We start from the raw sequence: 288,358 nt of genomic DNA on the forward strand, positions 1-288,358 counted from the left end.
AATACTGGACCCAACTTCTCTTTTGGAGATAGTTAGTTGAACACTAAAAAAATATCTTCCATGAATATCAGTTCATCATAGCTTTCTAATTCTTACTCCATTTTTCCTTGAAAATTGCACATTTCATTGGTTTCTAAGCATTTGTTGCCATAGAGTTATACACTTTTATAGTTAAAAATTTGCTTCACATCTGTGCTTCTGTTTCTCTTTCTCTTTCTTTTCAGTTAACATATCAGTATTTTGCATATTTTAATGTTATTTGTGTAGATGAGATACCATACCTAATCAATTCCACTATAATTTTTCTGTTACCTTACATCATTTCTGCTTTTATTTTCAGTAGTTCGTTCTTCATATTTCACTAAGATTTATTTTTATGTGTTTTCTACTACATATTCTGCATTGGCATTATTTAAAAATAATTATGGTCAAACACTTCATAAATTAGCTTTTTTTTAAAAAAATTGTTTTGGATTTATGAAAAAGATACACATTTTTAAAATCAGCAAATTATAAGAACCAGGTTCAGTAAACCCATTTTTCAATAGGTAATAGAAACAAAGTAAGAAAGGAGACACCTGTGTTGTTAGGGTTTGGATGTACCATGCAGACAGCAGACTAGGGGTTGCTTGGTCTTTATTAAAGTTATACTTTGCATTTACGAAAAGTTTCACAAATCATGAGATCCAAAAACATTCAGGGTTTTGACTAAATCAATGTACTTATTACTAACATTGTCTGTTTGAGGCAACTGTGACATTATTGCAATAGGGACCATCCATCACATTTCCTCCAGACTTCCACTGTGGCCCAGGTTCATTATCCTAGCCACCTGTAGAACAAATGCAGGGATGCCTTGCTCCACATCTGCCCCTTTGATTTTCACAGATTTATAAATAAGAACGCAATAAAATTTTATTCTTAGTGGTACTACAATTGCACAACTTAAAATCCAAAGACCAATTTTAGTTTTAAAAATTAGAAGAGGAAAAAAGAGCGCTGTTATTATCAATCATGAATTTGGAAAGAGTTTTTTCAAACACAAGGAGGGCGAATTATTTTAGAAACAACTGGATTCTATTCTTATATCTATTTCACTCTAAAAGGTGTCCTCTGGGGCTGGGAAGTGGAGGCGCATTCTGCTGCTTTCTTTGAAGCTTCCTCTCCTGCACTGCCAATGCCTCGGGGGACGAGTCTTCAATGGCGGCTCCATCCAGCTCTTCCATGTAGACTTAGATCTCATTCCAATTTAGGCTTCTCTTTCTCTTCTTCCATACCTAAAATACAAGCAAAGGACTTTATTTGAACATCAGATTAAACTATGAGCAGCTTTGCCAAGCTGCTTAAAAAAACCTCCCATCCCTCTATACCAGGAGTGTCCAAACTTTTTTCAACGTTTTTCACCAAGGGCCATATGCGGTAAAATACACAAACAGCCCGGCCACTCACTCGAGGTGAAGTACATATTGCCTCACCTGGTTTATTTAAATAAACTAAATATATTTTTGGAATTTGCTGCGGGCCAATAAAAAATGGATCGTGGGCCGCAGTTGGCCCGCGGACCACAGTTTGGACACCACTGCTCTATACTTATCCAACTTTTCTCCAGCTAAGAAGGAAAATCATTTACAGTTTTCTCCAGAAACTTCCTCAGTGACCTGTTTCCCTATGTTTCCCCCCAAATTGTGACATAACATCTCTGGGACACACCCAGTTCTTCCAGCTTCTGAGAGTGAGGGACTCAAGTTAGTTCCTGACTCATTAAGTTTGCAAAGAAACCCCAACCAGCCTACTTTGGAATCAGCTTCTAGCGATAGGAGGTGTGTAGTTGATGAATTTCAAACAGACCTCATTTATTTTTATTTCAGTCCTGCCCCTTCCCAAGGCAAGGACTCTGGATTTTCACAAGTCAAAAAATCTTTTTCTCATAGCTCATAGAGAGTTACTAGGCACAGGAACTGTTTATTTCCAGACCCAAGTGGACTTAAAGTCAAGTTCTCCTTCTATTCAACCCAATCCCGGGGGAACTGCTTTTCTTTGTGAGAGACTCATATGTACCAGACTGGTGAGACCTCTGTCTGTTGTCTGTAGTGAATAGTTAGTTAATCATGTTTCATTTTCCTGGAGACGAAAATGTTCAAGTAATTCTCATGAATTTTAAACCTGGCAAATGGCCCCCATTTCTTTTTTCTTTTGCTTCTAGCTAAAGATTTTTCTTCTGACGTCAAATTCTCAGAGACCCTTTGGTGGAACAGAAGAACCCCCAAATATTGCTTTGAAGTGCTTCGTATTCTTTTATAAATTGCAAGCTCTCCGAGGGCAGGGCCTTCTTTTGTTCTGGATTATATTCCTAGCACCTAACATAGTGTCTGTCTCATAGTAGGAGCTCAATTTTTACTGAATCAATTTAATAAACAATGAACATAGAGGAGGCCTTAGCAGGCTGGACTAGTAGGAAAGCAGTAGAACAAAATGTGGAAATTCACAATATAAAAAATTACAAAGCCTAACCTCAGAGTGTCATCATGATAGGGCTTACATTAGGAGAGACTCCCCTTCGCCCCAGCGCCTAGTATGTATTTTGTGGGGTCAGGGCGGTGGCAGTGGGATGTGGCGAATATGCTCTGAACAGGTGTCCTTAGACATTCTTTTAGGTTTGGTTTTCATGACTAAGGGACTGGCGGAGATAGGCATCACTTTTTCCAAAGTACTTCTCAGAAATCATATTGAGGAAAACTTCAAACAGAGGAGGCAGGACATCTGAAGGGAGGGAGGAACAGGGCTGCGGAGGAGAAGGCAGGCAATGCCTTATTGTTGGGTAACTAAGGCAAAGGCAGAAAAACACAACACGGATCCTGTTCAAACAGCACACGTGACTTGGGTCCCAACTTTATCCTGTGTTCATCCCTATGGAGAAGCTTTCGGGAGCTAACTGCTTGCTTTTCTTTTTAAAGTCTGTTTCCTCCGAAGCGTTCTCCTGCAGATGGGTTGTCTTGGCAGCAAGAGTGGAATCTTCAAAAGCAGGGGTGGAGAACAGGGGGTGTTCACTGACCCAGACAGGGAAAATGGCTCCCCACCTACTTTCATCTGGCAGCTTGGAGGTAGAGGGAAAAAATTAGACACTATATAATATTTGGGAGAACGAGAGGTGTAATTTCCACACGATTAGCAGAAAAGAAACCTGTCACAAAGCTGAGGCAGGATGCACTTTCGGAAACATCAAGCAGAAACAAGAGCTGATGGACCTCCTAAGAGAGTCAGTCACCTGTGATTCCCCCAGGCCAGGAAGGGCGTCAACCTGAGGGCAGTGCTGGGACATTGCAGGCCCGGGTGGGTCTGCGTGGGACATGAGCTGGATGGGCAGCTGCGGGAGAAGGTGCAGGCCTGGTTCCGACTCCTTCCCCCTTTGGCCTGCTTTCTTTCCCCTCACCTCAACCTTTCACTTATGGACACTTTCATTTCTGGTGTACGAAGTTTGACTTTAATAAGACTGGTTACTCCGGTCGACACACTGGCATTGGAATAAATTCTTAGCTAAAGTACAGAAATATTTCAGCTGTTATAGATTGAATTGTGCCCTCCTACGCCAATGCATATGTTGAAATCCTAACCCCAGGACCTCAGAATGTGAGGAGAAGGCCAAGGACATGGCTGGACAACTGTTTGCTAAAGAGATTAGGTAAGTGACTTGTGAATCCAATGCACCATCTCAGTATAAGCCAGGAAGGACCTGTGGGGGACCCTCTGTCTGCTGATCTGGATCCCCATGGAGTACATGGGAAGCCAATAGGGGTACTGAGAATTTTGTAGGTGGGAACACTGCCCCCATGGCCTGAAAAGGACAAGATGAAATGAAGGAAGAGTGACTGTGAAGACATGTTAGAGGCTGGCTCTTTCCCGGTTCCAGAGGGTAGGGGGCTGCTGCCCAGGGCCAAGGACGCAGGGCCTCAGTCCCCTCCTGTGGAGTCCTGAGGACAGAACATTCAGTCAAAGAGGATTAGTCTCAAGCCTTAAAATCTAATGGAATTCACCCTGCTAGCTTTCAGACTTGATTGGGAATCATGACCCCTTTTTACCCTGTGATTTCTTTCTTTTGGAAAGAGAGCGTGTATGAGACTGTCCAACCATTGTGTTTTGGAAGCAGAGGACGTCTGTCTGGATTTGCAGGTCCACAAGTGCAGAGCAATTTTGCTTCAGGATGAATCATACCACCAGCTTTACCCATCTGTGATTTAGATATTTAAGGTGAGATTTTGGAGTTAAGAGGAAAGAGTTTGGGGGCTGTCGGAATGGGCTGCATGAATGAAGGACATGAATTTTAGGGGGTAGGGGGTGAAGGCAGACTATTATGGCCTAAATTGCATCTCCCTAAACCTAACTCCCAATACCCCAGAGCTTGAGTGTATTTGGAGATAGGGTCTTTACCAAGTCAAAATGAAGTCATCAGGAAGGGCCCTATTCAAATATGACTGATGTCCTCATATTAAGGAGAAATTTGGAGCCAGCCTCACAGTGAGGACGTTATGTGAACATGAAGACAGCCCTCCACAAGCTAAGGAGAGAGGCCTGGAACAGAACAACCCTCACAGTCCTCAGAAGCAACCAACCCTGCTAATACCGTGATTTTGGACTTCTGGGCTCTAGAACGGTGAGATATTATATCTCTACTGTTAAAGCCACCCAGTTGGTGGTACTTCACTGTAGCAGCCCTAGGAAACCAATACAACATCCACAAAGCCACCTGGAGTTACTTTCTTTTAAAAAGAACAATGCTTAGCTATTAATTTAGCTTATTTTAGAGGCTTTTTTTTTTTTTTTTTAGTTCATATCAGGTGTGTCTATTTTGTTATAAGCCAGGTCCACAGTTCCAAGTGAAGTTTCTGAACTCGCATGTGTCTGGCTTTCCAATGGTGACATTCTGATGGTTCACTGGAAATAACACAGGATTGAACATCAGTGAGAAGGTATTGGCTCTGCAACCACCTGTTTTGATGGGTTACTTATGATTTCTGGGCCTCTGCTGCCTCTTAGCAACAGGAAAGGGTTGGCTTAGATGATTTCTAATCTCCTTTTCAGTTATAAGATTCTGTAATTATGCGATTTTATCTTGTAGTCGAGGCCAACATAACATAACCAAGTGGAGGAAGGTGAGCCATTAAAAATCATTGTGGATATAAAGACAAGGACTCAAAGGTGGAATTCCTGCTTCTTGGGGGATTTTGTTCACGGTGTAGTAAATGTATTCAGGATTGTAATACTGTACTTGATTGTATTCCATTCATTCTAACAACAACAACAACAACAACAACACACACACATATGCACACGTCACACACTATTTTTAATCAGTAGTTTCAAATTCAAGAACCAGGAAGTGAATGTGATTGAGATGAGGACTAGGGAATATTAGAGTACCATCTAAAGGGGCAACAGACACTCGATTCCAGTCCATTGTGGCCAGAAGAGAACGGTAAGCTCAGCACTGCCAGATCTTCAAATATTTGATAAGATAAAAACAATCTGGCCTTTATGTGAAATGTTGGTTCCAAAACAAATGTCCCACTGTGTAGGCCTAACATAACTTTTTGGTTGGTAAAATTTGGCGGGAGCCATCAGTTTGTGATCCCTTTCATATATGAAACAGAGGACAACTTGACACAAAACATCTGCCTCTGTGGAATTAACTAGCTGGTCCCATGTAGATACAACTAATCCCTATACCTGACATGAGTTACAAAATGTTAGTCAAGTTTAACTCATGTTTAAGAGAATAGCACAGAGTAAATTGAGCAGATTATTTTAAAAAACCTTAGTTTTACTATTCCTTTTTAACTTCTCATTCAAAGGTGCTAAAAAGCAGTATTCTATTAATCTAGATTGGATGTTTTTCTCTCCTGGTTTTCATCTTCTCTTAGAAATAGAACAATGGCCAAAATGACTGTCAGAATCAAGTTAGTCAAGGGGAAACACGCAGTCATAAATACTTCCTGAATAACATACATTGGACATTTAGCTTAAATTGAAATATGGTATTTCTCCCAAGAAGCTGAGAAAGTTTCCATTTTGTCCTCAATACATTTTTGAAAGTTAACTAAATACTTGTATAAGTTAATTAGTAGAGAAAGATGACTATTCCCATTGAACAGAGAGCAAAATTATTGAAAGGTTAATTATTGGTCGCCCAAGCTTTTGGCCCGAACTGAATAAAAAATTTTGACACTTTTCCTAATAGACCACTTATTAAAACCAAGCCAGCTGCTGAGAAAGAAACCCTCAAATTCCTCTGGGCCATTTAACGTTGGCTAACACTTTGACACACACCGTCTTAGAAGATCCACATACACACAAAGTCCAATTCAATAACCATGCAACGACCATGCTTTATTTGTCTAATTAGATCAAGTTCCTGGCATAGCGTCTGGCACAGACTACAGTACTCAGTGTTTGTGGAACACAGATCATTTACTGGTGACGTTGAGAATGTTGTGATGTCCAGAGTGCTCTAACATCCCAAACCAGCTTGCCTTTGGATGTATTTTCATGCAGGACTCAACTCACTACATATCTGTGCTGTTGCTTTTTCCACCTTCCCATTTTTACGTTATCTTACATACACTCTGGACAGGTTTTGCACAGCTTGGATAAGATTACGTGCCTTGCCAAGATGGAGGCTCTGCCATAAATAGAAACAAAAGAAACATCATAGGTTAAGAGAGTTTTTGCAGCAATGAAGTATTACCCTTCACTGCCCGTACCTCTCTGCCACCTTCAGCCCTTGCATATGACAGTCACTGGTGAATCACAGTGGCCAGAGCATTCTGTGCTGCTTGGCGTTTTAGCAGGATGGCGAGGCCTCTCGAAGGCTACTATACCCATACAAAGCATCACATAAAAAGTGGAGATCTGGGTGACTTCTAATGGGAATGGTTACATTTAATCATTTATTTAATTGAGGGTCTCTTTAGCAAGGGCAGTATTTTGTTATTGAGCGTGAACTCCCTAATTTTTTTTTTCTGTTCACACTACATTTCTCCCTATAAAATTTTATAGACATTTTCTTAAAGTTCATAAAATTTTATAAAAATGTTCTTTTTGCTTAGATTTGCATGTTTTAGTAGATCATAAGACAAAGTGAGTAATAAACCTTTCAGATAACTGCCAGCAGCTTCTAAATTGATGTTGTTGCTATAAAAATGTAATTCTTTATAAGCGATCCCGTGCTACAGAGGAATTCGCCTTCAGTCTTTGCACATACTCTTGTACACAGCAATGCTCTCGTTTTATGCGCCCCTATACAATACTTACTTCTCTGTGTGTCCCAGATATAGCTGTTCAGGACTTCGCCCAGCAGGTACAAAAAGTTCATTAAGATGGTTGTAGACGCAAAGAAGATGATTCTGGCTCCCGGGCCAATGTGTTCCAGGAAAGGGTACACCCACATCCCAGTTATATGATGCACCCAACACACCCTGCAATGGAATGGAAAGGACACAAAGACAGGAGTTACTCTCATGAGAGATTTTAAAGCTGCTGACATTACAAATATGGACCCTCTACTCCAACCGTTCTCGGGCAATGCCAGTCACAGGTTGGCTTCTGACACTCAGGAGCTACCAGAAACTTTGTTGTTGTTTGTTTTCTTTTACTTCTTACTCTGAAAGAATTTCAAAGTCACAGAAGCGTTGCAGATATGGTACAGAGAGTTCCAGTATGCCATCCATTCAACTTCCCTGCATCTTGTATAACATTATTAACATCTTGTTAACATATTGTATAACCAGTATTAAAATGAAGCAATTAACATGGGTACAATGCTACTATATGAACTACAACTTTATTTGGAATTCCCGTTTTCTCACTAATGGGCTTTGTCTGGTCTAGGATCCCACGTTGTATTAAGTAGTCACGTCTCCTTAGTCTCCTCCAATTTGTCAGTGCCTCCGTTTCTCTCTGACTTTCCTGACATTTGAAGAGGTCTGGTCAGGTATTTGAAACAGTTGTTTTTCTAAATACTGTTATACAATCTTCTTAATCCCTTCTTTACATAACAAAACAATGTCGCATTAGGCAACCACATTATAATAAAACCTGTGTGACTATATTCCAGGAATCTTGCCACACTGCCTTCCAACTAGATACCAATATCTGCTGACAGAACCATCCCATAACAGTGATACCTGGCTTCCCACAACCTGATCTTTGGATCCCATATTTGTTTCTTTTTTTTCCTTTCTATTTTTCATAATATGTACTTGTAACTATTCTATTTGTGTTCTGGAGATATTTTAGGATCAGTGGGAATACAACATAATTAATCTTCACTCTTTTCAAAAGCTTAGTAGAATAATTGCACCATTGGTTTCTGACACAACTGCTAAGAGCTATTTTCCAAAACATTCTTGGGTTCAATACTTTATTAACTGATGTCAACATAAATAACTTTATTGCACAGGGAATAACAATTACGTTTTATAATTACTTACCATCTATGGCTTCATTCCTCTTTAAACAGTTTATCTATGTATATATGACATATATCTACCTCAGGCCAGAAACCTGGGAGTCTTTTCCTTAGAGCTTGCAGTCTCAATGAGGGTGATAGCACTTTCCCTTCAAGGAGGTGAAAATTGATTCTGGGAGGGTGGTGGAGAAATCCTACTCTTTTTATGTATAAAGCACAGATACATACCATGTTTCCCCCAAAATAAGACTGGGTCTTATATTAAGGTTTGCTCCAAAAGACGCATTAGGGCTTATGTTCAGGGGATGTCATCCTGAAAAATCATGCTAGGGCTTATTTTCTGGTTAGATCTTATTTTCGGGCAAACACGGTATATACATAGAACATAAAAAGCTACATTGTTTATTTGAGGTATTAAAGTTTCATGGGCCCAGCAATACTCCTAGGTATATATCCAAAAGAACTGAAAGCAGGGACACAAAACAGATACTTGTGCACCAATGTTCATAGCAACACTATTCAAAACACTCAAAAGGATGAAACAACCCAATATCCATCAACAGATCAATGGATGAACAAAATATATATATCCAATGGTCATATGTACATCCAATGAAATAGTATTCAGTCATAAAAAGGAATGAAATTTTGATATATGCTGCAACATGGACGGACCTTGAAAACATTATGCTAAGTGAAATAAGCCAGACACAGAAGGACACATATTGTATGCTTCCACTTAAATGAGATACTAGAATAGGTAGATTTATAGAGACAGAAAGTATAATAGAGGTTACCAGGATCTAAGCGGGAGTGGGGAAAGGGGAGTTACTGTGTAAGGGGTTCAGAGTTTATGTTGGGGATAATGACAATGTTTTGGGCATAGATAGTGGGGATGGTTAGTTACATAACATTGTGAAGGTATTTGTTGACACCGAATTATACATTTACAAATAGTTAAAATGATTAATATTACATCATGTGTATTTTACCACAATAAAACATTTTCATGGGGTGGAGATTAGGGAAAAAAAATACCTAAACGGGTTCCTGGTTGGGGGGGTCAATAATAAAAGATAAGTTTAGAAATGCTGTTTGAGCAGGAAGAGGTGGTCATTAGATCCAGCCAGGTCAGCTTGAATAGCTGTCCAAACTAAAATATTTTACCAAAGGAGGAAGCCAAGCTAGTCAACATGTTTTTTTAAATGAAGCATTTGTCAGGATCAGCAGAAATTACATTGTTGGAACTACCCTATAGGATTCTGATGCGTAATATTGGTCGTTCGTAAATTAGAGGCAATTTTATCTTCCTAATCTTGTCTTAACCAGTGTAAGAAGGTGTTGTGTGCCCATCACGTAGCTTATTAATTTTCATTGAGATAATATACAATATCCCCAAAATGTAATACCATAAATCTATAATTGATTTTGCAACGTCAACTTATAATATTATAATGTGACTCACCATAAAACTGTTTTCTCAATTAGGCAAATTAGGAGCAATTCAAATTTTGAATGCTAGTTATATATTTTTTATATCTGTTCCTGCCATTCTATCTGCTTCTGGGAGAATGAAATTTGCATTTGCAGTCTCCAATGCCCGGCCTCTACTCCTCAGATGTTGTCTGCAATGTACTTTTGGTGTGTATGGAACCATTCTATAATACTGAATAGGTATACGCGCCATAACCACATTCTATCTATCTGTCGATGACTCCTAAATTTCTATCTCCATCCTTGACCTCTCCCTGAATTCCACAGTTCTACATGCAATTGCCCACTGCACATTTCTACTTGGAGTATCTCCGACCTAACATTTCCATGATGTCGTCATCATCCTGCATCCTAATTCCTGCATGTCTCTCCCCCCTCCCCCCGACACTCCCTACCCCCATCATCCAATAGCAAACATATGTCTCCCACATCTTGCATTTCTCAAATCAATGACTACGACATCACTTCAGCAGTAGCTTGGGGCAGAAAATGTGGAGTTACTTTTGATTTTTCTTTTTCTCACAATCCACATCCAATCAATCCTTAGAACCTAATGACTCTACTTTCCAATACACCCAAAGTATCTACTTCTCACCATTGCCTCCACTACCATCTGGGTTCATGCCATCCTACCTCTCACCGGAACAACTGCAATAGCTTCCTGTCTCTTTACTTTCACCTTTGCTACAGTCTGTTCTATTAGCCTATTCCCATTGGAGCAGCCAGGCTGATCTGGATTAAGTGCAAGGCAGGTCATGCCACTATTTTGCTCAAAACTCTTGCTTCTCCTTGCACTTGGAGTAAAAGCCAGAGTACCTAGATGGTTCTTCAAGGCCCTACAGAAGAATGCTGGCCACTCTCCTGACGTTTCTCCTATTGTTCTCCCCTCACTCACTCCACTCCAGCTGCACAGCGTCCTCGGTCTTCCCCGAGTACACTAAGCATTCCTTGGGGGTTCCCATGCCTGGAGGATCACTCCTTACCCCTATCTGCCCCATGTACCCACAGTGGCTTCCTTCAGGTTTTAGGTCTTCCCAGGCCACTGTATTTAAAAATTGCAAACCTAATCCTGAGACCCTCTATTCTCCATCCCTTTATTTTTCTCCCCAGCTACTTAGTACACTATGTTTATTTTTACTTATCTGTTTACTGTCTGTCCCATGAGCACAGGCATTTTTAGCTGTTATGTTCACTGATAGGTCTGTGGCCCTTGGAACAATGCCTGGCACACAGAATGCACTCAATAATTATTAGTTGAATTACTAACTGAATAAAGGAACATCAAAATCCACATCTGTTTATTGAGCCTTTACTCTGTGACAGGCCAATAATTTTAAATCTCAAAAAAACCTTTCAGAAATTTCTATGCCTTTTGATGGCAAATCTTTTCTGTAGAGAACCAGAGAGTAAGTATTCTCAGTTTCGGAGGCCATGCAGTCTTTGTCACAATTCTCAACTCTGCCTTTGTAGCAAAACAGCAGCCACAGACAATATGTAAACAAGTGAGAGTGGTTATGTTACAGTAAAACTTTATTTGTGGACACTGAAATTTGAATTGCACATAATTTTCACATGTGATGAAATATTTATCTTCTTTCATTTTTTTCAATCACTTAAAAGCGCAAAAACCATTCTTTGCTTGTGGGCCACAGAATTAACAAAAAATAAACAGGCAGTGGGCTGCATTTGTTCCATCGGCTGTCGTTTGTTGACCCCTTGTGTAAGTAGTTCTTTGTCTTTCACAAAGCACCACAGCACATTATGGCATCTAGTCTACTCAGCAATCCTAGATATAGCATGTCACTCATTCTGCTCAGGTAAAAATCATAGTTTATAGATTACGTCAGAACTGACCACAGAAATGTGTAAATCTCAGGTCAGGGAAGCAGAGAGCTATTCTGAGTATGGTGTTCTAGTATGATTTATAATCCCCTTTACCTTATTCAACCACCCTACGAGATACGATTACCCCCATTTCACAGATAAAGAAATAGACTGGACTCAAGAACTCGTCTAAAAAAATGGCAAAGTCAGGAAAAGAATGCATATCTGCCATATTTTCTTCTGTAAGGACTTGCTTCTCTAAATGATGCATTTAACATTGCCTCCAAAAAGAAAGTGAGGGTTTTCTTTTTAAAAAAGTTTTCTGGTCTTAGTAGGTCATCCATCCGTTTCAGATATAGAAGTCCTGTTAAGTGGGGTTTCACCTGGATTGGTGAATGATGCATCCACTTGTCCTAACAGGTTGTGCTTTCACCATTTGTTTCCTTGATATAATCAGGGCTTAGTTTTCTGCACAAAAATGACTCATGTATTTGTGCAAAGTTCTCAGTTCGTGGTCGACTTTCAATTTGTCTCATTCCAAAGCCTTTGTGTCTTAATGCCCAAATACCTTCTGCTTAAGGTAATGATACCAATTTTAATTTTAGCCTGAAAAATTGATAACCATAATGTGTGTGTATGTACACATGCACGTGTACATGTGTGCATACGTATATATGCATGCTATACTATCATAAGACTTCTGGGATGGTCTATTTTGTTAAAAGTATTTCCAATTTCATTCACTTTAATATGCAAATAAAAATGGCATTTATTAATGCCTCCTATCTGAATACTGTGCTCACACTAGGGATGCAGAGGTAAATACGGCAAAGGCGATTCTTGTCCGCGTGCAGTATAGTCTAATGAGGAAGACAAATATTAAAAGAGAAATGACAAGTGTAGTCAGAATTAAGAAAAGGTTAAGTGTAGCACGTCATGGGTGCACAGGATCATTCCATTTTTTTGTTTTTGAATCTCACACCATTAATCTTTCTTTCTCTTGCGTATTCAACTTTCTTCCAAATCAATTTTTTTCATAGCTGATCAAAATGCTCAAATGCCTTTCATTACAGCACAACAAAAAATGTTTCCATCAACTTCACAAATACTGCTCTACATCTCTCTTCCTCTTCAAAGGCAAACTTCTCCAGTGAGTCTATACTCACTGACTCCATATCTAAAATTTGCACTCAATTCTCCACCCACAACAGTCTGGCTTCTGTTCGCGATACGTCACCAAAATACCCTGGATCTTCGACATCAAGTTCTCCTGGTTTTCCTCCCACCTGGTGGGCTGTTCTTGCATCTTTTGGGAAGTTCACAACCCAACCATTACATGTTGAATTTCCTTAAGGTTTGGTTTTTAAACCTTCTTTTCATGCTATGCATTCATAGTTGATGAGTTCATTCATGTCTACTACCTACATACAGATATCTCACAAATCTGTGTCCTAATCCAGATCTCTCTTCTGTTCCAGAACAGTTGCTTGAGCAGAACTCAAAACGTCTCATTTGCACATCATAAAGATACCTCAATCTCGATACATCGACAGCTAGCCGTCTACAGACATGCTCTTTCCCCTCCAACCTGGTTCTCTTCTGGTATGCCTTATCTCTGTCAATGGTACCACCTATCATTCAGTTTTGCAACTCAAATGTGGGAGTCATCTTTGCTACTTCCATCTCTTTCATCACACATATTCCATCCATTACCTTGTCTCGTCCAGGTTATCTCACACATCTCTCCAATATGTTGATTTCCCCCCATCTTCCTCACAATCTTAATTTGTGTTCTGTTCATCTGTCTAGAGTACTGTAATTGTTTCTATTTTGTCTCCACATCTACTTTTGCCTCCTTCCAATTGCCAGAGTGATCTTTTCAAACCAGAAATCTGAACACATTATATCATACCCTTAAAACATGTCAATGGCCTTTTTTTTTTAAGACGCAGATTTTTAATAAAGTGTAGTTTTCCCTTCATATAGAGTGGCTTCTACCTGTTTATCTCCATCTCATACTTTGCTTCGGTTACACTGACTTTTATTTGGGTCCTTGATTTTGCCATGCTTCTTCCTGCCATGCAGATTTTTACATGCACCTCTTTCTGCCTATACTGTTAGTTACCCACCCTTAGACTAATCAAGTTATTTTTCTCCTTTACATCTTAGCTCAACTATTATAACTAAACAGTCATCACTTACGAAAGCCTTCCCTGGTCTAACAGATTAGGTCAGATTTTATAAGCTCTTACAAAACCATCAATCTCTTTTATTTTGTAAGCTCTCCTTTTTATTAGTACTTAAATTTGAATGATATTTTTTTCTGAATAATGTTTCTCCCCCTGTAGAGGATCTAAATTCTGTGAGGTGAGGGACTGTGTCTATTTTTATTTCTCATTGTAACCTCAGCATTCACCACAATTCCTGTCACAAAGTAGCATTTAAACTGTGATAGGAAGGATGAGTAAGAGTTAGTTGAACAAAGATGGGAGGTAAGATCTTCTGAGCCAAATGGAATCACATGTCCAAAGACTTGAAAATGAGGGAGAGCTCCCAGGTGTTCAAGAAGAAAACATTTTTGTTGAGATTAAGGGAGAGAGGACATGAGTCACCATGGGTGACTTTTTAAGCCATGATAAGAATTGTAGACTATCCTAGTGTAGACATCAGACAGGCTTTGAGGGGTATGAAATAAATGTGAAACAGATCACATTGACCCAGAAACCAACTGTATCAGACATGGTGGTGGCCAGGACTGGAACGGTAGTATTGGGAATGAAAATTAGCAGGTAGATTTAAGAGATATTTATACTAGTGTCTGTCAAACTGTAGGTCATAAGCAGTGGTGTGCTGGACATGGTCAGGAGAGCAGATTGTTGGATATGTAGGGTGTTTGCAAGCTGCTTGGGTGGTAGCTTAAATTCCACCAAGGTGGGAGTGTTTACACCAAGGACTGTCAAATGTTACACATCAGGCGCCCCTTCCCTGGCCTCCAGAAGAGATGGTTGTTACACATTTGTCAGCAGCCACTGGTTACTAACATTTAAAGAAGAACAGAAGAAAACATAATAGAAAGTCTCAGAAGGCCTTGCATATAATGATGATAAAAATTGTGCAGTGAATCGTCTGTTTCACTTGTGTGTGTGTATATGTGCATGCTGGCCGGGTCACGGTACAAAAGAAGTTTCTTGTTTTTTTTTACTCACAGTAAAATAAATTTGAAAGACACTGATTTAGGAAACAGAATTAAGAGAACGTGGTGATTGATTGGATTTAGGCAGTGAGGGAACTGAGATGAGTAAAGGATTAATCATAGATTCCTGGCTTGATTAACTGGGTGGAGAATGCTGCCATTTCCTGAGATAGGGAATGCAGTAAGGGAGCTGGTTTGAGGGGATGATGAGTTCAGTTTGCACATGTTGAGTTTGAAGTTATCTGTAAGATATCCAAGTGGAGATATCTGGAAGGCAGTTACATGGGTTCGGACTGTAGAGAAGGGACTATTGTGGCAATATGAATATTCGGTTCATTGGCAAAAAGATGGTGGTTGAAGCCACTTGAACAGACTGAGATGACCCATGTAGAGTATAAGATATGAAGAAAACGGGTTGATGAGAGAACCCTGAAAAAGATTTAAGGAATAGTCTGAGGAGGACGAGGCTAAACAGGACACCAAAAATGGTGGCCTGGTGACATGGAAGACAGAAAAGTGTGTCTCGAAGCCAAAGAACAAGTGGTTCAAGGGTAGAGTAGACATCTATTAGCATAGTATCATTGAGAATTGAGAATAATTAGAAACCTGACTTTCCATCTACAAAGTGGAAGCAAGACTTTTTCAGATTACAAGTGGTATAAGTATGATTCAAATCTACCTTGGATGTTGAATGGGTATAAATGATAAGCAGTAAGTAAAGAAAAATTGACTTTGTCAAGCTCAGTGGCTCTTTATGCCATATGGCCCAATTCCATCCTATCACATAAACCCTGAGTTGTAATGGTGCTTGGAGCCCTTGAGGAGCTGTAGTGAAGGAGATATACCGTTTCTCCCTTTCCTGGCTCTGTCACCCTTATTTATCCCAGTTCGACACACATACCTATCTTACTACTGATGACCTTTCAGTTCTTAAGAGTAGTTTATTTTAAATAGGGTTTAAAAATTGATTTCACTATTTACACTTTGATAAAGAGCTAGGCTATTTGGCAGCAAGACTATTAGGTTGTAAGACACATAGGACACAGATCCATTCGCAGTAACAGCCAATAGCTAACAGCACTGAATTCTTACCGACAGGCACTGTGCTAAATGTTTATTATGAGCAGCTCTTTGGGGAAGGTGTTATAGAGGTGCCATTGTACAGATGACACTGAGGCCCCAGAGGTTCAGTAAGTGGAGAAGCAGGGATGCGAACCTCAGCAGTGCAGCTCTTAGCCTGTATGCCAGGCTCCTCTAGCGCTCTGAAGACTAGGATTCGATGGATGGGAATGGAGCTCTGGGTGGCTTTCGCTGTGCTCAGACCCCAAAATGATGACAGGTATAAAATCTGTGTACATTTTTTCTTTTTTTCCCCCACCGACTCTAAAAGTAATTCATGCTCATTATAGAGAATGTGTGAAATATAGAAAAGTTGCAAGGTGTAAGATAAGTCAGTTGTGGTGAAGTTTTAACACAGACTGAGTCTCTTATAAAACTCAGGGATCGTATATTTTAGCTTCACTGGAGGGGAGGAAAGCCACTGCAGGGGTAAAGCAATAAACACTTCCTTCAGAGAAGGCGGTGACTTACCTCTTAAGAAATGGTCACATCACATATGCGTTTAGCCTACTGGAATGTACTACACTACCTGACGGGCAATGAGCATGTGCCCCAGGGTGGGGTGAGGTCAGGGACCAGCTTCTTACCCAGTAGATCTCTGTGTGTCTCTCACGGTACCTCCAACCGGATGCTTCTGAAGGACTTCTCAAGGGCAGTGTGGACTTTCGGCTCAAATGCTGACTTTAGATCTGGCCCTCTCTTTAGATCTAACCATCTCAGTTTAGGGCCATCCTGAAGGCCCCTTGGACCACGTCCTCCGTATTGATTGCATGGAGACTGGTTCTTGTTACATTTTTGAAAATCTAGCATTCTGTTGGAGTTTTCTGGAGTTCATGTACTCACTCATTTATGCAACAAACATTTCTTGAGCCTCTGCATTGTGTCACGTGGGGCAAGCAGCAGTGGGGATGCAATGGTGTGCTCTTGGGATCATGGTGCAGAGGTGCTGCCAAGGTTCCCTGTAAAAAAACTGCAGGTCCTGGGGAATATGACAAAGGGCATCTGCCTAGATAGGAACAGGGCTCTGGACACAGGGATCAAAACGTTCTCTTTGGTGATGCGTGTGGTAGTGCTAGAAAATTAATGCATCCATTCACAGGCAAATACCAAATGGAGGGGTTCCATCTGAAGCAGCGTTAAAATATCCTCCAGCTCAATTACAGAGATAATTTTAGGCGTTACAGATATAATTATATAATCCTTCACTTACTGGGGGTTTAATGGAGTATTCGTCAAGGTAATCTTTAAGGTATAATCATAATTTAAGATTCATCAAAGTCTCCAATTTTCTCACTGGAGTTAGCCTAAATTTACAGAACCCAGGATGTTATCTCTACCTCGGGGCTGGCTTTGTGGGTGTGCATCCTGTCCTGTCACGTGAGGCCCTCTGCTCAGAGGTGCCCCACACTTGGGTTAGTACTCTGCTGTCACTGTCCTCAAATTCGTAATCATTTTTGAACAAGGGGATCCACATTTTATTTTGCACTGGGCCCATCAAATCATGCAACCGGTCCTGTCTGTGTAGCTGTATCAACTATACTTTGGATCAATACCCAGCTCATCCACATAGCAGTCGGTTACCATGGATATTATCTGACATCTTGGGCCTCAGTTTCCCACTTTGGTAAAGGGGTATAAGCTGCCTACCTTAGAGATGTAGTCATCAGATAATGTAAAGTTCTTAGCACCTTCCGCTTAGGCTAGATAACAAACAAACAAACAATACAAACAAAAAGACGTTTCCACTGCTGTTCCTTCCGCAGAAATATATAATATTTTTCTGTACTTCTCACACACAAAGATGTTTTCAAGGTTACAAGTCCCTCCACCCATCCCTGGGGAAAGAGGCAAATTGTGCGTGCCTCCCAGCCTGAATTCCTGTAATGAGGTAATGAGGGAATGTGTTTTCTTCCTGATTCGCAATCATAAATATCAGACTAATTTATCCACAAAGGCAGGCCAATAATCTACTGCAGAATATTTTCTCCCAACACATGTCCTGGCACATGTCTAAACTGGTTTCAAATGACTGACTTCCTTTGAGTCCCACTTTCTACAGCCTACCTGGTCTTATGGTGAAGTTTCCCTGGAGAGAAGTCAGTTTGAATTTCCCATAACAAAATTCATACCGGCTTTGCTTAACTTTAATCATTTGGACCTTCTCAAAGCATAGAGGTGCCAAACATCAAGTTGACACATTGAACATTGGAGGGAACATGTGTTCTTTCTGGAAGGAAGCGAGGGACTCTTATGGCCTTGGTGATTGTCAGGGTTGGCTGCGGTAGTGAGAAAGCCATGTGTTTAAACTGCTAGCTCTGAAAGGGGAGGAGACACATCTTAAATCCCACAGCAGAGAATCACAATTTGCCATATTTTGCAGAAAAGATCTGTAGTGTCTCTTTAGCACAGTTTGTGCTTCTCCTTCTAGTAGATTCTTATTTTCAGGATTCCAAACAATGTTCTAGTTTACCCCCGCCATGATTAATCTTCCTTGATCGTGTGACCTCATTGGACTACTACTAATTTTTCTCTCTCTTTAATGATCAACGTTCTTCAATAAACAGCAAAATTTCCAGACATTTCTCGAGTTCCTGCTTCGTGGCAGTGCCCCACGTTGAATTATAGTGAGGCCGTCTGTGTATCATTATTTGTCCTCTGCGTGCTGCTTCTACAACTACTAAATCTTTCTTTTATTTTTTTCATTCGACAAACCTGTATCAGTGCTTAGAATGCGTCAGGCATGTGGATGAAGTAGGATATGGAGTAGATGGGCCCTGCCCTTGTAACAGGGTCCCCAGTCTAACAGCGATACAGACATTAGATGACACCCTAGTATTACGCCCTTACTAGTGCAAGGGAGGAGTGGTAGAGTCAATTATTATTTTTTTCAGGTTGAGTTGTAGTGTTCGTTTTTCAACTTCATTTTAATTTTTACCAGGATTAAACCATCAAAGGTTCTAGAAAGGTTATATTAAAAAAATGCAGAAACTCCCTGGCCCATCAAACTGCAACTCTTAGTTTCTTTCCCATGCCTGTCCTGTCCTCTCCAGAGGAAGCCACATTCAACAATTTCAGCTATTTCTTTTAGCTTTTATATCTATATTTCTTAAAAAAAAAAGCCATATATTGCTGTTTCTTGATTTATCAATTTTAGATATTACCTTCTTGCTTCCTAATATAAACGATACAATCCCACCTCTCTTTTTTTCCTATCTTTTATCCACCAAATACATTTATATCATATTTTCGGGGGCTTAAATCATTTTCAGTATTTATTTATTTCCTTATGCTTTTGGTATTGTATCTAAAAACTCTGCCAAACCCAAATTCCTCTATTTTATTCTGGAAGTTTATAGTATTGAATTTTACATTTAGGTTTAGGATGAATTTTGAGTTAATTTTTGTGAACAATGTATGGTTTGTGTCTAGATTCATTTTTTTTTTTTTTAAATATGGACTTCCAATGGTTGCAGCACCATTTGTTGGAAAGATATCCATTCTTCATTGAATTGCCTTTGCTCCTTTGTTAAATCTCAGTTGACTGTATTTATATGAATCTATTTCTGGGCTCTCGATTCTGTTCCATTGATCTTTGCGTTTATTCTTTTGCCAAGACCACAGTGTCTTGATTACTGGGGCTTTATAGTAAGTCTTGAAGACAGGTAGTGTCAGTTCTCCAATTTTCTCCTTCTTCTTCAATACTGTGTTGGCTGTTCTTGGTCTTTTGCCTTTCAACATGCTCTTTAGAATCAGTTTGTCAATATCCATAAAATAATCTTCTGGGATTTTGATTAGGTTTGTGTTGAATCTACAGATCGAGCTGGTAAGAATTTACATCTTAACAATTTTGAGTCTTCCAATCTGAATACAGACTATAGCTCCCCTCATTTATATGTCATTTACTTCTTGCGCCAGAGTTTTAACTTTTGCATGTAGATCTTGTATATATTTTTAGATTTATATCTGAGAATTTCAGTTTTTGGGTGCTATTCTTAATGGTATAGTTTTCAATTACAGTTACCAATTGTTCATTGCTAGTATATAGCAAATCAATTGATTTTTACATGTTAACCTTGTATCCAGTGGCTAATTAGTTCCAGGAGTTTTTTTCGTTGTTGTTAATTTTTTGGGACTGTGTGTATAGACAATTACGTCATCTGTGAACCAAGACGGTTTTCTTATTTCTTCTTAATCTATACATACCCTTTACTTTCTTTTCTTGTCTGATTGCACTAGCTAAGACTTCTTGTATGATGCTGAATAGGAATTTTAGTGAGAGGTGACATCCTTCCCTTGTTCCCAATCTTAAGGAAAAATATCCAATTTCCCACCATTTTGTTTGGTCTGAAATGTTTGCAATAAATCTAGCTATCCCAACTTTATTTTGATTAGTATTAGCATGTTATATCTTTTTCCATCCCGTCACTCTTAGTCTACCTGTCTTCAAGTTTAAAGTGGGTTTCTTGTAGGCAACTCACGTTTGGGTATTGTTTCTTTTTTTAATCCACTGTGACAATCTCTACCTTTTAATTGCTGTATTTAGACCATTCCCATTTAAAATGATTATTGATATAGTTGGATTAGTAACTACCCTGTTTGTATTTTCTATTCATTGTACTTGTTTTTTCTTTCCCCTCTTTTATTTTTTCTCTGGTTTAAATTATTTTACATGCTCCTATTTTCTCTTTTCTCTTAAAATATCAATTATTCTTCTTTTTGCAAATTTTTTCTAGTGTTTCCCTAGAGTCGTAATAAAATCCACTTTCAAATATCAATTCATAGGTAGTTCAGATACCTAATATCAATATATTCCCAATTTCCCCTTCCATCCCTTATAACTTCGTTTTCATTCATTTCACTTATCCACATACTATAATCACCCAGTACATTGTTATTATTGTAACTTTGAACACTTCTCTAATAAATCAATTAAGAATAAGAAAAATAAAGCTTTTATGTCACATTTACTTATTCCTTTTTCTATGTTCTTCCTTTCTTATGTATATCAAAGTTCCTCACCTTTATGATTTTCCTTCTTCCTGGACATCTTTTAACATTTCTTCTAGGGCAAGTCTGGAGACAATAAATTCCCTCAGTTTTTGTTTGTCTAAGGAAATATTTCTCCTTCATTTTTGAAGGATAATTTTGCTGGATACAGGGAATTCCAGGGCGATGATTGTTTTCTTTCAACACTTTAAATATAATATTTATTCTTCTCTTGCTTGCAGTGGTTTCTGATGAAAAGTATGCTATAAATTCTATCCTCATTCTTCTATAAATAAATGGTATTCCCTCACTTCCATCCCCTGCTGTACCTTCTTTCAAGATTTTTGTCTTTGGTCTCCTGCAGCTTGAATAAGACATTTATAGATGTTTTGGTACTTATCCTGCTTGGAATTCTCTGAGCTTCCTGGATCTGTGGTTTGGTTTCTCCAATCTTGGAAAATTCTTGGCCATTATTACTTCAAGTATTTCTTCTGCTCTGTTGTCTCTTCTCCTTTTGGTATTCCAATTTTGTGTAATTACTTGCTCCACAGTTATTGAATATTCTGTCCCATTTTTTTCATTCTTTTTTCCCCCTTGCATTTCAGTTTGAGAAGTTTCTATTGAATATTGTCAAGCTCACTGATTCTGTCTTTGGCTGTGTCCAGTCTATTGATGAGTTCATCAAAGGCGTTCTTCATTTCTGTTAGTATTTTTTATTCGCAGCCTTCCTTTTTGATTTCTTCTTAGTTTCCAACTCTCTGATTATAATACCCCTGTTTTTGCATGTTGTCGCTTTTATCATGAGAGCCCTTAACATTTTATCCATAATTATTTTAAATTCTTGTTGGATAATTCCCAAATCTGGGCCGTATCTTATTCTGATGCTTGCCTTGTCTCTTCAGACTCCATGTTTTCTTTACTATTATTACGCTTTCTAATTTTTCTTGAAAGTCAGACATGATGTCTCTGATACTAGAAATCGAGGAAAACAGAACTTTAGTGTATCGTTCTGACAAGGACTCAGGCTGTGTTTAATGTTTTTTATAGCCATAACTTCCAGAGGCTTCAGTTTTCTTTAATGTCCTTTTTCTCTCTCCTTTGTCTTTGAGCTTCCCTAAGAATTCCTTCTTAAATAAAGTCTTGCAGTTCTCTCAGTTGTAATCCACTATTATACTAGAGCCCTGTTAGTGTGGTGGTAGGTGTGGGACGGGGATGCGTTCTATAACCATAGGGTGAAATCTTAGTCGTTTAGTAGGCCTGTGTCCCTGGACTGTGAGAAAGAAAGGCTAGAGGGGGCTAGAGATGGGTAATTGCTCTTCCCACAGGTCTGTAAGATTCTGATGAAGTCTTGTCCCCTTCCAAGAAGGACTTTGTTGTTGAGAATGTGCTGGGTGTATTTTAAAGTGGTTACTTTTTCTCTCCCCTTGCCAGAAACACAAGGTTTTTTTCTTGGCTTTTCACCATTGGTCTCATGTATCTTTGAGTCTTTTATCAGCTGGCACAGATAATACAGAGTGAGCACTGTATATATTTGTAGTACAAATACATCAGAATGAAGGTAAGACCATAAAGAAGATGGTTTAGAATAAAAAATAGAGAATATTTTCACCTCAATGCTCGTGACTGCATTCAAAATGCAGGGCAATTTTAAATTTATATCCATTTAATGGAGGCTAAAATGTTGATTTTTGTTTTGGCTCATTTAGAAAATGGGAAAACTGGTGTTTTGCACACTCCAGAAACAATTGAAGGCCTTCCTTCTTCCAAAAGCATAGTCTGGTTCACCGTTAGGTTTCTGGAAGCAATACAGGAATCTCTCGGGCCAGCTCTTTCTCTGGCCTGGCTTTGGAGGCTCTGCCTTCACGCCTCCCCACTCAAAATTCTTACTACATCTCCTTTTCTTGATCGGTAAGTTTCCATCAGTTTCTAGTCCTGCTGACCTTGAATCTCTCCTGTACTCTGATCTCATTCTTGTCTGTCCACTGGGGAAGCCCATCTTCCCCTTATCATCCATCCCACAGGAAAGGTCAATGGTTGCTTCCCAATAACTTCAAACTGGAAACCTTCAACCCTTGATTCAATTTAAATTTCTTCCATTTCATTACTGGGTCCTTTCCATTTCTGCCTCATTGGCCAAATTCATATCTAATTTCCTATTAATTCCTGTTCTCCATCTCATTGAGTTTTTCTTTTTAAAGTATTTAAAAACATGTGTCATACATGGCAGAAATTTTACATACCTACATGTATATTATACATATTTAGGCTATTTAAAATGAAGTCTAACACTACAAGGAAAAGCCATACAATGCCCTGTGAAAATGTTATAAATTAAAGTAGCTAAAACTGAAGCATTAAAATCCTATCAGTTCTTAAATGTTTTCACATCTCTTAGCTTACAGGAAAGAGAAAAATAAATTAAGAGTTACAGTTTTTATTATCTCCTAAGTGGCAGAAACACTGCTTTGGCAGGACTAAATGAAAGATCAGTCTTAGTCAATTCTCTTTATTTGAATGAGCACCAGTTGACTTCTCTGGTGATTTCTGTTAGAACAAGACAGATTACATAATAAAGCTCCCCTTTGCTGCTAAAAGGGCTCCAATAATCGACTCAAAATCAAGGGGAAGTGACACTTACCAGAATACATTTACTTTAGACAACACAGACAATGAGCAAATCCAGGTGTTGAGTCACTAGGAAAAATGAACATGTACACGAACACAACAAAAATCCAAAACTATTTTCCTTCCTCAGTGTTAACCTTATATCTTGAAAAGTTGATTGTTTTTCCTTCCATGGTTTTACACTGAACTCTTACTAGTGTATGATCACAAATAAGTCTTTTATAAGATTCAGCACTGATGAAATAATTCTTTCATCGTGTAGTTCCATTTGTCCATAGAGCAATAATATGAGACCACTGAAGGTCATTAATAGGACATAATGTAATAAGATCAAAGGGACACTAGTCAGGCTAGCTGGAAAGCTGCTTGAAAGAAAATCCGAGTAGAGAGCATGCCCTCCCTTAGTGTTGCACCCAAAGACCAGCTTCCTGACTATTCTGGCTTACCAATATTCAATTTCTTTTCATTAAGCAGTGACACAGTGGGTAAGTATTTGGATACTATGTTACAAATGGAAATAACAAAAGAACTGCTACCATGGAAACCTACCTGATGGCCTTTGTGGTGAGCTCCTTGCTAGTTGAATGCGAGCAAACCCCACACAACAGAGGGCCTATCAACGTTAGGCATAAAGCTTCTATGCAAGAGCACTGATTATTAACTTTAATAAATGCCTTGAACATTGCAAACCAAGGCAGCATTATTCTTGTCCAACCTCATTATTAGATAAGCACAGGGGACCTTGCGTTAAGTTATATTTTGGATTGCAAAGCAAGAGTCAGCTTAAGGCCATTTCCCATTATTTGTCTCTTGTAAAAACAAGCTACATAGTTTCAAGATGCATATGCTTAGAAATAAATTATTAAAAGCAAACTAAAAAGCTGGATCATTGCCGGCTACATTTCAATAGATCAAACTTACTTAATTTGTGTCAGATATTTCTTCCTCTGTACAGTGTCTTCCTCAAAGGAAATTCATTCAAAGACCTAGAGCATACGATGTTTTAAATGTAGCTGTATTTTATATAGCTAGGTATTTTAAAGAAGAATATATTTTGTCAAGTTCAGGCGATATCCCTATTAACTCAACATGCTATTAAAATCCTGATTTACCATAATTTAGTGATTTTTTTTTTAGAAGTGTACACAGTCAAAATTTTAATATAGGTAACAACAACAAAAATACTGAGCTAACAAAATTGACTGTAATGGGGGGAACACATTACTAGCGGTTCTCTTTCTTTGGAAAACATTTTCACTTTCTCCAATGTCAATTAACAGACTATGTCTAATGCTAGATTATTTTTGAAATCTTGACTAATATCCTATTCTGTTCCTGTGTCCACTTGAGTGAATAGCTTCTTATCACTTTCCGGTTTTGCTCTAGAAGCCTTCATTCAGGAATGAAACACCAAATGTATTTTCAACTTTGATGGAAAACTTGTTCAGAAATACAAATAAATGTGTTTTGACAAACATTAATCACTCCAGTTCTCACTTATTTTGAAAGTTGTGAAAATTCATCTCTGAGGAATCGCAAGTGCCATTGTGATGGAATGGAATCAGCATTACTATTCTGCCCTACTCCTTAGCATCTTTGGCCCGCACAGATTCATGGTTTTGAATGCACACATCATTCATTCTTTCCTCCCACCCTCTCTCCTGTCGAAATTTGCTGAGCCCCTGTTATAGTTTCAGGCATTGGGGATAATATGGAGAATGTCGTATTGGTTTGTGTCCACAAGGTTACAGCCCAGTGGTGGTGGTGGGGGTGGTGGTGCCAGCGTGAGGTTTCAAAGCAGTGGTGTAAACGCTATGATGAGGTGACTGGGGGATGCCATGGGAGTACTTGAAAGGGGCACCGAACACGAAACCAGAATGTTAGAGATGGTTTCCTGGAGGAAGTAACAGAAATTCAATGACAGACTGCAAGTGGAATGAGGCCTGGAAGAGAATGGTCCCTACACAGAGAACTTTACAAAGGCAGAGGTGACAGAGATGAAGGTAGGTTCATGGAACTACAAGAAGGTGACTAGAACAAGTGTATGCAGTTCTGGGGAAGAGGCAGAGCTCATTTCAATGGGTTTTGTATACCATAAAATTACATGACCATGCAGCATTATTTTGTGGTTTCAAATTCGACCAGGCCGTCTCTGTGGCCTAAATTCCTTCTATTTCCCTGTTAACTCTTTCTCCCTGTAACTATGTGGATTCTTCATAACTTCACATATCCATCTGTAGCCAAACCAGTGGAAACCCAAAAATGTCCATCAATTGATGAATAGAAACAAAATGTGGTAAAGTCACATGATGAAATAGTATTTGGCTATAAAAAAGAATGAAGTACTAATACATGCTACAACATGGATAAACTTTCAGAACATTTTAAGTGAAAGAAGTCAAATACAAAAGGCCACATAGTATAGGATTCCATTTATATGAAATGCTCGAAATAGGAAATCCAAGTAGACAGAAAGTAGATTAGTCATTTCCAGGGGCTAGGGAGAGGGGGAAATGGGGAGTGACTGCACAAAGCATGTGGAGATTCTTCTTGGGGCAATAACCATGTTCCTGAACTAGTAGTGATGGATGCAAAACTTTGTGAATATTCTAAAAACAAGTTATGTCTCTATTAAAAAACAGTAAGGTAGATGTGTAGGTGGAACGAGTTTGGCAATATATTTTGATAATTATTCAAGCTAGGTGATGGGTAATTGGGGTTTATTATACAATTCCTCCTTTAAAAAAGAAAACAAACAAAAAGTCCCTTTCATGTCACCCACCTTCCTACTTGCATTGGGACCATTTCACATCATGAAGAGAATAGAAGTCAAGAGCTAATCATTCATTCAGCTTGTGGTCACCAACCTCAACATTCGCTTACTGCCTTTCCTCATTCATTCATTTCTGTGTTTAATAAATTCTTTGAGCCACACATTCTGCTAGGATGTGGGGATTGCTCCCACTCTCAAGACTTTACCATCTGTAATGAAAGCCAGACAGTTAAGCATTATCTGATTCCAAATGAGCAACTGGGAAGAGACAGCACAGACTTAAACTAGATTGTTGAACCTGGGAGGTTTCCTGGAAAGAAGGGATGTTTAAGGTAAAAATCCAAGTGTGGTAGGAGTTTGGTAGGTTCAGGGGTTGGGTTGGGAATAGAGCGTCAGCTGAGGGAAAAACATGTGTAAATGTTTTGAAGCAAGAAGGAGCGTGGCTTGTCTGATGGATGGAGAAGCTGAGTGTGGCTGAAGGGTAGAGGGTGAGTGGGCAAGGACAGGGATGAGGTGGCACAGGTAGGCAGGGATGAGGTCATGTAGGGCCTTTGAGGAGACTTAAGGGTTCCAGCAACGAAAAGCTCTCTAGACGCTGTCATTGCTTCACTCCCAGTTCTCCATCCATGTGTACGCTGCAAATGAAAGTATCACGAAGAATCAGGAAAGCACTGTTTCCTCAACAGGCACGAACAAAGGCTTCTCTGTTGGGACTACATCAAACTGTGCCTGGTTGCCCTTAGTTTTTCATTGGCCAAGACAACCGGATGTCAGAGTAGATATAGGGCAGAAGGAGAACCATACGAATGATAAAGCCAGAACAAGACAGGTCTATCCACCATGCTATTGAACGTGGCTCTATTCCTCCTGGGTGAGCTGGGGAATCAGACATCACACCTTCTGCAATGGTAACACTACTCCTGAGAAATATCATATACTCTGTAGTCAAGCTCCTCAAGGCCACGTGTCACAGGTCCTGTTTGACACCTTCAGTAGCCCAGTTACACATGCTTCTCTCTATTCTGGCTGTGCTGTCCCTGGATGCCTCTGGTCATATACCACTGGGTGTAGAGACTTGGGTGTCACCCACACAATGCCTGTCTACGAGGGTTACATCGGTTCCATGTGATACTATTTCTGGACTTAGCTAGCTGAGACTTGGAAAATATTACTAAACTAAAGACTGTGAGAAAAAAAGATGTTACTGCTTCACTCTCACAGCAGAGAAGGAAATTGTACTTGATGTCAAGGAGAAGTGGTGTTGCCCTATCACGGATGTCAAACAGGAGCAATCGCTGCTAACTGTGCTCCCTGGAGAAGAGAACTGAGGTCCTCATGTCGGTGAGGCTCGCTGGCAATAAGAGGGTCTTAGATCCTGAAGCTCTCTCCAGCCATCCCTCTTAGGCATGGAATCGTGACATGCACGAGAATGCTTCCCATTCAACCATACGTTGTGACGCTTATATTGGAAAGGACCTATATGCCAACACAACATGCACCGTCTGCTCTGGCAGTATTACCAGGTATCCTGGTGTTACTGACTTTGGAACAAGCAGATGTCATCGCCATGGAACCAACCACACTGAAAATTAAGATGCCCACTCCTTTGAGTGCAAATACAGTGTCTGGCTACCCTCTCTCCCTTCCAGCAGATGTGGTAGCAAGTGGGACTCCGATGAGTTGGAGTCCATGGGCCGTTGCAAATACTTTTACATGGACTACTGGCAGATACACTCAACTTTCCATACAAGTCAAGTGCAAGTATGCCCTGGCAGAGGTCTACATCTTAGGTTAGACTCATGTACCTGGAAGGTGCCTTTTTAAAAAGACACCTGTCCTCGTCTGATAGGCAGGCAAATAACACTATTTCACATTGTCATCAAGTTACCCTCTTTTAAAATACATTTTCTAAAATTCTGTACATACTTTTGATTTAAAGTTTAGTACATTTACTTGGGCATTTTGTGTGACGAAGGGAGAGTAAGAGTATTGTGTTTATGGACGGGACTTGGTCTAATGTGATGCTCTTTGGCTGACTGACAATTTCTTACGAGCTGTTCACTCCTCTGGGGACTGATCAGATCTGCACAGAGAACTAATGACAATTCCTGGGTTCCTCTCGAGACTGACATGAATTTCTGAATGAAGTGTCACTTCTTTCCTGCAGTCTTCCCACGGAGCTAGAAAACACAGCTAATCCAAGCCTTTGGACCCCATTTTCTTTCTTATTCAATGTTTTTCCAGCAGGATATCACGGGGCTAAATTATTCACCATCGTCACAAAACGATTTGTATTTGTACCTGCAAATTTATGCATTGTCTTAATTTACATAAGATTTTTGTACGTGGTTCTCAGCTTTTAAGGATGACTTACACAGCCTTGTTTTTCTACTGTCATGTGAGAATATCACAGCCCAAGGATATGTCATGGTATAAGGAAAAATAAAAGTACAACCAAGAAAAAAAGAAAACAAGAAAAAGAAAATAACCAAAAAATCCCTAAAAAACCCAAACTGGGAAAAATGTACTATTGAAGAGTTTTAAGTAGGAGGATTGACATGACCAGATTTGCATTTTGAAACAAACTCTCTAGCCAAGAAAAGGAAAGTGGGTGTGAGGCAGGGTAAGAAAGTTGACTAAGGGTTTGTGTGTTGGGGAATCAGTAGATGAAAGGGTCTGCTAAGGAGGCTGAGAAGGAGAAGCTGGAGAGAGCCTGGCATCACAGGAAATGGGCAAATTGACCAACCAACCAAACAAACAAAAAACCACTTCAAATAGGGTGCTGTAGCGAGGTAAGATAAAAGCAGCACTGGCCAGGAGCGTAGAGGTCAAATGTAGATTGTAGTGACCAGAAGAGGGCAAAATGTTCATGGCTTCAAGTACACTGATCTTTGACTGCCTTCGATTTTCTCTCTCTTGCCTCTAGCCTGTGTATTTTTTCTGCCTGGGACATTCTTATCCAGCCTTCATGTGGCTAATCTCACTCATCCTTAGGGGCCAGCTTCTATGTCACTTCTGGAAGCCTCTCATGACCCTCTAATTCTGGATTAGGAAATGTTCCTCTGGGCTCTCCGAATCCCCTGCATTTCTATTAAGTAACCCTTATGAACTGTATGGTAATTGCTTTTTTATTTTTCTGATCCTTCACTAACTAGACTGCCACCTCCTTGACACCAGAGCTGAAGCTTTATACACTGTGTATTCCCTGCACCTAGCGTGATACCTTGGTCCCTGAGACATGGTAGGGACTCCACAAATACTTGTTTCAGAGAGTTAACGAACTTAGTCCTGAGCCAACAGAGACCCAGGTCTTTCAGATTATGGGAGAATTAAAATGTTATGATAACAATAATCAAGCCAGTTCCTTCTCTCAGTATAAAAATTATTAGGCAAACGGATCTACTGAAATATATATAAAGTCAAAGTTTTGCATGTGTATTTTAGACCACATTTCTCTTCCCAGTTTCATTTTCTCTCAAACGAAAGTCCTTTTTGCCTGTAAATTTCTTTTGACTCTTAGGGAATAAGCTCTAATCTGATGCAGGTATCTCCTCATCTGAATTGTTTATTTTCAGTTCTATTTTGTGCCTCTTGGGAGCCCAGCACTGCTGGGTGCTGGGGAAGACAAATGTCTGAGGCCTCTTTTCCTCCCAGGTATTGCAGGCTGTGGAAACTATCTGATGAAAGTGAGACTGGGCAGAACTCAGTCACCTTAAAGATATTCACATAATCCCTCCCACGTAGCCACCAAAGAGTATGTTCCAAGCCTCCAACATGCTCTCGGACTCTCAAAGACAACCAGAAGGCTATCATTTGGCTGATAAATGGATTTTCCTCCACTTGAAATGTTTTTATTGCCTGAACTGCGTCATTTTCCATATAGGATGTCACTTTGGCAAGGAATGCATCTGTGAGGTTCCTCCTACAGGTGTCAGCTTCAGTGGGCAATAAATGAATCAGGCAGGTGGGAGAAGAGACAGTAAAGTTGAAATTCAATATTAGAGAAATGGATGGTAGAAGTATTGTAAACACTTTACATGGTTACTATTGAGCTAAGGGTAAGGTATAAATTCTTTTTCTAAAAGAATTCTAAAAGAATATACACAAATAATTCTTTTTCCCCTACTTTATCTGCTTGCTTTTAAAACTCACATACTGTCACAATTTTTTATTGAGCATTTTATCTTAAGAATATTTTCTCTGACATTTTAATTGATGTGATATCTGAAGAAAATGTGTTTGTATTAACCCTTAGACCAAGAAGCGTTCATTATTTTCTTTCATTTCCATTTCTCTCCTTTTTCTCTTGCTCTGGATCATGAGAAGGGAGCATGGGTGGCAGACTTCAGGAGTGTACCACAGACAGGCTAAACCAAGTCTTGGAAATCAGAGAAGGCCTCCCTGAGAAAGCTTTAAGCTGAGACCTGAAGGATGAGTAGGATTTGGAATTAATAATTGTGGGAGACATCACGGGGAAAGAGGTGGGGTGGAGAGGCGGTATGGGAAGGTGAAAGCTTGGATGTTGGAAGGAACATATTGCTCTTGACAATCAGAGAGACGGTCACCGTTGCTGGAGCTAGTGAACAAAGTGGAAGGGGAGGACGCTAGAGAGGTCGGCGTGGCCAGGGAATGCGGACCCCCATAAGCATGTAAAGGAAGATTGGACTTTATTCCTAGAATCCATGGGAAATCATCCATATTCTCTGAGCAAGGGAGTGGCATGATCATATGTGTTTTTGGAAGATCACCTGAGAATCTTGTGGGCAGACAGGGGTTCTAGCTGTGGGGGAATGCCAGTTCTATGCAGTGGTTCAGGACAGAGAACTGAATTTGATGCTGGGACCATGGCATTGGCAGTGAAGAGGGAGCAATGTGTAAAAATTCTAAAGTACTTTGGAAGCATAGGAGCTAGAAGTTGATGATCAACTGTCCGTAGTGGGCCCAAGAGAGATGGGGTGAGGAGGTCTCATAGATTTCTGGCATGAACAACTAGGTGGGTGGCAATGCCAAGGGATACAGGTTTGAAGGTCAGCTTGGGAAAGCAGGTACTGCATGATTTTGCTTTGCAATTGCTCAGTGTGAGAGGCGTGTGAGCAGGTATCAGGAGAGAGCTCTGAGCTGGAGACTTGGGATGGAGGCCGTTGTAAACACGGAAGGAATGGGTTTACCTAGGGAGAGTAGGTGGTAAAACAACAGGGCCTCCGTTAAGAGGTTAGATCTCAAATATTCTTACCACAGAATATTTAAAAATTAATACATAAAAAAATGAAGAAGACCTAGGCCTGAGCTCCAAAAAACTCCAACACTGAGGTTTGGGTAGAGTGGGAAGAACCAAGAAATGATGCTGAGAGAGATCGTTTTGAGAACTGGGAGGAAAACGGAGATATTGTTATGACATCTAAGTCTGGGAAGAGAGAGAGTCCGGAGTGGCGGCACGGTTTAGTACCGAAACTGCTAAAATGTCAGTTGAGAAGAGGTCTATGAAGCATTCAATGAATTCAGCAAAACAGAAGTCTCTCGTGACATTAGCGAAGGTTTTGTTAAAATAATGAAGATTAAGCCACAGTGGAGTGGGTTAATAACAACAGTACACACTCTGGGCTAGGTATTGTTCTATGTGCTTTACATACACCAATTACTTAGCCATTACATTAACGTTACGAGGTAGGTACTCTAATTATGCCCTTCTACAGATGAGGAAATGAAGGCACAGAGAGGTTAAGTGACTTGTGCAAAGTCATACAGCAGAAGCCGAATCCAGGCTCAGGCTCTGGCTCATGCACCTATTCTCTTCACAGCCACATTGCCTTGTCTCTTACGTATGTAAATCAGAGTAGAGACAGTATAGACAACTCTTTGGAGAAACTCAGCTGTAAGTAGGGAGATAGTGCAGTAGCAACATGTAAAAGGGGGGAGGACCCAGAAGAGTAATTTTTTTTGTTTGTTTTTAAGGTGGAGACTAGGACTAGAGTGTGTTCAAATATTGATTGGAAGGATCTGCTAATGAGACTGAAGTTACAGGCGAATGAAGTGATGGCTGATGGATGAAGAGCGGGGAGTGGGTGGAGCCAGAGCACAGAGGGCAGCATTACCTGTTGGAAGGTGTAAAAATCCTTCACCTACTGTCACAGAGGCCAGGAGAGGGGGCGCACAGAAAGGACGTTTGCAGGAAGGAATCGAAAGAGTTCCTGTTTAAAATCTTTCATATTCTCTGTGAAATAAAAGGTCAGGTCGTCTGCTGAGAAAGGCCTGGGAGAGTGAGATAGAGGTGGAAGGGAGCAGTCAGAGTTGGCAGGAGAAATACAAAGTAAAATTGCCAGGCAACATCAAGGCCACAAGTGGCATCAAATTGGTGATGCCAGAAGGCTAGATGGAAAAGACGTGGTCGTGTTGGTATGGATGTAGGGTAGGGATGTGGAGTAGGGTAGGAAGGGTCATAGCCACATATAAAATGATTTTTTTGGGGGGGAGTATGCTTATTAACATTAAGATTCTAGTTCTTTATGTACTCCCAGAATGTCTGAGAACCAGCTATTGGGGACAGAAGACGAAACTCAGGATAATACATACAGGGAACTGACATAAATTATGCACATAAGCCTTTTCCGTCTGGATACAGATCTAAGAAACTAATTTAATCAACACTCAAGTGGACACTCTGAGGTGCTCTGTGCAGACCGCACTCTCAGCCTTCAAGCCCTCCATTGTCTACAGTGACATCACCACCTCAAAAGATGAGTAAACAGTAACCTACTCCCAACAAAGTATTTGTGAAAAACAAGCTGATTAAAATAGTGGGAAAGCAATGACATTCTCAATTCTCAGGGGAAAAGCAGAGCTCGGGAAATAGTTTAAAACATAAACCATAAGAAAATTTCAGAAAACTCTTCAGCATTCTTAATAGGTTGTAAGGAGACACTAACTCCCCGGAGCAGGACCAAAATCCCCAAGAAGAGAAGAAGATAAAATGAAAATAAGGGTGGTGGGGCAGGGACAGAGGAAGAAATGGGCCTTTCTCAGAGACTCTTCAGACATTCAGCATTTTGGTCACCCAGGAGGAAGGAAACATGCTGTCATTTCCTGAGCATCTCATGCGCTCACTCATCTTCACAGCAATTCTATGAGGCAGGCATCAGCTCCCATTTTAAAGGTGGTAAAAATGAGGCTAAGAGAGGATAAGTAATCTGCTCTAAATCCCTAGGAAAAGGGGAACTGAACAAGGACTGCCTGACTTCAGGGATCTGAACCCCTACCTCCCAAAGTAGGCGTAGCAGGTTCATGAGGGAAGAAACAGGCAGAAAGGGGCTGAGTTTAGGCTACTTTAGGGCTGAGTATTCTTAACACATAAACAGAATAACAATGGCTACTACGCTGAGTGGCAATTATGTGGCAGGCATTTTATACTCATTTTCTGGTTCTAAAGTATCATCGCCCTCATTTTTCTCAGATGGGGAAACTGAGGCCCGTAGAGAGAATAAGTGACTTACCCAAGTGTATATACACTTTCTATTGCTGCGATAACACATTACCACAAACTCTGTAGCTTAAAACACCACCAATTTATCTTACAATTCTACAAATGAGAAATCTAACACAGGTCTTGGGGGCTAAAATCCAGGTGTCGGCAGGGCTATGGTCCTTTCTGGAGGTTCTAGAGGAGAATCCATTTCCTTGACTTCTCCAGCTGCTCCAGGCAGCCCCCATTCCTTGGCTCATGGCCTTTCCTCCATCTTCAAACTCAGCAATGGTTGTTTGAGTACTTGTCACATCACATCACACTCTGACTGCCCTCCCGCAGTCATGTCTCTCTCTAACCACAGCCGGGAAAGGGTCTCCCTTTGGAGAACCAGGTGACTAGACTGGGCCTACCTGGATAACGCAGGCTAACCTCCTCATCTCAGGGTCTTTCATGTACTCCCATCTGTGAAGTCCCTTTTTTAATCTGAGGTGACATATTCACACATTCTGGGGATTAGGACATGGACATCTTTGGGGACCATTATTCTGCCTATCAAGTTAAAGAAATATTAAAGGGGATGAGTCCAGAATTTAATTTAGATTAGGTCTAAATTAAACAGGAAATCCTGTTGACACTATCTTCAAAATATATCCAGAATCCTACTGTTTCTCACACTGCCATTTCTACCACCTTGGTCTGAGCCATGTTATCTGCCCCCAGGATCACGTCTACAGCTTCTTTCCTGTTCTCCTGCTCCATCCTTGCCCTCCATCCATTCTCAACACAGTAGCCAAGTTTTAGATCCTCTAAAAACACCTTGGATCATGCCAACTCTCTGTTCAGAACCCTCCAGTTTCGTTCTGAATTAAGGACACAGTCCTTACAATGGCGTCTGAGGCCCTACATGATCTCCCTTCTATCTCAGGCATCTCTGTTCACTCTCCCCCGCACTCTGCTCCAACACCCTGGTCTGCTTTCCTTAAACACACCAGGATTATTGCTGGTGCCTCGAGAGGGAGCGGGCTGTGCATTTTCATTCTGCTCCTTTCTCCAGGAATTTGAAGTAGAAGGAGAGGGCATAGCCTGGTCTGGGGACCTGGGACGGGAAGTGGGAGAAGAATGAACATTTCCTGGCTTCATTGCCTGTGGCTGTGCAAGTGGTTGTACCCATCTGTCTGGTTAATACCAACTTTCCACTGATAAATGCTGTGAGGCTGACATTCAGATGCTCATGTTTGCATGGGATCCCTATGTGTGAGGTTTGTAGGGGTCTCTGAAGTGCTTCTCTACTGCAGAGGTTCCATACCTGGGAGATGGGCTGGCTCCAGCTTGACCTCTGCAGCACTCCCTGACTCCCGCTCACGGCAGTACACTCCAATTTCTCATTGCTGGGAAACCCTTGCCCAGGGGCTGGCCTTCCTGGGTGGGAAGGCCCATCAGGACAGCGCAAGCCCAGTGATGTCCCTCAATGTCCAACCAGATCAACAGGAAACATCCATCACTGGTGAATATGAGGGGATCTAGGCTGCACTGCAGCTCGTCCCTCCCTCCATCCTGCCATATCCTTCCAATGCTCGTTTCCTTACTCATGTAGGAGGTACAGAAAGGTTAACATGTCTGCTTCTTAAATTAGATTCCTGTCTCCCCCCTGATATTTACCAGGGATTCTCTTGGAGCCTCATACAATTGGCTTTGGTTGCGTATGGAGGCACTTCCTTCCCCAATGGCTCCCTTAGACCTCAAACTGAGGATGCAAAGACCCTCTCCCTCTTCCCCAGCCAGGTTGAGGAAGGAAGGCAGGGCAGGCGGGGAAGACGGGAGCCACGAAGAGTGTGGATGGCTTTGGTGATGGGTAAGGGAGCGGAGTCTCTGGGCTGTTTCTTATAAGCCCTAAGAAAGGTATCTCTTTTCAGAATGTGTACTTATCACCTTATTCTTTCATCTTGGTGCCAGTTCTCCGATGCCAAGAAGTCAGGAAAACCTTCACACACTATTACAGATGTAAAAGTCATCAGGGTAGGCAGTTATGGTGGAGTGACAGGCTCAAGTTGAACAGAAGAAAACGTCACAAGCTGGTCAAAGGATAACTGCATGTTGCCCAGATTTGTTTAACTGGTGAAGAAGCATCCAATTAGTTTTTTTGTTTGTTTTTTTGGAATGTGGCCTAAAATTTATTTTTCTCAGTAAAGAGGGTATAAATTTTATGCTAGAAATTTTACTTGTTCATGGTTAAAATTTCTTTTGAAGACTTTTTAATTTGAGTACCCTTTTACTTTTATTTTTAAGAACGTTTTCTCTGTTTTAAAAAATAATGCATGAGTATGTTTCCAGCAGGAACTTGAGGAAATACAGAAACGTTTCAACTAGAAAAAAAATCTGCAATTGCACAAGTGAGGGATAATCAAGTTTAGTGGAAAACAGAATTCTGATTTGGGACAATTTAGGATTATATATCATGAAAGAAAGCTCATTCTTCATCTTGATTTTACTTTGTGTTATTTTCTGGGTTGGGAAGTTATACAATGGACACATTTGGGGTAATAAGATTTGGAATATGGAATTGTAGAAAAATCATTAGGGCTCTGAGACGATAGAAATCTCTGTTTCGCTTTAAATAAGCTCATTGCAGCGACAAGGGCTATTTATCCATAAGAAGAAGTTTCCAGGACCCCTTTCTGCCCTTCCCTAATGCTGCCTGGCTCCTGACCTTCCATTTAGTGGTCAGCATGTATTATGCATGGCCCCTGCGATCTCCTGTGGGCTCTGATTGAATGAGAACCACTGAGGGAGGGGGAAGTCCAGGGGCTGGAAGAAGCATCCCCAGGACAGAGGAGACTCACTGTTGAAGCCTTGGGCATGTACATTTCCCATCTGGAGTGGTTTCCTCCTTATGGCCTATAGATTGAGAAGCAGAGCAGTGAGCAGCAGCAGCATGGCAGGGAGACAGGACACTAGGTGCCAGGGACGGCACAGCCAAGGAACTGACTGGCCACCAGGATTCCTGCACCAGATGGAGTGAGGACGTCTTTTGCAGAATCTGTCAACTTGAGGGTGACAGCAGTCAGCATCCCATGATCTTAAAGCTCTCTGTTTTATCCAACCCAACACCGCCCCCATCGAGATTATCGGATGGTCCTAATTTTAAACTTAAAAAACAAACAAAAGTGGTATTTTATATCCTTGAGGGTTGTTCTGATTTTTGAAGTGAAGAGTGTATGAGTGAGTGAGAATGAGTTAAAGAAAGAGAAAGGATGTAGGACACTGAACTAAAATTCTCAAACCCTTGTAGTAAAATAGACACTCTATGTTACAGCAAATATGGAAATAATAATAACAACGACAGTAGTGAAGATAGAAACTTTACTGTGTGCCAGGCATTGTTTTACGGGCTCTGCATACAGTACCTGAGTCCTTACAACTTCCCCGTGAGGTACCTACTACTCTCCCTCTATTACACCTGAGTAAGTTGAAGCCCAGAAAAGTTAAGTGGAGGAGTCAGAATTCATACCCAGAGGTGTCCTTAATGACAAGACATGGCTGCTTCTGATGCTTCAAAACAAAAATACAACTAAAAACTCCATCTGTTCACCTGCAGAGTTACTCTGTCCACAGTAAGAGGCAGTAGAGAGTCTGGTCAAATGTACAGAGTTTGCAGCCACAAACCAGGGCAACAACAACAGCAACAATAACAATAACAAAACGGCTTTTCCTTGGGTAAGTCATATAATCTCTCTAAGCTTTAGTTTCCTTATTTGTAAAACGGGCCAGACAAGGCCTATCTCACAGGGCTGTTTGGGAAGGAAATATTATACTATTTGAAAAGCACTGGCACAGCACTCAAAAGAATGGTATTTATTACAATTCTTGGTAATTGCTGTTGCCTTAGAAACCAAGAAGACCTCTGTGTTGTGTCCTGCATAGGATGGAGCATCTCATTTATTAGGGAAATTCCCACAAATAGGGTGCAGAGAAATGTGTAGGGGAGTGATGATGGAGTTATGCAGGAAAGGAGTTAAGAGCTCACCATAAGTAGACAAGGAGATGTTGTGCCCCAGACACCTAGGCAAGTAGAAAGAGACATGTGAGGAGGTGGAAGTGGCCGTGAGAGGAGTCTGGGATGACTTCAAGATGCCAAAGTTGGGTAGGACTGAAATAGGGGCTGGGAAATGGAGCCACTGAGGGGGGGAGTTCAAGGGGCTCTAGTCCATGAGGGAAAGTTCCGGCATTCCTTTCTTTCATGGCTCTCGCTATCCCAATCCAGGAAGAGAAGAAATTCAGACAGGAAGGGAGTCTTGCAAGAATGGAGAGAGCAAGCTAGAATAATCAGGGCAAAGTTGATAGTCAGCCTGGCTAGTAGCCTTGGAGGTATAGATTCAGCTCAACCATACAGAAAATTGGACGGGAGATCTATTTATTTTATAACTAGCACGTGATAAGAGGAATGCTTTCTTCCTCATGAGGCATGATGTTCTGGAATGCCCCATCACAACCCTGGTATGCTATCAAAAGATTTTACATCCTGAACCTTCTGCTGTTGTGTCACTGGTACGTTGGCCCTGAGATAGTTTGAAAGGGAGCCAAAGCCAGTACCTTCTTGATAACAATGAAAACCCTTGGATTTATATAATATGACATGATGTGAGGGACATTGTTTAGGTGTTGGCATAGTTATGAATGTCTAGGGCAGAACACAAAAGGGAAAGGCTATTTTGAAAGCTTTCTCAGAACACATCTTCGAGAATTCACTAGTTAATGCAAAGACGTGTCCAAACAAGTACGGGTTTGCTTAAGGAGCATGCAGAGCTGGCAAGCCTCATTTGGCATGAAGAGGGTGAGGAATGCTTCATTTTAATGAGGGATCTTGGGGGTCTATAATGAAGACTATGTGGTATTTCCCACGTGTCCCTTTGGAACGTGGACTGATTGCACCCACAATGGAAGCAAAGCCATTGGAAAGTGCATAGTTCCTGAAACCTCTCAGGCTCTGCAAGATTCAAATAATTTAGTGGCACATAAATGAATTCACAGGAATACACCCAGAGGTCCCAGAGTAAAAACATCCCCTTCCCACAGGTAAGCAAATATGAGTGCAAAGTAAAGAGACTGTATTTTTGGAGGGAGGGGAAACGGGCACTTGATGCTTAAACTAATGCTATAGGCAGTTCCAGGTATGTTGTGAACACTATGGCATCCTTGGAATAAGTGTGTAGCTTCCCCACACGACTCTTCTCAGAGAGGAGTCATTCGAATACCAACTTCACATGTAAAAGCATATACATTCATTTTTAAGAAATAATTTCACAGTCACACTTCCTGTGTGAGCCTTGATCATTTGGACCTTTTCTATCAGAGAAAGTTAATACTTAATGTTTTGGGTGGAAAAAACACCTAGACAGTGACTAGGAAAACAAATATTCCCCAGTCCTCATGAATGGTCCCTGACTAGTCCACGAAGTGGCAGACAGAATGCACATTACTGCATGTTTGTTCTAGGGTCTGTAGTCTGGATATCCCCTTAGATACAGTAATAGGGTGTGACTTCTAGAAGCAAATTCCCTTTCTGTTGAACTGGGGCATTATATGATCATTCATGCAAAATATGTGAAATACTGGACTGATGTTTATTTTATATTTCTGGTCTGGCTGGAGCAAAATGCTCCATGGAGACTGGGTCTCCCAAAGCACTCCAGGATTTTGGTGCAATTAAGCACAGTTCTGGGTATTTGGAAGAATGTTATTCAGTTCTTCAAGCCTTTTAAAGGAGAGGATGGACCCAGAACTCAGAATAAGAGTCCTAAAAGGCAGAAATCCTGGTGGGAAGAATCTCTTCTGCATATGTTAATATAGCAAAGAGGACTTGGAATTATAAAGAGAAATAAGAAATTCTCTATTTTAAGATAAATAATTTCGAAACATTAAAACATGTTAAGAACTGAAATTAATGTGAAATAAATTCATCAGGCAAAAACTGTTATCAGATAAATTTGGCTTCTCCCACTTGGGACTTAGACCAATAGACCAATTGGAGATTTCCTGTGATTTATTTATGCCAATTTACAAAGACAAAACCATTAAATGTATGCTATACGAGTATGTAATAGCTAATTCTGGAATAGGTTTTAAATGGACTCAGGCAAATGCACATTTTCACTATTTCCTATGAAGCTTAGAGTCACTTCTCTAAAAGGTCATTTCTTCTGTCCTCATTTGCATTTGCGGCAACTCCCCCACCCCCCAACAAAAGCAACAACAAAAAATCCCCAGCAAAAAGGGCCTCAAGCAATAACAGTGGAGTCCAAGAAAAACATTTAGTTTGAAAAAGAGTTGAAAAATGTAGCCTTGGAAGAAGCACTGCTTACATGGGATTGTTCAACAAATTCCTGTTGTGTGAGGTTTGGCATATACTTTCTAAAAATATAAGCATCTGGGGAAATGAGACAAAGCCCAGGTCCTGGACCAAACGAGGCACGCAGTGTGAATCTGTTAGTGATTATATCCATAATGAAATATGTGCCCAAATTTAGCAGTGCACAATATAATACAATACGAAAGCCCAGCAGGCACTGGCCTTACCATAATATATAGCCAACAGAGAAGGTACATATGGCGGCGAGTCCGCTGCTCCTGCTGGGATACGCATGGTGTGATGTCCTCATCTCGATCAATATAAAGGGCAAAACGGTTGTGTGCTGAAAAAGAACAGAGACCAGGTGACACAGATTCTTATCATCGCCGCTCAGTAGTTGTTTGGTCTCCAGTAGGAGAACGGATAGTGTAAGTTCCTAGCAAAAGCGACACAGCAGAGAGCAGTGTATGGCTCATCTAAGAGGTAGACTGGACATGAAAACACGGAGTGCATCAATTGCTCCATTGGTATTTTTCTGCGGTATCTAAATTTTGAAATTTTATTTATGCCTGTTACTGGAAATTTCTATAATATAGAAAGATGTATAGGAAGAAAATTGGAATATAAGAAAGGAATAAAAATAACCACTGTTAATATTTTGGTGTATGTCTCCCCTACCCCACCCCCCGGTTCACATTATTTATATATAGTTAAGAGTACACTGTGCATGCAATTTTGTTTTGGATTGTAGCATGAGAATTTTTGATATGCCACTTTAGAAATCCTTCTAGAATACCTGACTCCAGCTGCTTAAAATTCCAGTTTATGGTTGTACCAAAATTTATTTAACCAATTCCTGTTCTTGGACATTAAGTAGCAAAAGATTTTCATTTTTTCATTTATTAAAAATGTCATACTAAATATCTTTTGTAGAAGTCTTTGACTGAATGTCTGAACATTAAATTATAGTCTTATAGTGAAATGCTATGAAGATTTTAAGGTAGTTGATACATAACGCCAAATGAGGTTTGTACCAGCAGCAGGTTAGGAATAATGCCAAATTAGCTTTCAGAAAAAAATGTACCAGTTAGTACCACTTGGACATGGATTTAGATATGATGTTTGAAGATAGGCTCTAAAGAAGCTGCATGGAACGTTGCCGTTTGTTTTTCTGCCCCGTAGCCACTGTAGATACTACTCAGTTCAGTGGGCCAGGTTGGGGATGAAATTTATCTTTTCCATATGATAGGAAGAAAGGAAAGTCAAGTACTTTTGGTATTGGAATTTGGTGGACAGATAGAGGGGACAAAGAGCTTTTGACGTCAAACTGGGTCAGGATGTAGATTTTCCTTCTAACTTTGGAGAGTTCCCCACGAGTAAGATGATGGCAGAACTGAGAAGTGAACCATCAGCGAGTTTGAATTCTACTTAGTACCTCCTTAATGGCTATGAAAGAATCTTTGTTCTGTTCTTGCTGTATTGTTTGCACATTCAAGGAAAAGGCAGGAAATTGAATGTTATGATTTTCCAACTCTAATAAGTATTGTAGCAAAATGGAACCAGGTGGCAGGTAGGCCTTGGCAGGAAAAGACTTGGTGGGGAGATCAAGGTGAACATCTTTGGAGCAACTTATTGTTTATATTCACAGAAAAATGGAAGGACAGGATTTTGCAAGAAATATTAAGACAATGGAAGACTTTTTTTTTTCTTTTGCCTTAAACATTCTCCTCCACATAACCGTTCTGACTGCCAATATATTAATAATTAGAGTACGGTATTCCCAGAATGTCAGGTGGGTGATTCCACAGTTGGGTAGCTTTATATTTCTTTATACTTTGCTTCTTTATTATTGTTTTAAAACCATATAATTAGCTCTGAAGGGAACCATGATAAATGTACTTGTGTATGAATACAGAGACAGTATGTATTTTAAAGATCTATTTTATTGTTTCTTTCATTATAATCTAGTCACCTCAGATGACATTGGCCTGGAATTTCACCAAAAATTTCAGCTGTTAACAATAGCGTTACAATGGTATGTTCATGTAAAATCCAAATACACAGCTAGCAATAAGGCCCAGTCTTATATAGAGAAAACACTGAGGGTTGCTAGATGGGCGGGGGGGTGGGGGTAAGGGGGAAGTTGAGGGGTTTAGAAAACAGTCGGTAACCACAAGATGGCCACGGGGTTTTGAAAATTAATTTGGGGAACGTAATCAATAATGTAAAGATTTTGTAGGGTATCCGATGGACACGTGTCCCATTTGGGAGACCACCTCAGGGATGATGTAGATGCCTGATCTCTGCACTGTACACCTGAAGCTGAAGCTGAACAATAATGAATGCCAACTATAATTTTATATATATATATATATATATATATATATATATATATATATATATATATATGTATGTATGTATATATATGTATGTATATGGTTACAGGAAGCGGAGTACAGCATTAGGAATAGACACAGTGGAAATGTAATGGCTCTGTGCGATGTCAGAGGGATAGTGGATGGGGGCAGGGGTGTTCACACAGTGTGAGGGATATAAATGAATAAACGTCTAAGTATTGCTTTGTCTTGTGCACCTGAAACTAATAAAATTAAAAAAAAAATAAGGCCCAGTCTTATCAAACCTTAGAGTAGAAAGATCCATGCAAATCAAGTGTTTACACTAACGATAATGCTGCCTCTGATGGACAGTGTGTGTTACAGGATGACAATGATATTATTTTTGACTTGTTATGTATTATTTAAAAATGTTTAAACTCTTCCTCTTCATTCATTGCTCCAAACTGAGTAGAAAATCATCCATTTTTCTGTAAAGTTATATAAATTCAAATAATGAATCTATTTTCAGTTATCCAGTTATTATTTTTACCTAGCTTAGTTCCTGATTATCAGATGTCATACCTGGAAGGGTTGGCATAATGATGCCAGGCAGAAAATCTTGAGAAATGAAGACCTTTCTAGATTACTTCATCATTGGCACTATCACCACTAAAAAGGAGCTAGCTGTTGCATCAGCGACATAACCAATGACAAAAGATATATTTTTGGCTAGCTGTGTCTGTGCCAGTTTGGCCAGCGGCAAATCTCAGGATAAGATTTTTTATATAGGGGTAACTTAACAGCTTATCATTTAGAATATTCAGGCACTAAAGAATGTATATCTTCCTCTCTAAAAATTTATAATGCAAATTATATTTACTGATAAACAGTATATGCTAACAAAAGTAAAAATAGTACAAAATATTTATAGCCAATATAAATGTTGCCCTGTAGGTAAAGTTCTATGAATTAGAAAATGGTAAAACTCTGTGAATGGTCCTGCTGAATCTTTAACCTTTAGAAGTTCAGTTATAACTCAAAATCTATAGCAGTCAGAGGGGTAATTATTTGAAAACTACAGGTATAAGAAATCCAATTCTAACCCACTTCCAGGCAACACTCTGCTTCAGTGACTTAAGAACCAGAGGAAATATTCAACTCCATTTGAGACCATCAGCTGCCCAAGAATGGTAATCAGAGGTTTTGTTCACTGTGATATCTATCACACTTAGACAAGAGCTTGACACATTGGAGGTAATCAATAAATATTTGTGGAGATCATTTAATCTTCAAAATAACATTGTAAGTGGAAATTTTTAACTCCATTCTGTAGGTGAGGCAATAAAGACTTGGTAACAATAATTCTCTTGCCCAAGATCACAGAGCCAGTAAGTCTGGAGGTGATGTTCAAGACCAGTTCTGTCTGTCTCCGAATCCCCTGCTCTTTTTTCTCCATTAAAATTATACATTTAAAAAATATGAGTTAAATAATCCTTGACTCATAGACCTGTGGGAGTGCATGAGATTGAAGATCACTTATGTTGCCTCTCAATAGACTGGCACTATTTTTTGGTTGAGCCTCAAAATAAATAAAAAGGTCTTCACTGTATAAAAAAAAATGTATTTTGCTAAGTATGTTTTTTCCTGTGGCATATAAGCATTCTGAATAATAACAAACAATAAAAGCAGCTGGCATAAAGTTAGAACTTTTCAGTGATACCATGACAGTGAAGGACGGCTGGAGGTAGCTCTTTCAGCTTTGGGTTCAGAGGAAGACAAGGTGCAACTTTCCTGGTCGTCCTGGATCTGGGCTCCTGTGGTACCTGCAGCCTTCACCATGTCACCTAAGTGCCACCCCATTGAGCTCAAGTCGTATACCTGAAGTGCAAGAGCAGGAATTCGGGGCCATGTCTACCCTGGCCCTCGAGATCAGACCCATGGGTCTTCATCCACAAAAGTGGCCCAGACTGAGTGGTATCTTCTGCCTCTGCCCCATCATCAAAGCCCTCCAGGAACCAGCCAGAGACAGAGAAGCAAGAGCCGATCAAGCTCAGTGGAAACAGCACTTTTAACAAGATTGTCTGATAGATGCAGCACTTCTCTGTACAGCCAGAGAGTTTTCTGGAAGCATGAAAGAACTGGGACTGCTGAGCCTGTGGACTGCAATGTGGATGGCTGCCACCCTCATGACATCATAGGTGGCACCAACAGTGGTGGGGTGGGATGCTCAGCTACTTAAGAACTAGAGGGAAATATTTCGATAAAGAACTACAGGGGGAAATATGTCGAAAAAGGATCATTTGACAAGTAAACAAAAACAAACAAACAAACAAAAGCAAACCCTGGAATTATCTGTTTCTATTCCTCAAACTTTTTTTTTTTTTTACAATGTATTTTTTAAATTTATTGGGGTGACAATTGTTAGTAAAATTACATAGATTTCAGGTGTACAATTCTGTATTACATCATCTATAAATCCCATTGTGTGTTCACCACCCAGAGTCAGTTCTCCTTCCATCACCATATATTTGATCCCCCTTACCCTCATCTCCCACCTCCCACCCCCCTTACCCTCTGGTAACCACTAAACTATTGTCTGTGTCTATCCTCAAACTTTTTAACTTACAATTTTCTCAGACAGGTGGAGATACACTCTGGATAAACAAAAAAGAGGGTAAAATCTGGTTGCCAGAGGGGGCTCTTAAGAATTGCACTGGACTGTTTTTTGCAGTATATTGTCCATAGCACAACTGCCTAGCACCTGAGTGACTGAGGTTTGACTGTTCTTTTAAGTGCTCAATGAGATGAAGGGTTGACAGCTCAAGGAATAAACTCTTGATCTACTCTATTAAGTGCCCTAGAAAGTATGGGTCTAAGATGTAAGTAGTTATCCTATCCCAAGTGTAATCTTCCGTGGCTGCTAATTTTAACAAGACTGAATTGGGAAGATTGTGTCCAAAAGGGAAAGCCTGTATCTATCTTGAGCTTTTGCATCCTTTGTGTTTTTCTTAACAGGGTTCCAGTAGGTTCCCTCCCGGTAGCACAATTTATCACCATGAACTGACTAGCAACCCCATGGCAAAGGTCCCCCTGAAGAGGGCATCCATCCACCAGGTGGTGTCGCCTCTGCACAGAGATGCTCAGACCTGGTCTGAGGACTGGATTCAGGGAAGGACCCAGGACTTAATTACCGTTTCCCTGAAAATAAGACCTAGTCAGACAATCATCTCTAATGCATCTTTTGGAGCAAAAATTAATATAAGACCCGGTATTCTATTCCATTCTATTCTATTCTATTCTATTCTATTCTATTCTATTCTATTCTATTCTATTCTATTCTATTCTATTCTATTCTATTCTAATTCTACTCTACTCTACTCTACTCTACTCTACTCTACTCTACTCTACTCTACTCTATTCTATTCTATTCTATAAGACTTGGTCTTACATTATAGCAAAAATAAGACTGGGTATTTTATTATGTTATATTATATTATTATATAAGATCCGGTCTTATAGTAAAGACCGGATCTTATGTTAATTTTTACTCTGATATATATATATATCAGATATATATATATCAGAGCCTTTAATAGCAAACATATATATGTATATGTATACACACACACACATATATATCTCCACAAATATAAAGTGCCTAGGGCCTACAATAGTAAAATGTCATAATGTAGCCCTGTCATATGTTACCTGATTTAAAAATAAAAATATTTTCTTAATTCACATTTTTCTTAAATAAATGTATTTAAATGATCATAAAATGGAATATCACTTGTCATAAATAGAAGATAACCACAAAAACAAATACAGTGAAAAATGAACTGCTCTTAATAAGGGTTTGCTAGATATGTTTGCTGTTAAAGGCTCTGATTCTGAGGTCTGCTCTATATATTAAGCAGAAATGTTAGCAAATATTAGAGGGGCATTAAAGACACCCTAGCATGAAATAGAGACTCTCCTAAATGGAATCAGAAAGACTGAAAGATAATTGGGAGGGAATTACCTTTTCATTATGTGATTCAATATTATTTAATGCCAGGTCCCTGTGCTACATAAGTTATCTTGCATGCCATCAGGGCTACACAGCCTATGTGCTGGAACAGATTAGCTATAAATTGTAGTTGTACTTTCTAACGGCTGAATTATTTGATTTATGAACAGATGTTCTTTTGCCAGAAAAATGGAGAGACAGATGAGTAGGAAGTTTAGGTATTGATGGAGGAATTTTGTGGGATTTAACGGGACTAAAGAAATAGATTTACACTCCAAGAAGGATCTGGACTTGCTATTGGGAAAAACATTTTGATTATTATTATTATATATATATTTTTAAGGAGGGCACAGCTCACAGTTGCCCATGTGGGGATTGAACCGGCAACCTTGGTGTTATTAGCAGCTATGCTACTGAGCTAGCAACTGAGCTAACTGGCAACTGAGCTAACTGGGCACCCCCAACATTTTGATTATTTTTGATGGCACTCAGTAGCCTATCAAGTAAAGGGAAATTTTAGAATAAACTTTGCTGTGGAATAAATAGAAGAATGTAAACTATGCTGTGTGATCGTATGAATTCAGACATGAAGTCCCTGGTAAGGTATGAAATCACTCAGATAGAGTGGGATGAATTAGGGGACCACTCCAGTTTATTTTCGAGCCCTAGAATCTATTGCTGTAATCAGCATGCACATTACAAAAAATAATAAACAAGATTTGAAGACTATATTTCACTGCTATTTCTCTGTTTTTTCTCCTCTCTTCAGAATGTTTTTTAACTAGGAGAGTACTTGCTCCCGCACCCTATGAACACCAGATACAAATAGTTTTCTGCCTTGGAAGCAAAACCAGCTTTTAAATGTGAGGTGTGCGAGCCCAGCCCCCGCCTAGCTGGACAATAAGAGAGCTGGCCACCCCATGTCTCCTTATTTGTATCTGTGGGACACAGGCAGAACTCTGGATGTGTTCTCCCAGGAATGTGTGCATGAAATCACCAGGTGAGCTTGTTAAAAATGAGATCGCTGGGCCTCGCTCCTGGGGCATCTGGCTTCCTGGCTGTGTAGTGTTCATGGTAATCCCCATATAGGTAGACAACATGTTTGTCAGGATATCTAGGTTTTCTCATATCCCTATGACAACTTTTGATCATAAATAAAAAGTTGAAGGATGGCTGTGTGCATGTGCGTGTGTGTGCCCATGGGGCACCCAGCACCTGCATTCTTGTGGGCATCCAGGCTGCAGGCAGGGCTAGAGATGTGACCAGACTTGCCTGGGAGGATGCGGTGAGGGAGAGTCCCTATGATGTCCTGACAAGTTTACAGGTGTATTGCAAATAAAAATAACACGGAAAACGGCTCTAGGATACACAAAGATGTACGCTCCAGATTGCAACGTGAATCTTTTGTTTGCTTATTTTCCCTCCCCTCAACACCCTCTAGAATGACAGAAGATGAAAAAAGAGAAAATTTTATTCTGTAATAAGGCAAGAAGGAATTTCCAAGTTTGAAGATAAAGCCCATTATATTTGCAAAACATGATCTAAAACGATAAGAAGGGTGGTGTCAGAAAAACTGGCAACGATTACAAAACGCTGACTGCTCCCAACTTTTGCAAAGCTTCTGGGCTCCCCAAGTCACTCAAATTCAAATGTTTAATGAATGCAGGGAACACACTGGGTCGGAGCATGCACAGAACTGGGCTGGGTCTTCCCCTGAGGTGACCTTAAATTCAGTTAGTGGATGTGGGGAGGTGGCAATGACATTCCGGGCAGCTTGGAGACAAAAGTGATGTAAGCTTTAAAAAAACCAAAATTTTTAACTCTGAAAACCTGACCAAATGTTTTATCATGCCACCAGAAACTATTATTATTAATTTTACTAATTGTTCAGCTCAAACTTCGTTACCCTTCCTCATTCTCTTCATAGTAGAGATATTTCAGTGCTGTGAATGACTGAGCACTGCCGTGTTAACCCCTCCAGTTTCTAATTCTCCAGAAGTCAAGTGGAACTATCTGCCATGGACCTCCCTCACCTAAGGGCTGAGGTGCTGGTTTTAGGGAGGCAATGCCTGTGTAATATGACACAGAATCTCCCCAGAAACTGCTAGAGCCTCTTTGGTTGTGCCTTTTTGGTGTGGTGTTGGATACCTGCTCCTGCTGGCTGTCACATCAGTCTGTGATGCTCTTCCAAGGGCATCTCAGAATCAGGTTAGACACAGGACCCAGGGTCAGAAACTTAGATTCACATGGAACCAATATTTATGGAGTGCCAGTATGTTCCTGATGCTTCAAAAATTCTACATGGGCTCAGTACAAAATTTGGGACTCATCCAGATCTAACATTAGTCCCAAACTCTTAGGCTACGGTTTTAATAATTAGGCCCAATAAACAAAATAGGGATATGCATTAAACCAAGACATGCATCTCTTTGCAACTAAGAGCGAATGAGACATCACAGAAACAATCACACTAGGTCATTGGTATCACTTTACGGGCTATTATTTTTGTGTTTAAAAAGCATTTTTAACATTACTCGAGGGCAGTTAATACCTCTTGCTGAATCTTCCTAATGAAGGTATCACAAGGTGCTAAGGGTCTGTGGCATTATTGGGGGGCTCCAGTGTGGTGCCTCCTTTATTGTCCAGCAGGCTGTAGGTCATGAAAAGGAATTATTTTTGTGCATCTACCTTACCCTTTAACTCACCCTTTGACTCACATGGTACCTTAAAGGGTAACAGCGACGTCAATGTGATCTAATATTCACTTCTTCCATGAACATTTCACAATTCGTATTTGTGATTCTCACACAATAGTACCTCTCATTACTGTCCTTAGACAATCAAACAATCACATATATGTAGATATATGTAAATGTAAAGACCTATGATGGTGCAATGGCTGGAGTGATCAAGGGAGAACTTCACTCAATAGGAGACATTTGAACTAGGTTTTTAAGTGCGACTAGGGCTTCACAAGCAGAAGAAAGCGTGAAGGCAGAAGTCATTCACAAGGCGAAGAAGAATGAAAAGTATGTAAAGGCACCACCAAGGCGACTGTCACTGTTTTAGGACATGAAGGAGCATGAGGAATGAAGTTCGGACACGTGAGGTAGGCATAAGCTAAATCATGGCGGGCTTTCATATGAGCTTTGTCCTGTGGGAAGCAGACATATCCGTACAGATTTAAACTCCTTCCACGGAGTGCAAGGTCTACAGAGGTAGGAGAAACATTTGAATATTAATAATAGAAAGAGAACGCTGGAGCCAGTGTGGAAGCTGGATTAGAGAGAAGAGAGATTTATCTACCAACATGTCCCCCTCTCTTTCTTTCCTTCCGGGCTACTTGCTTTTTCCTCAAGGAAGGGACTTGATTCTCTCCATGACTTTCATTTAGCCTCCTCTGCCCTACCTCTCTGTAGCCTCCTCACCTACAATTTCCCCCTTTCTACTCTTTTCTCTTTTACTTTAATAATTACCATAGTGCTGAAAACAACACAGGGAAAAGAACAAAAAAGAAAGCTAGTCTTTAATTTTGGCAAATATGTATTTGACAGGTAAACATGTAAATAGGACTGCTTTCATCCCTCTGTGTTTTATGTTGCTTCCTCCATTATTAATTTATGTCCATAAATACTGAATACATAGTACTAATAGCTATCGTTTACTGAGCTCCTAATATATGCTCAGTTTTATACTAGACATTGTCCGCCAGTATCATGTTTAATTCTCATAGCAACTCTAATGAAATAGTTATTTTCACCTTCATTTTATAAATGAGGAAACGCAGGAACAGAGTGATTAATTTGTCAGAGGTCATGTAGAACTAGTAAGTGGTGCAGCCAGCATTAGACCTCAGATCTATCTGACTCCAAAAACCTGTGCTTTTCCTGCTTGAGACACACTGATTCCCATGCTGGTTCATGAGGTCGTTCATTCGTTCATTCATTCAATTTACACTCATTGTATTTCTACTATGTGTTACTCATAACTCCAGGTACTTAAAATATATCCCACATCACAGCAGACAAAGATCTGTGCCTCCAATAGGTTGCTGTTCTTGGGAACACAAATTTGAAGTCTCTGACCTCAGAAAAGACCAAATTCATTAGGATTGCATGAAGATTACATGAGATCCCACAGTAAAAGTGGCTTGTACAAGTACATGCAAAAAATAATTCAAGTTATTTTGTGATATCTCCTAGTTATGACAAATTGCTAAATAATACTGTCTAATATTTACTGCATGCCAGGAACTATAGTAAGTACTTTACATGGATTAAAACTCATTTACATCTCACAATAATCCTTCGAGGTGTATATTATTACCAATTTCATTTATAAAAGTTGAGGCACAGAAGTTAAGAAAACTGCTCAAAGTTACTAACTGGAAGGTGATGAATTCAAGCTTAGACTCGGGTAGTTTGCCTTCTGAGCCCACCTTTTAACCACGGTGCTATACTGCCTCTGGAAGACCTGAGGATAGGGGAGTAGCCAGTGTTATCAGGAAAGGTAACTCTTGGTCTTATGGGCTGAGAGAAGGATCCTGGGACCTTCTCTTACCCACACCATTCACCCTGGGAAGATTCCCAGGGCTGAGGGATGAATGGCCTCTACATTCAAGGTTAAAATGAAGACTATCTGACCAAACTTTACACTCATACTTTGGGTACCAAGGGCCTCAAGGAGGTAGAGGGGCAGGAGTGAGAATAACACCGATCCACTGACATAGAGAGCTGTGTTCTACTTGTGCTACCTTTCTTGTCTTTATTTGGCTTACTCTCCTTAAAAGCATTTTTGAAAGTGTTGTAGGGGGTGGGTTGAAGAATGACGCAAGGGAAAGCAATGGGGGATATGGTAGAGAGACAAAGGCAAAAGGAAATTCAACTGTTCCTATAGTCCATACAATTGAAAGCTTTCTTAAAGATCATGGCACACTGATAAGTTTAGGGAGCAAGTATAGAAACACAAAGTTCATTTTTAGGAGCACTCTGAAATTAAAAAAGAAACTTAAAAAATAAGAAACTAGGATTTTAATGTATATGCTGTTCAAAAGTTATTTTGAGCTCAATTGATTCCACTCACCCATATATATCAGCCTCCTCCAATGGCAGGGTATTCCTCTAAAAATACATGATGGCCATTTGGTTCCTTTCTCTAAAACTGTCTCACTATCTTCAAAACAAAGTCCAAGTTTTTTAGCATTGCCTTTAAAGACTCATACTATCTGATTCAGCCTACTTTTCTAGATTAATCTTACACATGTTGTACTGGCAACTGTCACTGTGCCACCAAAAGGCCTTACATGTTCATGCCTTTGCTCACGCTCTTCTCTCTTACTGGAATCCCCTGAGATCTGAGACCTTCTCTTTAGTACATATTTATGGCAGTGACATTTTCAGCTCATCAAAGAATCATCCCTCACAGTGCTCTACACCTTTGCAATTAGGCAGGCCACTGTGAATGGTCTGTTATAGAAGAAGTGATACATACTTCTAGACGAAGGGTGTCAAAACTGCGGCCTGCGGGCCAACTGCGGTCCGCAATCCATTGTTAATTGGCCTGCAGCAAATTCCAAAAATATATTTAGTTTACTTAAATAAACCAGGAGAGGCAATACGTACTTCACCTTGAGTGAGTGGCCCAGCTATTTGTGTATTTTACCACATATGGCCCTTGGTAAAAAATGTTGAAAAAAGTTTGGACACCCCTGTTCTAGACCAATACATTTCAAAGCTGGTGTGAATTGACTTCCTTTGCCACAGTCACCTGGAAGCTATGTGTTGAAATGACGAAGCTACAAGATGGAAACCTCCTGCATCCCTGAGTCACCACCTGGAAAGGAGCTGCAGTCAACTGGGCTGAAGTCAACTGGATCTCAGCCAACATGGTGGAATGAGAAATAAACCTTTGTGGGCTTAATTCATTAAGATGTTAGGGTCAGACGTCATCAAAATGGCAGCGTGAGGAGAGCCTCTGGAAATTTCCCCTGGAATGTACAACAAATTCAACAACTATAACTCTACAAAGGACTCCCTGCACAGCAGACAGGCAAGATGAAGAGGCTCACTACTGAATTCACCTAAAGGTGGGAAAATTGCGCGAGCAGGGGAGGAGGGAAGGGAGAAGAGGGGATACGGAGCCGCATGGGCACAGGATGCAGACCTGGCTCAGTGCTCCGAGCTCGCTGCATCCCGGAACTACCGCAGCTGCGGGAGAGGGAAGAACTCGGACTGCTAGGGCTCCGCTTATGGCCCACAGGGCTGAGGGGACAGCATACAACACGGCTGAACCCAACACTCACGGCAGAGACCTTGCAGCAAAGACTGAGGGAAGAAGGCTGCAAACGGTGGTTTAAGCCCTCACTGCTGCAGAGAATGGAAGCCTTAGGCACTGAGACTAGCCGCCCCCTCCCTACCCTCCCAGAGCTCACCCCGCCCCCACCTGCCTGGTGCTAGAAGTGGAACTGTAGCAGTGTCAGATCAACAGAAAAGAATATTTGCAGTTCTGAGAACTGTGGCCTACAGACACAGATTCGCAGCCCAACTAGTTCCGGCAAAGGGGAGGGAGCTGTGGAGACAGGACTGGCTGTGGTGGTGGTCGCCGCCATTGCTCTAGGCCACCTCTCACAACCCACCCTGCTCCTGGCCCCACCTATCTGGGCAGATCCCTGCAGGAGTAAACAGAGCTGCTGAAACACACGGGCTCTGAATCTGGTGCAGGAAGAGCTTTGGAACTTAAAAAGCTCTCCGCATCCCCACAGGGACGCGGCACCCTCTGACCCAGGCGAACTATTAACAGAGGAGAAGCCTGCTTTCCAGGGAATCCCCCCATTGTGTGAGAAGCTGGAATAGTGCAGAGAAAACATAACACTACAGTGTAAGAGAGAAAAAAAAGGCTGCAGTTGGAGAGAAAATAAAACATTCTACCAACACGTACTGGAAAACAAAAGAAAGACCTCTTCCTATCAACCTGTTGCAGAATCCACTCCTGTGATGTCTAAGAAGAGAAATAATAAATCATTCATTGCCATGAATAACCAAGGCAACGAGACAGCTCAGAAGGAAAGTGAAAAGTCTCCAGAAAATGAACTTAAAGATATGGAACTATGTGACTTAAATGACAGAGAATTCAAGATTGCAGTTCTGAAAAAAACTCAACGAGATTCAAGAAAACACAGAAAGGCAGTTTAATGAACTCAGAAACACAATCAAAGAAAAACATGAACATTTTACCAAAGAGATTGAAATTTTAATAAAGAACCAAATAGAATTTCTGAAGATTAAGAACTCAATAGAAGAAATGAAGAATGAAATAGCCAGCTTAGGTAGTAGAGTTGACCAGATGGAGGAAAGAATCAGTGACATCGAAGAAAGAAACCTGGAAATGACACCGGTGGAAGAAGAAAGAGACTTGAGACTTAAAAGAAATGAAAGAACTCTACAAGAACTTCCTGACTCCATCAGAAAGAGCAATATAAGAATAATAGGCATAACAGAAGGAGAAGAAAGAGAGAAGGGAACAAAGTATATTCAAACAAATAGTTGATGAGAACTTCCCAAACTTGTGGAAAGGACTGGATCCTCGAATCCAAGAAGCAAATAGAACACCTAATTACCTCAACCCAACAGGCCTTCTCCAAGGCACATTGTATTGAAGCTGTCAAAAATCGACAAAGAAAGAATCCTTAAAGCAGCTAGGGAAAAGAAGATGGTAACCTACAAAGGAAAGCCCATTAGACTATCATCAGATTTTTCAGCAGAAACTCTACAAGCCAGGAGGGAGTGGAACCAAATATTCAAACTATTGAAAGAGAGAAATTATGAGCCAAGAATAATATATCCAGCAAAGATATCCTTTAGATATGAAGGAGGAATAAAGACCTTTCCAGACATACAGGGAATTTTCTAATACAGGACCTGCACTACAAGAAATACTAAAGGAGGCTATTTGATTACCATCAACAGGGACAATTTGTGGCAACCAAAACATAAAAAGGGGGAGAATAAAGGCCTGAACCAGAATATGGGAATGGAGAAGGTAAGCATGCTGAAGAAAATGGAATATTCTAAGTATCAAACTTTCTTTTACATAAACTTAATGGTAACCACTCTAAAAAAACAACAACACAGAACTGAAATATATACTGTAATAAAAGAGGAAACAGAGGGAAACATCACAGAATACCACCACACAGAAATAATAGACAACAACAAAAAGGCAAAGAAACAATGGACACACAGCCTTACCAGAAAACTGAAGATAGAATGACAGGAAATCCTCAGATATCAATAATCACCCTAAATGTAAATAGACTGAACTCACCAATAAAAAGGCACAGAGTAGCAGATTGGATCAAAAAACTAAACCCAACCATATGCTGTCTCCAAGAGACACATCTTAGCTACAAGGACAAGCATAGACTCAAAGTGAAAGGGTGGAAACTGACACTCCAAGCAAATGGTATCCAGAGAAAATCAGGTGTAGCCATACTGATAGCAGATGAAACAGACTTCAGACTGAAAAAGGTAACAGGAGACAAAGATGGACATTTCATAATGGTAAAGGGGACTATACAACAAGAAGACATAACAGTCATCAATATTTACTCCCCCAATCAGGGAGCACCGAAATATATCAAGCAACTACTAATGGAACTAAAGGGAGAAATTGACCAAAACACAATTATACTAGGGGACTTAAATACATTATTGACAGCTATGGATAGGTCACCCAAACAGAAAATAACGAAATAGCAGCCCTAAATGACACATTAGATGAAATGGACATAATTAACATTATAGAGCACTTCATCCTAAAACATCAGACTATACATTTTTTTCTAATGTACATGGAACATTCTCGCAGGTAGAGCATATATTGGGTCATAAAACTAGCCTCAGCAAATTTAAGAAGACTGAAATCATACCAAGCATATTCTCTGATCACAAGGCTTTGAAATTGGATATCAACTATAAAAAGAAAGCAGGAAAAACCATAAATACATGGAGATTAAACAACATACTTTAAAGAACAACTGGGTCACAGAAGAAATTAGAGGAGAGATCAAAAGATACATAGAAACAAATGACAGTGAAAATATATCCTACCAAAATTTTTGGGATGCAGTGAAAGCGGTTTTAAGAGGGAAATTTATATCATTACAGGCCTATCTCAAGAAACAAGAAAAATCCCAAATAAACAATCGCATGTTACACCTTAAAGAATGAGAAAAAGAAGAACAAATGAAACCCAAGGTCAGCAGAAGAAAGGAAATAATAAAAATCAGAGCAGACCTAAATGAAATAGAGAACAAAAAGACAATAGAAAAAATTAATGTGACAAAGAGCTGGTTCTTTGAAAAGATTAACAAAATTGAGAAACCCTTGCTTAGACTCACTAAGATAAAAAGAGAGAAGACACTAATAAACAAAATCAGAAATGAAAAAGGGGAAGTTATTACAGATGCCACGGAAATACAAAGGATCATCCAAGAATACTATGAAGGACTATGTGCCACCAAATTCAATAACCTAGAAGAAATGGACAAGTTCTTAGAAACATATACCCTTCCTAGGCTGAACCATGAAGAACTGGAAAATCTAAACAGACCGATCACCAGTAACGAAATTGAATCAGTCATCCAAAACCTTCCCAAAAGCAAAAGTCCGGGACCAGATGGCTTCACTAGTGAATTCTACTAAACCTTCAAAGAGGATCTAATACCAATCCTGCTCAAACTCTTCCATAAAATTGAAGAAGAGACAGTACTCCTCAACTCATTTTATGAGGCCAACATTACCCTGATACCAAAACCTGGTAAGGACAACACACAAAAAGCAAACTACAGACCAATATCTCTGATGAATACAGATGCAAAAATCCTAAACAAAATTCTAGCAAATCGAGTGCAACAATGCATTAAAAAGATTATTCATCACGACCAAGTAGGGTTCATCCCAGGGGAACAAGGATGGTGCAACATATGCAAATCCATCAATGTGATACATCACATAAACAAAATAAAGGACAAAAACTACATGATTATATCAATTGATGCAGAAAAAGTACTTGACAGGATACAACATCCATTTATGATTAAAACACTTAATAAAATAGGTATAGAAGGAAAATACCTTAACAAAATAAAGGTCATATATGACAAACCCTTAGCTAATCTCATAATTAACGGTGAAAAACTGAAGCCCTTTGCTCTACATTCAGGAACACGACAGGGCTGTCCCCGATCACCTTTGCTTTTCAACATAGTGTTGGAAGTCCTCGCCAGAGCAATCAGGCAAGAGAAAGAACTAAAAGGCATCCAAATTGGGAATGAAGAAGTTAAATTGTCACTCTTTGCAGATGACATGATGCTATATATAGGAAACCCTAAAGACTCCACCAAAAAGCTATTAGAAACAATCAATAAATAAAGTTGCCGGCTACAAAATCAACGTACAAAAGTCCACTGCATTCCTATATACTAACAATGAAATCTCAGAAAAGAAAGAAAGGAAAAAAACAAAACAAAAAACAATTCCTTTTGCAATTGAAGCTAAAAGAATAAAATACCTAGGAATAAACTAACCAAGGATGTGAAAGACCTATATGCTGAAAACTATAAGCCATTTTTAAAAGAAATTGAAGAAGACACAAAGAAATGGAAAGACATTCCGTGCTCATGGATTGGAAGAATCAACATAGTTAAAGGGCCATATTACCCAAAGCAATATACAGATTTAATGCAATCCCCATCAAAATCCCAATGGCATTTTTTAAAGAAATAGAACAAAAAATCATCAGATTTGTTTGGAACCACAAAAGACCCCGAATAGCCAAAGCAATCTTAAGAAAAAAGAACAATACTGGAGGTATCACACTCCCTGACTTTCGCTTGTACTACAGGGCTACAATAATCAATACAGCAGGGTATTGGCAGAAAAACAGACACATAGACCAATGGAATAGAACTGAGAACCCAGAAATAAAACCATATAAATATGGACAGATAATTTTTGACGATCAAGCCAAAAACATACAATAGAGAAAAGACAGCCTCTTCAATACATGGTGCTGGGAGAATTGGAAAGCCACGTGCAAAAGAATGAAACTGGACTGCTATCTGTCACCATGTACCAAAATTAACTCAAAATGGATCAAAGACCTAAACATAAGACCTGAAACAATAAACTGCATAGAAGAAAACATAGGTACTAAACTTATGGACCTTGGGTTCAAAGAGCATTTTATGAATTTGACTCCAAAGGCAAGGGAAGTAAAAGCTAAAATAAATGAATGGGACTATATCAAACTTAAAAGTTTCTGTACAGCAAAAGAAACCATAGACAAAATAAAGAGGCAACCAACTGAATGGGAGAAGATTTTTGCAAACAGTGCCTCCTATAAGGGGCTAATATCCAAAATACACAAGGAACTCATGCAACTCAACAACAAAAGAACAAATAACCCAGGTGAAAAATGGGCAGAAGACCTGAAGAGACATTTCGCCAAAGAGGACATACAAATGGCAAATAGACATATGAAAAAATGCTCAACATCACTAATCATCAGAGAAATGCAAATAAAAACCACAATGAGATATCACCTCACCCCAGTTAGAATGGCTATCATCAACAAGACAAATAGTAACAAGTGTTGGAGAGCCTGTGGAGAAAAAGGAACCCTCATACACTGTTGGTGGGAATGAAGATTGGTGCAGCCACTATGGAAGGCAGTGTGGAGGTTCCTCAAAAAATTACGAATAGAATTACCATATGACCCAGCAATCCCTCTCCTGGGTATCTATCCAAAAAATCTGAAAACATTTGTACATAAAGACACGTGTGCTCCAATGTTTATTGCAGCTTTGTTTATGATGGCCAAGACATGGAAACAACCAAAATGTCCTTCGATAGATGAATGGATAAAGAAGTTGTGGTATGTATACATAATGGAATACCAGTTGGCAGTAAGAAAAGATGATACAGGAACATTTGTGACAACATGAATGGATCTTGAGAGTATAATGCTAAGCAAAATAAGTCAGACAGAAAAAGCAGAGAACCATATGATTTCACTGATATGTGGCATATAAACTAAAAACAACAAAAGAACAAGACAAACCAATGAGAAACAAAAACTCATAGACTCAGTTCAGTGGTTACCAGAGGGTAAGGGGGAAGGGGGGTGGGAGATGAGGGTAAGGGGGATCAAATATATGGTGATGGAAGGAAAACTGACTCTGGGTGGTGAACACACAACGGGATTTATAGAAGATGTAATACAGAATTGTATACCTGAAATCTATGTAACTTTACTAACAATTGTCACCCTAATAAACTGTAATTGAAAAAATAAAATAAATCAACAACAACAACAAAAAGGTTTTAGGGTTAATTTACTGCCTTAGAATAAGCTAGCTTATCCTGACTGGTATGCTATTCCATAAAGTCAGCTCTATCTCAGAAAGAATTAATCCTCCTTTTTTATCTGTGCTCCGACTACATATGCACACTATGGCACCTAACTGTCTCTATATATATCTACATCTAAGTGTTATAGATATAGTTAACACGTTATATGCTATAGTTAACACAAAGGAACGTGACCCTGATGCCTTGGGAGCACTACTTTCGAGCCAAGGAACAAATCTTACTGACCATTGTATGCTTAGCTCCCTGCACAGTGCAGGGAACTTAACAGGGTCTCAATAAACCTTTGTTCAAAGACCATGATAGTATAACTTTCCCTTACGTAAACCCTATTTAACTGGCAATTTAAGAGGAATATGAAATAAGTTCTTGGCTGCATTATATAAGTAAATAAAAATAATACACTCATCTTGAAAGCACAAAAAAATGTAATTCTAATTACAGAAAGGAAGGGGGCTACTTTGCCCCAAATCATATTCACATAGGACCAAGCCATCAAACACAAGCTGCATAGTCACAAAATATATAGGGGCATTGATTTTTTTGAAGTGAGAAAATAGTAACACATTTCCGTCAGCTGTTATAATTTCATTATACTCCGCTATCACAGTGTATAAGCAAATTTCAATGATCCTACAGAACCTTCTTCACTGAGTCTTCAAATGCAATGATTTCAAATGGTTTTAATTTACCTTTGTTTATGATAAAATAAATATTATTCTGATTGATTGGCAAATGTCTACTAGCAGCAGTAAGAGCAGTTATGTTTGACATGAAGACATTATAAAATCTATAACCCAAACCTTTAAAGCCCAATTTGAAATGTGAAACTTGACTTATGAGGACTAGTTATAATCCTGCTTCATGCAAAAAGCATTAGGTTAATGCTGAAGCAAAGTACTGCTGCCAAGCGTGCACAGGCATAATTAATCAGGGACATTTCAGAAACGAATCGTCTCCAAGAGGTTATTGATTTACTGTCACGACACGATTTTCTTATGGCTGTGCTAGCACTCTAGAGCGGGGATGCACTGGCATGCATTTTTCAGTGACTACGCCTTGATCTGTCCTCCTGGATTCCTGCCATCCTGCACTGACATCTGCAAACACTCATATCTGACAGCTTCATGCCTGAGTGTGGTGGCTTCCAAGTTGATTAGGATTAGTTAAGAGGGGTTTTGGACTAGTCTGAGTGTAATCGAAAGCAGAGAGCCATGAGTCTTCATAGAGTGACATGTACCCTGCAAATGACATCGTGTTAATAGAGAACGTGCCTGTGTATACACAAACGCATGCAGACACACATATGCACACATCTGTGCATTCACACATGCAAATGCATACTTGCAAACACATACCCATGCATACACACATGCAAACATATCCATGCATACACTCATATGTACACATCCACACATGCAAACATACATGTGCACACATCCAAGCACGGATACATACGCACAAACACACACACCTATACATTAATATAGGGATGGACAAGATTTCAGTTTTAATCTTGAAGTTCATCTCCATGACCTATTCAACTAAATTCTAGCTCTTACAGAAGCACTATTTTAAATACATATAAAGCAGCTATAACTTACCTCTTTTTCTCAGTAACTCCATGACATAAGGCAGTACTGTCAGGAGGAGCCCGTAAAGCACAAAGTCGTCAAATGTTCTCTCAAAGATTTACAGGGGAAAGTCCAGGGAGAAGGAAGCAATTTAGCTCATGGCTCGAGCTTTTTTTCTCTGTAGCCTCTTAAACAGAAAAGGGCACACTTTCAACATGAGGCAATACTGATGGTTGTGTGAGTGGGCAAATGGGAGAGAAGACAGGCCTCTAAGAAATGGATGACATCTCTGTCACCCTAGGCACAGTATATCAAGTTCAATGGCCCTTCTAAGTCTTTGTTCAAGCCCTATTTCCCTGAACATGCTACGTCTTGCTTAGGCTGCACTGATGATTAGAGTTCAGACGAATGGGGACCCTAGTGACTGCACCGGTTCCGCTTGCTGTGGAGAGGAGGAGAGAAGGCAGGGCTGGGAAGTCACTGACCATTAGCTGGCTATATAATGTGGAGCCAACTGGAGCCTTCTGCACTCCCGATTCCTCACCTGTAAGAGTTTGCAACAGTGGACAGCAGGGTCCTGTTCACGTTTTGGGAATTTGTGTCTCCATCCTTGATGATACATTTCTGTATCCATTGTTCATATCTGCCCTTTCCTTCTTCCCTCTTTTGCTGTGTAAACTTTTAGTGTAAGTATAACATCTACACAGAAAAGTGCACAAATAATGTGTCCAGAAGATGAATGTTCACGAAGTGAACTCACTCCCACGACCAGCACCCAGATCAAGAAACAGAGCGTTACGAGTCTCCCAGAATATCCACTTCACGCCTCTTCTTCTCACAACTCATCCCCAATAGCGTGACCACCACTCTGACTTCGGACACCACAGTGCAGCGTTGTCTGGTTTTTTCAATTCACATAAGTGACATCACACAGTATGTACTTTTTTGTGCCTGGCTGTTTTTGCTCAATATTACATTTGTGAGATTCGGCCACGTTGCGGTGTGGAATTGTAGATTTCCAGTCTCACTGCTGTGTAGTCCTCCACTGCGTGGATACAACACAGTTAACTCATCCATTCCACGGCTGCTGACGGATTCTTTCCAGTTTGGTCCATTAGAAAGCATGCTGCTAGGGACATTCTTGTGCATTTTTCTTTTGGTGAACACGTCTTATTTTTCTTGGGTACGTACTGAGAGAGGAACTGCAGGGCGATACTGGCTATTTAGCTTTAGTACATAATGTCAAAGAGTTTTCCAAAGTGATGGGTATCAATTTGCACTCCCATCAGCAGGGCTTGAGAGTTCCACTTGCTCCACTTCCTTATCGATCCTGGAGATTGTCTGCCTTTTTCGTTCCAGTCACTCTCATACTTGCTCTTTACAGGGCAATATTCCTAACTTATGTCGCCTTTGGACGACGCAAGCTCCACAGACTGTTACAGTGTTGCAGATCAGGTTCCTTGTGAGGCAGGCTCTGAGATGGAGACCAGCATGCAGAGAGTTGACCAGGGAGTCCCTGACGGTCAGCACCAGTCACGGGAGAAGGACATGCCATGCAGCAGAGTTCTGGAGAAGTCTGTCTGCAATGCAGTCTCAGCAGGCCTTGGCTGACCCCACCAGGTGCTCTGAACTTGGGATGGCCCTTCTGAGTTGCCCCAAATTGGAGTAAGAGGGCCGGGTTTTTATACCCTCACATGGACCAGTTGTGGGGTGTGGGGTGGCACAGGGGAGGGGGCCTGACCTGTAGCCAGGCAGTTTTCTTCAGATGAGGGCGGCTCCTGCAGGGGACAACACTCCTAGATGCGGGGGAAGTGAGTCCTTCCCTTCCAAAGGCGACCTACCTGCATGGCACATCACAGCATCCACTGAACACAGGTGGTCTTTGTTCCAGTCATGTTTCCCTGCACATTCCATGTCTTGCCACACAGTCATCAGAGCAGCTAGTCTGAACCCGACTGTGAAATTCATGGAGGAAATACCTACAGTGACGGGAGCCTGACCATTCACAGTCGCACTGCAGGACTACGAATGCACTGACATCGGCACTTATGGGGACTTAGTGCTTTTAGGACACAGACTGGGCAGAAAATTGTCTCATTTGGGGACTACAAAGCCAGCTACTGTAATTTCGCATTTGGTCGTGCATGACGAATAAGCCTCCTTGATATGGAACTGGGATTCTCATGAAACAGGTCATAAAGTTAGTGCTTAATCATTTTGAAAACTGATTATCCATTTGTAGCTATTCATGTCTTCTTCCGCTGAGTAAGGCACACAGTAGGCCATCCAGTTTTGGTCACTGGATTTGAGGCTCTATGAACAATGACGATTGTATGAACATAAAGCTCTTATTCCCGTGACAGAGCACACTTGGGAGTGGTGGCTGGAGGGAGAAACATGCTTCAGGTTCCCTAGCTGGGTCACACAAATGACCTCTGGTGTTATTTTTCCTTAAGGCCCTATGTTTTGTTATTTTCACCCACAGACCGGTATTTTAAATGATTTTATTTCCTGAAGCATGTATGTGTGTGTATGTGTATAATATATATATATATATATATATATGGTCATAAGCCTCCCCATTTTAATACAATTAATCAAAGACAGATATTTTGGCCCATTTTGGATCAGTATGAAATCAACAGAATTACTGCACTGTGCTCGGGAAGTTCAGCCAAATCAAAGAAACCTGACATTTTCATTAGACCCTGCAGCCTCATCATGGATAGAGATACATTTTTGTAAGCTTAAGCACAACTTGGGGCTCTTCCCCACACCTCCTTTTGTTGACCCCTAGGAGTCAGATCCCTATTCTGAGAGTATCTTAGGTAAACAGAAACATCCCCAGTGTATACAGTGATGAGTGGAATTTACGTCTCTTCACCAGGCGCCTTCCTCTTTAGTGGACACTGGACCTTCGAGGACTGGCCATCGGCTCTTGTCTTCAGGTCGATCCCAGGCTCCAGCCAACAGAGCTGTCTCACCCGGTATTCCTGTTGCTTTGACAGTCATAAATCCAAGCTTTCTGGAAGCCATTAAAGAAGGAAGCAGGATGAGGTCAGAGCTCACTTGGGGCCTTGAGAATCTTTTCAGTTTAAAGAATCAGAGAAGATGAAGGGAGAAAGGGTGGGAGAAGACCTGCTCAAAGGTATAACATGAGGAACTGCGTGGGTTGCGCGGACTAGATGTAACAGCCAGTCCCTGGAATTACTGGGACTAGGAATAAAGTGAGCTGGGGATTATAAAACAGCTGTGTGCTGTGCTATAAAAGGATAGGCAGCCTACGAGGTATGAAAGTGGAACAGACTAAAAGGATAAATTGATTTAAATATTGATTCAATTATTGATCCAATATATTGATTCAAATAAATTTGATAAATTTGTGAAGGTGATTGAATGAATAAAAACTTACTAGGAAAAGCTAGGGTGCATTAAGAATATCCGGTGTCCTTATAGTTAAGTAGTTAAGAGAGGAAAAACTCCTTCTGCAACATGGCCTCAGAGGATGTTTTCTAGTAGCCTGAACTGACCTGGGTAGGGTCCGACCCTCTAAGGTGATTGCTTCTGTCTAGGGGAAGCAAGATGGCTTCTAACATTTGAGCAAAGATGTCAGATTCCTTCAGATCTTTGAGCAGATGATTTACAAAATAGATGAAGAAGAGGAAAGGGAAGGACAGAGAGAGACAGGCAGGACACTGGCAAGGGCCAGGGTCGCTTTTCTGAGTCATATGCATATTCTTTGAGATTCAGTTCTTTGGCTCTGATTTAAGTTGGCCTTTGATGGATCATATTATTGTCTTTGATCAATTCTTGACAAATCATCTCAGGTGATTTTCTCATAGTGAAATCTGTAGTGAATGGGCCTTAGTCTAATACTTATTTCAATTCATCGCTGATGGAACATTACAGATAAACAGGATTCTAAATCGGCGAAATGAAGAGAAATGTCACTGAACAATATTTGGATGTCCCTGGTGTGGTCAGGGCTAGAGAGTAAGCACGTGAAATCTACACCATAAGAAGCACTGACCTCACAGCCTCTCAGGGACACCAGGAAGGAACATGTACACAGGGTTTTCAGACAGGGCCTTCATACATGTTTGCTGCATAAGGGAATGGGTGAGGATTCTGCCGAAACACTGTGGATGCAGAAGACATGAGAGAGTTGCCTTTCTTCATTTTCAGTTCACAGGGAGGATGAGGGAGTCTTTCTAGAAGGATCTCTTTCATAAAGCTTCCTCTTCCGAGTGAGGTATATTGTGTTCAGATCTTGCCAAACTTAAATTGCATCCATGTTAAAGAGGAAAAAGGGCTTTAGCACATTCCTTTGGGGAATGGAAACAATTTATTTTGTTTGTTTCTAATGGAGAGGGTTTGCTCCAAAATCTCACTGTGAGGTCTGAGAATCTGGGTTGAGGACCGCCAGGCAGCCAGAGGGAGAGGGAGAGAGGGAGAGATGGAGAGTGAGTCACAAAGACCTTATCAGGTGATTGAACAGCAGGAGCAGCCAGTTCTAAAGGCAATGCACAAAATACAGTTCCTGGATGTAGGTCAGAAAGAAATATTTAGCTAAATATTATACGATTTGATGTGTTTTCAGAATTCTTTATTTTTTCTTAAAAATGTTTGTTTTGTGTTATAATTAAAACCTTCCTCTACTGCTCAGCACAACCAACCATAATATCTTTTTTCTCAATATATTTTATTTTATTTTTTGGGGGGGTGGGGATGAAGAGGATTTTGTTTTGTTTTGTTTTTCCTCCTTGATATTCAGAAAATGAAACTGCCAGGCTTGCAGTTCACCTTCCTTCGGAGGAGGAAAGTGAAAGGCATACATGCAAATGACTTGAACCATAACAAGTAATGAGCTTTTGGAAAGATTCTCAGATTTCCCAATATGAGCTGGATGATGAGAAACACAAGCACGACTTCTCATCTGCTGGTGTCCCCTGAAAGCTTTTTTTTAATAATATAATTTATTTCCAAAGAATGGGCTTAGTTTCCTAATAAGAGTGGAGCATTGTCACTGCAAAGCTGCCAAGTGTCAGTATACAGCCTCAGGGTTGACATGGGCAACATAAATAACCAGGAAAACGCATCCTTCTCAGAGCTCCCAAGCCTGTAATAAGACTGCTGGTGCGTTTGGTGATATACGGTCTCTTTATTTTTGACAGAGGACAGTAAGCTTTAGGTCTTCGAGATATTGTTTGATTGCTCTACAGAAACCAATCAATAACACCCAGGTAAAGTTTTCCGCAAGGCACATAAATCCTAGCATGGGGAGGCCAGCTGTTGTGAGATTCTGGATAGGCGCCAGTTTCCAACTGGGGAGTCTCAAGGAAATGATCCTGAATCTGGGGCTTTGTTTGGATTTCAATGGAACATAATCGGGCGACATCTGGTCCCCCACCTTGTGCTGGCTTGGCCACACTTCCTTCGCTATGGCTCTGGGCACCTCCTGCAGGGTTTCCTGTGAGTGCCAAGTGCCAGTGCCCTGCCCGTCACCAGCTGCCAATCAGTTTTTCACAGTGGGGGGCCCAAAAAGAACTTGGGGCCTTGAAGACACCTGCTGAGAACGACTCATAGAAATGATCTTAAAGTGCAATTTGGGTCCCACTCCCCCACAAGTTACTGGACACAAGACAAAAGGGAATTACGAAAATAACTTTGGGGGAGGAAAATCTAGCAGAGGCAATGGGGAGAAGTGTTGGAAATTAGCAGTGTGGGGCACAAGGTAATGGAAAGGTAAAGAGGGGGTGAAAGAACTAATGAACAAAGACTAATAATGAACAAATTCATGGAAATACATGCATCCTTACTAATAAGCAGTTACATGCAAGTGAAACACTATTTTCACATATTAAATTAGCAAACCTATCTTTTTTTCTTTTCCTAAGAATACTTAATGTTGCAAGAATGAGGTGAAAAGCTCACACTCATGAATGTTGGACAAAGAACACATTGCAATCACTGTTTTGGAAGCAAATCGACCCTATTATCAAGGGCCCTAACCCATTTCCCAAGGACTGTAATTAAACTTTTGCGATCTATACTCAAGAAATAAAAATCAGCCTAAATGAAACAAATAAACACAACATAAAAATACATTCTTCCTTAACTTAGTAAACAAAGATATTTCCTCTAATACTATTTACATTGGCAAAATAATGAAAAATTATCTTAAGGACCTACAATGAAGTAATGGTTTTTAACCTAAGATACATGCCATCAATGGCTATTACATAACAATTAAAAGATATTAAGAAAAATACTTGTATTATCAGTAGGCAGCAAAGAACATCATAGAATACTTATATTATCATATTTGGTTTTAAAAATCTTATTTGTAAAAGTTTAAAAGGAACAGATTATTACGTTAACAGTTATTTCCTTTGTCTGAAAGAGCATGAGTGATCCCATTTCTTGTGTCTACATTTTCATATTTTTTCAAGTGTTCTTTACCTGTTTGTATTACTTTGTTATTAAAGATAAATTCATAAAAATTTAAAAATACATTTAAAAATATGGCATGTTTATGGAAAAATATTAGAATATAGTGTTTTCAAGAAAATGCAGAAATATGAAGAAATTGGGCACAGCTTGTAATATAAGCTGAGATGATGAACAGGAGAAAGGGCAAGTAGGCAAGTTCCAGATATCAGAAATGAACTAGAAGTGAGGATGAGGAAGAGGCTTAGGTGAGTAATAAGAAAGGAAGAAAACCCGGAAAAAATCCTACAGCATAGAAAATGAAAAGGATAAACGATCCAACAGAAGTTGTAGAGCTGAATGCTAGATCCCTTTTGCTTCGCTAGAGTACCATTTCAAAATGCTGGTCACCATAAGTAATGTTGGGGTAAGGCCATGTGACTTTACAAACAGCAAAGTGAAAGACAGCTGGGCTAAGTCAAGATGGTGTACCAACCTTGTACACAGTGACGACCAAAGGAGTTATGGTGTTTTCGGTTTTCGGTTTCAAGTTTTCAAGTCAGTCTGCTGGGACATAACAAAATATTTTTTGTAGTTGGCCCCTGCCAACTGGATTAGTATCTTCCTGTTTATCTCTGGTGTTAATTTTGTGGATGATATTTCTGGCTAGCTAAGCAGATTTGTCTGAGGAAGACTTTAAAGGGGAGAAAATTCGAAAGGTTTGCCGTAACAATGCATTGAAACTAACTTGACTTTGAAAAACTCCTGAAAAATTGACCACTGTGTTTAGCCTGAAAAGCGTATATCACAGGACTCCCATTTGTGGTGCCCTAATGATTTTCTATCCCTGGATTAACCCTCTGGGAAACTAGTGGAGTCCATAATTGTAGTATGTCCTTCTAAGATCTCCCATTTGCTAGATTGTAAACCTTTTTAAAAAATGAATCTTTAATTTTCAGTTTTGTTTGGTATAGTTTGGTTTCCTCCATCTTTTCCTAATCCTGAATAAAATTCCTTTCTTAATTCTAGAAATCCTTAAGAAAGCTATTTCTTAAAATCTATATATGACCAACTAGTAAGTTCATGTAATTCTTGGCAGCAGTGTCCTTCATTTGAAGGCCAAGGCTTCCCAGAACTTCCTTCTTTTCCTTACTTCTGCTCTCCTTTTTGTTTTGCAGCTGGGGGGGGGGGGAAGATGAGATAAAATAGGGCATTTCTTGTTTTCCACTGGCACAGTTAACGTAAGGCGGGGCTGTGAGTATGTTCGAGTTTCTTCCATAGTAAATAAATCTTCCTACCTCTTACTTGTGGACAGAGCCTTCAATTTCCTGGAGAAAAAAGTACCTTGGTAATGAGGTCACCCTGTTTTAACAACATGAACTATTTAATATTTCCTATGCTACTTGGATTATATAAACCCATTTACCTTCCCCTGGTACAGTTTAAATTTGCATGTCAATTTAATAGAGAGATGTTTTTGCTAAGCCATATTATGAAAACACTTCCTCTGGCAAATTCTTAGACTGCCTTCTGTTATTTATTTCACGGAAACATCCATGGCCGAGCTGCAGCAATTGCTGGAAGGCTCTTAGCAGCCGCACCTTGAACCTGTCTTCCAATTCTGTTTTTCAACAGCGGGACAGGTTAGATACTCTCTCTCATAACTCACGCATTTTCTGAAAGCTAATCATTGAGTGAAACTGACCATACACTAAACCATTGGCTTTTCCCAGAGTCCAAGGATTATCAGCCAACTTAAATTTATTACACTAACATCAGGGAGGGAAAAGCATTTCAAGGAGTTCCCTAAATCCTTGTGAAGTTAGAGCTGTTTGCTTAGCTTACTGCTCTCATTGTAGGTGTCCTTACTTCACTAGATCTCTTTTCCTTTCATGAGGCAACGAAAACTCTGAGTTAATGAGGTTTCCTCTAACTTTCCACTTTTGTGAACTCAACCTATTGTGGGGTTTGCTTGGTGGTGGTTCTATTTCTCCAGGTGTGTTGAAAAACATTACACTCACGTATTTAACATTTTTTTTTTATATGGAGGAAAAGATAAGGGTTGCAATTTGTACATTTTTTTTTAGTAGCTTTTTCCTTTTCCCCTATGAATTCTGACATTTAAGCAAAGCTACTTTTCAGGGGGAAACTTGCCTGCTTAGGTCAAGCTCCTCAGTATTCATGCCCCCAAATCCAAGCTTGTACAGGCTGCATCGAAGGGCAACCGATGCTTTCCTTTTTCCTTCCCCTTCTCTGGACTATCAGCCATGTATGGGTTACAATAACACTCTCAGGTCATCTCCATACTGTTTGCCTGTGTGTTTGAGACTCTGGGACTTACATTTTTAATTTTCCTCCTGTTTCCCTTCAGCTAAAGAGCTGAAACCAAAGAGAAAAGCATTCCTTCTGTTTGTTTGTTGTTTACCAATATTAGTGAGAAAAAGGAAGAATGGGGCCAAATGCAGGCTTCTGTATGCAAAATATACTGGTCAACGACTTGGAAGCTTTTATAGTGTGATTAAGGGAAGGGCTCTGAAGTTAGACCCGGGTGCAATTCTAGCTTTGCATTTACTAGCTCTGTGACCTTATATAGTTAACTTATTTCATCTTCAGTTCACATATCTCTAAAATGGGATTAAAAAGAATAACGACCTAATGGTGCTGTGCAGGAGTAAATCTGACAATGTATATTAAGGGTTCATCACAGTAGCTGCAGCAGAGTAAGTGCTCAATGAATATTTGTGTTGCTTCAGCTATAGTCTTTCCTTGGGTCTCCTTTGTGATCACAGAACCCCAAAGGTTTCTTAGTGAATTTGGAATGGAGTGGCTTTAACTGGCTCTTACAGTGAATCTATTATCATGAATGAATGAATGAATGAATGAATGAATGAATGAAGTTTACTGGTTCCCAAAGGAAAGCAAAGGACAGAAGTAAATTCCAACTATTTAATAAACACTGAATACAACTATGTATATTGAACTGAAGTAATAGGGTGGGCAGGGGTGTCTGTGAGAAGCAGAAGACCTCACTGTCTCCATTTAACCGTTCTCTAATATAACTTTGGCCTACGTACTCTACAGAAATTGTTCAGTTGACCTCCAGGTCACTATATCTGAATCTTATTGTATTGAAACATTTAGGAAGCTCAAATGCAGTAAGTCGCAAACTAAATTTAATCATCAGCCATTTTGCCCTGTCATCGCTCCTCTAGTGTTCCCTATCCATTATCCAAACAACTGCTCAAACAAGACATTGAAAGTCATTCCTGCCTTCCCTTTGGGTTTCTAGCTGGTAAAACTGTATCGGAAGGAGTGAGCGTGGACAAGGTTTTGGTGGGGGCCGGGGGCTCATTCCCGACTTTGGTTATGAGCATGTTAGCCATGAGGAACCTTTATGATGTTCAAGTTCATGGGGGGCCTTAAGCTCGGGAAAGAATCCTTAGTCAGGTGGTAAATAGAGGGAGCAGGCAATAGCATTTAATACTTCTGAGAAGACAAAATAAGGACTGAAACATGTCTATTGATGTTCTGGCAAATGGAGTTCAACAGAGAGCATGGCAAAACCCGTTTCAGTAGATGACGACGACTGAGGACAAAAGTGCAGGAGACACTGCTGGCCCATAGTATTCAATCAGCATTCTTGGCTCTAGCATTTAAGACCTTTCATCAATTGTTCCTCAAGTTGTATGCAACTGAAGCTTTCATTTATAATCTCCAGTGTCTCTGCCTCAGCTACGATAGCCCCACTACTGGTCTCTTTCTCCATTCTCCACCCATGTCCCTCCTTGGTTCTCCCTGCCAATGAAATCCATGAAATACCTTCATTGGTCAGCAGAGGTTGCAGGGGAAGATGTATTTGAGAGAAGAAAAATCTTTAAACAGAGGCTTTACGGGTTTTGCAAAAGGGTGTAGGAGAAAATGGAAGATACTGCTCTCTTGAATGTTAGCAATAGTTAAGAAGACATCTTTGCACTGGAATGACACATAATTTATCACTGCTGAGTCAGTGCAAACATGAATTCTACGGATGATTTCAGTCATAATTTGCTGGTGGTTGTTCACAATTCATGAAGAGGATGAATGAACACAAATTCATCTTAATTTGTTCAGCCATGTTCAAGACTCTCCCATTTAATGACAGATTGAACAAGGTGGCAGTCTTTTGAGTTTATTTTACTGAAAAGGAAATTGAGGGCTTACCTTATCTAGCATTTGTATAGAAAAAGTTCAGCCTAGAGGGAAACATCTGGCCTTTGTTTTCGGAGAAACCTACATTCAAATACTGCTGATGTCATGTATTGAGTGGGAGGATCTTGGGCATCAACTTGGTTTTTCTGAGTCTCAGTTTCCTCATCTGTTAAATGGGGATAATAATAATGTTCTCATGGGATTGTCCTGAGGATTAAATTATTTAAACCCACAACTGGGCATAAACAGGCAATCAATAGTTATTAGTTTCCTCTCCTCTCCTCCCTTCTTCTTTAACTTTCAAAATCCCAGTATAAAAAGCACCACCAGCTGCCCATGGATATGCTTGACCCTAAGGGCTGGCAGAAACAACGACTAGTAAGGGAACTCAGCCTGTTACCAAAGTGCATGCTTTGGGAAGTAAGTATTCGTCTTCCTCAGGCATTACTGGACAGAAATAAGAATTAGAGCTCACGAAGAAATTATCCTGGCCTATCAGATTGACTGAGCTTGTGCAGTCAAAGCAGAGAGCACACATGTGAGAAGAAGGGACATGACTTATATTTCTATGTTCCCATGGCCCCTAACACAGTATCCAGAACCTATCAGATAACTCAAGAAACAAGGGATAGTGTGTTGGGTAGTTAAAGCAGCATATTAAAAAAACCCTGGCTAAAAAAATCTCAACTTGGCTTTAGCACAAACTCTGCATGACCTGGAGCAAATTACATAAAACATCATCATTTTATTTCTTTGCTGAGCAACTTAAAGCCAAAATGTTGTGAGAACCAAACCAAAACAAAACGAAAAACCAAAACCAAACCAAACCAAACCAAACCAAACCAAACCAAACCAAACCAAACCCAACCCAACCCAACCCAAACAAAGCAAACCAAAGCAACACACACACACATACACACACACAATCAAAAAAGCAGGCGTAAAGCTTTTGTAACAATATAAATGCTAACTACAACAGTTTAATAGATACCCACATACAGAAACTCAGCAGTACGTTTCCACTGAACAACCTCAAGACTCACAAGTGTTTTATTTGTAGTAATTTCAAAGGTTTAGTTTGTTTTTTTAAAGGTTTCCTCAATTCTTTGAGGAGTCATCGAATGAAGGTTTTCATTTTTTTTTTTTTTAAACGAAGTTATGCTATCTGGAAATATTCAAAGCCCCTCTAAATAGAAAATAACACATTTCAAACTTCTTTTTATTTCAGTGTTTCAGGTGCTACTGACTCCAGGAATGGAATGGAGGGGACCCCAGGAACTTGGAGCACTCCCTGAAAGCCATCAGAAATGGACCAGACCACAACAGTGGGAGCTGCCAGCTGTCTGTGATCCTAACAGAGTGACTGCAGCGAGCATGACATGGGCTTTGAAATGACTCTTTCCAAAGGAGCCAGTCACCAGAAAGTCATAAGATGCCCTTAATATTTACTTCTGTGACTTCAGATGCATGCATTAGGGGCAAATGAGGGACCAAAGGTTGAAAGTGTTTCCAAAGCCAATTACATGATTGAAGATTTCTTGTCCCCTCTTGCCATCATTGTCCTAAAATGAGGAAAAGGAAGTGAGTGTTGTCTTAATTTTCCCATCCAGGACTGACATTTTTACAAGAGGTCACAGTCAGAGAAAATAAGTATTTCCCAGTTAATTTTGCTCTTTTAAAAAAACAAACAAACTGGGAACATATTTTTTGTGTGTGTGTGTGATATTTCAACAGATAGGGAGTGCTAAACAAAGAAAGCAATAATTGACTATGAACTGCTCATGGATTGGAGAGTTTCATATAGTGGAGACTACTTTGGATTAGAGAAACACCAGATGATAGTATATATTTTTATTTCAGTAGGACCTCTTTCCCACACTCTATCAGCTATAAGTTCCATTTTTATCTACTTGACATCCATGGATTTAATGGTTCCATAAGCAGAGAAAGATGTGAAAATCATGGGGCAAGAAAAATGTATAAACCTATCAAAATGAATTTTATTGATGGCAAATGAAAATCCAAAGTTCAGGTTTAAGAAGCCAGTAACACAAATATGCAATAAAAATAGTAGTTCCAGAGATCAGCATATGATAGGACCCAAATAAAGGTGAAGATCTATAAGAGAGGGACAGAAAACAACGGGCAGGTGTAACTTTTCAAGTGTCATTTATCCTCTATTTTCCATTTAAAAAATTTTAATTTCTTTATGTTTTTACCATAGGGCCCATTTCCCAGCCATTTTTTTCATTGCTTTCCTCCATATATTATATAAGCATAAACAACACTGCCTATATTGGGAAGTTCAACTTCATTAATTAATTAACCAATTAATTAATTTTTGCAATACAATTACTCTGTCCTAAATTCATGATTGCTTTTTAATTGCTATTCTCTTTCCCTACCTCAGGTATTTATTTGATTTATAAAATGATGTAATTTTGTAAGCACCTAAGCCACCATTTACAAAAGAAAACACTCTAAATCAACATTTTACTCATCTCAGCAGGATAAAAAAACACATTTTCTAACTATTCCCTAATCTTTGGAAAGATCACGGATTATTAGCCAAACAATACCTCAGAATCTAAAGAGGATGGAACAGGGTTTAGAATCATAGACTCTTTGTGAAGCTTTCATATATATCATCACACCTGAAAAATAATCGAGGAAGTTGATATAAAGCAATGTATCCTATTTATCAGAATTTGAAATTCCCATAAAAGCTATAGAAATTTTCTTTCCAGAAAAATCAACGTATGCACATACTCATATATTTTTAAAAACCATCTATGACCTCCAATCCACCCATTGGCATTGTGGATAACCCCATGTTATGGACTGAAGTATGTTCCCTTAAAACTCTTATGTTGATGTCCCAACACCCAATGTGACTGCATTTGAAGATAGAGCCTTTAAAGAGATAACTGAGGTTAAATGAGATCACAACACCTGAATATCCAATTCTCCAAAGAGGACATACAAATGGCAAATAGACATATGAAAAATAAATGTTCAACATCACTAATCACCAGAGAAATGCCCATAAAAACCACAATGAGAAGTCACCTCACACAGATTAGAATGGCTATCATCAAGACAAATAATAACAAGTGTTGGAGAGGCCGTGGAGAAAAAGGAACCCTCATCCATTGTTGGTGGGGATATAGATTTGTGCAGCTGCTATGGAAGGCAGTATGGAGGTTCCTCAAAAAATTAAGAATAGAATTACCATTTGACCCAGCAATCCCTCTCCTGGATATCTACCCAAAAAATCTGAAAACATTTATCCATAAAGACATATGTGCTCCAATGTTCACTGCAGCTTTATTTACGGTGGCTAAGACAAGGAAACAACCAAAGTGTCCTTCAATAGATGAATGGATAAAGAAATTGTGGTATATATATACAATGGAATACTATTCTGCCATAAGGAAAGATGAAATAGTACCATCTGCAACAACAAGGATGGATCTTGAGATTATTATGCTGAGCGAAATAAGTCTGACAGATAAAGTGGAGAACCATACGATTTCACTGATATGTGGTATATAAAACTGAAAATAACAAAAGAACAAGACAAACAAATGAAGGAACAAAAACTCATAGACACAGACAATAGTTTAGTGGTTACCAGAGGGTAAGTGGGGGCGGGGGGTGATAGATGAGGGTAAAGGGGATCCAATATCTGGCGATGGAAAGAGAACTGACTCTGTGTGGTGAACACACAGTATGATTTATAGATGATGTAATACAGAATTGTACACCTGAAATCTATGTAACTTTACTAACAATTGTCACCTCAATAAACTTTAAATAAAAATAAAATGAGATCATAAGGGTGGGGCCCTAATACAATAGGACTAGTGTTTATAAGGACAGGTAGAAACACCAAGAATGCACGCACACAGAGAAAAGGCCATGTGAGGACACAGCGAGAAGGTGGCGAGCCAAGGAGAGAGTCCTCAGAAGAATCCAAACCTGCAGAAACCTGGATCTTGGACTTCCAGCCCCCAGAACTGGGAGAAATAAATTTCTGTTGTTTAAGCCACTCAGTCTGTGGTGTTTTGTTATGGCAGCCCTAGCAAACTAAAAGCCCCCATGACTGAAAGAACCATTACCATATACGGAAGAAAGTGTGGTTTGATTAGTGTTGTTAATTGAAGACCATGGCTGTTCCAGACCTGAAGTGTTCTATATGAGGCTGCGATTTAATGTCACACTGGCTGATTCTACGTCACACTGGCTGATATTCTTCCCTGATAGTGTACTTAAGATTACAGAATCAGAGACTTCTAGAGTGGGAAGAATCAACTTTTAATTGCCTCACAAGGCATCGCAACAACTCTAGTAATATCTTCCTTAGAAAACAAAGCAACAAATATTTAATTAGTGCTAAAATTGTACATATCTAAGTTACAGACTTAAACTGAAAAAAAAAGAAAAAAGGGACAGAATCAACCTATAACTAGTCCATGAGTCAATATATAGAAAAAAGAAAGAAAAGAAAAGAATTTCCAAGAATTTCAGCTTCAGGTTGTGGTTACAGATGAAACAAAGCAGATACATAACCAGGATGTCTAGGACTTTCTCCTCACAGCAGGGTCTTACTGCTCAGGTACCTGGGAAAGATTCCCATGGAAGTAACTTGTTTTAAATTTGAACTTTCTCACATATAATGGCTCTGGGATGTGCAGCTGGCCCTAAACTTCCACCTAAGGAGGAGCCACTTCAGATGCCATGCCTGCCTCATGCAAATGACAGAAGCTGCTGCACCACTGAGAATAAGGCATGGTAACTACCTCTCCTCCAAGTAACACTGCAAAGTGCCTTTCCTCTGACCCCATTTTCTCCAGACCTCTCTGTAAGTACTAAGACCTGCTATTGCTGCTTATTATTACTTTTGTTTATTGCTGCTTACTCTGACAGATTCAGGCAAGGCAGGACTTTCAAGAGACACTTCCTTCCCACATGGGAAGGGAGAAGCCTTTGAAGCGGAAACAGGGCCAGTGGGAGCTGAGTTCAAAGCACTCCCCAATGGCTAGGAAGCAAGAGGAGACTTCTAAAAGGGAAAGGACCAGTCTTTGATGAATCTATAAATTCAAAAGACTTTCTTTGGCTGGCAGAACAGCTAGATTCTTCCACACTAACTGCAGGGAAAGGAGGTGGCATCATCGCTAACCCGTGAGATTTAGTGTAAACAAACCAGGACCAGGGACTTCAGTTTAGGAGATTCAGTATTGTTGCAGTGCAAGTTTTTGTTTCTTCTGTAAGAATTTAAAAAGGATCTGAAATGGTCCTTGAACAACACATTCTGAAAGACTGAAAATGATTTACTCTCCCTGGTGAAACATTCAGAGGCTCAGTGCAAATACTGAGGGCTTCACAGAATGACTACACAGCAAATAAATCATGGATGAACATCAGCTAGTGGATAAATATTTTACATGGAAATGATCTGTTCATATGCATAGTGTAAAACCGTGAATGAGGGCCTGATGGCAGAGGTGTAGAGCTTCTAAATTCCCGATGTGCTATGTTGAGGATCTGTTAACTGGACAATTTGTCCCCATTTCCCAACTTGAAATCTGGAAAGCATGTTTTCACAGACTAACAATGGAATAAATACATGTTGGTTACAATATGGGTAACATGATACGTGGTATATTGCAGGTAAAATGGCCCTTCCCTGGGTGGTAAGCTCAGGAATCTAACTCCGTTGTTTCATAGTAATTCTTAGTTTCAATTGGGCAAGAAATCAAGTTTTAGAACGTGATCCATTCAGAAAACTTGGGGAATACCTATGGTACTTACCAGACGCGGCCGACAAATTCTAAGATGTGTTTTCAATGATCCCAGCTTCCTGTTTTACTTGCCCTTGTTTGAGTGTAGGCTGGCCCAGTGACTTGCTTCTAACCTCTAGTACATGGTAATGTTGATGGAATGTCACTTCTACAATTAAGCTAGATAAGACTGTGATTTCCATTTTGCCAACAGGCTACTTCCCTTGCTGGCTTTGGTGATGCAAGTAGTTACATTGGGGAGATCACATGGCAAGAACTGAGGGGGTGTCCTCTGGTCAACAGCCAGGTAGAAACTGAGGTCCTCAGTCCAATAGCCCTTGAAGAACTGAATCCTGCCAATAGCCAAATAGGAAGGAGAGCCTTCCCCACTCAGTCCTTCAAACAAGACATTACACCTTATAAGAGGCCCTGAAGCCAAAGACCCAGCTGAGCGATGTCTGAACCCCTGATTTATAGAAAGTGAGATGCTAAATGTGCCTTCTTTTAAGGTGCTAAATTTGTGGTAATCTGTGATGGAGCAAACCTAAGGAACCAAATGTAGATTCAGCTAACCATTTTGACCTTACTCATATGAGTTCAGACTAGCCCACCATCATTTTAATTGGGCCCTTAATGTTTTTTCAAAATAATTTTATTTCCCTTATTAACTGAATTGAATGTATTTTATTACATTTCTCTACTCTTGTTGAACCTCCTCAATTCTCCCCATTTCCCATCTATTCAATTATCCAATATTTACTGGGTTCCTATACTATAGGCTGTTCCTGTTCAAAAATCTGACAGAAGAAATGGTTTCCAAGAGAGTAATAAGTGATACGGAAAAGGGATAATGTGGCATAAAAGTTCCTAAGAGGACAGAGTTCTGTCTGGGGAGATGGACTTTGATAAAGCTTTGGAGATGGAGGAATGGAAAGCAGAAATGGAAAGAAGATGTAACAGGGTTTGTTTCAGAAACAATAGTTTGCTTAGTTTAAAGGGGAAAAAAGGGAGGGCAGGTTGTCTTTCTTATTCAGTGTGTGTGCATAGATGGTGGAAGGAAGAACAGCAGAAAGAACTATAAAAGGCCAGGGACCAGGACGGGACCCCTCCAAAAAAGGCCTGAAAAGTTGCACCTTGAAAGAGCAGTGCCATCTGGGGCTAGGAGTCATCTGGGTGCACAGAACCAGAAAAAACAATCAGGAGGAAGCCAGAGAAAGTATTCATTCATTTAATAGCTACTAATCACCTGCAACCTTCAGCACAGTGCTCCCCTCCTGGAGTCCAGCTACCTCAGCAGACCTCGTCTTGGTACTAACTGAACCCACCTCAGGCGACGAGCCATTCTAGTTTGCAAACAAATGGCACCAGACAGGCTGGTTCTCAAGATAACAACCCCGGAGACTTCCGTGAAAGAAACATTTAAGACATTATTATATTATATATTAGTCTCCTGGGGCTTCTATAATGATTACCATAAATTGGGTGCTTAAAACAACAAAAAATTATTCTTTCATAGTCCTGAAACCTAAAAATCTGCAAACAATATGTTGGCAGGGATGCAGTGCCTCCAAAATCTCTAGGGGAGAATCCTTCCTTGCCTCTTCCAGCATTTAGAGGAGGCTGGCATTCCTTGACTTCGGGGCACATCATTCCAATCCCTGCCCCCGTGGTCATACTGCCGCCTCCTCTTCTGTGTGTGTCCAATCTGTGTGTCTCCCTCTGCCTTTTTCATATAAAGACATGCATGATCAAGGATAGACTCCTCCTCCCCAGATTCTTAACTAATCGCATCTTTTTGCCATATATGTTAATCATCACTCTTTTGCCATAATAGGTAATGTTCACAGGTTGCAGAGATAAGATGTGGACTTTTTTTTTTTTTTTTTTTGCTGCTGAAAATGTTTAAATTTCAATGTAAACTATTCATGGGAACTTTTTTGAGATCTACAAATTCCCTAATGGTTGGCATTCTAGTTCGCTCATGCTCAAACCACAGTAATTAGCAGGAAAACCTTTAAAACAGAAAAGCCATATTGTTCTTCCAGGGACAGAGGAAAGGGGTGGAAGACTAGAAAGAGCTGCTTCCTATTCTAGAGGCAACCTGGGTAGGGAAAGAAGACACAGGTCATCGCATTTATGGAGAAGAGCAATGGAAGCCCTGGGCCTGCGCACAGGGCACACAGGGAACGGGGAGGAGGCCTGGGTTCCACCAGCAGGGCTGCTAATGTGACCTCATTTTGGACAGACCACAGGCTTTCTGAGAAGCCATGCTGACAGTCACCTTTTTCTAAGGGATTTCTCATGCATGGTGTGCCATGAGGTACGGAGTCTGACAATTAAGTTCGTGAACTTGTTGCAACGATGTTGCTAACCTTTTTTGATATCAGAGGGATTATTCATTATGAATTTGTACCAACTGGACAAACAATTATCCAAGTTTACTATTTGGAAGTGCTGAAAAGGCTGCATGAAAAATTAGACAACCTGAACTTTGCGCTAACAATTCATGGCTCTTGCATCACGACAATGCACCAGCTCACAGGGCACTGTCTGTGCGGGAGTTTTTAGCCAGTAAACAAATCACTGTTTTGGAACACCCTCCCTACTCACCTAATCTGGCCCCCAGTGACTTCTTTCTTTACCCAAAGATCAAGAAAATATTGAAATGAAGACATTTGGATGACATTCAGGACATCAAGGGTAATATGACGACAGCTCTGATGGCCATTCCAGAAAAAGTTCCAAAATTTCTTTGAAGGGTGGACTAGGCGCTGGCATCGGTGCATTGCTTCCCAAGGGAAGTACTTTGAAGGTAACCATAGTGATATTCAGCAATGAGGTATGCAGCACTTTTTCTAGGATGAGTTCACAAACTTATTTGTCTGACCTCACATATCCCATGACTCTACATTACTGGTCAAAGCCAGTTGGACAAGGAAGCAATGCTTCATTCAAAGACATCTGTCTATAGGCAGGCAGTGGCTCTTATGGGGACATGCTTTGCTGCAATACATGTCCAATGGAGGTGTATAATACAGGATCCTGATTTGTGACCAGTCTTTCTTTTAGAGGTTTTAAATGGGAGACACACAAAAGCATTGGCAAATGGCAGGATGGGCTGAAGCAAAAGACACAGAGGAAGGCAGGAAGCAGAAGCCATTAGATAAGAGAAGCTCTGAGTAAACAGAAGCTGCAAAGTGGAGAGGTACTCTGAAACAGCAGCAGAAACATGAGCTGCTTGTGAAATAGGAAATCCAGCCTTGTGGAGAGAGGGGCAGACATGGGAGAATTGACTACTGAACTTGGGAGGCTATGAGAACAGCCGTTGGGTTTCTAGAACTACTGCTAGATGAAAGGTGCTACTGTCCAGTCCTGGCTTTAGCAATGACCACCGTTTGCTTCTCTGCGATGCCTGGCTTATGAGGCTGCCCTGCTGGTCTTATGTCTTACCTCTCCTCCCCAAGTGTCCTCCTGCTGTATCCACATCACTTCAGTAACCCATGCTTGTTTCTTCCTCACAACCTGAAAGAACTTGGAACGCAGCCGGCATATCCTATTGGTGTCACTAAATACTTAATAATTAATTATTTCATCAGGGTGATATTGACGGTGTACTGAGGAAACTGCTCAAACCAACCCTCTGTCTCCACAGAAGATACACCAAAGGACATGTCCATACCTGAAAGCAGCTTTAGGATTTCCTTGAGTTGTGGTCATTTACACCCAGTGTGAAAACACTTTAGAAACTGCAATGTATTTATAAATGCCAATGAAATTACTTTGTGGTAAACTTGCCCTAATTTTAAAAATATTCGTGCTATATAATTATGTGCTTAGCTTTCAGTTAACACTAATAGCTCCTCTTACAAACCAAAATTAAATATTAAGTGGAGATCGGTCATTTCATTTCTCTTTAAAGAATGAACCTGCCCTAGATGCTGAAAATGACTATTAAATGACATGTTGTCCTGTTTCACACATTATGCAAATTTAAGTTTTCAGCTTTTTTATGCTCTTGACATTTGCTGTGCCTCAGAATCTCTGTGGAACTTAAAAATATGTATATAGTTGCTTATACCTTAGCCTGGATTAATGAGGAATTCATACAACCCATGGGAGTTGTAGGAAACAGGGGAGGAAGTTCACCTATATTTTGCCTTGATTCAAGTTCAGTCAGCTGAACTCCCATAGCGTGACTTCGGGCTTGGTGATGAGTTGGCCTTGTGCAGCAGCATGGCCCGTCTGTGGGTGGGAATGCCCGCCCCTCTGGTTTTCATCCATGATCCCTCTCCTGCACGCAGTGGTTACTCAGGAAAGCTCTTCTCTGATGGTGGGGGTGGGGGTGTGGCTGTCCTCCCACTCCTCCCTTTAAAGCCATCCGTGCCTGACAAGCAACTGAGATACGGTTTTTAAAGGAACAAGCTATAGCCTGGTACCTATAATTACATGCTAGATTTCAAGGTACTGGATACAGCCTACCAAGACATAAAATTGTCTTCAAAATGTGTCGGGAGGCATTCTCTTGTGCCACTGTGATATACTGTAGCGAACCAGTGAACCCCAACACTGCTTTCATAAAGACACTGAAGGCACATGACCATCAATACTTTCTCTTGGCTTTAAACTCACATGCATATACAAATAAGTACTGGTAGCGCTTTGTTTTTTTCCTGTAGAAATAATACAAAATTATCAGCTTCATAAATAATATTATTTTCAAAGCTCATAAAAACTCCATTGAGTCTTAATAGTCCTATGACGCTTCCAGGAGACCACAAAGGAGCACTTTACTTTTGAGAGAGCCTCAGTGTGGCTCAGTGGGCCAGAGGGAGGACCCAGTGGGGGTTATTAGAAACTTCACCTATGAAGGAGAAAGAGCCTTACACACGTGGTCAGTGGGGCTTTCATATGGTTGCAAGGACTAGCCAGAGGAACATGGAAAGACAGGACTCTTGAATCAGATCCACCCAGGTTCAAATCTAGCAGTCCCAGACTTATCAGCAGTCTGGGAGAGTCAGTCAACAAGGTATCTTCAGGCAGCACAGAGCAATGTTCAAAGATCCCAGAGAAACGGCCTGGATGTGAATCTCAGCTCTCTTACTTACCAGCAAGGAATGCTTAGGCAAGTTTCTTAACCCTCTCTGTGTTTCAGTTTCTTCATCCATAAAATGGGAATGTCAGTAGTGAAGAGTTAACCTTAACCCAAGGAGAGGTCTGGCCATTGCCCTGAGGCCCTTGGAATGTCCTGGCTCACTGGAGTGTCTGTTTGCCTTGGAGCTTTGGCCACCAGACAGTCTAATGATGCGATTTTATGATAAAGACTTTGGGGCATGTGGCATCAGTTCTGCCTCCAGAAAGGCTGGAGACTTAAGGTCAGCCATGCAGCAGTATGTGATTGAGCCCCAGTGAAAACTCTGGACACCGAGGGCTCAGTACTGTGTGCACAACGTCACACATCGCCAAGAGGAATTGATGCCATCCATAGCTCCATGGGGAGAGAACTGGAGCTCCACTTCAGGACCCATCTAGACCCTGCTCGATGTCTCTATTCTCTTGGCTGATTTTAATCTGGATCTTTTTCCTGTAATAAACCATAATCCTGAATACAACAGTGTTCAATGAGCTCTGTAAGTCCTTCCAGCAGATTTTTGAACCTGAGGATGGTTTTGAGAATCCCTGAACTTGCAACTGATATCACAAGTGAGGATGGATGATCTCGTGTGAGCAGGGCTCCCTCTCATTATATAGTTGGCTAAACTCTCACAGTTGAATGAGCCTTTTGGGTTTCCTCATACTCATATGGTTGTTGAGAAGATTCCATGTAACACACGTAGACCAGTGCATGGTCTGTCTACACCACTAAATGTGGGCTATTATTTTATGCTTCACACACATTTACTAATCATTTTAAAAATGAACACTTTCTATGTGTCCATTGCTGTGTTGAATGGCTCAAATGGATCCTCTTGTTTACTTCCCAACTAAGAGGAAACTGAAGGAAACTAAGAGGGGTTCAATAATTCATCTAGGTTGAGTCAGTTAGCAGAAGCGAGGACTTCAATCGTGATCTTTGTGACTTGAACACAGACCTGTATCTCTTGAAAGCCTATGCTGTGAGCTGATATGCTAAACTGCCCCATAACATACCTCTGTTGAGGGTATTCATCGACCATATTGCTCTCAGAGTTACAGATGTTTGCAAGCCCCCAAGCAAGGGATCAATAAATGGAAGAAGCAGCTATCAAGTTTCCAGTGTTTGTCCTTGCAGGATATAAACACTCAAATCATTCCACAGGAAAAATCTTGATGAAGAGCCCCACTTTTGAGACTGCTTCATTGGTTGATAGCAAAGAATAGCACCCTCACCCAAAGCTTGTTTATTTCTTTTCAAAGCTATTAGCATTCTGTATGACTAGCTTTGGGAGGGAGGGGCGGTATTTATTCTTGATTGGATTTTGCACTGACATATGAAATGAATAAACACTTTCGTTTCTATATTAGAGTGTATCAAGTTCCATTATGGTGTCAATAAAATGAAAGAGGCAGTAAATTTAGTGCGGAGCCCTGCACGGGGGGTTGGGGGGGAGTCAAATCGTTATGAAACTCTACGCACTCAAAATCTTCTCTGGGAGCTGTGTTCTTTCTTCTTCATCTTTTTCTTTTACTACTTTTGTATAAATGGATGCCATTTTAGTAGAGTTTGCTGCTGCACATATCACAATGTTGTCTAGAGCAATAACCTGACAACAAATCTTACAATTTCTATCCTTTGATGGATTGTAATGATTACACACCCACTTCTTGGTGATTACCGGTAGCACCTCTTCCCTTTCTCCTTCCCAGTCTTGTTCATTTCAACCTCCTTTCCCTCTGTTCAGTTTCATACAAATTTGACTTCATTTTTCATGTTTTCAGGGGTACAGTTTGTACTTTTGACAATGTGCCATTAATAGCAATATTTCAAATTGGGATAATTCTTCAAATTACATGCTGCCTGGTTACCATGGGACCCAATTTGTTACTAGGTTCACTCGGTTCATCTTTGGGGTGCGTACTCACCTTGAAAAATAGTAAAAGGCTCTCATAAACCTTGTATAATCCCTTTATGATTGAACGGGTATGGGATGGAAAAAGGCCAATACAATTAATTGTCCCCAAATTCTCACTGCAGATAATTATTCAATCCTTTATTTTATTCTGTTTATACAGGTATTTGTTAACAAAAAAATTAAGACCCAGGATAATGACACTACTTACCACTAAAGGAGCCTTCATAACACTTTCCCATCTACCTTGAGTGGCTATTGTGAGCATCGAGTGGTACAACATATTGAAAGAAAGGGCTTTGCCAACTGTCCTATGCAAACATAAGAGTAATTATAAAATTAATTTGGGTAATGAGGACTGGCTAATGTTCAATGTTTTGATGAATAAACCCAGAAGGCTTATTTATTAACTGGGCTTTAAGAGGTGAGACCCCCTACAAAAGTGATGGTTGCCGATCCTTAATGATGCTAATTTAGTGATAACAATGTTAGATTATTTTTCTCTGAAGGTTGAACTATGAGTCAGATTAATGGCTGAGCATATTGCCTTCAGAAAGTGTTCAAATATAATGATTTCTCAGAGAATGAACCTAAGTTCAAGTACTCTGGGTTGTTAGGAAAAGGCTTTAGTGGCAACCCATGCTATGAGCTTGTGAACCCAAACTGAATTTATATATATAGTATTTTTCAAAAACAAAAAAAAGGAGAATGAATTTCTTTATGTAAAACATCACAAAAGCGCCTGCATAGATGTTCAGAACTCCAGACTCATCTAAACTCCCTACGTTTTCCTCGCTTGCAGAGGAAGCACCTTTTCACAATTAAATAAATTCTCTAGCTGGTGCCCTTATGCCCACAGTGTTCAGTTTGTGGGGCTTCAGATTAAATTGTTGAGAGTGAAAGCCTTTTGTCCCTTATATCTTCTACTGCTCCAAGCACATTGTGCATTCTTAGCAGAGACATTATTAGAGTACACACCTATGTGAGACCCACATACCATGTTTCAAAAGCTATTCAGTGAGCTGGGAATTCATGGAGCTCTTGTAATGATTTCATGGCCCCCGTGGGGTCCACAGGACTCAGCCTGGGAATTTTTCTACAAGAAAAACCCTTAGCATCTTACCTGGAAATGTAGGAGAGGCAGCTCTTGACCTGATGCCTGGCCCCCATCCCCACCCCTTGCCATTCCCCCACTCAGACCCTAGACTGAGAAGGCGCCTTCACAAGCCATGTTATTTAGAGACCCCCACGCTTATCCTACCTTGACTGAAAAGCAGACTCTCTCCTGATCTCATTCATGATCATTTCTTCCAGGAAACACTCCTTCAGGAATAGTTACTCTTCCTTTCATGTTCCTATACCATTTCATCGATCATTTCATCTTGCAATATTATAAGTCACTCTTGAGAAGTCTGTTTCCCTCAAGTCTGTGAACTGTTTAAGGCCAGGAGTTACGTTTTATTCACCTTTGTATTACCAGTGCTGACCGGGGAAGGTAAACAAGTTTCAACTCATGTGCCAACTGTCATGGCTTGAGAGGATCTGTCTGGAGAGAAGAATTTTGATGCCAAATCCTGGCTAGGCAAGGAAGAGAGCTGTGATTGATTAGCTATGTCTGTGTCGAGAGCAGGAGGGGAGAGTTGAGACACGAGTGCCACGTTTGCATCCTTTCCATAGCGGGATGGATGCGTGGATGGAGAATGCTTTCTGTTTCAAACTAAATGGACATATAGTCACAGATGAGCCTGGCAAGCACGGATTACAAATATTTGTTGCTGCTTTTTCCCCCCTGAACCTTAACCCTCTCCAGAAAATCTTCATCTATTAAGTCCTCCTTTCCCCCACACCACAGGGGATTTCTTCTCCTAGTTCAGCCTCAGTGGCAATAACGCAGCAGTCCAGGGCAATACTTCTGAACCATAGCCAGGTGGCAATACAGAATTATTTCTCTTCTTAAGCAAGTGACAGAAAGCCTCTTTCCTCCACCATCTCATATCAATACTTTAACAATACCTATATTACCACGTCTGTTACTGAATAAAATGTATAGGTTGACCTGGGGTGACTTAATATCAGATATCTTGAAAGATGAGACTTCACCTGGTCAAAAGATTCCTGGCAGTTGGAATCTAGGATACTTTATCTGGCTATTTTTAACTGGGGGGGGGGGGGGGGGTCATCCAAAGAGAGATAAGATTAGGCTTCCAGGTAAGTATATCATTATGGTGAAGTACCTTGCCAATTCCAAGAATGTACAGGCTTCCTTCTTTTCTTTTCTTTTTTTTTTTTTAAACTCTTATCACTGCGATTTTCACCATTTCACTTGGCATTCCGTATCACTCCTATGACCCATCCTGGAATTATTTGGCTTTTATTGTCTTCTTCCTGAATTGCGTTAGGTATACTGTGAACATCCCAGACAGAATTCCAATTTCATACTCAATAAGGTTTTAGCATTTACATACACAACTACAAACATTCTCGTACAATCCAATGACTGTTTATCAAGGACTGAAAAGAAGTTGGACTGAAGAAGATTATCATATAAAGGAGGGAATGGATTTAGACAAGTCCAGTGGAATAATGAAATGAACCTCTGGTCTGGTCTCAGGAACCAGCTCTATCTGCCAACAAACTTTACACAGATCTAGGACGGAAATAACATTGGCAGAACCCAATAACTCTAGTGGGTCATCCATCCGGGGCATCAGATCGGCATCAGTAACATTTCACCTTCCACAGACCACGCGCACCCCGGTGTAAGAGAGACAGATACAGTGAGTTTCAGTGAGGTTTTCAGTGGGGACATAGTCTCAGCTATCATGTCCACATTTCTCTTGTAAGGTGCACCAGACAGTTTGCAGTTTCTTTTCTGCATTTGAGATTAAGGAGGGAATTTCAGAAAGATTAGATGAAGACGGGAGAAAGCAAGATGGTGAGTGAATTACAGGACACTTACGTGCTCTCTTGCACACTTCAGAGGGAGGGGTCTGAAAAGGTGTTATTAGAATGAGGGATATCAAAGTGGTCTGTTTACCTTGATGCACAGAAACAATGGACATGGCTGCTTAAGGCAAAGATAAACCTTTCAGTAAAGAAGTTATGTGCCTGGGATGTGATACCCACCATGACCTGCCCAGTTATGAATTTATGATCAGATCACACTGTGAGGTTATTTTCCATAGAAACTCTTTTGTTTTTTTTTGGTCTACATCTCACTCATTCTACGTCTTTCCTTCTACTTTTCCTTTTTTTATCCAGGAGGAGGAGATATGTTGACACAGGTAAAAACCTAGCTGTGTGACCGTAGGATAATCCTCAAATGCTCTGTGCTTTAGTTTCCTCATCTATAAAATAGGGAGACTAATAGACCCTACCTCATAGCATTGTTGTGAGGATTAAGTGTGTTGATGTTTGCAAATTCCTTAGAACAGTGCCTGACACATAACGAGCACAGTGGAAGTATTTCTTAAATAAAAATAAAAGAAAATGAAAGTGGAGCTTTTGGCAGAAGGCAAAATGGCGGGGCTTCATGGGAATAAAGTCTTTGTCTGGCTCCTATCTTTCTGTTTGTCTCTTAATGTCCCAATCCCAAGAGTGGGAAGATAGTGACAGCCGAATTTGATTTTGGATCTGAGGGAAAAGTTGTCAAGCCAGTCTGATTTGAGTCAGGGATATAGGCTGAAGGGTGAGGAAGAGGGCCCCACACAATGTCTCTCTAAAATGCCTGAATCTTACCCATGAGGGCTAGGGGGTATCACTTACAGGTTTGGACTAGTTCTGTGCTAGAATAGTGTTTCTGAAAAATCTCGAGAGCCTGTCTCTTCCAGGAGCTCTCTTGAGCCTTTGTGAAAAGTGACTTAACATTTACCTTGTGCCTCACACAGGATGAACTGTAGGGGCTGTTTTGTTCCCCCCACCCCGAGATCATTTTTCTAATGCCCTCTGATGATGGCTAGAGGTTTTCAAGATGGCCCTGCAAACATCAGGCCAATGTTTATATAGGAAAATTCATAGAAATCTGAAGAACTTCCCCATTAGCAAAGAGCAAATAGGAATGTGAATCATTTCCACCCGAGGAGTAACTATGTCTTCATGGAAAGCCTTTCAATCATGCACTCAGAGTGTGGTGTGTGGACCAGTGACCAACCGTTGGTATAGGTCCATGGAAATATGCTTATGGAGAATAAGCATCTAGAAACTTCTAGCAATTTGCCCATTGAATCTAATAATAAAAATTTGAGCTAGAATGTTGTTTGCTTTTTCATTTCCTTTTCCTAGTAACTCATTTTTTATTTTATTTTATAAAAATTTTGGTTCATGGCAGATTGACAATTAAAAACAAACAAAAACAACAAATGCTCCTTCACCACAGTTTTAAGTTAGGTAAATTCTACCAGCCATTGGTCCAGAGGGGAGGAATCATGTTTGGTTGATGTACTCAAATCTGTGATTCCATAATTTCATGATCCTACACAGAAATGGGTGTCTGTGGTTTATGTAATTCATGTACAAATACCAGGCTTGTTAAAGGAGAAATCTTTACGCAAGTCTCAGCTACTATCTAGCCATGTTAACGTCAATAGATTGCCACTAGTAGCATAATCTGTGGTCATGCGATTTCTTACAACAGAAGTTGTAGGGTCAAATTTAAATTTCAAGCTTGATTTTGTCACCTACTACCTATTTGACCTAGGGTATTCAGATCCTCATTTTACCTATCTAAGCTAAACTTTCATCATCTGTAAAGTCTGAAAGTAATACTTATTTCCCAGGTTTATTTTGAAGTTCAAGCAGTTAACACTTGTATAGCATTCACTAATTTCCAGGCATTTAGTAACATAGAATGACACACATATATTAATTTAATCCTCACAACAACCCTTTGAGGTAGTTGCTATTTGCATCACTATTTTGTGGGTGAGGAAACAGAGGCATAAAGGGTTTAAGTGATTTGCCCGAAGTCATACAACCAGGAAGCGATGAAACTGGGATTCAAAGAGGTGGTTGAAGAGGCTATAATTTACCCCCTACATCATACTCCCTTTCATGTGTAGTGTGAATAAATGTTTGCTCCCTGCTCATTTAATCTCTTTGGCCATTTTAGGTGGGCTTTGGTAGTGGCTCCATTCAACTCAGACCCTCGGATGCTACACACACCTGATTATAGGGAGACTTTCTGCCTCTGCTCCCCACCTATTGACACATTTCACAAGTTATAGTCAAGTCAAACATCCTGAGCCAGATACGCTTAACATAATGAAACCAGGAGGCCACTTGATAAGTTCCAATTGTCTATGAGGCCAACACATAGGTCACCCTTGTCCAACTTCTCACTTCATTTATTTAATCATCCATTTGTTCAACATCCATGTTTTGAACATTGACAAGGTGTCAGGTCTTGAGCTAGGGCATGGGAAAGTCAAAGATGTAATGACACACACCTCACTGTTTAGGAGGTGAAGTTTACTGGGCAGGATGGACTCATAAACATGGATATGCAAGTGAGAAGATGAGAGGGAAACACCACCACCTGGTAACAAAGGTGGGCAACTGAACACATGGTGCTTCCTATATCCGTTAGGGGCTGCTTGCCACAGTCTTCCAGCCAAGGGTGGCTCTTCAGCTCCTCAGCCAGCAACCAGCTAGAAGCATCCACCACCTCCTCATTTTGAAGCCATAGCAATAGTCTATCCCAGCACAGAAAAATAGTACAGGTTTTCCAATTAGCAGGTGTAAGTGCTGGTTCTTTGGGTGTTTAATGTCTTAACTTTAAGTATCTGCTGAAAAAGATTCAGAAGAGTTTCACTTCTGTTACGAGATTCCCTTGGCTAGACTGTCTTTCTCCTATGTTTCAACTCTGAATATCTCTTTTCCTCCTTCAGGGTCCAGCTCAAATGTCATATATACATCCTCCCTGCAACCTCCCCTGCCCCATTCCAAGCAGAATTGACAAGTCCCTCCTCCGTTCCCCAACTGTATGCTGTGCATGTGCATTCATGTGTGGTGAAACATTCATCGTATCGCAGTGACAGTTGGAAATGCACAGGAATCTAACATTTCTGTGAGTGGACTGTATTTTATTCATTTTGTATCATGGCGTCCAGTTTAATAGATTTTTGGACAACTGACGTTCTTTTAGGCTGTTCCAGAGAGCATCAATTTGCCTTGTTAATTATTTCTACAGTGTGTGAATTTAAGATGAAAGAGAAGTTGTAATTGGTCCTTCTTCTTTACAAATACAAGCTAATCACGAGAAGTGCACAGGAATCTCATAGTAGCAATCTTATCTCCTAGTTTTCCCTTCTATGGGTAATTTCCTCTGAACACAGTATCTTTCTGGACAACAAAGTTGTAGTTGTTGTTGTTTTTTTCCCCCAGGATCTATCTTTCCTAGAATGAACCGTTGGGCGTTCCTGCTCAGTACAATGCCTTCAAGTATTTTAGGCTTTTCTAGGGCTAAATCACCACTGCTAGAGTGTGCTTCCACTCAACTCTCTATAACAGACATCCTTAATTGCATCCTCAGTTTCTTTCTCGCAAATCAAACCCAGATATTATAGCAGGTAGACATTCATGACTTCAGAGAAAACAGAAGTCCCTCCTCAGATGCAAAAGATTAACTATGATTGGTTTAGGGCTTGACATGTAACTCAGTTCTAGCCAATGAGATAAAAGGAAAAGTCAGCTGGAGGGCTTCTATTCTAGAGTGAAAACAACAATTAAAACAATAAAAAAGTGCCACACCAGAAAGAAAGGCTTTTTCTCCTCTGGCTTCCTTTCTGTTTGGGACACCATTATGAGAAAATAATTCTGGAAACAACAGGAACCATCTTGTAACCACGAGACTATTACTTTGAGGACAAAAAGCCAACACACTAAGGGTGGCAGATCAGAAACCTAGAAAGAAACTAGGTGGCATTGCTGAGCAACTGAAATTACACCAGAAACACTTGTCCTTGGATTTCTTTGGATGTGAGAAAATAAATTCCTAATTTTTAAAGTCACTGGTCATGTTTTCTTTACTAGAAGCCAAAAGTTTCTGATTAATATGCTTCCTGAAGTTTTTTCCTTCTTGTCCCTTTTATCTTCCCCCACAATTCTAAACCGTAGTCTTCCTGTTAAGTCCAGTTTGGGTATAAGTGATTTTTCTAGAGCTGGAGGTAACCTTATGTGAGATCTATTCAATATATGAAGAAACAGAGAGAGAAGTTGAATGATTTGGCCAGGACATACATAATAAATACTGGTGCTTAAATCCAGCTTCTCTAATTCCTAACCCTGGAAATGTGATTCCTGAGAGTCCAGATACACTGGAAAACTTAACTGAGTGTGTAACACAGCTAAGGGATGGTATTGTCTTGACTTTATAGCCCCAGTCCCTAGCACAGTGACTATACTGTTGCTGACAAAGGTTTGTTAAATAAATAAATGTAGCCCCAATTATATTACAAATTCCATGAGACAAGACTTCCTCATAATTGTCTCCTCAAAGCCCAGCGTGGTGCATGGCACACAGTAGATGCTCAATAAATATTTGTTGGGAGAATGAATGACTGGGAACTGCTAATGAATGTGTGATGCTATATTTACGAAGTAAGGGATTAAATAGTCAAAGGCATTAAAATTCAAAGCACTGCATAATTAATATCAGGAAAAGGGCAGTACACGAAAAGAGTTAAACTCTGCACTCAGGAGCCTGGCAGTGGGGTTTATATTTAGGTTTCATCACTTACTAACAACATGGTCACAGGAAGGTTAATTAACCTATGTGAACCCCAATTTCCTTATATGCAAAAACAGGGATAGGAAAAGTATAGTATTTCACTAGGTTTTTGAAGATAAAATGGCATCATGAGAACACAAAACACGTAGCAGAGTGCCTGGTATGTAGAAAAAAATTAATATATATTCACTATTATTATTGTCTATGTTTTTGGTGCAAATAAAATTTGTTAAAGAGGTATGAGGAAGGGGTGTGGTGTAGAACAGACAAAACTGTCATTTAGGTTGCCTTGATGCAAATGTGATTTAATTGGGAGGGGGTGCATTTTTTGGTGTAGGTAGCTCATTTTGCTTAGTTTGAAGAGGAAAAAGCTAAGCAGATGGCATAGTGACACAAAGGACAGCAGCCTACTGTAGCTAGAGCTTGTAAAAATGGAACCCCATGGCTGCCAGCTTGGCTGAACTTCAAACAAGTTCCATGAAGAGTGAAGCTTGCTCAGGAGGGGGCAGGAACTTGGTGTGAAGCTCTCTGAAGTGCAAAGAACATTATCATTATATTCATGGCAGTTTGACTCAGTGCTGGGGCTGGCCTGAGACCTGATGGGAAGCTGAACTGCGGTCAGACAGTACATCTCATGGAGGGACTCCAGGTACTGAAACCTTTGAAAGCCCCTGACTCCAGAATAACGACAAATTACCAACAGATGGTGTGAGTCACGGAAGCGGAGTCCCAGTGAAGCATCTGCAAACTCAGGGCCCAGGCCCTGCCCTGCTGGGCTGAGCAGGCAGACGCAGGTCCTGGCCCAGATGGCTGTGAAGGTCACCAGGAGGGACACCAGCCATACGTGCTCTACTCCTGAGAATTGGCACAACCTGTAAAGCTCACAGAGGCTTCCCAAAATTAAATAAGGAAGAACATCCTGGTCAGGTGAAACATCGCACTTCCTTTTGGGCTTACTGGCTACACGAAGATAAAAATGTATCAGGGGAGAGAGAAGGGAGTAAGATGGGGAGCCTAGAGGAGGCAATTAGCAGAAAAAAGGCTACCGTTCTCCATTCCAGGAGCTTAATCTGATATACTTACTTTCTGACGCACAGGTTTAGCTTCAAATCAGAAACATTCTATATATATGTACATTTCCCACATATTTCCTTTGCCATTTTAAAATAAAATATAGCCATATGCAAAACCAAGTGCAAAAGTATCCAAACAAATTGCAGGGGTTTTTTTCTTCTTCTTCCAACAATACAGAAATACATAACGTACCCTGATGGCGATTCAATGATAAAAGAAAATACCAAACTCTATTTTAAAAAAATAGGATGGGATAAAGTCCTCACAGCATTCCATTTGAAGAAAAAGTCTGTCTTCTGGGGTTCCATAACGCCACACACACCTCCTACCTGCTTACCATTCCGTAACCCACTTCTGCCACTAAAATTTCAGCCCCTCTAAAGTCAGCATCATATGTTATTCATTTTTAAATTCCTGATACCACTGACCTAACATTTTGTGGGCCCTCAATTAATGACTGACGAATGAATAAATGAATGCATACAAAGCTATGGAGTAATAATTAGTTTTGTTTTTGTTTTCTCCAGAAGGGAAGTGCCTTTGAGCTTATCATGGAATAACCCTTTTGCCATGTTTTCGGCCAATTTGACTGAAGTACATTTCATCCTCATCTCCCAATTGGTTTTTGTTCGTTACCCATCACAGAATAGTCACACCAGTTGTGAAAGGTCCAAGTATTTCTGTTCTATCCCATTATCACAGGTGTTGGGTTAGGTTCTCAAGTCTAATTTGGAGCCGTTCTTTCCTGAAAAAACGATCCTGATCAGGATCTGTGTGAGGAATCCTTACTCACCCCACCTCAAAAGGACACTTGACAAATCTAGATAAAGAGAAAGGAGGACCAGTGAGGAGATACTAGCTGGATGGATTCTTTTTTCCCTTCCTGCTTTATTTCTCCAGCAGTTAATTTTTTCCTCCCATATACAGACAAAACCTCCTACTCAGCGCTCACTCAATATTTTCTTCTCTTTTGACCACAAAGCTCCTGAAAGTGTGTAATATTCCCAACCAGGTGGGGAAATCGCAAGGATTTTCTCTTTTCTTTGGGAAACTCCCTTAGGGTTACTCATCTTACTATCACTAACCACGCCGATCTACCTTTGAAAGAAGACAATTGACAAAAGCCACGGAAACTGACCTCATGCAGTTTTCCAGAGCATAATACTTTTTCTTCTTTTAGGAGTGAGCAGTAATGTGTGAAGAGATCATGAACAGAAATCTTCTACCTTTGAAAAGGAGAATTGCCCAGTGTTACCTGTCCAAGTCCAGGTCTTTCTCTCCTCCTAGAGATACTGTCACTCCCACTCCCCCCTTGCTGCCCCCACCTCGCCAACCTGGGCAGAGCAGTGTGTCAGGGGGCTTAGTAGTTTTCAGAACCTCATCGCTGCTTCTCAAGCACCATGGACAGATGCCAGACAGGCACGGGAGCTGGCTTCTCAGAAGCATGTAAGTCAAAATGCAGATACTTTTGTTAAAGGGAAGACAGAAAGAAAGCTTTTCCTAATGGTCTACTAACTCGGTAAACTATGGACACGGTGGAATAACAGTAACAGACAGCTGGCCAACAAAGTTGAGGTGGTTCCCCAGCAACGTAAACAGGGTTCACATCCTCCTCCGTCTTGATTATCTCATCAAACTGCCAATCATTTCTGAATTTTCTGAGCTCTAATTTGAGCAAAATAAATGACTCCACCAGTGTTGTGTAATCTGAGGACTTGGTTTTGAAATTTAATTCTTTCGCTGCGTTAGTTGATTTCAAGTGTTTTTTCCCAAAATGTGTCAGAAATCCACAAAAAAACCCCAAAAGTTGTTCTTTTGACTATTTTAAGCATTTAAGAATAACAATGGAGCTGCTGTGTATATAAATGACATTAATTTTATGTATAAAAATTCCCTATTGTTACTCATTCTTGAAAAACACAAAAATCTAGAAAAATGTACATATGCTTTCCTAAACTTCTTTTCTGGAAATTTCCATCCACAGTGAGTGGATGGAAATATTCACTCGGATATATCCAACCATCATGACAAACGGGTTAAGAAATTGTAGATTTTAAAATACATGACTGAAGACGTGCTGCAGTGCCAGGCAGAGCCACCCCTATGGGCCATGCCCTGAGGTGAGGGAGTCATCAGAGTCATCTCGTGCTTTTGCCACTTTCTGGGCTTTGGGGACAAGCGGGTAGGATAGCGCCCGGAGTGGAGGCAGATATGAGACTCACAGACACCTCTTGCATCAGTGAGGGCAACACCTCCTTTTGCCCGTGGCCTCTAATCTTCCCAGCTGCTCCACATACATTTTAGTTATTATTATTTGGCTCAGGGGAACTTGCATAGATTGGGGTGCTCCAGAGCATAAAAAAGAGGTGGCATGGTCAACTATTACTTTGAAAAAATTCCGTTTTACATTTCTATGTTCATTTGCTCTACCTTTCACACATAAAAAAATTATTGATATGCTTGTCTTTTGGATTAGAAACCAGTGGAGCTGAAACAGAGCCATGGAGCAAAATGGCAGAAGGGCAGGTGAGAATAAGAAGAAAGGATCCTGTAAAATAAGCAATCCTGAGAAAAAAAATGAATCCAGGAAGTCTGTCTTCTGCCATAAAGGGGACAGCAAAGCAAGGGACTCAATGATAAGCAGGTTATGGTGATAAAATACCGGAGGTGCTATAAAAATGTATACCCATGATTTGTATTCATCTTTTGTTATCTGTATATATCATTACAATTTTAATATAGTTTTCTTCCTTTCCTAAAATGTGTATACATTATTTTTGGCACCCTCTGAAAACATTTACCTTTTCAGAGAGGATACCTACAAAATTCCATTGCTACCTCAAAAGAAAGCTATATAATCTAGAATGTAGGGGTAGAAACATCTTAGGAAGAAAGTATTAAAGGGGGTGACAGGAATTTCCCTTCGATGTATCTCACCAGTAAGGACAGCTGGCCTGCTCGCATGCACTTAGGAGTGGCAGAATGCGTGTACAAAGTGGTTTTGGGGAGGCCAGGGTCTCTTTGAATAAGAACTACACACCAAGAACTGCTTAATAGTCTAAGCCTAATGCTGTTTATACCCCAACCTTTTCTCTTTTACAACCTGGTATTCTTAATTCCTCTTTCACCTTACCCTTCAAATTCTCATAAAGGCCCAGAAAATGATAAAAACTCATGAAACACTGAAAATTGAGAACAGCTGTCATCTCATTGCTTGAGTTTATATGAAAGTTTCATTGAATGAGGAGAAACACAACGGATTGAGAAAGGACCACCAATATTCTTTGCACTGTGTTTCCCCAATCAACCCTTCGCACAGTTGCCAGAATAATCTTTGAAAACCTCCAATCTGATCTACATAAAACCTCTCCGCAGCATCAAAGGCTTGTGAATGCCTTCATGATTAAACTGAGACGCCCCTCACTTGGCATCTGAGGCCTTTGTGGTCTGGTGTCTGCCTACATCTCCCTTTCATCTCCCACCAGGCATCCACATACAGCCTGTGTTATAGGTATATCAAAGAACTCGCTGTTTATTTAGTATTCCAGGCTGCCTCTATCATCTGTACTTGTGCTGTCAAATATGGTAGCCACTGGACACATATGGCTACCGGACACATGAAATACAGTTTGTCCAAATTGAGGTAGGCTGTACGTTGTACGTCATGCACACCAGATTTGAACAATTTCGTATGAAATAAAGAATGTAATTGAAAATATCGGTTACTTGTTAAGTGATAATATTTAGGATTTGTTGAATTAAATGAAATATGCGATTCACCTGATTTCACCTGCGTCTTTGTACCTCTGGTCAATCTGGTTCACATGTGTGGCTTGCTTTATGACCTTGTTGGGCAGCGCTGGTCTACAGCTAGGCCCAGGCTCCCTCGGCAAGAGGGTCTTTTTTCTCTTCGTCCACAGAGCTAGGTCCTCCTTAGCCTGTAAGACTCAGCTTCAGCATCACCTCTTCTGGGAAGCAATGTGAACATTTATAGTACATAATAAAATATCTTTTTTCCAACTCCCTACAAGCTACCCCTATGTGTTTGTGATAGAACCCCAGAAAAAATGGAAAAATGGAAGAGAATTATTATAACATGACTCTCCTCAGACTACTTCCTTATTGGAGGCAAAGGTCTTCCAATGTGAGTAGTAAGTATACATAGTTTTAAGTACTTTGTTCAAGTTGTAGGAAATAGAGCTGCTTTCTTCACAGTCTTATCATCAAGTCCAAGGGCACTGCTGGAGCTCACTTAGGGCCATTCAGCTTCCCCTGGCTGGGAGAATCAGTTTCTCTTCTTGGCCCCCAATCTGGGTTTCTACCATGGTGTTGGTGTGATCCAACACTGCCAAAAAGATCTTGGCCAGGCATCCTTCAAAGCCATCTCTCCTGTGGCCACAAAAGCAACTTTTGCCTTTTCCCAGGAATAAGAATTGAACTCGTAAGTTGAGAGTGAGTTGGCGTTTACACTTGACATCTTGCAAATGGAAAGAAGGCATTTTTAAAAAGCTAGCTCCACACCTACACAAAGAGGCAGATGAAGGTTACCTTTGTTTTCCCCGTTTGCCAGACCACACCCCTCACTTTGGTGCCAATCATTTCTTCATTGGTTTTGAATTTCCCCAGTCCCCAGTCCAAAGCCCCCTAAATCCTTCTCATTTGTGTAAGTAAAGGATGTTATAGCCCCATAATGACTGCTCAGATTCTCCTTTCTGCTCCTCAGCTATTCTCACTTGTGTTGGCCCATGGCTGTTTGACGCCTCTGCCCTTCCACATACTCTTCTGGTTTGGGTTCTAGGCACTTGCTCCATCCCCGCTGTACACTAGACACAGCAGTCATGGCGCCTGCCACACACATAGTCCTGCCTAGTCACCACCACCAGCTCGTTAAAGGACAGCTCTATGTAGCCACATTTTACACCACTTAACTGCGCCCCCACCTTGGCCACAACTAATTGGATCAAGGGTAGATGCTTCATTCAAGAATAGTCCAGTCTGAGGTGGGGCCGGATGGATTACTAGGTTAGAGCGCGAGCTCTCAACAACAAGGTTGCCGGTTCGATCCCCACCTGGGCCTCTGTGAGCTGCGCCCTCCACAACTAGATTGAAACAAGTTGTAGAGCTGATGGGTCCTGGAAAAACACACTTAAATAAATAAAAGTTTTAAAATAAATTAGTCCAGTCGATAAATAAGCCTGGTGCAAAAAACCCAAAGTGGAGTCCATGAGATTCTCTCTTCAGGGCCTAAAATGATTATATTAGGTCTTGGGGAAAAGTAAACTATGAGAAAGCCAAAGCTCAGGGCAGAGCAGAGGTTTTCAAAGTGTATTTCAAAGAGTCACTGGGGTTCTGTGGAGGTAACACAGGGCCTGATGTGAGGATAGGAGAGGTTGGGTGGGAGGACCCAAGCTCACACCCACTTTTATCCAGAGAAGTTCCACTTTGATCAGCTTTAAATATAAGATGTTGCTTAAAGAAAGGTTTTCACTGCTTAAAAGTGTTTGAAAATCATAGAGAAGAGAAAAGTAGAACCAGAGAAGGTTAAAGACCCCAGTTAATAGGCATCCAACAGGAGAATGCAGCGGGCTCTGGAGAACATCTGATCACACACCACCAGCTGAAGACCATGCACTTCTGTTGTTCTGTAGCCCCAGCTCTCCCTGGCTTGTCCTGGGGCCTGTGCATGTGTACCCTTATAGTAAACTGCCATACCCCACCCTCAGCTCCGCCCTGACCACAGACAACCACAGACAGTGCTGAGTGAGTCTTTGGTGCTTGCATCTAAAGAACCTTAGTGAAAGAACCCTAAAATATTCACAAGGGTTCTCCATGTTGGAAAAGATTTTACCCCAAAGATTTCAGAGCTTTTCTTGCCTAAAATTGGAAGACCTGACCTCTGCATAGTTACAGAGATATTTTAGGTCCTAAAAGTTAGCCTGGTCTTTTTTTTTCTTCTTCTTTTCCTCAATTTAACAATCTCTTAGATCAAAGAGTCTAGAATGTTCCAGGTCTCAGACTGGAGAACACTTAAAGAATACTTCTCACTGTTGCTTCCTAAAGCCTTCTTCCTGATGCCAATCGAGTCAGATGTGGGTGAAGGAAGGGCGTGGGGCAGTGCACTGGCACAGCTGTAATGGCTCCTCACCACCAGACAGCATGATCCATGTGGCAGGGCCATGGCTGGTTGTTTCTCAATGTGTCCCAACACCAGCCCAGTGCACTGAATAAGCATTTATGACAGGCTGATTGACTGACTACAGGTAAGACTCTTGTTTTCTGGGATAACCCTCCTACCTCTGAGTAGTCTATTATCTGTGTTCAAGAATCGTAACTCAATGACAGGAGTTCAGACAGAAAGTTCATTAGCTTTCTTCAGCACATTAGGCTAGCTATGTAAATAGCATGTGTGATGGCCGGCACTAACATCCCAGTTTCCTGAGAAGGGATATGAATTAGCTAGCTCTCTGTAATTCCATTAATTTTTTAATAGCCACCTAAGTTAACTAGTCCCTATATAATTTTCATAAAATTATGTGGACTCTGAGGTCTAAGCATTTCAAATTCAGTGAAGGTTAACTGCCTATATTTTCATTTCTGAAAACTCATACTGAGATAAAAGTCTTGGGTAAAAATATTCACAGCAGTTGGCAGAATTGTTGGAGTGATTATTTAATGCAAAGAAAATGATCTCTTGAATTAAGAAGTTACAGAGAATGGGATCTAGAGCTGTCATTTCAAGTTAAGATTGTTCAGGTGTGACTTTTTTCACCACACCAGAGCACTTTTGTAAGTCAAACAAGTGGATAAATATCAACACAGGAAAACTCAGAAAATTACAACTGAGTTCCTCTGTTACCTTTCCAAATGATCTCTTTGCAAACAAGGAACTTCCTCTTGTTGAGATTTTGAGCAGAAATTAAAAAAAAAAAAAAATGTTGATAAAACCTATTCTTTTAACCATACACAATCTCTTTAAAAAAATCTGTATGTCATATTGACTATAAAACAGTTATACAAACAAATGCCAAAAGAGATAGAACTTCATTACCTTAGAATACATACAAATTTGCTTCTCACATTGGGACAGAAGCAAGGAAAAATCAAGACAAAGTTTCCCATACATTTTGGAATTTGGGGGGAGGCACTCACGGAGACTGATTTTAAGTATTTCCCAAAGCCCAAGTTGTAAGTAGATACTGGGCTGGACATTCACTATATGCATGTGTAAAATTTGCTTCTTTGACCAACAATTTAAAAAATAAATTATGATTTATTAATTTATTATTTATTAATGTTTTCCTCTGGGCAAACCAGGCTAATACCATCAATGTGAAGAGTCAGGGAAAAGTTATGTCTAGATTTAGAATCTTGATTGTCTGACTTGATTTTAATCTTTCAGTTCTTAAAAGGAACAAAATAAATGACAATGTTTGCCATATATTTTTAGGAACTTTTGGCTAATTGAGGAGGCAATGGCAGTAGTATTTAATTACTGGCAGGGCAAAAGTGATTTTCATTTAGCAGGTATTCATTCAAGAAGCATTTACTAAGTTCCTCTTATATGCGAATTTTCTGGGGCCAAGAGGTATGGGCCAGGTGTATTCTCTGCCTCCTCTCACCACCCCCTACTTGTGGGGTGTCTAAAACCTAACCCTTATTAACTACAATATAAAACGGAGAGCATCCAATGTTCTCGGATATGAATGTGACACCCTTAGGAGAATTCAGGGGCTTAAGGGAGAGCTTCACACTGGGCACACTGGGGAAGGGTTTTTTTTAGAGTAGGTCACACTTCAACATGAGGGACAACGTGGATTTTAACACTGGAGACAGGATGGAAAGATGTGACAGTCAGGGAAGAAGATAAGCAAAAGTACAAGAGAAGGCGGGGTAGTTAGGGAAATGGCAGAGTTTGCCTAGAACTTGGTATAGGGAAGGGGTGGTGCTTGAAAAAATCAGTTGGATCCCAAATTGGAAGACTTTCAAATGCCATGCTGGGGAGTTTTAACTTTATTAAGTGGGCAATGGGAAGTTGTTAAAAGGTCTTGAATGGTTTAAGAGACGTGGTTTCAGGAGACTAATTTGGCAACAGTGCATAGAATGCATTAGAGAGGAGAAATGGAGGTCAAGGAGCTCAATCCAGAGAACATGACTATCCTCTGAGTACCCGGGACTGAGGACAGCTTTGGGGACAGAGGAATGAAAATGAAAGGCAGATTCAGGAAACATGAAGGCAAACACGGGAATGGCAGGAAGGAAGGCAGAGGGGACTAGGATTTACGGAGGACAGAACTACATGTTATAACACTAAGTATATCGGAAGAACACATGTCCTGCTTCTCTTGGCAATCTGAGTTTATGCCTGTTTTCTTTCTTTTGATCACGGGTTGATTATTAACAATCGCCTCTTTCACTCTTAATGTTTCTTTTTTGGACAATACATTTCACAGTCATATTCGTATTTACTTTTCCTCTTTGATTCCTCCCAACTATCCTCCAGTTTACACATGAGGAAGGTGCAGATCTGAGGAGGTGCCTCATGGCACCTGTAGCCAGTAGGTGGTAAGCCTGGATTTGAATCCAGATCTAAACAGTTCCAAAACCTGTGAATCTTATACTATACTTGGTTTTCTGGCCCTAAGTTACTACAGGTTGTGGAGGGCACAGAGAGAGGGAGGGTCATTATAAGAAACAAGGATGTCAGAAAGAGTCAGGTTAGGGTAACAGATGACACGTTCTCATTGGGATGTGTGGTCCTATAAGGTCTTTAAGGTGCTGGAAGGATATTGACACAGGTGGAGATGCTGGCTGCAGCCTGGGAGCAAAATCACATTCTAGTTATACATTTGTGAGCCTTCCAAATCAACAGATGCAGGACCCTGGGATCAAATGCCATTGCCAAGCATGAGACTGCAGGACAAAGGTCGCAGCTCAGATGCCTGCAGTGGCAAGGCAGGTAACAAACCTGAGTGAGGGGGCAGGAATGAGACATTGGGGAGTGGCAGGGGGAGGGGTTTGGGATGATTATCTTAGTTTCTCCCAGAAATTACTGGAAATTTTAGATAGAAAGAACACAGCCATTAAAATAGTAGTCCATTTCTTAATCAAAGCTGGCAACGAGAGTAATTTTCAGTACTTTAATTGAAAATAAATCACTATTTATAAAAACAGTTACTTTGCTAACAATAAAACTAATTAGTAGAGCAGAAAATTTTAAATTGTAGTTATTTTATTTTTGTCCGCTTTTTTTTTAATCCTAGGAGGGACCTCAAACGTGAGTTTTTAAAAAATGTGATTCGTTGTTAAGATTACTAGCTACATACCAATACATTACAACAAATTGCAGTGCATTTTTACAGACCGAAACAACAGCCAAATAAAACTCAGACACCATCGTCATGAACATGTAGGTGGGGGCAAGGGGAGAGGATAGAGCAAGATGAGAGACAGAGGGGGGGTGGGGGTGGGGGGGGTGGCGGAGGAAAGCATTTCAACAAGCAATATACCCAAGGTTCAAATTTACATACCAGTTCATTTATATTAGAAAAAAAATCAATTTATTAATGATAAGTTACTGGTCTTGTCACTGCTTCACACTTTCGATTCAAAAGTAATAAGCACCTGGCACCTTCCTGGGCCAACACCAGTGATTCTCAAACTTTTACCAGCACTGTACCTGAACTTGTCTACCTGGAGGACTCATTACAACACAGATTGCTGGGCTACATCTTGGGCCTTTCTGATACAGCAGGTTTGGGATGGGTTTGTGAGAGTTGGCATCTTCTACCAGTGGCCAGGTGGTGCAGATGGAGCTGCTCCAGGGACCACACCTTGAGAACCTCTGGTCTACATGCCAGTGGGGATGCTAGACAGGGGCTGGCTGGCTTCTGCCCCTTTCAGAATTACCGTGGTGCACAAACATCCACTAAGGCTCTGTTTCTCGTGGCACTCTGGAAAAATGATTCAACGACATGGCTTCAAATAGAGGTCCAACTTTTTGCCTCATTGTCTGTGTTCTGAATCCAACCTAGTTTAATATTTTGGAAAATGTTACCCTTTTCTGTACTGAGCAAAGTAAATATTTTGTCAGTTGTTAAGGATGAGCTGCAGTGTAAGACCTAAAGATGTATCCAAATTCAGCAGGAAGGCTCGGAGCCGCTGTGGAACTTTTTCCAGATTGTGATTTGTAATGTATTTCAGAAGCCAGCAGAAATACCAACCGCTCAATCTATTAAGAAAAAGGCTGAATGAACCTTTTCACGGAAGATTTTTTTTTTTCCACACCAATTCTCAATATATTTGGCAAAGGAAAAAAGAGAGGCAAAATGCTTTTCTGTCCATAGGATTTCATCTGAGTATTGTTCTGTTATAAAGAACTTAGTAGCAGAGAGTTTTTAGAATTGGGAGAAATTTTTAACAATCTCTTTTGACATTGAAAATGAAGGCCTGAGGAAAGTAAATGTCCCTTGTCTGAAGACCAGACAGTGGCTGAGCTGGAACTGGAATAAAGCTCCAAGGCTCCTGGGCCAGCACTTTCCTTACCACAACCTACCACCTCCCATGCAGTAGAATCAAAAGAAAACATTTAAAAAGCAAACAAAAAACAAGTGCTACCAATAGTTCATTTTATGCTGTGCTTTCCCTGAAAATGCCTAAATCAATTGGTTACTGATGGCTTTGCCCACTAGTGAGAGTGCTGGGGGAGCAGACAGAAAGAAGGGGTCCTGGAGGGTGCTTTTCTCATCTTCCTTACTAAGCATTTCCTGAAGCATCTTTCATTATAGTGACTTGGGTCTCTTTGATACAATGCGTAGGCTGAGATGGCAGAAATATAAGCCTCACGGTAAAAATTCACCTTTCGACAAAGAAATAGGTGGGGAAAGACGTACAGAGGACAAAGAATCTTAGAGATGATTGGGTTCACACATCTCATGAATAGATAAGGAAATTAAAGCTCCCAGGAGTCCAGGAAGTTGCTGGCACTCAATTGATTAAATGGCGGAAGTAACACCGGCCACACATCTCTTACCCTGCGGCCTGCTGCTACTTCTTCTACCTTATTATCCTGGCGACTCCAGCAGAGTGTGTTAAGCCAGAGAAATGCGTGCTTCACCGAGTCTAGATCCAAAAATACTGAATGTCTTCAGCATTAAGAAAGAAATATGGTAATAATAACGGCTAACATTTCTTGAGTGCTAACTCTATGCCAGGCACTGTCCTAAGCATTTTACATGGATTACTGCATTTAATCAGTCATATCATTGAGGAAGCTAGAATGTCGTAAGGTAGGAAATGGGAATTAAGGATGAAATGAAATAATGAAAGTGAAGATCTCAGCACAGGGCCGATACTGTTTTCCTAGGACATGTTATTGTCTATTAAATGTAATAATCCAAGTAAAGGATTTAAAACAGTTCTTGGCTCACAGGGCATACTAAATACTAGCTGTTATTATCACATTTTTCTCTATTTCTTCGTGTGGAACAGCCCAAAGAAATTGGATCTAGATAAAAGTTATGAGCCATGCAAGACTCAAACATAGGGAATATCCGTGGGAGCCAGTTGCCACCAGTGGAAACCACAGTGACCACAGTGTAGCTTGGATGAAAATGCTCTCAAAGGCCAAAAGCTAAAGCCAGAGACCACAAAAGACCAGAATTAAACAGGTTGGTATTGGGCCCTTGGTTTCAAGGAGCTCAGAGGGTTTACTAGACATCTCCTCGTCAATCTTTATCACATTTGAGTTGGAGTGGAAAGTGAACCTAACACGAAGACCTCTTTCATATGAAGGCAGTTTGCAAAGACAACACTGATCACTCAAAACCACTGGTGAGGACTCAATTTCCTTAATAAGTGCACTGATCTACTAGTGAAGGAAAAGAACAGCACCATTAATCAAGATGAAACAACAATATCACTGCTTGTTAAAGCACCCCTGGAAGGTAAACTGCCTTGTAAATTGCCCACTAGGGAATGCTTGATGTACCAGGTACCTGCACATGGGAAAGAAACCAGGGAAATTAAGACAGACCTTGCCCTGCTGCTACCCACTTTCTCTCCAACCCGGTAGCTAGAAAAGATTCATTCTGTCTTGTTACAGAGGGACAAACTAGGCTCAATGAGTGAAAGATTCATGAAGGTAGATTTTGGCTCAAGAGAACACTTTAAAAAAGTTAGCGGTATCTACAAATGAACATGCTGCTGGCTGAGATGGTCTGTGCTGTGGTGATCGAGGCGAGGCCAAAGAAACACTCACAGTGTGTACAATTATTGGCACCATAATTTTCAGTCACTGGAATCATTTATTAGCATTCTACCAAGTTGATATCGGCATTGATTAGAGTTGAAAATGGTTCCACCAAGAGAAGCCAAATGACAGTTAAGAGTTGCTCTTAGGTCAAACTTGAGCTTGAATCCAGATTCTATTATTTATTAGTTATGTGCCTTAGAGTTGGTAATTAAACCTAAGCCTCACATTCCGCATCTGTACCATAGAGATTAGAATAACTACTTCTCCTGTTCATTTATTCATTCACCAGATATTTATAAAGCATCTACTGTGGGCCACGCACTTTTCTAAGTGTTTGGGATTTAGTGATGAACAAGACAGACAATATCGCTATTCTCTAAGGGGTTCACATTTCAGTGTGCATGTGGACAGATTCAGAAACTATACAAGTAAACATAAATATAATGAACTAACAAACTGACTACATAATTATGCAGATAGTTATTAAATGCTGTGAATTAAACAACAGGATGTCCAGGATATCTTCAGTTAGGATGTTCAAAGAAGACTTCGCTTAGAAAGTGGCATATATATTGGAACCTGAAATAAGAGAAGGGGCCGGCTTTGAGAAGCTCTAGCAGAGGAAGCGGCAAACGCCCTGTGTGGCTCCACTGAGTTGGACCAGTGTGTGTGGAGTGGGTCAGGGTGAGGAGCTCAAGATGAGGATCAAAGGAGGTAACGTAAGATGATCTGCACTACCTTCCGTGGCACATGGAAAACACTCACATTATTCACACTAAAAAGTTCCCTATCGATGACCTTGTGTAGTTAGGGCGGATAGGGGCATCACTTCTCCATCCACGGACACTCCAACGTGCCCAGGCCTCCCCACAGGGACCTGCCACTCTGCCAATTTAATCTACCCAATCTAATCCTAGTCTGATCCGTATTTTAACCACTGGAGAGTAGAGAATGTCAGAGCTGGAAAAGCACTTGGTTAGCCCATAAATCAGTGATCACATCCTGCTAAGGGAGGACTCCTTGGAGCAGCCCCTGAAGCCCTGAGGAGTGGAAGGTTCAGAGGATGGGACTCTTGACCTCCTGCCTTCACTTCAACCAGAGGCATTCTACAAGTGTCTGTTCTATGTTTTCTTCTTCACTTGAAAACTGAGTTGTTTTGCGAAAGACAACCCCAAAGTTTGAAAATCACCAATTGATTCCAGTTTTATAAGTAAGAAAACTGAACCTCAAAGACATTTAGTGACCTACTCAAGGTCATTTAGCTGATTTATGGCAAACTGGGCCAAGAACCCATCTCCTGATCTCTGATTTAATAATTTCCCCATATATTTTCTTACATAAAACACCTACACTGATCTTTGTAGGTATGAAATTTGTTTCTGTTCAACCTTATGTCTACTAGTATGCATTCTCTTCAATAAAGGTGTATATCTGAGTTCTGATGCTTTAGAAAGTACCGTTTCTGTTTAATTAATTTTGAAGAGCAAACACAGGGCTTGTTTTTGGTGTCTTGCAGCCCACAGAGGTTTTTGCAGAACCAAAAGCTATTTCAGTTAGGATCTAGCAGTGAAATTTGAGGGAATAGGATTAAGGCAGCAATTTCTGAAAGGATTATAAAAGAGTCGAATTACTCTTTCCAACTTTTCCTAAAGCTGAAAATTGATGAAACAGTAAACTACAGAACCAGGAGTCAGAAAGCAGCAGAGGTTTAGGAAAACAATAAAAGACATGATTTGCAAAAGGTTGAGAATGAATAAGGGATCCTTCAGGACACCCATTTTTGAGGAATCATTACCTTAGATAGTGAAAGCAGTTTATGTTCTGTTTAGGCTCAAAAAATTCTGGTAAGGAGGGGGACCACCTGGCTACTTTAAAACATTACAAACAGGTTTAGAGGAAGATAGAAATCTGCAAATGTTTGGAAGGACATATGTCAAACACCTGCTTCAAAAACAGGAAGCTGGGCAGGATAAAAGAGGCAAATTTCCTAGTTGGAAAAGGGCAATAACAGTGGGGAATAGATGATATTTTATTCTATTTTGGACTATGGAAGCAATACTGGCAAATAGGATGAGGTAATTTAAAGTGTTTCCTGGATTAGCGGACATTAGTTATGGATAAGTTGTCCTCTTTGGGTCAGTTAACACTGGCAACTCAAGCAAGGTGACAGGAGGATTTTCACAAGGTTGACATTTTCAGAGCTTGAGGTACTTTCAGAAAGCTAACACGCTTTTCTCCAAAGGAGAGTAAAGGTGTTCCAAAAAAATCCCACAACTACATGGAAACAATCCAAATGAGGACAATACTGGCAATAAATAAATATAAGTTAATATCGCCACTCTATTTAGAGTTCATTCAAATTGATAAAGTAAGTGAAGTGACAAATGAGAGAATACAATTACTAAATACACAAGTGAGAAAACGTTCCCACTAAAATCACAATGAGATGCTCTACTTCCTTCCATTGCATGAGTGCTGACAAGAGTGTAGTGAAACTGGTGAGCTCATGCGTTGCAGGGGACGTTGGAAATCAATACAGCCTTTCCAGAAGGAAAGCAGTTTGGCAATACATAGTGAGCCATAAACATGGTCATACCACATGACCAGTAATTTCACTTGTGGGAATCTATCTTAAACAAAAGTATATGACAAGCTATATCCATGAAGTTATTTATTGGAATAGTGTTTAAAATACTACAAACCTAGAATGGGCAAAGAATTCCAATTCAACAAATGATTATTGAAAACCTACCAGTAGCTGGCATAATAAAGCAGAGTTCTTTCCACCATTAATTCATAACAACTTAAATGCCTGTACTCTTTTCAATATTAGGCAACCATTGGAAAGGATGCTATAGAACACTAGGAGATTAAAGTATGTGCAATATATTAAATTTAAAAAGCTCTACACATGAATTACATTTACCACAGTGTTTAGGGGAAAAAGCAAATGAAAAAGCCCCAAAGGAAATAAATCAAAATGGTAACAATGATGAAATAATGAATGAGTCAGGTTCCTTTCCTTTTCCTTCCCTTCCCTTTCTTTCCTTCCTTTCTTTTTTTGTATTATGGTTATAGTACCTTTAAAAACTAATAAAATAATAAAAAATGAGAAAAGAGAAAAATAGAGTGGTTATTGAATAAAGATGAAGATTATTAATGAAGCAAGTACCAAATATACTTCAGAATTTTTATTTATTTAAAAATTGCTTTTAGTTGTATATCTTTAGTACTTATGATTTGTTAATTCAATAAACGATTGCATTTTAGTAGACAAATTATGAGGGTTCTAAACTAGAGATTCATTGTACTTCACACATGGAAGTCTTCAGAGTCTCACATAAATAAATAAAAGTTACTCTGAAGCATGAGCTTAAGAAATTCTGCTACCTAAAAACGATAGGCTAAAATCCACTCCAAAGGTTTGGGCTTGAAGAACAGATAAGATTCTGGTATCCTAACAAAAATGGGAAAAGTGGCTTCCCCGGGCAAGGAACCTCTGCAGGTAATAGAGCAGATGTGGCTTTAGCAAGAGGGAGAAGCCATGTCCAAGTGCAAGGCAGGCCCATGGGGCAGGGATTCCAGGTATTCTGAGACCCCCAAATTACCCTCTCCAATTTCCTTGGTCTTCCTCTTTCCATGAAACCTGAAGACACTGTGAGTTCAACTAACAACTATGATTCAAAAAACCCACAGGATCAAACTTTTGTGGGTTTTTCTTTTTTAAATAGCTTTGTTTTGAGGCCACATAAAAGAGTCTTTTCATATGACCATAGAATGTCCTTGGATTTTTGTTTTACCTTGAACCATGTACATGTGGATATGAGTTCATCATAGTTCTCGCCTCAGGGGCCTTGAATTCCTCAGATCCTTTCTGTTCTTCTATGGCAGTTGTTATCCAAGACCCTGCCCTTCCTCCATGAGCAGGTGGTGCCAGGTGAGCACGGTGCATTTAGTTAACCCATTCACCACTGGGTGTCGTGGGCTGTCAGAATCACATTCTGGATATGAAGTGGGATTTCTCTGTGTTCTACCTAATCTAGGTTAGATAATCAATTCTCAATTCTTCATATTTCCCCGAGTCTGTTTCCTGTAACCCACTCCTGGCATCATTTCCATATCAACCATAATTTCTGATTGCAGATAATTGAAACTGACTCTGGTCATCACTAACCCAGCAACAGAAAGAGCAATTTTTGGAAGGCTACCAGGGCTCACAGAACTAAATGGAGCTTGAAGGATCAAGTTTGTAAAATGCCAGGAATAAGAGCTTGAGAAGTGTGGTGTTGGGAACCCAGCGAGAGCTCACCAATAAGCTTGTTCAAGTTCTTTGTTGGAAAGACATTGTGAAAAAAAATCACTGAAAAGTGTAAAAAACAATCTTAAATATGTGTAGTGTCGTGCAATGAAAAACCCCCACTGTCGATGTCTAACTGTGGTTTTACCATTAAGTATGTGTGGATCCCGCATGAGTTATTTTACATTTGAGCCTTCAGATGGCCCTCTATAAAATGAAGAACCAGGTTAGAAATGGGTTAAACTATGGCTCCCTTCTAGCTTTCATGTTCCTTGAGTCTATACCAAGAGTGAGGCCCTTTGCAGCCCTTCTTCTCCTACCTTGAGGTACCTGAAGACACTGGTAGGGAAGCACAGACAACCTTCTGCTGAAACCCGGATGCAGCCACAGAATCTTTCTTAACACCGAATTCCAGATATGTACTGCCCATCAGTGGCATTTCCCTGTAAGTGGACATCAATTCGCCATTCGTGGTCAGCACGATATCATTTTGCTTTCACAGGATGAGCTAACCCAGAAAAGCCAAGACCTCCTAAGAGCATCCAGCAAAGTCTTTGCTGCAAAGAATCTTGAAGACCAGCCCTTGCCCTGCTGCGGAGCACCATTCAGCTGGTACATCTCCCTGGCAACAGAGCACAATAACGACCACCCAGTCAGCCTGAACGTTTTGTGGCATAATTCAAACACGTTCTAGGAGCTCTCAGCGTGGCGTGCTTTGTTCAGTCCTTACAGGCCTTGCTTTTAGTCCTCCATTCTCCTTGTCCACACACCTGATAACTGTCCCATTTATATTCTGCTGGAATCCTCCAAACTAAACATAATGGAACTGAGAGAAACCTAGAAAAGCCCTGTCCAATTTATTAGTTGGTTTAAATAATCATAAGAGCCTGGAAACAGAAATGTCAAAACTCTGTATAATTCAATCAGGATATGGAATAGTCTATTGGAAGAAAAAATTTTAAACAAATGAAAGAAGAGTCTCGATAGTGTCTCTCTTCCAAGTCAAAAGATTCATCTCACCAAACATGATGTACTAGTGTGGGTTAGAATTGGCTGCATATATCAGAAAGACTCAACACTTCAGTACCTCAGAGCAGAGGTCAGCAAACTCCAGCCCATGGACTCAATCCAGCCTGCCACCCATTTTTTGTAAAATACAATTTTATTTGAACACAATCACTCATCTCTTTATGAGTAATGTATGGCTGCCTTTGCACTCTAAGAGCAGAGTCAAGCAGTTGTGACAGAGATTATATTGCCTACAAAGTCTAAAACATTTGCTCTCTGGCCCTTTACAGAAAACGTTTGCTAACTGCTGCCTTGGAGTGTCAGTTTAGTTCTCCCTTATTGTAAAGAAGTCCAGAGGGCAGCAGCAGGAGGATTAGTATGGCCATCAGGGAATGGACTCCTTCTGTCTTTCCGATTTGACATCCTGACATATGCCTTTCATCATCAAGGGCACCTCAAGGTCCAAAATGGCTTTTGAGACTCTCATTACCATTTCTGAGAAAGACAGACAGACAGGGAGGGAAGGAGGAGGAGGGGGAGAGAGGGAAGGAGAGGGGAAGGGGCAGAGGAGGGAGAGGAGGGGGAAGAGTAAGGAGAGAGAGAGAGACAGGGAGACAGAGAAAGCAGAAGGGTAAAGGGGGACCCCTCCCTGATGAGTCAGCTCCCATTAAGTAGCCTTCCTGGAAGTTCCACAAAATACTTCCACTTATATTTGCAGAACTTAGACATTTGCCATGTCTAGCTGCAAAGGGGACTGGGAAATGAAGTTTCCTTTTCTGGTGGCCAGATGCCCAGGTGAAAATAAGAGTCTATTATTTTGGATTAAGCAGAGAGTAGATGCTGAGTTAGGCATCTTGAGCAGTCTTGTCTACAAAACACTGGTGAAATCACGAGTAGCGGATTCACAGGTAACCCGTACCTGTTTCCATTTTTGGGTGGAAATTTTTGAAGAATGAAGACTTTGTATTCTGGCATCATAAACACTACTTTTACCTTATGTTTAATCATTTGATATGTATATTAGCCAATTACACCAGTGACTTAGTCCATATGAGCTGCAATAACAAAAACAAAACTATCATAGACAAGGTGGTATAAGCAACAAACATCTGTTTCTCACAATTCTGGAGGCTGGCAAGTCCAAGACCAAGGCACTGGCATATTCAGTGCCCACTGAGGACGCAGCTCCTGGCTCATAGCCAGCCCTTTCCTCGCTGGGTCCTCATATGGTAGAAGGAGAATCAGAGAGCTTTTATAAGAGTCCCTTTTATAAGGACACTAATCCCATTCATGAGGGCTCCACCCTCATGATCTAATCACCTCCCAAGGTCCCCCACATCCTAGTACCATCGCCTTTGCGGGTTATGATTTCAACATATGAATTTGGAGAGAACACAAACATTGACTCCATTGCAGTGATTGATCAACTCATCATTCAACCAGACTGACTGAGGCGCTACATATGATGTTCCTGGCATGCTCATGGTGCGAGGCAAAGACCAGGTGTACTGACCCCTAGTCTTTGCCCCCATGGAGTCCAAGTCAACCATGGAGACAGGCAAGCACATGGACAATACACTTTCAGGGAGAGAAGCTTCCTAGGGACGTGGATACTGGTGCACCATGGAAAACACACAGGTCTTGAGACTTGAGCTGAATGTTGAAGACCTAGTAAGGCATTTGTGGGGTAAAGAAGTGGGCACAAAGGCCTCCCCAAATCAGGGAGTAACATGTACAGACATGGAGGACTGAGAGAGAGAGTGAGCATATATAGCCTGGCTGGGAGCACAATAGATCAGCCAGAGAGGTGGACCCACATCACCCCCAGAACAGAAGGGGTCTTGGCACCAAGGCGCTGGGCTTCCTCTGAACAGTGATGAGTAGGCACTGGAGGGTGTCACTCAGGAGAGTGACATGATCAGTCTACTTCATAAAGATCATTCAGGTCATAGTGAGGACAGACTGAAGTGGGGTGAGGAGGTAGAAAGATGGCAGAAGGCTTCCACTTACCTCTCATCACGTATTTTGTAATTATGCTTAAGTTAAAGTATGATCCTGTATTGTTGCACGTGAAGATCCCTTCACCCAATAGCTCACAAATAAAGAGATATAATGGATAAAAACAACCTATAGTTCATTTAATCCTCGCAGCCGTCCTGGGAAGCCCCATCTTACACACGAGGTAAGCGGCTCGTCTAAAACCTCACAGCTAGTTAAGTGGGAGAGTGGGGCTTGTATGAAATTTTTCTGATCCCAAAGCTAGGGATTTTTTTTTTCTTTTTTACTGCATGTTGAGAGCAACAAGCATTCCAGGCCCAACCTGTCACCCTTAAATCCAATCCAGGCAGTACTATTTGCATGTCTTGGCAGTAAGATAAGTTAGTGGTGTTAAACACAGGAAAACACGGAGACATTTCCCTTCAGTGACTTCATGAGGCAAGATATCAAGAGTATTTTATTAGGCTTTGGCAAATTCTCTTAATAGGAAAAATCTACCATATATTTTATTATTTTCTGGTTCAGTGCTGTGGCAATCGTTCAAACACTCATGAATGGCCTATGTTTCTCTACAATTCCAACTTTCTATTTGATTATAGACCATTTTTTTCAACATTTATGTGGGGAGCCATAAGAATTCCCAAAATACACTTGTTTAAAATCTCAAATCAACTGAATTACATAATATTTTTATTTTGCAAATAGTTCTCATCGATTTCTGTCTTCTCAGAAAGAACTTTCCGGATACCTGTTCTCTTCCCCTGACCTACATGTTTGAGTTAGAAGCTGCCCCTCATTTATTACTGTCCCACATTCGGTCAAGACACTTAAAAACCTGCATATGATTGTTAGTTTCCTCACCTTTCTGTCCACTAGACGGGAAGATACTTGGAGTCAGCAACTGGGTATTTGTTTTTCTTTTTATCTCCAGGCACGGTAATTGGCATTTAATAGGTAACAATAACTATTCGTAGATTCATTAACAGAAAGGAGCAACAATATAACTAAACACATGCAATTATATTTAAAATGGTACTGTAATAGAATATTTAGCACATGAAAAAAATAGAACTACCTTTGCTATAATTTTACGATCAAAAAATCAAAAGCTCTAGGAACAACTTCAGGGGTGCGGAATCGAGAGGGAATATGTAGGGGTCCATTCTGATATGTAAGAATTAGGGCCACGGTGCTTTTTAAGAAGTTGATCCAGATATGGCTGCTTCGTGGTTCAGTGTTTTCCCTGTCACCTCTCCTACATGAGGTACAGGCTTTACAGATTAAGGCTGTCTTTCTTGGTTTAAAAGCAGAAAGTCTTTAAGCTTTCTTGAGTTGCTGTCTTATGAGACCACATGTTATGCTATGGGCATATATGTCTTTAAAATTCACTTGATTTCCCTTCTTTGCTTTCCATGGTGATACTTCCAGCGGGGAGCCTCTAAGTTTGGGTCCAAATAGCAGCTACACTCAAGGGACCCTAGTCCCAGACACATACTCAAAGCCCTTTCTACGCTCATACGTGTTACCTTTCCTCCTCAATAGCACCACAATGTATGGCACCACAATTTTATTGTATGATTCAGCTTTAAGGCCTGAATAGGTGTAACTATAAAGTAATGCAACATTTTCACCAACAGATCAGAATTCATTATCTGGTTGGTCTCGCTCAAAACATGTCTGGAAGCCATTTTTTAGAATTGCCTTAGACCCTGTTCATATCCATGCTCTCAACTAGTCTCTAGAACGGTGTTTTCCACCCTGACCTTTTTCTCTGTTAAGCTCAGTGCTCCTCTTTTCTTCTGTTCTTAAGCCCCTCAAACCTGAACATCGTCGGAGCTTACGGATGCAGAGGGGAGGGTTTATGGGGCAGAGTGAGGCAGAAAACCCAACCAAATCCAGCCGCGTGCAGAGCAGCGGGGAGCTGACAGCCTAAGGATTGCCTTCTTTCCCTGTGTGGACTCCTTCCCATCCTAGAGCAGCCAGCCTGGCTGGGGGATGGGGGCAGGGGGTGGAAGGAGGAATTCAGGAAATGCAACTGCAGAGCTTCAAAGACTGCAATGTTGCTGAGAAAAGATGATGGAGAAGAAAATGGGCCAGAAGCATCAGCCAAGATAACTGGTCTTCAGGGATGCGTGGAATTTGATTATTGGTGCTTCTCAACCCGGGGTGATGTCCAGGGGACACTCAGCAATGTATGCAGGTATTTTTGGTTGTCACACCTGGGGGCGGGGAGGGATTGTTACTAGTGGAAGGAGACCAAGGATGTTGCTAAACATCCTACCGTGCACCCTACCTACCTATCTACACACACACACACACACACACACACACACACACACACACACACACACAAAACAAAGAATTATCTGGCCCAAATATTCAATACTGCCGAGGCTGAGAAACCCTGGCTAGAGAAAGGACATTCAGAACAGAGTTATACTATATATAAGAATGGAAAAAAGGTTAGAAATTAATTTATTATTGAAATTAAAAAAACTCATTCAGAGCTTCCCAGACAAGAAAAAGCTGAAGGAATTCATCACCACCAAACCAGTATTACAAGGAATCTTAGGGGGACTTTTTTTTTTTTTTTTTTTAATTTATTGGGGTGACAATTGTTAGTAAAATTACATAGATTTCAGGTGTACAATTCTGTATTACATCATCTATAAATCCCATTGTGTGTTCACCACCCAGAATCAGTTCTCCTTCCATCACCATATATTTGAACCCGCTTACCCTCATCTCCCACCTCCCACCCCCCTTACCCTCTGGCAACCACTGAACTATTGTCTGTGTCTATGAGTTTTTGTTTCTCATTTGTTTGTCTTGTTCTTTTGTTGTTTTTGGTTTATATACCACGTATCAGTGAAATCATATGGTTCTCTGCTTTTTCTGTCTGACTTATTTCGTTTAGCATCATACTCTCAAGATCCATCCATGTTGTCACAAATGTTCCTATATCATCTTTTCTTACTGCCGAATAGTATTCCATTGTGTATATATACCACAATTTCTTTATCCATTCATCTATCGAATGACATTTTGGTTGTTTCCATGTCTTGGCCACCGTAAACAAAACTGCAATGAACATTGGAGCACATGTGTCTTTATGTACAAATGTTTTCAGATTTTGGGGGTAGATACCCAGGAGAGGGATTGCTGGGTCATATGGTAATTCTATTCGTAATTTTTTGAGGAACCTCCACACTGCCTTCCATAACGGCTGCACCAGTCTGCATTCCACCAACAGTGTATGAGGGTTCCTTTTTCTCCACAGCCTCTCCAACACTTATTACTATTTGTCTTGTTCATGATAGCCATTCTACCTGGGGTGAGGTGATATCCCATTGTGTTTTTTATTTGCATTTCTCTGATGATTAGTGATGCCGAGCATTTTTTTATATGTCTATTTGCCATTTGTATGTCTTCTTTGGAGAAATGTCTCTTCAGGTCCTCTGCCCATTTTTCAATTGGGTTGTTTGTTTTTTTGTTGTTGAGTTGCATGAGTTCCTTGTGTATTTTGGATATTAGCCCCTTATCGGAGGCACTGTTCGCAAAAACCTTCTCCCATTCAGTTGGTTGCCTCTTTATTTTGTCGATGGTTTCTTTTGCTGTGCAGAAGCATTTAAGTTTCACATAGTCCCATTTGTTTATTTTAGCTTTTACTTCCATTGCCTTTGGAGTCAAATTCATAAAATGCTCTTTGAACCCAAGGTCCATAAGTTTAGTACCTATGTTTTCTTCTATGCAGTTTATTGTGTCAGGTCTTATGCTTGTCTTTGATCCATTTTGAATTAATTTTGATACATGGTGACAGATAGCAGTCCAGTTTCATTCTTTTACACGTGGCTATCCAATTCTCCCAGCACCATTTATTGAAGAGGCTGTCTTTGCTCCATTGTATGTTTTTATCTTCTTTGTCAAAAATTATCTGTCCATATTTATGTGGTTTTATTTCTGGGTTCTCAATTCTATTCCATTGGTCTATGTGTCTGTTTTTCTGCCAATACCATGCTGTTTTGATTATTGCAGCCCTGTAGTACAAGCGAAAGTCAGGGAGTGTGATACCTCCAGTATTGTTCTTTTTCCTTAAGATTGCTTTGGCTATTCGGGGTCTTTTGTGGTTCCTTACAAATCTGATGATTTTTTGTTCTATTTCTTTAAAAAATGCCATTGGGATTTTGATGGGGATTGCACTAAATCTGTATATTGCTTTGGGTAATACGGCCATTTTAACTATGTTGATTCTTCCAATCCATGAGCACAGAATGTCTTTCCATTTCTTTGTGTCTTCTTCAATTTCTTTCAAAATTGTCTTATAGTTTTCAGCATATAGGTCCTTCATATCCTTGGTTAAGTTTATTCCTAGGTATTTTATTCTTTTTGTTGCAATTGCAAAAGGAATTTTTTTTTTTTTCTTTCTCTGACATTTCATTGTTAGTATATAGGGATCCAATGGACTTTTGTACGTTGATTTTGTAGCCGGCAACATTACTGTATTCATTGCTTGTTTCTAATAGCTTTTTGGTGGAGTCTTTAGGGTTTTCTATATATAGCATCATGCCATCTGCAAAGAGTGATAATTTAACTTCTTCATTCCCAATTTGGATGCCTTTTATTTCTTTCTCTTGCCTCATTGCTCTGACAAGGACTTCCAACACTATGTTGAAAAGCAGAGGTGATAGGGGGCAGCCCTGTCATGTTAGAGGGACTTCTTTAAGACAGAAGGGGGTTAAGGACGGGTGAAAGGGGAAGGGATTAAGAAGTACAAATTGGTTGTTACACAGTAGTCATGGGGACATAGGGTAGAGCATAAGGAATATAGTCAACAATATTGTAATAACTAGGTATGGTGCCAGACAGGTACTAGATCTATAGGGTGGTAGATGGGAATGGGGTTGGGGGCAGGGTGAAAAAGGCGAAGGCATTAAGAAATCTACATTGATAGCTAATACAGTATGGGGAATATAATCAACAATGTTGTAAAGATCATGTAAGGTGCCAGATGGGCACTGGATTTACCAGGGGGATCACATCATGGTCGGTGTAGATGCCTGACCACTGCGCTATACACCTGAAGCTGAAGTAGAATAACATTGAATGTCAACTATAACTAAATACATAGGTACATATAGTCATGGGATGTGGGGTGCTACATAGGGAAGACAGTCGATGGTATTCTAACAGCTGTATATGGTGTCAGAGGGGTAGTAGCTTGGGGGTGGTTATCACTTTGTGAAGGGTTTAAATGTCTACTACTTTGCTTTGTACACCTGAAACTAATAATAAAAAATAAAGATTGAAAAAAAAAAAACTCAGTCAGGTCAACCTCCACCTCACCTAATGTTTGAGTGTGAGGCACTTTAGAGATCAATTTTCACATACAAATATTTCTTTGTTCTTGGTACAGAGTATAAATGGAGCCCTGCAATGTGACTGGCGTCTGGTGCTCCCAGAACTGGGTTAGTGCACCCAATATTGACTCTCGGCACCCTACGCTCTGTGTCGCCTTCATAGCACTGGTCGCTATCAACATTTGTGCCATACTCATTTGTGATATGCCTCTTCTACTAGACTGCAAGCAGCATGAGTCCAGGGGCTGGGTCTGACGTGCTTCCCGTATATCCTAGGACCCATCCCAGGGTCTGGGGGGTGGGGTGGGGGTGGTGGATCAGGGGGCAGCTGAGAAAGGGGACACTGAAGTCAAACTGCCTGCGCTAAATCCTCACCAGTAACTCTGTGTGACCTAAGGCAAGTCACTTAACTTTCACAAAGACTCAGTTTCCTCATCTATAAAAATGGGGATATACGGTACCTGCCTCATACGTAGAATTAAAATAATTAAGTAACACATGCAAAGTATGTAATTCATATTTGTTGATGAGTGATGCATCAAAAAGCAAACAAAGATAGGGTTAAAAATCTGCCTGCAAACCAGCAATGAAGAAAATGAACAACGGAGAAAAATACATAAAGCACCTTGGTTTTTACTCTGTGGGAGTTTAGAAATGGAAGGTTTTTCTTCTTTGTGATGTAACAAATGTGGAAAGCTGTTTATTAATATTTACAGCAAAAGCAGTGAAAGCCTTAGCAGGATATATACTTTTGCCATATTGATTTCACTTCACAATAAATGTTCTACCCACTTGCTCTTTAATGTCTAGTTTTCGCCCTGTGTTTATTGCTATAGGTTAATTTCATTTTTTATTGTCTCCTGATAAAAACTGATTTGTGGCACTATGGTAAATCAACCTAAAAAAGGAATTTAATAGTTTGCTGTGACTGAACACCACTAGTCTTCTTCCTGTATAAAAGCGACTTCTTTCTACAGTCTGACATTCTTTTGTATCACAGGGCTCTTTCAAGCACACAGAGAGTTGAAATCTTAATTGTTTCTTTGATATTTTCTAAAACTTGACTTTTTACATTTACACTCCCTGGGGGGTCTCACTACTCTTCATTTTTCTTTGGTTATTTCCTATATATATGTCTTGCAGAAGCTCAAAGGGAAGCGTGATTTCTACCCATTCATTCATTCCTGGACACAATTATTCACTTGACACTCAGGAAGCACTGACTGAGCACTGGTGTATTCCAAGCTCTGCTCCCAGCTCCCGGGACACCGCAGTGATCACATAGGCAAGGCCTGTCTGCACAGGGGGCATTCTTGAGCATGAAGAGACCATTGAGCTCAGCTGCCGCTGAGCTCCCAGATGGCTCAGTCGGTGGGAGTGTGTCCTCTGAACCACAAGGTTGCCAGTTCGATTCCCACAAGGGATGGTGGGCTGTGCCTCCTGCAACTAACAACAGCAACTGGACCTGAAGCTGAGCTGCGCCCTCCACAACTAAGACTGAAAGGACAACAACTTAACTTGGAAAAAGTCCTGGAAGTACACATTGTTCCCCAATAAAGGACTGTTCACCACCTTCCCCAATAAAAAAGATCTTTAAAAAAAAAGAAAAGAAAAAAGAAGCAAACGAACCAGGTGATTTCTGACATTATTTAAAGGAAACAAACCAAGAGCATGATTGTATTCGTTTTCTATGGCTACTATAACGAATTACCACAAACTTGGTGGTGTAAAACAACACAACTTTAGTATCTCACAGTTAAAGTCAAGATGTTGTCAGGGCTGCAGTCCTTCTGAAGGCTCTGGGGGAAAACCCATTTCCTTGTGTCAGGCAGGGTCTCTGGTCGCGCTCCCCGCATAAGAACGCAGGACACGGTGAGGCCAAAAAGGAACACCAACAGAGCCATAGATAAGGGAGTCATACCACTATATTCTAGCTGGCGGCTGGGTTGGAGACACAGGAAGCGGGAGCCACATGATCTGCAACCTGCCGTCCACTTCTCTGCCAACCAGCCTCACTTGCTAGCTGCAATCCCCCGTGCTAATTCAGCCATGACAGTTATATCAGTGGCCAATGGCTCAATGGTTACAGCTGATGGCCAACTAGTCACAGCTGATGGCCACCTACTACCCGAGCCAGCACCTTTCCACGTGAGGCCGAGAGCCTGGAAACTGATCTCTGGGACTCTGTCCCCACACCTTGCCTTCTCCAGGGTCTAGAATGGGCCTGGATCCCTTGTCTAATGGTCCCTTCATCTACCTCCAAGGCCAGCAATAGCTGGACAAGTCTTTCTTACATCACATGAGACAGTGACTCTTCTGCCTCCCTCTTCTACATTTAAAGGACCCTTGTGATCACACTGGGTCCACCTGGATAATCACCTTAACTTAAAGTCGGCTGATTATCAATCAGCACTCCATCTATACTCTTAACACCCCCTCTGCCGTGAAACTCCACAGTCACAGGTCACAGAGAGGAGGGCGTGGTCTCCTTTGGGGCCACTAGTCTGCCTACCCCAATGATATAAGGCGAGACAATAATTTTACTATCCTGTTCAATATGTACAAAGGATAGACGTTTAATACATTCAATACTTAGTAAATGGATCAGAACTGTATATATTTGCTTCTTGTCAAATCATCACAGCAGGAGCTGCATTTTCTTTACTGCAGCATCAGCGAGGGGGGGGCAGATGTTTCAAACTTCCAGATTAACACAAAGTTATGCCAGTGCACAGAGAGGCTCAGGGGCCCCTGCCACATCAGGCTCTGGAGGAAATGTCCCTTCTGCACCTTCTCCTTTGGGGCTGGCCCTGCCACAGCAGTATTATCAGCCTCAGGAGTGTGATTCCTGGTGACGTGCTTCTCTTCCCTCCTCCCAGCAAAACCTTTTCCTTCAGCTTCCTGAGAGCTCTACCACCTGGATTTCTGTTGGCTGTGGCAATTTTCCTGACTTACAACGTGGAGGTCTTTTTGTTTGTTTGTTTTTGTTTTTTAAGGATCCTAGGTGATCATGGCTCCAGATAAAGAAACTGAATTTTCGAATAGCTGGGGGAAAGATAAAAAAATGATTTAAAAAGGCTTTTGATTGGTGAGTGTGAGATAAGACAGTTTTATGGGCTTGCTATTAGGCAGTATGAATATGGTGAGTTTAATTTTTAATTTCTGCAGTGTTGCTCAATTTTATGATGCCACTATTTGGCTGGATGTATCCGAAGCATTATTCTTCATCCTCACTAAATTACAGCCTTCTTTCCTCCACATGTCTCAGAAGAACTGAGCCTTGACAGTCTAACAAGGCCTTGCATCACTGACCCTTCCTGCCCTGGATTATATAACAGGGCTGGCTTCATGTGTGTCATTTTGCTTCTTTCATTTGGATCCATCTATTTTGCTGTGGATTCACAGCTGTGTTCTCCATGCAACTGTCAGCTCTGAGCAGGAAGGGAGAAAGAGGCCCTCAGCTTTTCTATTTTGGCTTATATTTCTGTACAATGGCTACCAAGTTCTGTGGCCAAAAGTTGCTGAATTAGATGATTTTAATAAAGAATGTGGCTTGAAAATGATGCCCAAAAATATTAATTTTATTTCCTAGCTAGCTTTTATCTGAACTGAACATGTGCCACGTCCATCAAGAGGATTTTGGAATTAGTTTCTCAGAGAAAATTGGTAATGCCAAGCCACATGAGAACATTTGAGAAGGCAACCCTATTCATACGAAGAGAAAAACTCTGCAGTCCATTCCCTAGCATGCTTTCTCTAGGTGTCATTCTCCTCTCATTTTCTACTGAGTTAGTTCTAATTAGAAATTACCATTCATACAGACCTTTTTATTTCTCTGTAGAATGGCCACTGAAGTCTCTGACCCAGAAGATGGTAAAGCAAATGTAAAATGTCCTAAATTAAAGACATGGCTCTACCAACTGAGAGGAGAAAAACCTTCTAGGCAAAATAAATATGGTTAGGTTTATGCTTAGCAAAATGAGCTGTAAAAACCTGGGAATTTTCTTTGTTTCCTCTCTATTTTTCCCTTAAATCCACCCCAAGGATTAAATATCAGTACAAAATCATTTATGCTATATTATCCTCCAATTTGGAACTCAGAGCAGGGAAGAATGCACCATCTATGGCTTACAAGGTGAGTTGCGTGAGATTTCATTTTGCTACAAAACCCAAAAGAACTAGTCACACCTCAGCTCCACGAACAGGACAGTCTAGCTGATTACACAGTGTTTATAACACAAATTGGAAGGTGTGTGTTTGTGTGTGTGCGTGTGTTGTAATAGTTACCAGAAAGCTAAAGCTACATTGAAACTTTGCTACATGTAGCTATAATGTTCACTTAGATAATTGCTTTTTTGTAAACATAGTAAGACTGTGTTTTTTTGTAAACACAGTCTTAGCTTGCTGCTATGGAAGCAATGACATTAACAGAAATAACAGTGGTGCCACAAATCTTCAGGGATTTCTTTTTTTTAATGGAAAGGAAAATTCTAAAACTAAAAATATACTTTTTATTTGCAACTATGGGAATACAAACACCAGACAAACACAAGAGGGCTGTATAATTGGGACATGGGAGGTATTCTATCTGGTGGTTTTAGGGAAAAGGCAGTCATGGAATGGAATCGAAGTCTTAGGGTGTTACAACTTGGGGAAACGAGGAAAAAACAAAACAAAACTGCATTCTTCACAAAAGAGGTGATATCTGGGAGGCAGTGGCAGCTTCCCCGACCTCTACAACACCACTCGTACGGAGTCAGGGGGTGCCCCCCCAAATGCCTCCTGAGTTTATATTATTTATGCCTTCATATACCCTGTTCCTTTGATATATGGGTTTTAAACACAGACAACCACCCACGAGCGAGATACTGTCCCCTAACTTAACTGTTCATTGCCGGTCTTAATTGACATTTATGTTACGGAATCCACAGAAAACTATCCAGATCTAACAACATCACAATATAAGAGAAATACCCTTTTCTTTAGCTCAACTGTAAACATCGACACCAGCTGCACTGAAAGCATATTATTAAGCTCAGTGGCCAAGCTCATTTGAGTTGGCTTCTATTAGCACCATTAGCAAAGACCATGAAATGGTTTTCTGCATGCTTGAACTTAATGATCTTCTGATTATAGTTGTAAATTATTTATATCAAAATGCTGACTCATAAAGCTTGGTTACAGAAACATTTTCTTTCCATTAAGAAGACCATCCTGTTTTCGTTTGTGTATTTTTGCTTTCCTGAGGATCTTTCAAGTTTTAGGGGGTTAAGAGGAAAAATGTTACCTTCTAGATTTTCAATCCACTCTAAGGCCAAGGTAGGTTTACACTAAAAATGCAAAAACTCATCTGTATTTCTCTTATCAAATAGACATTTGAAAACAACAATACCTCTGGAATCTGAAAAAGAGGAGAGTGGATTGAGGCCCTCTGTTTAGCAGGCTGCAGTAGCATCTTCATTTACAAAGTCGGATATATTGTATCAAGAGTATTTTTATTCAGCTAAATTTTATATCAGTTAATTGATCTAGAAAAATATTATTCCAGATTTTTGTAATAGGAAAAATATGATGGTTAAAGATTGAAAACTACCTTGAGAAAGAAAAAAAAAAACAGTTGTTACTTGAAATAGTTCCAGAATGATCCCACGCCAGAGTTAAATCAGTACTGTATTGAAAAAAGAATTGCCTGCTAGCTATTTACAATGGACAGTGAAGAATTCAATTTTAATTTTTACAGCTTAAGCCATGTCACACATGCGGCTATGTCAGCCTTCATTGAAGTTCTGGATCCGACAATACAAATATACAAACACTGCAGCAAGCGAAAACTTAAAAAATAAAAATAGAAGTTGGGGAACATAGTCAGATAGCTGGGTCATTTGAAACCCCATATTCAATAAATCAATAGATATAGATATAGACAATGTCGAATAATTTATAGGAATAAAATTATATAACAATGACACTGTCCATGAAACACTGATTCCTCAAGCACTTTTGCTATCCATAAATTCTCATGCTGATCCTTTTTTTTTTTTTTTTTTTTTTGCCCTGCAATCTGTATTTTATTAAAAACTTTAGTTTGGAGAATTCCTGACTGCTGGCTGAAAGAACTCATCCATGTCCTAGGGGGTCGTAACAACACATTAATGCAATATTACGTTAATCAATGGCACCACCGACATATACTACTTTATAAAGAAAACAACCACAAAATCCACATGTGTGTTGTCTGGGCAAGTGAGATTCTGACTTGGCAAAATGTCACATTCCAAATTCAGCTATCCTGAAACAAATCCAATTTGTGCACTTTCCATCAACAACAGCAAACACTGATTGAGCAAAGGTAACATATTTATGCATCCATCACTTATCACCGGAATCTATAATGTGAAAAGAATGAGACACGATGCCAAAGAGAAACATTCCTTTAAAATTAATTAGAAAACTACTACAGATACTTATCAAAAGGACGCACACGGGCAGATCTGCATCAATCAACCCCATCCAAAGGCTCTGTGCATATAATAGAAGCCAAGTCACCACCTGGCTGAATGTCTGCCAATGTCACTCACCCTCGTATGGCTCTGTTTTTTATCCTGAAGAGGCTTAGAAGAGATTATCTGGAGAATTTGTAGAGAGCAGATTTCGTGTTTTGCCACTAAACCTCGGTTCGTGGTTGTTCTGCTCAGTCTTTTATGCGTGAGCTGGAAGGAGGCCACGGATGGGCTCAGTTTCCAGGAGACCTATTTACCTTCCCCACAGCCCTGGATGACACCGGAGTTGGGCACGCAGCATGGGGTACATGAAGAGCATTGAAAATATGAACCAAATATCTTGTAGACAGGGATGTCAGACAAAAGGCTATGGGAGGCACACCTGGTGAAGCCAGTAAAGATTCCTATTATCAGAAAGAAGAAACAACCCAGAGGTAGCAACAGGAACTGTGGGCAGGGAGCACCATTTCCGTATGTGAAACTCCCACTAAATAGCCTCGGATTCCTTGAGTTCTCGGAAAATAACTCCTTCCACTTTCTCTTGTTTTCATCTCAAAATTTCTGTCTTCACTCTCTGGAACCCCTTTTCTTTGTTCTTATCTCCAAGGCAGACATGTCCCTCCACGATTTGAAGGATAATTCTTGTATCTTTGCTCTCAACTTGGACTCCCCACTTTGTTCAGAATCTTGTTCCTTCAGTTGTCTCTATGGGAGATTAACGATGGCTGTACATTCTTTGTAATTCTCTCATTACATGTGGCACCAAGCTCCTATCCTCTTGAATTTGACCTGGCCTCAGGGATTTGACTGACAGAAAGGATTCAGTGGAAGTGATGCTTTAGACTTCTGAGGCTAGGTTTTAAGAAACCTTGCGGTTATGCCTGGACCTCCTAGAACACTTCTCTGGGAGCTATGAGCCGACATGTAAGAAGTTGGATTACCCTGAGAGACTGGGGAGGCCATATGTCGGTGCCCTGGTCAACAGCCCCAGCTGAATACAGCCTTCCAGCCATCCTCACCAACACACAAGACCATGCCAGCTGAAGACCCCTGAGGGACCCCTGTTGATATCATGTGGAACAGAAAAAGTATCCAGCTGGACCCTGCTTCAATTCCAGACCTACAAAATCCTGAGGTATAGTACAGTGGTTGTTATTCAAAGCCGTCAAGTTTTGGGGGATAGTATGTTATGTGGCAATAGATACAGGAACAGAACTCCAATTTTTTTCCCCTTTTTTTAGCAGTTCCTTAACTTTCTACATACAGATCTGCTCAGTCCTTCCCAGTGTCAAAATCTTCCCTCAATCCTATGTTATCATACAGTAAAGCTCTGCTTCCCTCAATGGCAGCCATATTGAAAAAAACTAATCTATACCCACTGCTTGCATGTGGCAGGATTACAGAGTTGAAGGGGACCTTAAAAGCTGCATTATCCGGCCATATGCTCTCTTCTGAATTCCCCTCTATAAAGTCCCTGCATCTTAATAGCAGGCACTTTGATGATGCTCTAACAACTCAAGGGAAGCAGCGTTTGGTGCCACCCAGGGATGCTCCTTCTATCCTTGGATACCTGAGATTATGCAGAAGTTTTCTCTGACTCGGCAGAGAATTCTGTGTCCTTTAAAGCTTCCGTCCCTTGGTCCTAGTTTTCTTGGTCCTAATTACATAGAAAAAGCCTAATCTCTCCAATTGGGAGGCATCTGCCATCATGCAGGGAAGACATGGATTAGGTTGTGGCAGTAGAGATGGAGAGAAAAGAGTATGTTCAGAATATTTTAGTGTAACTGAAATTTGTACGCATCTTAAAATGTGACATGTAAAGTCACAGGGTGAATCTCATAATCACCCTTTATCTTTGTATACCGTGATTTAACTTAGGTCATGAGCCGCCATTCCATTTCATTGTGGGAAACATGGAGATAGCTGAGTATAGAATAATACAGCATAGATGGTGGTTTACCGTCACACTGCCTGGGCTAGAATCCTGGCTGCAGTCCTCTCTAGCTATGTGACCTTGAGTAACTTAGCTATGTGACCTTGAGTAACTTAGCTATTAAAACTAGAGCCATTTCCAGGGAAACTCAATCATGTTCAGTTATTTTAGTCAAATTCAAAACTTAAACAGTCAAATTAGGGTCATGCCCTTCCTTCCCTTTTTCCTCATAGTATCTAAATTCAAAGAAAGCTCATATGCATTCTCCATCCTGGCATTAGGGAAGAGACATGAGGTCCCTTAGCCCCTGTCCCTGTTGCCCTTTGTTGGGGACACTGACCCATACTGCTTGTGCTGCTGACCCGGCTTCTGTTTCCACAGCCTCCAGCACATGAAATCCACATCAAGTTTCCTGAGAGCATCCCTTTTGCAGGACACCACCGCCCTTCTGGTCCTCTCCCAGGGCAGCCACTGGGGACAGAGGGAATTTTAAAATGTTTTCCATGTGTCCCAGACATCTCTGCCAGTCTGGGCTGCTTTTTCACTCCACCGTCATGCTGCTGCAAGATTTCCCTGTCCGGTGAGGTCTCTCCCACAGTGACGATCAGAATCAAACCCAGCTGCCCTGGACTCTGGGGTTTCCCCAAATGCTCCTGGGGTTTGCATTATCTCCCATCTCCAGGGGAACCAGGGCATGGAGTACCTCCTCAAGGTCCTTCACCATCTCAACTACAGATTCTTCTCCTGCCAAAAGGTAAAATGTCATCTCCTATGGGACACGAAACTTCTCAGACATAACCCTTCCTTCTCCCCAATGCAACTTAAGTGTCAGGCTTTGGCTCTTGATGTACAAGGCAAACCTTGAAGACACGATTTTAAAGTTTACCTTTTATAAAATTCTGTCTTGTAATTAACAAACCAAAACAAAAACCAACCTTGGCTCCCAACTATCTTTTATTAATTGTATGACCCAGTTTTGGAAGTCAATAGCCAAGAATTTGCCTCTTTGTTTTCTGCAACTAACTTGTTCCTGAAGCTAAAAGCCTGAGGAATCTGATGTAAAAAGGAATTACCAAGAAGGAGAAAATATCAGAATTTTAAAAGACAGCCCTACTATAGATTTGGTAGTGCTTATTTTATTCCTGAAAACTATTATTAAATTAAATTGATGTGCGTCTCACATCAATGGCTCAATAGGAATCAGGGGAACAAGTAATTCAGAGGTACTTTCTAAGCAACTTGGTATAACTGAGTGGTGAAGAGGGTAAAAGCTGGAATTGAATAACCTGAATTTAAACCCTGGGTATCTTTCAGCAATTTATTAACTTCCCATTCCTCAGTTTCCTCATCTTTTAAACGCTGCTACTAATGACAACTAACTAACAGGTTGCTATGAGGCTTGCATGAGTTCACTCATGTAGAGCATTGGGACAGCATCTGGCAAGTAAATATTCAAGTCATGTTAGTTATTGTTGTGTTCTATGTGGATGGAGGTGGAGGGCAGAAGTAAGACTACTCTGCTCATCAGATTTACAACTAATTTACTAGTGCCGAAGGTGGAAGCAGACGCAGGTTTTCTTCCTTCCAAATTGCTTTGTCTGTCCACGGAGAACAAAGAGTCATAGCACACGGACACAACGCAAGCCTGCTTTAACCCCATCTGCTTGAGACCTAGTGGGATAGAAAGGAACGCGTTCCCAGTTCCTGGCCAAGGAGGAGAATTAGGGTTAAGGTTTGTCACTACTCTGGGCAGAGTAAAGGGTGGTGGAGAGGTCCACAGCTCGTGGATGTCTAACCTGGTCGAAAGAAAAACAGCATCTGCATCTCTTAGATCATCTGTGGGGTCCCCTCTACTATGGAACTCCCTGGGGTTAGTCCTCACTGTGACCAAGTGTGGTCAGGCTCAGACAGCTTGGCTGCCCAGGACAAGCAGACCACAAAATCCTTTAAAATACATAGCTTAAAGCCAACCATAAATTTAAATTTACAGCTGGCCCTGGTGCCTAAATCAAACCGCTGTGTTGCAATGAAGTTATGTGGCAAAGCTTTTTTTTTTCTTCTTCACAGCTTACTCACTTTAGCTACTTTAGGGAACGGTCTGGGCATCACAGGACATTTCATCATGAAGCGGTATTTGCTGGGGCTTCCTCATGGACCTTGCTTTGCAAATGAAATGTTTCACTTTATGGGCTTGAACAGCAAGGGAGATGGTGGTGCTGTTTACTAAGATGTAGAGCAAGGAGGGAGGTGGGAGTCCAAATTTCAGTTTTGGAAGGTGTTACATATGAAATATCTGTGAGAAAGGCACGTGGAGGTATTAGGTAGGTCCAGACTCAAATGAGATATACACGTGAGAGCTTTGTTGACTTTTGTTAGGTGAAACCGTAGAACAAGAAAAAGCCCTCCACGAGAGGCTGTGGGAAGAAAAGAAAGTCTAACCTTTGTCCCAACCTACCACAATATGTGAATGTTCAGGAGAGGAAGAGTCTGCAAAGAAAACGAGAAACTGCAGCCAGGAGAAAACCAGAGGCCAAGAAGAGAGTTCCAAGGAAGAGGGAGTGGCTTGTTAGGTCAAATACTGCTCAGAGAGTCAAGGGAAGTGAGGAGGAAATTGGTCAACACGAAGCCTCCATGTTGAACTGAACACACTTTCAGTGGAACGGTAAAGCAGGGTTCTGATTCAACTGGGTAAATGAGTGAATGGTAGTCAGGCAGTGGAGACACCCTGTGTAGACAACTCTTAGGAAAGCTTAGGCTGAAGAAGAGAGGAGGGATTAAATAGAAATAAGTGGGCTCTCCGAGAGTAAGGAGTGCTGAGAACTCAGTAAAGAGGGTAAGAGAGGAATATAGATCTTGTCACAACAGGGACCTATATTGTCTTTAATGTCAACTGCAACCACTTAGCCATTTTCACAAAGATGTCATAATTTCCATCCGCTAATAAAACTGGCTTAAAAAAAATCCTTATTCTCTTCAGTAAGAAGCTCATCATCTAACTACAGATTCAACTATCAATTTATTCAGTTGGCTACCTATACCAATTTCTCTCTGTGCTCCGACAGCACATCAGGAGATGGATATCTCATCCTGAGTCTCACCAGTGTCTCAACAATAACAAGTCCCTATAAAGAGTATAAATTTTCTCAGTCGGGTCCTCTTTACTCCCCTATTTCCTTGGATATTCAGAGACACTCAAATGCATATCTCCCTTTCCTGTCACCAGAAAACCATCCCATATACTGCAGCTTACAGCCTCTCTCTTGGTGGTCCCCTGTCCAGACCACTCTCCCCACCACTTGCATCTGTCAAAAGCCTACCCTTTCTTTAAAGCTTATGATATCTGATCCAGGAAACTTCCCTGATCCTTCCAATTTGATGCAATTTCCTAATATTTAAGCCGTCTTCTGTACGTCTCTTAAATTAGATGGATTTGAGAGACTGTCTTATTTGCCTGATTAAGACTTTAAACTTAATGATCAGGGGCCTTATCTTACTTATTTTTGCATAATTTGCATTACCAGATGCAGCAAGTGCTCACCAAAGTTTTGTTTAATTGGTTCAAAAGCAAATTATTAATGATTTCTTTAGATGAAATGAGTTTTTTCAATTGTATACATGTAGAATAGATAATAATACACTGGAAATTTAGGAATGCACTTAACTGGAGTACAGAAATGAGCTCATATGAACATCAGGGCACTGCCAAAAATTGCTTTTCTTTTCTTAACAAGTATTTATTTAACTTTTTATTATGGTATGGAATATTTCAAATACACCTAAAAGTAGAAATAACATAATGAACCCCCATGAACCAATCATCCAGTTCCAACAATTCAGAACATTTTACCAATTTAATTTTATCTATTCATCTCCCATTTTCTTTCCCTGGAATATTTTAAAGCATACTTCAGGCATCATATCATTTCACTTATGTAGACTTCAGTAAATATCTCTTACCATATAGGGTTTTGTTTTATAATTTACCCACATGTCAAAACTAATGAAATTAGTTCTAACTATATAATATGATTTAATATCTAGTCTTTGTTTATATGTCCTCCATTTGTTGCAATCATTTTATTCAGAGAATGCTTGATTTAATAGTGATAGCCTATTTTCAAGCAATTTAGTGCAAGACACTAACCCTTGATTCTTTTAGCATATGTGCTAGAAGAGGTTAAGGAGAAAGGAGATATTCAATTTCTGAATTAGTCAGTTTCCTTGATTCATTTATTTCCCTTTTCTGCTACTGCTGTTTTGGATCTTCCTCATTAACATGTTTATCAAAAACGGGAAGAAAACAGTGTGGCAAAGGCTGATATTTGTCCCATGTATCTCTTATCCCCTTCTATAAGAATACAAGTGTTCTTCAAAGACTAAGCATTTGAAAATGACATACCGTGACTTTCTTGCAGTTAGCTAGAAGACCACACAACTTTTTGAGCAAGAGTGATGTGTGCCATTTCTGGGTCATGCCTTTAACTGCACCATCGTCTTAATGCAGCTGTGGTGTGGTAAGCCATCTGCCACCACGTAGATGAAGAACAACCCAAGAGGATCCAGAAGCAGGCAGATGAAAGAGCTTGGGGTCCTAGTTGACCTCATGAGGAAGAACTGGCCTGTCAACCTCCAGACCCTCAGTTTTAAACTCCTGTTATTTTGATATCTGTTACAATAGCTGTTCTGACATCTTAATTAAGATAGAAGGTAAAACTTAACGAGGTCAGTACTATAATTTTCTAAAAATCTAATGAGAGTTTCTGTTCCCAACATCGCAGCTAATCAAATGTTCTATGCATATGTTTCCACTTATTGCTAGTTATCACTCATTTTGTCTTGGAGCCTGAGGAACAACTGATGTTAGTTTACTGAGTGGATACCACAAAAAGCAGTGAAGTAGAAAGCTTGGCTGGATTTGGTTCCAGGCAAACTTTTATTTGAAACCTCCCTTGCTACTCCCTAGCTATGAAGAAGTTATTAAAACTACATGACGCTTTAAAAATCTGTAAAATGGGAATGACAAAGTTTCCTAGAAGATTAATTACGGAGAATAATGTATATTAGGGGAGTGACCACAGTACTTGGCACATAGAAATATCTAAACGAAGTTAATTCCATTTCCTTTGGTTCCCTGTGCAAATAAATCAAAAGGGTCTGATGATATTTTCCAATTATCTATTATCGCTGTAGCCATTCAGGTCTTCAGCACTTGTCCAAAACAGCAAAGTTATCATTGGACACTGATTAGGGGCCCTGGGATTTACAATGCTCATTTCTTTCTAAAGGCTATGAAAGAAGCTACAGGAAAAACTTGTGGATGGAAAACATGGACCTTCTCCCAAGGATTACATGCTTACTTAAAAGAAATGTTGATAAGCAGTGTATTAGGGCAACACAAGCCAATATAGCCCACAACCCTCATATTTCAAAGGGTTTGTCTATTTTTCGTAACAATAGATGTTCCTGGTCAGCAGTGAGGCTCTGCTCCACCTGGGTATCCAGGGGTCCAGACCAGCAGGTCAGTCTGGAAACAAGGGATGGGATGATTAAGTGGGAAGTACTTATGGGACAGACCTGGAAGTGATTTCATAACTTCCATTCACATTCCACTGTCCCATGAGTCCGATTGTCAGACAAAACTGCTAGGGATGATGGGATATGTAGTCTGGTGAGTGCCCAGGAAGAAGGGAAATAATGTGGGGATCTACTAGTATCTGCCATAAGTAAGTTAGCCAGAAGGTAATATACTCAACAATTCAACTTGAGTAGTACAAGAATACTCTTAGAAAAACTTGCTCAAAACCTATATTAACAGTGTCACAAAAAAATCCTATGATACCAAAAAAAAAAAAAAAAAATGTTTTAGGAAAGATAATTTTTAAAAGAATTGATCAGAAAAAAAAATTTTGCTGGGGCAGCCAAATGGCTCAGTTGGTTAGAGCTGAGCTCTCAACAACAAGGTTGCCGGTTCAATTCCACATGGGATGGTGGGCTCCACCCCCTGCAACTGAAGATTGAAAATGGCAATTGGACTTGGAGCTGAGCTGCACCCTCCACAACTAGATTGAAGGACAACAACTTGGAGTTGATGGGCCCTGGAGAAACACACTGTTCCCCAATATTCCCCAATAAAAATTAAAAAAACAAAAATGTCTATACATTAAAAAAAAAAAAAAATTTCCTGAACACCTCAAAGTGATTTTAGTAAGTAATCATAATTCCTTTTAAAAATTTAGTGGCAGAACACCTAAATTATTTTAGTTAGAAAAAGACTGAGCTTTGGATCCTTTTCCTCTAGGAAAAAATGAGCACTTTTGTTGAAGGAAGTATTTGAACTTTTAAGGGATACTCAAGGGTCATTATCTTCAAGTTGTCTTTTCCTAAACAACGATGTCCTAGTTATTAGGTCAACAGCACACAGGTGGCCCAGAAACCACACACACATTCATCACAGACACTGTCAGTCTCTGAGATACACGGTGAAACTCGCTAAGAGGCTGCAGAGTATTATGTTTTGCTATAATGATATTTCCAGAAATAAAGGGAATTACACATTAATAAAGCAATGAAACTATGCAGGTAACCATGACGACTGCTGTAAATCCAATAACATTTTATACTCCTGAATAGTTTTTCCTTTCAATTTTTTTTTTTAAATTGCCAGAAAGATTAGAGAAATTATGAGAAAGAACTGAGAGACATTTATATCTCATCTGTACTCTCATACCTCCAAAGATGTCATGGGCACGCTGAGAACATTGTAATAACAACTTCATAGCAACCTCTGAAAATGTTCCTCCTGATTCCTACATGCATATTTATCTTGAGAAACAGTCAAAGCCTGGAGCCCATAGTCCGATGTCTTTAAATAACCACTGGTCAGAGAAGTATTTCTCCAGGTCAAGTCCAATTTTATCTATTTTCTAAAATACAGTTCTCTTTTGAATCCTCACAAAAACAAATGGCTTATCTTTAACGGCATGCATCCAGAAATTTATGAATATTCTTAAATAGTCAAATCAGATTTCATAAAATTTTAAAGAAAGACATATAATCTAACTCATGCAGCTTTCCAATGAATCAAACCATGTTTTTGTTATTTTTGGTTTTGTTGCTTCTGATGTGCCGAGAAATGAAAAGTCACAAACGGGAAGGATTATTTTAAAGTTTCTCTTCCTCTCCACTCAAGAAATAAGCAAAACAAGTTACTTCCTTTAACCATTTTTCTGCATGTTCTCCTATGATTTATTCTAGTTATGTATGGATTAACATTCACATCGATATAGAAAGAATTATTCAGACAGTACATTAAGTGGTAGAAAGAACACCAAAGGCCATTATCATGTACCTGGGGAAACTTTATACCTGGGGAAACTTCTGACCCTGCTAAGGGCTATGTCAGAAATACCACCTCTTTCACCAGGAGAACATGGAGGTGAGGCCGATAACAGAAAAATTATCCCTTAAATGCTGTTCCTCAATCTGCCACTGTTTCTGGCTAAAGGGAAAGATGAAACGACCCATCTTCCCTCGCCTAAAAAAATGCCACATCAATGGATTTTTTTAAATTGCTTTTTGCTTTTCAGGAAGGTTCCTCTTTCCTCTGCTGGTTTGTCCACGTGTAGTCATTTTGCCACACCTTGGCACCGAGATGCTGTCCTTGTCTGATCAGACCTGTGTGGCCCAGCACGTTCCTGACCCTGCCTTCTTCCAGAAGTACTCTTCCTCACTGAGCTATTCTCCCACCCCTGTGATGGCCTCCTCTGTTTTCCCTCCCTGTCGTGTGAGTGTTGGCCAAAGCTTCATCCTCAGCCTTCTCTTTCCTCCCAAATCCAGACTGATCTCCCTCAACCTCAAAAAAGAAAGCTTTCTAAGATGCTTATCTGACCCTGCTTTCTCTCTGTTTAAAATCCTTTAACAACTTCCCAAATCTACTAGGGTCAAGTTCAGTCTCCTTGACCAGGACACTGTGTGTTTCTGAACTGGCCGAGGATGACCTCTCAGTGCCCTTGCCTTCTTGCACCTCTTATGCTGTCAGATCACACTTCATGCAGTTTGTCCAACATATGGTTGTATTTCCTGCCTCTGCAAATGCTCAGTCACCCTTCCTTTTTTTCATATCTCTCTAATGTATAAATCAAATCATCTTCATGTGAAAATTTGCCATGCTTCTTATTTTCTAAAAGATAAAACCTAAACTAGTTTTTGGTATGTAAGGATCTCCCAGATCTGAACCCCCTTATTTTTCTAACCACAGCTCCAGCTATGCCCCCACCTTTGACTCCAGTTCCAGATATATCCAATTATTTTGAATTCCCTAAATTCATCATGAATAGAAATTCTCTTCAAATTACTGCACCTGTTCTAGACTTCCAATTTCAGCTCCTGAAAACTGGTGACCAGAGCTCTTCCCTCTTCCACCCTTCCTTGGAGCTTTAATTCCTCTTCCTTGATTGGCTGTTCTTTCTCAAGAGGAACAAAATCAGTACCCAGAAGAGTCCCAGGCAGGAAACGTTAAGTAAATATCTGTTAAGCAAATACCCATGAATGGGTTAATCTCTTACTATTACTCCCCTCCATCCCCTGTGTGAGGCTTACTTCCTGGGGATCACTCACAATGGAGGTCTCCCTCTTTCTAGTGTGCATAAGCAGAGAGGACCCTGTTTTCTTTGTCTTTCTGCTCTGGAGAGCTGCATATGCGCTCTGAGAGCCTTGGATGCTGCCACCAGTGGCAGTTATGACTGGGAGGATGTCGGGGCTCACCTGCCAAGAGGTAGAGGATCAAGCACATATCCACCTTTTCCAGGGCTCCTGGGTTAGTGTGGGCTGCACTCACGAACACCAGGGCCAGCCCAGAAGGATAAAGAAGACCTTCAGTTTCCTGTCCATACCTTAAACTGTAAAACTTAAAATTATCCAAATAAACATGCGGATGTAAGAAATGTCTACGTACAGCCTTCTCTCCTTCTACCCCCAGTTACGGTCTCCTGATGAGAGAATGTCTCACATATATAAAAATACCTACCTGCATATGACTTCTCCCTCCTTGCCAACAGAGCAGGGGATGGGCAGGAAGAATAATTCCCTTATAAGTCACTTGCAATTCTTCCCAGCCCTCTTCTGCATTTTACTGATCATACCTGAAACAATTTATTTCTCTTAAATAATCCTTTTTCTTTCCCTAATCTTGTCTTCCATCTACTGCTGAATTACCAGGAGAAAGGTTGTTTCCTCACTTTTCCCATTAACCACCTGTTCTTTAACCCCCCGTTTTCTCCTTCTGTGAAATGAAAATAATGAGTTTGTGAGGATTTAGTAGACAATATCTAGAAGGTGCTTAGCACAGCAAGAGGGAGGAGTGTGACACATGTTCGCTGTAATCATGGTTCTTTATATTCCCTTTATTAGTGATAGAAGAAGATGCAAGAGATAAACATCCATTAAGGACAGGGAAAGTAGTAAGTGTTATGGTGAAGTTCACATATAAAGCTGGAGCTGACAACTTCCGGGTCCTCTCTAAATTAACTGGGACTATCCTTCAGAATTGCTGAAGTTAGTCAGTTACTAATTGATCGTTATTGCTCAGGCATGAGTGCAAGGCCCTGTCCTAGATCACGTCGAGTGTACAGAAAGAGAGCATCAAGGAATTCCAGATGGCCTATCTATTTCTTTTCTATTTGTGTAATGTATATTCTAACTATTTCTCAAAAGGGCAAGGCAGCTTGCAATAAAACACTCAAGAGTAGTAGAAATCAACACGAAATGAAGAATCAGAAAAAAATAGATGATTCGGAAAGGAGAGGAACCGGTTCCAGAATCGCCACGTGAGCAGGCCTGAGAGGACTAAATGTGGAATCCGAGCAGAAGCAGACACAAATAGTTCGCATTATCAAAAAGGAACACGCTAGCATCAGGACAGAAAGCACTATATCCATTACTAAATTCCAGGAGAAGATTCGCGCATGGATACTTACGTAAAAAATATTGAGTAAAATAATAGAGAATATCTCCAGGGTGGTTTTGCAGAACAGACAGCTTAGATTGGCAGAAAGTGCCAGGAGTCAGACAGGCTTGGTTTGCACCCAAGCTCTGCTGCACAGTGTCTTCCCATCTTTGACACATTTCTTAAACCATCTCTGAGTCTCAGCTCCTCATCTGAGAAGTGGTGATAGTGATCTGTACCCCTCAGGGTCATCTCTGAGGATTAAATGAGGTAGCGGTAAAGCAAGTGGTGGCCCATGGCAGGTGTTTGACAAAGATTTACGCCCTCCCCATCCCTAGGTGCATCCTCCAGGAGTCAATCATCTTTCCTTATAAATATGTATCAACTTTAATATTCACATCATAATTTCTCATAAAAATGGATGAATCATAGGTCATCTATCTGTACAATTATTTGATTGTCGCCCCCGCTAGATTATAAGCTCCACAAAGAGACGGGTTCTTCCTGTTTTCCTTCCAAATTAAGTGGTAAGGAGCGTGTCATACACAGCATGTGCTTCATCAATATTTTTGTAGAAAGGAAAGGAGGCCTTTTTAAAAACATTTTATTGGGGAATATTGGGGAACAGTGTGTTTCTCCAGGGCCCATCAGCTCCAAGTCATTGTCTTTCAATCTTGTTGTGGAGGGTGCAGCTCAGCTCCAAGTCGTCGCTGTTTTCAATCTTTAGTTGCAGGGGGTGCAGCCCACCATCCCATGTGGCAATTGAACCGGCAACCCTGTTGTTCAGAGCTCGCGCTCTAACCAACTGAGCCATCTGGCCAACCCCAAAGGAGGCATTTTTATTGAGGACTTATTCATATGGTCCAAGTGTGTCGCTTTTTGGTGCCCAGCTTAAAGCATAAGCGTGGCTGCAGAGACCCTCAAGAGAAAATGGCTTTTGCTCCCGTGACTGGCACTCTGAAATATCATCAGACATGTTGAATATCCTCAGATTCCTCCAATTAAATCTGCTTTCCTTCCAGCACCAGCATTCAAGTGACAAGTTTGAAGTGACTCAACAATTGATTTTATTGCCGTTAGATTGTTATGTTCTTTAGATCTACAAGTTTTCAACAGTATAGTCTACTATTTGTCATTGTAAATGCACAATCATTCAGCTTCAAAACAGAATGAGGCGAGTTTATGAGCTTGCCTCGAAAATTAATTACCACTTATATAACAAAATTTCTGTCAGGAAATATGTTCCCAGTTCCCAATGACTAGCTCATGAACTTTTGAAATCCAAAACCATTTGTATTTCAAGTTTGTCTACAATATACAAATAAGATACCATGAAAAGTTTTACCTTTATAATGTGATTAAGTTAAAAAAAAAGTAATTTAAAGTAAAATCCTGTGTATCTTCCCTCCGTTCCTTCCTCCCTCCCTCCCTTCTTTCTTTCCTTACTCCTCCCTCTTTCTCCTTCCTTCCCTGCCTCCCTCCCTTCCCTTCCTTTCCTTTCCTTTTCCATGTTTTCCAAACAATTTTGTAAAAATCCCCCATATTCCAAGCTGTACGGGCAGAAGAAGCTACAAAACAGTGTTAAGACTGTGACTCATCTCACTGTAATTCTGTTTATAGGATTTATGGAAAAGTAATGAGATCCCAGAAAATAAAATAAAACTTAAAAAAATCCCACAGACAAGCAAAAATCCTTTCTGTCGGAAATAGTTACTTAAAAGATTTATATTTTGTTTCATATTACTCAGAGGAAACCCATATACCCTGCTAACTGCCATCTTTAATTAGTTACAGACAACTTAACTCCATAAATATTTTCAAGGATTAATAATAATCGACACATGTATTATGCTTTTCATCTTCTAAGAAACGTTAATACTAATTCATTTTTCCTAGAATCTTGGGGTAGTGCCAGCAGGAACTAAGGCAGAGATGTCAGCTTGTAACCAGACCATAATGGTTCAGTCAGCCTGGTCATGCACATTTAACCAGGTTTATTTCTTTGTCATACCCTCCATTCAGCTCAGCTCCCGTCATGACCAAGGTGACTTTCCTCTTGTGTTCTTCCATTAACTACTTTCATTGACCCCAAAGAAGCCTAAATATCAGCAAACTCAAGAGTTCTCAAACTTGGCTATGCCTCAGAACCATGTGAGGGAGCATTTTATAAATACAGATGGTGCATGGGTCTCATGCTTGATTGAATCAATCAGAACCTCTAAGCCTGAGACCTGGGCCAACCAGGGTTGACCAACATGAGTTCAACTTTAATGGCATGGAAGAAGGAAAGCGTTATTCAGACATCGACAAATGGAGTTGTTCTTGAAAGCCAAGAGGAGTTTTCAAGGGGATCTATGATGGTTAATTTTATGTATCAACTTGACTGGGCCACAGGGTGCCCCGGTATTTGGTTAGACGTTATTCTGAGTATGTCTGTGAAAGTGTTTCTGGGTGAGATTAACATTTGGATCACTAGGCTGAGCAAAGCAGATGCCCCACCCAATGGAGGTGGGCCTCATCCAGTCTACTGAAGACCTGGATAGAATAAAAGGCTGACTAAGAAAGGGTTTCCTCTCTCTGCCTGACTGTCTCCAAGCTGGGACATCATTCTCCCCCCCGCCTTTGGACTCAGACTTGGATTAGAACATACACCATTGGCTCCTCTGGTTCTTAAACCTTTCGGCTTGGACTGGAACTATACGATTGGCTCTCCTGGGGCTCCAGCTTGTTGACTGCAAATCTTGGGACTTCTCAGCCTCCATAACCACGTGAACTAATTCCTTGTTATATACACGTCCTGTTGATTCTGATTCTCTGGAGAACGCTGATTATACAGCATCATATTTCTTTCAACCATGTGCTCTTGTATAAACATATATGAAGGTACACAGAGCATATTTGAGAGATCTTTTGCAATGATAAAACATAAAAGCAAATAGGACAAAGTGCCATACGTTAAAATAATGGTTGAGAAAGTGCCTACCTGGGGCTTTGGTAAGAAGGCAGGCTTCTGTTCAACTGGGGGAGGTAGGTGGGGATGCAGAATAAAGTTTTTCATAAGGAAATGTTTTACATTCTACTCACATACACATAAATCATCTCATGTGAGTCTAAAAATTTGGACGCTGAGACTATGAACATAGCTTAAAGGTGAAGGCATTATCTGACTGTACTGAATAATGATAAGCTCTCTACTTCCTCATGTCTAAAATGTTTACTGAAAAGATAAATAAAAAATATCATCAGGACGAGCAAGGCAGAGCTCTGTGCTGAAGTGAGCAGGATGACAAGCACACAGGATTTTCAGGGTGTCAAGAGCTCACTGGCTCAGGCCTTCTCTTTTTATTCTGTGCCTTGGTTCTGGTGACCTATGACATTAAGTACCAGAAGTCATGGTGTTGCTTATGCTTGATGTTCCCTGCTACATTTCTCTCTTTTTCTCATCCCTTCTTTAGTCTTCCACCTGCCTCCCTTCTTTATTAAGCAGTTGAGAAGCGTTTTAGAAAAAACATTAAAAATCAGTCATATCGGTTCGCTCCCCGCATGGGCCACTGTGAGCTGCGCCCACCTTAAAAAAAAAAAAAAAAATCAGTCATTAATATGAAAAAGATCTAAATTAAGGATGAGGGTTATTTGCAAAAATGTGTTCTCTAATTAACACCATTAAAATGTAAAAAAAAAAAAAAAAGGTGTGGTAATGTAATTTAAAGCAAATCACACTAAATATAGAAAACAAGATAAAATAATAGAATCCTCTGTGTTTCCTATGCCAGAAATGTTTAAGCAATCTTACCATATACAGGCAATTAGGGGGAAAAAAATCACAATCAAATAATTTAGCGTATGACACTTAGCATCACTAAGCTTGATTTCAATATAAGTTATTGCATGCAAAATCTGTTTTGCAAATTTGTTACTGGTTTTAACATAAGTGACTGCATAAAGTGCGAACAGTTTTGCAACAACTATATTCTATAATTTAGACTTTTAGCTTAGTTGCATGGCTTACTTATGTTAACTACAAAATGACGAGTCTGGAAGTCTTGAGCTTATAAGGAAAAAATGCCTTCATTTCAGTTATTCCAGTATAAATTTACAGAAATATCAAATTACTTATTGAAAAATCCCAGATGAAGTAAGAAGGAATGTTCTGGGAAGTTGCTGTTGACAGTATGTTGCCCTGAACTTATAGCTGTATATTTCCCAGGATTGCTCAGTAAGGATTATCAGCGTTTGAAAAATAAGAGTGGCCAGAGGTCTCTTGCAGTCTTCTCAGGGAACTCTAACAGGGTTGAATGGTTTTTCTTCTTTTTTTTTTAATAAGTATGGAATCTGATTTTGCATAAAAATCGGACAGCTGGCCTAAGGCAATTAATTAAGAATGAATGAACAGAATATGACTTGCTTCCCAGTGTTCTTCCAACATCGCACTTTGTCCTGACCTGGGCCTGTCTCAGCCTCCCCACTATTGTGAAAGCAAGGTCACAGGAAGGGAAGTTGAGGGGGACATTCCAAAGTCATGCCAATCCAGGATCCTGGTCACTGACTGCCAAATAAGGTCAAGCACAGCTTCATTATCCAGATCCCGAAATGTCAGCCAACTTCACCAGCAGGAGAAGTGTAATCGAAAGGAGACACTGTGCACCGAGACAAACACATCACTCAGTCGGATGGGAAACCAGATAGGACCAACCGACGTCAACATCGATAAGCATTCTTCTTTTTGTTTTTCTTCATCTCTTTAAAAAGTTTTTTTTTCAGTTTCAGGTGTACAAAACAATGTAATAGTTAGACATTTACACCCCTCACAAAGTGATAACCTCCCGCCCCCAATCTACTACCCCTCTGACATGGTATAGAGCTGCTACAATTCCATTGACTCCATTCCCTACACTGTACTCCACCTGTATATAATTATAGTTGACAGTCATTATTATTGCGCTTCAGCCTCAGGTGTACAGCGCAGTGGTCAGGCATCTACACAGTCTATGACGTGGTCTCCCTAATAAGACCAGTGCCCACCTGGCACCCTGCATAATCTTTACAACATTATTGATTATATTCCCCAAACTATATTCCATATCCCTGTAGCTATATTGTGAGTACCAATTTGTACTTTCTAATCCCTTTACCTTCTCCCCCACCCCCACCCCCTCCCATCTAGCAACCAACAGCTTTTTTTTTTTTTAAAACAACTACAACAGATTACTATATGGGTGTGCATACTGTGATAAAAAATGTTCCCCTCCTGAAGTCTAAATCTGTGAGCTGGAATCCTATTAACCGTGCAATTCACAGGTACAGAGAGGTACTTCTTCCTACCATCTTTTCTTTATCCACTAACTGCACCTTCACCCCCAAGTGCAGTTTAGCCTTTATTTTAAGCTCTTATCTCCCCTTTTAAAACTGAACCACTTGAGCATCTTCCTTTCCGTCAGCAAAAAGTTTGAAAACACCTAAGAGAAACAACAGTGGAATGCCAATTTCCTCCATTACCTAGTTTTTCCAACCTGTTACAAAGTGTAACTATTAAACTCAGGAGGAGCCTCATTCCTCATGTAATGTAAAATGCTCTGGGTAAACTAATATGAAGTGAAGGGGCTGAGCTTTCAGGATGCTGCGAATACCCTTCTGTAAGTTGCTTGTGACATGGCACTGCTTGAAGACCCATATTTCATTAACTTGGCAACCCTCTCTGTCAAGGTCATTTCCAAATGCTCGTCTTGTGCAGAGCAGCATGCGTGGAGCAGCACTAGCATGGCACCAGGTCAATCCATTAGTCATTGCTGGAGTGAGCTTTCTGTGGAGAGGCAGGCTGCTTCAAAGTCAGATGGGCTTTTGAAAAGCGTGCCAAGAAAACTTTAAGATTTGAAATGTTACAGAGAAGAAGGTCACAACATCTTTTAATTGCCTACTATCCTTGAAGAAGGTTGCTTTTGATATTTTTATGCAAATAGTACATATCTGCCCTGTGTGAAAACCAGTTTAAAAAATGTGGTAAGTGAACTTGTGCATATGTCTTCAATTGAATACAGTGCTGAGTGCCAAACTTCAACCAAGCTGATCAGACTGTAGGTCTCTGTGTGAAAGCCTAAAGTGGTGGAATCTAGTTGCTATAGCTGCAAATTAAACAAATAAATGAGACACCATGGAATGCAGCAAAATATCTGTGGTCTGATTAGTTCATATTTGCCATATGTGTGAATATTAGCAGTCAAATTCTAAGTTTAAGCAAAGTTCTTTTGAATAGGTGCAACTGAGGGGAAATGCTTAAAAATAAGGAAGATTTGAATTCTATGTCTAAGGACAACTATCTTACATTTTATATAAGCTTTTAAGGAATTTTATTAACTTTTTTACTTTAGGAGTATATACGTATTCAGTGTTGCTACAAATATAAGATTTCCACCAGGGCATTTTTTCCTTGAAGCTTTAGATAAAGTTTGACACTCACTTATTACTTGTTATATGATAATAAACTATATCATTAGGTATAGGGAAACTTTCATCTTATATTATCCTATACCACCCTATCCTATCCTAGCTTATCCTACCCTACCCTATCCTATCCTATCCCACCCTATCCTTTCCTATCCTACTGTATCCTATCCTACCCTATACTATCCTACGCTACCCTACCCTACCCTACCCTACCCTGTCCTGTCCTGTCCCGTCCCGTCCCATCCCATTCTATCCTGTCCTTTTTTAGAGAACTTTACATTTATTAGGCCTACTATGTGTCGGGCATTGTGCTATACATTTCCATGGCCAACCTCATGAAATTCCACAACAAACTATAAGTTTGCCACTCATGGAACTGGGCAGAGAAATTTAAAAAGATTGTTGAACAGAAAATTCTATTTTGACTAACCTCTTAAATCACTTACACTAAACGGTTTTCACAGAATAATAAAACAAGAGAAAACTTGAGAGGTAATTTGGTTCGGTTCCCCTTTCTAGGTGGCTCATATGTCTACATCTATTAGAAGCACGACATCCAAAAGAGTAGCTCTTTTTGGGTTAAGCTGGTGTGAGAAGAAGAATGGAGCAAAAGAGACATCTATTGTATGCGTGGTGATTGCAGCAGGGTCAGTATAGAAAGAAACGTTTACTAGCATCAGTCTTTTGATCCCAACGCATGTAGATAGTAGCAACCTGAGCAGCAGCATGTGGAAGTGTAGGACAATTCGATACGTCACTAGGTCACACAAATTGCAGTACTTGATAAGGACGAAAGCGGTTGTATTAAGGAGAAACATGTCCACCAGTCAGAGGTAACGCTTGTACCTAGGTTAAAACTTATCTTAACTAGATTATGAAGTGCAAGCTCATTCCCTAGACGTGGATATGAACGTGGCAGCAATAGGGAAATAATCATCCTGGCTTAGATGTAAAGGAAAATAATATAAAATGCTAGGAATGTTTATTAGTGTCCTAATGAGATATGTTCGGTGAAAGAGAATGACAATGGATGTTTAAAGGCATCTCTTTAACTAGATGTTCACCAAGCTCCATGCAGAGAGTCCCTGGGTACAGTCAGTACATGGGGTCAGTCACCTCAGCATTGCACTTCCAGCTTGTCCATTCCCTAGCCATGTGAATTTGGACAAGTTCACTTGCTGGACACTTGGAGGCCAGCAGATACAGTTCTGCTATTCAAAAAGAGAGGACTGACCCTGAACATTATGAACCAATGAGCTTGACAAGAATGCTACAGGCTCTAGAATGGGCGACTGAAGGTCTAGGGTATGAAATGTAGAAAATTAAATGGTGACCACAGGTACCAACCTAAGTTCACTTAGATAAAATAATTTCATTTCCTTTCCAGAAAGTGTTACAGACTCAAAGAGTAAGGAAATACAATAGAAATTCATTCACTCATTCATTCACTCACTCACTCATTCATTCATTCTTTCTTTCATAAAACATTTTCTGAGACCTGCTATGTGCCTGACACTGAGCCAGATGATGATAATATGCAGAGGAAGCCAAGACCATGTGTCTGCCCCAGAAGACCACCCAGTTCCAGAGAAATGCAACAACAAACTGCAAGTAAAGTGTAGTGGAAGCTATAGTAGGTACATATTGGGTAAAGAGGCTCTTAAAAAGGGGTTGTCAATTCCATTAATATGATGTAAGGGGAAAGCTAATGGATGAGGGGACACGGAGGGTAAGTGGAGTTTTGACATGGAAGTGAGGGTTGAGTGGACACTCAGTCCTGGAATGTCCTGGAGGGCAGTTTAGAGGGGCATTGGCAGGTCTGACCGGAGTTCTGTTAGCCACAGGCTAGCAGAGGGGGAGGTATAAATGGGCTCAGGGAAGTTAGCCAGCATCCTTAAAGGGCCAGGCAGTTTGGAGACAGTCAGTGGCTTGGACTCAGAATCACATAGACAAAACAAAACAAAAAAAAGCTGGGTTGAACACATTTCAGTGGATTGCCACAGTCTTTTCCTCGCTTCTCTTTAGCTAACCATTTAGTACATGACTTAAATAAATAATAATAATAATAATAATAATAATAATAATAATAATAAAATGATGTAGATAAGAGGAAGCCAAGGGAGACAATCAACCCGTTCTTGGCATCTCCATGATTTGGAGCAATGTAAAGATTTGGGACAATAATTCTTGATTCTCAGAAAAGGTTTTTCCCCCACTTTACCTGAGCATGACCAGTACAACCCAACCGTCCCTCAGGAACTCTAGAATCCAGCCAACTTGGGAAAAATCAATACCTCTCCGCCAGAAGTGAGGTTTGCCCCAGGCCACCATCCACTTGTTGCCAATTCCAGCCCTTAAGATCCCTGTCACAGAACTCTCTCTCCACTATACATAATTAATGTCCTGTCTCTCCATCCTTGCACATGGAAATCATTTTCAGTAGTCATTATTACTGCCTGCCCATTATTACTGCCTTCTGCCACTACATACATCATCTTTATTTAAATACTTTAAGACTCAATCATCTTCTCCAAGCATGGTTACAACATGGTTAAAACTTACTGTTCTGAAAAAGGAACCCTCATACATTGCTGCTGGGAGTGTAAATTGGTACAGCCACTACGGGAAAAATTTTTTCCTCAAAAAATTAAGAATAGAATCACCATAAGACCCAGCAATCCCTCTTCTGGGTATCCACCCCAAAAATCTGAAAACATGTATCCATAAAGATATATGTGCCTCTATGTTCATTGCATCATTATACACGGTGGCCAACACATGGAAACAACCAAAGTGTCCTTCACTAGATGATTGGATAGAGATGTGGCACATACATACAATGGAATATTACTTGGCCATAAGATGAAATACTGCCATTTGTGACAACATGGATGGATCTTGAGATTATAATGCTAAGCAAAATAAGACAGAAAATGTTGAGAACCATATGATTTCACTCATATGTGGGATATAAAACTGAAAGTAACAAAGGAACAAGACAAATAAATAAAAACTCACAGATACAGACAACAGTTTAATGATTACCAGAGGGTAAGGGGGGAGGAGGTGGTATAAGAGAGTACAGGGTGATGGATATATGGTGATGGAAGAACTAACTCCGGGTGGTGAACACACAATGTGATATACAGATGATGTATTATAGAAATGTACACTTGAAACCTATATAATTTTATTAACCAAAGTCACCCCCATAAATTTAATAAAAATAAATTTAAAAATTACTGCTCTGAAAAAAATCTATTATTTTGTTTACTGACTTTACCCAGAGCCTCCAAAGCAGCTTCAATTTAATGGCACAAACTTTGGCACCTCAATTCAAAACAAACAGAACATCATTTTATTAAATCCTCATATATCCATTCAATGATCCTCAAATTCTTAGTATCGTGGCTTCTCCTGAGCCCATCTTGTATTCAGACTGAGTTTAACAAGATGGAATTCACTAGGCATACGTATAAGGGGTCTTACCTTTTATGTGTAAAAAAACCCGAAAATGACAACTTTAAGTCTTAGCTCAGCCACGCAATGATCAGATAAGAATCGCGTGGAAGTGTTAGTGTTGAGTACAATGAAACTGCCAAAAAACGTAATGGAAGCTTGCACAGCACTAATAAGCAAGGACGATGGCGAAATCGCTTACTTTGCTGTGCATCTGCTAATTCATACGAAACTGTAAAAACGAATCTAGACAAGCTGAAGACTAGTCAGAGGAGACTGAGTATCACGGTGAAGGGCCTGTATACCATTTCCTCAATAAACATTTACCGAATGTGCACTGAATGCTAAACACTCTGCTACGTTCTGGAGAAACAGGAGAAAACCAGTTGCTGCCCTTTATGGCCTCATAGACCCTTGGAAGAATAAACAAGTAAATACGCATCGTAAACAATATGATATGAGAAATCCCAAGTGTATGAACAAGGCAGTAAGAAGGGGCCACTTAGACGCCTAGGAGACCAAGGACCACTCATAGGCAGTGTCTGAGAAAGGAGTGTAGCAAGGAGCCATCAGAACTTTGGCTCCCCAGGAAAGGGAATTTAGGCAGCAATGTGGAAACAGATGTGGCGAGGAGACAGTGGGGACGCAGAGAGATGAGATGAGCCTGCTGCCTGAGTCCCATTGAGAGATGATGAAGCCTTGAACTAAAGCAGGGATGGTGGAGACGAGGACGCTGGGGAAGTCTGGGAGCTACTCTGGAGGTTCATCTGACAGGACTTGTCCACTAACTGTGGGGGATGTGGCAGAAAGGGGAGCTTTTAGACGCGTCTTGCCATTATTTGTGATGGCAACATGAGATGAGTAACATGATTTATAGGAGGGGTTAATGTAAGGAGTTTGTTTCACTATGTTCGTGTCAAGGTCGCTGTAATGAGTTTGTTTCAATATGTTTGTGTCAAGGTCGTTGTGCCAAATTCAGAGTGGGATGCCCATGGGAAGACGAACCAGGAAGTACAGACTTGGAATGACCTGTGCACGGCAGAGACTGAAGTCATAGGGGACAGTGAGATCCTCTTGGATGAGAACATGAGGAGAACAAAGAGGGCTGGTGTTTGAATCCTGCAGAGCAGATGGAAGGACTGGGCAGATTTCAATAGAAAAGAACAGAAGATTCAGTTCCTTGTGTCTTTCCTACAGCTGAAGATCCCATAGTCTTGGTCCACTGCTGAAGCTCCATCACTGGAGAGGCTCAAGCAGAGACTGAAAGGGAATTTGCCAAGATGTTGTTCAGGTGATTGAAGTACACATGGTATACAGACAAGATGATCTTTAGAACCACTTCCCAAGTTTAAGATTTTGGGATTCTGTGCTTCCATGATAGAAAACACAGCTTTTTTCCACTTCACTTTCCTTGGCAGCTATCACTGATGCTTGCTGAGGTTGGAGCGTCAATGAAAAGGAAACTGGAAAAGATATAGGGATGGACTTCTGCCAAGGAGTTGGGTCTGTGGCTAATGAATGATCTGACTGTGGTAGCGAAGAAGGAAGCCAGTTCCTAAGACAATACCTTCCTCCCTGCCCCACCCCCGCCCCCAACTATGAAGAGTTAAGGGCAAATGAATGAGAAACATATGAATTAAGTTTGCTTTGAAATATCTATGGATTTAAGGATTAGGGGTAAAAGAACTTGAGTAAACCACACTTTTGGTTTTGCTGACCCCAAAATATCTGAATATAACTTACAGACCTTCTGATGAACTCACACGGCTGCTGGGCCTGCTCATCTATTAAATGTAGCAGGAAAAAGGGGCAGAGTATAAGCCAAATATTATTAGCCTTGAATTCTACCCTTGCACGGAAAATTAGGTCTACAAAGGAATTTGTGATGGGAGGAAATTGCTTTAAAAAGCTTTTGTCTGACTATTACCCTAGAGAAAAAAATAAGTCATACCCAGATAAAATAATCAATCTATGGAAGAGCTACCTATTTCAATGAATTTGATCCAGGCTGTTATTTACCTGGCCTGTAGCTCTTAGATGTTCCAGGCACCCTCGGTATGTTCTTTGGCTGTCAATTCAGGCCTTCTCAGGCAGCGACAGTATTATGACAGGTATCGACTAGTAAGACCCTCTGGGGAGGGTGGTAGTAGGCCGTATCTATGCAGGATTTTGCTGCACTGCAGCTAAGATTGAAGAGTGCCATAAAATACAAGTTAGGAAAGAAATGAATGGTTTTGGATTGCATTTTCTGTCAACTGCTATGTAGAAGAAAAGATAAAGCATAGGAAAATGAGAACAAGAGAACACATAGATGTGAAATATTGCAACAAATATTCATGGGTTGTCCATTAGGCAGAGGCACTGTTCTAGGTGCTTAGGATAACTCAGTAACTAAAAGAAAGATCCCTGCCCCTATGGAAAGTATATGCTAGCACAGAGAGAGATGGACAACAAGCCATACACACAACATGAACTAAAACTGTGTAATATGTCAAGGATGGTAAGTGGCATGAGGGGGATAAAGAGCAGGGTAAGGGAGTCTGGGCAGCATTGGGGTTAGCGGCAGTGCCTAATGGGCTGCTCAGAGTAACCGTTATTGAGCTTGAGCAGACATGAAGGAGCTGAAGGAATGAGCCACACAAATTTCTGGGGAACAGCATTCCAAGGAAAGACTTGGTAGGACTAATGATCACAAATGAAAATTCACAATGGAAGAAGATACGATCGGTAAAACTGGATATGAAAAAAGCTTACAAACAATAATCGTATGCAACACTTCTGAAAGTGTCTGCCTCATTGTGGCTGTAACTGTTCTTGTTCCTGGGTCCTTGGGGTCATATGTGATTTCTTTGGGAGGTCCACTGGGAGTCTTAGAAAGAGGTTCCCAAGGAATTTCTGACCTCTGTTCTGGTCTTAACATTTATTTTTGAAAATTTCCAGATATCTTCTAGTTACTTTAGAATATAGTGGAAAAATTGAGAAAGGTCATTTTTTTTTTTCATATGGAATATTTATGATGGTCTTCTTTCGACCAATAGCTTATTTTATAAAATATCCACTACCAAAATGGGACACACTCCACGGGTACAGAAATACATACAAATATGTGTATCTCAGAACTGGAATCTTTCCATAAGTTGTGTTACGTACCAAAAGAATAATGCCAAATCTGAGTTCTTGCAAACACAATGATCATAGAAGCAGTATTTAATGGCTTCTCTTCTGGGAAAGACAGATGCACAGAAACTTTACTAATTACCAAATGTCAAAATAATGCTGAACAGAATAGTTTCCTAAATTAAGGTTCTCTTGAGGATCCGTTACATATAACAAGAACAACTGAGAAATCAAGCATGAAGAGAGGTGGGATTTTTATTTTTTTTCTCCCTGCAAATTATATGGGGAATGAACAACTCCTGCTGTGATTATAAGAATATCTATGTCATGTCTGCTTAAAGATCTGCAGTAATAATAAGAATATCCTAACATTTTACACTGTTTGGCATTCTCAAAGCATTTCATAAACATTAATTAGGTCTTCAATAAGCAGAGATACTGTCTCATTGTTGGTTCCCCCCGCCCCCGCCCCGTTATATTATCAGTGAGCATCTGCAATCTTTCTAGAGTTTAAATTTTCCTATTTTCCTTCCTTCCTTCTTTCCTTCCCTCCCTCCCTCCATCCCTTCTTCCCTCCCTCCCTCCCTCCCTCCCTCCTTTCCTCCCTCCCTTCCTATAATTACTCCATTGACAATGCTTTAAAACTATAATCAGCAGAAGAGAAAGGTTCAGGGTTCTATTTTTGCAGCCAAGGAGCATGCCAGAATAGTAACAGTGCTTCTCCTTGTCAGAATGAACACAGCCGGTTGGGAGTACTCTGTTGGCCTGTGGGATGGTTTTCCTACTTACCTTCCCCTATTTCAAATGCCATTTCCATCCTTTGAAATTACAAGTATTTTTCTCAACCTATAACCACATAGTGTCTAGCAGGGTGCTTGGCATATAATAGGTTTTCAATAAATGTTTGCTAGATTGCATTAAATCAAAGCTCAGCTCCCCCATGTTGCATCCATTCAGAACCCTCCCACAACAGTCCACGATCATTCTCATTACACTTTAAAAACTGACTCATTTGCTGATATCACCTCCGTTTTTCCTTTGTCTGGTCGTCAGTGGACTTAGGATAGAAAGGTGGTAGAAGGATATAAATGCAGACATTCTTCCAAGTTTCAAAAGCAAATGCACAAACATCCTTTTTATCATCAACACTTAGTGAGTGCCGTATGAGCATCACGTGCTTTTTGAGTTGCTGGGAATACAAAGATAAATAAGGGCTTCAAGGATAGACAGTTTTTTATTTTGGATATTGAACTGACTCCAATTTAAATATACTATGTTTATATGTTTATATTTTTAATTGAAATAAATTAAAATACTTGTTTTGTGTGTGTGCTACTTTCATGGAGCCTAGAGATAACCTACTAGTCACACATCAATGGTGGGTTACTATTCTAACTCATCTAAATAGTTAATATAATAATATACATAATAATTTAAATATTCCAAATTTTCTTCTTGCCTTTATGTCAGCAAATTCATTAAAGATGTTGGAAATTTTCACAAAATTTGAGCTCTACTGAGTGTTACTCTCATCTAAATCTAGCATCAATTAAACACAATGTAATTAGAATCAAAGTATACATAACATGCATATTTTCATAAAAATATGAACATTAAAATAAATGTAAAAAGTTGTAACTAAATTATTTTTATATTTAAGAATCAAATATTCAAAATTACCTATTAAAGTTAAAAGCAAACAGATTATAAGTACTTAAGATTAAACTTTCAAATAAAATTTAAACAAAGCTGAAAATGCTTATTCAGTATTTTGATATTTCATAAATCTTGCTACACATTTTTATAAAAATTAAATTATTCATGATTCCAGCATTTAATGTTCATATTTTAATTGCCATTCTAAAGAATCAGTATCATGCTTTAGGCATGTTGTATTTAAAGTTTCTTCTATACAGATTTAGAGTAATGTAAATGATTTAATATTGAACACTATTCCTCAGCCACCATATGCAGCTCTTTGTTAGTAAGTTTAGAACCATGAATTGGAACATGAAGAAAGCAAAGAAATAGTCATTTATCTCTACTAAGAGACAAAATTCATTGTGAAACAATCTGCTGACTGCGTGTTATCTGAGAGGATTTGACATGTTAATTAATTTATCTTTTCCCTTTCCTAAGTATTTGTGTCACTCAGTTCTCCTTGCATTTCCAAGTAGTGTTTGCCTCCAAGATTGAGAATATTAGCCCATCAAAGTGAATCAAGGGAAAATGGTGAGAGTCAAGTTGAAGTTCTAATGGCTGCGTACACGCTTCATAAACTGGTCGAAACATGCTAGCCTCTGCAAAGGTTGTGATTTATCCTCTGGCCTGAAGGTAATATTATGCATTTTAGGGATGTGGACAATAGCCCAGATAGTCAAGGACTGCACTTGTATAGCACGTGATGCACCATTTGTTCTCAGCTAAGGCCCTTCTGGTGTCGAAGACTTTCTGAGCCTAAGTTTCTTCATCTGTAAAATGGATACTACTTTATCATTCATACTACTACTATGAAAATTAAATGACATAACCACGATGGAATGCCTAGCACACAGTAGGTTCTCAAAAATAGTAGCTATCAGTACTGACTGGCAAGGAATTATGGAACCTGGCAATACTGAATTCATCCATCAGTCTAATACATTTGCACTGATACTACTATAAGACAGGCAGCTGGTCCGAATGCTTCGGATTCTGAGGCTGCTGTTTTGCACTAAAAAGGTGACATTGTGGTGGGGGATAGATACATGTATAACAGACATATGTAAGTGCTGTGCAAGAACAAAATGACAGAAGAGCGAACTTGGCTTGGGAGGGTGAAGAAAGACTTCTCAGAGAACATGTTATATAAACCGTCAGGATGAGCAGGACTTTCCCAGCAAAGAATGGGAAGGTTATTTGGGGCAGAGGATTGCAAAGACATGGAGCCATGAAAGGGCTTTCACATTCAAGAAAAGTAAAAAGTTGGAGAGGGGCAGAGGAGCCACGGCAGGCCCCTTAGATGGGTAAACTGAACTGATAAGACCCGGCTGATTTGTAGGAAACTAGACCAGAGGTTCCATGTTAATCCTGCAACAGTGTGGCTCTAATCGGACTCAAAGAAACTTCCAGTTCCCTGAGATGTGCCACTGGCTTACAAAAGGATTAATCAAAGCTCTTCAGTATAGTAATGTTTGTTTGTTGGTACACACCACTTTTCTTAAAATAAACCCAAATTGGGGCAGCAGGGAAACTATTATTTTGGCCCTAAGACACATAATTTCCAGCTCTTTGCTCCCCTCTAATTTCTGTGATAGGTTGCCCTTTTCACCAGGAGCACCCAGTGGTAGTCTAAAAATTGCTGTAGCCAAAAAATGCAGGCTTCTTAGGTAATACCACAACTGTGCTCAATTCCAGAAGTAGAAAGGGAAGATGATACACAACTTGTCTGCAGAAAATATCTCTTCAAATCTTGTAAAGATATGGAAATCATCCAAAGCATTTGATTTGAGACTTGTGAAGGTAACACCATGGCTAACGCACTAGAAAGAATTAGAGAAGAAGGAAAAGACCTAGCAGCCACAGGCAAATGCTTTTGGATGGGCAGAGCCAGACAAGGCAGACAGCCATTGCCCAGGACCCCTGCAATGCCTGCGGCAGATCTCCCAGGGACTGAACAGCCATGCTGCTCCTCTGGGGGCGAAATTCTCCAAGTACAATACGCAGTTGCTTCCAACACAATCCCATTGATGTGAGGGGAGGAAGAGCATGGTATTAACAGTTGCACAGGGTATTAATAGCTGATGCCCCAACAGGGGACAATCCTTTTAGTGGCCCAGAAATCAAATTCACCCAGGGATGAGCTAGTTGTATTATCTAACACCACTGATGCATCTTACAAACTGTGGACTCATCTACTACATCGTTTTATAGTGACTCAGTTGCATGGGAAGATGTTTTTCATTTACATTCAATATTCTTCTCTAGTTATAACTGCATTATAGCCTTCCAACATTTCACAGTTAGATAAATTCTATGGAAAGCATAAGTTAGAAAACAGCTCTTTAATAGATTTTTTTTTTAAACAAAAGGAAATCATTTGTTTTCATCCACTCACCATTCCATGATTCAGCCACCCTGGGATAAAATTATCAAGCAACTTCGGGTAAATCATCTCTCTGTCATAGGCATAAATGATCCAGAACACAGCTACAACGAACTGGAAGGGAAAAGAAATCTTTTATTTCAAATTCACCAACTATCCACAACATACAATTTGTTAATTATCTATTGTTCAAGGAACCCAACATAATTTGTAACCTATAATGAAAGACAAATCAGTAAACCAGCTAATGACCGGAAAGATAGTTCTAACTTCATGCCATTAGTGGTAATGGTTGGAGTCCCTCCTTTTTCTTCTATCTCTCAATGGTTTTCCCTCAGGCAAAGGGATCTGTTTGTGAGCGAGAGAGAAATGGTCTGTCTGTTGTCTGGAACAGCTCCCTTCCCGGGCTAATTGTGTTGGTTTGATTCCTCTCAAGAGGGTTTAAAAGTTCACTGGTGGTTTTTGGATCCCATTCCCCACTAGAGTGTGTACAGAGTTAGCACACACTCAAGAATCTGTAGTGGATGTCCCTTTTCCTTAAACCCATCATGTGGTTTAAATTAATGTTCACATTCTCAAGTTTCTATTTTACCACTAACAGCATTGAAATCACTGCTATAAAATGTCCCAAAGTCACATTGCGAGCAAATGTATTAATTTATATAGCCTAAGCAGGGGCTTTAGCTGCACTGAGAAGAAGAGAGCATGGAGGGCAAAGGAAGATTCCTAATTCTCTTGGAATAACTTAAAAGTTCATCTGGGTTCCAGAGGTTGATTTTGAGCCATCAGCAACATAATCATTAAAAGAGAGTACTCAATTTATTATCATCCTTCTTCAAATTAACGATGAGAAAATAAGTTCAGACACAATAAAGAAATGAATGGCCCAAGGTTTTATCCTTCAGTATAGAATTTTAAAGTGAATGCTTTTGTAAATAGTCAATAAATGTAGCTTGGGAAAAGGCAACCACCCCAAGAGAGGGATCAAATTCTCTGCAGAGCTATGTCTCAGATAATATAGTCATACTATAGAATGATAAAATGCAGCACGAATATTCAACAGCAACAATTTTAATCTCATTTCTTATAAGTCATCCATGTCTCCACATTTTATTAATAAAAATAATAAATATTTTAATGCCACTTTTTATAAAACCCCTGGTGGTTATATAGCTCAAGGCTGGTAATCACATGGGTTCCAAAATTCTATTCCAAGTATCTCAGTTATGACATGGGTAATCTTGGCTCCCCAAAAATATTCACTCTTAAAACTGAGGATGTTGTGAATATTTATTCTTTCATAAAACACACTGAATGATAATTACAATGGTCAATTCTAGATTATGTACATAGTTTTAATAGGAGATTAGGGTCCTCAGTTATTTATCCTGTGTTTGGGTCAACTATTTTCACTTAGTTGATAAATGCACAGGATGAACAAAGAGAAAAATCTATATTATTAGCTTTAGCTTAACTATCAAATTGGATCTTCCAAGTACAATGAATCATTTTTGTATTACCTATAATTTTAGTTTATTTATTCCACCACAGACTTCAAATGGAGCAGCTACCAGTGTTCCCTGCCCTCAGACCGGGGCCCCTGCATTACAGCCTTGCTACCCAAAGTGGGGTCCCATGGAATAGTAGCTGGTTAGATGTGCAGAATGTGCAGAATGCCACCTCCCATCCTCACATGCTCTGATCCTGTATTTTCGAGGTTGTTCACATGCATGTAAAGTTTGAGATGTCCGGCTTTGGAAGGCCTTACCCAGGCCACCTTGAGCCTCTTCCCTACCCAAGGAGTGAGGTGAACCTAGGGCCAAGCAGCTTGCCTACCCAGAGCCTGCACCCCTCCTCTTCTAGACTACATCCCAGGAAACCAGAACCCTGCAATTCCCTGCCCAAATGGACACAAGCAGCTGCCTCTTATAAAATTGAGGAAAATTTCTCCTATTCTTAATTTATGTATGTAATGAATGAGTACTGACTTTTTTCCAGATAATTTTGTTGTATTTCTTACGGTGACCGTATAGTTTTTTTCCTTTATTCTGTTAATACGATGACTTATATCGATTGATGTTTTGTTTTTTTTAATGTTAAGCCAACCTTTAATTCTTGGTCATTCTGTGTTATAATTTTTATATATTGCTGGATTCAACTTACTGGTATTTCGTTAGGATTTTCCCCCCATCTTTATTCATCAAGTATATCGATCTGTAGTTAGTTTTCTTCTCTCATCATGTCTTTTTCTAATTTTGGTAACAGGATAATGCTGGCCTCAAAAGATAAGCTGGGAAGTGTTCCTTCCTCTATTTTCTGAAGGGCTTAGTGCAAGATTGATATTATTTCTTCTTTACCTATTTGATATACTTCTCCAGTGCAGCCCTCTGGACTTGTAAGTTTTCTTGTGAGGTTTACTTGTGAATTTGAATTCTTTTAGATAAAGAGTTTTCAGGTTTTCTATTTTCTGTGAGTTAGTTTGAGTCATTTTTGCCTTTTGTGGAATTTCTCCGCTTTATCTAAGTTTTTGAATTTATAAAGATGTTCTTCATATCCCACTATGGAAATCAGCCAACGCTGCAGATCGGGTACCTTTTCCCTGGACAGCTGATTATGAGTCACCTATCATCACATCAACGATGAGAGCTACACGTTGACCATGAATGATCATTCAGTCCCTACCACATGGAAAGCACTGTGGGATCAATACTTAATAGTGCAATTTGGTCAACCCTTAGACCCTCTATTGTTTCTTGAGGGAATTATAAGGATTATCATAAGGGTGACTTTCAAGAAAGTGTAAGTCACCATTCTTAGTGTAACACTAGAAGGTCAAGAGGCACCGCTGAGTAACCAGTCTTCTAAATAGTGCTTGAGATATAAACACAGCACAGATGGCAGCTCCTTGGCTCCTGCGCTGACATCCTCTTGATAGTATGGTCATCAGCAAACCGAAAATAATTTTGAGCTCTACTACCAGTGCGCGGATATGAAACAAAAATAGGTTTTCTTGGACAGGCTAGGTGACACTGAAACGTTCCACTGTTGTGAAGAAGCTCCTTCTGTGGCCAGGACGGAGGGCCAGCTAGTCCTCGGCACACACCTGCTGCTTCTCAGCTGCCAGGACCAGAATACTGTACTTGAACTGACAGTGGAAGGGGCACGGTCACTTTCCAGTCCTTCAAGCTTCCCAGACAAAATACTTATGTTACAGCAATTCACCGAAGTCCTCATCTGAACCCACGGAACTATGAGAAATGAGTGCAAAAGTAAACCGGATTCACACTTTGCCTCTTTCTGTAAGGAGTCTCTCACACGGAGTCCATTAGAAGCTGAAGCTGATCAGCTTTAGTTTACTTCTAAGAAAAAGCTTTACTGATCAGAGGGAAATTCTTTGGAATTGAGTAAAACAGATTAGAATGCAAAGCATGTTTCAGTGACGAGTGCCACAAAGGAGGCTAAAGAGAAAAGTCACTTATCTACAGATTGGTCTAGAAAGGCCATTAGCGTGATCTCAACCACCTACTGCTGAAGGAGGGAAGGAAGGAGAAGGGGAGGGAAGAAGAAATAGGTGAGTACATCTTTAAAGCCTACAGCTTCAGCATGACATGGTCCTATGAAATTGTTTTCCCGTTTAAAACTAATCTTTTAGAACTTGAACTTTACCAAATACTGATTGGAAAAAATTTAAATTGTTTTTGGGCTCTATTACTTTGCTTCCAGCTTTCTTATTCATGATTTGCTTTCCCATCAATTCTTTCCATGGTCATACTATTGCTGAGAGGTAATATTTGGACATGTTTCCAGTTGTGATTTCTTTCCAAATACACAAAGCACGAGAATACGTTGCGTGTTCTGGATGCTAGCTGGCTTTGTCTCGGATGGCCCCCCATGCACAGAGTAAATGCCTCATTTTGACATGGCTCGTCTTCTCACTTTCCAGACCTAGGAGTTCCTGACTCCGCAAGTGCTCTCCTCCTGGCTGACTTCCCTCAGCCATACCCTCAAATTAAGAAATGCATAGTGGAGCCCAGGGCCCTCTGAAACGTTATAGCATCTTCTGTTCCAGAGTACAATTAGTTTCTAGTACTCATTCCTAGAAGTGTGACATAGAACTCCTCTACTTGTAATTATGAGGCTATAACATTTTACTTTTCATGCTATGCGTTTTGCTCAAATTGCCTTACAACTAGAATCTCCGTTTAGAGAGTTTCCAAAGCACATGCTGATGTTACGCCTTTTATATGGCTTTCAACTATCATCTTGTTGGTAGAATTTATAATTTATCCACATATCTGCTTTAGATCTTTCATTAGCTCTTCTGGCTGCATAAATAATGTGAGAATAAAAACCCAACTTCTGAAAGTGCTGATATGATTTGATGACTGCCTTTCTCTCCAGCCTCAGTTTGTACCATATTCTCTCTTGTTCCTTAAGTTCCAATTGGCAATTTGATTGTTCCTGAAACTCATTAAGCTGTTTCCTGCCTCGAGGCCATAGTATTTCCTACTCTCTATGCCATGAATGCTCTTCCCTCATTTTCATGTGGGTGGATTTTCTGTTCCTTCAGATCCATCTTAAACATCACATCTTCATGGACGCCTCGCCAGTGACTCCACTGCTCCACTAATTTTTGATTTAAAAAATAGACTCTGATTTGAAAAATAGCCTCTTTTTATTGTTGTTCAATTGTTCATTGCCTGGCTCGTTTATGAGAAAGTGAAATCTCTGAGAACAGGAACTTGTCTGTCTTGTTCATTGCTATTTCACCACTGCAGGGCACAGAACATGTTTATGATTAAAAAAAAAAAAGCTGAATAAATGAATAAAAGTGTACTGCTGCTTCTCATAAGCAAGTTGCCTTTTACGCCTTCAATTTTCTTCCCATTGACCTAAAATTTCTCTTTTATGTTCTCCCTATTTTTTTTTTTTTGGCTTCCTGTCAGTCAGGAAGATATGCCCTTCTCCCCAAGGTTATTCTTCCAGCCTGTCCCTTCTATGAGTCAGCTCTTCCTTCACCTGGTTAAGTCTTCTATATCCTAAAACAATCCTCTGGAATGCTAGATCAAGCTGAAAGACTCAAGGCTCTCTTTCCTGAAATCAACCAACAACAAGGAGAATGAGATATAGACATGAAACCAGTCGAAGTAGGAAACACCCAGAATCCAAACATCACCTTTTAAAAAGGCTGCCAAGTATTAGGAAAATTGAACCAGGACAGGGGGAGACTCTGATGGAAGAAACAAGATCTGAGGGCTCTCTGGTTGAGCAAGCAGAGCAGAGAGATCGCTACAGGTGGCACACTCTAAGGGACAATAAATGACCCTTGCTGGGAACAGGAGGTCTGAGGTGCTTGGGAGCACTGGGGAAATGTTCTCCTCCCTGCTTGGCTTCAGGTGTCATGAGTGATGATGTGAAATGTGAAAATGGGCAGGCGTGTCATCTCTTCAAGAAGCAGGATGTGGGTCTGTTCAAGTAAACGAGAAAGGATAACCAGCCTGAATGCTCAGCCTCAAGCTCACCTGGCAGAGGCCAAGCTTCTTGTCACTGTACAAAAGGGTTGCGATCAAAATGAGGCAAGGAAAGCGAAATGAGTGTAGTCCAGAAAAAAACCATTCTCCAGGGGAGGGTGGTGATTGAAAACATTTGGAAATTCAAACTACCCTAGCTCAGTTCCTTAGCCTGTCTCCAGTTCTAGCTTGCACAAACAGCTGGTTCAGGCAGAACAGACTAATTTAAGGATGAGTAATCATAAGAAAAGAAATAGCATCGAATGTATTCATGGATACCACACACACACACACACACACACACAAAGGAAGAGATAAAGTGGAATATGACCAAAAAAAAGGGGGCAACTGAACAATGCAAACCAGAAAAATGATTCCAGGATAAATATAATTTATGATCAAATAATTCTCCATTAAAGAATAGAGGTCAAAGAAGAAAAATGGAGACTGAAAGAAGAGAAGATAAAGCAAGAGAAGAGAGTAAAAATGAAGGACAGAACTTAAAAGTAAATAAAATATTAAAAATAAAACTGCTTCAAACTGCAAGTCACATTATAAGCAGTGAAAAGGAAAAAAATGCCTTTGGTCAAGACAGTTGGGGTTTTGCTTTCCAAGCAGCACTGTAGACTGGATACACTGAAAAATCTTCCTGCTGCGAAACACTAGGTGCTAAATAAATTACAACAAATGTACTCTCAAATGTATTTCAGAACACACAAGAAAGGAAGGGAAATCACTAGGAGCCAAAAAAAAAAAAAAAAAAAAAAAAAAAAAAAAAAAAAAAAATCATGCCGACAGTAAAAGAGCAAGGAAAAAAGAAAAAAGAAAAACCAGAACAGTCGCAAGCACAGAAACAGGGGCTGCCCTGGAGGTAAATGCCAATGCTAGAATCAGAGCGTTCAGTGCATTGTGGGCAAGGAGACGGATTCCTAGGGCCTCGGGGCCCATGCAAATTGGTGCAGGAGGCACTGAACCAGGAGCCTGGCCCACAGGGAGGCCATACCTTCAGTGCAAGGGCAGGCTAGAGAAAGTACCCTTCATCAGGTTAAACAAATCGCTTTCTGTTCCTAATTGCTAAGATTTTTTAATCAAAAAGGCTTCATTTCATTGAATTTTATTCTGCACTGAGATCATTTTTCCTGCTTTATAGTTGTATGCATAAAAGCTAAGCTGTGGTAATTAAGCAAGGTCTGCAAAGTCAGAAATAACTTGGATACTTATTCCCAATAGCTGTCATGGATACTGCAGTGCGTCTCCCAGGACCCTGTTCAGAGCCCCATGCATCCATGCCCCATCGGCTGGGAATATGGGTCCCCGGCCACTGTCAGCTGCATTCCTCACTGGGAATCACCCTCAGCTGCAGGGAACTGCCCTGCTCACCCCAGGGGCAGTCCAAACCCAGTGACTGACGAATGCAAGGATACAGATACTCAAGCCCTTTGCCTCAACTTAGAGCAACTCTAATGTGTCGTCCCAGCTCTAGGGCTCCCATGATGCTTCAGTCACAACTGCAATTTTCTCCTTCTGTCCAGCACGCTCTTCCTCACTTCCTAACAGGTGTATCTCCCAAGAGCTCCCTCCTTCTCCATCTCAGAGCCTGTCTCAGGGCCCTGGATCTAAGACAATGCCATTCATGTATAAGCACAATAGATAAACATTTTTAAACATGAAAACATTTCTAGTAAATAAATCATCATAAAGACACGTATTTGCCATCTCACCCTGCAGAGGTAGTCATTGTCAAAAGGATAGGTATATCCTTCAACATCTTTTTTCATGCATGGAAAATATATCCCATACGCTATTTTACAAAATTAGATCATACTATACCTAGTCTTCTGCAGTTGTTTAATTTAAAAATATTTTAAGGCTACAACCCATTTTTCTTAAGTGCGTTTTAGAACTCCACTATATGAGTATGCACCAGAACTCACTACTCACTCACTAATGGATATGTACAGTCATTCCAATGATTACAATTTCCAATAGTGCTGCAATGGACATGTTATGTCTACGTTTTTATGCACTGAGTACCTCAGAGTAATAAATTACTAGAAGTGAAGCTCCTGGATTTCAGGTCACCTTTGCCTGTTGAGCTGACTTTCACAAAGGCTCCTCTGTCATTCTCTGCTCCCAGCGCCCCACCAACTTTACCCCAGTTCCAGACCATTCTGTCCCTATCCTTTACTCTTTTGGTTGCCTCTTGGCTAGATGACTGGCTTCAGTTTCTTTTAGTAATTCTATTTATGCTTTATCTTGGCTTCAGAGTTATCTTATTAAAACTCTTAAGAAGTTCCCAGTTTAAAACTTCCAATGTCCCCCACCCCTTTGCTTGCAGAATGAAATGAAAAATCCCTTTGGTGATCTGGTTGAATTCTCTTTCCAGTCCCTTTCCAGCTTCTTCCAGGAACCCAATCCCCGGACTACATATCGTTTCCCAAACTCACCGCACACTTCCAAGTATCCATTCCTTTGTGATTTTTATAATTGCAGCTCGAAATTCATTGTAATTCTTTTTCAAAATCCAAGCTCTAGCAAGTGTTACTTTTTAAATTTAATTTTTATTAAATTTATTGGGGTGACATTGGTTGGTAAAATTATACAGGTTTCAAGCGCACAGGTGTTACATTTGTTGGGCAGTCATTCCCTCATCCCTCCAACTTCTTGTCAGAAGGCAGTGCTTTTTTCACTGATCCATTGTAGCACTCCGCTTACAACACTAGCCCATTTAACTCTGACTCTTCTATATCCTCTAACTTGCTGGCCTCTCTAAGTTGCCGAAGGCTCCCTCTCTCTGCAAGGCCCCCTTATATGCTGCTCCCTTTGCCTGGAATGCTTCCCTCCACCCCTTCCAGCTCATCCTTACCATGTAGATAGGATCAAAAGTGTCATAAACTCTAAGAAGCCTCATGTGAGTTGCCCCAGACTTGGGCCCCTTTTCCTTGCATGTGCTGTCACATCAAGCACATTATGCTTTTCCTTCGTAATACAGAGCATAATTACGATTAAATAATTGACAGTGTAATTACTGATTTCTCTTCCCAGTGGAATGCAAACTCCATGAGAACAAGGACCTTGCTGTTGCATCGTCATATCTCTCTTGGTACTTTATGTTTTTATTTCTTAACTCTTTATTTTGAAATAAAGACTCAAGAAGTTGCCAAACAATGTAGAGAGTTCCTGTGTATCTTTCACCCAGCTTGCCCTAATGATAACATCTTATGCAAGCATGGTACATTTTTCAAAACCAGAAAACTGATATTGGTACAATACTATTAACTGAACTATAGACCTATTCAGATTTCACCAGTTTTTACATGCACTCTTTTTTGTTTGGTTGGGGGGTGGTTATTGCACTATGACATTCTATCATATGCATTCATTTGTGTAACCACTACCACCATCAGGATTCAGAAGAGTTTCATCATCACAAAGAAATTTCCTAATGTTACACCCATGAAGTCACACCCTCACCTAACCTTACTCCTGGCAACCACGGATCTGTTCTCCATCACTATACTTTGTCACTTGGAGAATATTCTACAAATGTAATATTTCCCAGTGTTTTACGAAGACAGGCTTACATCTCTACTATGTATGGGCCAGAGGCTTCACAAGCAACATCTTATGTAAGAATCACAGCTACCTTCAGGTAGCTACTATTATTTTTCTAGTTTTATAGATGAATAAACTTAGATTTAGAGAATTTTAGTAACTTTGCCAGAGTTAAAAAGTTAGTAAGTAGCCAGTCAGAATGTGAGCCCAGACAGTGAGACCCCAGAACCAATGCCTTTAACCTTTTAAAAAAATATTTCGCACAGTAGGTAGTATGTACTTTTAAAGGAATTAATACTTGAATGAAATAAATGAAATGCCAAAGACTTCTGGGTCCTCTAGAATGGCCCGCTTATAGCAGAAATTCAATGAATGTGGGGTGAGTAACATGTTTGGGCAGTCATTCTAGAAAAACCAAAAGGAAAACAAAGAGGGTCACATATGGAGAAAAATCACCTAGCTGGTTCTCTGGACCGAACGTGACGTACAGAGCCACAGGACAGTAACACAGGAAGCAGAATCAGAAGCAGAATCATTCTTCTCTTGTAGTAATAAATGCATTAGTGGAATCTCAAGCATCTCAACAAGGATTATTTGACCGGTACATCTTCCCTCTGGCAAATTCATATCCACAGGAGAGACAAACAGTATTGATTGAGAATATCTGCTGGTCCTAACTGATATTTGCTTCTTATCTTAACCCTTGGAGTCACGTTCTTTTCCTTACTCAAATTTTAGTTAATAGGCTCCTATCTTATTCTCATGTCACTTTGGGGACACGAGTGTTTCCTGAGAATACCAGCCGGTGGGGGATATTTTCTTTCTCCTTTCAGCGTTCTTTAAACTTTAAAGATGCATCTACACAGCCTGAGCCTCAGCAGTCTGCCTGCCTCCCAGCACTTCAGGATTTTTTTTTAGCAAACACACACACAAAAAAGTTTACACCCACACATATATATGTCTACATGTTCATATGTATGTGTGTGTCTATGTGTGTACACACACACACACACACATATATCCCCTTCTTATATATATATCAAGGTTCTATGGTATGATATTATACATGTCTAAGAAGGAAATATATATGTATATATAGCCCCTTCTTAGATGTGCATAATATCATACCATAGAACCTTGATTTTGTTGTTTCGTCACATATCCAGGAAACGTAAAGCATAAATAAAGCATTATGGGACAAACAGTAGTGAAAAGGCAGACGTGAAAATAAACTGAGTTCAGCAAGCAGAGGCCAGCTTTCCCTGGGAGGATCTGTCAAAGCAGAGTGACCCTGAGCTTATCTCATGATGCTCTGTGGGATTCAGGAGATAGGAGATAAAGGCTGCCCAGCATGGGAAGGCACCTTGAGGCTCCCACATAAAGCTAGCACCTCAAAGGGTTACACCTTCAGTGTAAGGGTGGATGAGAAATGACCCTCGGCAGAGAAGCTGACAGGGAGGAAACATCCTGCTAGAACCATAGCTCTGTATTAAAGGAAAAAGAAGGAAATTATAGCTAGGATTACATTAAAATGAACATCCACAGGGCAGCTACAAGTACACATGAGAGACATCCAGCTAACTGCACCTTGAATTTAAAGTTACCACCTGAGAATAAAATTAAGGGAAATCTCATTTAATCGGATCTAATAAAAGTAAGTTGAGCATCTTTTGTAGAAACCTTCCATGGAGGTGGCTCTGTGTCAATGACTGCCTATACTCGGTATCAGAATGGCCTGACCAGCACAATACTGTAACAGTGGAAGCTGAAGCCTGCCCAAGAAGGGTATGTCAACAGGAGAAATGTGGGTAGTGGCTTATGGATATAAAAGAGCAGGGATGTGTCTCCACAGAGTCCTCTGGCCACCCCAGGTAGCATCCTGGTTTACTCAAAAAGTCAATCTCTATGGTGCAAAAGGATGCATCAAACTACAGTAATTTCACAACTTAACACTAATATCATCCAATTACAGCACTGATTTCCAGTTTACCCAGAAATCTTCTGGCTACCCTTTGTCTTCTTCAAAGTTGTTCTGCCTCTAGGGAGAGCTTATGCAGTCTCCAGTCTGCCTGACAATCTTTGTCATTATTAATTGCTGAATTATCTTTCTGAGCTAAACGTTAGTGAGCATGGGTTCATTTACTGAGAGAAGGATTACCTCAAAATACACTGACAAAGTGAGTGTTTGAATCTTGGTCCTGGGTTATAATGACACTTGAGTAATGTCCCAGCACACTGGGACACCCACAAATGGCCACCTTACTGCCTCTGAATTGCTACAAAGATAGGAGAAGGAGGCTAAGGTTTTCTGTGTTTTGTTTAGATTATACGTATAAACAAACTAGGAAAATATGTAGTAATTTCTGTGCAAAGTTCGCAATAGGAAAAGAGCTTTTGGAGAGGTGAGAGTGTTTGTTTTTAGTATTATATCAACTATATATAAATCTTGCTTCTTTTTTCCTCTACGAACAATTCACCCTTTAGATTTAGATCGTGAATATCTAAATGAGAATACATTTGCAAATATCATTGTGATTGTTTTCCCTCAAATGTGAGCATTGTGTGAGAGCTTATCTAATACCTTTCTGGTTGTTTTTAAATTATAAAAGTCATAAATCGCAGTGTGGAAATTAGTGTGGACTTTCGTTTTTTCCTTTTAAATTATTCTATGATCTATGCTGTATAAGTAAAGCAGACAGACTCAACAAGCAAATGGTCACCTTTGGAACCGAAAGGGCTCAAAGATGCATCTACGCAGCCGGAGCCTCAGCAGTCTGCCTGCCTCCCAGCACTTCAGGATTTTTTTCTTGGCATTTGGGCTACCTGAATTCCTCGTCATGCACTTAGGGCCCCTTTTAGAATTCCTAACCAATATGGAGTTTTGTGTGTGGCTGAAGAACCCTTCTCGTCAATTAAGAGCCAAAAGGTTATACTACACTAATTAGTTTGAGAATTAACAGTTTGAGAAGGAGCCAAGATTGGGGAGACACATCTGTTGTGATGCTGATTTGCAAAAAAAGCCAGGAGACCCAAAGAAAATCTACTTCACATGGATGATTTTTTACCCATAGAGCTTTCTTTCTTTCTCTTCCTCTACTACCCTTTTTGTTTGAGACTCTTCAAGCACCAAGCGTTCATCAAACACCACTGACCAGGTCCAATATGACGGGCATTATTCTCTAGATAGGACTGAAGCAAAACAACAACTGGCTGTTATGGTGAGGGTGGTGGCAGCTTTCCGAGCCTCTGCGTCCCAAAGTCCTCTCTTTGGCGTCACACCCTGCAGGGACCAGTAAGCTTCCTACTGTCTCCTGCCTCTTGTTTACATAAGATCCCCTTGTAGGTAAGTGAAATCATGTGATAGGGTTTGACATACTGGCTGGCACACAACACTCAATAAATGTTAACTGAACTTTGCTAGAATTGAAGGTTTCTCCCCATTTTCCCAGCTTGCTTCACTTTTCAAGATCAAGTGCATAAGAAAATGACTCTGTATATCCTGCAACATAATATAGTACACACAATCATATAGAAGACACTTACCCAAATAGGGAAGGTCACTTGTACAAGAAGGCTGTGCCACTTGGATTAACTGATTTGACTTAGAGGCCCTCAAATCCTTGCCGAAGATAGGTGAGGGATAAATTATAAATAAAAAATAAAGACAAAAAAAAGATTTGGACTAAACCTCTCTTGATATAGTACAACAAAATGGCTTTCAGGTAGGAATTCTCAGTAATATATTTCACTGGGTGGGCACAGTTTATTTGTTAAGATACCCACGCAAAATGTATTGGATCATTTGTTGGCAAAAACATTCTTTTGCAATTGTGTAGCTATGAACGATGCCTTCTCAGAAGCCCAGAGATGATTTACAGATGATATTGGATACACTTAGTAACTATTTTTAAAATGTAGTTAATTCTACTGATAAAACCTTATTTTTACATATTAAAAATAAGCATATTAGGAAAATATGTAGTAGCTTAAATCTGTAATCAATTGTTGTAATGTGAAGACAAGGCAGGAAAGATTTTCTTTTCTTGCAAAAATTTGTACTTTAAAAACTGGCTTGTAAAACTGTATAAAACCATTGCTGTATAGTGTGAAATAACATATCAAAGAGAAACAGTAATAAGCACAAATGAAGTCTTTTGTTAAACAGCTTCAAGGAAAAAGATAAGCAGTAACGTTTGATCCAGATTCTGCGTAACTCCCTTTCTTATTTTGATGAATTTTTTGTCATTAGAAATTGTGGTTACCTCAGACTTTATGTATTTAGCCGAAAATGTCTGTCAGGCAAATGACAAAAAACAAAGTTAGGGGTGGTTTGTCAGAAAGTTCAGTGTACTTACTAACAGCAAGCACTCCATTAATCAGAGTGTTTGGCTTTAAGTCCTGGTTGGACCATTTACTGGCCGTGGACCTCAGGAAAGTGACATGTAAAGTGGGAACGACATATGAAAAACTGTAAAATGAAAGCATCTTCTGTGAAACGGGAATGATGGAAATTCCTACCTGTTGGGGCAATAAGGAGTAAATACTTAGGGGAAAGCCTTAAGCCGTAGCAAGGAGCAAAAGTTAGCTCTCTTGAGTTGTTTGTGGGAAGGGAGATGGTGTGAAGTCTCAGAAAGCGTAAATGGAACCGCTCATCCACCAGTTAGAACCAAATAGAAAGGCAACAGCAAATGCCTCTGGGGATGAGGTGTCCTCTTTAGAACTGTAAGGTCAGGTTGCGGGGAAGGAGGTACAAGTGGCATTTCTGAACTCAGACTGTTATTATATCAATGACTCTAGGGGCCTTTTCCTTTGTTGCCTCAAAGCTCATTTTGACAGCAATCAATGTGCGTGCTCATGTTATTCTCTACACATAGGAGCACTGAGGCTTCTTTCTACCTATTTATTTGCACTTGTATGAAGCTGGTCATTCTACGTTGTAGGTGAAAAGGGGGAGAAGCCCTCTAAGATTAAGGGGTGAGGTGATAAAGACTGGTACAGAAAACTCTTCTCCGTTCCTGCCTTCCCACTCAGACACAACACTAATTTGTCCTTAGGATTCTTCCTGGTTTCACATCCCTCCCTGGTCTCTCCTTGGTGATCGATGAACAAAGTGGTGGAGAACCCAGAGAAGCAAAACGCAGACAGAGATGGAAGGCTCCTCTGGTGCCCTCTGTGACATAGCTCCCTTTCTTCTCCTCATGTCACAGCAAACGTTGACAGTGCAACCCAGACTCCTACTATGCTTGTTCCTCTGTGTAAACGAAGCGCAGACGTCACCTACAGGATAAAGAGACATTCTGAAGAGGGAAACTTTCTGGAAAGTTGCTCTTCCGAGGACTGCGCTGGGCCAGCAGGGCTGCCTGTGACATGTGGCAGCAACGACTGCCCCCCCCCCCCCACCGCCTCTCCTGTTCCCACTTGTGTTTCTGGGACACATCCCCCAGAGTCTGAATTATGCCTCCACTTTTGCTCCTCAGAGGGTTATAAAAAGGCATAATGAATGAAAGTCCTATCTAGGACTGGCGATTTGTGGTAAAAATAAGCAAGTTATCAGCATGGTAATTGCACGATCACAACTGAAAGCTAATAAATGTTGTGTAGGTGGCAAGTCTACTAGCTCCTTCCTGGGGGGGAAATGTTCCTTTTGATATTGGCTGATGGAACACAGCACACTTTGATCCAACTAAAACAAGTAAGAGTTACCTCAAAACGCCCACAGGGACTGTAGTAATTTCAGGAACACCCACACAACAAATCATTGTTTCTTTTCTTTTCTTTTTTGTTTTTACAAAGAAGGCAATGATTGGGGTAGACAGATAAGCAGGGAGAAGTAAGAAAGACAGAGATCAGGAGATAGGGACATGCAGAGAAGGAAGAAGAAAAATGAATAGTGTCCCTTTTTTCTTTTCCATTTTTTAAAATCAACAACTAATATTGCACCTTGTTCCTGGTCCCCCAGACAAGGGCATTCAACAGATTCTGGTCTGGGGATCAGCTTTTTGAGAACAAGAATTATATGTCTATTTTACAATGTACATCAATCACATTAATGTTACTGAAGATGAAGTCTACCTTTTCTGAGTCACATATTTCAAAAATGTATTTCACTTACAGATACAAATATAGAAGGAAGACCTCTTCCTCATCTGAGAGACTTTTTGTTGCCTTTGTGCCCAGAGAGTGGGAACTCTGTGACATAATACACAGGGCACAATAATTCTCTACCATTTCTAGGGGACTATGACAGGAAGGTTTTACTCACGGAGCCCGGTTGTCTGCACACCTGAGCTGGGGGTCTAAAGCAGGGCTACCTCTGACTCCAAATTTCATATGGAGTTTCAGAAACTGAACATAAACCATTTGGTCAATTGTGGATCATATCTGACTTCTTTGAGAACTTCAAATGTCAGTTTTAGATTAGTTGTTTATGATGATACTGATGAAAATGCACCAAAAAAAATGGCATTGGCAGAGAATAAATGGAAAAAGTATGCCTTTCACGGCTAAGATACAAAATGTTCACGATTAGTCTCCTAGTTCTACTGCATCTATTTTTCATATCAATGTAGAGAAACAGGGTTACCTAAAATCCTGTTAGCTTTTACTTACTTAATATTTAATTGTTATTCTCCAAATTTGTTACTTATAATTATTTCTTGAAAGACCTGATTTTGTTTGTGGAGCAATGTGCCCAGCCCATACAGATAAATCACAATTAGTTTAAGCCCCCATGGTGACCTCATCCTCTTGTGCTTTCCCAGCTTCCCTTGCTGCTGGGTTCCAGCGAGGTGACAGTCCTCACCAGGAGACCTATGGGAAATTCTCTGTCAGAGCTTCTAGGAAAGATTCATTTGCCTGATGAAGAGACAAACATTGGGGGAGAGCAACCTAAAGAGCTTCTTCCTCTTCCTGCCTTGAACATGGCTGTGAAGGACGTGATGTTTGGTGTTTACCAACTCTCTGAGACTGCCGCTGGCAACTCCAGAGACAAAAAGCCAACACTCTGGAGCTAGAAAAGCGGAAAACAGAAAATGTCTAAGACTCAGATGATAATGCCAAGCAATACCACCCTGAAACTACCTGCTTTCAGGCTTCCTGTTTTGTGAGTATTACATACCTTTATTGCTTACATCATGGTTGGTTGGCTAGTCACTCAGCAAACACTGTTATTGAGACATTGTTCATGCGGCTTGCACTGCAGCAGGAAATCAAATACACAACCTCCCTGGCCTCATAGCGGATGTACCAAGTCAGAAGAGACATACACTACAGAAAGAAAAGCATTGACAGGGAATGTTCCAGGTCGAGGTGATCATTATGGAGACTTTAAAGCTACCGTGTTTTCCCGAAAATAAGACCGGGTCTTATATTAAGCTGTGCTCCAAAAGACGCATTAGGGCTTATGTTCAGGGGATGTCATGCTGAAAAGTCTGCTAGGCCTTATTTTCCGGTTAGGTCTTATTTTCAGGGAAACACAGTAGGTCAGGAGATAGAGAGGCTAATGTATATAGGTTATTCATGCAGGCTTTTCTAAGGGGTAGTCATGTGAGCAGAGACTTGAACGAAGTAAAAAACATGAGCCAGGTGGCTATCTGGGGGTATTCTGTTACTTGCAGCTGAAGGTGCCATTAACTTATACATCCAATAAGCTTTTAGTCATTTTTCAAAATAGAGCTCATATATCATCATTTCTGGGATGTCTTCCAGGACCTCCCACTCACTAAAATTAATCCCTTCCTCTTGTGGGCTACTTCTGTACCTCAATCACATGTATTATTTTGCTCATCATGCCTTCTTTTAATTTAGTTGTTGACACAGCGTATAAAGTCACCCTCTCTAGACTGGGAGACCCTTGAAAGGCAAGATCGATTCTCAGTCACGGCCATCTTGGCCCCTAGCACCCAGTATGCACTGCCTAGTAAGCACCATGAACCCACAAATGATTACTGACTTGATTATATGCCTGTCCTTTGAATGTTCTGGATATAAATGTATGTTTTTCACTGTAGTATGATTAGAAGTGAGCATCTACAGTAGAATTTTGTTAGTAAGACTACTTTTTGTGCTGAAGAAATTTGTCTTGCAAGCAGTGAGAAAGCTGACTACTCTGAGTTAGTATGAACATGTACAAATTAAATAGGTCACATAGGCAGAAAATCTTTGGTTTTCATTTAGGAGAGAAGAATATATAAGATGGTTGAGAAGCAACCTGGTTCCCTATCAGGTACATCTGTCCAATCGCATTATATCCTTGGTCTTTTGAAACGGCTATCAGAAAACAAAAAAGGATTGTAAGACCCCTGACCTACCTAGTAATCAGTCTTCTGAGCATTACTCCGAGTTTGTTTAGCTTGTGGATCTTGAATGAATCCTCATCTATGAATCTTCCTTCTTAGGCAACTCAACTCATACTCATTTCAGTGAAAGAGGTTAAGTCTGTGATTGACTCAACCTGAAAATGAACTGGCTTTTACTAAAAAACATGACCTAGCAGATATTGTCATTTTAACTTCAAAGGTGAAGAGAATGGAAAAGGGAATTTGAAGAAACTTAGAACATCAATGAAGGCTTAAAGACAATAGAAAAAGAGTTTGATTTTAGGTACCTGTGTGAAAATTTAAAGAAGAGAGGATCAGCAGGTAGTAAGTGCATTTTTAAATTAAATCCAGAGTTTGTAGAATAAAGTAAACAATGTGCTTTTAAAAAATATCCCCCTTAATATCAAAACGGAAGGAAAGTAATTTGCTTGTATTTACAATCTCAAAAAGAAGTAAATTCCCTTTCCTTATGTGTTACGTTAACAGACATTAATATTAGTAATTAATATTATTTAATGTTTGCTTTCCATTTAAACCAATCTGTTACATTTAAAACTCAGAAATGAAAATAATGGTTTTTAAATTGTAGGAGTATGATGGTTCAAATGCATATGAATTGCAAAATTATTCTTAAGGATGGCTTAGAGTTAGCTAGTGTGTCAATAAATTAAGACTATCAACAAACACTTTGTGAAAATAATTCTTAAATACTTTTTCTTTGAGTTTGCATTTGAGATTTCAAATTCCATTTTCCACGTTTCCTAAAGAAGCAGGTGCTACACACACAGGTCCCCATTATAAGAAAAAACAAGTATTAAAGGATTCTAGACTAGGTTGGTACCTATAAAATATTTACTAAATCTTTTCAAGAACATGGTTATAACACCAGAAATGGTTTACTAAGAAGGCCAAATTTCAGAAAAGTTCATCCTGGCACACGCTAGTTTGTTTCTTCTATGCTGGATGCTTGTTGCATCCAAGTTAGAACAGATCCAAACTTCCAGGGCCCCCTGGACCCACAACCTCTTTATTACGGGAGGGGCATCATCCATCTTCACCCTGAGGACTGGCCGAGGTTAGTTTAGTGGCAGCCCAGCATCTGGTCTAGAGCAACCAAATAACAACAAAGGTATTACCAGGGCGGACAAAGGTATACTTGGGAGGTGGTGAGATTTGATTACGTGTATCATGCAAGCTGAGCAGCTGCAATTGAATGGGACGCACAGACTTGAATTAATGGAAAACATATGATTGTGGGGTTTTTTTTGTCATTAAAATGGCTGCTTTGGATAGCAGTTGGAGACACAGTTAGGATTTCTGAGACGGGCATTTTCATACTCAACATACTCTTTTTTTTGCTGCTCTTGTTTATCTTCATCTTTTTTTTTTTTTTTTTTGGTTGAAACCGTAGCCTATTCTCTTAACTAGAAGAGTATCTGCCAGCACAAAAGTCCACAAACTCATAGAAGACAAAAGACATTCTTGGTTTGATTGTTCCTAATAAGCTTCAGTGCTTCCAGACCACATAATGTCATAGAATTGTTATAATGCTTCTTTAAAAGGGTGACAGGGTTCAGAAATAAACTGCATATGGTAAGAAGAGCCTCCCATGGGTCACTCCTGCGAAGTGAGTGGCAAGGCTTTGGGAGTGGTGTTGGTTTCCGGCCATTAGTGCTACTAACCAAGGCCAGCTTAGCATTTATGGGAATCTACTCAAATCAGGATGACATGTGCTACGTTCACTCAAGTAACCCTGCCTGACTTCTTCAAGGTTATGCTGAAGCAAAACTTTACTCCAATTATCTTTGATTGGAATGTTTCATTATTTTTATACATCCTTGAGCTAGATAGAGTCCATGCAGTAGACGTATTAGGTCCACAGGTCACAAAATCATATTGAGTGCTTCATGCCCGCATAAAACAATTACTGTCAACTGTCAATTAACCTCGTTATCGGAAGAAGCATTAGTGTAGAAAATACAAATCCTAGATAACCTCCCCATGTCTTTTTTCACTGCCACAGTTGCAGCTGAGGTGAGAGAGAGAGAGAGAGAGACATAATGGGAGCATCAAGAAAAGCTCAGGGTTAAGAGGGCACTTCAGGAAAATTTGAGCAGAGGTGATAAATTCAGCTGCCACTCTGCCCTCTATTTATGCTCGTTGCCTTTCTGCCCTGCACCAGGAAGCAAAAATAACATTGCTTTCTTCGTAAACTTCTGGCTGACAAACAAGTGGCGCAGGGCAGAGGAGGCACTCTGAGAGGTTAGCAGCCCCTGGCCGGGAAGCCTGGAGGGACCCTCGGCAGAGGCTCTGCGCCTTCCCCCTTAGGAAGTGAGAGCCATGCCTAAGGCTCTCTGGGCACACGAGGGGGGCCTGGGTGGTATGCCCTCTGGGATTCTGACTGTGTCAACCAACATGGAAAAAGGTGCTTAATTACAAATGTTATAATGAACCACTTGCTCATATGATGAACCTTCTGACACGACAGGTTCCTACAGGTATGCCCACCTGTCTGCCAGGTCCTGGGCTTCAGTGCTATTCCCATCTTTCTCAGGTTATAACCCGTTAGGCTGGGCACCTCACTGCAAGCCAGGAGTGAGAGTAAAGAGGACGCTTCTTCAGGTGATTCCTAGAGGCAGTGCTCCAGGAAGGGTTCACATTTTAATAAGGGAGAAAACCTTAAGTGATAAAGGTAAAATAGTGGAATTCCAGATTCCATTGAGCAGTTGAGGACTATGGGGGAAGAGGGGGATACAGAAGGGGCAGGGGAGAGTTCTGCGGTCACAACAAAGACAAGGGCACACTGGAAAAGAAAGCTGGGAAATAACCTTGGGAAAAGAGAGGCCAAAAAATAAAAATAAAAATAAAAAATATATATATATACACACACACACATATATACATATATACACACACACACACATATATATATACATATATAGCACAAAATTATATGTCTTCATGAAAAAAATATTTTGCGTTTGTTAAAAGAGGGACAACAGGGCCCAAAATGGAGTCACTTGTGCTAGGCCCATTGTCAGCAAACCAAGATTTAACACTTAAGCTAACTGCAGTTTCAGCTTCCCAGGAATGTAACTTTTAACTGGTCAACATGGAATTACCTGGTTAACACTAGTGAGATAATCTGGCCCACAGGCCCCCTTTCTTCCCCTTATGAGGGCTGAAACACACATTCTTTCCTAATAATTTCCTTTTTCCGCTCCCTTTCCACTTTTAAAAAACCTTTCCTTTTCTATAGCTCAGTGGAGCTCCTTTCTGTTTGCTAGATGAGAGGCTGCCCAATTCATGACTCACTAAATAAAGCCAATTTGATCTCTAAAATCACTCAGTTAAATTTTTGTTATTTAACACGTTAAAATGCTTATAAAGAGCCAAATTCATATCCTCTGTAAATATGACTTTGCAATAAAATTAATGGGGTCTGGGAAGAAGCCATTTGTCAGTGCTTGCTTCAAAATAAATTTTTGTGTATTAGAGTGAGAAATCAGGTAGAAACTGGATAAACAGGTACAAAATGTCAAATGAGAGAGGAAGAGAGAAACAGTGGAAAACATAAGGAGATTTCTGGAGAATACCAGCAAGGATTCTTCTTAATATTAATGGGGAGAGAGGTAGGGAGGGGTGAAGGAGAGGGAGAGAGGGAGAGACGGAGGGAGGGATATAGGGAAGGTGGGAGAGAGACAGAACAGGAGCACCTGACATGGGGGAGGGGACAGGAGGGGAATGTCCTTAACAGGAACTTAAGGCTAGTGACTATAAAACAGAAAGTGACTCATAATAACAGGAAAGATTATGAATATGTAAATACTGAATATAAAACAACAGTGGGCAAGAAACAAATATGAGTTAAAGAAATTAGTGAAGCTGTACCTCTCTGATTCATTATTTGGTCTGTAAATTTTTCTGTGAAGCTCATCAGCTAGGGAAAGTGCATAGACCTATAATGAAAATGTTATGACTTGTGGTTAAAAAATGGGAGAGAGAATTAAAAGTATGATTGCCTCTCTTCCCTCTTTTAAAACATAGAAAAAAACAACAAAAATAGTGAAACATGGAGGAAAAGATCAGATCTCATCAAACATCAAGTAAACAAAAAGCCCTCTACTCTTTTTTCAAATCATGAAGCACACATACGTGGACCGAATTCAGAAAGGACACTGAAAGCTGACAGATACCTCGCGTCGCAAGCAGGTGCAAAAAGTTTCTGGCCAAAGTAATGTCAAAAACGTCTAAAGGGCATATGCAATGAGCCTGTGATGAGAATGGCAAGACTCACCATTTAAGCTCTAGAGACACAGTTTGACATCATATAACAGAAGGAGAGACAGAGCTAACAGAAAACACGTTAATACTGCATTCCCATTTACTTTAGTATTCTGTTACTACTATATTCCTTCTAGCCAAAGAAGACTTCCAGGGGCAATGACATGTCTATAGAAATTCCAAGGGAGTAAGGGATAAAAAAGAAACAAAAATGATATAGACTTGGATTTTCTAGATAAAAATCCTTTATGCTGAAAGTATATGTGTTTATATCTTATTGCCAGTGGAAATTTTCTCTTAGGTGACTATGTTGATAGAAAGCCTGTGAATTTTATAAGGCAAGTCCAAAGAAGGAACTATTAAATAATACATGAAGCAGTTAACTCGATTATGTTAAGCACTAGAATTTGAGAGATTTGCTAGATGGCTTCAATCTGAGCACTCATTTAGGTTTTCCGGGGATAAAGATGAGGGAATGAGGAGTGTGATCAGATTATAATACACCCCGAAGGGCTCTTTCATCCAAGAACATACTCATACAACCCAGTACATAAAAAAAGCAATTCACTGATATTCTGGGAGCTTACTCATTGGTCTTAGAACAAGCATGTAGTGGCTTCTGCCAACAGTAGATCCGGCAAATATAAATAAGAGCCATTGGAAGGATTTAAAAAATAACTTTCTGACTCTTTCTACACCGGACCTTGGACTTGGTACATATGCTAGCCCAGGTCACTTGTGGTTCTGTTATTCCCAGAAATTTCCTGGCAAATGAAAGGTCTGAATTTGAATTAGGTAACACACACTTACTTGCACTCACAGTTGGAGATTTATGAGTTCTCTCATTCTTCTCTTGGCTATACACAAGTTAAAAAATCTATAGAATCTCATGGGGCCCCGGCTCTTTAAAGAAGCATGATTTATATTAATATATAGACAATGGATGATTAACAGACTTGTGAAGAAAGTTAAGCTATGGAGGGAATCTAACTGGAAACAATGAAAATCAATGAAGCCAGAACAGACCCAAGCATTAAGCAACATTTACTTAAGTGATGTTGGCTAATAGCACAGTTGAGTAAATGAGGAAGTATGAGTGAATGCTGATTTCATCTCTCTCAAATTCAAAAATACTAGAATGGTCACAGAACCAAGGACCATACATTTCAAGTTTGGGGTGCTTAAAAAACTGTTACGGGTTGAATTGTGTCCCCCTAAAATTCATATGTTGAAGTCCTAACCCCTAGTACCTCAGATTTTATTTGGAGGTAGGCCTTGAAGAGGTAATGAAGGTTAAATGAGGTCATTGAGGGGCCCTAATCTGTGTCCTTATGAGAAGAAGAGATTAAGACACGGATACACACAGAGCGAAGAGTATATGAAAACACATGGAGAAGGAGGCCATTTACAAGCCAAGGAGAGAGGGCTCAGAAGAAATCAACTCTGCCAACACTTTGAGCTCAGACCTCTAGGCTCCAGAACTGTGAGAAAATAAATGTCTGTTGTTTAAGCCACCCGGCCTGTGGTGCTTTGTGATGGCAGTCAGAGCAAACTAATTTCAAAACTTCCTATGAAGCGGTGTTTTTTCTCTCTTAGAAGTCTGAAATAAGACCTATGTTTCTTCCATAGTTAAATGCATTCTACGTCATACTCACAACCCCAACGGGAAAGGCCAATACGGCTAACATCCAGTCCCGGAGAGAGATGAGCTTCTTGAGTTGCCTCTCTTGTTCCTGGTTGCCACTTCCTCTAGTCAGAAGACTGGAAAGATCAGTCAACACACAGATGCCAAAAAAGACAGCCTGGATGACCTGGAGGGAGACAACAGCTGGTATCAGTCAGTGAGATCTAAAGAGACTCAATCTATACAACAGCAAACAGCTACACGTTTGCAACTCACACAGTAAGAGAGGATCAGAAACACATTTAAGTAGTTCGCCCTACCCATAAAAAAAAAGAAAGATAGGTGAGAAAATTCATCTTAAAAACATTACTTCCATTTTTGCTCACCTAAGGACAAATGCAAAACATGCATGCACACACATGGTCCCACAGAAAGCAATATCAATTATCAAAATGATATGTCCATTATTTTTTTTTAAATCACATCTGTAGTCTATTTATATTGACTAGTAGGGTTTAACAAACATCCAAGGAGTGCACAGAAAAGGACCAGGATAGTCTGAATAATAAATGAGACAATTTAGTCCAACTGTGAAGAAACATTCCTATGCTTTATTCTGTTAGATATAGAAATTTTCACCAAAGGAAGTGGTAGAAAGCTTCCAGTCCTTGAGTCATGGAGAAATCAACTGAAGGCAATAATCGAGGATGATGGAGCAAATTTCTGTCATCTGACATGAACTAAATGATCTCCTTCTCAGGTTTTCAGTTTTTATGAAATAAAATCTTTACAAAGCAATGTAAACTTAGATGCACCATTTTCCCAAAAAAGTAATCACTGTGCATTCCCAAATCAATTATAAATTGAATTACCTACATTATCTATGTTTTACTTGGACTGGGACTCACAGAAAGAGAATACTGAAATGCTACAGCCCAATTATTTGTGATATTCCTAAAATGGAGGTAAAAGTACTGAGGATCCAGAGCTATGGGTGGAGGCAGGCAGCATATTGTAATACAGCTTGGCAAATGATAATTAAGATCATGGAAAGGGCAGAAAATATATTCCCTGGGCTCAAAATTATGCCCATTTAGCACTAGGAAGAAATTCGAGGGAATTATTCTGACTTCTTCTCCAGAAGTAACTTATTGGTGCTGTATTTATTTGTAAAAGATACAGTTTTACTCATTACCTGTTTAGAAAACATGTGTGTATAAATTTACGTGGTAAATTTCCACATTGGTAGTGGAAAAAATCTGTGAAAGCTCTGTGGATGGGTTCCTCACTGAGGCACAGAACAAAGGGAAAAAGGACCCTCAAAATTATCTGGTTCTATCCCTTAGCATAGCACTGGCACACTCGGGTTGTTAATTATCTGTTTAAACTCTTATCGAAGCCACTTTGAAAATTCCCCATAAAGGAGAGTCCATCATCAGACTTAGTCAAATAAACAAAAATCCTGCAGTATTTTACTATAGTACACTGGGCTCTTTGGAACCCACCAAATTCTATTATTAGCCAATCTTCATCAGAGTAATGTCATATTCTTCCCCATACCTTAGCCTACCTTTTAGTTTCAATGACTTAATTTATTGTTGTTCTTTCTAGAGCCAGAAAAACAAAAACAAAACCAGAGTAAAAGAAACCAAGACTACCAAAACTGAACATGATGCAATGGAAATGTTGGCAAGAATCATGTTGTGATGACCAGAAACAATTTAAATGACTCAGGGAATAATTTCATACTTGGGAACATTTTCATAGCATATCTTACGAATTTAGATGTTAGATCTTTATGTTAATCCTATCAGGGTTTAAGAAACTGGAGCGGCTATACTGGGCAATAATAATATCCATGCCAATATGGCCAGTGAACATATTAAAAGCTGTCCTACCTGATTAAGAACCAGGGAAATGCAAATCTAGATCACATGACATTGTATTTTCTCACCCGTATGATTATTCACAATTTAATTCCGAAAATACCAGGGGTTATAAGGATCTAGAATAACCAGAAACCTTACGGTGGGAATGCTAATTAGGACAACCACTTTGAAGAACAATTGGCAATGTCTAATAATTTAAAGATTCATATATTCTATTATCTAGTGTCTTCACTATGAATGATATTCCTTACAGAAACTCCCATATGTGTGTGTGTGTGTGTATGTTAGTCACATCTATATGAAAATATATTTCAGTATGCATTGCTTCAAAAAAAGTTGAAACAATCTAAATTCTCTTAATAGTTGACCGGATAAATAAATTGTGCTACATTCATACAGTGGAATTCTAAGCACATATCATTTTTTCATTCTCACAAGGAAACATTAAACAAAAAAAAGGAAACCAGGAAAAAAGCTACATTTTTAAAATTAAAATAAATTTCCAAAAATGCAAAGATAAAGATAATTTCAAGGATTATGTATAAGAAGTAAACTATGAAAAAATGTATGGGAATTAATAGCACCGAGTTTAAGTATGTCTACAAGGAGGGTAAGATTGGGGGACGGACATAAAGGCTTCAACTGTATTGATAATATTTTATTTCTTAAGTTGATTACGAGGTGTATAGAAGTTTATTATAGTATTTTCTATATAATTCATTATCATGAAATATTTTCATATAAAAATAAAAGGCAAAAAGTGGTTTTTATACTTTGGGGATATAGTTGGCTAGTCTCTTTCAATTTCTTTCTTTCCAACTCAGTTTCCCCTAGATTTAAAGACTGACTAATAATAGCAGGATTTAGTGAGCTACAAATTAAGTAGATCAAGTGCATTTTAAAATTCCATAACCAAGTAACTAGTACCAGGTTTGCTTTCCCACCATAAACAAATAGATACTTGAACTAACTATATAAATCAACGTTTTCATATATTGGACTTTTCCCTCTGCAATCAGCCAGAGAAATCTCTTTTTTTAAAGGGCTCAGTTGATGAAGTCAGACCAACCTTGGATAATTCTTTTTTGGGTGTAATAAAATAATGTAATTGCAGGAGTGATTATATTCACAGGATCTTCCAAAACCCAGTGGGAGGGCATTACACAAGGGTGAGTATCACTGAGGGTCATTTTAGAATTCTACCTACCACAAGCTGTAGGTTAAACAATTCTCAGAGCTCACTTAGGATGGAGAGGTATTCAAGTTTTGGCCAAACAGAGAGGCCTTGTTGACTACAACAGGTATTCAGTGGAGACCTAAGAAATGTCATACGTAAATAGTGATGCTAAAATAGCCTTGGAATAAAAGCTAGTCTACATCTACTCCAACCATACTTAAAAACAAGCTTCAAAGAGATCAAGCTGATCCACAGGTAACTCAAATGCCTGCAAACATAAAATTCTACACTCTTTAAAAGAAGGTAACACAATGTAGACGTTCAACAATATCCAACATTACAATATCCTGCACGGGTTAATTCATTACGAAGGCACAATGACCTTAAATGTGTATGTACCTAATAGCAGAGCTTCCAAGTAGAGGAAACAAAACCAGATTTAACAAAGGGCTAAATTACCCAACAAATGTTTGTTGAATAAATAATTCACTGATTCACTGATGCTTTTCTGAAGATTTAAAAGGAAAGGAAAGGAAAAGAGGGAATCTTAAAATGCAAAAATGGGTGGGGATAAACAAAACCTCATATGCTAGAACAGAAAATCAAAAGAATTTCTGCAACTATAAATGCAATAGTCTAAACATTTTGCCAATCGTAAGGTTAATGGTACTATGAAGTCGTATACTTTTCTACAGTTCATCCATCTTCTTATCCAGTAGAGTCATCTACCACAGCAGTCCCATCTCACTATCACCTGGTGGCAACCCTGTCATTGACTGTAGATCTCTCCACCACCTGTTCCCTGCTGTGGCCCCATCTCACCTGAACTGCTGAGGAATACTTCCTCAAAGTGAGAATGTGGAGGTCAGGGAAAATCGGCACCACAAAGTGATTTTTCTTCTCATTTCCAAACACCAGGAGGCAGAGAGGGAATTGTTGGGTGTTTTTATTTTTTTTTTTTTCTCCCCAAACTCACACTGACTAATCCTCGAAAGATAATCCCTAAAATTTATGGAACAGTTTACCATTCTCTAGGGAGAAGCACGAACTAACTTTTGGTTATTTGCTCACTTAGGAAGCAGTTAGTCAATACTGTTAAACCACTTTACATTTCTGCTACTTTATTAGAATTTGATTTGAGCTGACGCCTAGCAAATCACATTAGAGACCTTTTTCTTGTGTTTTTTTATTGCCTGTGTCATGTTGTCTATTGCAACTTAAAATTCATTAAAATAACTGTTAAAATGTAAAGCTTATATGGAGATGCACAAGTGAATCTTAAGTAGGATTACCTTGAAACATTATTTGGCTCCAGTCATTCTACAGAGCTGGCATTTCCAAAGCATCAACTCAGCATGACACACATATACACCATCTGGCTTTCAGTTCTTAGCAGGCTGGTTGTTCTTATTGTTTTGTGTCACATGTAGAAATGAAGTGGTCAAATGTACCATTTCTCTCCAAGAAATATAAATAGGGATTTATCAGAATGAAAAAAATATCCCAGGATAATTTGGAGTGACTCTAGCATTTGTTCCTGCAGAACGTTCTCTACTGTTAAATTCCTTCTGCATCTTTTCTCCACCCCCTCAACTCTCCCTGTCAGGAAATCATAGCTTTTTTTACTGAGTCATTTTAGGTAAAAGATTCATCCCACAAATATCGAAATGTACCCAAATTCCATTCATATCCTTATCTTTTTCACACATGAGTGGTTTCCATTAAATTAATACTATTTTCTTTTTTCCTCTGGAATGTACTAAACTATTACAATTCTGTTTGTACTATAGGGCAAATTCATTAGACTTTTAACCATTTATTCCCAAACATATATGACATAGTTTATCTAGAACAGGTTTTTTATTTCATTTGATTAGATCATCAGTATCTTCAATCGTATGTGATTGTACCAAAGCTATTCTCTCTCTCTCTCTCTCTCTCTCTCTCTCTCTGTCTCTCTTTCTCCACACACACACACACACACACACAGACACACACGTCATTACTTTAATTAGTTGTTAATTTTTACATTTCTGCCTCATTGGCCAAAGTCAGGCGAGAACCAAGAATGCACCAAAGTAGGAAAAGCAGCACATGAAGTAAGAAATGGGATAATTATTTATGTAAATTTTAAAAGACCAGAGTGTAGCACAGAGTACAGACCTGTCTTGACCTTTGGGAGCACGACTTCCAATGACCTTTACTAGGGTGTGACTTCCAATGACCTTTACTAGGGTGTACTACATTTTGCTTATATTGCATCTTCATAAAATTAACATAAAGAGTACCACAATGTTTGTTTTGAAAAGTTTGCTTAAAGTTACTTTTAGACACATAGAAGAAATAAGATGAAACTCCGAGGGGCAGCACTGCAACCGGAGTGAGGTGGATCATGGAATAAAGGAGAACTGTGGAGAAAACAGATGGGCAAAAGGCAGGGGGATTTCCAGGTGTCCTAAGGGAAGGCCTGGAGGAATCCTCTATATGACAACAAGAGCATTAATTAAAGGGGAGATGATAACGAAGAAATGGAAAGTCGACATTTTTTTAAATTAGAGAACAAAATATTATGTAACCTTTGATAAACGTATATGTAATCGAAAGAATAGTATAATAGATACGACAGGTAGTTATGACAGATAGCTTTAGATAGACATCTATCTAATTAGATAGACGCCATATATATACATAACATACATGGTGTGTGTGTGCGCGCGTGTGTAATTTTTCCTACCCAGAAGGTTGAATAACACATTTGGAGAAATTGTGTGAGCTCGAGGCCTTCCTGTATAGTGTACATACCATGCAGCACTATAGAGCATAAATCATTATTTTGTTTTCAGTTCATACACCTTTCAATGCAGTTCTTGCAAGAAACCAATCCATGGCAGTATCTGTGTTCAACGAAGAGTGAATTTGACCGAAGGAGTTAAATAATATGTGGAAAGGATCCAAGAGCCATAAGACAGCAGTACCACGAAACAAAATCTTCAAGGGAGTCCCTTTCCATTCCGTACATATCTTACTCTTTAATAGTGCATAATTCTTTCTCCTCATTATCAAGATCCAGAGTGGATGCCAAAAGTATTTCAGCATCATGAGACAGTGACTCAGTATGAAATCAGATGATTGAATTCTTCAAGGATGCCTTTGCATTTGTTTCCAGTGTCTTCCTTGCCTGAGATATCTGAACATCCCACACAATTCTACAGCCACGGGAGTCCATCTCAGTTTCAGTATGGAGTCCATTAGTTACATGGAAGCTGTGATCAGTTACATGTTTGAACACTACTCTGTAGAGAGAGCAATGCATGTAAAAGTATTCCACAGGCTCTCTCTGCCTCCCTCATCCACTGAGACTATACCCACAGATGCAGAGTCCGGTGAATTTTCCTCTACCGTGCTTGGAGAGCATTAGCCCGAACTAGCTAATATGGTTCTCTCACTCTAATGGTTGTAACTCTTTCTGAATCTGTCATTCAAGTAATGCACTTTAAGCCGAACCATTTTCAAGGACTCTTCACCACAAACATTTCTGAGGAGATGGACTCACTGCATCGTCAAGCTCGTGGCTTTCAGAATGTGATTTAGGATCCTTGCCCATGTACACAAACACTTATCTCATACTGCTCTACCTCACTACTGAAAATCGATGAAATAAGCCACAAGTCACCACTGGCAAGCCATCCATTCAGACAGAAAAAAAGAAAAATAAGCTTTTCAGTGAGAAATAATGCCCGTAGAGAAGCAGCTTTGGAAAGGAAAGCTTGTCCACAAAATTCGTTACATTATCACATAATTGCTTTCAATAAATAAGGAGCAAGGAGAAGAGTCATCTAAAGAAGGCATTTGGATATGCTTCACAAAGTAATGGGTGCAATCATGCCACGTTCCAGCAACAGCCCGATAAGTGCTACAGGATCTTTCCAGAAACTCCATACTAATCTGCAGATAATGAGAAAAATTCCCCCTCGGGTGTTCTCACTGAGACACTATGAGCTACTCAACACTGTTAGAGGCTAAAGATTTTAAACTATTAATATTAGTATGAATCCTTTTGAACACTGTATTAAACACACCATTGATTTGTTTAACAAATACTTATTGATTAGCTACTATGTACAAAGCACTTGGTAAACGACTAATGCAGAAACACAGTCTATTAAATGACTATATGCTGTGTTGCAAATGTGAATGTGCTTAGAAGGCTCTAACCTCTAACTTAGTGGGATATACACTTGCTAAAACATGATATCTAGATTTTAGCACAATAACAGTGATGAACATTTATTGAAAACAAAAGATATGTCTTTAACACACAAATCTGTTCGGAAGTGCATTAAATTTCCTAACATTGGAAAATGTATTTTATCTCACTAAATTTTTACTCATGATAACAATTTACTTCAGCAGATGATTTAAGTCCCAAACATAATGATTATTTAAAGCGCTAGATAAATCTAAAAACTAATTAAAAAAGGACCTTGACCTGAATTGACCAAATCATATCTTAACTGATTAGATGTTATAGAATCAGATAATCCCACATAACCTACATACAATCTGTTATATAATACATACATATATATATATATATATACATATACATACATATATATATGTATGTATATGTATGTATATATATATATATATATATATATATATAGAGAGAGAGAGAGAGAGAGAGAGAGAGAGAGAGAGAGAGAGAGAGAGAGAGAGAGAGAAATATACTGCAGGTGAAATTGTGTTAATAAAGCTGATTAGAATGACATGGTCCCTGTCCCTAGAAGTTTCCATTTGAAATATTTAGAAATCTATTGATTTTGGACTAACATTGAGTCTACATAAAGGCTATATCTATACTATTGTAGATAAACTCTTGATAGGGAACTTAGAATAGTTATGAAGGCAGTTACGCTGACTTCTGCCTTCAGAAATAGGATCTTCCCGACAAACATTTCTGGATGGGCTTGGAGAGGTCTCACAACCTATCAGACAATATTTGCTATTTCTAACTCAACCTGGCCATTGTTATACCATATTAATTTGTTTACTATTATCAGTTTGAAGTTTACTGGTGCAGAGCCTAACAGGTCTAAGATGCACCATTCTTTTTCAGTTCTGTTCTCCGCTAGTTCATCTATGACTCCACAATATTTTACCTCTAGATTAAGAGTATTTATAAAATCCCAGGACTCTAATAGTTTGAGAGTTATGAAGCTAACACTACATGAGTCCCACCACCATCCAACTTAAGTGACAATGTAAATTTCAGACAAAATTAAAGGTCCCTAAGACAATGTATAATTTCATTAATGATACAGAAAAGTCTGATAATATCAAGTGTGGAAGATGATGTGGAGCAATGCTAGTGGGAATATATTTTGGTTCAATTACTTTGGAAAATAATGGCATTATCTAGTATTTTTGAAGATGCATATACCTGTGAATGGTCTTATGTATGTCTCCTGGGACCTAGAGCATATAACTTGAAATAAGATTGGAGGTGTAGGCATATGCTTCTGTCCTTTAGACTATACTTTTTTTTAATAAAGGAAGAAGTGGTATTGTTATTTATTATATTAGGAAACTACGAAATATGAGTATATCTAGTTTTCAATTACTTAGATAATAAAGTAAATACAGCCATTAATTTCTTAACAAAGTTATCACCTTAAGTTTCTATTAAAAACAAGCTATTTTTTATGGCTTGAAAATAACTGAATGTACATGAATTTCAGTCATAACTAAAGCATAACATGATTTTCTTGTACTTTAAAGATTCAGTGACATTTAGAACAATGAAACAGGAAGTTTGTCAGGCTTGAGACAGTGTCTTTTTTTTTTTTAAACAGAGGAAGTTTAATATAAAGAATGATTAAATGATCATAGGAGAGCAATTACAAGATGTAAAGAGAACTCTACAGGGTGCCCTGGGGCTCAGGGAAAGTACCAAGGGAAGAACTTGGAAGAGGCCCCTCCCCAAGGATGAGCTTCAGATTTCACTGGAGAAGGTGGGTTTGCAGCCTGTTAGGTGGTGGAGAAGTTCTCTGGGTTGCCTGGGCAACATCTGGTCCACTGTCAGTGGGCAAGCTGAAAGCAGTCCTCCCAGGTGCAGGTGAGCCTCGGCTCATGAACAGGTGCACAGAAGGAGCTGAGCAACCACTGTGGGCAGGAGACCCCGTAGCAAGTGATGTCCTTGTTTGAAGGGCTGCAGACAGCAGAGCAGGCTGGGCTCTGAGATGCCCAGGGACTGCACTTCCCCTGCAGGAGGCTGGGGCAGAGCAAAACTAGATGTCTTCCTACCCACGCAGCTGACCAGTGGGGCAGCAGCTGGAACCAGTTAGCCTAACCCCTTTTTCCTGCAATATCCATTCAGTGCCTTCTACCGAGAAAGCTCAACATCATCCTCAATGTGAAGAAATGTTTACAAAGTTATGGAAGAGCAGGTATTGAGGAGGGAATTGGGAGCTGAGGGATAATACAGATCTCATTTAATTCACCGTGACTTCGTTAATATTTAATAGCATTGCTAAAGATGTTTCAGTTATTCTAATGAAACGTAGAAGAATCAGGGAAGGAACAGACATCTTATTTGTCTTGCCTCCTATTGTATAAATCAATATTCTGGCTCTGAAATGTATGTGTGTTACGTGTCACTGACTCAGCTCCAATTCCTGCGAACCCCACGAACGAGTGACATCCACAGTGTCCTGTCCTCTCAGCCCCGCTCAGCTCCTGTAGACTCATACCTGTGCTTCCTTTATGGAGTCAGTCCATCTCATTTGTGGTCTCCCTCGTTCCCTGCTTCCTTCTCTTTTCCCAACATTTTTACATTTTCCAAAGCCCACCGCCTTCTCATGAGGTGCCTTAAGTAGGACAGCTTCCATTTTGTCATTTTTGCCTCCAATGATGTTTCAGGCTTAATTTGCTCTAATAACTATTTTTTTGTCTTTCTGATGGTCCGGGGTATCTGTAGTGCTCTCTTCCAATATTATATTTCAAATGAATCATTTCTTTGTCCCTACCAACCTTCTTCACTGTCCAACTTTCACATCTTGTAGTGGATGTGGATGATCTCAGCCTTGGTCTCTAATGACACATCTTTGCTCTTGGTGATCTTCCTCATTCCCCCATTGCTGCCCTTCCAAGTCTCCGCCTTCTCTTGATTTCTTGGCTGCAGTCTCCATTTGAATTGATGACTGAACCAAGGTGAGCACAATCTTAAATAATGTCAGTATCTTCATTGTATCTGTTGAAGTTGTGTATTTCTTCTGTAGTCATGAGTTTTGTCTTCTTGATGTTCAAATGCTGCCCTGCTTTGGCACTTTCTGGAACTTATAGGTTTCTATTACATTTCTCCACATTCCTTTACATTTACTTAATTCTTTTAAACACTATGATAAAAATAGGTACTTCCAAATGGGTACCATCTTCAGGAATGCAATTTGAACATATGAATCAAAAGGTTTTAAAAATACTTTTAGAAATACGTACGTCTTACTTGGTCATAAAAACTCATGAACAAGAACGTTTATGTCACTGGAATCTATACTATAAACAATCTGGAAATTGTAAAACTGACCAAAATGACATATTTAAATCTTGAGGGAATGGTGGAATGTTACACATCCATGAAACATCATGTCTTTGAACTACAGTATACAACTTGAAAAAATGCTTATAATATATAATCAAGGATAAAAAAACAAGTAACAAAATGTAACCATACAAAACTATAGTTAATACTACTATGCTGTATATTTGAAAGTTGCTAAGAGAGAGGGTCTCAAAAAGTTCTCATCACACACACACTAAGTAACCACCCACAACAGCAATAACTAATCTTATCTGAATGCTGACTGTGTGCCAGGCACTGTGTGGCTCACTTTACTAATCCATCTCATTTAATCCTCACAACAATCCCATGAGCCAGCGACCCCAATACTCCCTGTAAAATAACTTTTACAGATGAAGGCATAGAGAAGCACATTGCAGATAGCATGATCTCAAATTTATGCAAAACATTTATACAAAGACATGTCATTAGAGACCAAGGCTAATACCATCCACACCTTTGTTCCCAATTGCTACATATGGCTGCAAAAGCTAGACAGTGAAGAAGGCTGATAGGGAAAAAAAAAAGATTCACGTGAAATGTGGTGCTGGAGGAGAGCTCTACAGATGCTCTGGACCACCAGAAAGATAAACAAGTGGGTCCTAGAGCAAACTGAGCCTGAAACATCAAAAAGGCAAAAATGACAAAATGGAAGCTGTCCTACTTCGGGCACCTCATGAGAAGGCAGGAGGCTTTGGAAAAGGTAATAACGCTGGGAAAAGAGAAGGAAGCAGGGAACGAGGGAGACCACAAATGAGATGGACTGACTCCATAAAGGAAGCACAGGTATGAGACTACAGGAGCTGAGCGGGGCTGTGAGGACAGGACACTGTGGACGTCACTCGTTTGTGAGGTTCCCAGGAGTTATACCTGATGCAGTGACATGTGACACACACAAGTGGTCTGACATGATACTATTTATGTGCCAGTGACTGTAAGCTTACATCCATTGAAAATTCTATTATAGTGTAACTCACTTTTTCAAATGAGAAAACACACTCTACAACCTGAGCGTTTTATTCAAATTAGAACTCACTATGTCCAACTGTTAATAAAATGAAAATAGTGTTGGCCTCATATTTGCTCATGTTCTTTCTCTCCCTGTCACCACTCCCATCTGTGCATTTTCTTTCCCACATATTTTAAAGTGGAATCAGAGAAATTTTTCCATTCATATTTCGGAGAACTTGTTGAAAACTTGCAACTAAAACAACAAGCTAAGTCATGAACTAATTATGTCAAAGTTTCTTACAGTATTTTCCCTTAGGGATTCTCTAGCATTGCTTTAAACTAGTCACGCTGTTTTTCAGGAAGGAAAAGGAGCATTAAATTTATTATCCCTATAAGATTTTTGAAAACAGATTATCTCTTTTGATAGCTCAACTTGAAGATACGCGTATACTTTTCTATTAACTTTCCTGCATTTGGGTCCATGAAATGGTGGAAGCAGTTACCCATGTGTTTGGGTTAGTTGTTAGCTTTGGAATTTTGTTTGTAATCAACTTCAGTTAAGAAAACGTTTGCAGTGTTTCTCCACTTTTAAGGAAACAGACAGAATTGATTTGTCATTCTAGCATTTCTCACAGTGTGAGGGACACACCCACTGAAACAGCTTTTGGGGGAAAAAAATCTAAAAAAATTATTTTAGATGTCATTACATAAGCCTGGACTAGTCTCTGGAAGGGAATTATAGATATGTTAATACATGTGGAACTACATCGGGCAACGCCTGGTTATCCCACAGATCTCTTTCTATGCTCCGCTATTTACTTATGAGCTCACTGTTCCAAACCGCTATCACAAGCAGGAGACTAGTTCACATGTCTGTGATTTGCAAGTGCTTCCACCTCAACCTGGCCTGCTTTTCTAAGTCCCGTTCAGCTAGTCTACTATTCTTCATCCTTTCAGACCCATCTCCAACTCTCCCCGACACAGCACAGCTGAATTGCCCACATGTGTCTTGTTACCAAGATGTCATACCTTATACCCCTCTATCCTTGCATTTATGTCACTGCAGTTAGATGTTTGTTTCTGTCTGTCTGCCCAAAAAGACTATGAGCTTCGTGGGGAAGAGCATAAGGTTCAAGTGACTGTTTCCTTCTTAGGTCAAGGTTACATGCGTGAGCGCTCAGTTGCCCTTAGGAAAGTGCTTTTTATACTCAGAACTTCAGTGTCCTCTTCTATCAAATGGTCATAAGAATATTTGCCACACAGATTGACGGTAAACATTAAGTGAGATATTGTAGGTGGAAGCAACTGGCCCCCTAGATCTGAGGTAATATTACCTTAAATATGGATCATGGCTGCAACACACATCCCGAGAGTAAATCAGCATTGAGCAAAATGCCTCAGACCGAGACCCTCAATCAGTGATTTCCAAATGAATAAGTACAGTGAACATAAACCAAAGTTGGTAGACCAGTGGTTCTTTGAGTTACAAGAACTTGAAGGATATGATAAAAACTATGGCCTTTCTTCCCATATGCACAAATACTCAATTTTGCGAGGAATTTTAGGGACTCTCCAAATCCCCTGAAGCTCAGTCATGGTCCCTTGAGTCTGTAGGAACCGGTCGGAGTCCCTATTGCAGACGATCCTGTATAAAGACTAGATTACCTTGGTCCAGAGGAATTCAGCTTCCTTCTCTGACCGCTACAGTGTCAGTTCATCCCAAACTGTATCAGACTCTGGTCATCACCCTCCAACCTGGCAGAACAGCTATGGAATAGCTCTCAACCTCGAACTGTCCTCCCCTGGCATGTGGACAGAGGGAAACCAAAAAGTAAAGATCCCACTTTGCTGGACACTTCTCTGGGAGTTAACATTGTATCTGAAAACAAACTAGATTGAATCTTCCAAGGCTTTAAGTTCTCATTCACCATAAAGGCAAACATTTACAGTCAAAGTCAGGGTGGACTTTTGTCTCAATCAGACTTAGCATTTTTGTCAGCGACTTCTGTGCACACAGAATAAAATGCTGATTCTTTCAAGTCTCATCTCAACTTAATGTATATAATCTCCAACAACAACAAAAAAAAGCATATATCTCTCCAACCAAGCCACATAATTTTTATTTGTATGTTCAGGTATCACTTGTAAATATTTTAGCTCCCATACACGTTGTCTGCGTCTGGAGATCAGAGGAACAATCTCTGAAAAGCAGCCGGTAAAGCTGGCAATGGGGTTGCCAGAAATTTTCCTGGAGATGATATTTACTGGCGGATTACTTCTCCACACATCATGTCTCTAGAGATCCCTTTTGTACACTGAAACAGAACTCTGTCAGACCCAGAGTCAGGTACTCTTTCTCCCACGTTTTATAAATACCTGTGGTGTGGCACTCATCAAATTGCACAGTGATTATCTATTGATGTGTCTGTTTCACCTTCTACACTGTGAGAGCCCCATGGGCAAATATGATGTCTTATTCAGCATCCCCAGACCCTGGTGCAGTGCCAGTTCATAAAAGCAACCACGGAGGAAGAATATACACATGAAAGACACAGTCCTTGCCTTCCAGAAGTTCAGAGTGGGGTTATCAAAATACAAAACCACTTACAAGGCAATACAGTATACTCCAGATTGGTGGGGAAGGATGACAAAAGGTCTCCCCTGGAGTGGGTCCTATCTGAGTTGAGTTCTGCAGAATGAATGAGAGGCAGCCCTCAGAAGGAGGGTGATGGGTAAGGAGGGCAGGGTGCCTGTTCTGTGCAGAAGCAGCAGTACTTCTGAAGGGAAGGCAGTGATGGGAGGACGTCAAGCAGTTCTGGAGAGACACGTCAGGTGGAAAAGGGGTCATGCCAAGAGATGAGACTGGAGAAGCAGAGAGGGCTCACGTACGCCTAGGGTGAGAGAACCATCATAAGGAGTTTTTTTTTAAAAAAAAAAGGAAAAATGCTAACGGAAAAAAAATAAAACCATTATAGAGTTTTACACAGAGGAGTAGCACATTTTGGAAAGATCATCCTGAGGACAAACAATGGATGGGAGCATGACAATACTGAAGGCAGAGGGGTCAGTGCAGAGGCTGTTTAAGAAGGCCGGGTGTGACAGTGATGCGGGAACAGAAGCAAAGGCAGTGGACACAGAGAGGAGGACCGAGACGGGAGCGGTATTAGGACACTAAGGAGGAAGACCAGGCAGGACGATGTCACTGGATACGGGAGGATAAAGGAGAAAGAAGAGTCGATAACCGCTTCCTGATTTCAGGCCTACTGAAAAGGGTGCCATTTGCCAAGGTGCAGAGCATGTTTACAAGTGTCCTGTGTGGAAATATTGAGTTTAAGGTGCCATTGGGGCACTTAGAGAAGTCCAACAAGCAGTTGGACACGTGTGTTTGTAGGGGAGGATATCTCGAGAACAGCCTTCAAAAACATCAGAATACTGACTGATCCATGAAGCCCACGGAGTGACTGAGTTCCCCCAGAATGAGAGTCGCGATGACAAAACGAGTCTGAAGCCGGTCGAGTGCAGCACCAACATTAAAAGAATGAAGAGAGAAGGAAAACTGGCCTGAGAAAGAGTGTCAGAGAGGTAGGAGGAGGACCAGCAGAGGATAACAATTGCCAAGGAAGCCAGGAAAAAATAGTTCCACGGAGAAGGAATGTTTCAATAACCTTAAAAGTTGAAGTTGGAGAACTGCTTTCACTGGAGCTGACAATCAGGAGGTCTTTGCGTCTTGATGATAAGGGCAGTTTCAATGGACTTTCAGAGTCAGGAGCCAGTGTGAGAAGTGAATTGGAGCCAAGACACTGAAATCAGTGAGAAAGAAATATTCTTTCCCAAAGCATGACTGGGAAAGGAAAGAAAAATAGAGTAGTAATTAGAGGGAATTCCAAGACTTCAACTCTGAAACAGTATGCTCTCACTGACTCATGCATGATTTATTGAAGTTTAAAGATTTTTTTATTTAATGGGAAATATGCTTGATGGTAAATCCAACAAACGTATCCCTCACTTAGTCACCTTAATAATATTTTGCTCATTAATTTTAAAACTTTTAATCTCTGGTGATTAGTGAAGATAAGTCCAAAGATTTAGGAAAGCAGGTCCAGAATTTAATCTATTTGTTTAGAATGGTCATTTGTTTCACATCAATGAATGTGCTTCAGATACTTAAAATACGCATTGGTTTCTTCATTCAACTATGCAATTACACAAGGCAGTAAGTCAGTCTGCTTCTCAATATACTCTGTCATTCTTCCCACACACATCTGCTGCCTTTAAGGATATTTTAAAGATTCCATCTGGACAAGACATACTGCATCTCACCTACCTCAAACCAATAACAACAACAAAAAGAACCCACACCTCCTCCTGAAGGCGCCAGGGCACTTCCTCTCTTTAGTTTTAAAATAGAGTTTCTCCGTAATATTTTAGTTAAGGATGTTAGTCTAAAGGAAGATTTTGCTTCTATGCAAGCTAGATAGCAGCTCTCTGCTAAAAAGGGGGCACATAATTAGGAATGAAGCTAATGAAAGACATACAAGATCACCGCAAAGAAACCCACAAAACTTTACTGAGATAAGGTTAAAGAAGCCCTAAAGGAATGCAGAAATCTACTGCGCTCCTGAAAGGTACCGTATTGCAAAATGTGAACTCTCTCTAACTTGAGTATAGATTCAATGTCATTTCAATTAATAACCTAAATTATGTGGGTAAAATGTGGCAAAGCTGATTCTAAAATTAAACGGAAATGCAAAAGGTCATGAGGAGTAAAAACAATTTTGAAGAATAAAGTTGAAGGACTTATACTACCAGATATCAAGATATAATTTACAGTTATAGTAATTAAAAGTGTGTGGCATTTGGTGCACAGATCAACAAATAGGCCAATGGAGCACAATAGAAACAAACAGACCCATACATCAACACATCAACATTCTTTGGGCTAAAGAACGGATGGCTATTCACATGAGAAGAGATAATCTTTGACTCTTACCTCACACCACACACAAAAATCACTACCAGATGGATCGTAAGTGTGAAAGGTAAAATGACAAAACTTCCAGAATATAGCACAAGAGAATATCTCCATGATCTTGGATTATGTAAACATTTCTTAAAAGGGTAAAAGAAAGCATGCACAGTAATGAACCAGATTAATAAATTGAGCTTCACTGAAAGTAAGAACTTCATTTGATCAAAGACACCATAAAGAGTGAAGATAAGCCATAAAGAGAGACCACCCAAGTGGTCTTTAACAGACAAAGGATTTGAACAGGCACTTTATAAAAGAGGCTACTCAAATGGCCAGCAAGCAAATAAAAAAGTTAACATCATTAATGACCAGAGAAATACAAATTAAAACCACAATGAACTATTATTGCATACGAGAATAGTAAAATAAAAACAATAAAATAAATCAGAAAAAAACATTAACACTATAAAGCATTGGTGAGGATACAGAATAACTGGAACTCAAACATTGCTGGCAGAATGTAAATTTTTAAAGCCACTCTGGAAAGCTTTCGGGCAGTGTCTACTGAGCTAAACGTATGTTTATCCTATAACCCAGCAATTCTGCTCCGAGGCAGACATGCACATATATAAGCATGTTCAAAGAGACATTATGATTAACAGCTTAAAACTGTCAATAACCCAAAAGTACATCAGCAATAGGATGGAAAGTAAATTTTAAAACACACAATATGGAATTCTACATAGCAATGAAAAAGAACAAAGTACTGGTACATTCCACCACATGGATGAACCTCAGAAGCACGACACTGCACAATAGAAGCTGGAAAGAGTACAGGTTACAGGATTCCATTTCTACAGAACTCAACAATGGGCAGCACTAATCTCCAATGGCAGAAGTCATAATAGTGGTTATCTCTGAAGGGCTAATGACATGGAGGGGACACAGGGCGGCTTCTGGTGTGTTGGTGTTTAATGTCTTTATCTGGGTGGTGGTTACACAGATGTGTTCCCTTTGTAAAAGTTTTTGGAGCTACTCATGTATGATTTGTGCACTTCTCAGTATGTCTGTTACGCTTAGACAGTGAATGAATGAATGAGTGAATGAGTGCGTGACAGTGAATAAATACATGTGTAAATAAATGGGACATAGTAAGATGGAGTCAAGTGCGTGGAATCATAGTATTCTACACTAATACACCTACGTAGGCCAGGGGTTTAAAAGATATTTCCCACAGTAAATATCTTCGCAAGTTAAATCCTTACGTGTATATTACATATAGGTGTCTGTCTGGAACTGGCAAAGGGTAGTGTTCACATCCTCACATACAGTCAGAAGTGTAATTTACACACTAGAGCCAGAGATTCTGGGCCTCACTCAGCTGAAGTTATTCAGTGAGAAGTCTCTGAGCTGCAAACTGCCCTTCTGGTTTTGTTTTTGTGTTTTTGTTTTTATTCCTAGAAACAGAGGTTAGATCAGGGAAACGGAAAAGCAAGGAGTTCTATTTCACTTGTTGCACTATCAAAGAGACACTAGAACATCTTACCACCACGCTCTTTCCAAGTCCTTCCAAGTCTTTCCCTTTGGTTTTAGGTTTCTCAAGATGCTGTCTTAAATTGAGTACATTTTTCTTAAATGCTATGCAGCAAGTAGAAAATCTTAAAAACATTTTTTCACTTTAACATTTTTAGTAGAGTAAATCTGGAATGTTTTGAAAGCAAATTTGAGTCTGTGTCTCTAATTCACACTCTCGTTATATTTGGTTGGTGCAAAAGTAATTGCGATTTAAGAGATTAAAAATAATTGCAAAAGCCACAATTACTTTTGCACCAACCTAACAGTAATGTCATACAGTAAACACCGTAGAGAGAAGCCACCGTGGAATCGCCTCTGACCACACAGGATATGCTCTTCTCTGTACTCTGAAAATACTTTCTCTTTAACTGTAAGTTGAGAGATGTAATTCAGCATAAAAGCTTCCATGCAGCCATTTTGACAGGTTTAAACGTTTAAGCAAAACATATAACTGCATTTTAAACAATAGTAATTCAAGCAAATGAAATTTCAGAGGGAACTTTTAGGTAAAACCATGCTGCCCATCATTTGTTTAAGTAGAGCAGGAATTTAATGCAAGTGTTTGTTCTTTGCTTCCCTCTTTTAGAGGAAACACAACCAAACACACACAAAGAACCACAGGGATTGAAACACACAAAATATATTAAGTTAAAATTGTTTCCGTGGTTATGGTAAAGGATATTTTAGTTGATCTCCAAGCTTTCAGAAAAGACTTCCGACTTGGGGGTTCTAAGAACTAACAGATGATATTCCTTCCACCTCTGACCCAGAATCCTCCCCCTCTTCCCTTGTCCTTCTGTCTATCCTATCATCTTGATAATCTCCAATAAGGCTCCCACCCCTCAGCTTTTCAGCTATTTGGTACAAAGGCTAAAACCCAAGTAAATAGATGCTGAGGTTTCCACATATGGCCAGTTTGCATATTTTTGCTGCTTGCATTTTGGGGGAAAGTTTTCCAGTTTACTTTCAAAGAACTATATTTTCACTCATAATTCAAAAATATCTCATTTCACCCACATATCAATATAATTTTGTATCCCCACCACTATCATTACCACTACCAGCAGAAACAACAACAGAAACACTGTCAATTCTTTCAATTTAGGACAGAAAATGAAGGCGAAATGTTTTCATGGGGCAAACACTTTCCAAATTCACTCAGAAGAATCCTGGCTAATTACAAAACCTCTTCCAAGACCCTAGTAATTCTTCTTTAGTGAATAATTTGGGGATTAGAACTTATCAGGAGGAAGGATGTTCAGTAGCTCACTTTAGAAAACTTCTGTTTATGACGCCTGACAATGCTATAAATGATATCTCAATGAATTAAAACAGTGTGGTGCTAAACACAGCTATAGACTACACCAGGAAAAGGCAGAATGGGTGTTTACATTCTACAAAGCGGTGGCGTTTGTAATGTCAGTGGACTTAATTTAGCTAATCAATGTTTCTTTAGACTCCAACAATGATAGGAGTAGAGCTTTCAATCACTCGTAAGATCGTGTGTATCTCTCTTTCACTATTCTTCCACATTGTCTTATACATGTGGGTCTGATGTCCCCTCAGACTGCAATAATTTTGAAATCAGGGTCTGTGTAGTACTTACTGTATTACCATAACCTAACAGAGTGGTACATAGTAGGTATTCAGAAAGTGTTTGTTGAGTAATGAAGTAAACTAATAAAAAATGGCCGTTTTTTTCATTGCCTTTGGGTTGACTTTAAATGTATAGTTAAATGACACTTTCTGAAAGAACAGATTCACTGCTAATGGCCTACGACACACACACACACACGCACGCACACATGCTAGAGATTGGTGCCTAACATACACACAAATCTTCATGACTCTGGGATAATATAAAAAATAAAATAAAGTGTCAGTCAATCCAATGTATAAAGTTTCACTTGTTTCTTTGTTTTACCTTTTGTTTGAACTTTGAGGAAAAAAATAAATGACTACTTTGATATATCTATATCTCTCTCTGCTCATAACTAACCTTTGTATTTCCTTAAGTCAGATCTGTTAATCAAACAAAAAGTAAAGGTGTATGATGGCGATTAAAAATAATACGAACCACTACCATTTTATCTAGGACACTTTTACATGCAGGGCTCAGAAGGTTAAAATGAATACAATGATGAACAATTAATCTCCCACTGCATATATTCTGTCTATGGTCTTGAAAACATATCTGAAAAGTCCTGAAATAAGGACATTTCCACTTAACATCTTCTGGATGTTTTACATCCTTCTTCTGGCTGAAAATGTTTGCTCAGACATGAATTCAGGAGCCACAGCAGACGTTTTCTACGGTGGTCATGTGAGACAAGCAGTTCTGGACTCTTGTCTCCCCAATTTTCAGGGCCCCACCCCTCATGCTGTCCTCCAGCAGTTTCCAGCCCCTGCAGCCTCGATCTGCTTGCTCCAAGCTCCCTTCTAGAAGGAATTCATGCTCTTAAGCATGGTCTTCCTCTCCTGAACCCTTCCAACTTGCTCCTTTTTCCTAACCAATAATTCCCCAGAAATCAGGCTAAGATGGTAGAAGGCAAACAATGTAATTATGTAATTAGAGTAATTCACATACTGCTGTGAATCATTGGTAGGTATCACCCTTGCAGGCTGCTTATACTTTAATTGACGGAATGTACACGCCAGGATTTTTTAAGCATTGGGTTCAGGGGGGTCTCCCAGATGCCATCTCACTATCACCTGATTCCCCTAAAATAGAAACTTGAAGAATGAAAGCCAGCAACCTGATATCTCACTTTTATAAACTTACCTATGGTAGCTATTTAAAACAGTTTAACATCACTCTAAGTAAAAGGTTATCTATAAAAAAGCTTCTGAGATACACATACAAAGACAATACAAAATAAAACTCAAAGTTTTACAACAGTAAGCATAAACTAATTCTTTAAGGCCATAAACCTTAAGTATAATCCTATTATTGTACTCTACATTAGCATCTCATAAAATCTTTATGGGGATATGTATATATTGCTTGCTTTCTAAAACACAGGGCATAAAGACGGAGCAGACCATTAAGGGAGCATCTTAAAATTAGGGGGCTTTAACTAACATTTTAAAAAATATTCGGCCGGCCGGAGGCCACCCGGGCTACCCCCTCCGTTGGGAGAATGTGCTGTGCCAACCTCCCCCCCCAAAAAAAACCCAAAAACAAATATTGACTCCTATTATCTCCTAAAGTAAATCAACCCCTTTTTTTCTTTTCGGTAGATTAAAGTTATGGCTAAAATGTCAATTTCTTCTTTTCCAGCTATCTTTATAAAAATAATTGATAGCACTTTCTATCGAAATCACATTGAGATAAAATACTAAAATTAAAAGACCATTTTTTTTAAGTTGGTCCAACTTTATTGAAATCTGTTACAGAAAACACAATTCAAATAGAACCATTGTCTGTGGTTTTAAGGCCAAGAGAAATCTGAGTCATGTTTTACTACAAAAGAATATAAAACATGTTCATTCAAACTACAGTGTAAAAAGAAATTTAAAAAATGAATAGTATGTCCTCGTGAAATTAAATATTTGCAATTTTTTTTCCCTAAGCACTTAAAAGTAGTTACATCTTTTTTAAAAATCTCAAATAAGCGGTTTTAATTCAATGAGAAAAGCTACACTTACTGTAGCATCAAAGATGTTCACATTTGAGATTCTTCAGCCCCAAGTTTCATAAACTATGAGACGTTTGGAGATAATTTGTTGCTAGATGAAAAAACTTTCACTTATGCCAGAGAAAACTATACTAGATTAGCAGTTTTAAATGAGCAGTAGTTCACAGATAATATTAGGGAGATATCATCTCTTTCCTTAGAAACGCAAAATAAATACTCTGGACTCCCCTCTCTGTAGAGATACTCAGCTCACTCTCAAGGCTCTGAAACTCAGTAAACACAATTAGGGAAAAGAACAACACACACTTCAACATGAGAATTGGCCAAAACACATTTCCTGAGGTAAGTATTTCGAATCGCTTTTTTTTCCTTAGGTATTTGCTCGATCTTCAACCTCTTTTTAAACCCATTCCATTCCCAAGATCACTCTGAAAATGAAGCGAATAAATCTAATGGTCCTCACAGCAACTTTCACGTATCAAGGTAATGTGTTCAACTTGTGTCCACTGATATTTTACCCCATTTCCTACTGACAGTGTCCCCCACGTCCCTTAGAGTATCTGAGGTTCTCTATAATACAAACTCTTGCTTTATTTTAGCTTTAGGAAAACCACACCTTTTGAAAAACGTGATTAGTAAATACCCTTCAAGTCCTGTACCTAATTTCCTGATATATAAAGCATGTAAGCAGGTGGTATCCCCTGTCGAAGGCTTACTTTACAACTATGTAGGAAGTTCACTTGACTCCTAAGTTTGCCTTTAGAGATCAGAATTCAACACAGAAACAAATTCAGCTGTAAAACATCTGTTTCTGACTTACAGCAAAGCTATACAATGTAGCAAAACTCCATTTATTAAACTTAATCTTATGCTATGGAGTACTCTCGTGAAAACTTAAAATTTAAAAAATAAGAAATTCCAGACCCTGATATAGATCTAGGACCTACTTAGACACAAACATAATAAACATACTTAAAATTTTTTCCTGTCTTCCTAACACAAGGATGGTGTTTTGACTGACAGATCAACACTATAGATCAAATCTGTTGCCAAGGAACAGTTTTTGACCTGGTAAGAAAATCACTGGTAACTTGACACATGGCCAATATTCTAAGAATATGGAATAAAAGACATTCTTTTGAATTCTGTCCTTTAATAATTTCCAGAGGGAAATCATGAAGAGGCTTCTGGTTCAGGAGAGACATTGATTAAAGCCTGGTGACAATGGGCAGGTTTGCAGGGTAGTGTACGTACGTCCAATTCAACAGGCCAAAGGAGGGAGTTTTCCATGATGGGGCCCTCATTGCTCATCAGGCAGGTTTTCCATAGCCACCTCTCCCAGCACTGGAGTCCTGCCAATACTCAGCTTGTACCTGCCCCCCAGAACATCCACGGTCGTACGTCTGCCCCCCTTAAAGCCTGCTTCCCAGGCTGTGCGAATGATTGGTCATCCAGTTCCATTTATGCACCGCAGGGCAGTTCTCAGCATCTGCTCCTGAATAGTAGTCCATAAAGCAGAAACCACATGCTGTCGTCTTCATTTTATCCAGGCCCATAATGATTTTCTTTATGTCACCACTTTCGCTGAAGAGTTCACAGATTTGTTCTTCAGTTGTGTAAAAGGAAAGATTTCCAACATACAACGCACAGCTTTCCTTCAGTCATTTCTCCCATTCTTCACTGTCACCCTGTAAGTGCTGGTCCCAGTACTGGCTCAGTTCCACACAGGAGACGCTATGCAGCACTTCAGGAGGCCACTGGACACAGCAGAGAGGTGGATGAGGACATCGCCACTCCATGACACTGCCCCTCCAGGAACGAGACACCCGGCGTTGGTTCAACACAAAAGAATATTTTTAACGCAAACAAAACTCCAACCATCTCTGAGATCAAAGTAAACAAGCTGGGTCTATGAGCCACACATGAAGAGCAAAGGAAAGACCTCTTCATGCAAATCAATGGGAAGACCTCTTCATGCAAATCTTATGGTTCGGAGGATCCACTTGGCAGTTGACATTGGAAGAATACAAGGTACTAGCACAAGCAGTGGCAAAAACTAAGCGAATGCAGTTACTGGGTGGCATCAGGTCCCATGGTTTATATCACGAGCCCTGAAAGTTTTAACAATATTAATCGAAGCTTAAAACCAGTATGACCCCACTGACAAAAAAAAAATTATGCTTGTATGGAATTCAACTCTAGCTGAATTTCCTTAAAAAGCTGGCCACAGGTCTGCAAATGACACACACATGTTTTGGTTTAGCACTGGGCCTCCCAAACAACAAAGCAGGTGAAATTCCACAAAGATACGCTTCTAATAAATCATTCTGTCACTTAGACAGTAACATTTACATATCACTCTTCCAACTCCTAATTGGTTAATCAGTTGCAAGACCAAATTACACAGTACTGAAGGCAATAAGAAACACAGACATGTAAACAATATCACAATGGTTCATTGTACTGTCAAGTTTACCCTACTTAAACATGCTATTTCTACTTGGATAAAGAAAGCCTCATAATGATACCATTTTTATGAAGGCCTTAATCAAGCAAAACTAACCAACACAATATATTGTTTACGAGTACATACTATTTTTTTTTAAAGTGAGTGATAAACACAAAATTCAGGATGGCAGCTACCCATGGCAGAAAGTAGAAATATGGGATGGGAAAAGAACATGGTATGGAAAGCAACAATAGTAGTAAAATCCATTTTATAAATATGCTTAATAATTTAAATACCTATTGATTATGCTACTTTATGTATATCATTGTTTCATGATTGACTTTTGAGAAAAAGTCTCTATCTTCCTTAGACTATGGAGTACTCACTGGAATAGAGCACAACAAGCCAGGATTATGCAGAGAGAATAACCTATGTTTATTGTTAATTCGAAATTCCTTTGAACGCTCTTTGAACTTTGCAGTATTCCTGGCTGGAAAGCTTATGAAGTATGCTGTAGTAGTGGCAGCATATAAAAAGAGCTAATACTGTGTTTTTAGTTTTTTGGTATTTACCATCCTTTCTTTTTATTAAGATTTTATTTTTTAGAGCACTTTTAGGTTCACAGCAAAATTGAGGGGATGGAATAGGGATTTTCCCACACTCCCTGGCCAGCAGTAGAGCCTCCCCCACTGTGATCCCTCACCAGAATGGTGAGTTGTTACAACTGATGAACCTACATTGACACATCATAATCATCCAAAGTCGTAGTTTACCTTAGGGTTCGCTCTTAGTGTTTTACCTTCTATGGTTTTTGGATAAATGTATAATGACATGTGTGGGGACAGAGCCCCAAAGAGCAGTTTCCAGGCTCTCGGCCTCACGTAGAAAGGTGCTGGCTCAGGTAGTAAATGGCCATCAACTGTGATTGGATGGCCATCAGCTGTGGCTAGTTGGCCGTCAGCGGTAACCAGTGAGCCATTGGCCACTAATATAACTGCTGTGGCTACGCTAGCAGAAAATGGGGGCTAACAAGAAGATGGTGGCTGAGCTAGCAAGAGCGGATTGCAGAGAGGTGGATGCCGCCAGCGAGAATATAGTGATATGACTCCCCTACTTATGGCTCCATGGGTGTTCCTTTTTGGCCTCACCATGTCCTGCGTTCTTATGTGGGGAGCAGGAGCAGAGACCCCGCCGGACACCCCGCACAACATGTATCCATTATTAATGTATCATGCAGAGTATTTTAATTGCCCTAAAAATCCGCTATGCTCTGCTTATTCATTCCTCCTCCCATGCCTGGCAACCATTAATCTTTTCACTAGTTCCATAGTTTTGCCTTTTCCAGAATGTCCCATAGTTGGAATCATACACTATGTGGCCTTTTCAGATTGACTTTTTTCACTTAGTAATATGCATTTAAGATTCCTCCATGTCTTTTCATGGATTGATAGCTCACTTCTTTTTAGTATGAGTAATTTTCCATTGTCTGGATGTACCACAGTTTGTTTATTCATTCTCCTACTGAAAGACATCTTGGCTGCTTTCAAGTTTGGGTAATTACAAATAAAGCCACTATAAACATGTGTGCAGGTTTTTGTGTGAACTTAAGTTTTCAACTCCTTTGGGTAAATACCGTGTTTCCCCGAAAATAAGACCTAGCCGGATAATCAGCTACAGCGTCTTTTGGAGCAAAAATTAATATAAGACCCAGTCTTATTTTACTATTTTACTTATTTTACTATAAGACTGGGTCTTATCTAACATAAATAATATAAGACTGGGTCTTATATTAATTTTTGCTCCAAAAGACGCATTAGAGCTGATTGTCCGGCTAGGTCTTATTTTCGGGGAAACACGGTACCAAAGAACATGACTGCGGGATTGTATACTAAGAGTGTATTTAATTTTGTAAGCGATAGCCAAACCGTCTTCCAAAGTGGCTGAACCATTTCAAGCTGTGAATGAGACTTCTTGTTGCTCCACCTCCCTGTCAGCATTTGATGCCATCAGTGTTTGGGATTTTGGCCATTCTAATAGGTGTATAGTGGTATCTTGTTATTTTGGTTTGTATCTTCCTGATGACATAGTATGTGGAAAATCTTTTCAAATGCTTACTTGCCGTCTGTATATCTTCTTTGGTAAGGTATCTATTAAGATCTTTGGCCCATTTCTTAATGAGCTTTTTTTTTTTTAATTGCTGAGTTTTAAGTGTTCTTCATGCATTTTTTATAACAGTCCTTTATTGGATATGTTTTCTGCAAGTATTTTCTCCCAGTCTGTGGTTTGTTTTCTCGTTCTCTTGACATTGTCTTTCATAGAGCAGAAGTTTTTTAATTTTAATGAAATCCAGCTTATCGATTATTTTTTTCATGGATCATGCTTTTGGTGTTGTAGCTAAAAGACATTGACAAAACCAAGGTCACCTAGGTTTTCTACTATGTCATCTTATATAGTTTTTATAGTTTTGGATTTTATGTTTTGGTCTGTGATCAATTTTGAGTTAATTTTTGTAAAAGGTGTAAAGTCAGTGTCTAGACTCCCCTTTTGCGTGTGATGTCGTTGTTCTAGCACAATTTGATGAAATAACTATCGCTACTGCAGTGAATTGCCTTTGCTCCTTTGTTAAAGATCAGTTGTCTATATCTATTTGGGTCTATTTCAGGGCTTTCTGTTCTGTTCCATTGATCTATTTATCTACTCATTCACCAATACCACACTCTCTTGATTAATGTATGTGGGGACAGAGCCAGGAGTACAGTTTCCAGGCTCTCGGCCTCACGTGGAAAGGTGCTGGCTCAGGTAGTAAATGGCCATCAACTGTGATTGGATGGCCATTAGGTGTGGCTAGTTGGCTGTCAGCGGTAACCAGTGAGCCATTGGCCACTAATATAACTGCTGTGGCTACGCTAACAGAGAATGGGGCCTAATAAGAAGGTGGTGGCTGAGCTAGCAAGCGTGGATTGCAGTTAGCACGGAGGATTGCAGCTAGCAAGTGGGGTTGGTTGGTTGGCAGAGAAGCGGACAGCAGGTTGTGGATAGTGTGGCTTTTGCTTCCTGTGTCTCCAGCCCAGCCACTAGCGAGAATATAGTGGTATGACTCCCCTATTTATGGCTCTATGGGTGTTCCTTTATGGCCTCACCATGTCCTGCGTTCTTATGTGGGGAGTGGGAGCGGAGACCCCGCAGGCCACCCTGGATGACAATGTACCTTTAGGTAAGTCTTGAATTCACATATGTCAATCATCCAACTTCGTTATTCTCCTTCAATATTGTGTTGGCAATTCTGAGTTTTTTGCCTCTCCATATAAACTTTAGAATCAGTGTGTTGATATCCACAAAACAACTTGCTGGGATTCTTACTGGGATTGCATTGAATCTATAGATCGAGTTGGGAAGAACTGACATCTTGATAATATTGAGTATTCCTATCCATGAACATGGACTATCTCTCCATTTATTTGGTTCTTCCTTGTTTTCATTCAACAGAGAGTTTTGTAGTTTTCCTCATATACATGCTATATATATTTTGTAAGATTTATACTGAAGTATTTCATTTTGGGAGGTCCTAATGTAAACTGTATTGTGTTTTTAATTTCAAATTCTATTTGTTTATATAGGAAAGTAACTGATGCTGCAATCTTGTTATAACTACTTACTAGTTCCAGGTGTTTTTTGGTCAATTCTTTTGGATTTTCTACACAATATTTTCCACTTGTTCATCAAAAATAAATATGGCCATCTTTGGTGGAATTAAAATATAATGTATGGTTACTTCCCTAAGTGCCAGGTAAAAACTAATTAAAAAAAAAAATCAAAAAACATTGCTAAAATTTCTCCAATATCTGAATCTGGCTAAACGATTTTTTTTTCCTTTTTGCATTATGTTCTTCGGCCATTATGAAGGTTATTCTCCGATCTTTGGCAATGTCTCAAACAAAGGGATATTGGTTGATCATTTCATAATGTAATTAATTAGCAGTTCCCCAGTGAGTTTAAAAATTTCAAGAGCTAGATACAGTTGCCAAAAAATTGTTTGCATTATTAAGTCCATTTCAAACAAATTAGATGCCTATTAGGAAAAATGCATGGAAGATACAAATAAAAATTCAATTAACCCAACAGAAAAATGCACCACGGATTTGTACTACCCTGCAGTCCTGTATGATGCTATTTATTGAGATAGAGAAAAATGAAGTAGAAGCAGGTTTGGGAAGTGAAACCAAAAACACTGATTTTGAGCATAAGTTTGAAATGCATGTTAACCCTCTAAGCAGAGACATAAAGTAGGAAGTTGGATATAGGAATATGGAACTCAGGAGAGATTGGGATTCATGATATAAATCTGGAGGACCATTATCACACAGAATGTAGGTAAGATCCCCAAGGGAGCGAATGTAGGTAAGATCCCCAAGGGAGCGAATGTAGATTATAAAGGGGACAGGGTTTAAAACTGGTTTCTGGGTATTCAACATTGAGAGATTAAGAACAGGAAGAGAAACCAAAAAGGGAAACTAATTACAAAACAGCTAGAAAAGTAGGATCAAAGACACGATAGTGTATTTTCCCATAAGCCAAGTTTAAGAAAGTGTTTCAAGAAATGAAAACTGATTGACTGGATCAAATATTCCTGAGAGTTTGAGTTAAATAAAGACTCAAAATTGGCCTTTATAGCTGTCCATGTACTGGTGATTGATTACCTTAATGATAGTTCTTTCAGTGAAGTGGAGTGAGTTTAAGAGAGTATGGAGAAGAGGAAGTGGAAACTGGACATGTAGACAGTTTTTTTTCAAAGAGCTTTGCTGAAAATACAACAAGAAAAACAGGGTGGCACTAAAAGACTCAAGACCAAGATAAATTTTACTTTGTTTTGTTTACAATGAGAGCAAGCATAGTATGTCTGTAGATTGATGGAAATGAAGCAGGTGAAATGGAAAATTATATAATACAGGAGGGAGAGGAGATAATCTCAGTAATGGAATGCTCAGGTAGGCTAGAGGTTGTGGAGTGTACACACAGAAGTGTTGTCGTTAGAAGTATACAGACTGTTCATCCACTGTAAGAGGAGGGAACATGAAGTACAGCTTCAGTTGACGGTAGACTGGTAGATTTGATGACGGCAGAATGGAGAAGTCTCTTCCAATGTAGAAGTCTCTGTGTTTGTTTTCTTATTGAAATAAACAGCAAGTTCATTATGCTCTTTGGTCAATATGAAGATTGTTCTCTAAGTGAACACTGAGAAGATCAATGAGGGGATGCCCACATTTGAGGACAGAGGAAAATAGATGAAAGAGGCAATGTGAGAACAGGAGATTCAACTGACTAGAGAAACATAGTACACCTCTGCAGTACTGAGGGCCCACTTCATATTTGTGGGCATAAAGAGCAAGCAAGACTAAACAGCATGCTTCTGTGATTTTCTTTAATCATGCTCAACTACTCAGTGCAGGCAGGAGTAGGCAGGTAGTTGGGTTTCATCAGATTACAGATTTTTTTACGTACATAAGACTGAAGGCAAAAGGAATATGGTAGTTGAGGGTATGCAAGGGTGTGCTTATAATGTTGGGCCATGGAATCTATGCTCTAAAAAAAAAAAATGAGGAAATGAGGAGGGTGTAAGGACTGGGAAAGGTGCTACAGCAGAATAACTCTGAGAAATCCTCCCACTATAAAATAACAGAGCAAGGCCCATTTCTGCAAAAAACAGGGTTACATCTAACAGGCATTCTCCTAGGGAAAAAAAAAAAAAAATCTTTTCCTTTACAATTTAAACCTGGTGGTACGGTGCTGCTCCCTTTCTATTTGGGCCTAAGGTTACTAATGGCAATTTTCAAAATATTAAATTAGGACACATCATAATGGCTTTCTGTGGCAAACAGAAATTGGTTCAGATATTTTTATTACAATCAAATGAGAAGTTTAACTTACGTTAACATACGGAAAAATTAAATGAATTAGAAGAAAAATCATTTTAAATTACAATGCTAAGTTGACATTCAGTAAAAATGTGAAGAAGGAATAAAGCCATTGCAATTGTATTACAGTATATATGATACACTCCTATTAACATCTAATGTATATTTGATAGAGATCTACGTCTAGATCATAAATTATTCTGTTTTTAAATATTTTTTTGAAGACAGAGAAGTCATCAGGAAAATAACTTATCAATTATTATCATATAGTTATCTATTGCTATCCATATCGGCATGGCACTATGGTAGTATACACATAAATGTAATCTTAGCCCAAGGGAATTCACATGGTGAGGTATGAAGGTTAAGTCTTATCTACAGTGACAATAACACAAGTTTTTGTTTTTTTTCTATGTTATTTGAAATCACAATTTAACAACAAAATGGTGGGGAGGCAGTCTGATTGCACACAGTCTTTAAAACAACTTAGTTACGCTCATTCTAGGTAGACCGAAAAATGACTGGAATTTACCTTTGAAATTGACTAATGATAAAAGCATACTCATGGCTTAGAAAAGATAATTTAGCCAGTTTAGGCATATCAATTTATATTTAGTTATATAAACTGCATAGGAGCAGGAAAAGCCCATACTGTTCAGATTAGTACTTTCAGGTGCTAAGTACAAAAAATTCTTATGTACTCATTAAAGTAGTATGGCTACTGGAAAATATTTGCCCACATTAGTTCTGTGTAACCTTAATCAGGAAAAAAAAACACTATATATATATTTCAAACCACACTAACTCAGCTAGATTTCTGACTGTGGTGCGGGGCGGCCTGCGGGGTCTCTGCTTCCGCTCCCCACATAAGAACGCAGGATATGGTGAGGCCAAAAAGGAACACCCACGGAGCCATAGGTAGGGGAGTCTTACCACTATGGTCTCACTGGAGGCTGGATTCACACAACGCGCGACCTGCTGTCCGCTTTTCTGCCAACCGACCGACTCCCCACTTACTAGCTGCAATCCGCCTCTCTGCAATCCACAATCCACATTCTGCCGCTTGCTAGCTCAGCCACCATCTTCTTGCTAGCCCCCATTTTTCTGCTAGTGTAGCCACGGCAGTTATATTAGTGGCCAATGGCTCACTGGTTACAGCTGACGGCCAAGTAGCCACAGCTGATGGCCATGCAATCACAGATGATGGCCATTTACTACCCGAGTGAGCACCTTTCCACGTGAGGTCGAGAGCCTGGAAACTGCACTCCTGGCTCTGTCCCCACACTCCACCCCTACAGTGTCTCGTTTCACAAGTTACGCGACAAGCGTCTTCCGCAAGGGGCCCTGTGTGAGGAGCCTGGAGGTGAATGCAGTATCCTGGACAAAGCCAGGCTCTCTGGGCACAGCCAGGGTTTCTCAGGGCACCACCAGTCCTTCTAGGCACAGCCAGACTTCCTGGGCTTCTTAGGGTACCACCAGTCTCCCTGGACACTGCTCCTCTAGCTAGACTTCCTGGACCCAGCCAGGGCCTCTCAGGGCACTGCCACTCTGTCTGGGCACAGGCAGACCCGTGGACACAGCCAGGGCCTCTCAGGATACAGCCAGTCTTTCTCACATATTCTCCACAGCGGCTGGTCGAGACAAAAGAAAACATCCGCCAGTTCCACTACATGGTGGTACGTTCCCAAGCAAGCAGTCAAACCGTCCATTAAATTAGGGATGGAGCCCATTCCCCATAGTCCACAGTCATTTGCCAGGGCTGTAGGTTGGCCTCAGGCTGTGTGCCTTCTCAGCAGGGCGAGGGCTCCAAGTCCTCCCCAACCTGGGGGTGAGGGCCTCAGCAAGCACTTCCCAGCCCACAGGGCCGCAAAGACCTTCACTTTCTCCGGCCAATGCTGGTTGGAGAAGCGTCCACATCTTCCCATCCCTCCACAGGGGTCCAGCTCTCAGGCAGCTGTTCCTCCTGGTCTTCCTGAGACTGATGTATAAATTGCTCCACCGCACTTTGGAGAGCTTTGGCCGGCACCATACTCTGCTCGCTGTGCCATTTGTCATGCAGGGTGTCATGCGGGGTCTCTGGTCCCGCTCCCCATATAAGAACACAGGACACGGTGAGGCCAAAAAGGGACACCCACAGAGCCATAGGTAGGGGAGTCATACCACTATAATCTCACTGGAGGCTGGATTCAACATGACGTGTGACCTGCTGTCCACTTTTCTGCCAACCGACCAACTCCCCATTTGCTAGCTGCAATCCGCCTCTCTGCAATCCGCAATCCACACTCCGCTGCTTGCTAGCTCAGCCACCATCCTCTTGCTAGCCCCCATTTATCTGCTAGTGTAGCCACGGCAGTCATATTAGTGGCCAATGGGTCACTGGTTACAGCGGACAGCCAACTAGCCACACCTGATGGCCATCCAATCACAATTGATGGCCATTTACTACACGAGTGAGCACCTTTCCATGTGAGGGCGAGAGCCTGGAAACTGCACTCCTGGTTCTGTCCCCACACTGACCAATAGTTGCCCTAGTGACATTTTAATTTTTAATTATACTACTACTCCTTATAACCTGAAAAAACAGATTCTTTGGAATTAACTCTATAATCAATCGGTTTCACGTACCATACAATTTTTATACTATGTTTACTTCATTCTTGTTTTAATTCCTTTTGGTTTGCTCAATAAAATGGCAGTAATTAACAGAAAAAAATAAAACAAGAAGAGGTAAATATTTTTGAAACTTTATATAACTGATAATATATGTCAGTAACTTGAACTCTGAAAGATAACTTAGAGATTTAATAAAAGAGATTTAATAAAAGACTGATGTTTTAAAAGTACTATTTATAACAGCATTAATAAAAACAGTATAATAATTAATATGATTAATAATTAATAGTATAATAATTAATAAAACAAGTATAAGTCTAACAAAATGTAAAGAAACTATATGCTGAAAAGTGTAAAACACTGATGAAAGGTATCAAAGATTTAAATAAATGGAGAGTTGTGTCATGTTCACGGATTGGGAGAGTAAATATTGTTAAGATGTCAATTGTCCCTGAATTGTTCTATAGATTCAATGAAATCCCCCTCAAAAATCCCACTAGATTACTTGTAGATATTGACAAGACTATTCTAAAATTTGAACAGAAGCAAAGTAATTAGAATAGCTTAAACAAATTTTGAAAATTTCAACACTTATGATAAAGCTGCAATAATTGTAAACAGATACGTCAGTGGAACAGAATAGAGTCCAGAAATGGATACACAATGTAGTCACTTGATTTCTGACAAAGGTACAAAGCAATTCAATGGTGAAAAGAGACTTTTTTCAAGAAATGGTGCTAGAATAACTACATCTATATACAACAAAAATAAGAAGAAGGAGAAGGAGAAAAAAGAAGAAAGAAGAAGAAAGACTCAACTTGACATTTACCGGACACCATACCAAAAAACTAACTCAAAATGGATCATAGGCCTAAATGGAAAACCTGAAAAGTAAAACTTCTAGAAGGAAATAGAGGATAAATTCTTTGTGACCTTGGGTTAGGTAAAAAGTTCTTAAACGCCAAAAGCATGTTCCATAAAATAAAAAAATAATTATCTAGATGTCATCAAAATGATAAACTTTTGTTCTGCAAAAGATACTACAAATAAAATGCAAAGATACATCATGGACAGGGAGAAAATGTTTGTAAATCACATATTTGACAAAGGACTTTTATTCAGCATACACAAAAACTCTCAAAGCTTAACCATAAGAAACTAATTTTTTTTTTTATTAAATTTATAGAAACTAATTTTTTAATGGGCAATTGAACTGACACTTCTCAAAGAAGATTAAAGATACAAAAGGAAACGACCGTTATCATCACTAGTCATGAAAAAATGGCAAATTAACACCACAATGAGATACCACCACACACTTATTAAAATAGCTAAAAATAGAATAAAAATGGACAATGTCGCACACTGACGAGGACACAGAGCAACTGGAACTCTCATACACTGCTGATGGCAAAGCAATATGGCACATCCACCCTGGAAAACAATTTGGCAGTTGCTTATCCTGTTAATCATATACTTGCCACATAACCAAGCAATCCCACTCCTAGGCACATACCCAATAAAAATGAAAATTCATGTTCATACAAAAACTTATATGCAAATGTTTGTAGCTGCTTATTTATAATTATCCCAAACTAGGAAACAACTCAAATGCCCTTCTATTTATGAGTGGATCAGCAAAGTGACCCAATACCATGGCATATTCATCAGCAATAAAATGGAACAAACTGTTGACACACAACAACATGGAGGAATCTGAAATGCATTACACTAAACAAAAAGAGCCATACTCAAAGGCTATATACTCTATGCCTCATATATTTTTTCTAGAAAAAGCAAAATGAAAATAGAGAACAAATCTGTGGTTCTTAAGATTCAGGGGAGGGTTTGACCATAAGGGGACAGCACGAAGGAATTATTTTCAGGTGAGTATGGTGGTGGCTACATGAATTCTATGCATCTGTCAAAACGCATAGAACTGTACAACAAAAAAGAGTGAATTTTGCTATATGTTAATTCAAAGAAATTATACTAACCATATGTATATACTGAGCTTTTGTTTTCAAGTCTACATATGGCTCAAAAGGCAAACACCAAAATAGTCCCATTGGTGTTTCTGAGTGATAAATATTTTTCTCTGTAATTTAAAAGTAATTTTTATAAAGAACATGATTTTTCTGAAATCTGACTATAGACAGTGCAAAAAAAAAGTATATACATTTTAAGAAAAGAAAAAACTGTATTAAAATTGTAATAATATATACCAGTAACAAAAGATGAATCCAAGTCATGCGCATACATTTTTTTGGCACCACCGGTATATATAACTGCAGTCTGACTCTCTGTGTGTGTATAAAGTTCTGAAATAAATACCATCTTGAAGCACTAAAACACTAAGAAGCACAGAAAATTGAGGATAATTAGAATGGAATATATTTTCTTCCCTTGGGTTTCCTGTATTCTACAAATTTTTTATAATTCTATGCATTGCTTTTGAAATTAAAATTTTAAATTATAACCGCCTGACACATCTAAATATAAGTCAATCTGAAGGGCTAGCCTCTTAGCTAAGTGACGTTTTAGAATGCCAGGCTTCAAGAACTGTAACAAACACATCCCATTTTCTCAAGGTTCAAAATGACAGTGTTCTTGCCACTTTGCAAATTCCAGCAGTATCTGTGGTTATTCTTGATTGGACTATCTTGATCAAGCTCATCGAAGCTACACTGCATATCTTTGCTCCATAATAGATCTGATCAAGGGATGTCTCACATTCAAATAGAGTTCTGTGCTCACTGTACTCTGGTAGGAAGGCCCTGCAAGTGAGAAGTGAGCCCTTTGGCTAACTAGCCATAGGCTGCTAGACACAAAAGAGAGCTCTGTTGTTATGGAATCCTAAGCAGTAAGATTTTCCCAAGCATGCTTGGATCACAGGAACATCTGATTCAACATGGAAAATTGTACTATTGTTCACGCTTCCACAGAAACATATGACATTTCAGGGGAACGCAGAAAAACAAATGAAAACCCTCAAAGCAGCTACCAATTTTGTTAAATGTTATACCAGACGTGGGGGATGGCAGGGATGGGAAAAGAAGTGACCTCAACTAGTGATCAGATGACTTGCTATAATTTCAATAACACTTGCAACTAAGAAAGGGAATGAGTGATTATATCCTCAACTATCTCCCCTACTCTGACAAAACCAGACCCCTATTTTATGTTTGATCCAAAAGAAACACATTCAAAGAAGATGAAGAGGATTCTATGCTAAGTATTGTATTCACAATTTTTCCCCAGGTTAGGAAAAAGCATTATTTAATGCTTCAAGTTTACGTGGACATTTCAGAGTCAAGTCTGATACTACTGAAAAAAATTTTTGCATTTTCACCCTTTGTACAACATCCAAATACAAACAAAGAAACAAATAACCCACCTCATTTTGTTCACTGAGTACTCAATGAACTATTGGCCTTCACGTGACACGCTGTGGTTTTGAGTGGCAAAGCTAAGTGCCATCCATAGTTACTTAATGACATACAGCATCTCTTCTCAAGACACTTTATTTCTTATTTAAAATTAAGCCATGAACTAGAGTCAAGAATATTTTCTTATAAGTATATAAGTAAATATAAGACAAATTCAAATGCATTGTTTAATATACTTACGCAGTTTATTCTGCCTCTTTAAATGTCAAAAATTCTTAGTATGTCTAAAAGCCAGAAAACGTATCCTCCTGGTATACTTGACCATTTCCTGATCCTTAAACACCCCAAGCTTTTCAACATCTGAGCCCTTATTTATCCTTCTGTAGTTTTCTTAAATTCTTTTGTGATATGGATTTAGACACAAAAATACGTGCCAAGATTATATTGTCTTCAACCTGTACAAAAATGCCTTCACCCAATCAAAATATAACACTCTGCCTTTGGCTTTCATAAAATCATGACATAAGAAACATCAGCTATAAGAACATTTCTATATATTTTGCTAAAAACCAATCAAAGTCATTATCTACTATGCTTCTCGATGTTCTTTGTATGACGATCTGAGTAATAAATAACCTTGAAAAGTCAGTGCCTAGAAAGAACTATTTCTCCTGATAAATTGTCGAACTTCCTTTATGCCAGCTCTAGGGACAATGCGACCAAATGTGTATTCCTTTTCACCTTGCTTGCCCTGAAGATTAGCTAAGTTTGTTTCACAATGGCAATAAGTAACTTATCCCAGGTGCCGAACACATACTTTTCTCCTTTTATTTTAAAGTTGTCATTTTTTCCAACATGTTTTTAATTATGTCACAGTAAAAGTCACCTTCAACATATTTTGAAATACGTTTAAATGTTTTCAATACAGTAGGCAGAATTAATACATGGAGGCTGTGTCCTCCAAACTCTTCCATGTTAAATTACAAAACAGAAAATGGCGTTGCCTACAGCAGCATCTATCACACTAGAATGTGCAGACGAACCACCTAGTCATGATCTTATTAAAGTGTTATTGATCTTATTAACGTGATCTTATTAAAGTGATTTAGAAGGTCAGGGATGGAGCCAGGGGTCCCCCATTTCTAGCAGGACCGCCGATGAGGTCAGTGCTCGGTGTTCAGACCAGACTTTGAGGAGGCAGGACCTAAACAAGCTACTCTCCATGCGTGAATGACAAGTCAGTACCTGAAGAACAGTAAGTAAAAGGCAGCCTTAAGAGATGGTAACTCTCAAAAATGGTGGATACCGCAAACTAGAGCAAATGGGATAGCCAGGGTTTTGTTTCAGTCTTCAAAAATCCAGTGTCCTAAATCCAACGTCACTATTAATTTTTAGTAACAAATGTCCAATGCGTGTTGTTCAAAAGAAGTTGATTCTGGCTCATGCGTGTTAAACACTCTACCATATACATTGGAATAAAGTTCCGGTTGATATATTTCAAAAATCCCTATTATTTTGAATGTTTTAGGAGGAGATAGGACAAGAAGGGAATGTTCCTTGAAAATCTGGCACGAGAAAGATTCCATGTGATCAATGGTTACAAACACCTATTATACCCCAGTACTGCTCTGAGGCCTCAACATGCGGTTGCCTTTTCCTTTATGCTGGTTTATTCTGATTCTTCATTTTTATCATCTTTGGAGCCAACTGTTATGTAACTTGGAGGGGGGGTAGCAACTATCCTTTAATTAGTGATAAGTGAATGAATCTGCCTGAGCTATAGTATCTGTTAAGAAAATATTTGAACATCAGTTCGTTTAAATTATCTTCCTTTCCAGCTGATTTCCAGTTAAGGGTATTCCTTCTCCTAGCACGACATGTTACAGGATAGTCTCTAAAATATTTTAGAGACCTAGTTTTTCCAATGTTGTTTTTATAGATTCTCATAGTGCCCACTGTTACATGTATGTCTCCTCTGCATAGTTTAATACATGCAGTAGGCAAAAACCTGTGTTTTGGTTAAATCTAAAATTAACAAGTTATCTAATGTACATAAAGAACTAGTTGAGTCACTAGATAAATACGTTTAAGTTTTTCTTTTTTTTCCCCTAGGTCAGAGGATTCAAAGCCAAGTGTATTAGCTTTCTATTGCTGCTGTAACAAATTACCGAGTTTCCCTGAAAATAAGACTTGGCCAGATTATCAGCTCTAATGCATCTTTTGGAGCAAAAATTAATATAAGACCCAGTATTATATTATATTATATTAGACCCAGTCTTATATGTTATATAAGACCCAGTATTATATTACATTATATTATATATTATATATTATATTGTATTATGTAAGACCCAGTCTTGTATTGTATTAAAATAAGACTGGGTCTTATTTTAATTTTTGCTCCAAAAGACGCATTAAAGCTGATTGTCCGGCTAGGTCTTATTTTCGGGGAAACACAGTACTTAGCGTCTTAAACAACATACAATTACTATTTTATAGATCTGGAAGGCAGAGGTCCAAAATAGGTCTCACTGGGCTAAAACCAAGGTGTCAGCAGGGCTGTGTTCCTTCTGGAGGCTTGAGGGGAGAATTTATTTCCTTGTCCTTTCCAACTTCTAGACAATGCCACATTCCTTGGCTCTTGGCCCCTTCCTTTATCTTTAAAGCCAGCAATGTTGCATCTCTCTGTGACTTTCTTCAGCAGTCACATCCCCTCCACCTGACTCCTTTTCCACCTCCCTCAAAAACCCTTGTGACTACATTGGCACACCTGGATAATCCTGGCTGACTCCCCTTTGCAAGGTAACCTACCATATTCACAGGTCCTGGCGATTAGGACGTGGACATCTTTGGGGACCCATTATTCTGTCTACCACCATTTCCATTGACTAATGAATTTTCTTGAAGCACTTTCTTTTATAGTTAGTCCTTATAGTGTAGTTCTCTTCAATGCTAGGAAGAGGAGCTCTTGGGGAATAACAGTATAAAATTACTGAGAGCAAAAACTTGCATTTCAGTTTTTAACTATGAGCTCTCTTTCTGTTGGGATGACTCTCATACTCAAAGAAAGATATGGATACAGCTGGAATGGCCACTGCCACCTAACAGTCTACTCTTGGATACCATGTCGCCTGAGACTCCCAACTTATGCCATGGACCATGGAATCAGACTGTGGCCGCCAGGGTAAGGATCCAGATTCTCTGCAGTCCAAGCTGACTAGAAAACAGGCCTTCTACTAACAATTTTGAGAAGCTAAACCCTCTTCCCAAATTGCTCTAATGAGCAAAGAATCATTAAAATTGCCCGAGGCACTAAGCAATAAAGTTTACTCCATCTTTTCAACACGAAAAAAATGAAAAGTTAAATGGGTGAATTATAGTAGCCTAATCTTTTCATGCCATTCCTAGGGATTGACAGGTTGGTTGTTTTAACAGCTGTACAATATGCTTAAGCTCTAAAGACTCTAAATCTCTAAAAATAATATGTTGTTGTGTGTTTCTATGAATATATTCTTGACATACTTTCTTCTAGGAAGTCTTGATTAAAGATAATTATTATATTTCAATCAGAAGCCACAGAGAGTAAGAGGTTTGAATGATTGGCTGAAGGCCCTATACAAACTGAGTCTAAATATGAAAACAAAATAAAAGTTTCAATTTTGAATTTATGCCTGAATTCTGATGGACAAAACTATATTTGTGATGATCATTATTTAAAATAGGCAAGTCCAATCATCACACGCTAAACTATAAACTGTATGATAGTTTAAACAGAGTGAAATTGGCTCTACTACAGTTTCATGTCACACAAAGATTATGAGAGGTATGTTGTTTCTTGAGTCTTGTTTTTTAACGAAGTAAGCAGTGCCAACGTGAGAAGCAGTAATCTCTCATGAATTAACCGACTTCAATTTCTATCCCTCTCACCTGCTGACCCCCTCCTCTGCTTTCCCCAAACTACGTTTAAGGTGAAGTTGTTTCTGAGAACTGTTTATAGTTCCTGTGGCTCGAGTGGAGGCTCCATTAGTTATTTTAGCTCAACACTGCTCCTTGGTGACACTCAAAAGGACCAGCTCTAAGTGACATCTGACTGAGGAATGGGATACTGTAGTGATCTAAGAGGAATTTTGTTCACATAGCCCCTTAAAGAATTCTGAAAACCTATGCACATATTTTTAAGTAATATCTAAACATTTTTAATGTAAGTTTAAACACTTGAAAAAGGGTCATGATTTCTAATGCTCTGATACATTTTTATCAGAACCTCAGGGCTGCAGATTTCACTCACTCAATCTATGGAAAATGTCTGCTATATAACATAATTGGCAGAACCAATCTTCGTTGATAAGCCAATCAACCCAATAAGACTTCCTGTCAAAACAAGTCTGACTTCGTTTTTCAATCAAATATGAAGATGTTCCTGGTGACAATCATCTATCTTCTGAATGCTAAAAGGAAAGATAAATACAGCACAAAGCCCTGTCGTGTGCTTGTCCCCTGGATGAATGGGGAGGAAGAGAAAAGAACTGGCAGGCAGGCATCACCCATGTTCACAGGCAGATCAGTTTCAAGAAAGAGATGAAAGTTGAGGATCTGAAAATTGAAACCCTTGAAACACTCCATGACCTGGGAAGTCTTGGTGCTCTGGGGTACGAGCACAGTTTGAAGACTGATGGGAAAAAGAACTTAAATTCCTCTCTGAAAGTATCTAACATGACACAAATACAAGGTGGTATTTCTCAATTAAAACCCTGGGACTGTATTTCTTTGAAGAATACTAAGCCTTTGGAAAGATCTGAAAACAGGTATCAAGTTCTCTTCATCAAAATGGAGGGTCAACAATTAGAGATGATAATCTTGCTTGTATAGTCAACCTCATGTATGATCTTGGACGGACAGTTCTGGCGTCCCAGGAGCCGGTGCTACAGTTTCTGTAGTTCTTAGCATGGGTTGCTTTTGTTTGAACCCACATTTGATCATCTTTTAGTGTGTTGGGCCCAGTCTACATTAGTCACTTTTCCTAGGTTCCACCTCATGTCATTCTTGGGCGTATGTTCATGTTCTGATTTTCTGGCCCTTTTAGTGCCAGAAGTGGGCATGTTGACAAAGCAAACAAACAAACAGTAGCGGTCAAGGCTATTATGTTGTACCAAAAGAGGAGCTGCTTATGCAAACTACTGCAAATGTTTACATGGGAAGATAAAGAAGAGTGTAAAGTCACACTGGAAATGCATTTTTAAAATCTCTCTCCCCTAATGTTTTTGGGTAAAAGGTTGTAAGGAAACTACTGACAATGGGGGAAAAAAAAAAAAAACAGATGCAAAAAAGACAACTTTATTAGGTGCTTCTATGTGAAGAGGATTTTGGTCCTTTCAGAGGAAGCTTCAAGTAATTCGACAGTACCCAGTTTTCTCTGGTGCTGCAACTTGATGCCACGATGGGTGCTCCAGAAAGCACCTTGGGGGCGAAGGGGTCTGAGGCCTGGCCCCTCAAGATCAAGGTCGTCCAATCCATTTGCTAAGTTGAGAATCTTTCCGTATCACCTCTTAGAAGTAGGTCTGTGTTTCCCTCCAAATACCCCACCACCTGGCTGCCCCCCACCTCCACTCGTGCCCCAATCACCGGGAAACGTTGGCTGGTGCAGAGGGGGTACTGTGGGGGCAGCCAGGCCTTTAGACGCAATCACTGGGGAAGAGGCGAGGACAGGGGTGGAAGCTGGAGGCGCGCTCTCGCGCAGGTGCTCACACACCCACAAACACTCGGGCTCGGGTGCAGGGCGGACGGGGGAGGGGGAGGACGGCCTTACCAGATCAATGAACGTCAGGAATTTCCAGCTCCCTCCGTAGGTCTGATGAGAGGGCATTTCGATGGCCTTGTAGTTGCACAGGATAGAGCAGTAGGACAGCAGAATCGCCACCCGCAGCACTTGGCAAGGAACAAGCGCCATGTTCGCCAAGGCCTGCACTGAGCTGGGCAGCCAGGAGAGAGAACGGAAGGCACGGGGCGCGCGCCGTGGGAAGCCCGGCGCGACGGGGCGGGGCGGAGGCGGGGCGCGCCCCGCGGGACCGGCGCGACCGCGAGTGCCGGAGCGACCTGTGCGGGCGGGGCAGCGTTTGCAGGCTCTAACGGCGGCCGGGGCCCGGCGGGCGGCGTGGCGTCAGCTCTTTCGTCATCTCCGTCATTCTGCGTTCTCGGGGTCCCAGGAGACCCGGCCGGGGGCGCCCCCTAGGTGTCCCAGGAGTGTGGAGGGGGCGCCCCGGACTGGAACCAGGGCTCGGGAAGGGCGCGCCGAGCTCTGGTGGCCGCCGCGGGTCGCACCAGTCTAGTGGAGAGGGTGCGCGGCCGGGCGGCAGGTCGGGAACCCTGCACTGAAAGAGGGGACCCCAGTGTCGACCACCGTTCCCACTGAGCTGCGGAGTTCCCTGGGGTGGCCAAGTGGGGTTCTCGGTGCTGAGGAACTGGAGAAGCGTGAACGTGGGGTAGCACTTGGGACACCAGTAGAATGACTTGCTTTATTTTGAACCTAATTGGATTTTTAGTGTCACGCTACTTTCCATCACTATGAAATTCCCTTATAAATTCTATTTCAGTAGATGAAGTGCCCTGCACTTTCCATAGAAAATTTACAAATATCCTATTAATATATGACAAGACGGACTGTGAACTTTTGACAAGAGGTTTACAAATAAAAGGTTGTAAAGAAAGTGTCAGGTAACTGTTTATGTTACAAGATTGTATTCAGTTTAAAAGCAAATCATTCTGAGTTTGGATGTAAAACCTGTGTGTGTAATACTAATATTTTGAGGGTTAAATTGTTTTTGCCCTTTTACTTACTTATTTTTTTCCTACAGTACATATCCAGGGTTTAATGGAAGGAAAATAAATACAAACTGGATTCCCTCTGCCTTCCAGTAAATGTTGTCACCTTGGAGTTGCATCAGTCTGTGGGCAGCATTGTTTTTGTTTTGTTTTTTTTTAAATCATGATCACATTTCAGCCAACCAGCTGCAGGGTCAAATTATGAAAAGAAAACGGGTATTTCCTGTGGGTCCATTTAAAACAGGTGTTCTCTCTAAATAGTCTCTGAGTCAGAAACTGTGGAGGGAGGGTGCAGGGAAAGCAGAGTGAGAGAGTGTGGAAACTCATGAATGTTTGCCTGGATTTTTGCAATCAAGCTCTAAAACAAAATAAAGAAACCCAGTAGATTTTAAAAATTGGCTTTATAATTATGCTAATAGAAATGATGTCACAAAAAATCAAGATAATTCTAAGATTCTGCTAGCCTAAAACTATTCATTATTAACGAAGTATAGTTTCCATCTAAAAGTTGGGTCTGTTTTTTTAAAATTGTGTATCCATGTCTCACGTTTATAAGATTGCAAAATTAAAAAGTAGATCTAGTGAAGACCTATCTTACTAGGTCCTTAATAAAATTTTATGAGTTCATGTGACATCCTCGTAGTTTTTCTTTTTTTTTTTTGAGGGGAAAGGTGATGATAATCCTTGTTAATTTGAGAAAAGATGGGACCCTGTATCTCCCTTATGTTGTATTCCAAGAAGCCAACTTCATATAGCCATGGGTCTTTGCTTAAAAATGCATGAAGAATTGTGTTTATGCATATCCGTACAATATTCAATGTTTATGCATTTTCTTTTAGTTTTTACATTAGATAAGCATTTTCTAACAAAATCAATATATTTGAGCAAATTATTTTCCCCATTCACATGTGTCTGCACCACAAAGATACAAGTTCGGATGTGTCCCTCTGAGAGCCTAGGGCATGGGAAAATACCCTCAGTATAGTAGAAATGATACCTTTGGGTTGCTTATTTTTCTTTCATTATAGAAGTAGCATATTTATTATATTAAAATAGAACAGTTAAAAAAAATTACCCCACTTTCATCAACCAGAGAAGATACTGCAAATATCTCAGTATATACCTGCCAGTTTCTTTACAATACAGACTTAGCTAGTTGTGACATACCATGTAACACTTTACATCAAGCAGATTTTTTCTTGCTTGAAATTTAATAAGCATGTTCCTTATTATTTAAAACTCTGTAAATCATGTTTAATGATTTCACAGCATGACATAATATGAACATATATTTTGCATAATCTTTTCTCTGTTTTTGAATATTTGGGTTGTTTCCACCTTTTTACCACTATAAATACATTGTAATATATGCATTTTGAGTTGAGAAAGCCACTTTTTAAGGATTATTTGTAGCTTAAAACCAGTTAAGAAACCACCCTTTCATTAAGAAACCAGCTTAATGAGTATATTTTTTTCACATATGTTTATATGATTTGAGCCAAGGAAAGCTCTTTTGCCATAGAGGGCAGTTGGGAAAGATTAAGATTTAAGGGAAAGAAGTAGGTGAAAATCACCCTTTCTTCCAACAACTGAGGCTCACTCCAGATTTTTTACATTGCCTTAGGTACGAAACATAGTGCCAATGCATTTAGTTAGATTTTTTTCACTGTTAAGCACGCAGAGTTGTTATTTATAGGCCAAATGAGCATCCGCTAATAACAGTTGTGCTAATGTTGCTGGTTGCAACAGTTGTTGCTGCCTTACAGATGCAGTGTCCGTGCTGTAGGGAACTCTATGACTTAAGTCAGGAGATTTCTAAATACCACGGATTCTGTGGAGAGTCATTGAAAAGCTTTTGAAAAAGTAATGTGGAGATTAGGTGAGAGTCACCATCTAGATCTCATACAGATCTGAAACATCCCCCCGGACCCCCACACTCCCTCAAATCTGCCTTTGCATTTGCCAGGGTTCCTCACTCATCCTGCTTGAACATTCTCTCGTCATCTTGTGCGTACATCCAGACGCAGCACGTCCCGCAGGCAGGCTGTGGTATACATCCACTTTGACAATCCCACTTCGGGATCTAGGGTGTGGTCTTCCTGCTCTGAACAGGCCACATGGTTGGCTTAGGGTGATTCAAATTCTATGTGTTGTCACTGTGCTCATTTCAAAAGCCTCCCAAAAGTTGTCTGGTCTGCAGTGTCCCCAGTCTCTGGAAACCGCACCCGCATGATATGTTAGAAACCTCATGACAGAGCCAGACGGCCTGAGGGTGCCAGTCTCTTAAAGGTGTTAAAATATCCCTGGAAGTGTGACAAGATGAAGGTAATCCACTTACCAGAAATCTGTTCAGGAAGAAAACTGTGTGTCTTGGAAGAAATGTATTCATAAACTACTTTGGTGGATGGGTAACTGGTGAGAGAGACCATATAAAGTATTTGAGAGTAACAGTAAATTGTTAAATTTCTTCTCCCCAATGGATGTCAGGGCAATGGTAGAGCTTTTGTTTTGCTGAATGGAGTACATATAGGACTTTGGGACAAAACTCAGTTGTTCTGGGTAGTAGAGAAGAGGCAGACCACCACCACCAGGGGTCTTTCTTCTCCACAGCTTTCAACCTCTAGTCTAAGAAAATGTTAAACAGATAATTAAAAGATATTTCAGAGGTCTTCAACTCAAATCCTTCAGAGACCAGGCATATATCATAGTTAAGCAGACCTAGATGTAAGGTAATAGGGCATGATTGGGTCCATAACAAACTAGAGTAAGTGCCGTACCTAATACATTTTAATTCAAATTTTTTTAAATTGTGTCAGCCAAAAAATAAAATGCACACCTGTGTGCTAGAATCAGCTGTAGGTAGGGACTTTTGGATTATCCTTTTGAAAGAGTGCTGTGTTAATACTTTACCCAGGGTGTCCACCTTACCCAAGGCCTGTCACTGTAAGTGTCTCATCATCTGTAAGCCTTAAGATGACTTTGGTTGTAGCTGACAACCCTATTCCTAAAGCAAGATTGAGGAAATCAGGAAGACAGGTCAAAAAGGCACATGTGCACTGTATTTTAAGGAAAGTTTGCAGAAGAAGCTGCCAACAATTCCACCTTCATCTCGCTGGCCAGCATCCTTCCATGTGGCCAAAGCTAGGAAAAAAGCCTCCAACCTGGGGCTGCTCAGCCCTAAGTCAGGGCTCCATTTTTATGGAAGGGGGATGTTATGGGTTGGATTGTGTTCCCCAACAAGATATGTTGAAGTTCTAATTCCCAGTTCCTCAGAATGTGGCCTGATTTGGAAATAGGGTCATTGCAGAGATAATTAGTTAAGAGATGACATCATATTGGGATAGGGTAGGTCTCTGATCCAAGGTGACCGGGGACCTTATAAGACGACAGACACACAGGGAGAATGCCACATGAAGACCGAGGCAGAGATTGGAGTAATGACTGTCACCAGAAGATGGGAGACAGGCGTGGAACTGATTCTCCCTCACAGGCCTCAGAAGGAACCAACCCTATTGACACCTTGATGTCTACCCTCCAGAACTATGTGACAGTAAACTTTTGTTGTTTTAAGCCATGCAGTTTTGTGACACTTTGTTAATGCATCTCTAGGACACTAATACAGGGGAGAAAACAGACATGGGGAGAGATCACTAACTGTTTCTACCACAACATCCAATGAATAGTCAAATTCCAGGGATTTGTTCTCTGCAACATTTCTCAAATCTGAGCCTTCATTTTTATTTCTACTGCTATTTTCTTATTCAATAAGCTCTGTAACTTGCATCTGTCCTTGCATCACCGTATCTCTTTAGCATTGTCAATCAAATGATCTTCCTGAAACTATAGGTCAGATTATATTATTCCTGTCCTAAAAAATAGTCAGTGACTCCGATGGCCTACAGGAAATCTCACTTCCTCAGCATGTTGTTCAACATCTTCCATGATTAATTTGACCTTAACCCAGGATTTCAACTTTCATGATTTCAACTTTTCAAATCGTTATGAATTCTTGTCATAGGAATACTTATTTCCCCCAAAAAACTCAACATTTACTTTTATTTTTTCCTGCCTCTTGGGCACTAATAATTTATACCACCTTCTCCATCTGTTGAATTTGTACTCATCTCTCAAGGCCCAGCTCTGGCAGAAATTCTCTAAGGATACCTATTGTGGGGACAGAGCCAGGAGTGCAGTTTCCAGGCTCTTGGCTTTATGTGGAATGGTGCTGGCTCAGGTAGTAAATGCCATCAACTGTGATTAGATGGCCATCAGCTGTGGTTAGTTGGCCGTCAGCTGTAACCAATGAGCCGTTGGCCACTAATATAACTGCCGTGGCTACGCTAGCAGAAAATGGGGGCTAGCAAGAAGATGGTGGCTGAGCTAGCAAGAGCGGATTGCAGTTAGCAAGTGAGGTTGTTTGTCAGAGAAGCGGACCGCAGGTTGCAGATTGTGTGGCTCCTGCTTCCTGTGTCTCCAACCCAGCTGCCAGCGAGACTATAGCGGTATGACTCCCCCATCCATGGCTCTGTGGGTGTTTGTTTCTTTTTGGCCTCACCATATCCTGCGTTCTTGTGTGGGGAGCGGGAGCTGAAACCCTGCATGCCACCCTGCATGATACCTATACTTGCAAATACTTAGCCAAGTAGGAAGCACTTTCACATTATACTAAATGGTGATCATGGCCATTGAGCTTCCCTGGCACAACTACCATCACCTTCTTACAGGGGATTGCCCTGAGATGCCCTTCCCATGGAACTAGCCAATCCATAGGGGACTCACTTGTCACGGAGCATTCTCTCTCTTTTGTCAGATGGGAAGCATACTCCTCAATAGTCTGAGATTATGTGAAGCAGCTAATTAAACTACTCCCTTGGGACCCAGACTCTTTGTCCATCTGAGGCAAGACTTTTGGGGGAACTAGTAGCTTCTGTAGTAAAGCGATACCACGGAAGTGTGGAATGTCAGGGTGGTGAGATGGGTTGCTACTTCTTACCATATTGAGCAACTTATTCCCAGAATTAAAGGCAACTAAAATGTCTGCAGTCTATTTATTGGTCCTCTGTGTTAGTTATCCTCAGAGCTAGTTAAAAGTCCATTTTAGAAACTAGTATAATAAACATTCACCATGAAAGAGGAGTTCGACAAAATTAAGCAAACACCATCATTTTGTTTTCAGGAAACATGTGATTTGCCATGAGAGACATCAGCGTCAAGCAGTCCTGCCAAGTGCTAGAAGCCAGTTTAAATTATTTGTGAAGTTGGCCAACTGAGAGCTGAGAGAGCTCTCACTTCCCTCATTCTGACAGAAGACCCTGGTAACCAAGCGCGCCTGCTGGATACAAGACTAGTTTTGTCATCTCACTCCCCAGGAGGTAAGCATCCAGTTTCCGTTCCTCTCAAAAATTGATCTGTCCAAAAAAGCAGGTGAATTGTTTACATCACTGACAGCTAGACTCTGAATATAGAAGAAGATATGAGACCCATAAGGATGTGTGGAAGTTTACTTGGCAATGCAGTGATCTAACTGGGCCAAGCCACAGTTCTGAGTAGTCAGAAACTGCTGGAAAGACTTCTGAGAAATATTTTGCTGTGTTTCCTGTTTCACTGTGTACGTGATGAGTGGAGCTGCAGCAGCCATCTTGTAAGCATGAGGAAAAGAACCAGAGAATCTCAGAGACCTGCCACACACAGTTTTTCCTATTATTACTATCTTGCATTAGCATGGTACATTTGTTACAATTGACCATTATTACTGGTTATAATCTGTGGTTATTAGGGTTCACTCTTTTTCCGTTGTACATTCTATGGGTTTTGACAAATGTATGACATCATGGATCTACCATTAGAGTATCAAAGACAGTAGTTTTACTAAGGCCCTAAAATTGCCCTGTGCTCCACCTACTCATCCTTCACTTCCTTTTCCTGAGTCCTTGACAACTATTAATCCTTTTACTGTTTTATAGCATTGTTTTATCTAGAATTTTATACTGTTGGAATCATATAGTACATAGCCTTTTCAGACTGGCTTCTTTCCCTTAGCAATATGCATTGAAGCTTCCTTTATGTCTTTTCATGGGTTGACAATGCACTTCTTTCTATTTTTAAATAGTATTCCACTGTATGGATGTACCATGGTTTATCCATTTACTTAAGGGCATCTTGGTTGCTTCCAAATTTTGGCAGTTATGAATAAAGTTACTATAAACATTTGTGTGCAGATCATTTTGTGGACATAAGTTTTCAACTCATTTGGGTAGATACCGAGGAGCACAGTTGCTGGATTATATGGTAAGACTATGTTTAGCTTTGTAAGAAACTGCCAAACTGTATTCCAAAGTGGCTGAACCAGTCTGCATTCCCACAAGCAATAATGAGAGTTCCTGTCATTCTATATCTTCATCAACATTTGGTGTCAGTGTTTCAGATTTCAGCCATTGTAGTAGGACTCTGGTGGTATTTCATTGATGTTTTAATTTGAAATTTCCTAATAATATATGATGCTGAGCATCTTCTATGCTTATTTGCCATCTGTATATATTCTTAGGTGAGGTATCTGTTAAGATCTGGTGCTCATTTTAAATTCAGTTGTTTTCCTATTGTTGAGTTTTAGGAATCTTTGTGTGTTTTCTCCATACAAGTGTTTTATCACATATATTTTGCAAATATTTTCTACGAGTCTGTGGTTTGACTTTTCATTCTTTTAGCAGTGTCTTTTGTAGAGCAGAAGTTTTTAAGTTTAATAAAGTCTAGCTTATCCATTCTTTCTTTCAAGGATCTCTCACGACTTTGGTTTTGTATCTAAAATCTCATTGCCAAATCAAATCACCTCAATTTTCTCCTGTTATCTTCTAGGAGTTTTATAGTTTTGCATTTTATGATTAGGTCTATGATCCATTTTAAGTTAATTTTTCTGCAAGATGTAATGTCTAGGTTCATTTTTTTTCCCATGTGGACATCCAGTTTTTCCAACATATTTGTTGAAAAGACTATCTTTTCTCAATTGAATTTCCTTTGCTTCTTTGTCAAAAATTAGCTGACTATATTTGTGTGGGTTTATGTCGGTGTTCTCTATTCTATTCCATTGATCTACTTATCGATTCTTTATATAATACCACACTGTCTTGATGACTGTAGTTTATAGTAAGCCTTGAAATTCTGTAGTGCCGGTCCTCCAACTTTGTTTTGTTTCTGTTGGCTATTCTAGGTCTTCTGCCTTTCCATGTAAACTTTTGAAATAGCTTTCAAAAATAACTTGCTGATATTTGACTGGGATTACATTGAATAGATATATCATGTTGGGAAAAACTGACATCTTAACAACATTGAGTCTCCTAGTCCATAAGCTGGAATACCCTTTTATTTAGATCTTCTTTGGTTTCTTTCACCAGTCTTTCAGTTTTCCTCATAGAGATCTTATACATATTTTGTTAGATTATACCTAAGTATTTCATTTTTATGGTGCTAATATAAATTGTTTTGTTTTTACTTCCAAATTTCAACTGTTCACCACTGTAATATAGCAAAACAGTAGATGTTTGCACATTAATCTCATATTCTGTAAACTTGTTATAATTATTTATTAGTTCCAGGAATTTTTTGGTTGTTTCTTTGGGATTTTCTACATAAACAATCATGCCATCTGTGAACAAAGATAGCTTTATTTATTCCTTCTTGATCTATGTATGTTTTATTTCATTTTCTTGTCTTATTACATTATCTAGGACTTCACTATAATGTTGAATAAGAATGGTGAGAGGGAATATTCTTATCTTGTTCTTGATCTCGGGAAGAAAGTATCTAATGTCTCACCATCAAATATGATGTGAATAGGATTTTTAAATATGTTCTTTAAGTTGAGAGAGTTCCCCTATATTCCTCCTTTGCAAAAAGTTTGTATCATTCATGGGTGTTGGATTTTGTCAAGCACTTTTCCTTGCATTTATTGATCACATTATTTCTATTCTTTAGTTTATAGATGCGATGGATTACATTAATTGATTTTTGAATGGTGAACAAAACTTGCATATCTAGAACAAATCCTACTTAGTCATGTTGCATAATTTTTTTTGTACATTATTGATTCCATTTGCTAACATTTAGTTGAGGAGTTTTGCATCTGTGGCCGTGAAAGACAATAGTCTGTAGTTTTCCTTTGTAATTTCTTTGTATTTGGTATTTGGGTAATCCTAACCTCAAAGAATGAGTTCGGAAGTATTCCCTCTATTTCTAGTTTCTGTAAAAGATTGCTTTCTGTTTTGGAAAGTTGCTAATTATTGATTAAATGTCTTTAATAGGCCTATTCAGATTGTTTATTTCTTCTTGTGTAGATTTTAGCAGATTGTGTCTTTCAAGGAATTCATTCATTTCATCTAGGTTATCAAATTTGTGGGTATTGAGTTGTTCATAGTATTCCTTTATTGTTCTTTAATATTCATAGGATCAGTAGCAATGACACCTCTATCATTTCTGCTATTAGTAAGTTCAGTCTGTTCTCTTTTTTTCTTGATTAACCTGGTGAGAGGGTTACCAATTTTATTGTTCTCAAAGAAACAGCTTTTGGTTTCATTGATTTTTCTCTATTGTTTTTCCTGTTTCCAATTTCATTGATTTCTGCTCTAATTTTTATTATTATTTTTTCCTGCTTACTTAATATTTAATTTGTTTTTCTTTTTCCAGTTTCCTTAGGTGGAAGCTTAGATTATTGAATTTACATCTCCCTTTTTTCCTAATATATGTATTCAATACTATGAATTTCCTTCTAATCACTGTTTTCACTTCATCCTACAAATTTTGATAAGCTACATTCTCATCTTTATTTAGGTCAAAATATTTTAAAATATCTCTTAAGACTTCTTCGACCCATTTGTTATTTAGAAGTGTGTTGTTTAATCTCCAAATAGTTCAGGATTTTTCTAGCTATCTTTTGTTATTAATTCTTAATTTAATTTCCTTGTGATCTGAGAGGAGACTTTGTGTAATTTCTATTCTTTTAAATTTATTAAGGTGTGTTTTATGACCCAGAATGTGCTCTAACCTGGTGAAGGTTCCACATGAGCTTGAGAAGAATGTATATTCTGCTGTTGTTGGATGTGTTATTCTGTAAATGTCAATTAGTCCAAGTTGATTGATGACGTTTTTCAGATGAATTATGTCATTACTGATTTGCTGCCTCAATTACCAATGGAGGGGTGTTGAATTCCCCAACTGTAATAGTGAATTTGTCTATTTCTCCTTGCTATTCTATAATTTTTTTACCTCATGTGTTTTGGCACTCTATTATTAGGTGCAAATATATTAAGAATTGTTACGTCTTCTTGGAGAATTGACCCCTTTGTTATTATGTAATACTATATTAGTCTGTTCAGGCTACTATAATAAAATTCCATAGATTGGGTGGCTTACAAACAATAGAAATGTATTTCTCATAGTTCTGGAGGCTGCAGGTCTGAGATCAGTGTGCCAGCATGGTTAGGTGAGGGCCCTTTTCTGGATTGTAGACTTCTTGTTGTATCTTCACATTGCAGAAGGGCAAGGGAGTTCTCCCCTGACTCTTTTATAAGGGTATTAACTAATGAGGGCAAAGCCCTCATGACCTAATCACCTCCCAAAAGCCCAACTCCTAATACATCACATTGGGCATTAGTATTTCAACAAATGAATTTTAGGGAGACACAAACAATCAGTACATATCAAGTACCCTCTCCTTATCCCTGGTAATTTTCCTTTTTCTGAAGTTGGCTTTGTCTGAAGTTAATATAGCTACTCTAGCTTCCTTTTACTTAGGGTTAGCATGGTATGCCCTTCTCTATTTCTAGATGTTAATTTATCTGTGTCTTTATATTTAAAGTAGATTTCTCAAGTAGTTGAGTCTTGTTTTTTTTACCCACTCTGATCATCTCTGCCTTTTAATTAGTGTATTTAGACCATTCATGGTTAAAGTGATTATTGATGTAGTTGAATTAATATTTACCGTATTTGCAACTGGCATCTGTTCATTGTTTTTATTTCTTTTTTTGTCTTCCACTCTTTTTCTGACTTTTCTGGTTTTAATTGAGCAGAACTCCTAAGGAAGACAAGCTCACACACAGTAAGTACAGTATGGTACTAGTCATTAGTAATAGTATATAAATGAATAGAACAGAAGTTGAAAGGAGATAAAATAAACCAATGACTATGGTTGCCACTAGAGATGGAACTGGAGGAAATTGTTTTATGTACATTATATGAATCTTTTTCAATAATAATGTATTAATATGCTACTTGTGTAATTATATATTTGAAAATTAACAATACATACAGGAAATATGTTTTGACTCAATGCAATAAAATATAGACAATAATATAAAAAGAGTCCATTTTTCATTATCACCTAGAAATAAAAACACAATCTTCTAAATACTCCTGCAACAAAGAGGGGGAAAAAAACTGGTAACATAATATAATTGTATAAAATGTAGCCAAATTATACCTTAGAAAAATATTTATTAAAAATATTTTAAGTATATAACTCAGGAAATCTTAAAATGTCAACATAAATCAAAAGCAAGAGGAAAGGAACTAAAAGAAATGATTTAAAAATGAGAAAGCCAAACATCAGTTTATTGATTAAAAACAGTGAGCTATCATTTGAAAAACTGTAGAAACAAAATAAATTGAACAAACAAATTAACCAACTCCTGGTAAGTCTAGCCAAAAGAAAACCCAAGAAAACACCAATTAGGAAAGAGAAAAGACTTTAAAAAATTATAATTTTAAAAAAACTACACTTTCCTGCAGGTAAAAGTTTTACATAGATCTTTTTAAAAGAAAATACAAGCAAATTGAATTTAACTGAATAAGATCCAGAAAGCCCAAGTAGATTAACATCCATAGAAAAGCTGAAAATTTTGTCAAAATTCAGAAAAAATGGCTCTGGGCCCTGTTGGTTTTCTCCAAAAATTTTATCAAATATTTTAAAATCTTAAATTCTGTATTGTTTAACTGTATACAGCTCTAAAAAAGCATAACATTGGTACAATAAATCTGATAAATATATCAGAAAACCAGGGACCAATCTTTCTGATAAGCACAAATGAAAATGAACTATTTTAAAATAGTAAATATTAAAATGTTAAAAGAGTAATATACTTTATCAAATTTATTAAGGAATACAAAAATTATTCAATGTTAGAAATATGGTACTATAATTTTAGTAGATGTTAAAAGAGCTTTTTCTAAATTTCAGCATTATTTCTGATTAAAGTTCCTAGTAAGCTTTAAAGAAACAAAATTTCTTAACTCACTAAGAAGTATTTTTCAGAAGTCCAGAGCAAATATAATACTTAATAATGAAGTATCAAAATAATCACATTGAAGTCATAAATTTAAAAAATCTTTCTGTGAATTCCGCCATCAGTCAACAATATTCTGGAACCTCTAGCCAATGAAAGAATATAAGAAAAAGAAATGGAGCATACATACAAAGGAGAAAATGTAGAGTCACTTACTAAAAATTATATAACTTCTTTGGAACAAAACCAAGAAAATTATTTGATATATTAATAGCAACAGAAAGTAAGTACAGGGAAGGAGTCAATTCAAGGTTAATATACCAAAAATCACTAACAAGTTAGAAAATGAAATGGGAAAAATTACTCATTAGCAACACTAATGAACATACCTAGAAATTACAACAACAATAACAAAGAAGACACAAGATCTTTAATAAAATAAGAAAAGCAAACTGAAATAAAGAAGAAACATGATGATGTCAGAGAAAGAGTATAAAGTGATAAATTATAATAAGTTTTTGAAACTGCAGTTAAAACTAAATGTAGCATTTTCTGAACCTTGAAAATATAATTTTAAATTTCACTCAGAAAAGAATAAATTGAAACAGCCAAGAAAAATATATAAGAAGGATAAATGAAATCTTGACCTGTAATTTATTAAAACATATTATAAAAATATAGTAATTCAAACATCCTGATACTAATAGAAATACAAACAATAGATCAATATACCTTAATTTGTATGAGACAAGACATATTGTTCAGTAAATGGATCATGAAATTTGGCTATCCAATTGGGAAGAAATGAATTTGTATTCCTACTTCACACACACACACAGACAGTACCATGTATTTTTTGTTAGTACATTTTCATACATGTTTACATAAACACAGTCAAAAAGCTGCAAGTACATACATCAAATGTGATCAATGGTTTTCTCTGAGAATTGGGGCGGAAATTTTCACTATTTTTTCCTTTTGAATGAATTTTTCAATGATGCCTATGTTATTTGTAATTAGAAAATATAAAACAAAGAAAAACGAAAATTAAAAAATAGATGGTACAAATGGGAACTCAAAGCTGACTTTGTGTCTAGCACTGACTTTAAATACCTAAGGAGAACAAATTCTTCAAGAAAATTATTTAGGCTAGTCCCGAATCTCTGGAATTGGATCGAGGACACAGAGATTTTTACCTTCCCTTCTCTACTGGTTTCTCTGGGATTATCTGCTGCTCTGATTGATGCCAGTTAGAGGACTTTGACTGAGATCAAGAAGCCAGTGTGTGGCGCCAGAGAGTCACCAAGCCCCAAACCAAACAGCTAATAGTAGGCGAGGGTCCCGCCCTGCACCAAACAAGGACCCAGCATCTGCCAAAACAACAATCTGTCTATTGAGCCATTGTTCTGATTACCTGAAAATACTCTTCCATTGTACCGTGAACCATCATTGATGGCCACATATGATGACAATAGCTGCTATCAGGTAAAACCACCTGAGGCAGCTGCTAGTTTGGGCTGAAGAGATGGTCTAGGGACATGAAAACATATCTTTAAGTGTAGCAGGACATTGACATGGAGGGAATGCAAAGAGTGTTAGAAATTAAATTGGGTAGCTCTTTTGGAACACAGACCGCTTGTGATAGAAGCAGAAATTGCCTGAGAGAAAATAAACAGCAGCCACAAAATAAAGAAGAGCTCAGAATACACAACTGAACATGCGTCTTCCTACAAGACATTGTATATCTTTATAGTACCACCTTCAAGGTTGACAAATTTCATTTCCTTTACAGCTCTGTAACTCTTTGGAGAGAAGATTTAAAAAGCAACACCACTGTTTACACTATTAAAATTTCTGTGCATATATGTACTTGTACAATGGGATTAGATGGGAGAAAAATCCATATGGTAGTACAATTATTTTATATATTATTAATTAGCTGGGGTTTCATCTAAGTAAGAGAATCAGCGTTTCCTTTTAAAGAGATAATAATGTCAGGCTGTGAAAGAATCCACAACATTCTGCTGGAACAAAAGGTAAATGGTTATTGGCACAAACTTACCTTACTCCTTAAAGGAAAGGAAATTTCAAGAGTAACTCTGCAAACAAAGTAATTTTTATACAGTGAAGGCAACATTGTACAGTCAAATATGCATTTGACTGGGAGGTAAAATCCTGGATTTAGGCCCAGTTCTGCTATTTATTATCACATGGACTTGTATAGCTCATGGTGACAGCCTTTCCAAAGCCTGAACCTCAATTTCTTTATCAAAAGATGGGACTGAGGTAGATGTTTATAATGATCAAATATAATGGTAGATTTTCAACAAAACACTACAGGGTATATTTATCCAGGTTACTAATTCACAGAGAGTTGATAAATAATCTTAGAATGGGAAGGAATCCGAAAAAGACCTACTTAGGTAAGGATTTCAATTTACTAAAATGAAAAGGAAAAGAAATGGGAATGAAGAGAAAAAGCAACAGAAGGAGGGAGAGGGAGAGAGAAAAAGAAAAGGGAGAAATGAGGTAAAGAAGAAAAGAAAGCAGAGGAGTAAATTAAGTTTAGAATGATTTCAAATTTTAATCTAAAAAACAATCTTTATTAACAAAAGTAAATGTATTTTTTAATGATACTGTTTTTAAAATGTGCTTTTTACAAATGAATAAAAGTATTTTTTCAAATTAATTATTATATTTGAAGTCATAATATATATTCTTCCTTGTTCTGAAAGCAATACAAGAGAGAGCAGTAGGTAGGAAAATGGGCCAGTTTTTGTATATGATGTACACAAATGACATTATATGCATTAATGTCATGTTACTGGGAATATTTTGAGTTCCATAATAACAAAAACACTCAGTTCAAATAAATTAGAAATGCTGGTTCCTCACTGAACAGGGCAAAGTGTCTACAAGAGAAAAAAAAAAAGAAAAGGAGCCTGAGTTTTTCTAAAGCCAAACTTTTTTGTACAATTTTACATTTACAGAAAAGTCCCAAAGATAGTACAGAGGATTACTATATATACTGGGACTCTGTTTCTCTTATTGTTAACATCTGACATTTTATGATACATTTGTAACAAATAATGTATAAGTGACACATTCTAATTAGCTAAAATCTATACTTTATTCAGATATCCTTGTTTTTACCAAATATCTTTTTCTGTCCCAGGATTCCATTCAGGATACCATCCAATGCTTAGTTGTCACATCTCCTGATTTGAGCCTCTGTAATTCCTGGTTCCCACAGCCTGATCTTCCACATTCCCATTTACTCGAGCAACTGCAGCCCTGGGTCAGGCGATATTTAAGCTGTTCTTGTCCTGCAGGCAGAAGTCTTCACCTCAAGTCCCATCTTCATCAAGTTGACCGAACCCATACCAAAAGCTCGTGCTGAGGCAGCAAATCAGACCTGCAGTACAGGCTTTCCATGGTGCTCTGTCCCAGCAACGGCTTTTATGAGCCTGAGAACTTTTTGCTCTTTATTTGACCTAGGATAAAATATATCCTGCTGAACTTTGACTTCTACACTCATGCCCAATTCACGACCTTCCTTGAGTGCCATGTTCTGAAAAAGTGGTCTTGTCCCCAAACCTACCTTTGTTCTGTGCCTCTGATTCTAAATTTGGATTTCTGCTTTAATCCAATTCAAGGTCTGTATTAAAGAACCTATCTGGTTCCACCCAGAAAACTAGAAGCTCGTTTTAGCCAGGCAAATCCCTCACCAGATATTGGAATCCTTGAAACCCAGTCCACCAGCTAAGGCCTTGCCTCCGCCTGGACACCTGGATGTCCAGCAGCTAAGGACCCGCGCATTTATGGAGACACCGGTATTGTATCATGGATCTCCACTCTCAACCCAGCTCTCTAACACATGTGCCAAGGACTCTTTAGATGCAGATAATGATTGTCAGGGGCCCCCAGCATTCCTGGCACAGGGGATGGACTCAATTAATTTTCTCTGAGTAAATGCCCATGAGTCTAAGTCCAGGCTGTAAGCTTTGGAACCTGGGTCAGCTTTCCCAGGGGGAAAGAATGGGCCCTTCTCCTGTCGGGCCTGGCTCTTCCCTGCCTGCCCTGCCTCACTGTGAGTCTTTGGCCACAGCATCCAAATGAAATACTCTTTTGATTGAACAACTCAGCAAAAGAGAGAAACTCTGTCTTTGAATGAAAAACAAAACAAAACAAAACCAAAACAGGAAGATTTGGGGGCTATTTCCTGACTTTATCTAAATATATGTTCAATTCTACACTACATTTTGTGATTTTGCTAACCGAAATTAGAATAATGACTGTCTTGAAGTGATCTTTTCTTGTACAAGGTGACAGAAGTCATGATTGCCAAAATTGGTCAAGGTAAACCATTTGCTTTAGTTTTTTTAGTTTTTTATTGGACATGAAGTTAATCTAATAAAATTTTGGAAATCAAATTAAAATATCTGGAAATACCATAACCACTGTGTATTTACATTTAAAATTCTATTCAGGCAAGAATGTTGCCTGAAGAATGTTTTTTTTTTATCTAGCAAGAATGTTTTTTAATTTGAAAAATCTGAACAAGTATTTTTTTTTTACCCTATTCCCCAAATCCGATTTAGCACCTAATAGAAACCAAAATTCTTATTACAATTTTCTAGAATAGGCTATGCTGATAAACACAATCCAGAGGGTGCTTTTCCTAACATTGCATTCATTTGAATTTATAATTAATGTTTACAACTATTTAATAAAGTTCTCTAACTATTTGTATATAGTGACACCTAGTATTTAAGTGCTTCAGCAATCTAGACAGCATACTCTTATTTGTATGATAAATAATAGATAAATGATGAGTATGCCATTTGCTGTTAATGTGCCTGATGGATTCCCCATTGTACTACTTCTCTCTTCTCATCTTAGCTCTGATTCAAATGGTCCCTGTCATTGTCCAATGCCTGCAGGAAAAGTAATGGGGCACCTCATGTTTTTTTAAATTTGTCATTTTTCTTTTGTCATTTCACAAAAGTGGTGTTAAAGATGGAATGGTGCAAAACGCAACTTGAACTCAGCATCTTTTTTGCTCTGTTACCACTTTACTATATAAAACTGATTTTTTCAGAGGCAGAATCTTAGGGCTATTTGGTGGGAGGTGTGAAGGAAGCAAAAGTACAATGGAAGTTTTGATGACTGGGTTTACTGAGGTGATGCAAAATGACAGAATGCAGCTTCTTCCTCCTGTGCAAGTTCACAGAGATTGTAAAGCGTGACTGTTACCCTAAGGCTCAGAGTTTTAGGAAGACCTCAAGAAGAGAGAAAAGGCCTTCTGCCCATCACACAAGTACCCATGCATCAGCTACTCATATTAATATTAAAAGAAATGTATCATATGCTTGAGAACATTCTTGCTTTATTTCTACCAACAGGCCACAAAGAATAGCCTTAAATTGAAGATAAATTTATAGAACATGTAATTATATATATACACATATATATATATATGATATATATGTATATCATATATATAATACATTATATATATATATATATATATATATATATATATATATATATATATATATAATAAGAACCAGATTAAAATTAGAGAAACTATACCCATGATTACAGAATATAAAGTACTAAACAAACCCAGTGTCCAGATCTTGGTTTCTAATACTATTCTCCAATAAAAGGAACCAGAGTCCTTGGAGAAATGTATCAAATCAACAAGCATGTCGTACACTTTAAACTTATTCAGTGCTATATGTCAATTATATCTCAATAAAAAGAAAGAAAGAAAAAATTGGGAGGGGGTGGAATTTTACTAACCAAAATTATAAGGATTGTCTTTAACAGTGGTCTCTACTTTTTGCATTTCACATTTTTTACATTACTATAAAGTTGAGTCTTATACTTGTTAATACAACTTTCTTACGTGCTCCATGGATTAGAGAGACACATAGTATTTTAAACATAGCCTAGGAATCTGTAAATTTGAGCTCTAAATTTGGATTTTTTGTGTCTTCAATTGTGTTTCTAAGTCTCTTCACCCTTTGGGAATTTTCCTATATGTGAAAGGACAGCCTCTACTATCAAATCATATGGCACTCTGGGAAAATGATGTTTTCAGTGACTCTGTGCCCTGGCAAAGGGTGCAGCTGAGTGCTTTCCTTTCATTTTAACACATATTACCTCACTCATCTCCACCACCTCCTAAAAGGCAGATAAGCAACAGATGTTACCGCTACAAACAATCATCAGATGAAGCAGTGGGATGAACAGGCGTAGTGAGATGAGGACGAGTTGATTTGCACACCCTGTGGGAGGAGAAGCTTTCAGAGCCAAGGATAAATCCAGGGTTACAGTATCAGGTAAAAATGTACTTGCTGAACATTCCAGCGGGGGAACTCCTCCGCTGCCTCACTTCTGGAGGCTATTCAAGGACAACTTCTAGAGTGGAATGAGAGACTGCAGCTCACATGACTACTTTATGAAGCAGAAATGACATGGCACAAGGAGAAAATCCAGGAAGAGACCCATTGTAGCACCTTCTCGTTCCCCTTAGGGATTTCATAGGCTTTCCCATTCCAAAAGGAGTTATGATCAGCAGCATTTTGGGAGCTGGGAAGTTGTTGTTGTTGTTTTTATTAGTGTCGGGTGTACAAAACAATGTGATAGATATTTTGACCCCTTACAAAGTGATAACCTCCCTCCCCAAATCTACAACCCCTCTGACATCATATATAGCTGTGAAAATTCCATTGACTCTATTCCCTTTATCCTTGGCAAGTTTAAGTTAATTCTAACTTGACTAAAATGGGCATAGAGGAGATTCCTTCTATCTCTATTAAAAAAAAAAAATCCACTTAGAAGACATGGAAAGGTAGAAATGGACACAATGTACCCCTGAAAAAAATGACAGGATGCTTCTCTCAGTCTCTCACGCTCCCTATTTATTGATGCCAAACTGGGTGGGAAAATGTGGCAGTGTACATCTTCTGAGAGTTTTTTTCATTTTTATAAAGGCCTAGGATTTTACCTAAGTAGCTTTAGGATGTGGGCACTCTTCAAGTATTGTGATTTCAGTTTACGTACTAATAGTATACATTTTCACTTTTGTGTTGAAAAGTGTATGAAATGATGTTTGAAGATTGGCTGAAAATTCAGGAGTCATTCTAAAAACTGAGTTTACTGAGTGAAATAGCCGGTGTGATGATTTCTTCTTTAACGTTGTGACAAAATTTCCCCTTTACACAGAAATTCCAGTGGAAAATGCCTGTGAGTGTCTCCATCCCATTTCTCAGTGCAGGAGAGACTTGAAGATCATAGTCCCTCACAGACAGAGACTGTTGAACTTCAGCTGGAGCTCACCCAGGCCTTTTTCTAAACAATTTCCTAACTCGTAAGTCATTTGGGGCATCAGGTGGCTCAGCTATTGACACCCTAAACTGAGTTCCTCTTCACTATGCTTCAAGCCCAGAATTTTGTGATATTAAATATTAGCTCCATGGTCCTGCTTATAACCCATATCTGAGCATTCTGTCCAGCACCAATAAGCTCTCATGTGGCAGTTTAACATCCCCTGCCCCCATCATTACTTTCTGAATCCAGTACCAGTTTGTAGTACGTAAAACACCAAGGTGTGTTCCAGCTGGTAAAACTGAAAGCCAACAATTTTTACTGTAAAGCCAATCACACGATGAAAACCCAAGCTTCCACATGTCTTTTCTCATCGTTCTACTGCCATCTACTACTACTCAGACTTTTCCTAGACTAATATTTTATGATTGACTTAAAGTGGTGGACTATAAGCTCTTATTTTCATTTATAATACATTAAACTATTCCCTAATAAAAGAAACCAGAGCTCCATAGAGAAATGGTTGATTCCAGGCCTGAGACAAAAAAAAAAATAAAAAGTGCAAGATAAATCTGGAATATTTTGTGGTATCAGAAAATAAGTAGGTGCTCAAAAATGATGGGAATATGTCAAGAGGACACAAAAGTGAATGTCTTGACGTCATGGGCTATTCAAGTGGTTGCCTGACTGAAGGTTATTTTCTTTTCAAGGGTCAATGTTATCAAGGGAATATTTGTGGAAAACATGGAACTTTCTTGTTATCATTACAAGAACAAAAGATTAGGCAGACAACTGCATGTACCCAAATTTTCAAAGATATTTTAGTAGAGCAATTCTTTTGAAATTATATTATAATATTTTGGGACACCAATTATATATGGCATGGTTCAGTAGAACACATTCACATATTTTAAAATGGTTTTAAAAAACAACATTTTCTTACTCTATTTATATCTCTAGTTATTTTTTCAGCAAGCTGCCCACAGCTCAAAGGAAAAAACAAATTGTTATGCAGAAAAGTAATAAAGGAAACTTAGAAAGGCTCAACAGTCAATAAAAATCTCTATCTACTCATCCACTCCAACATCCATATGAGGACCCAATAAGCCAAATAAAAAAACATTACTAGACAAATAGAAAATTAATCAGGATAAAATAAATATTTGTAATAAATTTATTGAAAAAATGTAATTCTTCGGAAGGAAAAAGGAGGTACTGAACAAACAAGTTTACCATGATCAAATGGAATAACCCAGACATGTAACAGCACTCTGCTTACACAAAGAGATCTGTATTCTACACCTTTTATACCAAAACATTGATGTATTTCTTAAAATATAGAAATTGGAGTCCATAATTATAGAATTACTATGTATTAATAGTTAATTTGATTAACACACATGACAAAACCTAAATTCTATAATATTTTGTCAGAAACTGTTTTTAAAAATATCTTAATATAGAACAGATCTAAAATGGCAGAGTAGATAAACACTGTGCTTGCCTCATCCCATGAACACATCAAAATTACAACTAAATTATAGAGCAATCAACCTGTAGAACTATCTGAAGTCTAGTTGAGCAGAAGTTTTATAGCTAAGGATATAAAGAAGAAACCATGTTGAGATTGATAGGATGTGTGGAGACATGAAACCAGCTGATCCCACACACACGTGTGATAGTTGAAAATCAAGATATCTTGGCCACAGACATTCCCCACAAAGGAGCATGGGATCCCAGCCCCCCACACCAGGCTCCCCAGCTCGAAGTACTGGTGTCGGAAAGAGGAGCTCCCATAAATTCTGGCTGTTAAAAACACTGAGGATTCTGACTGTCCATTCAAGTGAAACGGAAGGCTGTGGGAAACCCAGACATCTTCTTAAAGGGCCTGCAGAGGCACTCACCTTGGGCTCTAGCAAAGAGACCATGACTCTGAGGGCTTAGAGACATATGGAGAGAGACTGAGTTGTGTAACTTTGGGGTGAAGACTGGAGGGACAGTCCTTATTTTCCCTATGTAGGGCCCTTCTCCCTTGTAGCTGGCAGGCAGGCACCATCTTTCCAGTGTTGAGCCCTCCCCCACATGCCAAATCTGAATCTGATTGGCCTGGTGAGCTCTGCTGCTACACCCTGCTGACTCACTGAGACCCTGCTTCATCCAACTTGCATACCACAAGAGGCTTTATCAGTGGCTGAACCTTGCGGGATCTGGCAGTTGGCAGCAGGCCATAGACTGTCCTGGCTTTTTGCAGAGCTACCCTAGACCTGGTACTCATGGCAGCCTTCCTTGTTTCAGAGTGTGGCCTCTCCCACATGCTTCCAGGTACAGCACAGACAACAATCAACTGGATTGCTTTGTAACTCCTACCAGGTACTTCTGGCCAGTCACAAGCAGTGGGCAACCTGGGCCTCCCAACAGGCCCCAGAATAAATATACTTGGAGGTTGGCTTTAGACCACAGCAGAGCACTGCCCCATTAGCCCCACAAGTGGCACACACAAAGTGTGCGCTCAACAAACACCAGAACCTACTCCATGGGGTAAGCCCACTGCACAGCAGCCTGTAAGCTGTGGACATGGCCAATCCCCACAGCCAGTAAACCTGAGGGTCGATAACACCAATTGACATGCTGACCATGATCAAGTCTCTACTATAACATGAAGGCACATACAACACCTATAAGGGACACTCCTGGAGCACCCAGCTCAGGTGGCTAGGGAGACTGTGCCAACTGGGCCCCACAGGACTCCTACTACATAAAGCTACTTGGCAAGACTGGGAGACATAGCAGATCTACCTAATACACAGAAAAAGAGAGGCAACCAAAATGAGGAAATAAAGAAATACACTTCAAATGGAAGAGCAAGAGACAATTCCAGAAAAAGAAATAAATGAGATGGAGACAAGCAACCTACAAGATACAGAGTTCAAAACAATGGTTATAAGTATACTCAAGGAACTTAGTGAGAACTTCAACAAAGAGATAGCAAGTATAAAAAAAGGACATAGAAACCATAAAAAAGAACCAGTCAGAAGTAAAGAATACAATAACTGAAATAAAGAATGCACTAAACAAAATCACCAGCAGACTAGATGAAGCAGGGGGTCAAATCAGTGATTTGGAAGATAAAGTAGTGGAAAACATCCAATCAGAACAGCAAAAAGAAAAAAAGAATCGAGGAATCGAAGAATGAGGAGGAGGAGGAGGAGGAGGAGGAGGAGGAGGAGGAGGAGGAGGAGGAGAAGAAGAAGAAGAAGAAGAAGAAGAAGAAGAAGAAGAAGAAGAAGAAGAAGAAGAAGAGGAGAATGAGGAAAGTCTAAGAGACCTTTGGGACAACATCAAGCACGACAACATTTGCATCATAGGGGTACCAGAAGGAGAAGAGAGAAAGCAAGGGATTGAGAACCTATTTTAAGAATTACCGAAAACTTTTTGAACCTGGTGAAGGAAATAGACAAACAAGCCCAGAAAGCACAGAGAGTCCCAAACAAGATGAACACAAACAGGCCCATAGCAAGACACATCATAATTTAAATGGCAAAGGTTAAAGACAAAAAGTGAGTACTAAAAGCAGCAAGAGAAAAGCAGTTATTTACCTACAAGGGAGCTCCCATATGACTGTCAGTCTCAATAGAAACTTTGCATGCTAGAAGAGATTGGCACAAAATATTCAAAGCGAGAAAAATAAAACAAGGACTTACAACCAAGGGTACTCTACCCAGCGAAGCCATCATTTAAAATTGAGGGACATATAAAGAGCTTCCCAAACAAGAAAAAGCTAAAGAAGTTCATTATCACCAAACCAGTATTACAAGAAATGTTAGAGGGACATCTTTAAGATGGAAAAAAAAAGGATCATAAATATAAATAATTAAATGGCAATAACTATATATCTATTAACAATTTCTTTCAATGTAAATGGATTAAATGCTTCAATCAAAACATAGTGTGGCTGAATGGATAAGAAAACAAAGCTCCTACAAATGCTGTCTATAAGAGAGTCACTTCAGATTGAAAGACATGCACAGAATGAAAGTAAAGGGACAGAAAAAGTTATTTCATGAAAATGGAAACGAACAAATGAGCACATAAGCTGCAGTAGCAATACTTATACCCAACAAAATAGACTTTAAAACAAAGCCTACAACAGGAGACAAAGAAGGACCCCATAATCCCACTTCCTGGTATTTATCCTAAGAAAACCAAAATGCTACTTTGAGGGGATGTATGTATCTACATGTTTATTGTAGCATTTACAATACAAGATGTGGAGGCAACCTGGGTGTCCATCGATAGAAGAATGGTAAAGAAGGTGTGGAATATGGTAAAGAAGTAATGGAATATTATTTAGCCAAGGAAGGGAATGGGTTCTTGCCATCTGCGGTGGAATGGATTGACCTGGAGGATATTGTGCTGAGTGGAGTATGTCAGATAGTAAAAGGCAGATGCAATGAGATTTCATTTATATGTGGAATCTAAAGCACAAAATGAACAAACAAAACAGAAACAGATTCATAGATACAGAGAACATTTTGATGGTTGCCAGATGGGAGGAGTTTTGAGGTGGTGGGTGAAAAAGGGGAAGGGATTAAGGAGTACAAATTGGTTGTTACAAAGTAGTCATGGGGATGTAGGTATAGCATCAAGATTTTAGTAAATAGTATTGTAATAACTACATATGGTGTCAGGTACTAGATTTATTGGGGTGATAGATGGGAAGGGGTTTGGGGGATTGGGTGAAAAAGTGAAGGACTTAAGTACGAATTGGTAGTCACAAAATAATCATGGGGGTGTAAAGCAAAGCATAGGGAATATAGTCAATAATATGGTAATACCCTATTTCCCTGAAAATAAGACTTCGCTGGACCATCAGCTTTAATGCATCATTTGGAGCAAAAATTAATATAAGATCCAGCCTTATATTTATTATATTATATTATATTATATTATATTATATTATATTATATTATATTATGTAAGACCCGGTCTTATATTATAGTAAAATAAGACCAGATTTTATATTAATTTTTGCTCCAAACGATGCATTAGAGCTGATGGTCCAGCTAGGTCCTTTTTTTGGGGAAACATGGTAATTGTGTATAGTGTCAGGTGAGTACTAGACTAGTCAAGGGGATCACTTCTTTAATTATATAAATATCTAAATATGCTGTACACATGAAATTAATGTAAAATAATATTGAATGTCAACTGTAACTGAAAAAATTAAAAAGGAGGAGAAAAGGTAAAGAGCAATAAGTGGCCCAAATTTCCAGGTATAAAACAAATAAGTCATGGGGTTGTAATGTACAGCATAGGGAATATAATCAATATAATTGTGACAGCGTGGTACAGTTTCAGAGTTGCTGGACTTATCATGGTGATCAGTTTTTTAGGTATATAAATGTTGAATGACTATTGTGTAAACCTGAAACTAATATAATATTATATGCTAACTATATTTTTAATAACAATTTAAAAAAATATATTTTAATATAGCTTTCCACCAAATTCAGAATTTTACTCTCTCAACTCCAAGTACTCTTTCATATTATTTAAATAGAAATATAGGTTTTCGTAAAGTTTTGTTATTTTACAAATATGGTAGAAAAAATAAAGACACTCATTCCAATGATTTCCACATTGTAGCTAACACATCAAGTTTTGTTTATATTTTTAATGTTTATAAATAAAAAGAACCTCAGTTATAGTTGGCATATATAAATATCACATATATTATAAGTTTATATACAGAGGGTACAAAAAATGTATACACATTTTAAGAAAGGAAAAAATCTGTATTAAAATTGTAATACTCAATATATACTGATAAAAAAAGATGAATACAAGTTACGTTTGACTTCTGCAATTACAAGAGGTGCTCACAGTGGTTACCATCGGCGTCCAGACACTTCTGATTATGGCGAACTACTGTTTGAACAATGTTGACCAAAATGTCCATTTGTATACATTTTTGGCACCTTAGTATATGACATGGTAACCATTTATATATGACAAATTTCCACCTCTAACTATAGAAATACAAGCACAGCATGACATAATGTTGCATTAAAAGCACTGGGGGAAGTTGCTGTTCCTTTACCATATATTGTCACCAATCACATATTGTGACATTATATCATGTCGGAATTAGGTACAGTTTTCACCTAGAGTAAAGCAGCAGATGTTTTTTGACCTAAATGATATCATTCATTGAATGTGACAGAAGTTATCTTATGCTGAGTTTATTGGTCATAGACTAGCAGAGAAAGCAGGGATGATGTGTAAAGAAAAAAGCTATGGTAAGGAAACGAGGCTCTAGTAGTAATTTAAAACTTGTCATGCAACCTTAGGAATTTAATTAGATTAGGCAGTGAACTCAAATGGGCCACCCTTAGGTCAGTGCTTCCAACTATAACTGCTCACAATCAAAATGCCATTTAATAGTGAGGGTAGAAACTGGTGGAATGCAGGAAGCAACATCCAAATACTAAGATCATATTTAAGAATTCTCTTTTCATGCTGATTTAAAAATCTTTATTTGAAATTATCAATGACAATGATTGACATGGTACTTAACATACATTGGCTTTCCTTTGTGAAATAGGAAATATCTCATAGGAATAACATAGCCACTAGCTAGCTTGTCTACTCTTGAGCAAATCACTTAACCTCTTTGACCTCCAATTTCTTTATATAAAATTTATACAATGAGAGACTTGTCATGTAAAAATATCCATATTACTCTACAGTACAAAGCATTATAATTTCTATACCCTTAAGACTAACAATACAGTACAATTCTCAAGTGTGACTGAAAGCTATCTTGGCAAGTTTTCTTTTTATAAGAGAGTTCAACTGGTAGACATAAGGCACTTTGTTAGAGGCCATTCCAAGAGGAAGAAGATGTAGTCTCTCCTCTTAGGAAGAAGTTTCTTCTTGAAAATAATACCAAACGTTTATTAAGCACTTCTTTTATTGCAGGCCCTAGACTATGTTATATCACTTCATTACATGCTTACAGCAACCCAATGCTTGCAGTGACTAACTTCACAAAGTGAGGAAACTGTTCAGAAAGTCAAAGATGACTATGGCCAACCTTACACAACCAGTAGGTGATAGAACATCAACTCCAGGCCCCGAGCGCTTCACCTTGCAGTACTGTGTCTTTTCTTCAGGCCCTGGATAACTTCAAGGCAGAAAGTGATAACTCCTACGTGGCTCCTCCAGCAAAATGCTCAGGAGTCCACAAGAAAGAAGGAAGACTTCTTCATTTTCTAAGTGGCATCTGAATTGAAATTGTAACATGAGTAAAGTGATGTCGAAATAATCCCATGCCAAAACGTGAGTCAAAGTGACTGTAGCAATATGTTATGTGCCTGCCATCATGGATCAAGGAAGAAAACAAGACCTTGGAGACAGATAGTCCCTGGAGGAACAGGGTTGAGTGTGTAATAGACAAGAAATTTGGGGACATGATGAAAAATTCTAGGTGTAGTGATTGACCCTCAGTTCTGACTCTAGCAGGGAAATAATTCTAAACCAAACTTAAAACCAGTTAGTGGAGGGTGTGGGGACAGAGCCCCAGAAAGTAGTTTACAGGCTCTCGGCCTCATGTGGAGGGGTGCTGGCTCCGGTGGTGCATGGCCCTCGGCTGCGGCTGATTGGCCGTCAGCTGTGGCCAGTTAGCCAATTGGCCGCTAGCATAACTGCTGCGGCTATGGAGGAGAGCCGAGGATTGCCGAGGAGCGGGAGCAGAGACCCTGCAGGCCACCCCACACGACAAATGACACAGCGAGCAGGGTCTCCTGCACGACAAATGGCTCATCGAGCAGGGTCTCCCAGCACGACAAATGGCGCAGCGAGCAGGGTCTCCCAGCACGACAGAGGGCCTACTGCTGTTTGACATCTTCCGGTTAGTCAGAACTCTACCTTTGCCTTCATATGTGTTTTTGCCCTGTTTAGAATGCCCCTCCTCTTTAGTCTTGTGTATTAGTCCTATACACCCAATACAAACCATGCTTGCTGCATGAGGTTTTTCCCTATGTCACCTTCGTCTGCCTAGATTGTTCTCATCTAAATCTCCATACTCTTTGAAAAAACTGTTTAAAATTTTTTTTCAGGAAAGTTACAAAGACATTACAGAGAATTCCTGTATGCCCCTCACTCAGTGAGAGGCATACAGGAATTCTCTGTAATGTCTTTGTCCAAACTAAATATGCAGGAATTCTCTGCATATTTGTCCAAACTGAAAAATTAACAATGGTACAATACTATTAACTAAATTACAGACTTAGTTCAGATCTCACTGGTTTTTCCACTGAGGTCCTTTTCTGTTCGAGGATCCACCTCAGGAGACCACACTGCATTTAGTAACCACATGTTTTAAATCTTATTATTGGTGACTCATTTATTATTTGAATAACTTGTAGACATTTATCCATCTACTAAACTTGTAGTCACCTTGAAGATAGGATTCATGACGACTTTGATTTGTTTGGTTACCATGAAGTGACTCGCACTGGTTATATGCCTAGTAAATAGTTTTTAAAAAATTTATATATAAAGTACACGATAAAGAAATCATCATTTTTTCATAGTCTCTTGAATTTTCTTCACCCTCTTTGGCTCTTCATTTACTAGTTAGTTGCTCTTCAATTCACCAACTTCTTAATGTTTGCATGTCCAGGCCTCAGACTTCGGGCCACTTCTCTTTGCTTTCTATGCTGTGGGTAACAAGCAGGTGGTCTCATCAGTCTTGAGGCATTAAATACTTCCAATATACCAGTGATTCCAAAATTTTTACCTCCTTCCTGGACCTGTCTCCTAATATCTAGGTGTATTTAGCAACTGCCTTCATGACCTCTAAATTTGTATTGGTGTCTCACAATTAACACATCCCTAACTCAGCTGCAGATGTTCTCCCCCACCTCAGGCCTGCTGCTCCAGCATTTATCTCCATCTCAGTGAAAACAGCTCTGTTTACTGAGGTCCAACACCTCAGGGTCTCTTTTTCACTTTCTCTTACACTCCACATCCAGCCACTCAGGAAACACTGGTTCAGAAAGGTTTAACGTTTTGAATGACTGGTCCAAAGGTCAGAGAGTGGCAGAAGGAGTGGACTCAAATCCAGGCTTCCCCCCTCCCCCATCATCTCATATTGCCTTAGGCATTAGAGACCACAGCAAGAAACTAAGTTGGTATATCTGGGTCCAACATGGAGCATCACGCACAGGAAGCATTAGAGTCAGCCATAAGACATATGCCAAGTAGATTAAAAAGGTAAGAAGACATAAACACTGGAATTTGGAGCAAGATGGGAGCCCCAAGATCTGGGGGAAATATCTAAGATCTGAGAGACTTAAACTGGCAGTTCATGAAAAACGCAGAAGAGCTACAATGCTCCAATCACCAGAAAGCCTGGGAACAGAGATCTCAATCTTTTCTATATATCCTCTTCTTTAATCATTTATTCAACAACGACACTGTCATCATAGGCACAGAAAACAGCAACAGAAAACAGAAATGAGTGTCATGCATTTGTGTTTTTCACATGTTAGCAACAGAAGATAAACAATAAGTAAGTAAAGAAATAGAGACACAAGAATTTTCCAGATAAAGATAAGTGTGATGAAGAAAATAAAGCAAGGTCAGGCAATAGTAACTAAGAAGGCTAGGGGATGTCACTTTGAGGAAAAACATTTGAGCTGAGCCATGAAGATTGAAGTGAGAGCTTTTTGGATAAAGGCTGTGGGGACAGAGCCCCAGAAAGCAGTTTCCAGGCTCTCGGCCTCACATAGAAAGGTGTTGGCTCAGGTAGTAAATGGCCATCAACTGTGATTGGATGGCCATCAGCTGTGGCTAGTTGGCTGTCAGCTGTGACCAGTGAGCCATTGGCCACTAATATAACTGCTGTGGCTACGCTAGCAAAAAAATGGGGGATAGCAAGAAGATGGTGGCTGAGCTAGCAAGAGCGGATTGCAGAGAGGCGGATGCCGCCAGTGAGAATATAGTGATATGATTCCCCTACTTATGGCTCCGTGGGTGTTCCTTTTTGGCCTCACCATATCCTGCGTTCTCTTGTGGGGAGCGGGAGCAGAGACCCCGCTGGACGCCCTGCACAACCCCACAGGCCTCCCTGGATGACAAATGGCAAAGTGAGCAGGGTCTGCCGCATGACAGAGGCAATAGCAAGAGCAAAAATAAGATAAAATAATAACAGAAAATGACTTAGAATGTTATAGGAAAACAAGTAAGACCAGTGTGGCTAAGGAATGGTGGAGGAGCATAGTGGGAAATGAATTCAGTCAGATAAGCAGGGGCCGGATTGTAGAAGGCTTTGTATGCCCTGGAAAGGCATTTGTGTTTTATTCTAAGGACAATGGGAATGATGAAAATTATGTAAGGATTGTATCTTAGTTTATCGTGTTTCCCCGAAAATAATACCTAGCCAGAGAATCAGGTCTAACACATCTTTTGGAGCAAAAATTAATATAAGACCTGGTCTTATTTTACTATAAGACCGGGTCTTCATAATATAATGTAATGTAATGTAACGTAACAACATAACATAACATAACACCAGGTCTTATATTAATTTTTGCTCCAAAAGACGCATTAGTGCCTATTGTCCAGTTAGGCCTTATTTTTGGGGGAAACACAGTAGTCATATTTGCAACTTGAGTTGAAAATCTGGTTGAAATAAGAATGGAGTGGCTGAACTAAATCTTAATGCTAACTAGCACATCTCAAACAAAATAATAAAAGATAATTAATGACAGTCCCATCTTCCTTGTTCCAAGGGAGCATTTATTCTCAGCAGAATCATATCTTAATCATTGTGTCAGAAAAAAGGATTGGAACCTAAGAATGCCATTCTTTAGTGATGGTATTCACCATTTGGTAATGAAATTGCTTTTTCAGGCTAGTATTTGTTATTATTGGAAAATAAATACTCAATACATACTTCTATTTTTGAGATTTTTATTAAAATATAGCTAATGTACAACATTATATTAATATTAGGTTTCAGGTGTACACCATGCTTATTCAACATTTATATACCTAAAGGAGTGATCACCATGATAAAGCCAGTGACCATCTGACACCGTACTATGCTATCACAATGTTATTGACTCGATTCCCTATGCTATACATTACATCCCCTTGACTTATTTGTTTTATACCAGGAGATTTGAACCTCTTACTCCCCTTCACCTTTTTTTCTCACTTTTAAAATTTTTCACTTACAGTTGACATTCAGTATTATTTTATATTAATTTCAGGTGTACAGAATAGTGATCAGACATTTACATAATTTAAGAAATTATCCCCCTGACTAGTATAGTACTCACTTGGCACTGTACATAGTTATTGCCATATCATTGACTGTATTCCCTATACTTTACTTTACATCCCCATGACTATTTTGTAACTATCAGTTTGTGCTTCTTACTCGCTTTACCTTTTACACCCTGCCCCTGAAACCCTCCCATCTATCACCCCAACAAATCTAGTATCCATCTGACACCATACATAGTTATTACAATATTATTGACTATATTCCTTATGAAATACACTACATCCCCATGATTACTGTGCATCAACCAATTTGTACTTCTTCCAATTTGTACAACTTCCAATTTGTACAATCAATCCCTTCCCCTTTTTCACTCATCCCCAGCACCCCTCTCATCTGGTAACCATCAAAATGTTCTCTGTATCTATGAGTTTGTTTCTGTTTTGTTTGTTTATTTTGTTCTTTACATTCCGCATATTGCATCTGTCTTTCTCTGTCTGACATACTCCACTCAGCACAATCCCCTGCAGGTCCATCCATGCTGCCGCAGATGGCAAGAACCCAGTCCCTTCCATGGCAGAGCAATACTCCATTGTATATATGTATGACCTCCTCTTTATCCATTCTTCCATCGACAGACACCCAGGCTGCCTCCACATGTTGGCCATTGTAAACAATGCTGCAATGAACTTATGGAAGCACACATCCCATCAAAATAGCATTTGGGTTTCTTCAGATAAACAACCTGAAGTGGGATTACTGGATCCTTCCTTGTCTTGTTATAGCCTTTGTTTTAAAGTCTGTTTTGTCTGATATAAGTATTGCTACCCCAGATTTTAAAATTTTTTTTCCATTTCCATTTTCATGAAATAACTTTTTCCATCCATTTACTTTCAGTCTGTGTGTGTCTTTCAATCTAAAGCAAATCTTTTGTAGGCATCATATGTAAGGGTCTTGTTTTCTTATCCATTCAACCCTTCTATGTCTTTTGAGTGAAGCATTCAATCAATTTACATTGAAAATAATTGTTGATAGATATGCAGCTATTACCATTTTATTCACTATTTTGATTTTTTATTCCATCTTAAAGAGGTTCCTCTAATATTCCTTGTGATAGTGGTTTGGTGATGATGAACTTCTTTAGGTTTTTCTTTTCTGGGCAGCTCTTTTTATGTCTTTCAATTCTAAATGATAGCTTTGTTGGGTAGAGTAATCTTGGCTGTAGGTCCTTGCTTTTCATCACATTGAATATTTTGTGTCAGTCCTTTCTGGTCTGCAGTTTCTGTTGAGAAATCAGCTGAGAATCTTATGGAGCTCACTTATAAGTTACTTGTTGCCTTTCTCTTGCTGCTTTTAGGATTTACTCTTTGTAAACTGTGCCATTCGAATTATAATGTGTCTTGGTGTGGGCCTGTTTGTGTTCATCTTGTTTGGGACTCTCTGTGCTTCTTGGATTTGTATGTTTATTTCCTTCACCAGGCTAGGAAAGTTTTCTGTCATTGCTTCTTCAGGTAGGTTCTCAGTCCCTTGCTTTCTCTCTTCTCTTCTGGTACACTTATGATGCAAATGTTGTTATACTTGATGTTGTCCCAGAGGTCTCTTAAACTTTCCTCATTCTGTTTTTGATTTTTTTTTTCTTTTTGCTGTTCCTGGGTGTTTTCTGCTACCTTGTCTTCCAAATGGCTGATTCGATCCTCTGCTTCATCTAGTCTTTTGGTGATTCCTTCTAGTGCATTCTTCATTTCAATTATTATATTTTTTATTTCTGACTGATTCTTTTTCATGGTTTCTGTGTCCTTCTTTTATGCTTGCTCTCTCTTTGTTGAAATTCTCACTAAGTTCCTCGAGCATCCTTATAACCATTGTTTTGAACTCTGTATCTGGTAGGTTGCTTGCCTCCATTTCATTTATTTCCTTTTCTGGTGTTGTCTCCTGTTCTTTCATTTGGGATGTATTTCTTTGTTTCCTCATTTTGGCTGCCTCTATGTTTGTTTTTATGTATCAGGTAGATCTGTTATGTCCCTCAATCTTGTCAGGTGGCCTTATGTAGTAGGTGTCCTGTGGGGCCCAGTGGCACAGTCTCCCTGGTAACTTGCACCGGGTGCTCCAAGAGTGTCCCTTGTGTGAGTTGTGTGTGCCTTCCTGTTATAGTTGAGCCTTGGTTGCTATTGGCATGTCAGTGGCTGGGATTGACCCTCAGCTGATTGGCTGTGGGGTTTGGCCATATCCACAGCTTATAGGCAGCTGTGTGGGGAGCTTACCCCACTGAGTGGCATTCGCCCCAGCAGACTCTCATGCCTGTTGAGACCACCTTTTGGGTGTGCCGCTTTTGGGGCTAATTGGTTGGTGCTCTGCTGTGGTCTGAAGCCAATCTCCAAGTATGTTGGTTCTGGGGCCTGTTGGGAGGGGCCCAGATCACCCACTGCCTTTGACTGACCAGGGACTACCTGGTAAGAGCTACAAAGCAATCCATGGTTGTTTGCTGCCTTTGCTAACCCTGAAGATGCATGGGAGAATCCACGCTGTGAACTGAGGATGGCTGCCACAAGTACTCGGCCTGGGGTAGCCCCACAAAATGCTAGGACACTCCAAGGCCTGCTGTCACCTGCCAGCTACCTTAATGTTCAGTCACTGATGAAGCTTCATGTGGTATGCAGGTTGCTTGAGGCAGGATCTCAGGGGGTCACTAGAGTGGGAAGAGTTGTAGTCACCAGGTTAATGTAAATTTTTGTTTGATGCCAGTGCTGAGCCTGAAGCTATTTAGGAAAAGTCCCAGAATACACCAAGGCCTGTCACCGCCTGCCTGGGATCTGTTGGACTCTGATAGTTTTCCATGAAAGAGTACAGTGCAAGCGGAGTTGGCTGCTCACAGAGAAAGTGCCTCTAGTGTTGGGGAATTAGGTGGGGTGCTGTCCCAGTGAGTCAGCAGGGTGGAGCTTCAGAGCTCACCAGGTCAATCAGATTCAGATTTGGCCATAAGATTAGGGGGAGCGCTTAACACAGGAAAGATGGTCCCTGCCTGCCTGTTGCATGGGAAGAAGACAGCTCACAGAGAAAATGCTGACTATCATTTAGTCCTTGTCCAGAAGCCACTTAACTCAGTCTGCTCCCTGGATGTCTCCAATACCCCCCGAAGTACTGTTCCTCTGCTGGAGCCTAAGGTGAGTGCCTGGGAGAGAGAGAATCTGTGTGCGGACCCTTTAAGAGGAAGTCTGGTTTTCCCATGGCCTTTCATCCCACCCGGATGGTTGGAATCCCGAGTGATTTTCACAGCCAGATGTTGTGGGGGCTTCTCTTCCTGGCACCGGTACTCTGGGTTGGGGGTGTCTGTCTGGAGTTGAGGTTCTTCACTCCTCTGGAGGGAACCTCTGTGGCCAAGATATCCCTCCTGGTTCTCAACTGCCACACAGAGGTTTGGGGTTACCAACATCCGCCTCTCCCCTCCTACCAGTCTCAACATGGCTTCTTCTTTATATCCTTATTTATAAAACTTCTGTTCAGCAAGACTTCAGATGTTTCTCCAGGTTGATTGTTCTATAATTTGGTTGTAATTTGAATGTGTTCATGGAAGGAAGCAGGCACAGTGTTTAGGTACTCTGCCATCTTGGATCTTCCCTTAATACATATTTCTTAAATGGATGCATGAAAGTATCTAGGTAGCTTTGGAGAAAGAAAGAATCACACTTTTTTATTTTACTAAGAGGTTAGACAATATCCTGGAACTTAGGACAATGTGACTTAAATGTCCACTCTGAACTGGTGGCTGGCCACATGCATCATGCTTAAATTGCTAGTTGGCTTCTCCCCCATCCCTTCTCCCTACCCCTTACCAATCTCCCTCCCCATTAATCTCCTAATGAAAAATAAATCTATAAAACTGAAGTACCAACCTGTGCTTGTCACAAATTTGAATTCTCGAACAAAAAAAGCCCCGGAAGCAAGTCTGCATAGCACAATTATTTTGTTGCTGTTTTAAAGATGCTGTTTAAAATGACTCAGATTTTAATATCTCAGTTTTCTCTTCAGTTTTTAATTATCATTAGGATTCTATCAACAGCAAAAGTTTAGTTAATTATGCTACTGAATTATGTGTTTAAAAAAATTATAGATGGCAATCTTCTTTGCAAATGTCTTCTATAAAACTAAAATAATTGGTTAAGTTCATTTGCTGGTGAGACAAAAACATTAAAACAAAGGAGTTTGGGTTTTGGTTCTTATTTAGCACTGGTCAGTTGCACACAAGAAAACTGGCAGGAGGAAATACAGTACTTTCCATTTTGTGAAGGATGCCAAATAGAGTTAATTTATTTCCAGAACAACTTTCAAAATGTTCGTCTAATTTTCAGGAGATATAATTTTGCTGAAAAGTTTTTTGTCTTTAAATACTTTCATTTTTCTTGTTTCTTTTTAGAAATTACAGTCTTTTAAAAAGTTATAGTATAGATGACATATAATATTATATTAGATTCAGGTGTACAACATAGTGATTCAATATTTATTTTCTTTATGACGTGATCACTGAGAAAAATCTGGTAACCATCTGTCATGGTACAAAGTTATTCTGATATTATTGACTATATTCCCTGTGCTGTATACTGTTCATCCCCATGACTTATTTATTTTATAACCAGCAGTTTGTACTTCCCCTTTTCCACCCATCTCCCTCCCCTCTGGCAACCATAAATTTGTTCTCTGTGTCTATGAGTCGGTATGTTTTGTTTGTTCATTTTGTTTCTTTATATTCCACATATAAGTGAAATCATACGGTATTCATCATTCTCTGTCTGACTTATTTCCCTTGAGTTTCATCCATATTGTCACAAATGGCAAGATATTATTCTTTTTTATGGCTGAGTGATATTCAAGTGTGTGTGTGTGTGTGTGTGTGTGTGTGTGTGTGTGTGTGTGTGTATCACATCACAAGTCACTCAATTCAAGTTTTGATGGACACCTAGGTTGCTTCTAGAGCTTGGCTATTGTAAATAATGCTTCAGTGAATATTGGGGCTCATTGCAGCATTATTTACTATAGCCGGGATTACAGTCTTTTAGATAGTGACATAAATTTTGGTTTCTACTGTAGATTAGCACATATCAAGTCACTTAATTCTATAGAAGAGTGACATAAATTTTGGTTTCTACCGTAGATTAGCACATATCAAGTCACTTAATTCTATAGAAGATCTGACTCAGCAGAAACAATAAAAAATACACAAACACGTCATCTGGAATGCCCATTTGAAACATCTCTACAAGTTTTCTTCTAGAAGCTTATTGTTTCTTTCAACCCAAAATTCTTCTTTAACGGATTGAAAAATGGGAAATAAACAAAACAAACTGTATGGGGAGAAGTATGGAGAAAACTTGGAACATCTGGATCATGTAGGACCATATTTAAACAATATCTTGTTGAAAATTGTACATATGTGCTCATATGTGTGTGGGCATGAGAATAGTTCAATTTCATGTGCTTATCAATTCACAGCCATAAAGTGGAAAGATTCTCAGTGAGAATAACATTTATTGTTTACCCAAATATAGCCTATTAGAACTATCTTTGAGGTAGTAAAATTTTCTGAGGTATTGTTTTAACAAATCCATTACTGAATGACTGATGTTTAAAATTTTAACAGTAATCTTCTTTAAATGCTTAATGTATTACTTATGTACCAATCTACACGTTGAATTTAATAATTTCAATGATCATAAGTGATTTAAATAATGCTCTCTTGAGCAATTAGCATCATATTCTATGCGTTGTGATATTTATGTTATAGCACAGGCTTCCAACCACTTATTCTATGTCATGTCAAAGTTACATTTCAGGTTGATGTTTCCAGTAATAGTATAAGCAAATCTTAAATGAATTCCAAAAGCATTATTTATTTTTCAAGAGCCAAACTGAAGTTTGTGGAGAAAAAATAAGTCAGCCTTTAATGGATGGAACAGAGAGTGGAAACATCTGACTGAACAGTAGGAAACTTTGTACTGTTTTGAATGCCTCACCACTACTCACACCATCTGTCATGCATTTCTCATGAAATAAACAATTTTCAGAAGTGTTTTGTCCAGGGAAGAGGCATTTTACATTTTGATTTATTTATTTTATGGGAACTTAAAGTAATGGTGTTTAAGAAAATTGCCTGTGAAGGAGATATTTTTATACTAATAGCTAGTAATTTTTTATTTGAAAGTATTTATTAAGGATATGAGATGTGGATACATATAATAATAGATAGATCAAATGGGAAATGTGGGGGGGTGGCCTGAAAAGAAAGAACGTGCTGCCAAGAGCAAACGCTGAATTTCCTGCCGTTTTTATTTCCCCAAAATCAGAGTTGCTGAGAAAGGTCTGGCTGGTAGAAAAAACTGGGGGAAGGGAGAGGAAAGATGACTCTTCTCCAGGGGGTCTCCTTCATAAAATTTTTGAACTGTTGCCACAATCTGGCCATATTTTCATGCCAGAGGAAACATGACATTCTCCTCATTATTTATGATTTTCATATTCTGTCTCAGTTGATTATACAAGTCTCTTCCCACCATTTCATATGTGAAAATTAAGTTTTCTTAAATAGTTATCATTTCCTTAATAGTTCAGGATCATTTTCCATAGCAGTCCAATGATACCCTTGACTTTGACCGTTGGTGACTTGTTATAATGTTTTTAATTTAACATCACATTTCTAGGATTTCTTCTATTTAATCATTTTCACCTGAGTTTTTTTCTCTTTAGTTTCTTCTATCCTACCAATGCCATTTTTCAAGTATCAAGCAGACATGTGTTTTGATGTTAGGTTTTGAATCTATTCTCGGCTTCAGTGTAACTATATGTTCTGGACAAGTTACTTAACCTCCTGTTTCTTCTATCATAAAAGGGTGATGGTGATGAGTGCTCCCCAGGGCTGTGGGGAAGGTTGAATGAGATAATGTATTTAGAGCATCTGGTTCATATTAGAAAATAAATGTTTTTCTCTCCCCACACTTATTTCCTCTGTTTCTTTAATCATTATTCCCATTACCGTATCTGCCTTTCCTGTGATGTATTTTATTCATCAGCTTCCCCTCCTCCCATGTCCATGGCACCACCTTTGGCTTTCTCATGGATGGATGATAAGACAGAGACGCTGTGGGCTGAGAGCATATACTCCCCCCACCTATTATGCTATGTTCAAAACAATTTTAAGTCTCTACAATTTATACTTCACAGAGCATAAAAAGTAGCAGGAGTTCTCAAACTTCCAGAGTGATTCTGGCCTTTACTCATATTTCTTAAGTATAATTTCATTTACTTCGGTATCTTCTGAGGTCCAGCCATATTTTGTTGCTTTCTTCCTTCGTGCCCCCAACCCTATAGCTCTCATTGTAATTTCTTTATTCCTTTGCTTACTATTAATACTTTTTCTTCCCTTTGACTACCTTTTAATTGGGTATCCATTTGAGATGAAATTGACTTTTCTGGTTAAATCCAGCGGCCTAGCATTTCTAAATTAATTGCCCCATACTGGCATTAACATTAATTACAGTCTTGCTGTTTACTCCAATCTGTTCATCTGTGGTAGCACCTTTTTCTTACATCTCTCAGCTGAATCCTTATTCTCATATGTGGCATAGCTTCACGTTATGGTGGCTCTTTATCTAAAACATCTCTTGTAACTACTTTTTTTTTTCTACTTTTCCAGGCACTAAAAAACCCACAAAATTCTACCTATTTTTCCATTTTTTTTTGTTATGACATTGTATTAGTGAGGGTTCCATGAAAAACAAGAACTGATAGGATATATATCGATATATATAGGAGGGGACTTATTATAGGAATTGGCTCATGCAGGTATGGAGGCCAAGAAATCCCACAATCTGCTATCTCCAAGCTGAAGAAGCAGGAAAGCTGGTAGTATAATTCAGTTCCTATCTGAAGACTGAAGAACCAGGACCTCTGATATCCGAGGACAGGAAAAGATGGATGTCTTAGATCAGGAAGAGAGAGAGAATTCGCTTTTCGTTTGCCTTTTTGTTCCATTTTGGCTCTCAACATACTGGATGATGCCCATATATATTGGTGAGGGTGGATCTCTTTATTTAGACTACTCAATCAAATGTTAATCTCTTCTGGAAACACCCTCACAGACAAACCCAGAAATAATGTCTTACCAGTTAGCTGGGCATCCCTTAGCCCAGTCAAGTTGACACATAAAATTGACCATCACAAGTGTACCTCTTGTCAACTTGGCACTCACATGCATCTCCTTAAACCATAATTAATCTTCAAATAAAGAGAGTAACAAGGCCATAATTCTGCCTAACATGATACAACTATCCTGTGTACAACAGAAAATGCACTTGAAGTGCTATAGTCGGAATGCTTGTGTCTCCTTCCCAATTCTTATGCTGAAATCTTAACCTCTAAAAGTGATGGAATTAGTAGTGGGGTCTTTGGGGGGGTGTTCAGGTCATGGGGTAGAGCCTTCCTGATTGGAATTAGAGCTGTGATGAAAGATCCCACAGATCTCCCTGTCCTTTACGCCATGTGAGAACACAAGAAGTGTGGGACTTCGAAGACGGCCCTCATCCTACCATGCTGGTGGTCTCAGACTTCCAGCCTCTAAAACTCTGAGCAGTAAGTTTCTGTTGCATATGAACGACTTAGTCTGTGATATTTTGTTATAGCGGCCCAAACAGATTAAAACAGACATCTTCCTCTTGGAAGTTCTTGTTTTCTCCTCCCTCTTGTACCTGATAACAGTGACTATAATTAAATGTTAAAATGCCATTTTAATTATTGCCACCTTGTTCAGTGTCTGTTTCTTAAAATCAGTACTGAAAGCAGGTTTCCGGGCTTCCCACCCATTAGAGTCCAGAAATCTGCTTATTCTTTGTTTTTCTCTATAAGTATATCTCTAAATTTTCTACATATCCTTCTAGGCCTATAGAAAAGAATCTTAACAATGGATGTACTACTTTGAATTCCCCTGGGTCAATGTTTAGCCAGTGATAAAAGGTGGGGGAGAAAATGTACAGAGTTATTTGAAACCATCATGGAGATAGTGGAGAACACATATTATTTGTGGCTCTGTGTGCTAATTTATGTAAAAACACCAATGTATCTACCTATATATGAGCTCACTAGCTTCTCAGAACCAGGGAACTTTTGGGTGACTATTTTAAACCATTAAGATAGTAATCTATTACTTCCTATAAGCAGGATAAGTAAGTCCCTGGCTAAATAACGATAATTTAGCTTTCTAGCTCTGCTTTTTAACACACTAAAGCAAAGTATTCAAAGAAAACATTTCTCACTAACCCCTTTCACAAGTACCATCCAATGGCCTCCATGCTATGTACCGTGTTTAATATGAGGGCGGGTGACTTGGTACTTACATTCCTAGTCGGTGCAAATACTTATGCTGACCTTTCAGTTGGTTTGGCAGGAGCCCTACAGTTTCTGCAGTATGGCAAGGCTAATTGGCCCATTTTCAGCTAGCATGCCCAACAATTGAGATTCTTCTCTCTCACTTTCCTCATGGATTCTGTCAGTTCACATCTCTCTAATATCCTTTCCTTTCAATATTCACAGAGTGGCCAAAATGATGTTTCTTTCCCCCATAGTATTTGGACTACTGAAACCAGGTTGGTCTCCCTGCCATGAGTCCTGCATGGCTTTAATCTGCTCTACCTGTCACCACAAGGTGAGGTTTCTTAGGAGTCCCCCCACCTATGCTTTAATGCTCTCTGTTCAGGGAGTTGTGTGTGGTGACAACAGGGACCTGCACTGGGCCAGCATTATGCCCAGAGTTTCAAACAAAACTTACGCTTTATCCTTACTGTGTCTTTTGCCTCTCCTTCCTTCCAGAGGATCCTTCCCCCTGAAAATATTCTGCTCCTTTTCTCCTACCCTGTTTACCAAATCTCAGTTCATTGAAACCCTACCCATTCTTTGAAAAAAAAATTCAGGCTTCTCCAGAAAGCTTTCCCAGTTTTCCTTTATAATTATTTGTTACCTGTGTTATAAATACTATAAGACTCTCGAAGGCTCTAGATCTATAAGGGAAGCTAACACTTTATCTTCCACTTAAAATTATTTTCATTGCTTCAAGACACTCCATCGATTATAATCTTCTCATTTTAGTAACTTCAGTTCTTGTTTCATTCTTTCCTAATATGTTAATCAGGGGATATTGGCATATCTGTTGAAAAAATGCTTCGAGTGATATATTGGGTTTACTTTGGTTAGTGAGGAGCTGGAAGCTACAAAGAAGGGAATGGTGGGTGAGCAACATATGTTAATTGAATAGATAAATATATTAACACAATACATTTCTTATATATTCCCTTTAATCCATTCTCCACACTGCAGCTAGAGTGATCATTCCTCTGGTCCTCGGGTTGCTCCCTTCTTAAGTCTTTAAGGCGTGGCCATTGCTCTTAGGATGTGTAAATCCTTAAATGGTCTTTCTATCATCTGATTCCAATTTACTTTTGAGCCTCCTCTTTTTCCACTCCACTCCACTTACACTTATTCTTTGAAGAGTCTTTAGTCTCTCTGGGCTTTTCTAATTGCTGCTTCGTCTGTAATCTTCCTGTCTTTCTGCCACTCTCATTCCCCAGAAAATTCCAACTCATTCTTTGGATCTCAGCTTAGCTATTATTTCTTCTGGGAAACTCCCTCTGACTACCCAGAACGAGGGGAGGTGCCCTTTCAAGATTGTGTTGTGGCTACCACGTTTCTGAAGCATGGGTCTACACTGTTATGATGCATTTATCGGCATGAACTCTTCACTAGGCTAACTACGGGAGTGCAGGGCTGGGCCTCTCTTGTGTACCAGTCATATCCCAGTATAACCAAGATCAGCGATATTTAATTTTATACAAATAAATGGATACATCTATTTTTCTGTTTACATCTATATAATATCATACATATATATGTAATATTTATCTATAAGTATGTTGTTATAGTATAATATATTATAATAATATAATATAATGTAATATATACACACACAGAGGATGCCAAAAAAATGTATACACATTTTAAGAAAGGAAAAAACTGTATTAAAATTGTAATACTCAATATATACCAACAACTAAAGATGAATATAAGTCATGTGTATACATTGTTTTGGCACCACCGGTATATATTTGTAACTATATCTGTCTATATATCTATATACGTCATAAGATGACAGGTCTGATGAGTGACAGGTTGGATGCTCCTGAACTTCAACCTCAAAATGTGTCACAGACTAAATATTATTATATTGGAAGGTCACCTAACTGATATCCTGTCTTATGATTTGTATCCTTGATAAACCTTTGCTTCTCATATATATAAAATGTCTTTCTGCCCTCTTTTTGACTTCCTCCTTCAGAATTATTTTTAATATTATTCTCCTCCAGATATAGTGCCTCACTTTGACAGAATCAGTGGATTTTTGTTTGGGCAAAGGGTATCCATTGCACATTATGTTAAGCAAATCTTGCTTTCAAATTTCTTTCATGATTTAAAGTAAACTAGACTATGAAACTAATGTTTTTACATTATTCACTCTGCCTTTTACTTTTGTTATTATTATTACTATTATTATTATTTTACCTCTGCAAACTCTCTGTAGCCTGAATTCATTAGGAGGTCTTAAACATCATGTATTTTCACACAGTTAGGAAAAGTGTAGAAACTAAACCATGATTACCATGTCTCATCCTATGTTGATGTTCTCAGTGAAGGAAGACTTTCCATCATCAGCAGATATAAACTAAAATAAAAGTAACACAGAGAATTCTGAAATATAAATAGTGATTTATTTATTGACAATAATGAGTTATTTATTCTTTTTGATGCTTTTGTTCCATTTTCTGGTCCATTAGCATAGACACTTGAAGACATTGAAAACTTACATGGGATGTAAGGTAATTTTTTATCGTCTAGGCTGTCTCATCTATTCCAGGACACCTGGCATTCCTGGACCTTGCGCTTTCATAGTCAAAGCCAGTAGCTTCTTCATCATGATGACAATGAAAAAAAAAGTTCTTCTCCTCCCCATTTATAAAATACCACCAAGAGGCTGGTAGAACCCTCATCGGGAACCACTGCTATAAAATATCCATGTGCCAGAGAAATACCTGTGTGGACAGGGAGAAAGATGAAGTGGCAGAAGTGGTAGCGTTGTGAATTGACATTTATTACATACCTACTATGTTGCAACATCTGTGAAGGAACTTTACGTGTTCTTTAACTTCATCTTCCAAATCTATCCTTAAGGTAGGCAGCCTAGAGAGGTTTAAATAACTTACTGGAGGTCATAAAACTAGGAAGTAAAGAGCTGGGTAGAGCTTGATTCCATAGCTGGTAGCATTCTTGGCTCTTTGTTGTAAAGAAAACTAAGAAATGGTCAATATCACACATACAGTGGGAGAGGCCCCTTCATGAACATTTCAGGGGGCTTCCCAGCTGACTCATGCCAGATGCATAAAAGCCCAAGCCAGACAAAGAATGTCAATCAAGCCAATCACAAGCCTCAGCCGAGTGAGGTCCTGTCCACTGCTATGTAGAAGAGTCTAAATCTTGGCCCAAGATCCAGCCCTGGAATAACGCTGCTCTCTGTGGGATTTCTCATTGTTTCTTTAAAAAAAAAAAGAAAAGAAAAGAAAGAAAAAACAAAACAAAACAAAAAAAACTTCATTGTTTTCCCCGTTATAACAGAAATAATAGATGCTTCTTGTAAAATGTTCCCTCCAAAGCAGCAATGTATAAAATAGGAGATGAAGAGTCTGTAATCCCATCCCACAAAGACAATTGTTGCTAATCAATGTTGGTATATATCCATTGGGATTTTTCTCCTGAGCATATAAAAATAGTAATTTCAAAAGAGATCACACTATACATACTGTTTTTAAAGTTAAAAACAGTCAGTTTTTATTTAACAATGTATTGTGACTTTCTATTCTAGTCCATATATAGAGAATGATCCCTCTCTCTTATTTGTAATGGTTACATAATTTAGAATTGTTTGCCTGCTTCTGTACTAGGCTCATAAGAAAACTTTGTCTGAAACAGATCACAAAAGGTAATTTAAAAAAAAAGACTTCTGCTAAACAATGCTATAAAGGGCATTATTGGGCACATACCTTTGGCAAGAGTATAAATACTTCCCCAGGATAAATCCCTAGAAATTGAATTGTCAAATTGCCTTCTAAAAGATTCTACCCCATAGTACAGTTACACCCATAGCACATGAAAACCATAGTGCAATCATACTCATAGTACAAGAAAACCTCAATTCTCTACACCCTAGTAAACTCTAGTTGATAACAATTTTGTGGGTTATTTCCAACTGGTTTCAGAAAAATAATACAAGTATCTTATTTTTAAAATACAGTTAAATATATGAAAAAGTAATAGTCTCTTGAAATAACATGCTTCAAAAATTTCCATTGAAATATTTTACTGTGTTGATTGGTGTCTCCACAAAAGATATTGTCCACTGGGAACCTGTGAACGTGACTTATTTGGAGAAAGGTATCAATATCAGTACTTGTATTAGTCTAGGTTCTCCATAGAAACAGAACAAGTATACACATAGGTACATATGAGGTGATTTATTATATTATAAAAATTGGCTCGTGCTATTATGGAGGCCAAGAAGTCCCACAATTTGCTATCTGTAAGCTGGAGAATGAGGAAAGCTGATGGTGTAATTCAGTCCAAGTCTGAAGGCCTGAGACTTGGGGAGGCCATTGGTGTAACTCCTAGTCCAAGACCAAAGGTCTGAGAGCTGGATTCTGCTAGTGCAAGTCCCAGAGTCTGAAGGTTGGAGAACCAGAAGCTTTGATGCTGGATGGATGTCTCAACTGAAGGAGAGGCAGCAGTTTGTTACTTAAGAAGTTCAAACTTTCAGTTATAGAATAAGTCATGGGGATGTAATATACAGTATAGAGAATAGAGTCAATAACCATGTAGGGTGATAGATTGTTACAAGACTTATTGTGGTGACCACTTTATAAGGTTTATAAATGTTGAATCACTGTGTTGCACACCTGAACCTAATATAATATAGTATGCCAATTGTAATTAAAAATAAATTTTAAAAAGGAGAGAGGGAATATCTACCCTTCTTCCATCTTTTTGTTCTATTTGAGCCCTCAAAGAATTGAATTGGTTAGGATGGTGCCCACTCACAATTAGTGAGGGTGGGGTTTTTTCACTCATTCTACGAATTCAAATGCTAATTTTTCCCAAAAACACCCTCACAGACACATCCAGAAATAATGTTTTACTGGCCATCTGGGTGTCCTTAGCCCAGGCAGGTTGACACATAAAATTAACCATCACAGTACTTTGTTCCTTTTTCTGGCTGTATCATTACTCAATTCCTGTTTATGGCTGAATAATTCTCCATTGTATGGATACACCATATTTGTTTATTCATCAATAGGTAGATATTCAGGTTGTTTCCACTTTTTGGTTATTATTAATAATATTGCTGTAAACATACGTGAACATGATTTTTATATGAACATGTTTTCAACTCTTTTGGGTATATAAGAGTGGAATTGTTGAATTATATGGTGTTTAATTTTTAATTTTTGAGGAACCATGTAACTGTTTTCCACAGTGACTGCATCATTTTACCTTCCCACTAGCAATGTATGACAATTCCAATTTATCTACATCCTCACTTACCCTTCCTTCCTTCCTTCCTTCCTTCCTTCCTTCCTTCCTTCCTTCCTTCCTTCCTTCCTTCTTTCCTCCCTCCCTCCCTCCCTCCCTCCCTCCCTCCCTCCCTCCCTCCCTCCCTCCCTCCTGCCCTCCCTCTCTCTTTCTTTCTTTCCTCAGTATAGTGAGTATGAAGTGGTATCTCATTGTGATTTTGTATTTTGTTAGCGACTGATTTTGAACACAAAATCACTTTTAATGTTTCAGAATATTCTATTGCATATATGTTCCATTATTTCTTTCATAGTGTATTTAAGCAGTTTCCCACTGATAGCCATGTAGAATTTTCCAAAATCTTTTGCCATTATAAGCAATTTGTGATATATCTATTTACTTCGCTTACTAAATAAAGTTTGTTAGTGTGAAGTCCTAGGATTAAGATTGACAGTGAAGCCATTCTAACTGGGGTGAGGTGATATCTCATTGTGGTTTTTATTTGCATTTCTCTGATGATTAGTGATGTTGAGCATTTTTTCATATGTCTAGTTGCCATTTGTATGTCCTCTTTGGAGAAATGTCTCTTCAGGTCCGCTGCCCATTTTTCAATTGGGTTGTTTGTTTTTTTGTTGTTGACTTGTATGAATTCCTTGTACATTTTGAATATTAGCCCCTTATCAGAGGTGCTGTTTGCAAAAATCTTCTCCCATTCAGTTGGTTGCCTCTTTATTTTGTCGATGGTTTCTTTTACTGTGCAGAAGTTTTAAGTTTGATATAGTCCCATTCGTTTATTTTAGCTTTTACTTCCCTTGCCTTTGGAGTCAAATTCATAAAATGCTCTTTGAACCCAGGGTCCATAAGTTTAGTATCTATGTTTTCTTCTGCAGAGTTTATTGTTATTGTTTCAGGTCTTACGCTTAGGTCTTTGATCCATTTTGAATTAATTTTGGTACATGGTGACAAATAGCAGTCCAGTTTCATTCTTTTGCACATGGCTTTCCAATTCTCCCAGCACCATTGTGTTGGAGAGGCTGTGGAGAAAAAGGAACCCTCATACACTGTTGGTGAGAATACAAATTGGTGCAGCCGCTATGGAAGGTAGCGTGGAAATTCCTCAAAAAATTAAGAATAGAATTACCATATGACTCAACAATTCCTCTCTTTGGGTATCTACTCAAAAAATCTGAAACCATTTATCCATAAAGACATGTGTGCTCCAATGTTTATTGCAGCTTTATTTACAGGGACCAAGACATGGAAACAACCAAAATGTCCTTCGATAGATGAATGGATAAAGAAGTTGTGGTCTATATACACAATGGAATACTGTTCTGCAATAAGAAAAGATGAAATGGTACCATTTGTGACAACGTGGATGGATCTTGAGATTATAATGCTAAGCGAAATAAGTCAGACAGAAAAAGTAGAGAACCATATGATTTCACTGATATGTGGTATATCAAACTGAAAACAACAAAGGAACAAGATAAACAAATGAAGGAACAAAAACTCATAAATAATAATTTAGGGGTTACCAGAGGGTAAGGGGGAAGAGGGTCTCTAGAAGAGGGTAAACATGGTCTAACATATGGTGATGGAAAGAGAACTGACTCTGGGTGGTGAACACACAATATGAGATATAGATAATGTATTACAGAATTGTACTTCTGAAATCTATGTAACTTTACTAATAATTATCACCCCAACAAACTTTAATTAAAAAAAAAAGATTGACAGTGAAAAAGTTGCTCATTTTACATTTTAACACATATTGTCAAAGAATCCTCCCGAATAGTTCATGCATTTTTTTTCTGGTGGTGCCTGTTTCTCCCCATGCTAGTTAACAATATTGCAACTAAGCCAGGATGAATCCCAGGTACAAAGGAAATGTCATTTCCTTGTTTACTTCAAATAAATTTAAATTAGACTCAGTGGTCTATCCTGTTTACATGGGAGAAGGGATTAAGTTACAGCCCTAACTGGGGATCTCCCTCAAACCTGTGCCCCACCCCAGGTCTTGCAAAGTCCCTGGAGATTCTTAAACGATGCTAGTGCAGCAGAGAGCTCCCTCTAGCCACCGTCAGGGCTACCAGAAATGCTTTTTCTTCAACACCTTCCAGTCACTTGGCTTCTGATGATTCTGCTATTTCCACACCATATTTGGGGATGTTTAGAAACCTGGGAATCTGAAGCTGATGCCCAGACTCCCCAGGGTGCTACCCCCAAGGGTGTCAAGTCCTGCTGCTCTCATGCCCCATTGAACTTCTGCCTTCTTCCTTTTCCCTGTAAATCACTCTCTGCTTCTCTCTTCATGTCGCTGTCTCTGTCTGCATCTCTCTTTCCACCTTCTCCCCACCTCCCTATGAAGCCAGACATAATCTCATCAATAAGTTCAGTTGTAGGCAAATGATAGGAAAAGCCAGGCAGATTTTGCCTGCCTAATTTGGAAAAATCCATGAGATAAGAAAACAGAAAGGCTGGAGTGAGGGGAGAGCATGCTCACAGTGAGAACAAACAATTGCTCTAATTATTCTGCTTCATTTTTGTCCATGTTTTTCATCTCTATTAATCTGATATACAACAGTTATTTTTCTCTTTGATCATTTTTCTATCAAGGGGCTTCTACATTGATTAGAAATTCTTTTAATCTTTGTGAATCTAATAGGTATCAGATTATATTTTGTTTTGTTTTAATTTCTATGTATTTTATTTAGTAATGTTGGTTAACTTTCCCCATATTTGTTATTAATTTATATGTTTATTCTGTGAATTGCTTTTTCATTTTCTTTTTTCCTTTCCAATGAATGTTTGGCCTGTTCTTATTAATGTGTAGGCACTCTTCATAACAAAGATATTCAACCTTTCAAATGTATCACAAGTATTTTTTTTTATTAAAGTTTATTGGGGTGACAAGTATTAGTTAAGTTACATAGGTTTCAGGTGTACAATTCTGTGATACATCATCTATATACCACATTGTGTGTTCACCACTTAATCTGTCATTTGTTGGCCAAATTTTCTATGGTCTTTAAGTTTCTAGTTTTATGTAATCACCTGTTAACCTTTTTCTTTGTAGTGTTTGGACTTTTTACTGAGGGTCACAATAGGCCTTTCCAACACCAAGAAATAGTTTCCTATATTTTGTTTTAATGCTCCCATATTTCAGTCTTTACATTCTTTATTTGTGTATTTAAACCATCTGGATTGCGTGTGTGTTGTGTGAGGAAAGAATATATTTTTTCTCATTTTGGCTATCAAATTTTCACAAAACTATTTATTAATTAATTTATCAGTTATTCACTGATTTGAATTGCTACTTTTATCCCCCATTACATTTTCGAATTAGTTTTGCTGACGTATATAATTCTATATATTTCCTTTATTTCTAGCTATCTTACTGAACTCTAATGTCTAATCAGTTATATCTCTTGGTTTTCTATATATAATAATAATAGCATCATGAAAGAAAGATACTTGTAGCCCTCATATAAACTTCAATGAAATTGTACAGTCTTCTTCATATGTGCTTTATTTATTTACTGTTAAATTTAGTTCTTGTTATTGTTGGGAATAGAGGAGATAGGTGAGTGTGGGTCTTTTTGTCTTATTTATTGCATAAGTAAGATATATTGAACAATATTAGATAATAAAGACACAAGTATCCAGTGTTTCTGCTGAGCTTCTTCCCCTCTTGTAAAAAATCTTTGTCTCCTAGTGAATGCACATCTAAAATAGTTAAGGGACTTGTCAAGTTGTCCTCCTAAAATTTTTTCCAATTTATACTCTGATGAGAACATCTAAGATTGTCTATTGCCTACACCAATGTGAAAAAAGGTCATAATGTATTATAATTCATCCAGGCGTGAGTAAGGTCTTTGAAAGAGTAAATCAGATCACCCTAGCAATATGTTGGCATATTTCTTGCCTGGTCTTGCTTTCACAGTGTATCAACTATTGGCTCAAATTCTTTGCTATGCTGCTGGCACTTATTCCACTTAGCTCACAGCCTCCAATCTTGCCTCTCTTGGCTTTAACTTAGCTGTCCCTCCCCCTTGTTTGATTTGTTGACTCACCCCTCCTTGTACAAGATGGAGCTGCCCTGGTCAGTTAGACACTGGCCAAGTGGGGCAAAATACGTCAAAGATTGGGTTCCCCAGGGATTGGAGCTGGAACTAAGTCAAAGTCCACAGGTTGAAACACAGAAGATATCCTATACAAACAACAGGGAGACCACATGTAAACAATGGACCCAAGCTTTACCACCCAAACAGAGCCAGCTCACTTCTGAGATTATCAGTCTTTCTCTGACTTTGATTCAGTAATAATTTTTTATGTATCATATCTGATTTCAAAACTTAAATTTTAAAAAGTGCCAATTAAAGACATTAGTATACTGTTCCTGTATTAGGATTATATTTGGTTGTGAGTAATAGAACTAATTTTTCTGAAAGAATAGCTTAAATGTGCTGAAAATTCATTTCTTTCCCAAGTAAAATTGCAAAGGTGAGTAATCTAGGGCCGGTATAGTGACTTTGCTGTACAAAGTCCTCAGAGACTGAAGCTGCTTACAGTTTTCCACTTGACCGTGTCAAGAGTAACCTGTTCCTCAAGAACCAAAGTGGATTTACAGTCATCACATCCACATTCCAAAGAACAGGTTGGAAGAAGGGAGGCAGGATCAAAGAAGGGAGGTCAAAGATCCTGTGACAGCTGCCTCTGATGAAAGGTCCTTGGATTCTGGCATGGGCCACTTTCACTTAGATTCCATTGGTCGGAACACCATCACATAAGAACACCAAATTGTAATGAAGGCTGAAAATGTAGCCTTTGTTCTGGGTGGCCATGTGCTTAGCTAGATGTTTTATTACTGTTGGAGGAGGGGAGAATGTATGTGGTGGGGTCATTAGCAATTGTTGCCGCAGGGTCTACTAAATTAGGTAATGAGTTAAGCCTCACAGTGTAACAGAGGAAGACGGACATGTGAATAAACAAATGTAATCAATTCCTATATTATGGCTATACTTGGGTGAAGTATGCTAGAGGAGGCTGGGGTGCAAAGGAAGAGTTGATTAATTCTACTGGGAAAGGAGAGGATGTGGAGGTTTCATAGAAGAGAAGATGTTCCCACTAACTCTTTAAAGTTGAGTAGATTTTTGCCAGGTGCTCTATAAGGATGGTTATTTGAGGTGTAGGAGCAGCTCAGGCATAGAGTAGTAAAATATGAGGGTGGCTTCAAAAAATATGGTAGCCTTTCATCTAGCTGGTAGGTCCAAGGGAAGTGAGTAGTGCAGTAAGAAATGAGTCTGAAGATGGAGTCAGGGACCAGAAAAGGAAGAGCCATGGGGACCCTATCTAGGAGCTTGGACTTTGATCTCTCATTAATAGAGACCAGATCTGAGTTATGGGATTACAAAATCACATCTGATAATCAATTTAAAAAATAATTTGAAAGGGGTATTACTGGACGAAAGCCATCAGAGGAGAAAGTGTGGAGGAAGTCTCTTAGGTTCTCAACATGGAAGTCTAGATGGATGGGGAATCAGTCGATGTTTTCCAGAGAAACAGAACCAGTAGAGTTGTGGATGCTGGTGAGTCTGAAGATGTAGGGCACTCTTGGGAGGAGCTGATGCTGCTGTGTTGAGGCCAGGTTTCTTCCTCTTCAGGAAAGCCATAGTTTGGTTCTTAATGCTTTGCAAATGATTTAATGAGACCCACTCAGATGATCAAAGATCATCTTTACTTAAAGTCAACTGATTCTAGATGTTAACCACACCTACAAATATCTCCTCAGCAAAACCTAGGTTAGTGTTTATCTGAATAACCAAGTACTTATAGCCTAGGTAAGTGGACACATAAAACTAACCATAATAGATGGTGACACTATTAGCAGTACAGGGACTACATGGAAAGCATATTTGGTGGCTAATGAAAAAAAAATAACATGTTTGGATTGGGACATGTTGATGGTGAGAAACCTATAGTACGTCTAGTGGGAACTGAGATATTATGTAGTGTTTAAGAATGTGTTCTGGATTAGAACTTTAGAGTGAAGTAGTTCAAACCATAAGAAAGGAATAGATAGATTACACAGAGCGAGCATATGGGAAGCAGTTGCAAATGCTCATTGATGTAAATGAACTAAGGGGGGTAGGTCAGGGATTTAAGTGTATAGGGGGTGGTGAGGACTATGGGATGGAGAGCAAATGTCCAATCTCTATAGAGCAACCTCTATTTAATTCCAGCTAGTGTATGATATGCATAAACGTTGGTCTAGGGTTGTCAGAACTTTTTGTTTTTCAAAAGTACCTAGAAAATCCAAATGAATAAGTGAAAAGTTCAAGTTGTAAATACTGTTTCTTAAATTTGCCTGAAATACTGTCGAGCCAAAATTACATACATCTGTGGACTGTATCTGACCCTCCACTTTGAGAACTTCAAAGAAGAGTCAGAATAGAAGACAATGCATGGAACTCTGGGAACCCCAACATTTAAGGGTCAATAAGAGACTGTCAGCTGAATAATATAAGAACTAAAATGAAGCCTTAAAATATAACTATTAGGAATTAATTGGTGAATAAGTGTGAATTGTTTTAGTAGTATGGTGAAGGCAAAAGGTAGATTATGCATGTTGAAGAAAGTTGAGACTATTCTTTCAAAAACTGCCTCATAAATATTTTTTTTCACCTAAGCAATTCAGTAACTTCCTCCTTATTTTTAGCTCTGGAGAACGCAATGTACATTTCTTACTCCTTTCATGGTTCTGTGCTCAGATTGAGGGAATATGTGGTTCTATGTTCCTAGAACATTTTGATCTTCCTGGTTCCTGGGGCTTAAAGGGTGCAAACAAAAAATAGTAAATAAACCATAAATGCAATTTATTACTACCAGTAAGTTTTATGTGAGTTTATACAAAGCAATGAACAAAAATAATACCCTGCAACAATTTGTGAACACTGTCCTAAAAAAGAATCACTGCAACTTCACATATTCAGCAAAAACAATAAAATTGACACAAAGTACTCAGTTTTCCCAACTCTTTGAAACCTGCAAAGAGTAAGTTAATAAAAAGCCAAGGAACTTGAAGTTTGTAGCATCTACTCTTGTCAATTGACAATTCAAGAGTTAATCATGCCCCAATGAAGACCAGAAAGATGAAAAACTGCCCAGTGCAATTGAACTCATGTTTGCCCATGAATGTGGAAAAAGTGTTGCTTCGTGTGTGTGTGTGTGTGTGTGTGTGTGTGTGTATGTGTACACATGAATGAAAAACTTTATTTCCTCATGTATTTATGCCAATCAGAAGGACTGCAAGCTGCTTTCATGATCCATGAACAAAGCTGCATTCTTGGTGTCAAGCTCAAGTTGGCAGCCAGAAATGACTGCTAATCCCTATGCAGTAACTCCTCTCAGGAAATACATGGGGACTCTCTAAAGACTGGCCCTAACTAAAGGGAGAGGAAGCTTCCCAAATGAATTAAAAGTGAAAAGAATGAAGAGAAATCTGTTCCCATAGATATCCCTATCCTGTAACCTCATCCCCTTTAAGTTTTGTGGGATTTCACTAATTGTAGGTGAATATAGGTTAACATGCTTAAGAGGCAAAATCTTAGAAAGGAAAAAGCAAGTATTCACACTTTAGTCTTGATTAGTTGTGTTTTCTCTTTATACCTTTTTGAGATCAGCAGATTTAAGACAATGTGAATTTGATGGAAAAAGAAGCTGGGAAAAAAAAAAGTAATGATCATTTTTGAACTGGAGAGTGTTCAGGGAGTAGTGGTCACCTGAGCTGCCAGCATGAAGACACCAGACTTCTGGGGAGCAGGATAGAGGGATGTCTGGGTAAGGAGAGGGTTAGGAAGAAGAGAATAATGAGAACCAAGAAACTGAGGTAAGATGGCAGGTAACAAAGACAAATTTTATTTCCATCGCGTTGCCGCTTGACTCTCCTTTTGGTTGTTAGCTGATGAAGTGCTTTTCCTGGTGGCAATTCAGCTGGCATGTGCCAAGGCTGGGGTGGGAGTGGGGTACCAAGGATGGGGGAAGGGAGGGATTGATCCCACCCAGAGATGCTCGGCTGAAATGAAAATGAGGAAGAATCTAATTAAAATATCTCAAATTAATTAAAAAATGATGGTAGTTGAAAGATGAATCATCAGAGTACTGCCATAGAAATCACTTCTAACATCTTCATCTACTGGAGAGGAATTTTTCTCAAATCTGTTTTCTCCATTTGGTTAAATTTACATTGAAACTCTGTGAATGTGTGTATACATATATAGTATAATTATAATAGCTCATACAATTTAATTGTATAATTACTCTTGTTAGTCACTTGACTTCAATTTTTCACAGGTATTTTTGTCTGTGTGACTGTAGTTGTGTTAGTTCTTGGATCTTGAAAGTATTTTCCATAATTCGTATGTCGGGAGTGAGTTGAAAAAAACTGGTGCTCCATCATCTTCAATATCTTACATTCACATAGAGATTCACAGCACTTTTTTTTTTTTTTTTTTTGGAATGAACAGTAAAGTTTGAAAGAATATTTAACCTTTCAGTCCTCACCCATCCTCTGAGGAAGGCATTAGTATTTCTACTTTATAGCCAAGGAAACAGAGGTTCAGAGAGGTTAGGTAATTAGGTTGCCTAACCCCAACTGCAGTGCTTCCCTCAGAGCCAAAGCTCTGGGCGCCGGTGTCAGGACATACTCCTGTTTTGCTTCAGGATCATTTTCAACACTGCATAAAGGGGAGAACAACTTCCTTCTCTACCCTGTTTGTGACTCTGTGTGGGCTATTTAGTCACATGAGGTGGTGTTCAGAAGGCATCAGGAGCAGGCATGCAAGTAGTAGAACAGATAATCTTATTAAGGTGAACACCACATAACATGCAACAGTTTGGTGAACATTATACTATTGACTTTTAAAAAAGTAAAGTAGAACACCAGATTCCTCTCCACTTGGCTGTCCACACATTTTTGTAGTACCCATGACTTAAGCCTACCAAAGTTTGCCTTCAGTTTGTTGTGAAAGAAGAAATCCTAATCACTACCTCACAGCTCTCTGTTTTCTTCTGAAGATGAAGTAAAATTAAATGAGTGAAGTGTGTGTCTAAAATATGATAGATAAAAACAGAAGAGCTATATGTCAGACATGAAAACTTAAAAAGGACCTATGGTATTCCTACACTGTTATTTCTCTCAAGTTTCCCAGGGTATGCTAAATTTTTGCAAAAAGTTGGGAGGTTTAGAAACCACACAGAGAAACATTCCTTGGAAAGAGGAACTCTTCAATGGTCTAAGATTACAGATCCTTGAATTGGAATGGTATGCAGTTGAGTTTTCCATTCACAGTTCCAGGAAAAAAATGGGATTTTTTTTCCCATTAAGATACTGTTATTTAGTTATTTTGAAGTATACAGTACATACGTGCTTTTTTTAAAAACCACTAGATTTCATAAGAGGCACACATTTGATTATTTCTAGCCTTCTCTGTTGATTTTAGACCAGACCTGGGGCCCAACTGTAGAAAAAAAATTCATTTCAAGTGTAAAACAGAACAGAAGCAGAGGCATCCATCATATAGTTCATAGAGTGCTTGAATTTACTATTTATTTCTTGAGAATGACTCAGCATTCATATCTATAATAATAAAATGCTACACAACTGCCAATAAATATTGGAAAGGCTGAACTTTCTAGATACAGTGCAGTAATTATTCTATCCTGACAAACTTTTCTTAGGTCTTGATAGAAAAGAAAAAAGAAAAGTGCTTTAAAACTTAAAAAGAATTGTAATTAAATAAAATATAATTAAAGCACTGCCCTTTAAGTAAATTTTCTTTTCTGTTTTGAACTCCTTAGTGTGGATCAAGCTATAGCAAATTGCTAAAGCTCTCTAAATCTCAGTTTATTTTCCTATCATATCGGGAACATGTTAACAGCCCAACCCAAGGCATAGGACTTTTTGGGTTGCAAATAAGAGATACTCAACTAAAAATAGAAGAAGGAAAGAAAAAGAATATATTGACTCTAGTAGGTGGGAAGTCCAAGAGTAGCCCTGCATTAGTGTTGCTGGGTCCTGGTTCAAACAAAGGTGGTAGAACTCAGTTACTGCTATAGACTGAATGTTTGTGTCCTCCAAATTCATATGCTAAAATCTACTTTCTAATGTAATGGTATTTGGAGATGGGACCTTTGTGAGATAATTAGGTCATGAAGGTGGAACCCCATGAATGAGATTAGTGCCGTTATAAAAGAGGCCCCAGCGAGCACCCGCTTCTTTGGCCACATGAGGATACAGAGAGAAAACCACTTCTATGAACTAGAAAGTGGGCCCTAACCAGACACCAAATCTTCCAGCACCTTGATCTGTACTTCCCAGCCTCCATAACTGAGAGAAATTATTTTCTGTGGCTTACAAGCCACTCAGTCTACGGTTTTTTGATATAGCATCCCGAATGGACTAAGACAGTCATTCTCTGTGCCTTTGCTCTACTTCCTTTTGTTAGACCCAACTTTCAGGCAGGCTCTCCTCAGTGGGCAAGAAGGTCTCCAATAACTCCAGCTCATATCCAACTAGCTTTAGACAGAGAAGGTCTGCTTCTCAACTGTTACAACAGTAGTCCAATCATTGATTGGCAATGACACCAATTAGAATGACTTAGATGTTGTGTTTATCTCTGTATCACACTTTGTAATCAGGCAGATGTGAAGTTTGCCCCAATCTAGGCCATATGCCCATCCTATAAATTGAAGATAGAATCAGCTCCACCAAACAGCAAAAATTTAAGAGTGAGGAGTGGTATTTCTCCACAGAAAATCTGAGTGCTGTTATTACAATTAAAGATAATATTTTAGGTTGATCATAATAACAAGTAAAACAGCACAAACCTATGGAATTATGCAAATATAATTTATTATGCCAAATGTTCTTTAATTAGAATATCTCTAAAAAGACTTTATTTTTTCAATAACAACATTAAAGATTTTGTAATTTGAAGCATCTGAGTTACAGTCTCTAGGAGGTCTGTTTCAGTTTACCAAATTCTTCTTTGTAGTTATGGTGGCAAATGCTAATAGAGCTGGTTGCTCTATGAGAAAAGAATCACAATTATCTTCAGCATAACGGTTTGAATTTCCCTAAAAGAACTAAGAAAACATTTGGCATCCAAATAACAAAGTGTCTTAAGTGAGTAGAAGAGAATAGTATGGTCTTATTTTGCAATTACAAAGTAAATGATTCATTTTTTAACAGCAAGTCTGCATGGGAGCACACATTTTGACTATTGGTATTGAATATTTGTTATTAGAGCAGTTACCTGAAATTAGCTCTCTGATTTTCAATTGTTGTGGAGACTGAGTAAATGGTCATCAATCTTAGTTTCTATTCCTGGGCATATGTGGGGTCTAAATTTACCAGGCCCTTTGCATTTAGTTGAAGCCCTGTGATTCTACCTCATCAATGGAATGTGGACGGAGGTGATTTAAGCCACTTTTAGGCCTAGCCCTTAAAATGTTTCAGGCAATTCTTTAGTTCTATAATCTAATGTGAAACCCTCAGACGTCACATCTGTAAGAGGCAGATTTATAAGATTACAGAAGCCTGAACCCATGAACTAGCAGGAAGTCTGCCAAGGGGGACCACAGACCCATTTTTAAATGTTACAAAAATGAGTAAATTTTTATTGTACTAAGTCTCTGATTTTTTAATTGTTTATTATGACTTGCTTAATACAACAAGCAAGTCTAGAACAAAATAAAATTTCACTGATAATAACATTGCTTCATTTCTAGACAAATCTACATAGAAGTACATGAATTGATGAGAAAAGTTAATTGGTTCAAGCTTCCTTAGACCTTAAAGGAAGTTCCTCTTATCTTTTCCATTCTCAGGATAAAAATAATTGAATAAATAATTAAGAAGTTTTCACTCCTTAATTCTCTCTTTCTCTCTTTTTTTCTTGTATCATGCAGTTATTATATACCAAAGTTACATAAAAAGTTTACTGTTTGCCTATAGGCTCTCAAGCACATGTACAAATTGCATCCATTATCTTTCCTTATATGGCTCCCAAATCTCTACCTCAATTCCCTATCCCATTGAATGACATTGTGATCTACTCAACTGCCCAGGCCAAATACTTGAGAATCATCCTTAATTCCTATTTTTCTTGAACTAGGTCCTGTAGATCTTACTCTTACATAATTCTTTAATTTGTACGTCTCTTTATTATCATCACCGCTGTTCTAGTCCAAACCATCTTCATCTCTTACCTAGATTACTGAAATTGATAAGCATTTATTGAAATTACTTGTTTTTAATAGGTTTGTTCCTTATCCTAAATTCATTTTGTAGCTAGATTAATCTTTCTAAAAGGCAAGTCTGATTGTGTCAACCTCATTCTTAAAATCCTTTAATATCTCCATGTTACTTTCAGGATAGTCCAAACTCCATAGTATGGCTTACAAGACTTTTAAATGATCTGGGCCTGTTTCCCTCTCCAGCTCATCTCTTTACATTTTCCCCAACACTTATAATCCAACTATTCATTACTATGAATAATTCTTGTGTATCTGACCCTTCCAAGATGATGTTTTTGTTAAATTCACAAATTACTTTCACTTAGAACATTGAAAGTAAATTATATTTACCTATTTGGTACTTTTCATTCTACCCTCCCTGTCCAGCTTATAAAATTTGTAGGTCCAGCTAAAAAGGCTCACTTACTACATGTCTAAATATCTAAAAGTTGCCAATCAAACTCACAGACGGTTAAATACAATATATGCTATCCTCTCATCTCACCAGATATACTCACACCAACCTGTAATGTCAAGTGTTAATTTTGAATTCTTGGGTTCTTCAGCTATATTGGAGCCTGGCAGTAGAGTGAGGATAGATGGCCACAATCAATGGAACAGAACAGGGAGTCCAGAAATAGATCAATACAAACATAGATAACTTATCTTTGATAAAAGGGCAACTGCAATTCAGTGGAGAATGGATAATCTTTTTCATAAATGTTGCTGGAACAACTGAACATCCATATACCAAAAAAAAAAAAAAAAAAAAAAAAAGAACTTGAATTTACATCTTGCATCTTATTAAAAAATTAACTCTAAGTGGATCAGAGATCTAAATGTAAAACCTAAAATGATTACACTTCTAAAAGGAAACATAAGTGGAAATCTTTGTGACCTTATGTTAGGCAAAGATTACTTAGATATGACTCCAAAAGTATTATTCATAAAAGGAAAAAAGGACATATTGGACTTCATCAAGAATACAAAAGACAAGCCAGAGACTGGGAGGAAATATTTGCAAAGTAGATATCTGATGAAGAGCTTCTATCCAGAATATTTAAAGAACTTTCAAAACTCCACAATACGAAATATTTCAATTTTTGAAAATGGGCAGAAGTTCTCAACAGACACTTCACCAGAAAGGTATATAAATAGCTAATAAGCATATAAAAAGGTGCTCAACATCATTAGTCACTAGAGAAATGCAAGCTAAAACCATAATAGGATACAACTACACACCTATGAAAATGGTTAAAATGAGAGGACTGACCATAGCAAGTGTTGCCAAGGATGTGGGAGAATGGGAAATCTCCTAATCTGCTGATGGGAATGTACGATGTTTGGAAAACATCTTGGCAGCTTCTTAAGTTAAACATACACCAACTACATGAACCAGCCATTTCACTCCTAGGATTTGCCCAAGAGATATAAAAGCATATAGCCGTTAGAGATCTGTACATGACTGCTCATACAAGTTTTATTTGTAACGATCAAAAACTGCAAATGAATGTCCACCCACAGGTGAATGGAAAAAAAAAGGAATACAATCAGCAATGACAAATAATGAAATATTTGATGCATGCAACAACACAAAACAATTCTTTGTCTCTATTGAAAGTATTTTACAGTCTGCCAATATTCTGTATTTCCTAATGTATGGTGTTATGGACTGAATGTTTCTATAGCCCTGCCCCAAATTCATATGTTGATGCCCTAGTTCCCCATGTGATGGTATTTGGAGGTGAGGATCTTTAGGAGGTAATTAAATCATGAGGGTGGAGCCTTCATGGATGGAATTAGCGCCCTTATAAGAAGCGACACAAGAGAGATGAACGTTCTCTCTGCCACTTGAGGATACCATATGAAGGCATCATTTTGCAAACCAGGAAGACGGTTAGCCAGGAACTAAATCAAGTAGCACGTTGATCTTGGACTTCCCAGCCTCCAAAACTGTGAGAATAGATTTATGTTGTTTAAGCCACCCAGTCTATGGTGTTTTTGTTATGGCAGCCTGAACTGATTAAGATATATAGATAGAGTCATCTCACCATAACATGACTGCTATTTTGTAATATTTATAAAGTATATACCAGGGGTTGGCAAACTTTTTATGTAAAGGGCCAGACAGTAAATATTTTAAGCTTAGCAGGCCAGATGGTCTCTGTCACAACTATTCAGTTCTGACCTTGTAGCATAAAAGGAGCCATAGACAATACATAAACAAATGGGTGTGGCAATGTTCCAACAAAACTTTATTTACAAAAACAGACTTCAGTGTGGATTTGGCCCACTGAATATAGTTTGTCAACCTCAGGTTTAGACTCTTAGAACTGGCATGTATGTTTCAACCTTATCCCTATCTGATACGTTGGATCCTATTGGCCATTTGCCTAACCCACTGATCCTGGATCCTGGAGAAGACATCAGTGGATCTCAGCCAACTCTGTGGAGCCAAGAAGCCTGGATACTTAGAATTATTTGGTGACCTTTCTAGTGTCAGTGAGAAGGTTCTTTATCTTGCAAGATCCAAAAGCCTATGAGAAGTGTGGTGGATTAAATATGACTACAAACTCTTTGTCACCACCATGGAGAGGTGTAGTTTATTTTAGCTCCCCGTGAATCTGGTCTGGCCCTGTGACTGCTTTAAACAATAGAATGCGGTGGAAGTGATGCTGTAACAGTTCTGCCCCTAAATCTTAAAAAGATCTCAGAAACTTCTGATTTTGTACTTTTAGGAGCCCTAAGCTACTATGTAAGTCATCTGCTTACCCTATAAGATACTATAAGGGGAGATCACATGTTTAACTCATGTGAAGTCATAGAGGCTCTGAAACTAGATGTAGAGAGAGAAGCCCAGCCATGCCAGTACCCAAAGCTAAGTTCAGCATTTCAGCCACCCCTACTGAGGTGCCAGAGTGGCCCATCTGTGATATTCCAGCCAAGTCAAGCCACAGGTAACTGCAGACTCAGCTAACACGATGTGGAACAAAACTGCCCAGATTGTCCCTGTCAACCAAGCTAATAAAATTGTTTTAAGCTACTAAGTTTAGACTGCTGAAGCAGGGTATAAGAACACTGAATAAGACTTCTGTCTGAATGAAAACATTTGAGTAGATTAGTGATTCTCAAAGTAGGTTCTATGAGATGCATATAGATGTCCACAAAATAAGAGCATAAATATTTCGTGTTCAAATAAGATTGGGAACTACTTTGTGAATCAAAATCAACTAGGTTTATTGACTACAGAACTTCTCAGAGGATTTAATGTATACATTTAAAAATATACATTATGAAACTCCAAGAGGAGGACATAAAATTGGCCTGTGCCTTTTCCTAAGGTGTATTTACTCATATCCTGAAGAAGAATTCCCAGAAGATAAGATGTCTAATCTGTATCCTGACTAAGAAATAAAATCCAGGAGATTCTGGACAAGATGGCCTCTAAGCTTATTTCCAGTTCCAAAATGTAATTATCTAGGCTCCATTATGGAGTGGTCTCTCTTAGCATTATTAAATCTCTCATATAATAAGTGGGGCAAGCACATGGGGATCCTGGTGGATATCCAAACCTCTCATACAGACTTTACTCAGTTCTACTCATTGTGGATAAAGGCTTCTGCTTTGAGACACCTAAATACGTTTGACCTCCAATCCTAATCCATGTCTTGAATAAAAATAATGTCACTGAGAATAAAAAAAACAACTCAAATGATGATTCAATGGGGTGAGACGTCAACAAAAATGTTATACAAATTAAGCCTGTCTCATTTGTTATTATATTTCAAAATAATGTACTCTCTCTGGAGACTCTGTTCCCTCAATTTGAAAATGGGCTTAATTGGCTTTTCTTACTTAAACTAATAAAATTTTAAAAAGCATAATGCCACCTAATCTCATCTACCTGTAAGGATACTATCTTAATTGCCCTACGTGACATCTCAGCACCAAACTTCTTAAATTAGTTGTCCACACAGTTACCACTTCTCTACTCTCTTCCCATTTACTCCACTGCAATTTGTCCCCCTCTTCTTATACTCAGATGCTTTAAACATGGCACTACCCCCAGGTGATCTCATCCAGTCCCAAATTTTCAACTCTTACCTATATACAATGACTGAGAGTAAGGAGTGTTCCTATATGTATGCTCCAGACAGTCTCCTGCCCATACCATAAGCTCAATACTCACAATCTGTACCTATATTGCCAACTGCCTATTTCTATCTGAATATCTCCAACAACAACAAACCTGTTTAAGTATTTATTCATTGATTGAGCACATACTCTGGGTCAAGAACTTTGCTAAGCCTTCTGATAGTGATGAGGACTCCACCCTTGGGAGCTTATGGTCCAGTGGTGGAAACACATAAATAACCAAATACATACAGAAGAAAACATGAGTTTATATAGGAGCACCAAGGGAGGAAACCTTCATTCAGCCTTGATAGTAGTGGTGGCAGGGGGAGGGATTTGGAGGAGGGTGGTCTAAAGAGTCCCAAAGATCAAAATGACTAAGTCAAGTTTTTAAGGATAGATAGGGCAGATATAGGTGAAGGGAAGAGCTGACAGCCAGAGGAGTACCTTGTAGGGAGACTCATAGGGAAGAGACTGAATCACATAGTCAGAATAGCAAGTCATTCTGCATGGTTTGATCAGTGAATGATGGTGGACAAGAAGCCATAGGTGAGCAGTACAGGTGGAGGAAGAGCAGCCTTTACAAAACCCAAACTCATTGACCACTTCGGCATTGTGCAACTATTACGTGTTTGTTTTTGTGTTTTCCTTACAGATGGAATATTTTAAATACATATGTCCTGTTTCTAATAAAGTTAAATATGCATCTGTCTTGTGATCCAGCAACTCTATTCTCAGGTATTTACCCAAGAGAATGGAAAACATGTTATGTCCACATAAAGGCTTGTACAAGAATGTTCAAAGCAGATTTATTCACAATAGTCCCACACTGGAAAGAATCCAAGAGTCCTTCAATGGGAGAATGAATAAACAAATTATGGTATGTTTATACAATGGAATAACACTCAGTAATGAAAACAAAGCAAACCACTAAGACAAGAAACAACATGGTCAATTCTCAAAATTATTACGGTGAGAAAATAAGACAGGCACAGATCACATACTGTATGGTTCCATTTACATGAAGTCCAAGAACAGGCAAATGTATTATGGTGATAAAAATCAGGAAATGGTTGCTCAGAGTGTCAGGGTGGAAGGTGAAGGGAGTATTGATAGGAAAGGGACAAAGACATTTCCTGGGGTGGTGGAAATTTTCCCTCTGTTCTTTTAGGTGGTGGTTACATTGGTGTTTTAAAAACACATCAAGTTAAACACTATGATCTGCGCATTCTATCGAATAGTAAATATATTTCAATTTTTAGAAATGCAAACAGGAATACTTCTTTCAAGAGTCTAAGGGGAGCAACATGATTTGTCTATACTAAAGCGCTCAAGTCCTGCAACGTAGCACACTGCAATGTAATGACCCAAAATGTATTTTCAAAGGCATGGAAGAGAAACATAAACACAGATAAGATGTGAAACGTTTCTTCAAAAGGATGATCAAGCATGAATATTTCATTTGAACTGCAATTTGGATAGATGTTTTAGAACTTTACAATTAAAAAAATCTGAGAAACCAATGACTTCTGATTTGGACATATGAAGAGTACTTCTTTTGTCACCTATATATTCATTTATTAAAGCACTGAAAAGAAATCCAGGTGAAAATTAATGGAATGTGAAAGAAAACTGAGTGATAAAATCAATAAAAAATATTTTGACACCAGGCAGTAAATTGTAACATATCATTTTCCAATAATAAAAAGAGTAACAATTCATTAAGCGGAAGAGATCATTTTCGCCTTAAAGTACGGAATAGGCTCTTTAATTCTTTGATAGTCTAATTATTGAAGGGGAGTGAATCACAGAAACTTATTGGAAAAACATTTAAATTTCTTTCAAATTGAACATACAGTGCTGACACTGAAAGAGATAAAATAAAATTCACAATATGCTATTACAACAAGGATACCAATGACAAGCTGATTCACGACAATCACCAATTGAAAAAGTATTTAAAATTATTCACGAACAAGAAAATTTGCAATGCCTTAAAATCTTATAGCTCTTATAGCTCACATATGAAAGAAACTTAATTGAGGTTTTCCTATACTTGACAACTTTTATTTATAAGTCTTTTATTTATAAGTCTTTTATTTATAAGTCTGAATAAGTTGTGAACCAGAAAGAAAACAAATTTCGATCAAACATGCCAGAGGAGTGACTGCATTATCATTCTATTTGCTCTACAGGAAATGATATAAAAAATTCTTGTCATGGCCTCAGCAACATGCAACTATAGGTCAGATTAGAATTATAGCTGTGAAACAGGCAGCTAATTAATAAAAAAATAGTTTTTCCCCCTAGATTTTGTGATGTTTCTGGAATTTGCCAGAATTTTAAAACTTGTCATGGTTGTGATTTGTTTTCTCTCTGCAATAAATATTCACTTTCATTCTTTATTTTGTATTTGTAATTTTGAATTATTTTTCTTAAATAATTACGTTATTTAAGAAAACAGCTCCAAAATTACATTAGTGTAAAACTTCACCAACCTGGACCCATCTGCTTTATTTTTTATCGTTCCTCAAGTTCAGGAGATGTGACATTTTTCTCTTTGTATTCCTGGCAAGGTGCCTCACAAAAAGTAGGAGCTTAACCAATTAAATGGAGTGAGGACAAATAGTCTGATAGTTTAGTAAAAAGCAAAATGTCACTAATAAAGAGAGTGATGGAGGTACATCAGATCACAGCCTAAATTCTTTCCAGGGAAGAAATATTCTTTTACTTCTTGGGATGTTGGTCAGGCAGACCCTAATTTTTAATAAGGTCTATCCAATCTAAACCTCCTGTAACTTCAATGACTCTGGATACAAGCACTACTCAGTTAAAATTAAAAATTGAATGTAGGAATCTGCACATTGCCTTATCTATAACTTTCTTGTAAGGACATAAACTCAGTACCTTTCTGGTTTCATAATATTTGGGGGAAATATTACAAATGGATAAGTGAGGTTTGAGCCTTTGCTATAACTTCAACTATGTTCAGAATAATTTAGTCATTTAGCTTTACATTGCAAAAAACAATGAAAATGATAGACAAAGTGATAGACATTGTAAGTCCCAGTTTGCTAGGTGAATGGAAGTTATTATTACTTTTCACAATCAGAAATAGAAGTGGTAGAATTACCAGACTATAAGTTTGCTTAGAAGCTGTCTAGTCAGGTAGTACTACCATTATCCCATCCCAACAGATGTGATCTTATTTTTAAAGACTTCTGGGAAAGGGAGATTCCCTACCCTCTCTTAGCAACCCATTCCGATGTTTAACAACACTTGCTGCCATGGATGCTGGTCCTCGGAGCCTGGCTTGAGTATTTTTACATGTTTTTATGTGCTGGTGTTTTGCCTTATTCCCATTTCCCTTTTCTGTATTTGTTTTGTTCTCTCAGTTCTTTGCCTTTTTTTCTCATTAATTTTGCTTGTAGACACTTTTTTTTATTTATTTTACAAATAAAAATGGAATTTAAAGTGATCAAAAATCTAAGATAAAAGCAGAACAGGTCGAATATTACTTTAGCTGTAACACATACTTGGGATGGAAGTGCATTTTGCTTAAATTTTATACACATGGTACACAGCCATTTGATATTCTGCCCCTATCTGCATCTAGCAGACGTCTGTGAGCTTGGGTAAGTTGAGGACATACATCATTTCATTGAAACACATTATATTTTGGTAGCTTTAAACACTTAAAAATAGTCATAATTTCAGTTTAGTCCTTAGTCTATTCTGAATGCTCTCCAGATTTCCCTACTTTTCCTTAAGTTGATGAGTTCTGAGCTGGATCTGAAACTCTAATACTGGTCTGCGTAGGGCTGAGCATACTGGGTAGGATATCTTTAGTTAATTTACAGTGTTTGCCTATGAATTCATCGCTACACCTATATAGCTGACCAATAATACTTCAACACCCAGGTGTCCAAGTCTCATATGAGAGGTGTGACTTGACAGGTGCCAGGAAAATACTGTTATTTTAAAATAGTTCTCATTACCAGGTATCTCACTACTGAAAATTCCACTGGTAGTGATTCATTAGACCTGTTTTTTTGTGGGCTCTTAAAATGGAAGAACTTCCTAAAATGACAAGACTTTAATCAATTTACTCCAAGAAATCAGCAACTGGTTGGATGCACTGGATATCTGGTAGACAGCTGGGAATAAAGAGATATGTAGAGAGAGTGACCTAACATCCCAATTGGCCCCGGATTGTCTTGGTTCATACAAATTGCTCAGGCATATTTATTATAGCTTCTACTTTCACTACAAAATGTATGGTCACCTTAGTAGAGTCAACCAAAGAGGAAAATGGTTACCAAGTACAGTGGTGAGGAGTCTGGGGCTTAGCTTTAGAACCCTTAGACTTGGACTTGAATCTCTCTTTTGTCGCTTGCTGGCTGGGTAATGATGGGTAGATTACTTAACTTCTCTCACTCACATCTTCCCCACTGACAGACATGGACTTAACATTAATTATCTTTTGGCTACATCAAGTAGTGATGCGGCTATTATTGTTAGAAACTCTTCTTTTGCCCAGGCTTGGCATTTCTAAATTGTTCAAATCTACCAAGATACAGACATTTTTCTACTCTAGAGTCACTCTATATTGTTATTTGTATCTCATTTCTAATTTTCCCCCTACGTTTCACTCTTTAAACATTCTTTTAGATACACCAAGAAAATTGATCCCCCTTACAATCTGCGTGGCCATGTGTAGCATTTACTTTCACTTTTATCTGTTTTTGGCTATGGTTCTGCGTGTGTTAACGCTGAACTTCCTACCATATTGCAAGTTTCTTGAAAGCAATGAGACTCATCTTGACTTTGCTCAGAACCTAGAACAACAAGAAGAACAATAAAGAACTGTCAGATTGATGTGGCTTCTCTGTGTTAAAATTCCAGGCAATATAGTACTCTCAGCTTTATTCTTAAATTATTTACCTGAGGATGAAAGGTGCTAAAATTACTGCCATTTTGTAAAGGGTGCCAAAGAGCTTACAAGAAATCCAAACATTCTTAAAAAGTATACGAGTTGCATCCTTCAGGATTGAGATCTATAATAAAAACAACTGAATTTGTGACAATTTCCTTGCATCACAAACTAAGAAATCGAGTCTGTCTGCCTTGAACTGGAGGAAACTTCTCCTTGAAGAGCCACGTTGTATCTTCATGGTTCACTGGGTTCTTAGCCTTCTTGCTGGGCCTGCCAATCCAGACACTTAGGAGAGTGTTTTTCTGGCGGACTAGCCCTGACTCCTTGAAATGAGGCAGACATCACCCGAGCATTTCAGATGCCAGACACCAGATGTTAATAATACATTTTAACTACTAGAAGTTTGGATCAGAAAGCTAAAGGTGAAGGTCTTCTCTCATTTGTCAAATGATGTAATTCATTATTAAATCAGGACAAACCAATTAACATTTGACGTATAATTTTGGTTGCTATTTATAATACACTCACCGGTTCATTTGGCTTGACTGGCCGACTTAACTGTGTGTAGCATTTCACAAAAGGCTTAGTGAGTGCTAGAAATGACCTACGCAAATCACAATTCTGGGTAAATCAAAACTTTTCTTCAAGTGCGAATTAAATGTTAGCATATTTGAATTACTTAGTGAAATTATGTATTACTGAAAATAATTTGAAGCAGGAAACACTCCAGGTAAATTTAATGAGCTTTGACAATATGTATAGGATTTTGGTGCTGTACTTTTTTAGAATGAAAGTGCTCACAAAAACTTCTCATATCCAGGTTCACAAAAAGATAGGGTAGTCATACATGAGTCGATTACTTTCATAAAGTATTGATACCAAATGAAAAAAAAAAAGATGCTAGCAGACTGGAGTATCTACTCTGGGAAATCTCTGTGTATTTCCTACTGAGAAGTGAATGAGTTTAATATTGAAGAAACTTTAAAGGATAAAATCTTGGTAATTCTGGCATTGACTCTGGAAAGAAGAGATAATATAATCAATCTCAGTGTTTTAGAGCTACCACACTGTTTACCAATGGAATGTAGCATCATCTTTCTTCATCAGCAGCATGATCACAGCCAACATATATTAAGCACTGTTTGAAGAATTTCTACCTGTCTTAATTAATTTATCCTCTCAAAATTTCTATGACTAGGTGCTCTTATTACACCCATTATAATGATGAGCAAACTGAGGTCACATAGGTATTAAGAATTGTAGAATATTGGAGTTAGAAGGAAACTTAGGTCTCACCTTGCTGAGCTCTCGGTTTATAAATGAGGATACTACTTAGGCTCCGAGATTAATGCCTTGCTCAGAGTCACATTAAGTTAGTGTCTGAGCCACAAATATTTATATAAACAACCAGCATACTTGTATATTAACTGCTGACTGTAAGTCACTTAACCCTTCCAATAACACTATGAAATAAATACTATTGTCCCAAGTTTGCAGGAAAATATGTTCTTAGAGATGTTAATCACCCTTAGGTAAATGAGGGTGTTGGGATTTGAACCCCAGTTTCTCAGTAGAGGTCTTCACAAAATCAGTAGACTGTCTCTTGAATGGGAGCACCTGTCCTCTGTGTGCTTTCCCTGGACCAGGTGGTCTCTCCTAGTTAGGCTATAACCAGCCACGTTTTAATCTCTGGCCTTGTCAGGTCTCAGGAGGAAGGAAGCAATTCATGGAATCCTGCGATGACCAAGAAATAAGCCAAAGTTAGTGGCAGCCCCTTCTCTAAATTCTGAAGCATCAAAACCATTACAAGTCTTTCAGTTAGTGCTACATAAAATTCATTCTCGATGATAATGGAAAAACTCAACTATATATCTTCATGCTTTCAGATATCCCAATATTTAAAATCATGCAAAATTTTATTTCTGCTTTCATTTAGGACTTGGGGTTCATTTTTGAAACATTACTATTATATTTATATAAATGCAATAAATCTAGTGATGTAATCTTTTATTGAGAACTTAAGCTCAGAGGTGGTTGTCTTGATTTTTTTTCCTTAAATTTTACCCTGACCATGAAATTTAATATTTCCCACCATGTATATTTTACTGTTTTTTTTTAATAACACCATGATTTTATTTAATAAAGGGCAAGTTTGGAAGGTGCCAATTTACTACTTGTTTTTAGCATGTTTAAGTTTATATCATTTGGATCAATAAATACTGAATGCTTTTTAAAATGGTAAATACACACGTTATTTACTAAAGAAAAAAACCATATATACTTGATATAACCACTAACTTTTTCTAGTTATATGCACATGAAATGCTTGGTACTCTAAGCTGCCCAAATACCACATTTTCTGTGTAAAAGGGAGAAATAGTAAAGTTAGATTTTCAAAAGCAAAGTAAATTTGGGAGTTGCTTCATTAACATGGAGATGAGATTTGAACTTGTTAGGTATCTGCTAATAAGAGAAAGGTACTCTTTATAGATACTCAGAAGGCTATTATTTTTACTCTGGTCTGATAATACAATGCATGTTACAAGACATCCTGGCAGTGGTAACCAAGAGCTTCATTTATCTGAAATTAGAAGTGCCCATAATGGGTTGGCAGGGCTGTGGGCAGCACTGTATGTTTCCCAGTTCCCTCTAATTAGCCATAGAAAAAATATGAAGCATAGCACCCACGTTATCCAAATAATTTTTTTAGGATTTGCTAGCTTAAAAACTCTTTTCCTTCTGTTATTTTCAATATGCATAATTAAGCTTTCAGAAAGCCCTCTGCTTCGGAATTCCTTCTTTGCTGACCTGCCACCCAGTTAGTTGCAAGTCATATCCAGCAGCCACCACTGATTTCCTGAAGGTACTTCCTGAGAAAGGTTTATAAAATT

The 288,358-nt window shown here is 39.3% G+C and overlaps 1 protein-coding gene and 1 pseudogene across 8 annotated transcripts; both read right to left on the bottom strand.

Moving 5' to 3' along the window:
• Positions 1-619: 619 nt before the first annotated feature.
• On the bottom strand, positions 620-219,250 carry AIG1 (androgen induced 1). 8 transcript variants are annotated; one of them, XM_074333664.2, is made up of 7 exons: positions 218,859-218,928; positions 218,538-218,695; positions 176,583-176,738; positions 153,273-153,374; positions 40,508-40,623; positions 7,306-7,469; positions 620-1,277 (listed from the first exon to the last, which is right to left on the bottom strand). In XM_074333664.2, exons 1-7 carry the CDS (start codon positions 218,911-218,913, stop codon positions 1,240-1,242), a joined length of 789 nt encoding a protein of 262 aa, XP_074189765.1. In that variant the 5' UTR covers positions 218,914-218,928; the 3' UTR covers positions 620-1,239. The 8 variants fall into 8 exon arrangements, with proteins under 8 accessions (XP_074189765.1, XP_074189756.1, XP_074189757.1 ...); XM_074333655.2 differs by lacking the exon at positions 218,859-218,928 and adding an exon at positions 6,656-6,673 and having other exon boundaries at positions 218,538-218,841; XM_074333656.2 differs by having other exon boundaries at positions 218,538-219,250.
• Positions 198,106-201,830, bottom strand: LOC141571910 (nuclear cap-binding protein subunit 2 pseudogene; annotated as a pseudogene).
• Positions 219,251-288,358: the final 69,108 nt, after the last annotated feature.

The sequence above is a fragment of the Rhinolophus sinicus genome, chromosome 2 (assembly GCF_057876585.1).
Source record: "Rhinolophus sinicus isolate RSI-liver-muscle chromosome 2, RSI-T2T, whole genome shotgun sequence".
NCBI lineage: Eukaryota > Metazoa > Chordata > Mammalia > Chiroptera > Rhinolophidae > Rhinolophus > Rhinolophus sinicus.

Excerpts from the sequence above, each read along its gene's own strand:
- AIG1 (XM_074333664.2), bottom strand. The coding sequence starts at position 218,913 with ATGACGGAGATGACGAAAGAGCTGACGCCACGCCGCCCGCCGGGCCCC. Across the intron at positions 218,696-218,858 it reads CCCGCCGGGCCCCGGCCGCC|TGCAGGCCTTGGCGAACATG; the intron begins GTTAGAGCCTGC and ends TGCCCAGCTCAG. Across the intron at positions 7,470-40,507 it reads TCTGTTGGCTATATATTATG|GGTGTGTTGGGTGCATCATA; the intron begins GTAAGGCCAGTG and ends ATTCCATTGCAG.